The sequence below is a fragment of the Podospora bellae-mahoneyi genome, chromosome 3 (genome assembly GCF_035222275.1).
Source record: "Podospora bellae-mahoneyi strain CBS 112042 chromosome 3, whole genome shotgun sequence".
In the NCBI taxonomy this organism is placed as follows: Eukaryota; Fungi; Ascomycota; class Sordariomycetes; order Sordariales; family Podosporaceae; genus Podospora; species Podospora bellae-mahoneyi.
This window is the reverse complement of record NC_085882.1, coordinates 261515-505307: the sequence shown is the minus strand read 5'-3', so window position 1 is coordinate 505307 and position 243793 is coordinate 261515. Positions and strand designations below refer to the sequence as shown.

General features: G+C 49.9%; 78 protein-coding genes and 7 non-coding genes across 85 annotated transcripts in view; 38 read left to right on the top strand and 47 right to left on the bottom strand.

Moving 5' to 3' along the window:
* Positions 1-657: 657 nt before the first annotated feature.
* SKS1 (Serine/threonine protein kinase) lies at positions 658-3245 on the top strand (the record flags this gene model as incomplete). The annotated part of the gene is made up of 2 exons (XM_062877306.1): positions 658-1339; positions 1417-3245. The coding sequence occupies 2 exons, from the start codon at positions 658-660 to the stop codon at positions 2202-2204; spliced, it is 1470 nt and encodes a 489-aa protein (XP_062733050.1). The 3' UTR covers positions 2205-3245.
* Positions 3246-8906: 5661 nt separating this feature from the next.
* Positions 8907-11924, bottom strand: QC761_301520 (uncharacterized protein; the record flags this gene model as incomplete). Its single annotated transcript, XM_062877305.1, has 1 exon — positions 8907-11924. The coding sequence occupies one exon, from the start codon at positions 11922-11924 to the stop codon at positions 8907-8909; it is 3018 nt and encodes a 1005-aa protein (XP_062733049.1).
* Positions 11925-13754: 1830 nt separating this feature from the next.
* On the top strand, positions 13755-15623 carry QC761_0048870 (uncharacterized protein; the record flags this gene model as incomplete). Its single annotated transcript, XM_062872447.1, has 3 exons — positions 13755-14664; positions 15125-15358; positions 15456-15623. The coding sequence occupies exons 1-3, from the start codon at positions 14083-14085 to the stop codon at positions 15621-15623; spliced, it is 984 nt and encodes a 327-aa protein (XP_062733047.1). The 5' UTR covers positions 13755-14082.
* On the bottom strand, positions 13957-14450 carry QC761_0048880 (uncharacterized protein; the record flags this gene model as incomplete). Its single annotated transcript, XM_062872448.1, has 3 exons — positions 13957-14324; positions 14362-14372; positions 14401-14450. 3 exons carry the CDS (start codon positions 14448-14450, stop codon positions 14074-14076), a joined length of 312 nt encoding a protein of 103 aa, XP_062733048.1. The 3' UTR covers positions 13957-14073.
* A 913-nt stretch (positions 15624-16536) lies between the features above and the next one.
* QC761_0048860 (uncharacterized protein) lies at positions 16537-17191 on the top strand (the record flags this gene model as incomplete). The annotated part of the gene is made up of 2 exons (XM_062872446.1): positions 16537-16781; positions 17062-17191. The coding sequence occupies 2 exons, from the start codon at positions 16537-16539 to the stop codon at positions 17189-17191; spliced, it is 375 nt and encodes a 124-aa protein (XP_062733046.1).
* On the bottom strand, positions 16579-19229 carry QC761_0048850 (uncharacterized protein; the record flags this gene model as incomplete). Its single annotated transcript, XM_062872445.1, has 2 exons — positions 17653-19229; positions 16579-17600 (listed from the first exon to the last, which is right to left on the bottom strand). Exons 1-2 carry the CDS (start codon positions 18914-18916, stop codon positions 16579-16581), a joined length of 2286 nt encoding a protein of 761 aa, XP_062733045.1. The 5' UTR covers positions 18917-19229.
* Positions 19230-19339: 110 nt separating this feature from the next.
* Positions 19340-20360, top strand: QC761_301490 (uncharacterized protein; the record flags this gene model as incomplete). The annotated part of the gene is given in 2 exon segments (XM_062877304.1): positions 19340-19377; positions 19391-20360. The coding sequence occupies 2 exon segments, from the start codon at positions 19340-19342 to the stop codon at positions 20358-20360; spliced, it is 1008 nt and encodes a 335-aa protein (XP_062733044.1).
* A 599-nt stretch (positions 20361-20959) lies between these two features.
* On the top strand, positions 20960-23257 carry QC761_301480 (uncharacterized protein; the record flags this gene model as incomplete). Its single annotated transcript, XM_062877303.1, has 3 exons — positions 20960-21380; positions 21436-21950; positions 22016-23257. The coding sequence occupies 3 exons, from the start codon at positions 20960-20962 to the stop codon at positions 23255-23257; spliced, it is 2178 nt and encodes a 725-aa protein (XP_062733043.1).
* Positions 23258-23717: 460 nt separating this feature from the next.
* Positions 23718-26294, top strand: QC761_301470 (uncharacterized protein). Its single transcript, XM_062877302.1, has 3 exons — positions 23718-24927; positions 24995-25727; positions 25790-26294. Exons 1-3 carry the CDS (start codon positions 24775-24777, stop codon positions 26035-26037), a joined length of 1134 nt encoding a protein of 377 aa, XP_062733042.1. The 5' UTR covers positions 23718-24774; the 3' UTR covers positions 26038-26294.
* Positions 23754-27922, bottom strand: QC761_301460 (uncharacterized protein). The gene is made up of 3 exons (XM_062877301.1): positions 27710-27922; positions 27110-27515; positions 23754-27054 (listed from the first exon to the last, which is right to left on the bottom strand). The coding sequence occupies exons 2-3, from the start codon at positions 27346-27348 to the stop codon at positions 26166-26168; spliced, it is 1128 nt and encodes a 375-aa protein (XP_062733041.1). The 5' UTR covers positions 27349-27515; positions 27710-27922; the 3' UTR covers positions 23754-26165.
* Positions 27923-28480: 558 nt separating this feature from the next.
* Positions 28481-30268, top strand: QC761_301450 (uncharacterized protein). Its single transcript, XM_062877300.1, has 2 exons — positions 28481-28887; positions 28945-30268. Exons 1-2 carry the CDS (start codon positions 28571-28573, stop codon positions 29201-29203), a joined length of 576 nt encoding a protein of 191 aa, XP_062733040.1. The 5' UTR covers positions 28481-28570; the 3' UTR covers positions 29204-30268.
* Positions 30269-31399: 1131 nt separating this feature from the next.
* On the top strand, positions 31400-32194 carry QC761_0048790 (uncharacterized protein; the record flags this gene model as incomplete). Its single annotated transcript, XM_062872444.1, has 3 exons — positions 31400-31476; positions 31606-31705; positions 32081-32194. The coding sequence occupies 3 exons, from the start codon at positions 31400-31402 to the stop codon at positions 32192-32194; spliced, it is 291 nt and encodes a 96-aa protein (XP_062733039.1).
* Positions 32195-32737: 543 nt separating this feature from the next.
* On the bottom strand, positions 32738-32809 carry QC761_0048780. The gene has a single exon. It is a non-coding gene; the product is annotated as a tRNA-Cys (tRNA).
* Positions 32810-32958: 149 nt separating this feature from the next.
* QC761_0048770 (uncharacterized protein) lies at positions 32959-33330 on the top strand (the record flags this gene model as incomplete). Its single annotated transcript, XM_062872443.1, has 2 exons — positions 32959-33166; positions 33218-33330. 2 exons carry the CDS (start codon positions 32959-32961, stop codon positions 33328-33330), a joined length of 321 nt encoding a protein of 106 aa, XP_062733038.1.
* Positions 33331-34114: 784 nt separating this feature from the next.
* Positions 34115-36793, top strand: QC761_301440 (uncharacterized protein; the record flags this gene model as incomplete). The annotated part of the gene is made up of 2 exons (XM_062877299.1): positions 34115-34887; positions 34953-36793. 2 exons carry the CDS (start codon positions 34115-34117, stop codon positions 36673-36675), a joined length of 2496 nt encoding a protein of 831 aa, XP_062733037.1. The 3' UTR covers positions 36676-36793.
* Positions 36794-37054: 261 nt separating this feature from the next.
* QC761_0048750 lies at positions 37055-37140 on the bottom strand. The gene has a single exon. It is a non-coding gene; the product is annotated as a tRNA-Asp (tRNA).
* Positions 37141-38052: 912 nt separating this feature from the next.
* Positions 38053-39658, top strand: QC761_301436 (uncharacterized protein; the record flags this gene model as incomplete). Its single annotated transcript, XM_062877298.1, is given in 4 exon segments — positions 38053-38831; positions 38933-39182; positions 39262-39453; positions 39467-39658. 4 exon segments carry the CDS (start codon positions 38827-38829, stop codon positions 39656-39658), a joined length of 639 nt encoding a protein of 212 aa, XP_062733036.1. The 5' UTR covers positions 38053-38826.
* Positions 39659-39969: 311 nt separating this feature from the next.
* QC761_301433 (uncharacterized protein) lies at positions 39970-40317 on the bottom strand (the record flags this gene model as incomplete). Its single annotated transcript, XM_062877297.1, has 1 exon — positions 39970-40317. The coding sequence occupies one exon, from the start codon at positions 40315-40317 to the stop codon at positions 39970-39972; it is 348 nt and encodes a 115-aa protein (XP_062733035.1).
* A 506-nt stretch (positions 40318-40823) lies between these two features.
* Positions 40824-42919, bottom strand: QC761_0048720 (uncharacterized protein; the record flags this gene model as incomplete). The annotated part of the gene is made up of 2 exons (XM_062872442.1): positions 40824-41608; positions 41935-42919. 2 exons carry the CDS (start codon positions 42917-42919, stop codon positions 40824-40826), a joined length of 1770 nt encoding a protein of 589 aa, XP_062733034.1.
* Positions 42920-44180: 1261 nt separating this feature from the next.
* Positions 44181-45984, top strand: QC761_301410 (uncharacterized protein; the record flags this gene model as incomplete). Its single annotated transcript, XM_062877296.1, has 2 exons — positions 44181-45542; positions 45595-45984. 2 exons carry the CDS (start codon positions 44181-44183, stop codon positions 45982-45984), a joined length of 1752 nt encoding a protein of 583 aa, XP_062733033.1.
* A 294-nt stretch (positions 45985-46278) lies between these two features.
* Positions 46279-48777, top strand: DBP7 (ATP-dependent RNA helicase dbp7; the record flags this gene model as incomplete). Its single annotated transcript, XM_062877295.1, has 1 exon — positions 46279-48777. The coding sequence occupies exon 1, from the start codon at positions 46345-46347 to the stop codon at positions 48775-48777; it is 2433 nt and encodes an 810-aa protein (XP_062733032.1). The 5' UTR covers positions 46279-46344.
* Positions 48778-48991: 214 nt separating this feature from the next.
* QC761_301390 (uncharacterized protein) lies at positions 48992-50526 on the bottom strand (the record flags this gene model as incomplete). Its single annotated transcript, XM_062877294.1, has 3 exons — positions 50138-50526; positions 49866-49992; positions 48992-49738 (listed from the first exon to the last, which is right to left on the bottom strand). Exons 1-3 carry the CDS (start codon positions 50434-50436, stop codon positions 48992-48994), a joined length of 1173 nt encoding a protein of 390 aa, XP_062733031.1. The 5' UTR covers positions 50437-50526.
* A 1043-nt stretch (positions 50527-51569) lies between these two features.
* QC761_0048680 lies at positions 51570-51643 on the bottom strand. The gene has a single exon. It is a non-coding gene; the product is annotated as a tRNA-Lys (tRNA).
* A 675-nt stretch (positions 51644-52318) lies between these two features.
* QC761_301380 (uncharacterized protein) lies at positions 52319-55051 on the bottom strand (the record flags this gene model as incomplete). The annotated part of the gene is made up of 1 exon (XM_062877293.1): positions 52319-55051. The coding sequence occupies one exon, from the start codon at positions 55049-55051 to the stop codon at positions 52319-52321; it is 2733 nt and encodes a 910-aa protein (XP_062733030.1).
* Positions 55052-56528: 1477 nt separating this feature from the next.
* On the bottom strand, positions 56529-58069 carry HET-C (Glycolipid transfer protein HET-C; the record flags this gene model as incomplete). Its single annotated transcript, XM_062877292.1, has 3 exons — positions 57057-58069; positions 56881-56999; positions 56529-56820 (listed from the first exon to the last, which is right to left on the bottom strand). The coding sequence occupies exons 1-3, from the start codon at positions 57393-57395 to the stop codon at positions 56529-56531; spliced, it is 750 nt and encodes a 249-aa protein (XP_062733029.1). The 5' UTR covers positions 57396-58069.
* Positions 57576-61227, top strand: QC761_301360 (uncharacterized protein; the record flags this gene model as incomplete). The annotated part of the gene is made up of 4 exons (XM_062877291.1): positions 57576-58601; positions 58658-58810; positions 58868-60956; positions 61013-61227. The coding sequence occupies exons 1-4, from the start codon at positions 58425-58427 to the stop codon at positions 61225-61227; spliced, it is 2634 nt and encodes an 877-aa protein (XP_062733028.1). The 5' UTR covers positions 57576-58424.
* A 485-nt stretch (positions 61228-61712) lies between these two features.
* Positions 61713-62670, top strand: QC761_301340 (uncharacterized protein; the record flags this gene model as incomplete). Its single annotated transcript, XM_062877290.1, has 3 exons — positions 61713-62235; positions 62317-62362; positions 62667-62670. 3 exons carry the CDS (start codon positions 61713-61715, stop codon positions 62668-62670), a joined length of 573 nt encoding a protein of 190 aa, XP_062733027.1.
* Positions 62671-62900: 230 nt separating this feature from the next.
* QC761_301330 (uncharacterized protein) lies at positions 62901-64608 on the bottom strand (the record flags this gene model as incomplete). Its single annotated transcript, XM_062877289.1, has 3 exons — positions 62901-63798; positions 63864-64102; positions 64153-64608. The coding sequence occupies 3 exons, from the start codon at positions 64606-64608 to the stop codon at positions 62910-62912; spliced, it is 1584 nt and encodes a 527-aa protein (XP_062733026.1). The 3' UTR covers positions 62901-62909.
* An 803-nt stretch (positions 64609-65411) lies between these two features.
* Positions 65412-69894, bottom strand: TEF3 (translational elongation factor EF-1 alpha). Its single transcript, XM_062877288.1, has 3 exons — positions 69189-69894; positions 65841-68829; positions 65412-65775 (listed from the first exon to the last, which is right to left on the bottom strand). Exons 1-3 carry the CDS (start codon positions 69341-69343, stop codon positions 65752-65754), a joined length of 3168 nt encoding a protein of 1055 aa, XP_062733025.1. The 5' UTR covers positions 69344-69894; the 3' UTR covers positions 65412-65751.
* Positions 69895-70525: 631 nt separating this feature from the next.
* On the top strand, positions 70526-70810 carry QC761_301310 (uncharacterized protein; the record flags this gene model as incomplete). The annotated part of the gene is made up of 1 exon (XM_062877287.1): positions 70526-70810. One exon carries the CDS (start codon positions 70526-70528, stop codon positions 70808-70810), a length of 285 nt encoding a protein of 94 aa, XP_062733024.1.
* Positions 70811-71659: 849 nt separating this feature from the next.
* On the top strand, positions 71660-72479 carry QC761_301300 (uncharacterized protein). The gene is made up of 3 exons (XM_062877286.1): positions 71660-71837; positions 71939-72106; positions 72173-72479. The coding sequence occupies exons 1-3, from the start codon at positions 71757-71759 to the stop codon at positions 72386-72388; spliced, it is 465 nt and encodes a 154-aa protein (XP_062733023.1). The 5' UTR covers positions 71660-71756; the 3' UTR covers positions 72389-72479.
* A 24-nt stretch (positions 72480-72503) lies between these two features.
* QC761_301290 (uncharacterized protein) lies at positions 72504-73625 on the bottom strand (the record flags this gene model as incomplete). Its single annotated transcript, XM_062877285.1, has 3 exons — positions 72504-73189; positions 73245-73311; positions 73369-73625. 3 exons carry the CDS (start codon positions 73623-73625, stop codon positions 72713-72715), a joined length of 801 nt encoding a protein of 266 aa, XP_062733022.1. The 3' UTR covers positions 72504-72712.
* Positions 73626-73791: 166 nt separating this feature from the next.
* QC761_301280 (uncharacterized protein) lies at positions 73792-76489 on the bottom strand (the record flags this gene model as incomplete). The annotated part of the gene is made up of 3 exons (XM_062877284.1): positions 75948-76489; positions 75495-75890; positions 73792-75437 (listed from the first exon to the last, which is right to left on the bottom strand). Exons 1-3 carry the CDS (start codon positions 76105-76107, stop codon positions 73792-73794), a joined length of 2202 nt encoding a protein of 733 aa, XP_062733021.1. The 5' UTR covers positions 76108-76489.
* A 57-nt stretch (positions 76490-76546) lies between these two features.
* On the bottom strand, positions 76547-78185 carry QC761_301270 (uncharacterized protein). The gene is made up of 2 exons (XM_062877283.1): positions 77045-78185; positions 76547-76985 (listed from the first exon to the last, which is right to left on the bottom strand). Exons 1-2 carry the CDS (start codon positions 77716-77718, stop codon positions 76874-76876), a joined length of 786 nt encoding a protein of 261 aa, XP_062733020.1. The 5' UTR covers positions 77719-78185; the 3' UTR covers positions 76547-76873.
* Positions 77118-81225, top strand: GLN4 (Glutaminyl-tRNA synthetase). Its single transcript, XM_062877282.1, has 3 exons — positions 77118-79632; positions 79708-80431; positions 80482-81225. Exons 1-3 carry the CDS (start codon positions 78479-78481, stop codon positions 80560-80562), a joined length of 1959 nt encoding a protein of 652 aa, XP_062733019.1. The 5' UTR covers positions 77118-78478; the 3' UTR covers positions 80563-81225.
* A 391-nt stretch (positions 81226-81616) lies between these two features.
* Positions 81617-81985, top strand: QC761_301255 (uncharacterized protein; the record flags this gene model as incomplete). The annotated part of the gene is made up of 1 exon (XM_062877281.1): positions 81617-81985. One exon carries the CDS (start codon positions 81617-81619, stop codon positions 81983-81985), a length of 369 nt encoding a protein of 122 aa, XP_062733018.1.
* A 722-nt stretch (positions 81986-82707) lies between these two features.
* On the bottom strand, positions 82708-82789 carry QC761_0048540. The gene has a single exon. It is a non-coding gene; the product is annotated as a tRNA-Ser (tRNA).
* A 114-nt stretch (positions 82790-82903) lies between these two features.
* Positions 82904-84034, bottom strand: QC761_301250 (uncharacterized protein; the record flags this gene model as incomplete). Its single annotated transcript, XM_062877280.1, has 2 exons — positions 83728-84034; positions 82904-83666 (listed from the first exon to the last, which is right to left on the bottom strand). Exons 1-2 carry the CDS (start codon positions 84000-84002, stop codon positions 82904-82906), a joined length of 1038 nt encoding a protein of 345 aa, XP_062733017.1. The 5' UTR covers positions 84003-84034.
* Positions 84035-84204: 170 nt separating this feature from the next.
* On the bottom strand, positions 84205-85708 carry QC761_301240 (uncharacterized protein). Its single transcript, XM_062877279.1, has 2 exons — positions 84846-85708; positions 84205-84792 (listed from the first exon to the last, which is right to left on the bottom strand). The coding sequence occupies exons 1-2, from the start codon at positions 85682-85684 to the stop codon at positions 84435-84437; spliced, it is 1197 nt and encodes a 398-aa protein (XP_062733016.1). The 5' UTR covers positions 85685-85708; the 3' UTR covers positions 84205-84434.
* Positions 84297-89184, top strand: QC761_301230 (uncharacterized protein). Its single transcript, XM_062877278.1, has 2 exons — positions 84297-86722; positions 86781-89184. The coding sequence occupies exons 1-2, from the start codon at positions 86609-86611 to the stop codon at positions 88941-88943; spliced, it is 2277 nt and encodes a 758-aa protein (XP_062733015.1). The 5' UTR covers positions 84297-86608; the 3' UTR covers positions 88944-89184.
* Positions 89185-90396: 1212 nt separating this feature from the next.
* QC761_301210 (uncharacterized protein) lies at positions 90397-91539 on the bottom strand (the record flags this gene model as incomplete). The annotated part of the gene is made up of 1 exon (XM_062877277.1): positions 90397-91539. One exon carries the CDS (start codon positions 91537-91539, stop codon positions 90397-90399), a length of 1143 nt encoding a protein of 380 aa, XP_062733014.1.
* A 278-nt stretch (positions 91540-91817) lies between these two features.
* Positions 91818-91909, bottom strand: QC761_0048490. The gene has a single exon. It is a non-coding gene; the product is annotated as a tRNA-Glu (tRNA).
* An 84-nt stretch (positions 91910-91993) lies between these two features.
* QC761_0048480 lies at positions 91994-92086 on the bottom strand. The gene has a single exon. It is a non-coding gene; the product is annotated as a tRNA-Ile (tRNA).
* Positions 92087-93178: 1092 nt separating this feature from the next.
* QC761_301200 (uncharacterized protein) lies at positions 93179-94180 on the top strand (the record flags this gene model as incomplete). Its single annotated transcript, XM_062877276.1, has 1 exon — positions 93179-94180. The coding sequence occupies one exon, from the start codon at positions 93179-93181 to the stop codon at positions 94178-94180; it is 1002 nt and encodes a 333-aa protein (XP_062733013.1).
* A 49-nt stretch (positions 94181-94229) lies between these two features.
* On the bottom strand, positions 94230-95216 carry QC761_301195 (uncharacterized protein; the record flags this gene model as incomplete). The annotated part of the gene is made up of 1 exon (XM_062877275.1): positions 94230-95216. The coding sequence occupies one exon, from the start codon at positions 95214-95216 to the stop codon at positions 94230-94232; it is 987 nt and encodes a 328-aa protein (XP_062733012.1).
* A 1316-nt stretch (positions 95217-96532) lies between these two features.
* Positions 96533-98194, bottom strand: QC761_301190 (uncharacterized protein; the record flags this gene model as incomplete). The annotated part of the gene is made up of 1 exon (XM_062877274.1): positions 96533-98194. The coding sequence occupies one exon, from the start codon at positions 98192-98194 to the stop codon at positions 96533-96535; it is 1662 nt and encodes a 553-aa protein (XP_062733011.1).
* A 1755-nt stretch (positions 98195-99949) lies between these two features.
* Positions 99950-103227, top strand: SFH1 (Chromatin structure remodeling complex protein sfh1). The gene is made up of 2 exons (XM_062877273.1): positions 99950-102073; positions 102143-103227. The coding sequence occupies exons 1-2, from the start codon at positions 100337-100339 to the stop codon at positions 102236-102238; spliced, it is 1833 nt and encodes a 610-aa protein (XP_062733010.1). The 5' UTR covers positions 99950-100336; the 3' UTR covers positions 102239-103227.
* A 640-nt stretch (positions 103228-103867) lies between these two features.
* On the bottom strand, positions 103868-104435 carry QC761_301177 (uncharacterized protein; the record flags this gene model as incomplete). The annotated part of the gene is made up of 2 exons (XM_062877272.1): positions 103868-104285; positions 104308-104435. The coding sequence occupies 2 exons, from the start codon at positions 104433-104435 to the stop codon at positions 103868-103870; spliced, it is 546 nt and encodes a 181-aa protein (XP_062733009.1).
* Positions 104436-104573: 138 nt separating this feature from the next.
* QC761_301176 (uncharacterized protein) lies at positions 104574-105224 on the top strand (the record flags this gene model as incomplete). Its single annotated transcript, XM_062877271.1, has 2 exons — positions 104574-104990; positions 105024-105224. 2 exons carry the CDS (start codon positions 104574-104576, stop codon positions 105222-105224), a joined length of 618 nt encoding a protein of 205 aa, XP_062733008.1.
* A 12619-nt stretch (positions 105225-117843) lies between these two features.
* On the top strand, positions 117844-118902 carry QC761_0048410 (uncharacterized protein; the record flags this gene model as incomplete). Its single annotated transcript, XM_062872441.1, has 1 exon — positions 117844-118902. One exon carries the CDS (start codon positions 117844-117846, stop codon positions 118900-118902), a length of 1059 nt encoding a protein of 352 aa, XP_062733007.1.
* A 172-nt stretch (positions 118903-119074) lies between these two features.
* Positions 119075-120380, bottom strand: QC761_0048400 (uncharacterized protein; the record flags this gene model as incomplete). Its single annotated transcript, XM_062872440.1, has 2 exons — positions 119075-119952; positions 120026-120380. The coding sequence occupies 2 exons, from the start codon at positions 120378-120380 to the stop codon at positions 119075-119077; spliced, it is 1233 nt and encodes a 410-aa protein (XP_062733006.1).
* Positions 120381-124898: 4518 nt separating this feature from the next.
* On the top strand, positions 124899-127574 carry QC761_301160 (uncharacterized protein; the record flags this gene model as incomplete). Its single annotated transcript, XM_062877270.1, is given in 8 exon segments — positions 124899-125008; positions 125131-125164; positions 125225-125869; positions 125933-126356; positions 126362-126749; positions 126791-126909; positions 126932-127303; positions 127330-127574. Coding segments are annotated over 8 exon segments (2337 nt in total).
* A 344-nt stretch (positions 127575-127918) lies between these two features.
* QC761_301150 (uncharacterized protein) lies at positions 127919-129054 on the top strand (the record flags this gene model as incomplete). Its single annotated transcript, XM_062877269.1, has 2 exons — positions 127919-127999; positions 128061-129054. 2 exons carry the CDS (start codon positions 127919-127921, stop codon positions 128910-128912), a joined length of 933 nt encoding a protein of 310 aa, XP_062733004.1. The 3' UTR covers positions 128913-129054.
* A 103-nt stretch (positions 129055-129157) lies between these two features.
* Positions 129158-130673, top strand: MIA40 (Oxidoreductase). The gene is made up of 3 exons (XM_062877268.1): positions 129158-129553; positions 129626-130034; positions 130086-130673. Exons 1-3 carry the CDS (start codon positions 129343-129345, stop codon positions 130432-130434), a joined length of 969 nt encoding a protein of 322 aa, XP_062733003.1. The 5' UTR covers positions 129158-129342; the 3' UTR covers positions 130435-130673.
* Positions 130674-130813: 140 nt separating this feature from the next.
* QC761_301130 (uncharacterized protein) lies at positions 130814-132341 on the top strand (the record flags this gene model as incomplete). The annotated part of the gene is made up of 5 exons (XM_062877267.1): positions 130814-131083; positions 131140-131302; positions 131372-131421; positions 131491-131951; positions 132020-132341. The coding sequence occupies 5 exons, from the start codon at positions 130814-130816 to the stop codon at positions 132057-132059; spliced, it is 984 nt and encodes a 327-aa protein (XP_062733002.1). The 3' UTR covers positions 132060-132341.
* A 545-nt stretch (positions 132342-132886) lies between these two features.
* QC761_301120 (uncharacterized protein) lies at positions 132887-133623 on the bottom strand (the record flags this gene model as incomplete). Its single annotated transcript, XM_062877266.1, has 2 exons — positions 132887-133346; positions 133414-133623. The coding sequence occupies 2 exons, from the start codon at positions 133621-133623 to the stop codon at positions 133131-133133; spliced, it is 426 nt and encodes a 141-aa protein (XP_062733001.1). The 3' UTR covers positions 132887-133130.
* An 899-nt stretch (positions 133624-134522) lies between these two features.
* Positions 134523-135862, bottom strand: QC761_301110 (uncharacterized protein; the record flags this gene model as incomplete). The annotated part of the gene is made up of 2 exons (XM_062877265.1): positions 135162-135862; positions 134523-135106 (listed from the first exon to the last, which is right to left on the bottom strand). The coding sequence occupies exons 1-2, from the start codon at positions 135601-135603 to the stop codon at positions 134523-134525; spliced, it is 1026 nt and encodes a 341-aa protein (XP_062733000.1). The 5' UTR covers positions 135604-135862.
* A 504-nt stretch (positions 135863-136366) lies between these two features.
* On the top strand, positions 136367-139898 carry QC761_301100 (uncharacterized protein). The gene is made up of 2 exons (XM_062877264.1): positions 136367-136555; positions 136648-139898. Exons 1-2 carry the CDS (start codon positions 136520-136522, stop codon positions 138607-138609), a joined length of 1998 nt encoding a protein of 665 aa, XP_062732998.1. The 5' UTR covers positions 136367-136519; the 3' UTR covers positions 138610-139898.
* Positions 138639-139547, bottom strand: QC761_301090 (uncharacterized protein; the record flags this gene model as incomplete). The annotated part of the gene is made up of 1 exon (XM_062877263.1): positions 138639-139547. One exon carries the CDS (start codon positions 139545-139547, stop codon positions 138639-138641), a length of 909 nt encoding a protein of 302 aa, XP_062732999.1.
* Positions 139899-140281: 383 nt separating the features above from the next.
* On the bottom strand, positions 140282-143265 carry QC761_301080 (uncharacterized protein). The gene is made up of 4 exons (XM_062877262.1): positions 143030-143265; positions 140877-142962; positions 140553-140796; positions 140282-140486 (listed from the first exon to the last, which is right to left on the bottom strand). The coding sequence occupies exons 2-4, from the start codon at positions 142761-142763 to the stop codon at positions 140356-140358; spliced, it is 2262 nt and encodes a 753-aa protein (XP_062732997.1). The 5' UTR covers positions 142764-142962; positions 143030-143265; the 3' UTR covers positions 140282-140355.
* A 451-nt stretch (positions 143266-143716) lies between these two features.
* QC761_301070 (uncharacterized protein) lies at positions 143717-144645 on the bottom strand. The gene is made up of 2 exons (XM_062877261.1): positions 144138-144645; positions 143717-144084 (listed from the first exon to the last, which is right to left on the bottom strand). Exons 1-2 carry the CDS (start codon positions 144275-144277, stop codon positions 143766-143768), a joined length of 459 nt encoding a protein of 152 aa, XP_062732996.1. The 5' UTR covers positions 144278-144645; the 3' UTR covers positions 143717-143765.
* Positions 144646-145089: 444 nt separating this feature from the next.
* On the bottom strand, positions 145090-148693 carry QC761_301060 (uncharacterized protein; the record flags this gene model as incomplete). Its single annotated transcript, XM_062877260.1, has 2 exons — positions 147333-148693; positions 145090-147179 (listed from the first exon to the last, which is right to left on the bottom strand). Exons 1-2 carry the CDS (start codon positions 147406-147408, stop codon positions 145090-145092), a joined length of 2166 nt encoding a protein of 721 aa, XP_062732995.1. The 5' UTR covers positions 147409-148693.
* QC761_301050 (uncharacterized protein) lies at positions 147721-149373 on the top strand (the record flags this gene model as incomplete). The annotated part of the gene is given in 3 exon segments (XM_062877259.1): positions 147721-148627; positions 148683-148711; positions 148723-149373. The coding sequence occupies 3 exon segments, from the start codon at positions 148201-148203 to the stop codon at positions 149371-149373; spliced, it is 1107 nt and encodes a 368-aa protein (XP_062732994.1). The 5' UTR covers positions 147721-148200.
* Positions 149374-149381: 8 nt separating this feature from the next.
* QC761_301045 (uncharacterized protein) lies at positions 149382-150825 on the bottom strand (the record flags this gene model as incomplete). The annotated part of the gene is made up of 2 exons (XM_062877258.1): positions 149382-150656; positions 150783-150825. 2 exons carry the CDS (start codon positions 150823-150825, stop codon positions 149560-149562), a joined length of 1140 nt encoding a protein of 379 aa, XP_062732993.1. The 3' UTR covers positions 149382-149559.
* Positions 150826-151499: 674 nt separating this feature from the next.
* QC761_301040 (uncharacterized protein) lies at positions 151500-154006 on the bottom strand (the record flags this gene model as incomplete). Its single annotated transcript, XM_062877257.1, has 3 exons — positions 152516-154006; positions 152067-152458; positions 151500-152016 (listed from the first exon to the last, which is right to left on the bottom strand). Exons 1-3 carry the CDS (start codon positions 152807-152809, stop codon positions 151500-151502), a joined length of 1203 nt encoding a protein of 400 aa, XP_062732992.1. The 5' UTR covers positions 152810-154006.
* A 1783-nt stretch (positions 154007-155789) lies between these two features.
* Positions 155790-159068, bottom strand: QC761_301030 (uncharacterized protein; the record flags this gene model as incomplete). Its single annotated transcript, XM_062877256.1, has 1 exon — positions 155790-159068. The coding sequence occupies one exon, from the start codon at positions 159066-159068 to the stop codon at positions 155790-155792; it is 3279 nt and encodes a 1092-aa protein (XP_062732991.1).
* A 1720-nt stretch (positions 159069-160788) lies between these two features.
* QC761_301020 (uncharacterized protein) lies at positions 160789-161881 on the bottom strand. The gene is made up of 2 exons (XM_062877255.1): positions 161056-161881; positions 160789-160995 (listed from the first exon to the last, which is right to left on the bottom strand). Exons 1-2 carry the CDS (start codon positions 161644-161646, stop codon positions 160795-160797), a joined length of 792 nt encoding a protein of 263 aa, XP_062732990.1. The 5' UTR covers positions 161647-161881; the 3' UTR covers positions 160789-160794.
* Positions 161882-162549: 668 nt separating this feature from the next.
* On the top strand, positions 162550-163689 carry QC761_300970 (uncharacterized protein). The gene is made up of 2 exons (XM_062877254.1): positions 162550-163018; positions 163085-163689. The coding sequence occupies exons 1-2, from the start codon at positions 162759-162761 to the stop codon at positions 163602-163604; spliced, it is 780 nt and encodes a 259-aa protein (XP_062732989.1). The 5' UTR covers positions 162550-162758; the 3' UTR covers positions 163605-163689.
* Positions 163690-163699: 10 nt separating this feature from the next.
* QC761_300960 (uncharacterized protein) lies at positions 163700-164572 on the bottom strand (the record flags this gene model as incomplete). Its single annotated transcript, XM_062877252.1, has 1 exon — positions 163700-164572. One exon carries the CDS (start codon positions 164570-164572, stop codon positions 163700-163702), a length of 873 nt encoding a protein of 290 aa, XP_062732988.1.
* A 1073-nt stretch (positions 164573-165645) lies between these two features.
* On the top strand, positions 165646-167379 carry QC761_0048210 (uncharacterized protein). Its single transcript, XM_062872439.1, has 2 exons — positions 165646-167151; positions 167213-167379. Exons 1-2 carry the CDS (start codon positions 165772-165774, stop codon positions 167333-167335), a joined length of 1503 nt encoding a protein of 500 aa, XP_062732987.1. The 5' UTR covers positions 165646-165771; the 3' UTR covers positions 167336-167379.
* A 19656-nt stretch (positions 167380-187035) lies between these two features.
* On the top strand, positions 187036-187886 carry QC761_0048200 (uncharacterized protein; the record flags this gene model as incomplete). The annotated part of the gene is made up of 2 exons (XM_062872438.1): positions 187036-187045; positions 187099-187886. 2 exons carry the CDS (start codon positions 187036-187038, stop codon positions 187884-187886), a joined length of 798 nt encoding a protein of 265 aa, XP_062732986.1.
* An 8809-nt stretch (positions 187887-196695) lies between these two features.
* QC761_300940 (uncharacterized protein) lies at positions 196696-199057 on the bottom strand (the record flags this gene model as incomplete). Its single annotated transcript, XM_062877251.1, has 2 exons — positions 196696-198280; positions 198341-199057. The coding sequence occupies 2 exons, from the start codon at positions 199055-199057 to the stop codon at positions 197216-197218; spliced, it is 1782 nt and encodes a 593-aa protein (XP_062732985.1). The 3' UTR covers positions 196696-197215.
* Positions 199058-199733: 676 nt separating this feature from the next.
* On the bottom strand, positions 199734-201694 carry QC761_300930 (uncharacterized protein; the record flags this gene model as incomplete). The annotated part of the gene is made up of 2 exons (XM_062877250.1): positions 200494-201694; positions 199734-200437 (listed from the first exon to the last, which is right to left on the bottom strand). Exons 1-2 carry the CDS (start codon positions 201635-201637, stop codon positions 199734-199736), a joined length of 1848 nt encoding a protein of 615 aa, XP_062732984.1. The 5' UTR covers positions 201638-201694.
* Positions 201695-204194: 2500 nt separating this feature from the next.
* Positions 204195-205759, top strand: QC761_300925 (uncharacterized protein). Its single transcript, XM_062877249.1, has 2 exons — positions 204195-204914; positions 204984-205759. Exons 1-2 carry the CDS (start codon positions 204501-204503, stop codon positions 205632-205634), a joined length of 1065 nt encoding a protein of 354 aa, XP_062732983.1. The 5' UTR covers positions 204195-204500; the 3' UTR covers positions 205635-205759.
* Positions 205760-209029: 3270 nt separating this feature from the next.
* Positions 209030-209989, top strand: QC761_300923 (uncharacterized protein; the record flags this gene model as incomplete). The annotated part of the gene is made up of 1 exon (XM_062877248.1): positions 209030-209989. The coding sequence occupies one exon, from the start codon at positions 209030-209032 to the stop codon at positions 209987-209989; it is 960 nt and encodes a 319-aa protein (XP_062732982.1).
* Positions 209990-211750: 1761 nt separating this feature from the next.
* On the bottom strand, positions 211751-211847 carry QC761_0048150. The gene has a single exon. It is a non-coding gene; the product is annotated as a tRNA-Ile (tRNA).
* A 195-nt stretch (positions 211848-212042) lies between these two features.
* QC761_300920 (uncharacterized protein) lies at positions 212043-213980 on the bottom strand (the record flags this gene model as incomplete). Its single annotated transcript, XM_062877247.1, is given in 6 exon segments — positions 212043-212253; positions 212311-212948; positions 213018-213436; positions 213449-213585; positions 213687-213756; positions 213851-213980. The coding sequence occupies 6 exon segments, from the start codon at positions 213978-213980 to the stop codon at positions 212043-212045; spliced, it is 1605 nt and encodes a 534-aa protein (XP_062732981.1).
* Positions 213981-215242: 1262 nt separating this feature from the next.
* QC761_300910 (uncharacterized protein) lies at positions 215243-217297 on the bottom strand (the record flags this gene model as incomplete). The annotated part of the gene is made up of 1 exon (XM_062877246.1): positions 215243-217297. One exon carries the CDS (start codon positions 217295-217297, stop codon positions 215243-215245), a length of 2055 nt encoding a protein of 684 aa, XP_062732980.1.
* A 1010-nt stretch (positions 217298-218307) lies between these two features.
* On the bottom strand, positions 218308-218931 carry QC761_300905 (uncharacterized protein; the record flags this gene model as incomplete). The annotated part of the gene is made up of 1 exon (XM_062877245.1): positions 218308-218931. One exon carries the CDS (start codon positions 218929-218931, stop codon positions 218308-218310), a length of 624 nt encoding a protein of 207 aa, XP_062732979.1.
* A 697-nt stretch (positions 218932-219628) lies between these two features.
* QC761_300900 (uncharacterized protein) lies at positions 219629-220333 on the bottom strand (the record flags this gene model as incomplete). Its single annotated transcript, XM_062877244.1, has 1 exon — positions 219629-220333. One exon carries the CDS (start codon positions 220331-220333, stop codon positions 219629-219631), a length of 705 nt encoding a protein of 234 aa, XP_062732978.1.
* Positions 220334-225629: 5296 nt separating this feature from the next.
* Positions 225630-227857, top strand: QC761_300890 (uncharacterized protein). The gene is made up of 5 exons (XM_062877243.1): positions 225630-225673; positions 225700-225893; positions 225987-226638; positions 226691-227210; positions 227265-227857. The coding sequence occupies exons 3-5, from the start codon at positions 226164-226166 to the stop codon at positions 227752-227754; spliced, it is 1485 nt and encodes a 494-aa protein (XP_062732977.1). The 5' UTR covers positions 225630-225673; positions 225700-225893; positions 225987-226163; the 3' UTR covers positions 227755-227857.
* Positions 227858-230808: 2951 nt separating this feature from the next.
* On the bottom strand, positions 230809-235911 carry QC761_300860 (uncharacterized protein; the record flags this gene model as incomplete). The annotated part of the gene is made up of 2 exons (XM_062877242.1): positions 234650-235911; positions 230809-234588 (listed from the first exon to the last, which is right to left on the bottom strand). The coding sequence occupies exons 1-2, from the start codon at positions 235415-235417 to the stop codon at positions 230809-230811; spliced, it is 4548 nt and encodes a 1515-aa protein (XP_062732976.1). The 5' UTR covers positions 235418-235911.
* Positions 235912-236442: 531 nt separating this feature from the next.
* QC761_300850 (uncharacterized protein) lies at positions 236443-238329 on the top strand (the record flags this gene model as incomplete). Its single annotated transcript, XM_062877241.1, has 1 exon — positions 236443-238329. The coding sequence occupies exon 1, from the start codon at positions 236800-236802 to the stop codon at positions 238327-238329; it is 1530 nt and encodes a 509-aa protein (XP_062732975.1). The 5' UTR covers positions 236443-236799.
* QC761_300840 (uncharacterized protein) lies at positions 238330-240860 on the bottom strand. Its single transcript, XM_062877240.1, has 2 exons — positions 239091-240860; positions 238330-239028 (listed from the first exon to the last, which is right to left on the bottom strand). The coding sequence occupies exons 1-2, from the start codon at positions 239690-239692 to the stop codon at positions 238647-238649; spliced, it is 984 nt and encodes a 327-aa protein (XP_062732974.1). The 5' UTR covers positions 239693-240860; the 3' UTR covers positions 238330-238646.
* A 2464-nt stretch (positions 240861-243324) lies between these two features.
* QC761_300830 (uncharacterized protein) overlaps positions 243325-243793 on the top strand; it is a gene marked incomplete at its 5' end in the record, with an annotated part of 1277 nt that continues 808 nt past the window's right edge. Inside the window, 2 exons of the mRNA XM_062877239.1 lie at positions 243325-243559; positions 243759-243793. The exon at positions 243759-243793 is cut by the window's right edge and continues 120 nt beyond it. Of these exons, the coding sequence (XP_062732973.1) occupies positions 243325-243559; positions 243759-243793 (270 nt within the window). The remainder of the gene's footprint in view (positions 243560-243758) is intronic.

Genomic DNA, 243793 nt, shown 5'->3' with positions numbered 1-243793 from the left:
CAGGAAGCAGGAGGAGGAAGGGGGCAGGGGAGCAGGGGGGCACAACTGGTACCGGCCTTTGACGGAGAACGGGGCGGCAGAGACCAGCGGGCGAGCCAGTCACTGCTATCTGTATCGACAAATATCATCGACAGTCCATCCAGCCCGCATCACCGATGCTTCACTCCCCCTCTTCCACCGCCCTTCTTCTCGACACTCTTTAATCTCGACGAACTCCCCTTCTTCCACCCCTTTGCCGACCACTGCTGCTCCGACTCCTCCTTTTTCTTCACCTTTCTGCCGACCTTACACACCTTTAATCACGACGGCTTGACTCGTTCACTCGGTTCAAGTTTGACCTGCCTGCACCTTTGTTACCAGCCCAGCCCGGACACGGCCACCAGACCTGCACCTGCTCACCCGAGGAGAGTCACCGAGGTCAGCCCGTGGGAGAACAAAGGAAGCCCTTATTTTTAAATCTTCTGCTCTTGAGGACACAACCCATCCCTAAGCCGAGGCTTTTTTTCGGGGAATAGCTTGTTTCTTCTCTTGACTACATATTTCTACACTTGTTTCCTTGCCGCATTCTCTTAACACCTGGAAGGCCGGATTGCCCAAGGTCCAAGCAAAGGCCCACTCACAACGCAAACCAACCCAGTCACCTCACTTCCCCAGATCATGCAGCATGTTCCAATGTTCGGATATCCCACTCCGCCAGCATCACCAGCATTCGGTCAGAGGTGTGCCATTCCAAACCAGTATCTTGCCGCCCACCACCAGCAACCGCGATATGTGCCCGTTGCCCCCGAGGAGAGGTTAGGAAAGTTCATCACGCCCTCGCTCCAGCTGACGGGTATCGCGGGGACCGGCGCGTATGGCGTCGTCTACTCTGCTGTCGACATCCACACCAATGTTCGTTATGCCGTCAAGTGCCTTAGCAAGTTCAATGCCGACGGGACCCCGCTGGATCGTCGTCAAGTCGCCTTTCAGACCAGGGAGATCAAGCTTCACTACACCGCCTCAGCCCATCCCAACGTAGTGTCCATGCTCAAGATCATCGACTTTCCTGACTGCACCTACGTTATCCTCGAGTACTGCCCCGAAGGTGACCTGTTTTACAACATCACCGAGTGCGGCCGCTATGTTGGTAAGGATGAACTGGCCAAGAGGGTTTTCCTCCAGATCCTGGACGCCGTGGAGCACTGCCACAACCTGGGGATTTACCACCGAGACCTGAAGCCGGAAAACATTCTGGTATCTGACCAAGGAGAGACTGTCAAGCTGGCAGATTTTGGCCTGGCCATTGCCTCGGAGCGGTCCGATGATTACGGCTGCGGCTCAACCTTTTACATGTCACCAGGTAGGTGTCACCCCTCTAAGCTTCCTGTCGATTCGCACTGGGCACCCACTAACGCTTCTCTTTTCCTTCCCTGCCAGAATGCCTGGACCACTCGTCAAGGAGACCTTTTTATTATTGTGCCCCCAATGACGTCTGGAGCCTTGGCGTCGTCCTGGTGAACCTCACCTGCGGGCGCAACCCGTGGAAGCAGGCATCCTATGAAGACTCTACTTACCGTGCCTACGCGAGAAGCCAGGATTTTCTCAAGACTATCCTTCCCGTATCGGACGAGTTGAACGACATCCTTGGAAGGATTTTTACCCGGAACCCGGATCAGAGAATCACCCTCTCCGAACTGCGGGCGAGGATACTCGCCTGCTCCCGGTTCACCGAACAACCGACAGCACAGGTTCTGTCGACGCCGCCGGCCTCGCCGGGGCACACCACCGTTTACGTTGCCGATGGATCGGCTATTGAAGACGACGACGACGAATTCGACTACGATGAGCCGCTCTCCCCTGCTTCGTCAGACGGAGAGTCGACATGCTCGTCCGACGAAGGATCACTCACCTCGTCATGCTCAAGCATCGGAGACCTCGAGGAGGACGAAGACGACTTGTTCGAGGACATCCCAGAGGCCAAGACCCCGCCCATCTACGAGGCACCAGAGGAACCCAGAGTTGTGGCCTACCACCCCCAACAGGAGTATATGCATCCAGTGCAGCCCTTGCATGCCCCTGTCCAGCCGGTATGCGCGCCACCAAAGTTCCAACAGTTGCACCAGTATGTCTGGGACATGTTGAAGTTTGCTCAACCACCGCAGCTTCACCACCCGGTTCCATTCCATCATCAGGTTCCCTTGTTTGCCATGCAAGGTTGCTACTAAGCCGGACTCTTTGGACTCTCCCCCCCACTCAGCCAGGATTGGACTTTCTTGCCTCGGATCCTCTGTTTATTCGCTTTCATCTTTTGACCCTCGCGGCTCGATACCTCGAGCGAAGATCATGCACACAAAGCTTGATCACCTACAACGTTTATCCCATTTTTCTTGCGTCTCTCTTCTTATTCATTCTCGAATATAATATACCCGGGAGGCCTTTTCGTTTTCTTCTTGCCACGGCAAGGAGCGCCCAAAGCCAACTTCAGACCCGGAACACCAAAAAGGAACCAAATTTCTTCAATGTCTATATTTTTTATCAAAACCAAAATGTATTTTCTACAAGTGGGGCAGGATCGGGACGGTATTTTGTCTTTTTTGGATACAAAGCGTGGAGTTGGGTTTCACATCAAACCCTGGGGGATAGGGGAAAGAAAGCGGTCGGCGGTGTTTCTCCTGCTTCTTTTTGTTTTGGGGAATAACTATCGGTATAGGGATTGCATCAATATCGGCGCACTCGGATCAATGGGGAATGGGGATACACTTTTTTTGGAGTTTTTCACTGCCACGTGTTCCAAGAAGGACATGGAGGTGCAGCGGATTTTTTTTTGGGGGGGGGGGAGAAGGGCATTGTTGACGTGGTCTTTTTTTCTATCTAATACCCCGGTGGACACTTGGATCAATTTTCTCTTTGCTCTGGCTCTGCCATGTGTTGGCAGTCAGGATCAAACATCGACGTTGGGAATATGTTTACGTTTTTTTTGAGCATCGTTTATCGGCAATAGAAAGGGGTGGAAGAGAGAGAGAGAGGCATGCGGTTTTTTTTGTTTCTTGCCCGAGGCATGATGATACCAGTTTTTACGCTTTGTTTCGCTGTGGTTGCCATTACTATTACGTTACGTTTACGTTTCTTGTGGAAAGGGGGGGGTTAAAATGAAGAGATGGAACCATGGCGATGAGGGGAGGGAACAAATTATTGCTAGACACGGCTTTTGGGTCAAGAGCCCAGACACGCCGGCGTGGGGTGTTGTTTCTCGCGCGGCAAACACTCTACATACGTTTTGACAATACAATTACTTTTTGGGCTTGCTGTCCAGTGATTCTGGACACAACAGCACCTCCACAACAAACAAACAAACAAACAGCAACTGGTCATTCAGGGGCAGTGGCCACACGTGACTGGTGCTCTATGCTGATGATGATGAAGATGATGATGAAAAATGACTGGACTGGTCAAAGGAAACGGCTCGCAACTATCGCTCTTTCGATCGGTTCTGTCCAAAACAAGTACCGTACCGTTGCAGTGTGCGGTCGCCTCGCGTTGCAGTTGCCACTGTCACACACCCTGTGTCCCGAAATCTCAGTCAATCTACGCCCGTCGGACGAGGTCACAAAGGCACGGGACAGAAGGAAACAGTCTGGGTGACGCGCATCGGCCAGCCTTCCACCCAACCCGTTCATCCCATTTGCTGTGTGGTGGAAGGGAGATTGGCGATACCACCCACCATGGACCTCACCGCAACCACACCAGCACCACAATCGGGCGTAGAAGACCAGTCACATCGGGAAAAGTGAGAAGAGGGGGAAAATCTAGGGCTGCATGCATGCATGAATGATGCATGCGCGCATGGTACGGATGTACATGCTGCTGTCCATAAATGTAGGGCGACGTGGCGTGCTGTGCTGAGGTCCAATCAGACAGTGATCTCTCCCAGGACCCAGATGCAGTTGTAAATTAACATTGTAGTGTCAGAGAAGGCGGTGGGCTTTCTCCGGCAAGCGCGCTATTTGCTACAGCCTACGCTGCAACCCAGTCAGTCGATCAGGTTGTTTATTTGTTATGATACCTGTAGTATGATGGCTGGCAGCCTCACGCTTCACCTCATCTCATAACCAGGCGGTGTGGTGGAGCATGGGCCACTCAGAGCTGCTCATCGACTTACCCCTCCATCGGCCCAACCCCTCTCTCTCTCTCGTGCCCCTCCTTTTCCCAGCTTCCCTCTTTTCCAACCACCACTGGTCACCACAATGACACCCAGTGGCGCCAAGATTGGCCTCGACAAATTTCCCTCTCCTGATCTTCGCCAGTGTGTGACCCAAAGAGTTTTTCCTTGTCTACAGCATACGACACGACCTATTCAGATCTTTGACCGACAGAACCGGAGGGGCAGCCCACACGTGATAGGCACTTTCCCCTTGAACAAATCGCGTCATCGACCCTCCCCCAATCTGAATAACTGCTCATTTCTTTGTCTGTTTGGTGAGAAATTCGAGAAATTCCTGCTCGTCACTAGCAACCCCGTCCCGCCTCTGTGGATGGCGCTATCTCTCTCTCTCCCGTGTTACTCTTCGCTTGGAACCGGTCTGGCGGAAAACAAAGGAAACAGAAACGCCGGGCCGCCTCTCCCAAGGCCTCGGTGTCGGTGAGGTGATGATGGACGGGTGGCCAAAAAAGGCGACCTACCGTGCGTAGCCTGTCTTAGCACTGACAGCAAGCGATTGACATGACACTTTGACAATACCCAAGCGGGGTTCTGACACTCGCTTCCCTCGGGCCTTCTCCTTGCTTCTCTTTTTTTGCTTATCAGCAAAGAAAAACCAAGACCAGAACAAGACAGGGGCCAAAGCCTGAACAAGAAACAGACCCGAATGCAACCGCTCCCATGTGGGCCACCACAGGCCAGACAAGACAAGACAGACAGAGAGGGGGATCAAGACGCGAGTGCTTGAGTGCTTGCATTAGCGTCCCCGCCGGAGCGTACTTGGGCTGCCACACAGCACCTCCTTCTAGCTGCATATGGGCTTTCTTGGCCCAGACACCAATCAGCAACCGTCAACCATCGAGCAGCAAACGATTGCAGATGCATGAAGGCACAACCACCCGGCGCCGCCGTTTTCGATTGGGCTTTGGAAACATGGCGGTGAGGATGGGGAGTCGACCAGTGAGAGAGCCCACGCAGCGGCTTGTCGGCAATGCATCCTGTTCTGATATTGGGATGGCATGTGGGTTGGGTGATATGGCTCTGGGTCTGAAAGTCCAGTCCGCCTTCCCATGCTGCACGAGACAAAGAAAGGGGAAATCTGAACCGTCAAGGCGCAGGCTTGCAGGTCTGGTGCAGACGGAAGACGTGGTGTTACCTGCGCTACTGGTGCGCTATCACCAGTCCGATTCCGATTTCCAGTTGTTGACGATCCAAGGTGTGTGAAAGTCATGCCTGAATGGGGATATCAAAGACGTTCTTCATAGAGCTTGCGAAGCTTTTCGAAACATTGAGTGTGAACAGCGCCACAAGCGCACACATTGATACTATGCCGTGTTCGGTTCTGTCTGCGGTAAGCTCCACGCCGCCGACAGACCTATGTACGAACCTACATATATTGCGGAGAGAGAGTCTGGGGGCTGACACCAACACCAAGGTGAGCGGCGCGGAGAGTAAGTCCGGTCCGGTCCGTCTCACAAGTGTGAGCCTGTCAGTCCGTACTCTGTGTAGGAGCGGACACAGTCATCATCATCATGTGTGCTGCCGGAATTATCCGAACAATGATGACCGCAGAGATCTTGACCAAGATCACCAAGGAGGGACTGGACAAGATGTGATGAACCAGCCGGCCGGCATCCCTCCAGCCCAGGTTGTTGAATCTTGCATAAGTATACTACTGCCTAGGCAAAAGCTAGGGGAAGGGAGATTCATTCTGGAAGTCTAAATCACACCGCTCTAGTAAAGAGAGTTGGGACGACTCCGACCTCCCTCTTGGCTGGTAGGCGGGTGCCTGAGTCAACCAACCTACGAGGATTGCAGATTGCTGCCTCTCAGACCTCATGCACAGCAGCTCCAACGACCGGAGTATAGCCGTCGATAAAACATGCAGAGCATGGAGTAAAATAGGCAAGCCACAAACATGCTCATGATGGATCTCGTTTCCTGGTTTTCGCCTCCTTGGCGTACATACTTGCTCCCACCAGACCATGCCTGGTGTGGCAGTGCAACTCTTCAGTTTTCTTGTCTTTTGACTCTTTTTCTCTGCATACTACCTACCTACCACATCAACAGCAAATTTGGTTTGGTTCCTCAAACTAAAGGTGGTGTGTGTGGCCGGCTATCACGGGCATTTTCCCTATTATCTTTCTACTATAGCTGTCTGTCTGCCTGTGTGGCTATCTCCAGATTCTAGGCGCAGAGAGAGAGAGAGAGAGAGAGAGAGAGAGAGAGAGAGAGAGAGAGAGTATCGGTTGCCGCACAGCATGATGCAGCATGCAATATCAACCCACTTGCTTGTGGATATGTGTGCCCAGTTACTAGAAAAACCGGTAGGAGACACTGCCGGCATGCCCGGCTTGTTCCCCTCTATCTCGACGGTATTCATCAAACACACCCCATATGTCCGCCCCTCCCCCCCCTCCTACCCCCCCCCCCAAAAAAAAAACTTGATTTGAGAAAAGCGGTTGATGGCGTGGTTTTCTTCTATCTGCCTTGGACCTACACTATGGTGGTGGTATGGGAAAAGTCCAGATGCTTTCGATCTGTGGTCTGGTCCTTGCCTACCACTCACACCACCATTCATCCATGATGTATAATTGTGATTTGAGGAAAACCCGGCAGGCTTTTGTTGCGCAGTAGAGACGGCGGTGCTGCATGCGGCCGGTCGCTCATGTGAGTTGACAAGACAGGGAGAGGGGCTGCCGTACCTAGGCAGATGTGGCACAGCTTTTCCACGGGAGGGAAAAGACGCTGCTGACTGATCAGATGTGGGTTGGTGGTGTAGGTCCATGAACAAGAGAGTTAGGTCCGTCCAGGATGCGACACGAACCGTTGCTGTGAGGGTCAGGTGCTCGTGAGGGAGACGGCGAAAGAGACCTACCGGACCTAGTGCCGGTTTCGAGGAGAAGAGCGCGGCCCCTCTGCATGATTCCAAGGTTGTATACATGTCTCTCAGACTCGGTCAAAAGGGGGAAGTGGTAAAAGGGGCTGACTGCATCCGGAAATGGAAGCAAAGTAAACACCAGACGTCCTCCATCCATCACACACACGCCCCCCCCCGTTTGGACCTACGAGTGGGGACCTACAGGAAAACAAAACCGAGTGCCAATGAGTCTAAGGGGCTTCAGTTGGTCGTCCGCCTCAGTAAACGAAGTGAGGAGGAGATGCTCCCGAGTTTCTGACCGTTAGGTCCAGTCGTTTAGGTCCGCGTGAAACGTGGCGCGGACCTAGGGAGCTGTCTGTCTTGTGAACCCCAAAACAAAAAATAAAGGGACCTAATGGACCTCATGGACTTGTATATGCAATCGCGTTGGACCTAGCTTCTCCGGAGCTTGGGGAGTGGCTTCAGGTAGACCAGAAGATTTAGTCTTGGGGGGAGGGGGTGGCAAGAGGGCTGAACAGCTCTCGGATAAGGGGGAGAAAAAACAGGTCCAGGAAAGGCCCAACAGTCCAATAAATGATTATTCTAGGTCCAAAAAGGTCCAGGATAGGTCCAAAGACCGCTGGAAAAAGAGACACCAAGGTCCAGCTAGGTCCATCGTAGGTCCATCGTAGGTCCAACATAGGTCCAGCGTAGGTCGAACGTAGGTCAAGAATTGTGAATAGGTCCCAGTCGTGAGAAGCATAAAGCCTGCATCCGAAGTCCTCGCGAGTCCTCTGTGGCTGAGACGATACGAGCCCTACGCGTAGAAGCACACCAACGTAGATTCAGCGACGGCCTGTAGGGAATCCCGATAAACGGACGAGTCAATCTTCCCCCTCAACCCATTTTAAGCCACGGCTGGCTGATGGTAATGTCATGTGGGAGTTCGTCGCTCGGTAGCTTGAGCCCTTGACAGAAGTATCGAGTTTCACGCTGTCGACCCATTCTAACGGCGTGGAGTGACGATATTAGACCACGGCATCTGTGAGGAGGGGACGTGTCAGAAGTATATACCTGTCAGCCTTGGACCCAGCCGTTGAGAGGATCCCCGGAGGAAATTGCCACGATAGGATCTCAAGCGATTAGGGGGGAATGACGTCGGGAGCTTGATGGCAGGAGGTTTAGAGGCGATGGGCGTAACGCGGAGAGAAGTTTCTAGTCGTTATTGGGAGGTTGTTATTGTTGCGACGGGAGATCGTAGTATTCTTATGTGAAAATATGAAGATTAGGTTCTCATATGAGTAAGTAAGACGGCGACAAGGGTTGAGATGAAAGGATTTGACATGTGTTCCACTTGATCAGTGCTGTCTCATGGCGGGCGAGCTACTGTAACTATCCGATGCTGACGCTGTTGAACCGGGCATGCAAGTAAACCATGCGTGATGAGACGGAAGAGATCAGGTGGTTCACGTGGAATGTATCATGATCTAAAAGGCATATCACTGATGGCAAGCAAAGCCCTGTATCAATGGTATGGAGCTATAAGCTCAACCAGCACCTTGAGAGCACAGTCACGAACAGATGGTACCTGGACTGGAAAGACCAGGTCAAAAGACAAAAAAGGAGTCAATCAAGCCTAAAAAGAACAGGGAAGACCAGACGCGAAAAAGATTACGCGCGTGTGTCAAGGAAAAATAGGGATACACCTCGAACTTGACTAGAACAAAGTAAAAGAAAATAAATAAAAAGACTTCGAAAAGGGGATTGTAGCACCACCCGCAAACCCGACCCATCGCTGAATCAGGCCCCCTTTTTGTCTCGCCGCCCTCTTCTCTGGATATCATATAACACTCCCAACCCCGATACCACTTAAGGAGACGGAGTCAAAACAACGCTACCCTGTCCCAAGACTGGCCACCCGGGCACCACCGTTCCCGGAATCGTCTGCAGAATCGTCACCAAATTCACCATGATCAACCAAACAGGCACCGGGATTGTCCCGCTGCCATATGTGCCGTATGCCTTTTCGAGGATGTTGAGCGCAGCAAGAAGTTCTGTTGCGTTGCTCAGACCAGGAGCCTGCCTCTTGTCCGAAGGCTTGAGTGGACCACCCGGAATGGTAGGCTGAGGGACAATGGGCGCGCCGGGGACGTATGGCTCAGGAACCAAAGGACCACCGGGGATTGTGGGCTGGGGAACGACAGGCGACCCGGGGACGTTTGGCTCGGGAACCAAAGGTCCGCCGGGGACAGTGGGCTGGGGAACAATGGGACCACCAGGGACGGGATTGCCAGGGACGATGACGGTCCAGCCTGGAACTGACTGGCCGCAGAGTTGAAGCGCGGTGACAATGACTTGCTGAATGAGGAGGATGGTGGTGGGAGCTTTGGTGACGTCCTCACCGTAGGCAATCTGGAGAGCCGCAAGGGCAGCGCGGAGGCCAAGAATGTCAATCACCTTGCAGGTCCGGCCACCAATGGTGATGCTGTCGGCTTGGCGCTTCGGCAGAGGGGTGAGAACGTGAAGGGAGCGGTCGACCTTCACGCCATACAGCTCGAGGATGTCAGCAATGGTGGAGAGAGTAATCCAGTTGGCGAAGGAGGGCTGGCCGGCAGCAGTAGCGAGCTGTGCCGTGGTGAGAAGCTCCTTGTAGGCCTCTTCGAGACCGGCAAGGTCGAACTCGGCAGAGAGCACCGGGGTGTTGCGCTTTGGAACCGTCAAGATAGGGCCATAACTGGGACCCTCGCCGGGCTCAACGCCGCATCCCCTGAGGAAGTTGATAAGCGCCCGGACGACAACCATCTCTTCGGCAGTGAGTTGGTCCTTGAGCAGCATCTGTTGGAGGGCATCCTGAGCACCCTTGATGTTGGGGCAAAGCTTCTCATAAGCGCCAACGGCATTGACATCAACCACAGGCGAGCGCTTGCCGGGAGTGAAAGAAGTCTCTGACCCAGGCGGCGCGGAAATGTTGGTGATGCCGGCAAGGTGCTTAAGAGCAGCCTTGTAAGCAGCAATCAGTTGGTAATCCTCCTTGGTCTTGTTCTTCTTGTTCTGCAGGACCACCAAGTCCTTCTCAATTTGAACAATGAACTTCTTGGGGTTGGTAGCAGCATCAGGCGGGAGCTTGAAGATCACGTCGCGCTTGCCCGGGGTGAAGCTCGTTCCAGTCCCAGGGGGGGCCGAGATGTTGGTGATCCCGGCCAAGTACTGGAGGGCAGCCTTGTAGGCAGCAATAAGCTCGTGGTCCGCCTTGGACTTGTCCTTCTTGTTCTGGAGAAGCACAAGGTCCTTCTCGATCTGCACAATGAACTTCTTGGGGTTCGTGGCAGCATCAGGGGGAAGCTTGAACACGGCATCACGCTTGCCAGGGGTAAAAGTGGAGCCTGACCCGGGGGGCGCCGAGATGTTGGTGATGCCGGCCAAGTAAAGAAGTGCGGCCTTGTAGTCGGCGATGAGTTCGTAGTCGGCCTTGGTCTTGTTCGGCTTGTTCTGCAAGGCGATCAACTCTGTCTCAAGCTGTTGAATGACGCGCTTGGGGTTGGTGGTAGCATCGGGGGGAAGCTTGAAGACATCACGTTTGCCGGGAGTGAAGGTGCTCCCGGATCCAGGGGGGGCCGAGATATTGGTGATGCCAGCCAGATAGAGGAGAGCTGCCTTGTAATCATCGATGAGCTGGAGATCCTCCTTGGTCTTGTGCCTCTTGTTCTGCAAGGCGATCAGCTCCTTCTCCAGCTGTTCGATCACCCTCTTGGGGTTGGTCGTGGCGTCAGGGGGGAGCTTGAAGGTATCACGCTTCCCGGGAGTGAAGGTGCTGCCAGACCCGGGGGGGGCTGAAATGTGAGTAATGCCGGCCAGGTAGAGAAGCGCATCCTTGATAGCCTGGATTTTGGCGATGTCATCCTTGGTCTTGCGCCTCTTGTTCTGCAGGACGATCAGCTCCCTCTGCAGCGTCTCGATGACCTTCTTGGTGTTGGTGATGTAGTCGGGGGGCAGGAGCTGGAAGACGTCCTCGCTGCGCTTTCCTGGGGTAAAAGAAGTACCGGTTCCAGGGGGTGCTGAGATGTTGGTGATGCCGGCCAAATAGAGCAGAGCCTCCTTGAGATCCTTGATCAACTCGATGTCCTGCTTGGTCTTGTACTTTTTATTCTGCAAGGCAACGAGGCGGGCCTCCAGTCGCACAATCACCTGCTTGGTGTTGGTCGCATAGTCAGGCGGGAGGGTAAGCTTGGGTGGCTTAGGGGCCTCGGCTTCCCGCTTCTCTTTGGGCGGGAAACTCGGGGCAGGCCAGTTGGGAGGCAGGATGAGCCCGCCGCCGCCGCCGCTGATGGGCGGAAGCATGCATGGAGGCTGCTGGTCAAGCGGCACAGACGGCAGGCAGACGGGCATGCCACCCCCGGGAAGGCCTGGGTTGCCAGGGTTCAAAGAGCCCGGAGGGCCTCCGATGATGAGTGTCTGGCGGGCTTCGACGCCTCTCTTGTTCTTGGACACGGTGAGGATTGGTCCCAACAAGCATGGCGGCTGACCTTTGAGGGGGATCGTCACCAGGCAAGGCTTGAGAGGGCCTTGTCCTGGGATGAACTGGGATCCGCCATCGCCAATCCAAATCTGACGTTTATCGACCGACTCGGCGTCTCTCTTGTCCTTGGGAGGGAGGTAGAATCCGGGTGGAAGGGTAACATCACCAGGGATAGGTGGGAGGAGGCATGGAGCCTGAGGGGCGCCGGAGCCGTTCTCGAGACAGGGTGCAATGGGTTGATCAGGGCCGGGCCAGAACACGCCTCCACCATCTCCGATCCAGATTTGCCGAGTCTCCACAGTCGGGGCCGATGGAGCAGCCTGAACGGCGCCCAGGCCGAGAAGGGACAGGGCGAAGACAGATCCGGCCATGATGTGGCGGCGGAGCTGGTTTTGAGGGGGAGATATCGTTGTCGACTCCTGAGGGTTCACGATTGACGTCGTGTATCTCAAGAGCCCGGATCAGGTGGTGGTTCCCATGTGTTGATATACACAATCCTCGCCTTCTCCCGTCCCCTGCCCGTCACCTGGTTCGCCATGGCATATCCAGTGTCGCCATCTTCACCACAACCCCCGGTGAGAGTATTAATAGAAGCCTGCAATGATATCGACGCACCGGCCCCGCTCCCAGAACAACGCGAGGAACGCCCGAAGCTGTGATGTGGTTGATGCTGTGGAGGTGAGTTTGGTGGCGACAATCTGTGAGCAATATGGAATAGATGAAGCAACGAGGGTGAGAGCCAAATGGCGATATGGTTCGGCTTATTTATCCGGGGCCGTCAACAGGCGTCGTTTGGCCATGGGCCAGTCTCGGTCAGGCGCCCAGACACGACGATAAGTGAACAACCCCAGAGTAAGGTTGCACTGTGAATAATTGTGCCTATATCCATAGCGTAGTCAAGCCAGTTTGGGTCATCGGCGGTCCAAGGCCGCAATAAACCGAGTTGACTCTGAACACACAGTTGCGGGAGGAGCCTTGCTATTTTTGGACCGACACCGTCGTGATTTCCAAGTCCTCTCCTCCCCCATCCTCCAGAGAGAACGCTGGCTCTCACTCCCTAGCCCGCACGCTCGATGGCGGTAGTTGTCCGCTAGACAGGAGACTTGACTCAAAGCTGTTACATCGGATAGCCAAGACCAAAGGGCTGGCCGGGAAAACGGGCATGAGAATGTGAAATGCTGCGGTTCTTAAGCCGCACTGCATCGGCTCTTATGAAAGAGATGGAGTGCATTTGCACTTTCACTTTGGCGCATGTTGGCGATGCGATCTTTGAAGCCATCACCACAACCGACTGGTAGTCTGAAGTTGACACTTGTCGTTGTTGGTCATCACATGGGAGGGTTCCACAGGGAACTTTTTGGCATGTCCAAGAATAGAAATAGAGTTGACCGTGGTTCTCGTTGATCCGGGTATCTGGAGACAGTGGCGTGTAATAAGGACAGCTGGTAGCAACGTCCGAGCTTCTCTGCCAGAGGTAATCTGTTTCCAGGAAACGAAGACGACACTGCTTTGGGGCGAGACCCGACTCATCAGTGTATGGTTCCATTTGTGTGCCCATATTCACTATCGGGGTCTGCAGGTAATATGCCAGGGACATGACACCGTTGCGTTGAGTTTTTGGGAAGAGCTGGTGGTTGGTGTGCACCTGCGGGAGTTGAGGATGAGAAATGCCGTGATATTTGGTTTTGGTCAGGATGGAGGATCGGTCTCCGTTGGGGCTAGAGCTTTTCATTGTGATGCCGTGCAATTGATCGGCATCGAACATCCGTTTGCTGCTGGAAGCGATTCGAGGAAAGGACAGGTAAGCGAACAGCGAACCGCGGAATGAAAGCGAACGGAAATGGTAGCACTGTGAACTGTGACTTTTGGTAAAGGGATAATCTGCTGGTAGCTGGTAAATATTGGACCTTTTGCTGGGTAAGGGAGTTGGGCAGCGTCATTGTGAATTTCTGAGAGGTTGAGTTTGGGGAGCCTGGGGGGTCGAGGCCATCGATGGTGTTGAGTACCTACCCTACGTACCTATGGAGTATGGCACACCCCGTTAGTGCTCTGCGGTGCACGGGCAGGCAGCTTCTAACAGCGGGGTCAATTACGGTAGAGACCACTGAAGCTGGCAACTGCTCCCACATGCAAACGGCTCCTCCCAGTTTGCGGCGGCCCCGGCATTTATTGTGGATCTCGTTCAACCTCTGCCAGGTGGACAGGCTTCAAACGACTCGAAATCCCAACAAAACCACGCCCAGACAGCACATCAAACCATGCCATCTTGAAGCATTGTTGGCAGGGAATGGATTCTTGCTTGGTCTATCTGGTCGTCGTCATCATCCCGCAGAACAGTGATATGTATGTTCATGAACAGAGACATAAAATCATGTAAAGATCGGATGGTAACCCAGAAGCCAGTCTCACAACAAATGCAAAATATCGTTACATGCCCCTTTTCTTGCCTCTGAGCACCTCCAGAGTAACACTTGTCACACCAAAGTGGGTAGGTAGTCAGCCAGCCGACCAGCCGTCCCTTCAACCGCCATGCCCGGCCCCGCCAAACAAAATCCCGGCACCACCGGTCCAGGCTCCGGCTCCGGCTCCGGCCTCCGCAAACGCCGCCCCTCCCTCACCGAAACCATCGTCCAAACCGCCACCGACATCGAGCACAGGCTCGAACTCCTCCTCTTCGACCAACTTGAGCCATGGCGCCGCGACAACCCCTCCATCCTCCGCGGCTACCGCCCAACCTCGTACTCCTTCCGCGCCTCCTTCAGGTCGTTGTTCTACCTCCACAACGAATCAGTCAACATCTGGTCTCACCTCCTCGGCGCCTTCTTTTCCGTCATTCTGGCCACATACCTGTATCGCTTGATCCACCCCCGCTTTGACACCGCCTCCTCGGCCGACATCTTGGTGTTTTCCTGCTTTTTCGCGGGCGCCTTCTTGTGCCTGGGGATGAGCGCGACGTACCATGCGATTAGCAACCACTCGGACAAGGTGGCCAAGTGGGGGAACAAGCTCGACTACACCGGCATCGTTTTCTTGATAGTGGGGAGTTACGTGCCGGCGCTGTGGTATGGGTTTTGGTGCGAGCCTGGGAAGCTGACGGTGTATCTGGGAGCGGTAAGTTTTTCTTCGTTTTTTCTTGAGGGTCTTTTGTTTCGTAGGACGTGTGCGGGGGGGACATAAGGTAGATAGAGGAGAAGGTGCTGTTTTGAAGAATTGGGCTGGGATTGTGCAAAGATGGAAGGGGAAATGTGTGTGCTTGTTGGTCAGGTTATGGGGGAAATCTGTATAAGGAGGGGAACAGTGTCGCTCTCACTTGAGCCTTTGGAAGCCATCTCGCTAGAGACCTGGGGCTTCTCACTCGAGTTGTTGTGATAGGGTTCTCGCTTGAGGTTTTGGTGGCGTTGTTCGCAAGATAGCCAGGGGAAAGGCGCGGTGCCGTTGAAAATAGGGGCCACTGTGGAAAACTAAGGAAGGGATGGGGGAACACTTGTTGGACGAAAAAGGGGCACGGTTGGATAGGGGGAAAGGTGTTTGGTGTTTTGACGTTGAAGAGAAGCTGACTGAACCGATACAGATCTGCCTCTTAGGCTCTGGCTGCATCATGGTATCGTGGTTCGACCACTTCCGCACTCCCGCTTGGAGGCCTTACCGTGCCCTCATGTTCGTGTCTTTGGGTCTCTCAGGGGTATTGCCTATTATCCATGCGTTAATCACTCTCTACACATACGACGAGCTTAACAAAAGAATGGGTCTTAACTGGGTCATCTTCCAAGGGGCGTTGTATATTTTTGGGGCGTTCCTATATGCGGTCAGTATTCTCCTGTTGCGGGTGCACTCCCTGTGTTACCAAGATCGGTGCGGACAGGGAAAGAGAGGTTGAAGACTGACGAAAAGACATGGGATAGGCTCGTTTGCCAGAGCGTCGCTTCCCAGGAAAGTTTGACATCTTTGGAAGTTCTCATCAGCTTTTCCACATCTTTGTCTTGCTTGCCGCGGCCTCGCATTTATACGGAATGACAAAGGCTTTTGACTTTCACCATTCTACCGGTGTCGGAGCATTGTGTGCTTCATGATCTCGGCTCAACTCAGGACGCAAGCATGAGAGGAGAAGAAGACATCGCCAAAAATAGAACTATTTTTGGAAAAAGGAAATTTGAGGGTATTGATGGAAGCATGTTACTGGATACCACTTCATCACGACGAACGACCCACAAGACAAAAGGACGCGTACATACACCAGGCACATACAGAGAGTATGCATATTGAACATATCTAATTTGCATAGCAAAGTACTAAACAGCTTATCATCCAACCGAAGTAGACCAGGGGCAGCACTGATAATGCAACTAATTTCCCATTTCACCTTCCGAAGGGTGGCATTTGGGTATTTCCTCCGAGAGAGAGAGAGAGAGAGACAGCCCGCTCTTACCCGGGAAGCCGTCTAACCGTTTGGCCGTTTGACAATTGTTCCGTGGCCTGGTGGTGGTGTGGTGTTTTCTCGGGCATCTCGAATGTCGAGAGCATAAACTTCAAACTGCCCGAGTTCGAGGTTACATTGGGAGACAAAGGTGCATGTGGAGGGTAGCACGACACTGACAAACCGTTGCTACTGGTGCTTGCTTGTTGCAATGCAGCAAGCACGTAGCTTGCCAGAGTATCATTCATGAGGTCAAAAAAAGGCACACCCACTGTAGACTTGAGCTCGATTGGAACCGGCCAGATCTTCATTGGCAATCCACGGCCTTTCAAGAACGGTTCCGGAAGGTTGCTCTCGATAGCATGGGATTTTGCGGGGCTTGCGAGTCCGGTACCTGAACAGCGAACCATCTGGGCCAACCCACCCCGGTCGCCGGCTCCGACCCCGTAGCCCGTCTGCGACTGCCCCTGAACGCCGACTGCGACACGGCCATTCTCGATTTCTACAACTCTCGATCCCGTCGATCCGACCTCAATTCAGGGGCTCTTCATGAGCCGAATGCAGGGTCCATGCTGAGAGTTATTTCGCCGAGTCTCTGGCTCTTGAGCTCTTTACGCTCTGAAGTCTTCCACGCCCAGGTCCATGACTTTGATGATGCCGGAAGCCATGGCGCAGGCAGCCCAGCAACTGAAGTTAGTATTCGGGTTCCACGCAACGGCCGTGACTCTGGTCAGTGGCTCGTGGATTACGACCCTGGACGCGAGCTTTTCCTGCAGCTCCCCTTCAAGGTCGTGCTCCTCTTCAGGCTGTTCAGGTTCGAGACCAGCATTCTTCTTGGGCCTACCCTTCTTCTTCCCGCTGGCCGTGTACTTGCTCTTTTTCTCCCTCTCCAACCTCTTCTTACGGTCCATTTCTTTTCTCTTTTCTGTTCGCGGGTCATCGTTGACCTCGGGCAAGTATCCCTGGAGTATCCGAACTGCACCGCGGATGGAATTGCCCTGGCTGCTCCGAGTAGCGACGACTGGTCTGTATTCATGCTCAAAGATCTTGAGTTTCCTCAGTGGTTCCCCTTTCTGCTTAAACAACTTCTGCAGTGCGTTGCAAGCGAAGACCGACCCATCTGCGCAGCCGACAAGAATAAAAGGGTGCGTCGTGCCAACCGAGACACAGGTTAGCGTGTTGGGACCGGTGCAGATGCTGCGGGCCTGGGCGAAGAAGCGATGATGGAGAAACGCAATGGTGGTGTTGGGAGTGGACGAGGGGTACAGCGCCATGAAGCCTTGCATCGACTCATTCCAACAGAGCAGATTGGGCTGGAAGCTAATCGCCGGAACCGGGAAGTAGGTGAACTCGGAGCTGGGGTGTGACATGTCGGTCAAAGTCGCGCAGCCGCCCACGGGGACGGAGGCGACCAGATATGGATTCGACGGATAGGCCGAGCAGATGTCGATAACGTAGGTCGTGTGAGCACCGTGGCGCTGCAGCAGCGTCTTGGGATAGACTGACCACAGCGTGATTGATCCATCACTGTGACCAAGCGCGAGGCGGTTCGTGTTAGCCCAGGTTAGGCAGGTAACCTCAACGTTGTAGTCATTGTCCTGTCCAAACGTGACCATCGGTGCCTCCATACAAGCTGTAACGGGTTAGCACTCGTCTAGGACCGAACTATTTGGGGCAACACGAACCGTAAACGGGTACTTGATCTTCATGGATCGCCTTACAATCTATGACGCGGACTCTTCCATCGCTGCACAGCACAGCAAGAATGCCGTTGGTTGAAGGCGACGCGGACTCGTCCATGGGGACTGGACAAAATTGCATACGCTTGGGCCGGCCCCACGAAAAGCACTTTGCCCCCAGAAGACGGGAAGGTCGTTTGGCAGGCGTTGCCATCCCTTCCTTGCTGCTGTCTTCTTCAGCAGCGAATTCCCAAAACTGGACAGATCCTTGGATCTCCGAAGTAGCATTATGGTTGCCGGAATTCTCTTCGACGACGAGGGACGAATCTTGGTCCGAGAAAGGGATGGTAGCTACCGCAAGGACCTGTCTGTTGTTCCTGAGGAAGAAAGGTGCCCAAGCTATTGCCAGAGGAATGCCCCCAACATCAATCATCCACCCTCTCGATCGAGCTTCTTCACCATCTGTGACGATATCATCCTCTGTAAATGGCGAACCGTTTTCTGCTATCTCCAAGCTTCCGCGCCGAGGCAGAATGAACTCTCGCTGGCGATCCCATGGCCCCAGCAGCGTCACCAGCTCTCCATTTGCGTTTGGTACCAGACTTTCCCCCTGGTGGGCGGCAACGTGATGGCAGACCTGGAGCTCCTCAACGGGACAATGAAGGTGGTACCCCTCATACCACTTTGATGCTGCTAATGTCTGGTTCTTCTCAAAGCCTTGCGGAACCCAAGGGCTCGGCATGATGCCTCTGACTTCTGAAGCGCCAGCTTTGGGAGGCAGAACGGGGAAGGCGCTCCATTTGGTTTCCAAAGCCCAAATAACTCTGATGCGAGGGATCTCAGGACCGTACATGGAATCTCTGAGGGCCGAATAGCGAGCATAGCGTCTAAGCGGACCGGCATACACGCGGGTCACGATGCGCGTTTCCAAAGGGTAGTGGGGGATGTCGTGGAAACCTTTGCGAGACTGTATCATACCGGCACCGGCATTCCGCTTCCCTTTTTGTTGAGACTTTGAAGCTATGGTCGTTCTTGGATTCCCATCCTCGTCTACCTCATCGCCATCGCTACTGGGGTCATCGTCTGCGCCATGGCCGTCTCCGTCAAAGTCAGGTGCACCGTTGGATCCGGAGCCAAAGTCGCCGTCGATATCCCTGTCGTAATCCGGGACCTGAATCGGCTCCTCGTCGTCATCGAGCACAATGCTGCTTGCCTCATTGTAGTTTTTCCTCACACCCCTCGCGCTTCGTCGAGCTGGTCGAGGCGCCATGTGGGGCAGATGTGCTGCAGGAAGAGATTGAGGCTCGAAAGTCACAGACTCAGGATATCATCGGCCAACCGATAAATGCAATGTCATATGGAGTAGAAAGCTGAAAGTCTATAGTGATGATTGTAAATGACAGATGCTGATAAGTAACCCAGACGTTGTTGTTGGATTGGCCACGGTTTGTTCTTGTAAAATTACTTGAAAGCTCCAATCTGAAAGCTCAGAGTCGAGAGTTGGAAAGCAAAGGTGGGGGTAAAGTGGGGAATGGTGGGGGTCGAATCGCACAAGGGTTAGGGTTCTGTAAAATAACATTTTCCTTCGTGCCGCCGGCTACACATACGCACGCAAAGCTTCTCAGTCATGGCCTCGAAAACTGGGATGACGACATACAGACACCCAACATGAGATTAAGTTTGCGCTCTGCTCATGTCTGTGTGCTGGACAGGGCTTCAGCTTTTCCAGGTTTCCGGTCCCCAGATGGCGTCGTCATCCGAGACATTCGTTGTCTTCACCTTTCTTTTCCATCACTTGCTCATCCAACTCCCGAGATAAACTCATTGGCCAGGTGCAGCAACTGACAACGGCCCCTATGGAGACGCTCAACGAGCGTCAGTTCGACCGGCTCGAACACGACTTCATCACGGCCCTTCATATCCTCCACTACCACCGTGTTCTCGATGCGTACGGCCACCTCTCTGTTCGCAATCCCCTAATGAGAGATACCTTCATAATGTCCCGCAGCATGGCCCCTGCCTTGGTCTCCAGTGCTGATGATCTGATAACCCTGACCATCGACGGGGCCAAGCCGACAGACACGTCAAACCAAAACCAGCTGTTTAGCGAAAGGTTCATTCACTCGGAAATTTACAGGCAGTACCCGAGTGTCAACGCCATTGTGCACAGTCATTGTCAGGCTGTGTTGCCATTCACCATCAATCGAGTACGACTACGGCCGTGTATCCACCTCGCTGGTTTCCTCCGTCCTGAAGGATGCCCTGTATTTGACACCAGGAATCATGAGGGGATGAGGCTCGGGCCGGCTCACTCCGAAAATCCATCAGATGATGGGAGTGGGAGCAGCGGCTTGCTGGTCAAAGACGAGTTTCTGGGCCGGAAATTGGCCTACAAGTTTATCGACACGAAAACAACCGTGGTGCTCATGAGAGGGCACGGCTTTACTACTGTGGCCTCCAACCTACAAAATGTCGTCTTCCAGGCGATATATACGGCCCAAAATGCCGCGGTGCAAAAGGAGGCCATCATCATGCAAAATTCCGCCATGGCCGTGGTAGGCACCTTTCCGATCGGTGCAGATCCAGGTATTCATTTCTTGAGCAAAGCAGAAGCCACGGCGGCATCGGAAATGTGCGAGGACACCGTCAGGAGACCTTGGGCTCTTTGGCAAAGAGAAGTGGAGGTCTGTCCGCTATATCAGAATAGTGCATAAATAGGAGAGGTCCCTTATGCCATCATCGACATGTGAAAAAGGAAAGTCCACCACACCGACAAGTGTGACGGGATGCAAGATACTCGATTTGGCTGACCTGGGATGTCAGGTGGTTTTTAAGTTGGCAAGGTGCACAGGATGCCCGGTTATTATGAAACAATCAAACATCCCATCCCGAGTTCCAATTTGCTGACCTTTCTCTACCACGAGGGCTCTGAGACATTAGCAGCAATTTTTCTCTGTTTAAATGTGTTCTCGGTCGTGACCACTCTGCGCCTTCTCTGAAGATTGTGCGCACACAGCTTGTGTTTGTTGGTTGCTTGGGTGGGTGTTGGGACGGAACAACGTTTCGAGTTGCTCTCTTGACCTTATTCACTCCGAATGTTCGCTTTACATCCATATTCATCTTCGATATTTACTCCAAAATTCTGCTTCAGACCCACCTCACCGGCGGCGCCAGGGTGCCCTCTACCGGTACATAAACCGGCAACTCTCTTGTCTTACTGGCCTCCGAGTTACACACCCTCATCGTCAGCAGTTACCCCGGCTGTCTTCCCTCTACGGCGGAAAACCACCTGCCTTGAGGATAACCGGTCACAATGTCACATTCGTGGAACGAGAACGAGGCCATCGGCATCGAGACCTCGACTTGGGTTCGGTCGACGGACGTGTCCCAAGCCAACTATCCCTCCAAGAAAACTAACAACAAGCACGTCAATGAGAAAAAGTTCGACAGGAACGCAATCGACGGCGGTAATTTGCGGGCCCGTATCCAAGCCCTTACCGACTCCGAGGAAACGTCCTCGGTTCTTTTCTGTCCTCATATGTGGCAGCGTTACCTTGTGAGGTTCGTCGCGTTTACAGCTAGCCTACCGGCGGTGCTTCTGCTATGGGCTGCCTATTACCAGGGACGCACTATTGTCTCTTACTGGACAGGCGATGAGTCAAGCCACATTGCCCTGTCAAGATTGCAAATGCTCTCAGCAACGCTGTTCTTTCTTGTCGAGATTCTGTGGGCCGGTAAGTTTGCTACCTATGTGTCGTATTTTGAGGGGATAGTCTAACAGAGATTTAGTTGACCAACTACTCGTTGCGTGGCAAATCAAAAGCTACAGCTTTTTCGGCACCTGGCGTCCTCGTCTTCGGCTGTTGGGCGAGAACAATCTCCCGTCTGTCGATGTGGTTATTTGCATTTGCAAAGAATCGGAAGCTATGGTCTACGGAACAGTTCTTGCTGCTTTCGATCTCGATTATCCTCTCGACAAACTGAGGGTCATTGTAACCGACGATGGCGGAGACAGCGCGGTAGAGAGCGGACTTGCTGCGCTCCGAAGCAGAGTCGGAAATGTATTCTACATCTCGAACTACGGCAAAGCAACGAAGAAGCCTCCTGGAGTCAAAGCCGCCAATCTCAACAATGCCCTTCAGTTCATCGACAGTCTTCCTGGAGGCAGAGCGGAGTTGATCGCCGTGCTGGATGTAGACATGATTCCCGATAGAGCATGGCTCAGAGCAACGATTCCCCATTTTTACCCAGCTGGGGGATATCAGGAGGACGGAAAAGAGATAGGTTTGGTTTGCGGGGTTCAGGTACGATTTTGATCATTTGGAGTATGCGGTGGTGTTGGAAATCTCAACTAACAACTAACTTGTAGACTTTCTACAATATTCCCGACAACGACCCAACCAACCAATCTAATTCTCTCCGTGTCAAATGCTACCACCCCATCCAAGATCAAGCGGGGAAGGGCCAATGCGCCGGGTCAGGCTGGGTTATGCGCCGGAAAGCCCTGGATGACTTACCTGGTGGGCAGTTTCCGACAACCTGTGTCTGCGAGGACTTCTACACGCAATTTCTTCTGGGCCAAACCAACCACTGGATTACCGCAGCTGTTGCCGAGTATTTGCAATGTGGCCTGGTCCCTGATACCTACCAGGCACAACTCAAGCAATACACTCGCTGGTACCTCAGCAACCTTGCCGTGCAGGACCTTTATCAACTCTCAGGGCACTCCTGGATATCTCTCTTGGAAAAGCTGGTTTGGAAAGCGCCCGTTACTATGGTTGGGTTGATGATGATGCATCTGAAGCCTCACCTCGCCACCCTTCAGCTCATCCTTTTCCCTCTCCTCTTTCTTACCAAGACCCCGCTCATTGTTACCTCTCCAGACAGATCAGAGGAGCTGATCCGGTTGCTCAGGATTCATGCCGGTTCGGTATTCTTTTCCTATCTCCATCACGTTCACATCGGCGTCATGGCAGGGTATAGAGCCTCGATCATGGACTGGGGCATGACAAAGTGGCTAAGCCCGCATTACACAGTTGCTTATATGAAGACATACTTCCCGGGGCTATTCAACTCCACTCAGTCAAAGAAATCCAGCGCCGCTGCCTTCGTCTCAACTGGCAGTCTCAAGGACAAGCTCTTCGAACGCTTTCCAGCGCGGCGGGGAGGCCTGTCGAAGAGACTTAACCACATTCTTCTTGAGTGTGGTGTCTGGATGCACTGTGTGGCTGTCACAGCCATACTCGTCACGGCCTGGGTCGCTGTGAAGAATCTTCCCGCGACCTCAAACAACACGGAGAAGCTCCTCAATATTTTGCTCTGGGTTTTTTGGCCCTCAAATCAGGCTTTCATTGTTCTTGCGATAGCCTGCTTTACTCCGATCAAGTACGCCATTTGGCCCCCCAACGTCGGCGAGAACCATGACTTACTCCAGAAGGTCCACAACGGACCGGGGGCGCCCACCTCTTTTCTATTCCGCCCCAGAGAGGAGGCAAAGCGCTGGGAGGAGAGAAGTAATCCGATTTGGGGTGGAGGGCTGGATTTCGTGACGGTTTACACCATTTGGGGCATCTGGGCCGGGTTGGTGTTCATTTGGGCCTGGTGGCTCTAGGCGTTTTCTGTTGATGCTCGGCTTCCTTAAAAGCTGGAGGGAAGAGCATTCAGTTTACATTGGCGAGTGCATAGTGCTCAAACTGATACCTTGGGTCCTTACTTGATTCATAGACCTACCAATAGCTAGCAGATACCAGCGCTGATTCGTACACATATTTTGATCCTTCCACTCGGTGTTGTGATACCTGGGCCCGCATGAGGCTTCACCGAAATAAGGTACATTTCGGTCCCCGGGGTTTTCTTCAGCGCTATATGTTTACATACCTATCAAAAATTCACCTTTAGGGGCAAGCATGGCGTCGTTCTCTTGACGATGACTAAGCGAGAATTACCCCTGAATAGAAGTGTTGCATTCCCCCAACACTAAGAATGACGTCAACAGGACTTGCGACGAAGACACTCACTACAATTTTTCATGGACAAAGGCTCCTCTTACATTCTAGCACGCAATATGTTTGGGCAAATTCACAGGGACAACTGAAGTTCCCAGGAATGAACAGATTAGGGCTTCTGTTCATACTTCACTGATTAGACCAAGTGCCTTGGATACAACGTATCTACCTACTACTTACACAACTTCCCACCCACGTTGACTAATCTCTCTTTCATGTTCATTGATAGACCACAACGCCAATCCCATAAACGTCTCCAAAGCCCTTCGCAAAAGGTCTTATCTCCGGACCCAGTAACCACAGCTTGCCGTGATCCCCGGACTTAACCCGTCCTTAAACACCACCCAAGATACAAAACGGCGGGAACAAGCCTTGTACTCTTCAACTCACCCCGTCCCAAGGAATGGCGTGCTTTCTTGGGGAAGTTTATCAAATTCAACGAGACTGCCAATGCAAGAAGAAAAAAAAACATGTGCTGTCCACTGCGCACCAACAAACCGATGGGCGGCACTAGTCCCCGATACGCGATATGACGTGATTCGCTCCGCGTCTAGCAACATCAAGCATCGCTCCATACACAAGCTCTCCCAGGACCCTCTAAGCCTTCCATCCGACGTAAAGGCCGTTACCTGTTTGTCCATTGCCGTTCACGGTCCCGGCTTGCCTCGCAGTTCTTATCAGATGTGACGGATTGGTGGGATAAGCCACAATCGGCACTGGTTAGAGGCACCCTTACCTGCCACGAGTTTGGCATGAACCGTCCACCTTTCTGATCAGCAGGGTAGGAGAGAGACCGGCAGGGACAGGTGCCGTACCACCAAAAGCCGAAGAAGAGCTCGTCGACTGAAACGGCCAACTGTTTGCGCAATCCTATCCATGTGCTATGCCATCCTCTGATGACCCATCTTAGCCCACCCTTTCTTGCCAATCCCACCCCCGCATAGTTCGGGAGCGGGATGTCGTGATCTGGGGTAGAGGACGTACTGCCTTGAAGGGACTGTCGGAAGCTTATAAGTAGGAGGGTGATGTCGCGTGTGCTGGAAAGACTGATCTGAACTCTATCCAAAGCAATTCGAGACTTGAGAGTCTGAGATTGTTTCACCATATACACTTCACAGACGCAATGGCCCCCTCCGCTGTGGAAACTGAGACCACCACGGTCCCCAACATCGGCACTTTGAAGCTCAACGCCACCACGGGTCCGTACAAGGAGATTGCCACAACCAAGTTCGATAAGGATGCTGAAGCCGGCCTGAAGGGCCACAAAGCCGCCAAGGTATGCCGTCGATACAGCGTTGCACTTCATATCTGCCCTTCGCATTGCTGACCTTCCCATCTCCTAGTACCCGCACTACCTTCCAACTTGGAACCCCAACGACAAGTATCCCCCACTCCAGCCGTTTGAGCATTACGAGCACGGCAAAGACGCGGACCCATCCTTCCCCAACCTTCTCCCTGAGAGCACAACCGTCACCCACCTCACCCCAACCATTGGCACCGAAGTCAAGGGCATCCAGCTCTCCACCCTCAGCGACGCCGGCAAAGACGAGCTCGCCCGCTTCGTTGCCGAGCGCAAGGTCGTCGCCTTCCGCGACCAAGACTTCCGCGATCTGTCCATCGAGCAAGCCCTCGAGTTCGGCGGTTATTTCGGCAGACACCACATCCACCCCACCAGCGGCGCGCCAGAAGGCTACCCCGAGATCCACCTCGTCCACCGCGGCGCAGGTGACAACTCAGTTGACAAGTTCTTCGCCAACCGCACCTCGTCCGTAGCCTGGCACTCCGACGTCTCCTACGAGGCCCAGCCTCCCGGAACCACCTTCCTGTACATTTTTGACAAGCCCGAATCTGGCGGCGATACCCTCTTCGTCAACGCCGCCGAGGCCTACAACCGTCTCTCGCCTGCCTTCCAGGAGCGTCTTCACGGCCTCAAGGCCACCCACTCTGCCCACGAGCAGGCCAATGCTTCGGCCTTGAGGGGCGGCATCGTCCGCCGCGAGCCCGTGATCCACGAGCACCCCATCATCAGAACCCACCCCGTCACAGGCGAGAAGGCCATCTACGTCAATCCTCAGTGTAAGAATCCCCGTCTCTTTGCATGATTGTTTGCAACATCCGCTGATGGTGTTCGTGTCCAGTCACCCGTGACATCGTCGGCCTCAAGAAGGAGGAGTCCGACGTCCTCCTAAAGTTCCTCTACGACCATCTCGCCTACGGCGCCGACTTTCAAGCCCGTGTCAAGTGGGAGGAAGGCACCGTTGTCGTTTGGGACAACAGAGTTACCCAGCACTCGGCGCTGATCGACTGGAAGAATGCCCAGCGGAGACATCTGGCGAGACTGACACCCCAGGCGGAAAGGCCGTTTGAGACTCCTTATAAGGGTTGAAGAGGCAACAAGGCGGTCATGCTGTAACATCTTTGTCGTTTCTTTTTTCTTGTGTATGGGTAGCGTGCATATCAATCTCAGACTGAAGTTGAGTCATCTTTCAATCAATCGTAGCAACAGGTTCTCACTCAGACAAATGGAATATCGTCAAAAGCTGCTTCCTGAGTTTCGGACTTAATTCCCGGCTGTGCTCTGGATTCTCGGCGCCGTCTTTGTTCTAGTCTTCTAGCACGAATACGAGAAAGGAAATCGTTGTCGTCGTCGTCGTCGTCGTCGTCGTCCTCTTGCTTTGTATCTTGAGTTGCCTGTCTTTGAGACTGCTCTGGCGGACGTGACATCGCTCTTGATGGCTCAATGGTAGCAGCGCGGGATCTTGCTCTGGGCTGCGGAGCAGGAAAGTCGGCGAATGATGTTTCCTGAGCTGCTGTCATTCCGTGCTTGATGGATGACTGTGTCGACGCTCGCCTGATTGGCCAAGGTGCTTGGCTGTCTAAATCATCAGAGTCTGGGGTTGGCTCTCGCTTGATCGGGACCGAGAAGGTTGACTCTGCCCTCCTCAAACCAGGAGGAGCCATGCGTCCACTTGAAGGGCTTGTTTCCCGGAGGCTTGAGCCCTGGAGCAGGGATGAAACCGAAGTCAGCGGTACAGCTTGCTTACGCGGGCTGTCCATTAGTCCCTGAAGGGAATTCGGATTCGGCTGCTTTCGCGACGGTGCTTCCTTATCATCGGTATCACTTGTTGTCTGAGGGGATAGTCCCTTCAGCTGAGTGATTCCCTTTCGTTGTTTCGATGCAATGTTGAGCGCAGCATGGCGGCGCTTGACCATTTTGGTCATCTCGCCAGTGACGGGGCGTGAGATGTTCCAGATGGTATCAGCATTCTGGGATTTGGCGAGGCCTTTCAGACGCTGGTATTCTGCCGCGTGAAGATGGCGTGTAAACTCGCCAGCCACTGCGAGGAATTCATCCTCTACCATGCGATAACGGTCGTCATGGTCGACACCTTCAATCATGAGTCTGGTCGACATAATTAGCGGTTTGTTTGTAGAGCAATGCAAGGCCCGAGACTTACTCCTCACTTGGCGGTTCTGGCGGTGGCGATGCTGAGGGTGAACGACCTCTGCGACCAGCGCTGGGTCTAGGAGCGTTGAATCTTTCATGCGACGATCTCGGGTTTGGCGCGGCTGTCGAAGGCCTTGAGGGGCGATTGGAAGGAGCCGGACTGCGAGTTGATGTTGGGTTGGGACTCTGTCTGGTTTCCACCGATGTCTGTCCATCTCGATTGATCCTCCACGGGAGTTGACGAGGCATGGTGCTTGTCACTGAGCGTCTTCAGGCCGTCTGGCGTTCTTCACACCTTCGGGAGCGAGGTTGAGTCGGAGGTTGGGTGTCGCGTTATCTATTTCAAGAATAAGTCTAGTAAAATGGAAAAAGGCGCTATGTGATTTAGTCAGAATATGATTAAAAGCTTGTGTTTTCTGCAAACAATGTGAGCTGTTTGTTATCTTTTACATGCCTAGTCGTTTTAAGAAAAGATGGAGAGAAAGGGGAAAATGAGAGATGCGTGGGTTAGACACCAGTGCTGAGTCAGCAAGCAGCCAACACCGGACCACTGGGGGTGTGCCGCAAAGAGACCAAGATATATGTATAATGCATGCGAAGAATAACTCACCTGTTCAATATCTTAGATCCAGGCAATTTCTTGAATCACAGGAACTGCTTCTAGATCAATCACCCCGACACAAGTCTCTTACAGCTCGCCGAGCCTTCCAAAGACCACCTTTGAGGGTTCGGGTTATGGCTGCTCTCATCGTCTATGACTTGTTCCATCGACCGAACTCTATGATTCAGGTTTCAAACAAATACAGATAGATTCCTTTGAGAATGATTTCTATTATTTTTGCATGTCTAATCTATACTTGCTCCCATTGTCTACCCAGCTCACCTTTTGGTTCCGTGTAAAACAAAGGGGAATTGAGATTGTCATGGGTTGGGTTCCTCAGCTAAACCAAGTCTCAGTACGGGGGTAACATTACACAGAATCAACGGGTTCTGTCTTCGGGAGCATCATCACACGTGGAGCGTTGCATGGTAGAATCTCCAATAAGGTATTTGAAGTGAGTGACGAGTGCAACAGCCCAGCGTCTGGTTTGGTGCCGGGCATCGACGAGGCTTTTATTCTGGCTCTAGGCTCCAGGTTGAGCGATTTTCATCCCGTTAGAAAGTCGCAGAGAAGATATGGACGGGATCAAAATGGCAGGAGCAGGCAAGGTTGCCTGCTTTCACCCGGCAAGTGGTTGTCGGTTGTGGCAGTGGCCACAACATGGAAGCGGTAAGTACACAATAGTTGCTCCTGCCCGACCTGACTGGGCGATTCCATCTGAACAGTGCCTCCAGGCAGTCACACGGCAGCAGAGTGCAAACTTCGATAAGGTAACCCGGTGTTTTCAACCAACAACGGCGGGGCCTGTCACTGCTTTCCTCTGTCCTGCAGTCACGTCATCCATCACCAACCAACACAAAGAAGGCAAGAATGGGAGACTCGGACGACGACATCAACATCTCCAACGGCATCTGCCACTGGGGTCTTGGTGAAGAGTCACACTCGGATTTTATACCTTGTGGCAATGCTGCTTTTGGACACTTCCAGTGCTGTGGGAAGGCTGGTTTCTGCTCTGCCGAGGGCCACGCTTGCTTTAGCTATGGTGGAGGCCTTACCTACGTGGCGGGCTGCACCGACAGCACATTTGAGGACTCGAGCTGCCCCGATGAGAAGATTTATTCAGACCAGCCATGGATGGGAATGGTTTTCTGCAATACGACCGTCGATGAGGATGGCAGAGGTCTGTGGTATGTTTACACTGTAGCCAACTTCATGGCAGGGCCCTTCTTACTGACCATTCAAAGGGTTGGGTGTGCAGAAAAATGGAAGCCTAAAGCCCTCCGCAACAAAGAGCAGGAATCTGATGATCTTTGCTTGTGCAGTGCCGAGGCGAGCCCTGCCATCGAATCCCGTATCGTCTTGACGGCAAAAAACAAAATCGGCAATCGCTTCGCAAGTCTCCCATTGAACCTGGGGGATTCTATACAGTGGAAAGACAGCTTACTCCAACAGGAACCAGAACAACCGAGGAGGCAACCATTACCACCTCTGACTCGTTGTTGACCACTACCACGTCTGACTTGTCATCGGCGACTTCTTCCAACACCGATACCGATTTGGCCTTTGCCTCATCTGCAACGACAACAATGAATTTCAGGCCGTCCCTTCAGCCACTGAAACACCTGTGGTCGCCGCGCCCTTCGGGGGTCTTGGAACTGCAGAGAAGGTCGGCATTGCTTTCGGAGCGGTTGCGGGCTTAATGCTCATTTTGGGCGCCTTGTTTGCCATTCGTACTCTCCGCCATCGAAGGCACGTTAATGATTCGGCTTCTGGAGCGGATCACGGGAGCATGCTAATTGGGAGAAGGGTGAGGGAACGGCCGAGTTGGCTACAGAAACGTCACCAGTGGTCGGCGAGCTATCTACGGACAGTGAGGCGCGCCCTGAGACTCTGAGATCAGAGCTCGCAGCCAGCTCGCCCACGTCTCCACACTCTTCACGTCTATCTGAATTGTCAGACCATGGCATGGGGAGACCTGCCATGCATCACCAGCTCTATACAGCAGGCACGTCACCGCCATATCCTTAACCCCCAGTATTTTCTTCACAGGGCTATCCAGTCCAAGGCAACTACGCCACAAACTTTCCCCAGCATGGCTATTCTGCCCACTACACCCACCAAGGTTATCCGGCATTCGTCAGCACAGAGTTGGAGCCACACTCAGCTCACTTCGGTCATGACACGGGTCAAGAGGACAACATGGGTAGCCAAAGACCGCAGCACAGTGCTATGGAGTTGCCGAGCTAGAGGTGCTCGGTTGCTGGTACAGTGGTACTTCTTATACGTGTGAGATGGATATAGGAGGAAGGAGTGCATGGTGAACCAATACCATTAGCAGCAAAGTCGGGATTTACCCACTACCTCTATTCACGTATCTTACAAATCTTGTCTTTTTGCATCGGTGTATGCAGCTGTATGAATGCAATACGGGAAGCACTGCTGGTCCACAGTGAGATGCATTGCATATGCCAAATAAAATTCATGTCAGGGGTTGAAAAAACAGTTCTCACTAGCTAAGGGCAGTCAAGACGCCTCCAAGATATCCAAATTCAAACAATGTCAACCAACACCTAGGTCTTACGCTCGCAATAACTTCCAAGCGTACGCAAACGGTACATTAGCCAACATTACACGGTACAGCTTAACCATGACCTGAACACTATCCCCGGTCACATCTCACTCAACAACCTGCCCGACGGCTTCTTGGCATCGGCGAGGAAGCCCTGACCACATTGATTCCATGTCGATGCTTTCTACCATCCCCTGAGAGGACAACAAGGTTCAGGTCGTTGACGAGCGCCGCGCCTGGAAGATTAGCGTAGGCCATGATGACCTTGAAGGTTGGAGCCTTTGCGTCCACACCGTTCCTATCATTTTCTACAGCAGCGACGTTGAGGATTGGAAACAGCTCTTCTGGTCTCTTCAAAAATAGAGCCAATCCCGTAGCCTCCCGTTCCTGGGATATCGGTTCGATCATGGCGATGGTTTCCACGACGTTGACACGCCCCTGATCTGGTGTTGGCAGTGTTGTTTCGGGTGCCTCGCCAGCCAACATACCTACTTACATAGTCTTTCCAGAAGAGAGAGACTCCACCTACATAGTTCTCGTATTCCCGGTTGCAAATCTTTCCATTGCATCAGTGGTCGCAGTAGATAGTTCGGGTAAACACCTCTGGCTTAAGCCATGTGCCTGTGGCTGACACAAGTATAGCTTAGCTCGGGTTGGGGAAGCGCCGGAGTAAACAGCCACGTCACCGTCCGCTCCGACAACGCAGTCTTCGGACTTGATCCCTTCGAGTCCGACTTTGACGTCGCTAACTTTGTCGCCACCATCGCCAGCCACACCTCCGAGACCTCGGCCTCGGTCCTCTCGCCGTTTTCCGTCAACGTGACCGAGACATACACCATCTCGGCGACATTTTGCCGCCCCGGGCACGAGAAACCGGATCCAAAGGGTAAAAATACGGCGGTGATTTGGAACACATGGGCTAAACTTTGACCGGACGTATGTGCTTGGATCCTTTTTCATTGTGAAATGGATACTATCCCCAGCCAGCTGCTGACTAAGGGCTACTCAACCTTTTACTATGACCGGTTGGGTGTGGGGAAGTCGGAACAAGGATTGGGTTATGTTGCGCAGCTATCGAAGCAAGTGGCCATATTGACCGAGTTGGCAAAAGCTGGTCAAGGGCGGGCATTATGTCGGTGATACCGGGCGGCCTTCGAAAACTGTGCTTGTTGGGCATGGTTTTGGAAGTGCGATCTCATCCGAGGTCGTGAGGAAGAACAGGAAGCTGGTTGATGGGGTTGTTTTGACTGGTAGGCTCCGTCCGAAGACTGCGTTTTCTCTATACGAGGAGATGGGGAGTTGACAGATTGGATTGGCGGAACACCACAGGCTTCAGTTACAACGCGACTCATCTGAACGGGCTGGAGTTCCTTGAGGCGGCTGGCGTCCGGATCGCTGCCCACCAGAAACCGGATAAATGGAGGCAACTCGATACGGTAAGTGCCCGCGAAAGTGCTTCCATGGTTCTTCGGGATGGTTTGACTTCCAGATGGTTGGTGGCACGACCTTAGCAGAGCCAGGATGTTCACACCACTAGCAATACGGTGTGCATCGCTCCCGTAGTTCAAGGCTTGGTTGAAACTGTGACGACATGTCGCTCCTGAGTCCAGGCAGAGTGCGCAGTTGAATATATTAAAAGATTGAGATTAACCGACCGGATTTCCACAGATACCTCAGAGAAATATGACTTCCCTTACTGTATGGCAGAGTGAGTCAGTTTCTTTCTACCATAGAACTCCGGCGATTAACAGGTAGAAAACAGTTGCAATGGTGTCCTTGGAAAACCCGGGGCCAGTATTTTCTCAAAAGAGAGGGCATTCAAGGCCATCAGCTTGCCCCGAACGGGGCATGGCATCAACTTCCACACGACTGCTGCCAAGTCATTTGAGAAGATGACCAGCTTTCTGGCATCCAGTGGTCTTTGAAATATACCTGGTCCAGTACAGGCGACTGGTGATTGGAAAAGACACGGCAGGGCTGTCATACCTCCAAAGGTCGTTCAGAAGCAGTCGGAGCCGATATAGGAGGATATTTGGAGGGTTCTGGACACAGATAGCGTAGTATTGAGTAACTACGTCAAAATGACAGTGTTGTTAAACCGACACGCGTGCGGACTATGGTTCGGTGGCATTTGCCTGCTACACAACGGTGGCATTCTTTCAAGATGATAAGCTGCCGATTTCCGAGGTCGAATGGGGGAGTCCGAGCTGCGTCATCAGTGTGTGTGTTGTGAATGTGGAGGGTCGTTCGTTTACATGAGTATTTTAAGGAATGGTCTAGCGGTCCTGTGGTACAAATCCTACTGTTCGATGATGTGAGGCGGCAGTGTGGTGATCATGTTGCGGAGTGCGGCGGGTTGCACTTGCCGGAGCTATTGACCAAACATGACGTCTGCTGATTTTGGTTGGATATGCTTGTTATATAATGCCAAGCTTCCAGAATTTTTACATAGACAAATCAAAATCCCAGGACGAATAGCTCAGGGGTAGAGCAACCGGCTGCAGTCCGGTAGGTCACGTGTTCAAATCACGTTTCGTCCTATCCTTTTGCCCACATTTTCAATATCCAGTGATTTACTGTAGATATACCTTTTGTTCATTGGCACTTTTTCATCATAGACAAAGTGTTTGTCTGGGAATCACTTGATTGACATTCAAAAACAACTGGCTTTTTATGTATGCAATGACAGATGTGGGGGACGGGAGGCTACGTTATGACCGTGCTTCTGCGCACTGTGCTACCGGCGTGTTTGGCGCCGCATTGTGGGGCATATCTCCCAGTGGTCGAAGCCCAGTCCAACATCCCACCAAAACTGCGGATGCGGGCTTCCCTTCTCTTCTCCAATTTTAGCTTTCATCGGCAGCTTTCAAACTGCAATAATCTCCCTCCAAAGCTTTGTTTGTATCTTTGAGGCTAGGAGTGTCTGCTAGGGTGCTGACAGTAACAAGTGCCTTTGCTTGCTTCCATCTCGAGCTTGAAGCGCGCGGCCTCGAAAATGCGGCCAATAGTCGGGCAGCCAACACCATCCAACCAACAATCCAGAGTGATTCGAGAGCGGTGATCCGAGTACCCCCGCTGCAGAATGAGTCCTCGATAATACATCTGCGGTTGGTTCCATGGCTCTGGTCTTGCAGGATTGTTCATGAAGCCACGCAGTATCCGCACACAGCCTCCATGAATCCTGTCCTACCCGGGAACTGGCACCACTGAGCGGTGAGGAGCTATTCCGAGTGATCTTGAATCTCGGTATTTCGGAAATGTCCAGATCTCGGTTGCTTAATATCAGGTGTGTGCAGTAAGTAATGAGAGATACGTCTGATCGTCAACAGCCCAAGCCGGCACTGCCGCACTTGTTCGCTTCGCTCGTGCTGTTGGCTCTGGGCTTTTGTGGGCGGATTCATTCCATGTTTGTTCCTCGCCTTCTCGGAAAAATCACTCGACTGGCCAGGTCCCGCCCTTCCATATCCTGCCAGACCCATGAGTTATTCCCAGCCTGCAGTGCGACCAGCATTTGCACCTTCTGTTCCACAAGCCCTGTTCTTGGCAGTTGATGGCTTCCCGCCAAAGTCGTCTTCAGCGTGGTGAGACAAGAGTTGACCCTGTCTGCCACCCATGCTCCTCTTATATACCGGGACTCGTGAACTGACGTGCACCCGAGTACCCCTGGGTGTTTTATTTCACAAAATCTCAAGTCTGGAAGCAGTAATCTGTGCATCTGGTGTCGGGCCTCCTTGTTACCCACGCACTTGCACACGCCATCATCACCGCAAACCTAGCAACCCCATCCCGCCTTGCCACTCGAATGCAATAGGAATAGCACGTTGCAGCTTTTGCTGAGAGAAGCGATGGCCTCTCACACACCTCAATACGGTCAGCAGCAATCGACAAATGCCGACTATCATGGCCTCCAACAACAGGACCCTACCTTGTCAGACCCTATTGCGCCGACTCCTGGAATGACCTCTTCCCCAGCATCCCCTCCCCTTCCTCGACGTGTAACCTTTTTCCAGAGAACAGGAAGGAATGGGTCGCAAGCAGGCATTGGGCTGGGTATAAATCAACAAGGCGGGACAACAGACTACGGCCGAGTTCGACAAGCCTCCCCTTTGGGCAGTCCCCCATATGATGAGACCAAAACAGCCCATGGTCTTCACCAAAACGAGTATTACGCCGGAATACCCGAAACGCCCGGCTTCTATTCTCAATATCAGAACAGAGACCTGTCCCCGGATGGCCCAGAAAAGCCACCGCTACGACCACCACGTTGCTCATGGAGCTGGCTCAACGCACCATGGGTGATGTATGCCGCCTTGTTTCTTGGCATCGTCTTTGCAGGCTCCCATCATGCCTTCTACGTCAGCTTGAACGGGAAGCCAGCGGATGACCAGTTGAAGATGATGAGGTTCGGCGGCTTCCTTTCGTATGCCTCTAAAGCATCCCTCTTCGCTGCCGTTTTCTTTGCGTACCGGCAACAGGTCTGGGTAACAGTGAGAAGGCGCCATTTGAGGCTCAAGACTGTCGACGGAATCTTCGCCATCAGCCAAGACTTGACAGGCTTGTTCAACACCGAGATCTGGAGGAAAAGCAAGGTGGTGATTTTCCTTGCCGTTATTATGTGGTAAGTCGCTCTTCAAAAAACCCATGTGTGTAAGATTTAACTGACCGTGTGCCACCCTGAGAAAGGCTGTTTCCCCTCGTCGTCATCTTGACTCCTTCCTCTCTCACTGTCGAGCTTCGAGAAGAAGCAAAGCAGGCCGAGTGTAGCACTGTGCGGACACTCAATTTCGACGCCGAACGCAAAAAGAACTGGCGGCTGGCTGATCGACTCTATGGCTACCCCGGTTTCTCGCTCTCGCTTTGGAATTGCACAGTGACCAACTCGTCGGAGGTCTTCGAGCCCTACAACCAGACTTTCTACGACTACTGGGATGGCATTAGCCAGCCTGCTGATTTGGTGACAAAGCAAACCGCCTACTCCGGAAATGTCGTGCCTCGAGAAAATGTGGCTCTTGACACTTGCGGAAGGGGGTGGAATTGCAGCTATGTTATCACCTTTGAGGCACCAGGTTACAAGTGTGATGAACTAGGTCGAGGCCTGAATATGGATAACAAAGCCCTTCGAGATCGAGGAGCACCTTTTGATTCCTCTGATCTGATCCCAAAAGGAGATTATGCCTACATTGCCGATGTTATGGCTGGCGAATACGCCAGACCGCAGGTTGACACACTGGAAGGGGGCGTGCCCGTTAAGAAGCCATTTCCGAGACATTTGGGTGCCCTCCGCACAGAGCCTGTCCTTTGGATAGGACACTCGGTTCGCACAAGGCCAAACGACGCTCTGCCGCCATCCAAAAAGGACAACGCTGATTTCCAGTCCGGGTACGAACCAGTCATATTTCGATGTGAACACTACGTAACCCGGTATACTGTTCAGTTTAATCATACTTTCTCCTCCCAGTCGACTAAAGTCATCCAAAAAGAGCACTTGAAGCCCATCATCGATACCAAACTGGAGACTGCTAACAGCACTCTTTCGGATGGCACCAATGATACTACGACTGCCCAGCCAAAGAACAATTATATTCTTCCCTATCCGGACTACGAGCTCTACCGGCTATCAGCCGCGTACCATTCCCTAGGTCTGGGTTTTCGGCAGTTTCTAAAAGGCAGGATTCATTACATCCCGTTCCCGAATCCGACCACAGATGCTACCCAGACTCGGCTCATCGACAAGGCTACTTTTCTCGCCGTTCCGAACCTCATGGACGCTGTTCAGGAGTTTTATGAGAACATCACTCTCTCGCTGCTCTCCAACCCGCAATTCATGATAGTATCATGGGCTGCGGAACCCCAGACCCGCTCCGGCGTGACAGCTTCCGAATCACCTGAAGACGACACCAGTCCGAAATACCCCTGCGTGAAAACCCGCATCGCAAACTCGTACCTGTATGTCCAGCGCGATCTGTGGATAGCCTATTCAATTGGCATCTTGGCTACCATCATCTGCGTCGGCTTGGGAACCGCGGCCCTGGCGCAGAACAACTACCATGTCAGGGATGTCAAAGTCTCCTCTGTTATAGCAGCGACCAGAGCCCCTTGCCTGGAGGAACTGCCGTGGAAGACAAGCAAATGGGGCGAGGTGCCGTGGGAGATCAAGGAGACCAGGCTGGGGTATGGGGTTATCTCTGATCGGGAGAGCGTCGGCACGCCACGGATTGGGACAGGGTTGTCGAACAGGCCAACTACGGCCAATTCGACCGGGGCCTCAACTGTTGGGAATGGGAGGGTGTATTATGGGTTTGCGCCGCCAGAGGTGCTTGAGAGGACAAGAAGAGAAACGTTTGGCCCTGAAAGGGGGAGGCCGAAGAGTAGCCCATTTTCGTTCAAGATTTGGGAGCATTCTTAGTTGCTGGTTTGCTTTCTTTCTGTTTTCCATTTTTTATCAGGGTTGATCATAGCGAGGTTGCATCATGGAAGGGAGGTGCTGATTAATGGTTGGAGGAATCGACAAGTTGACGGTGCTGGGTTACATAGGTACCTTATGCAAAGAGAACGTCTAAGAGAAAGCTTCCTCCTCGAACTGTGAAGTTTTGAGGTGATTAAAAACGATGGGCTGGCCCGATTTCGTATTTTATAAAGATGCATTCGGACCAATTCGCCACGCATGGAGGAACTCGCTGTATGCACACAAGCCCATGCCCGTTTTCGTGGGTCGTACAGTCCAACAGATAAATACACATTTCGCTATCGAAATGCAACCTACGACAGGTGCCAACACCTGCAAATCTTCCGTAGTATAGTGGTCAGTATGTGAGCTTGTCAACTTCAAATGTCAACGCTCGAGACCCGGGTTCAATTCCCGGCGGGAGAGACCATAACCATCATTTTTGTTACCCACACTCAGGCTGTGTGAATATCAGGGTGGAGACTTTTTGGCCCCTGAGCCCCTGAGGATAGAACTGTTCATTTTATACACACAACTTCGAACTTTTACTTTAGCTATTTCTTACTTTGACTATTTCAATCACCTGAAGTTAATAAGGGCTCATTGCTCTAGCTTCGTCCGGTCAGTCACCTGTGATGGGGGCGAACGACTTTGCTACCTGCGCCGCACCGAGTATCACTTGAACAAGGGTCAAGACCAAAATCATGCTACCGAATCTGTGTTATACCGGTCGATGTTAGCATGTAATCCAAATACTCTGTTCTCTGCATGATTCAAGTTTGACGTACAGAAAAGTCCAGTACTACACTGTATCCCTTCTATCCCTAAATATCACTCAAAAGCTCCACGGGAAAACAGTTGACATTTGGGCGCTGGGGGTGGTCTTGAATATTTGTCTTTGTGGTTACCTCCCGTATCTGAGGATCTCATGATCCATGGCTCGCCAATTCCAGCAAATCATTACCGCCACCAAATCGGCAAAACACTCCTGTTGTGCCTAAAAAAGTCAGTGTGGTGCAAAGCCATGGAGGACTTGGGACGGTATTCGGAAGACTTAGGACGATCCTAAAAGAGCGCAAAAACGAGTCATCCTCAACGTTTCAGTTTTCTCCCACCGGTTCCATTCACCAAGATACTCTTAGTTTGGAGGCTCAAACCAAACAGAAAAAACGAGAATATAAAGCAAAAATGCGTTTAAGATTCCTGAGGCCCTAGGGTCTACCAAAGCCAAGAGACGGACTCCCGAGCCCGAATTATACGCAGGCAGGGTCAAGAAAAGCCGGTCCAGGAGACAATCCAAGACCATGGTAGAGATGGTAGACCACTTGAGTCTACAGCAGCTGCCAGATGCACTACAAGAAGATCTTGAGCCTAGCAAAAGGACCCCGATAACGCCTGCTGGATATGCACACCTCCAGATACTGTAACTGACCCCGACTCGGGGTCAGTACCCCTGTCGGTGGACAAGGTTCCCGTCGTCATCCCAGTTCGGTTCCATCATCCGCTTTTACCCCTGATGTCTCAACCTCCAGATCCGCATTCCATCGTCATCTCACCAATCAGGCCGCTGGCAAATGAGACCGTCGAGGAGATTCTAAACTTGTTCACCCACGCTATTGGCTTTTATCATCTCATCAACCACGAGCTGCAGGTCATTGTCCCAGAGGACTTTGACTACCAGGAGGAGCTGCACAAGTACCCTGCCGAGTTTGGGGGACTTAAAGTCAGCTTCATCCGAGTCTTTCTACCCAATTGCTGGCAGAGCAGAGTCAACACTAGTACACCTGACAGGGGGATCCTCAACAACTACAATCGGACGCCAGCCATCCACAGCCAACCAACCTGCCGCAACCGATATGGTAGGTTAGCCTCTGACACTGTCCTTCAAAGCGGTGTTTGGGAGTACTGTACGGATTTCTTCCAGTGAAAGCAAATCCAAAGACCGGCTTGAAGGGAAGCTTGAGGTCCTTGTGATTCCCGAAGCAGACCAGACTAAAATATACATCACCGTATCAACTCATACACTTGCCATGACGGCGGTAACGGCCAAATCAGGTGCAGCAACACCTGATTGGGCCTCCAACATCTGAATTGCTTCTGCAAAACACGGTCATGAGGTAAGAGTAAGCATATCTTTAAACTGCACATCTGAAAAGCTTCAAGCCATTGGCTAACCTTGAAATATGTACCTACCTACTTAGCTTGGGAAAGTTACAAGGGTCTTTGACCCTTCTCCTCAGCAAACCTTCCCCTCGGGCTTCACCCACAATGTCAGCTTGGTGGATACCATCGGCTGGACTGCATTGAAACCAGCAGCTAACTCACCCAAGCCGAAGTTGTCACTCCAATGGCTGTCACAAGACGAATGGTCAGGAATCAAGTACAACTCAAGCAAGCTCGCTCTCTTGGACGACAGCTTGATTAAAGATGAAGTCAAGAGCATTGAAGTAGTAGATAGTCGATCTCAGGTACGTACGTCCCTTTATCTAAGATACCAGGTGCCTGATACTTGCCTCCATCACTGGTTATCCAACTCTAGCTACACAGATGGTCGGCCAAGGCATCTTCCGCGTCCACCAACAGAGCAGGCCCAGCCGATCTTTCAGAAACCTGTTGTCTAGAGCTCCCGCTGATCCAAGCGATGACCAACCACTTGGAAAAACCTGGTTGCCAGATCGATCTTCTATCGAGTTCGGGCAACCTGGCAACACTAGAATGTTTGGTCAAAGCGGAACACCAGTTTGTGTGGTAGAGGACATGCCGGACAAGACCGGGAATAGCCAAGGTGGCTGGGTTTTCTTCCTTTGTGCAGGTGGCATCTGACGTGCAAAGATATGATCTTGAGGGTAAAAAGCTGTACAAGAGGCTGGAAGAGGGCCGAGTGGCGTTCTATGGGGCGATTCAGGTTCCGCCAGAGCTGAGGGATGGATATCGGATTGCATGATAACTATATTAGGGTCGATCCATTATTCATGTGTTGTCTCGTTACTGTAAATCATAAACATTTGCCAGAAAACATGTGTAAAAGCCAACCTTACTGACATAAAAACCCTGCTTACTTACCCACTCCAAGCCGAATACATAGCAACTACATAAACGCATTATCGCCATTACCAAAACACCAGACTCTTCACCCCCGCCAGCCAGTTATCTTCCCCTTTCATTCTCTCCTAATATCCCCCTTTACTTCTCCTATTCCTGTGTAACCAATCCCCCCCCCTCCTTCCCTCTTAATTCCCTCCTTGATCTCCACTCCTAGTTCTCCTCCTCTCCTTCTCCCAAAAGTATCTTCTTCGCCTCTCTATAGGCCTCCAGCCGGGTCGAATAATCCGGACCCTTGAGGTTCGCAACACAAGCCCTACGGATCTTGCACTCATCCCTTTCACATCCCTCGCAAAACGCGCCCTTGCCGTCCCAGCCATTGCTGTTCTTCATCTTAATCTTCTCGAGGTTAGACTTGAAGAACTGGGTGGACTTTTCCACCAGAGGGCAACGCGGCTTCCGGGGAGCGCCGGCCGGCTTACAGTCTGAATCGCACGAGCGGAGCATCATGATGGGAGACTGATACCCGCAGGGGTAGAGTCGGGTGATGTATTGGCACATCTTTTATGGAGTTGATGCTCGTCTTTGGCGTGGGTTGAGTAGGTAGTTGCGGGGATTAGCTGAGGTGTGGCAGATATTATGCGTTGGTTGGTACTGGAATGAGGATTTTGGTATTGTGATGGGATTTTGGTGGCGTGGTGAGGTTGTGGTCTTGTGGTGAGCACTCTGAAATGCCAGGCTTGTTTCTCCAGTGTACCAGTGTGATGTGTGGCGTGGGGAAAAAGAAAAAGGGTCTTGAGATAAGAGGATAGTTATATAGGGCTTAGGGAAAAGAGCTGGTTATATAAGGTTCTGGGAGTGCTTCCAACTTTGCGGTCTGGTGACTTTTATGCTCTCACATCTAAAAAAACAATTTCCACTCAAGGTTATGCCACCCGAGATAGAGGATTGCGGTCACCCAGAACGATGACTCTTCGAAGCAAAACTCTATCTGAATGGCTATAATCAAGCTTCCGCGACCTTGAATGCCTGGCACATGCTCTTTATCTTGAGGTGACTGTACGACACTACCTCACCCTTCCACTTCTGATCCCCCTCGTCATGTCCAAGTAAGCACTCAGCTTCCCCTTCACCTGCCCTTTACCCCATGCCCAACTATACTTCTCCATGAACATCTCGATTCTCCTATCCATCTCCTCCATCTTCCTCTCCTTCCACTTCTCATCGACTTCCTCTCTCCCCACACACTTTATCTGTTCCTCTAGCTCAATTTCAACGACGCCCCACCTGAAGCTAGTATTGTCTCTCACAACCATAAAGTCGCCATCCACTCTCCACCCTTCTCGGTAGGTTGTAAAGTCAGCCATCTTGTTCAGCCCGAAATTGGCTGTGGCTTGCGCCTCCACTCTGGTGATAGCCTCGACAGCCTTTTGGATATCAGATTCTATCCGTAATTCTTCGAATCTTGTGTTTGCCCGTCCTCTCCTGACTGATGGGTTGACCTTGGCCTGCCACACACCATTTCTCTGCCGAACCCAGAGACCGTGGGAGCTCAAGGTATCATTGTTGTCGTAGTAAACATCGTGGAAGATTTTGAACGGAAGAGGATCAACAGAAATGAAGGCGGGGTTGGACCAGAGCGAAGGGTCGCTCAGAGTGGGAATGGCGAGGCATGGGACTTTCCGTTCGACTTTCAGGTTGATGGTCTTGAGGCGGTTGGCAAATTCGGGAGCGGTGGAGAGGTATCGCGAGGGAAGATGCTTGAGGGGAAGTCGAAAAGGCATGTGGCACGGCAGTTTGATGGATAGTCGTGATGGAAAATCGGTGTCGTATGGTGAAGATTCCAAGCGGGCTAAAATGGATGTAGATAACATAGGTAAAGTGAAGGCCCGAGGTAAAAAACCAAGAGGATGAATGGCGCCAGCAACAAAAACTGGAAAACACTTGGGTTGAATCTTGACAAGAGTGAAGGCTGGCAGCAACAAAAGGTGGAACGATCAGATTTGTCAAGAAGGAGCGATCTGGCCTTGGTGCTGGGTGAGGCCTACATCACTGTGCCAATTCTTGCACAACTGATTTCAACAATCGTCCATGAATTTGATGTGTAAATCAGAACCTGGTATTCCCTAGCCTATAATCATACACTCAGCACCCTCAGTCATTTCCGCACTTAAAAACTGTAAATCTGATCAGGCTTGTAGCCCAGCTCGTGGAGAACACCAGTTTTGTTGGCAAACGGGCCTTTGCCCCCCTTCAATGCCTTTTCCATCGCCGGCGGCCCACAAATCATGACCTTGATGCTCTTGTTCTTCGCCTCATTGGCGCCCAGTCCGAGTTCCTCAAGTACTTTCCCGTTCACATATCCCTTGCGATACGTCGAGCCGGCCTCTGGCTGGGAAACAACATACTCGGCTCTAAATCTCCCTGGGTACTTTGACTGCAGTTCGGCAAACTCCTTCTTGAGGAATATATCCCTGTCACCGTTAACACCCCAAACGAGAGTGATCCTGGTGTTGTCCTCGGGGTTGGCCAAGATGCCCTGGATGAGCTGGTACATGGGCGTGATGCCAGCTCCACCGGCAATCAGAGCGACATGATCGTGCTTGTTGGGCTGCCAGACATATTCGGGTATCCGAAGGCAGGAGATGATGTCGCCAGGCTTGAGGGAGTGCAAGTATCCGCTTTGTTTTCCGTCGGGGTAGAGCTTGACCGTCAACTCGACAAACCCGGGCTCGTCCAGAGGGTTGGTGGGTGTGTAAGGCCGGATCACGGGAGTCCACCGGCCGTTCGTAGGGGGAAAAGAGACGGTCAAGAGAGCGGAGCTGAGGGTGAGGCCGCTCGACTGATTCGGATCTGGAAGCTCAAAGCGGAGCTTCTTGGTGTTGTGGTTGACGACCTCGGAGCTGTGCAGCTTGAGGGTGCGGAATCCGAAGCCGCTGAAGTATGGCTTTGTGGTGTCGCTGCTGGTACCCGTGCCTGACGTGGCGGGAGCTGCAGTGGCACCGCTTCTCATGTACACATAGGCGCCAATGCCAACAGCGGCGGCTGCGAAAGCGACCTGGGTCGTCATTACTTCGGCGCGTCTAGGTGTCGAGAAGGGTTGACGGAGAAGCCTGGTGTTTTGGGCAAAAAAGGGCCGGAATAGGTTCTTGATGGGGGGCATGTTGAAGGGCAAGTCGATCTGATGGTGGTTTGATTAAATAAGACCTCTGGGACTGTCAGTTGCCCTGGAACTGGTCCGGAACACCGAGACCAGAGAATAGACGATCACTGTTTTGGGCCCGTCACGTTCTCTCTGGCTAATATATTTAGGGCGCACGTTTCGGAGTCGGTGTTTGGGGAAGTCCAGTTGCTGCAACCGGCGATACGGTTACTTTTATGACCCAGGTACCTACCTAGCCGCATCACTCTACTTACTCTATCCTTTGAGTCCCAGATCGGATCCGACAACAGTCACTCGTGTCCGACCTGACTGGCGATACTGCCGTTGGTCAGCCTGCAGCGGGACATCAGCATGCCGACACCGACTCTGTCGGCTCGCTCTTGACCACTCGCCCGACGTTGAGTGCCCTGCCAGGCTTACACGTCACTGACTCGCTCGCTCGTGGGGCATAGATAAAGCGAAGGAGTGCAAATTTGCGAGCTACATTCGGACATATATCTCAAGGACTGGGTCATTGAAGCTCATGATGTGAGTGAAATGTGGAGAACAGGAAGGTGGACGCTGTAGATCTCCGGGTCCCCTGCCCGCTAGCGTGACCCCACCATCAATCGGCGGCTATCTTGGCATAGGCTTAGCAACGCTTTTTATCTCTGAGATCCAACGTCGACCCAAACTCGAAATGTCACAAGACAGCCGATATTGCACAGTTATTTGCCTCTCATACTTCAAGTATGGAGTGTTGTAATCCTGGATTCTCTTCATTAGCTGGCTTACTTCTTATACCGTTCAGCGGCAAATCGAACGCCTCCCCACCGCTGCTTTCCTCCCTGCGCCCGGTCCTTCTACTTGGCTTCCACCGTCGCGAAAACCATCCGCACCCAAGGCCCCTGCGCATCTTTTTGCCCCTCTTCGGGGTCATAAACAAGTGTGCGGCTTGCGTGGCCTGTTTCGTTCTTCCATGAACAACATTCAACGCAGCGCGATTCATGATCGGGTTCTTCTGGAAAGCGACGGAGCTTTTGGCAGCTTGTGTGATGTGTGATGGCGTTCCGCCCAAGAGTTCGCAAACCGATGTCATCAAGTGATGCTGTTCGCCTTCATAGGCAGAACGTATATTCGTTTTGGAATTCCTCTCCCCCATGACATTTCTGAATGCAGGGACTTTCACTTCGTTTCCTTCTTCCTTTTCCAGTTGTCACTCGTTATCCCTACGGGATCAATAGGACCCTTACATACCCCTGAATACTCGTCCGGTGACGTCATGTCGCAAATATCGAATGACCGTCTTGGAGAAGTTCCAGAGAAGCAAACCCACGCGGATTCCGACCAAACTGACCCCGAAGCGTCTACTCCAGACCGACCAGATACCAGCCATGACGAGATAACCGGCGCTGTTCCGCCCAGCAAGACAGCTGCACCCGCGCGCCAATTCTCCACAACCAACGCTCCTCCAACAGACAAGATCGAGCTGAAGGAGGAAGATGCATGGAAAGAGTTGGGATTTTGTTTCCCAACGAGGAAGAAATGGACCATTCTCTCCATCATTTTTCTGGTGCAGACCTCCATGAACTTCAACACCTCGCTTTACTCGAATGGAATCGACGGGATATCGCAGGAGTTTGGGGTCAGCGCCCAGGCAGCTCGTGCTGGAGCTGCAGCTTTCCTCATCACTTACGCCTTCGGGTGCGAGCTTTGGGCACCATGGTCGGAAGAATTCGGACGAAAGCCTATCCTCCAGCTATCCCTCGGGCTGGTCAATATCTGGTGTCTTCCGGTTGCCCTGGCACCAAACTTTGCCTCCCTCATGGTCGGTCGTGCACTAGGAGGTTTATCTTCTGCTGGCGGAAGTGTGACCTTGGGAATGATTGCAGACATCTTCGAACCGAATGAGCAACAGTGCGCCGTCGCCTACATTGTGTTTTCCTCTGTCGGCGGCTCTATCCTGGGGCCTATCATTGGCGGGTTTGTTGAAGAATATCTGCCCTGGAGATGGACCATTTGGATTCAGCTAATCTTCGGCGTGTTTGTTCAACTTCTGCATCTGATCTTTGTGCCAGAAACTAGAACGACCATCCTGCTGGACAGAATTGCTCAGAAACGTCGCAAGTCTGGACAGTCGCCCAACCTCTACGGGCCCAACGAGATCGAGCCTTTCTGGCAGCGCTTTACCTTCAAGGAGCTAATCTGGACATGGGTGCGCCCATTCCGGATGTTTCTTACTGAGCCTATCGTTCTCACGCTGTCCTTGCTCTCTGGATTCTCGGACGCCCTGATCTTCATGCAGATCCAATCATTTGTGCTGGTCTACAGACAATGGGGGTTTTCGGCTGTGGACATCGGGCTGGCGTTTGTTCCTATTGGCATTGGTTACATCATTGCCTGGATCTCGTTTATCCCAGCCATCCGACGAAACAGAAAGGAAAGAGCACTCAAGCCTGGCGATGAACACGCCCAGTATGAATCGAGGTTGTGGTGGCTGCTCTATACGGCACCATGCCTGCCACTTGGTCTAATCATATTTGCCTGGACATCTGGAGGCCCGCCGGTGCACTGGATCGGAACCATGTTCGGATCTGCCATCATTGGCATTGCCAACTACTCCATATACATGGCCACGATTGATGCAAGTTGCACATTGCTTTGTCCCAGATTCCAAGATGCTGACCATACTACAGTACATGATCTGCGCGTACGGGCCGTATTCAGCTTCGGCGACGGGCGGGAATGGTTGGTCCCGGGACTTCCTGGCAGGCGTTCTCACAGTACCGGCGACGCCCTTCTACACAAATATCGGAGGTTCGAAACACCTAGAGATTGCGAGCACCATCCTGTTCTGCATCTCGCTTTTCCTTGTCTGCGCCGTCTACGCCATCTACTACTACGGACCAGAGCTCCGGAAACGATCGCCATTTGCAGAGAACCTGGCTTCCAAGGTGACAAGCGAGGACCATGGGACGCCTCATCGTCGTATTTCGGGACTTTCAAGTAGCGAGATAGGATATTCAGGGTTCCGGCTTCGACATGAGCACGGGGCTCAACATATCGGCGCAACGATATGTGCATGAAGGCAAAGGAGGATGGGTGTGTATGAGATGATTGACCGAGACGTATTTAGCATGGCTGGTTTAATACCCTAGTTAGTGTGTAATCTTAATTATTATTCCCACTGATGTTCTGCAGAGTATAATCACTGTACGGATAAGGGGAAGATGTGCACGTCGTTGTGTTACCTTCATAACCTGCACAAGTTTGGCAGCCGTAGCGTCTCCACAAGCGGTGCTGCTAACTCGGGACCCACTTAATTTTTGATGGTCGGTCGCGGGGTCCCAGCTCTGGCCCAACTTTTTTTCTGCCGACACGTTCCAACCAAAACCTTCCCCATCCAACCAAGGCGAGTAAACACCGCCAAAACGCCAATCAGCAAAATGGCCGACGATGGAATGCTCCTGAACTTTGAGATTGGCGATGCGCCTCTCGTCAGCCAGGTCAAGTTCAAGGGCGGCCGCTGGAGAGACCGCGTTAAAGCCAACAAGTCGGCGAAAACCGCATCGCAAGGAGGCCCCGAGCCAGCTGCCAAACCACGAGCGCCCTACGATCCGAATCGACCTACTAAAAGACCACGAGGTAACGACGATGGCAGTGATCACAGACCGGCGAAAGCGCCCAGGACAAGTGACATCCCCTGGGTGCCAACCCACGCCATGAAGACCGGTCTTGTCTCTTCAAGCCTGTTCACTTCGATCCCCACCGTCGTGACCAAGTTCGACGAAGAAGCGCCCGCCGAACCCGCCGAGCCGGCAAAACCTTCCAATGCGCCCCTTAGCGAAGAAGCAGAGAACTTTCACACACTCGGCCTGGCGAGACGAGTAGCCCACCACCTGGCCACCAAGCTTGAGATGAAAGCCCCGACGGCGATTCAGAAGAACACAATTCCCGTGCTTATCAAAGACGACAACGATGCGTTCCTTCAAGCAGAAACCGGTTCCGGAAAGACGCTGGCGTATCTGTTGCCCATTGTTCATCGAATCATGGAGCTCAGTATGAACGAGGACGGCACTCCCAAAAAGGATGCCAAGGTACACAGAAATTCGGGACTCTTTGCGATCATCCTTGCGCCGACAAGAGAACTCTGCAAGCAAATCTCAGCAGTCCTCGAGAAGGTTCTCAGGTGCGCGCCATGGCTAGTCTGCACAACTGTTATCGGTGGAGAGAGCAAGCATTCGGAAAAGGCGAGGTTAAGGAAGGGTGTCAACATCTTGGTTGCGACTCCAGGACGACTGACGGATCACTTGGATAATACAAAGGTGCTGGATGTAGGAACTGTGAGATGGTTGGTGCTGGACGAAGGCGACAGGATGATGGAGATGGGTTTCGAGGACGATATCAAGGCGATTGTTGGCAAGATTAGGGCGGACAAGCTTGCAACCAAGAACTCTGAGGGGCTGGTACTGGATAGAGTGCTGCCAAAGAGGAGGGTCACGGTTCTGTGCTCGGCTACCATGAAGATGAACGTTCAGAAATTGGGCGAGATCAGTCTGGAGGATGCGGTGCACATTACCGCTTCCAAGTCGGAGATGGAAAAGGATGCTGCGGAAAACAGTGGAAGCACCGAGTCTGCTTTCACAGCGCCTGCGCAGCTGAAACAGTCGTGTATCATTGTGCCAGCCAAGTTGAGGCTGGTCACACTGATTGCGTTGCTCAAGTCGACATTTGCGAGGAAGGGGTCGGTTATGAAGGCAATCATCTTCATCTCTTGCGCTGATTCGGTCGACTTTCATTACGAGGTCCTGAAAGACACCATGACGGTCGAACCACCACCACCAGCCCAAGAGGGTGACGCACCAGCAAAAAAACCGGATGTTCACATCGAAACCACGGTGGCACCGGCTGCCTATATCACCTCACCCGCAAACACCAGGGTAATGCTCCATAAACTTCATGGTTCCCTGGCGCAACCGGTTCGCAGTGCTACTCTAAAGGCTTTCTCGGGGTGCAAGGATCCGGCTGTTCTCATCACGACAGACATTTCATCTCGTGGTCTCGATGTGCCGGCCGTCGACCTGGTTATTGAATACGATCCCGCCTTTGCGGTGCCTGATCACGTTCATCGCATCGGCCGTACCGCCAGAGCTGGTCGTTCTGGTAAAGCGGTTCTCTTTTTGCTCCCTGGTCCTGAGGAAGGATACACCAGCATCCTGCCATCCTCCGCCACCATAACACCCCAGCTTTACGAATCAATCTTGCAGAAAGGCTTTGCCACGAATGTCAACCTTCCAGCCTCCTCACAAACAAACAATGCCGAGACGGAAAGCAACAAGCGGGAGACGTGGGCCACTCGTGCCGAAGCTCTTCAGCTGCATTTTGAACAGCGTCTTTTGGCACCCGCGCCCGGATTCGAGGATGCCGAGGAAGGACCCAAAGGCCACAAGAGTAAATTCAGCAAGACCGGCGGCAAAAACAGGCAGCCAGTGAAGAAGGACAACCCCTTGCTTGATGCCGGCAGACAAGCTTTCAGATCTCACATCAGAGCTTATGCCACTCACGTCCGCGAAGAGAGAGTCTACTTTGACATGACGCAACTGCATCTTGGACACATGGCCAAGGCGTTCGGTCTGCGCGAGGCGCCCGGTGGTATTGGATCGGGTATCTCGAGGAGGACACACAAGTTTACGCCAGCTACCAACGGGCAGAAGGGTGGTGGGGCTAGCGCTTCTGTTGCTGCCAAACCTAGCGGTGGCAGCAAGAGCAAGTTTGATGATGACGAGTATGGCCAGGTGGATGAGGATGCGGCTAAGAGGATGAAGGCCAAGATGAAGATGTTGTCGATGAACTCGGCAAGCGAGTTCAACCTCGGGTGATGGGTTTCTTTCATGTCGGGGCGAGGGTGGTTACATAAAATGGGCATGGCGTCGATTTCTGGTGCATTAGTCGTTTGGTTTCTTATGGCTTTTAACCTTACTTATATACCCCGAGTTTATCTTGTTTGGGAAGATAATGAATCCTAGGTATTACAATGCGTCTTTTTCATTTTCTACCATTGCCGCCTGCCCAAGAGGCCCTCATCAAGTACCCTCAACCCCCACTCTCTTTTCTCTCCTCATCATGCGCTGTTTTGTCTAGAAGCGGCATCTTTTCCTTCCATTTGACCCTCCCCTCAAATGGTTCCCTCTCCACTCTTATCCCCCTAAACACAAGGCCCCTCGCCATGATGGGCGAGTTAACCTTGTTCACAAGCAGGACATCGACCCCCGGAATCGGCATCACCACCCTGTCGAACAGTTTAAACCGCCACTCCCGCCAGCAGGTCAGCCTCGTCACCACCCCGGACCTCTTGTAATCTTTCTCCACGCTCTCAAGCCTCTCGGCTCGGTACCGTCTAAACGCCCCATCCAAACCCCCCAAAACTTTCTCCCGGCTGGACCCGGCAGAGCCCACGAACTCGGACACTTGATTTGCGAGCGAAACCACATCCAACAAGCCCATGTTCAGCCCCTGCCCAATCGTCGGCGTGACTTTGTGCGCCGCGTCCCCGACGAGAACCATCTGGTTTCCGAAATGCCACTCAGGCTTGAGGATGCCTTCTTCTAGCGGTGTGATGCCGCATTTTGACTTTAACCGCCAGGCGTCCTTGACTGTTAGGCCGGACCCCCCCAGCGGGCGGGAAGATACATCAGGGCGGGAGATGATGGCTTCGATATCGGACTGGGTAAATTTCTTGGAGGGTGAGTTATCAGGGAGGAGGAGCTGGTAGAGAAAGCAGAATTGGACGTTGGATTTCTCGTTTGCGAGGACTTGGAGGCAGAGGTTTTTTGGAGTGGACTTCGAAAGCGGAGCTGGCCGGGATGGTGGGAAGGAGGGGGAAGGAGAACCAGAGGAGGGAGTAGCGCGTTTTTAACGGGGACGGGGTGATGGGAGGGGGGGAGAGGGAGAGGATGGTTTTGCGGACTACGCTGTGGATTCCGTCGGCGCCGAGGGTGAAGCTTCCCGTGTAGGAGGTGCCATCTAAGCAGAGGACTTTGATGCCGCCGCCAGGAACAGAAGAGATGGATGTGACGGTTTTGGAGGTGTGGATTCTGGATCGGGCCGAGGGGGGGAGGGTGTTGTAGAGAGTGGAGATGAGCTCCGCGCGGGCGAAGCATTGGGGTTAGATTCCATAGCTTTTTGAGGGAGTTGTGATGAGTGACTTTCAACCAGGTTTTGCGGATATCAAGGACCTACTTGGTCTTGCACAGTTGGGGAGAGCTTGTCCGAAGAAAGGCTTTGCCATTTACGGTTTGAAATGTACCCGACATTAATTCTGTACCAATGGACAACAGCTGGTCCAGCAAGCCGAGTTGAGCCATGATGCGTATTCCGTGCGGCCATAGAACGATGCTGGCGCCGACATCTTCGGCGATAATGTCGCGGCGCTCGAGAAGGGCGAAGTCGATCCCGAGCTTGGAGAATGCGTGGGCTGCTGTCAGTCCAACCGGCCCTCCTCCTACAATGATGACGCTAATATCCATAGTTGGCGGCATGGGAATGATAGTCTTGTCTACCACTGTGTCGTTCTTGAAAACACCGGAGACGAAAGGTGGGAAGAGGTGTTGCACGGGGACTTGGGTATTTATTATTCATGGCAGGGGGGAGGGGGGGCACCCGACTCCATCGCACGACGGGCGGGCACGACATCAGGGGGAAAACGTCTTTGGATGCCATTGGGCTATGGGTTACGAGCTATTACAACGAGCCAATGTCTCCCCCACCGTTCAACGCCAATAGTTGACGAAAGTGCCAGAACTTTCCTCTCTGGTATACGATCGGCACTGGCCCGGTGTAAACATCACATCGTAGTAGTAGTAGAGTCAGGCGTCCGCGTGAATCACTGTACTGTATTCCTTCCTGCCTCTCTTTCTCGGGTTTCTGCAAATAATTCTTCGTCGTGGGCAACCGTAATCCCCGTATCTCGTCTTGCGGTGGCAATCTGTACGAGAGTCGTACTGATTCGGAGGGTTCGATATGCACATGAGCCGATCTCGCATCATGCAATCCCACCATCGGACTCTTGAAAACCAAGGCCTGTCTGTCTGTCTTACGATTGAAAAAAGACAGTCCGACTTCAATAATCAGGAAAATGTAGGTGCAGATCTGCGAGTAGCTTTCTGCGAATACGGTGGCTACTGATCCCATGCTTGCCTTACCTATCCGGCGTATCTCTTGGGAATTGCGGGAGCTACAAGGATGCATAATGGTGTCTCCGTAGATATCAAGTCAAGGTCTAACTATGATAAAGCGTGATCCTTTTATCTACATTGAATGACGTGGTGTTATGAAGGGCGTGTTGATGCCGTAATGTTCGTGGAAGGCCGTATCCTCTGCTGTATCTCGACGTTCGGATCACCAAAAGACTTGTATATTCGGGAAGCGATATGGTACTACAGTTCCGCAGCTTCACGTGTGACCAGATCGCGATATGCGTCGTAACAAAATAAAAAGTCAGCACAGGCCCCTGAGCCCCTATTTTCCTGTTGCATGTTGGGTTGTTGTGTGTTGGTTCACACCAACAGGGTCGCAAACAAATTCTGAAAATGCCGAGATGTGATTGTGATGATGCAAAAAAAATGATGGAGATGGATTGGTGTTGTCAAGATCATCTGATGGCAAAAGATATCGCCCATGGCGAGACTCGAACTCGCAACATTCAGATTAAAAGTCTGACGCGCTAACCAATTGCGCCACACGGGCTTTTTTGTTGTTGGTGGTAATTGCTCCAGACTTTGACCTATCAAGCTAGCGGAAGGATGCAGAATGCACGTCGCTTTGAACTTTGAGCATACCTACTTATCCGACAGAACTCCATGAGGTGGCTGGCCACTTGGGTAGAGAAATGAAAAGGACTCCTCCGTCTTATAGGAAATCGTTGTAGGGAGCCGATTTACTGACAAGCGTATGGTTCTTGAGTAGTCAGTAGGTGCAAAAGGTAGTGATCGACGCCCTTGACGAGCGTCGGGCATGAAAAGACATCAATATTTGTTAGCTCACAATCCTCCAGTGACCAGTTGTTTTCCATGTCTAGAATACCATATGACCAACAGCAAAGCAAGGTGTAGTAGAACAGATGCTCGCTCATATCACTCTTCCGAAACGCCCCCATCCCTCCCAGCCTTGAAGTCCCATACCATGTCATTACCATCGTCCAGTTTATGTGCTGTGGTTCCCAAATATGTGAGTGGTGCATCTTGATCAACCGACCCGGCACGAGAAAACACCATATCCGTTGAATATCCGTCCTTACTCTTGTTTTCCAGCAAATGAAAAGGAAGATCCGCCGAAACCCAGATTCCCCTGTGTATGTGCGCGTCTATGTAAACACTCGGTACCACCCATCCTTTCTGTAATACTGTTTTTTTCGTTCCCCCTTCAATCTTTGGGAATCGGTATTCCGCACTCGAGAAGTTCCTCGTCTGTCATGTCGGGTGTTATGGAGACCATCGGTTTCTTGCCCGTTCCTTTTGGGAATTCTGCGTCCGCCAGATCGCCCTCCACCTTTTCATGGCAAGACGTGATTTTTAGTCTCATTTCCTTCATTATCATATCCCAAATCGTAAGCTTGTGTAGGTCTGCCCCCTCCCACATGGCTATCTCCTGCACCAGCTCCCAGAACTGAGGCGAGTGTCTCACCACAGCTACGTCCGTCAGCAGCTTGGCCGCTTGCAGTGCACTCACGGCCACGTCCATCCTGATCTTTTCACTCCAAACATCTTTGAGGATACTCATGGAGCACATCTCTGCCGCCTCCGAGTCTTCTAGTCGTTCCAGGATCAGTTTCAGCGGTGTCAGATTCGGATTCTGACAGGCTCGGTAAAGATAGCTGCCCTTCCACTGGCGAGGCGGTATTGGTGGTAGGTTGTACCGCATGAGTATCTCCTTAATGATAGAGATTCTGCTCTCTCGGACGGCGAGGTCGAACGCTGTGAGGAACCTCTTCTTCATGTAGCGCCACTCACCAGGGTCATCCTCATAAATTTTCTGGAGCACATCATCCGACGGCACCAGGTACGGATCAGCCACCTCGTTCATGAGGCAAGCGGCGACGTTGGGGTGGTCTTCCGTGACGGCGATCGACAGAGGCGTTCTCAGCTCATCATCAAACACGTCCACGTCCGCACCCCTCTCCAGAAGCTGCTTCACAACCTCTACCTCTCCCCACTGGCATGCAAGATGCAGGTATGTCTGGCCACCGAGAAAGGTTGGTTCACTGACAGACACGAAGCGGTTCAAGACGGCAATGCTGAGGGCCTTGTTCTTTTGCATAATCGTCTTGAGAAGAAGCATCTCGTTGCTGTATACGGCCCTCCCGAAATTGAGAGTTGTTTCCAGTGTCTCCACTTGATTCCACGGGTCGCTTTGCTCAATGATGAGGTCGAGATAGAACTTAACGTCCCGATCTGTAACGTCAAAGTGTTCGTCGGCAAACGTTAGCAGCAGCTTGAGAGCCTTGTAGTTCCCGCTGGAGGCGCACTTTTTCAGAGCAGCCTTCAGTTTCGGCCTGGTGACGCTGTTTTCGTTGGCCTCCTTGAGCATCTCCTGCAAAATCCTGTCCTCCGTCCACCGCAGCTGCATCACAGCCCAGTCAAGCGGGCTGCTCATCGGTTCCTCCTCCAAATCCATGCGGGCACCGTGACGAATCAGGAGCACAGCTATTTCTGCCACCTCGCCGCGGTGATCGACCCTGACCGAGCACGCATAATACAGCGGCGTCCTGCCACTGCGATCTTGCGCATTGACCGAAGCGCCGCACCTGACTAGCATAGCAACAGCTCGTGGTTCAGCGAGCTCACAGGCCAACATTAGTGCCGTGGCCTCACGATGGCCACGTTTGTCGAAGCGTGCGTCAACCCTAGCCCCGCCTTCCACCAGTGCCCGGATGAGCGAGACCCGATTTCCCTCGAATTCATCGTGCTTCACTGGAGCGTCGTCGAGGTTGAAGAAGTCGGCTCGCGGCAGGGTGCAAAAGTAGAGAGGCCGAATGTCTCGGAACTTACGGATGTATCGATGCGGGTCGGGATTGGCCCCGATGCTGGCCAACCTGTGTGCCACGGCAAAATTGCCTCTGAAGCATGCATTCAACAGCGGTGTGTGACCACGCTCATTGTGAGCCTCGAGCTCAGCGCCGAGGGCCAGCAGCTTGGCGATGGTGTCTCGGATGTCGGCAGAGCCGCGGGCGCTGAAGAGTTCGGCAACGTAGTGTAGAGCTGTGTTGTCCCACCGATCACGCTGGTTGGCATCGAGGTCGGGGTCGTTGAGAGCGAGGAGCTTGATGACGGGAACCAACCCGTTGGCGGCAGCCGTGTGCAAGGCCATGTGGTTGTGTTCCGGGGTGGCATCCAGGCTGAGAGACGCACCGCGGTGAATCAACAGCTCGGCCACCAGTCGTTCGTTGTGACACATGGCAGTGTGCAGAGGCCGCCATCTCGGCCAGTCGGCAGCCCTTCGCAGGGGATTCCTGTCAAACTTCATGGCGTGGCAGGAGCAGACCCGGAACGAGGGAGCATTGATATCAACGCCGTTGTCGAGCAGCCAGATAACGACATCGCGATGGCCGTTCTTGGCGGCGAGGTGGAGTGGGGTGGCATAAGGCTGGAGTTTGGAGTCCAGCGTGCGCGTCGCTGGCACGACATCGGCATCGTCATCGTTAGTGTCATCGCCGTCGGTGTTGTCATTGTCGCTGTCTTCTGTCTCCGTGTCGCTCGCCGCCGACCCCTTTGCCTTGCGAGCCAGCGGCCCCGAAGCATCAAGATTCCCCCCCGCAGCGAGGGCATGCTTCAAGGTGCCCAGCCTGCCATGCTCGGCACCCCAGAACATGCAGGTTGAGCCGCCGAAGCGGACATTTCTGGCGTAGATTTCTGTATTGATGACCGAGTAGAACCACTTGTTGGTGCGGTTGAAGGCGAGCTGATCGGTAACATCGAGCAGTTCGAGGACAAGGAGGATGAGTTCTGGGGGGAGCTGCAGGATGGGTACCGCCCGCGACAGCGCTTTCTTCGACTTTCCTCTGCCCTTGGCTGTCTTCTTGGTGCCCTGGAACCAGCCGAGTATGGTGCTCTTGGATGCCGATTTCTTGGGCTTCCCGGGCTTCCTGATCGCCTCCATTTCGACAACAGCTCTGCTGCAGGACGGCGGCGGTCGAAAGGGGAGGGTTAAGAACAAAGGCAGAAAGCCAGAGCGTGGACAGAAGTCGGGCGACGGAAGACGGCCAGTGAGGCTGGGGTCCAGCGTCTAATAAGTTCTGGGGGGGCAGAGGTACCTACCAATGGCGGGGCCTGGGCTGCAGGTGGGGGAGACTGCAGTGACTGCATGTGAGTGGGCAGCGCTCCCGCTGTGGGATTGGACTGAATGGCATCCATCCTGTTGACCGGGAAGTTCTGCTTCTGCAAAAAGCAGCCTTGGGCAGCTCGGGCATATACTCTGCCTCGCTGTGGAACACGGTCCTTGGCTACCACAAAACTAGCTGGCTACCGAGCTGGCTACCTAGCTGGCACTTTACGAGTAGTGGCAGGATACGAGTGGCCGGACTGTGAGAATACACTCCAAGTTCGTTAAAGTGGCACCGTCTTCCAAAAACTTCACAACTTTCCTCTACAAGCACCAATTTTTACGCAGAAAAAAGGGTATTTACATACTGGAGAACCTTTACTCATCTATTTTATCTATTTTTCCGCTTGGTTGTAGCTATTATAAGCCAAATGATATGGTTGTTTAAAGTTGCTGGTCCGAGCGCCCGAGCTAACAAACTTTCAAGGCTTAGACTTGTACATACCGAGTTCCGTCTCCCACCGCGTTTTGTGCATGGATGAGGCGCGGCTCCAAAGTCACTTTGCAACACCAGCCAAGATGTTGCCACAGAAATTCTGGGACCCATCTGCCGACGCCCGTCATGCCTCTTCGCCGGCCCCAAGTCCGTCCAGTCACTAGTTGGCCGCTCCATGGTCACCGTGTGGCTGTTCAGTCACACATCATTCTGTGGAACCAGTCCAACGTGATGGCGTCCCAAGATAGGCATCAGGCAGCGTGCGCTCAGTCAATCTGCATTCCCCCCAGGTAGTGTAACCAATGGCTGGACCTGGTATTAAACCTACAAAAGCCCGTAGCTCATATTTGTTTGCCTCGCCAGATGCTTCAGCGGCCGCATTCTCGCGATGACGTCGCCTGCCAAGACTTTGAGGCCATCTGAGACAGACCTTCAGGGAACAGCCCAAACTGCCACTGTCAGAGCACAGCGAGATGCGAGCAGTTGCGGGCCTACGCCTCGGCTACCTGCGTGGTGATATTGCAGAATATATCATTTCCTTGTGGACGATGTTGGAGCTCTTTGCACTACATACAAGTGAGACGTGGTGTAGTTGATGGTGGGGGATGGTACCATGTTTGAGCTCCTAACTAGTGGAGACTACACAGAGCGGAGCACAGCCGGTGGTGAGGGTCGGCAGTGACTGGGAGCTGAGAGCTGGGACCTGAGCTGAGCTCTGGCAATTTGAGTGAGAATTGCATGTGTGTGGCATGGGTAGGTATTATCCCGTATCAGATGCGTATGCTTTTTGCGTCCCCCGAAAATGGTTTTCCCCACCGTTTACCACTTGGCCTCCTTGCTCTCCAAGAATCGCTTGAGAATGTTGACAATCTTGTCAAGAGCAGCAAGGTATTCGCGAAGCTCCTCTTGAACCTTTTGCTCATCGTCACCAAGCTTGGCGTAGAAGTCCTTGCGGTATGGGCACGCGCTCATGGCGGCGCTGAAGATGGGCTTCACCAGGAAGCTGTGGTGTGGCTTGAGAGTCACACTGTAAGACTTGCGGAAGGAGGCGTCGAGCTCCTTTGTTGAGCCGATGTTATCGCTAAGAGCAATGCATGTGAATTCGAGACCCCTGTCACAGACCACTGTCAGTAACTTGACTTGGCTATGCAACAGATCAAGGCGCCCTCACCTGACCAGCCACAGCAACCCCTCCGTCGCGGTATGGCTTTTGGTCTTGAGCTCGTTCCTCACAAGATCCTGGATGTTCTGGGACTCGAGGGGGGCGGCAAGCATGCGCTGGCGAATTTTCTAGCAGGAAAGGGTGGTTAGCTGACATCATAACCAACGGGTATAATAGCAGCGCACCTCGACGTTGCCCAACATATCCTTCTTGACGGGGGAGAAGGCGACGGAGCCGAGCACATCGAACATGGTGGTCAAGGACTCGGCCGCCTCAAGGAACTCGGCGGTGGAGATGGCATTGCCCTTCTCGGCATCGATTGGGACATCAACGAAGGACTTCTTGAAGGTCTCAAGGAAGGTAGCCCCGGCGGGGATTTGGACAACGGCGGCGGCGGCCATGGTGGTGTTTTGGATGGTGAAGGTTGGTTGAAGGTTGGACTCGACTCGAGATAAGCTGGGGATTCGGTGCAGGAACATGGAACACGAGGCGGTCAATTGAGCCTTGGACGGGAGCTGGAACATGCCCGACGGACCCCTAACCGCTACGCTAGCCGCTGCCCCGCCCTCGCCCCTAACAAGACAGGGAGTTACCCCGCCCCCGCAGCTACTTCACCGTTGGCTTGGTGAAGGTGAGCATCCATCACGTGTGTCTGAAGGTGAAGGTGTGATGTTGCGACCAATCTCTTGGCAAATGCGGACATCGCCGTCGCATGGGCACTTGTTTTTGAAAGGAGACATACGGGGTTCAAATCAAACAAGCACTGCTATCTTCCAACCATCAAAGAGCCCTCGGGCACAAAGAAAAGGTCATGGGCAGGAAAGGTAGAATGATGCGCAGTCACTTCTCGCTGGGACAGGGCAGCTGAAGAAGCACCCCATCCTGCCAGCTGATTCGTCTCGTTTTCAGCTTCGATATTGAATAAAGCTTATAATAGTTCTCGAACCTTGGCAGAATGGCCATTACTTTCCTAGTCCCATCTCTCCCACCTCAAAGTGCACTCACTCACTCACAATTGCATCCTCCTAACATGACGTCATCCAGGCGGCGCCGCGCACCTCCCAAGCCCGTCCACAGCTGTTTTCCAGGCTACCTACCAAACGACGGCCCCTTCCACTTTAGGGCCGCTCGTAAGCCGAGGACTGATGCACTTGTTTCTTGATGGGACGTTATACAGTTCATGCACCCGACAAAGCCAATAACGACCCCTCGAGAATATCTGCTACCTTAAGGGTCTCGAGGCATCCCAGTTCCCCGTCCCAGCTCCCGTCCCCCGCCAACTCCCCAACTCTTTGCGAATTTTGAACCTATTCCCGAACGGAAGTCGGCACGTCCACATGTCCAGTCTTCTTGGTGTTGTGCCTCTGCCTTGTTCCCTTGAACTTGCTCGCCTAAACCGGCCGTCATCATCGCACGACATCCCGCCGCCCACACCAGATGCCAACCTCTTGAAGAGAGGGACTGGCCTTAAAACCGGCCTTTCCCCAATCACTAACTAACCACCTTTTAGCACCTGCTTGTCAAACAATCTGAGAACTGCCACCATCACAACAATGGCCCACTCATCTGCTACTGGTAAAGTCTCTGGCGAGCATCGCCACAGCCTGGGGGACAAGATCAAACTCCCATTTCATGATCTCAAGGCCAAACTTAGCCACAACCACCATCTTCACGATACCAAGGTTCACATGGTTCACACGAAGCATAAAATTGGCAAGTTTGCAAACTTGGTAAGATCTACTTCTCAGGCCCCCTTATTGATAATGGCAAACTGACCCCGCCATAGTTCAATCCCGAGCATCGCCATGATGAGGAGCATGAGAAAGCCTGTGACGAGAAACGCGCTAGGATAGCTGAGTCCCACCGCTTCGACTCGTATTTCCCTGAAAGAGAGGGCAATATGATCAAGTGGTATGTAGATGGACGGGACTACTTTTGGGTAAGCCACTTGTCCCCTTTATGTTGCCATTTCAGCTTGTTTCCAACTCAGAAATAGGCAGTGTCAGTCGCCCTCGAGAAGGCCAAGGAAACCATCTACATTGCGGACTGGTGGCTGTCCCCCGAACTCTTTTTACGTCGGCCTCCTTACTTTAACAAGGAATGGCGTCTAGACCAAGTGCTAAAACGTCGAGCCGAGGCTGGGGTCAAGATCTACGTCATGGTCTACCGAGAAGTCCAGGCTGCTCTCACTTGCAACTCGGAGCACACAAAGCATGCGCTCCAGGCCTTGTGCCCTGAAGGCTCTCCTGGCTACGGCAACATCAAGATTATGCGTCACCCAGATCACAACGTGCTAGAGAACGCGGCCGACATGACTTTTTACTGGGCTCATCACGAAAAGTTGATCGTTATTGACTACGAGATGGCCTTCATTGGCGGGTTGGATCTGTGCTTTGGGAGATGGGACAGCCACAACCATGCTCTCTCCGACTTGCATCCAGAGGGTGTCAGCAACGAAATCTGGCCCGGTCAAGACTTCAACAACAACCGGATCATGGACTTTAAGAACGTTGATGACTGGAAACAAAACGAGCTGAGCAAAGCAGAGTCAGGAAGGATGCCTTGGCATGATGTTGCCATGGGGGTGATTGGGCCCTGCGTCTACGACATCGCCGAACATTTCGTTCTCCGCTGGAATTTTGTCAAGCGAGACAAGTACAAAAGGGATAAGCGGTTCGAGTGGATCGAGTTGAGAGGTCGTCAGGGAGAGGATGAAGATCTTGTGGGCGTGCAAAGGCCCAAGCACCCTGTCGGTGGTTATGTTACCCATCCGGTCTCACCCATGGAAACAAAGCATCTTGACCATCGGGGGAGTGTTCATGCACAGATCATCCGGTCTAGTGCCGATTGGTCAAGCGGCATTCTCACTGACCATTCCATTCAGAACGCTTATTCCGACATCATTCGCAACGCCAAGCATTATGTGTACATCGAAAACCAGTTCTTCATCACAGCGACAGGCGACCAGCAGAACCCCATCCACAATACAATCGGCCGTGCCATTGTAGATGCTGTAGTGAGTGCTGCCAAGGAGGGCCGCAAATTCCGCGTCATGATCCTCATCCCAGCAGTACCTGGCTTCGCCGGAGACCTGCGAGAGGACGGAGCCATCGGGACTCGAGCCATCATGGATTACCAGTACAAGTCAATCTGCAGGGGCGAGCACAGCATCTTTGAACAGATCAAGAAGGAGGGTGTCGATCCAACGAAGCACATTTTCTTCTTCAACCTGAGAAGTTATGACCGTCTTAACAGGACGTCAGCCATCAAGAAGCAAGAGGAAGAGTCGGGCATCAAGTACCAGGAATTGCAGCGTGCTGAAGCTGAGGAGGTGATGGGCGAGGGTATCCACGGCACAATAGACACGGATGGTGGTCGTGACAGCCATATGGGTCACAGGAGTGAGCAACATGGTGGTCAGGCGCGGACCGTTCATGGTGAGATGCCAGTTAATTTGGAGCAGGCAAGAGAGAACTCGGTTGGTGAACGAGATACCGATATCAAGCGGCGATTTGAAGCAGCCAAGAATGGAGACATGGGTGTGGACTCTCCTGTAAGTGTTGCTCATTACGCCATGGCCAATCAAGGGAAGTTGTCAGAGGTTCCTTGGGATGGAGACAAGGAGGATGAGGTCAATCACTGGGTCCAGGAGGAGTTGTACATTCACGCCAAGCTTCTCATCGTCGACGACCGCATCGTCGTCTGCGGATCCAGCAACCTGAATGACCGAAGCCAACTAGGCTATCACGACAGCGAATTGAGCATCGTCATGGAGGATACAAGGACGTTTCAGTCCACCATGGACGGCAAGCCATACGAGGCCGGCTGGCATGCTGCCACCCTTCGGCGGTATCTCTGGCGCGAACACCTCGGCCTGCTTCCGCCACAGGATCTTGACGGCAGCGATGACTCGAATGCACAACCGCCCGGCGACGACTCGCCCAATGATGTGGGAGATCAAGATGATTCTTGGAAGTTTGTGGAGGATCCCCTGAACGATGAGCTCTGGGAGATGTGGACGTCCCGAGCGTCGAAAAACACTGAGGTATTCCGGCAGCTATTCCATGCCGACCCAGATGATCACGGTATGCTACTCGACCACAGATCTTGATCAATCTTTACTGACCCATCATCCGTATAGTCAAAACGTTTGATGATTACAACGGCTACATGCCGCCCAAGGGCGTAAAGGCAGGACACATTTTCGATCGCATGATACCTGGTCACGAAGTCAGACAAAAGCTAGACCAAATCAAGGGCCACCTCGTCTGGATGCCATTAGAATTCTTGCGCGACGCGCCGATGGCGGAAAAGGGCTTGCAAGTAAATTCGTGGACAGAAAGTGTTTATACATAAGGCAGGTAAGACGCGTGTGGTCCGGAGCATGCTGAATTTCAATCATTCCCTGTATGAGTTAGGGTAGCATTAATTCATAGCATTTACTCCGAACTCCTGTCTGAGAACGCGATGCGGCACATGCTAAGACGCGTTCCATAGATCTATCGAGGATCTTCAAAGTCTAACTCGAAGAACGTCTCAGTCTCTGGACCCTGGAGGCCCGCAAAATCTACATTTCCGGCACGCTGTTCTCATGTCACGGTGATCCAAATCACCGACCGCTTCTTTTTTCCCCTCCGTGGCAGCCGAGTCTGATTTTGGGAACACACGGTGAACATCTCACAGCTGAGTGATTGGGGAAACACGGATATAAAATGGCCTTCCCGTCGTCCCCTCTCACGATGTTGAACACCAGGCCACTCACCATTGTCCCACCCCTGTCCACTCTTTTTTGATATCCCCCCCTTCCCCTTCCCCTTCCCCTTCCCCTTCAGTTGCCCATCATGATCCGCCAACTCCTTCTCGCTGTCCTTCCCTTGGTTTTTGCCAACCCCCTGCCTGTCCCCGAGGAGGCTGCCAACGCCGATGTCGCCGCGGCCGCTGACATTGCCCTCCCACCCCACTGGCACCAAGGAGGTCGCGGCTCGTCTTCTTCCTCCTCGACCTGCGGAAAACTGAACGGCCCCTGTTACTGCAAAGGAACCGCCTACGACCCCTCCCAAACCAACAAGTACCTCTGCGGCGACTCCCGCCTCCGCCTTACCCGCCTCCCCAGGCGTGAGCCGTTGGATTTCATTACTGAGTATTACGACCGGTTCGGGGGCCTGTGCCCTGGTGTCTTTCTTGACACCTGGTTCAACGTCACCGGTACTGGGTGGTGGTGGTACCCCGAGGAGAACGGGTTCGTCCTTGGGGACAGCGGCCTGCCGATTGTGGGGGAGGCCACGCTCGGGAGGGGGACGCTGCTCGATCGGTTTGGCGGGGAGACGGGGACGTTTGTCAGCCCTGCTGGGGCCGGTTATCAACGTGAGTTTGTTTATTCTGTGGGGGTTGATTGAATACCTACCACTGTGAGGGGGGATGAAAAAGCTGATTTGGATTTGACAGAGAGCGCGCTGCCGCCGACGAACTTGAATACTCCGGCTGATACTGGGTATGTTTTCTCGAAAATGAGTTGGTTGAGAAGAGATTGGCTGATGATGTGTCAAACAAGGTTCCATAAAACTACCACGTCTACTCGGTTCTCGTCCCCTTTGTCGTCCGGTCTGGTCCGATCAGGCCGTGGTTTGGGCAGCCTGGAAATGGGGTGCAGTTTGAGCTGCCAAAGACTGTGGCTGAGTTCATTGTTGATGGGGTCTTGAAAGCGGAGGATGTGCGCATTGTTCTTCCATGAGAGTGTTACAAAGGGGGTGGGAGAAAGGGGAAAGTATATATCTTGGTTGATTCAAATTTGAAAGTTGAAGGGTCAGAAGGGGTATCAGCGGGAAATCAAGGCGTTGTAGCAAACAAGGAAAAACTACCATTACTATCTGTACCACTTCAACTAACTATCCTCATCAAGAACAAAAGCCATCCAACAATCCAAAGAGACAACAAGCATTAAAAACAGGTGAACGCCCCCCCAACCCTGAGAAGCGAATGACCAACCAATCCCCTCAAAACCACCCCCCTTCCTCACCCCTATCCCCCCTCTCCGCCGCTCAATAATACTTTGGATCAGCCGGATCGCTCAAGTCATAAATAACCACACTATGCGGCCTCGCACCCCCCCTCGTGGTTGCAAACTCCCTCTCGAAATCAATCGTCTTGTTCCAGCTAAACTTGCCGTTCGCGTCCAGATCCAACCAGTGAGCCTTGTAATCACCAGGCGTGTTGACAACCGAGATGTCCCCCGCCTGGACAAAATACCCAAGGACCAACAAGTTCTTCTTATCCGGGCTGATCTTGACGTAGTGAGGGCCGATGATGGGCTGGGTCTCGTTCGGGTCGTCCAGCCTCACAGGGTTGCTCAGATCAGAGATATCGAGCGCCGCGACGTGGTTGCCGAGGGTGAAGGTGAAGTAGGCTAGTTTGCCGTCGTCGGAGATGTCCGAGTAGATGGCCAATGAGTTTTTGGCCTTGGGGCCAAAGTCGAAGAGGAGCTCGGCGGTGCCTTGCTTGCCGTTTTTGGTGCGGAAGGGGTAGATGACCCAGACTTGGCCGAGGCCGACGGCGGTGGCGAGCGCGGCCGTCTCGGGGTGGTTGGGGATGAATTTAACGTCCTGGATGCCCTGGCCACCTGGGATGGTGATTGTCGACAGGATCTTGTGGGTGCGAAGGTCAAAGAGGCGGAGGGTGTCGGCCTTTTGTATACCGAGGGTGGGCTTGAGGATGGTGATGGGGACGACAAAGTCGGAGGTGAGGGCGATTTGCTTGTCGTAGTCGACGGTGAGACCGTGGGGGGAGAACTGCTGGCCGAGGATGTTGAGGGTGGAGGGGATGTCGGTGACTTCGGGCCACTCGTGGATGATGTTGCCGCGGGCGTCGGTCTCGACGAGGCGGCCAGGGGAGGTACCCACTGCAGAGCCCATGTAGGTGATGTAGAAGCCTCTGTGGCGCACACAACAAGATTAGTAGGCAAGAGAAGACAGTCGGACGATGAAGAAAGAACATACCCATCAGGCTTGGCTCGAATCTCATCGACAATAGACGACAAGATGGCACGGTTGCTGTGGTCAAACTTAGGGCGGTACGGGTCCGAGACGTCAAAGTAAAAGGCAGTATCCTGAGTCTTGAGCAAAGACAAGAGACCGCCGCCAATCAAGGTCTTGCCGTCATAAGACGCTCCAAGATGATGAGGAGAATTACCGCTGGTGGGAACATCGGTGAGTTGGATGAATGTGCCAAAGGTGTCCTTGTTAGCGGTCAGCAACCAGACTTTACCACTAATAGGGGAGAGCATACATCATCCAAGCTGACTGTCGCCAGGAAGTCCTTGTGCAAGTTGTCACCAGCACCAGTCCAGAAGTAACCAATCTTCTTGGGCTTGATGTTGGAGGCAGTAAACGGAGGACTGGCCAAGGGGGGCGTAGGAAGCTGCAGGATAGGCAGAGGGGGTGCATTGGAAGCCAGGGGCTCAGTGACTCCCGGGATGGAGGGAATCAAAGGGGGAAGACTGAGACCGAGAGGGTTCCTCTTCTCAGTGCCACCGGCAGTTGCTGGACTGGCAGCCGCTCCTTGAAGGTAGGAGACGAAGCTTCCCAAGAGGGCGAAGCCGAGGAGACCTTGCATTTTGGTGCTGAGGCAGTTTCGAAGATGGTAAGAATACTGAAGAGAGGAGTGACGATGATGATCTGATGAGATTGTTGAGAAGTTTAAGTTGATTGTTCTTCTACTTATACACATCGCCATCCTGCCCATCACTTCCTCCTTGATGGGTTCTGTCAACCATCACCACCCGCCGCCTTTCCTGTCGTGCTCGTTGAAAAAGATGATGCCATTCACACTTCTGAGTGATGATACCAACCAATACGGCCATTGAAGCTCTTCACCCCACGATGCCAACCCAAGTGGTTGGACCAAGTTGGGTTCAATGACAGCCTCTTGAGAAGAAAAAGGTGCAAGATCATCCGTGTCAACAAGTGCACGGACCACATCTTAGTCGGATCGTCGTCTGCCGGCTAGGTCTGGCTGAGAACGTGCTCTCTAGATGGCTGCATGTCTCAGAAGGACAGAAAGATTGTCAGGGGACGACCAAGCTGATCGTCGACATGGATGGGCCGGCAGTGGTCGGTAAGCGGACCGAACAGTTGACGCGCTATCGATAGTCTCTGCAGTCTGCAGACAGCTCATACGGAAAGGAGGCCCAAAAAAGCATCATCAGGACCAAAAGGGGAAATGCCGGCCTAGAACGTGCGCGCCGATCGCTCAGCTGCCGCACCGATCCTAATCAAGCTTTTCTGCTGGACGGTGTCCATATCCATGCTCAAACAACGCCTCCAGATTTCCAGGAACAAGATCTGAGATGTCGTGATCGTGGGGTTGTACCAAGGCTTCCCGGCTGTGCCTCAAAACGCCAAAAGCACGTTATTCAGCCCCCGATTGTCGACTGTACAAAGTGCAAATCAGTTACCCTTTGCAGACAACCATTCAACCCTCACCCAACCAAGTCAAGACACATCAAGTCAACACCCCAACTGACAAACACAGTAAACACACCACATGGACACACAGGCGTATCTAAAGATCTATATTGCTCTCTATTCGTGAGACAAACTCTCCACCCCTTCGTTTTGGTATCTCTCCCTCCTGTCCGGCATCTAGAAAACACAACCATGCATCCAAGGGTCTCCAGTCCTTGGAAGATCATGCGCCCCAATGCTGCCAGGCATAGATACAGTAACGGGCTAAAAGAGAAATTATGATCATGACAGGACATAAAAGACAGAAACCCAGTGAGGCCAGACCACCCATGCAACCCGAACCCAGAATGTGAAAAAGCAACTTTTGTGAACCTGTTCGTAACGCTTAACTCATGCTGAAAAGATGTCGAGCGCGTGACGTTTACTCGTCCTCGTCGCTGAAGACCTGTCGAAAGAGTTAGCAAACTGCTGTCTTGGTAGAGCAGTAGATGGAAAGGGGAAGAGACGTACCTCCTCACCACGCTTGCGGCGAGCCATGCGCTCCTTCTTCTTCTTGCGGGCCTCGGAGCTGGTAAGCTTGGCCTTCTTCTTGGTGCTAACAATCTTGTTGCCCATGGCATCGAACTTCTCCTCCTCCTCGCCGTCATCCCCCTTGAGGCGGGGACCAGAGCCCTGGCCCTGCACCCAGTTGTGGCCGGAAGGAGTCATCTTGCCGTCCATGACAGCCCACACCTCCTCAGTGAGATCCTTAGTGAACTCGGCAGAGTGGGTAATGATGATGACACCACCCTCGAACTTCTTGAGGGCCTTGGACAAGGCACCGAGAGAGTCACGATCGAGGTAGTTGGTAGGCTCATCAAGAACGATGAGATGGGGACGCTGCCACGAGCAGGCGGCAAGGACGACCTTGACACGCTGACCACCGGAGAGACCGCGCATGCGGGAGTGAGAGACAAGCTCGGCATCGAGACCGAAGTTGGCGCAGTGAGCCTCAATCTCCTTGCGCACGAGGGGACGGAACTGACCGGAGGCAAGGGCCTCCTTCATATCGACATCGGCAACCATCTTCTGATGGGAGGCGAGGAGCTCGGAGCGGGGCAACCAAGCGTTGTCAGCAGTCATCATGGGAACCCAGCGCTCGTTCTTCATGCCAATGTTCTCGCCGAGAGCGAAAGAGCACTCGTACTCGTACGAGTTCTTGAACTTTCTGCGGGAGTTGATGCCAATGACACGGCGCATGGTGCCCTCGACCTTGAAGACCTTGTTCATGGCCTCCTCATCAGCCTCGGTGATGATCTTGTTGGCACGATCCATGGTCTCACGATCCTCACCAGTCTGGAAGCGCCACTGGATGTACTCGGAGGGAGTGCTGTCGAGATGGTTATCGATGTGGGCGAAAGCGTGCTGCTTGATGTAGGCGATACGGATGTTCTCGTGCTGGTAGATCTCACCGGCGGTGGGGATGAGCTCACCAGTGAGCACGTTGATGAGGGTGGACTTGCCGGCACCGTTGGGACCAATGACGGCAATACGGGAACCGAGCGAGCACTGGAAGGAGATGTCGGAAATCTGGGGCTTGGCGGTGCCGGGGTACTGGAAGGACATCTTGGTGGCACGGAGAATGGCCTTGGCCTTGGTCTTGACACCCTCGAGGAAACCGGGCTCGGGGAAGGAGAACTCCATGTCGGAGGCACCGAGCTCGTAGTAGGACTTGGCAGCGGGGTGCTTCTTGACAAACTCGGCGAGGTTGCCTCTGTAGCGCTTAAGCTTGAAGCGCTCGTAGTGGACGATGTGCTGGCACACGTTGTCGAGGAAACCACTGTCGTGAGAGACAATGATGGAGGTGCAAGGGGAGTTGATGAGGTAGTCCTCGAGCCACTTCACGTTCTTCACATCGAGATGGTTGGTGGGCTCGTCGAGCAGGAGAATATCGGGAGCCTCGAAGACGGCACGGCACAAGGCCAGCTTCATCTTCCAACCACCGGAGAGGGCAGTGATCTCGTTCTTGATCATATCCTCGGTGAAGCCGAACTCGCTGAGACGCTTCTCGACCTCAGCCTGGCTGACGTCGACGCCGGCCTCGGCAAGCTTCTTCATGGTCCAGTCGATGGTGGTCATCTCGGTATCGGCAGAGTCCAAGTCGTGCTCGACGAACACGGTCTTGACCTCGGACTGCTTGGGGAAGCCCTCGACCTGCTCGTTGTTGATGGCGCGCATGAGGGTGGACTTTCCGGAACCGTTGGGACCGCACAGACCGTAGCGCTGGCCGCGCTTGAGGCGGAGATGGGTCTGGTTGAGAAGGATCTTGGCACCGTAAGCGAGCGAGAAGGTGCAGTTGCACAGATCCTCACCCTCCTCGTCGTCCTCCTCACCGTCATCGCCCTCGGCGAGGTCGGGGTTGGCGCGCTTGCGGAGAGCGTCAGTGATGGACTGAGCCTCGTCATCACCAACGACAACAGCGACGTAGGGCTTGACAGCCTCAGCCCAGACGGCGGACTCCGTCTCCTTCTCGTCGACGAGCTGGCCAGCAACAGCGGAGGCGTACTCGAGGACGGGGGCGAACTTCTCAAGAGCAGAAGCGTGCTTGGCGGGGAGGACCTCCTTGAAGTGGCCAAGGATGGTCTTGATATCACCGTGGTTGCGGACCTCGGGGATCTTGCCGTCAACGACGTTACCGACGCGGATGATGGTATCAAGAGCCTGCTTGGTCTTTTCACGAGCCTCGGGATCAGCCAAGTTCTCGTAGTTCTTCTGGAGACCGGGCATCATCTTGGGCAAGAAAGGAGCGACAATGTTGGGGTCGTCGACGAGCTTGCACATGTTGTCGACAATGACAGCCGACTTGCGCTTGATGGCGGTGTCGCGCTCGGCGAGACCACGATCAAGAAGGGGAACCATGAGGGCAAGAGTGGGCTCCTGGACCTCAGTGACGAAGGTGGTGGCACCGAGCAAGTGAACAGTCTCGGGGACGTTCTCGGGCTTGGCGATACACTTGATGAGCTCGGGAATGAAGCGCTCGATATCGCGGTTGACAATAAGCTGGCAGAGCTGCTCCATGGTCTTGTAGGCACGGTCCTTGACCTCCTTCTTGGTGTCCCACATGGCCTCGGAAATGACGGGGATCAAGTCGGGGACACGGAGACCAGTCTGGGCGGGGGCAGTCTTGATGAGGACATCGATGAAGTCGAGGACAAGCATCTTCTCGGGCCACTTCTGGGCATTGCGGAGGGACTCGATCAAGGCGGGGAGAACGGCCTTGACAGCATTGGGGTTGATGGCCTCGGCGATGGCCAGAGCAGCGGCGAAAGCGGCATTCTTCACAGCGGTGATCTTGTCACCAGCGCCAGCCAGGACGCTGGGGAGAAGAGCAACGAGGTAGGGCTCAACGGCAGAAGAGACCTCGGAGTGCTGGGCAATAGCCTGGATGGCAAGGAGGGCCTTCTCGCGGACAGTGGCATCCTTCTTGTTGGCGAGCTGCTTCTTGAGAGCCTCAACGGTCCTGCGAAAATGAGGGGTTCCATGTCAGCCTCCAATTCTCCAAATTCTGGTGCGACGCTCGAAATGCCATCTGAAAAAATTTTCCCACCAAACTGGTCCCTGCAGCTAAAAGCCGCACCCTGGTTTGACAGCGCAGCACGGAACGACAACCTCCTGTCGAGGCGGTCTGCGACGGGCAGCGAGCCCGGCCAATTTGTCTCTTTGTGTCGCTCGCACGCACACAAAGAAACAAGAGGCCACGATATGCCCGATATGCCGCGCTGCTGCTGCTGTCAAGGAGGGGCTGGACTAGGCTTGGGTTTGGGCTTGGCGAGGGGTTATCGCGAACAGGGGAGCGGGGCCCAACACAAAAAAACTTACTTGGTGGGGGTATCAAGGTCCTCGATGCGACCGTTGATGAAGGAAGCAAGGGCGGCCGAAGCCTCCTTGATCTGATCAGCCTCCTTGGAGATGGTGAGCTTCTGCATGAGCTCATCGAGCACCTTGATGCTGGCGGCGTTCTCGGAGGGAGCCATTTTATCGGGTTTTGTGTGATTTGATCGAAACGTCGAAAAAAATGTCGTGCAGACTAGAGAAGACGTCTAAGGAATCTAATCCCGCCGTCTAAACAATGTTGCTGGGAGGGGAATGTAGTCTATTCGGGGAGATCCTGCGAAAAGGCAAGTGACCGACGGCGACGATAGGCGAGCCCGTAGATATCTCGATGGAGGGTCGAAGACGTCTACTCTATTCTGGCTCTTCTAGAGAAGTCGCAAGAATATGTAAAGACTGAGTGGAGAGCTGGCAGTCCAAACGAAAAAGAAAGAAAGCTGAGGAGAGACCTGGAGGTGGCAGAAAGAAAAACTTGTGGGTGTGGGAGGGCGGTGGGGGAAATATTTAAAGGGTGCGAGCCAGGCTTTGCCTTCGGCCCAGGACAGATTGATTCACTTTTGCACTGGCACACTGGACACCACACAGCGCTTTGCGACACACACACGCCGCCGCCGGACCCACAGGGAGGCACAGAATTGGGATGGAGGGGTAGGCATCACCGAAAACTTTTTTTTCGCCTTTGCCCTTGGGGGAGGGGGCTCTGGAGCATCTGGGGGCTGCTGGGCCAACCACTTTCTCTTTCTCGGCCACCTGCCCGTCAGTCGTCCAAAAGAATTGCCCCCCCAATGATTGGTGTGCATCCAGCCGCTGCCGACTCCGACATATCCCTGCTTGTCCTCGCTGATCCCTGCTTATCGCTTTATCAGCGAGAGCGCTAATCCAAGAATGGTCCACTTCCCAGGGCGGTGAGGCGGTCGTTATGCAAAAAAAGTTTCCTTCCAAGCCCCAACAAGTAGGTCCCAAACCTTCACCCGCTGTTGGGGCCTCTCCTCTGCCGTCCCAATTTGATCAAAGGCTATTGAATTGCCTTTTCTACGATCTCTTGTGTGAGTCTGACAATGTGCGCCTTGAAATCAGATGGCCTTTGTTGGAAAACTGCGGGAGCCATGGTACTGTGTGGCAACATGAGCGTTGAGCGGGCGCTGAGTGGGCTCTTGGAGGGGTTTCTCTTTTTTTGGGGTGTCCACCGAGGGGCGGGGCAATAACGTCTCAAGTTTGAGTTTCCTCTCACCTATCCATCTCCCTTTCTGCAGAACGCTGCTGGCGCCAGCATATGCGAGCCTGCACCACGTTGATGCATTCCAATGGTTTCATGGGAGCTAGCAATGCTTCCAGCACATCCCAGCCTGCTTCACCCGCGTGTCTCTCCTCATCGCGGGGAAGCCTGTCGTTTGGCTCAACATATGGGCCACTGGCGATTCATGGCCAATATCAGGCCCCGTTTCTTCTACAGGTGCCGCAATATCAACGATAAGCCCTATCAACAGCAAAATATCATCTCACGCCGCCCGGGAGCAGTCCTCAGCCCCCGCCATGCCGCTTCTGTTAAGGTACTTCGCCACCGTAGCACAGAAAGAGTGATGGAGGAGAGGCTCCGGTGCCGTCGTTGACACGGGTTCGACCAAACTTGGCTTCATATTTTTAACCAGGAGCGGATAAATATTAGATCACCAGTCATGCCCAGACGTTGCCTCGACTCTTTCCAGGATCTCCTGGTTGGTTAAGGGATGGTTGTGGGTGACCGTGGCTACTTTGCTGTTGCAGCTTGAACCAGGTGTTGTTTCGTATAGAAGCTACAGACAAAACAACTGGATGATTATCTCAGGTACACTGTGAAGGAAGGACATTCATCCACTTGATGTCCAACGTCTGTCTGATATGTCAACGCCCCCCACGCCAGGTTAAACACCTTCCACGTTCCGCTTCGATGTTGCGCCAGTCTGAGCACCATCCGCAACTCTAAAGTAGGCAGGTCTCACCGCAATTCTGCAGGCTTCAACTCGCCCGCACGGTACTTCACTTCGCGGCGTCATTTGGCTCATCTCATACTCAACCTCAAAAGGCTCAGGAAAAGACCCCTGCTGCCGAAACGCTGTTCCTCTTCGCCAAAATCCGGGGCATATAAGATCTCTTTCTTTCCGCGGCGTCAAGCCGTATCCACATGTGCCATCTGCCACCATTGACGGAAAGACACACGTGCCCTTCACGTGAGATAGCACATCGAGGTGGTTACCAAACTAAACAGATCTAACCGGGCAACCGATATTCTCTCAGGGGCTTATTTACACTGCAACGGCTCTTCTGCATCGCGAGGGTCATCTTCGCCCCCAATGGAGGCCCGGATAGCAGATTGAAACTGCTGACAAACAATCATTGATACCGTTGGAAATTGCAATGGGTCTCGTGTCTACTTCAGTGGACGATAGCAATGCTTCCCTCTTCCCACAGTGAAGAAATTCGGAAGAATCTCCTTCAACTTGTTTTACACATGCATTGTTTTCTCCCATTGTGCTGAACTAGCAAGGCGCCAGAAATAGCCATCACGCTCGGCTCTTGATGGTGCACAAGTTGAGCCTCAAATCCAGCACCCCATTAATGACGTCACCCCAGACCGACGTCACCATGTCGCGGCATAAGGTACACCCCACCGTCTTGATGAACCCCTATTTCTTCTTTACAAGATCCATCTCCAGCACCATCGCAGATCCAAAACCACAACATTGAAGCATCCTCCACAGGTATCACACCACAGGAAACAGCCAGTACACCCGCCAGCACAACACAAATCCTACACCACAACCATGTCTTCCTCCTCGAGCAACCCCAACACCAGCAGCACCAACCAGCCTACCGAGAACCCAGGCCTGATCTCCTCCCACGCCGAGTATATCAAGGGGGCAGCTGAGGTAACAATCTCCCATTCTCTCAAGCTCTGCCTTCCGGTCCAATAATTAACAGCGACTCCCTCTCAGTCCGCAATCGGCGACATCTCGGGTTCCCACGCCTGGAAAACCTCGGGCGAGCAAGACAAGGCCCACGCCCGTGCTTCACTCAATCAAGCGACCCAGAACCGTGACCCGGCCACCTCGGGATATGGGAAAGTGGAGGAAGTTGCCGGCAAGCTGACGGGATGCGAGGGCATGAGGAGGGAGGGCGCTGCCAGCGCTAGCAAGCCAAATCAGGAGTAATTGATACGATAATAGAGCTTAAGAGTTTGTGTACGATATGTCAAAAGGTCACATCATGTCAGAATAATGGAAATGTAATGCAAATATGTGTTATAATATGCTTGAATGTGCACTACCCTGGTGATCTTCGCTGCTTATCAAGTCATTCCAACAACCCGCTGTCATCCAGATGAGTCCAAGTGTTCTTCCTCACCACCTCTTAACAAATCTCAGCAACCTCGTTCCTCAGGTGCCTCCAGTGTAGTGCCATGAATTCCAATTTCTGCCAACGTAGAGGACTGTGGCATCGTCCCATCTTCCACCAACACGTTGTAATACTCCCCTTCATCCTTCGAACCAAGACACGAAGCTGTCATCGGACCAAGGATCAGGTTCCACCTCCAATGCCCGAAAAGGCGCTCCGCAAACAACGATAATGAACCAGTCCGAAATCGTTTGCTTCCCTTCATTCGTCACCTTCCTTGAAAACTTTCTGATCACATCCTTATCCTCCTGCGAAAAGTCAAGATAGCTGTTCCCTGTCCGCGTGAAGGCCTTGACAAGAATGTGATACGTCAACTCGACGCTGTGTGTCTTGTCTCTGTTTTGTATCATTTTTCTGACTGGTAAGTCCCTCTCGACATCCAAAGCGTCGAGCACGGCGAATTCGGTGATGTCTCCCATGGAGGTGTAGGTAAAAGTGGCAGTGGGGTGTCTGCCGTCCTTATGGAAAGGTTCATGCCAACTGTATACGCGATTTGGACTTGTCCAGTGCTTGGACGCGTCCCAGTCTATAATGAAGTAGGATAATATGGCCTCGATCTGTAGTTCTGTCAGCACTACCTCACACCAACATGGCAACAAGGGGCACACTGACAGCATGTTCCGCGTTGGCTTGATCCTGCTGGGACTGTGAGAGTTGTCGGAAATGAGTGAAAGGGGCCCTGTAAGCATGAGTTAGACAGCCTTTGGTAATTATTTCTGGGCAAGTAGGTGCTTACTTCTGGGGCGCTACGACCTCGTCTTGCACAGCAGGTTGCTGCTCGGGCACTGTGGCCTCGCCTTGTACTTCGGTTTGCTGCTCAGGCACGAGGGTATTCTCTTGCGCATCAGCCTGCTGACTTGTACCATCGCCGGTAGGATTAGGCTGCTGCTCCTCGGCAAGGAGAACACCTGATCCCTCATTCGAGTCAGAAGATAAAGATGACGACTCCAGGCTGGCTCCCTGAGAGGACGTTCTTGATCGTGTTGGAGGCATTGTGCGCAGTTTGAACGATAGTAAAATTACGGAAGAGTTCTGATGCGATATGTCGTGCGGACGATAGAATGATATTGACCAAAAGAGAATGGAGTGTATTGAACAAACCAAAAGTATGCGCAAGAAAACGTCGATGACAGCCCGGTTTGTTGGGAAAACAGAGCACTTAAAGAATCGCCTTCATCCCATGGACGGCCATCCACCCCACATCATCCACCGGCGCATTCACCTTCCTGTACGGTTCTGGCAGCCACGGACCGTACACAGGCAGCGGCGACGGCGTGCCTGGCCTCGGTGGACACTTGCCAGGCCCTGTTCGTTCTATCCCCCCGGCAGCACACCCCGCCCCGTTGAATGCCGAATCAGCAGCAGCCTTCCACACCTCGGACACATCCCTGATCATCGGCTCCGTCCAGTACAGCCGGCAATCCGACTCCTGCACCACATACTGCGCCGGCAACCCGTCGTAGATGTTCTGCGGGAAAATCTCATCCCTCGCATTGACCGCCGCCGACGTGCTCCTGTTCACCGGTAACGAGGAGTATCGCGAGAGCGCAGCAGCCTGGAACGGGTTCCCGGCCCAGGGTAGGTAGGAGCTGGCATAGTCGTAGATATTTTTGTACTGCAGCACTTGCGCGCCCCTGACGCCGCCCACTCCTTGGATTAAACCTGGCTCCGGGAGGCCACCCATTGCGATCGACTTGACATTGGCCTGCAGGCTGAAGAACTCGGAGGTCACCGCGCAGGTAGAGGCGCAAGTGCCGTCGTATAAAAGAACAATGTTCTCGGCGAAAAAGGGCTGCGCCAGGTTGGTTCGGGCACCATAGCCGGTCACCTCGATGCCTAATCCAAAGGTCGTGTTGATGGTCGTGAGGCTGTCATACAGGTTCCAGCGCAGCAGTGAGGTGTAGGGGGTAGATTTGTAGATGTGCGGGTAAAACTTGGCGTCAAACGACGGGAAGAGTTGGTCGTGGAGATCGAGGTCGTAGCGATAGTTGAACCAGTTTTGGTAGTTTCGAACGAGATTTGCGCTCGGCTCTGTATAAGGGTTGACACCGGCCACGAGATCACTGATGATGCTGGCAAGAGAGAGTAAGCTGGGGTCTTCTTTGAACCGGCTCAGTCCTTCCTGGACGATGGAAGGGAATAGCTGCCTGAAAAAGTCGTAGCCCTGGAGGATATAACCGCCGCCATTACCTTGAAAGTCGATAACGAGTTTAGTCTTGCCTTCTTGTGCTGCTAGTGAAAAGAACCGTTGGCAAACTGCCTGAAATTCGGTAGGGGATCGAGGCTCGAAAGAAAGAACAGCGATGACTGCCACGTCTTCGAAGCCATCACCCTCAAGAAAATAACCAGAGACGACGCCATCTTGAGTGATGATCACAGGCTTTGGGTAGCCAATAACAGCAATTTCCCCATCTTCAGCCTCATCAACCGGGCTTTCTGAGATAGTAGTTGTATTGCCACCGTCTGGATTGCAGAATTTAGCGTAATAAGAAGGGCCGTCAACCACGCCGGTCATGTCAGCTTTGACAGCAGCAACATTCTCCAACGAGAGAGTGGTACCATTCTCGAACGTGAACGTCGTGTTTGGCCCTGGGTAAACGTATCTCACTCGGCCACCCTTTGCAAAAAAGCCCAACGGGCTCCCCACCGCAACAGACGCCTTTTCGTAAAACATGCTATTATAGGCGGCGTCTGGATCTCTGTTGTAAGTTGCCTTGTATATGGTTTCCGCCACGTAGGTAGCTGCATCAACGCCGTTGATGAGGCTGACTACCGACGCAGTCTCTGGAGATTCGGTAATATCCTCTGGTCAGTAGGTAGTTAGCAAGGCTGTCAATGAACTCGCCCTCCTGAGATAAATACCATAAATCTTAATGACTGGCAGCGAGACCCCATCCTCACTGACGGAAACAAGAGCGCGTTGTCGCCTCCATTCAAAGACGCGGGTTAAGGCATCTGGGTAAAAGACATAATGGCCATCATGCCCGGGACAAAACACCGAGACGTATAGATCCTCCTGAAAATCATACTCGTTGCCGTACATGTCTTCCTCCAAGTTCTGGCGGACCTGCGCCAATGCAGAAAACATATCGAAAGGCGGAAAAAAGTAGCCCTCGGGCGGGTCGGCTTTGTAGGCCGAGTCACTCTGCCATTCCAAGTAAGGCTCAATGGCATCGACAAGCTCAAGAGCTTCCTGTTTGTGCAGCGGGATAGAGTTAAGACACTCGTAAGCCAGCTCAGCTGCTACAGTCGGAGTTGCTTTTGTTCAGGCCAGTTAGTCATCGATTCTGACCTGCCTCAGTGGGAAAAACATACCAGATGGGCTGAAGACCTGTTGGGAAGACCAGGAACTGCTTACAATGGCGCATGGTTCCGCAGTGGAAACTGAAGGGTAGTGGTCAGTCTCACAGCCCTGGCACCTAGAGACTACCAGGAGAGTGATAACTGCTAGTATTGTGTGCCATAGTCGCATCATGTCTGGTCATTGTCCTGGGGTTGGGCAAACCATTGGGATGTCGAGGCTTCAAGAGTAGTTAACGGGAACAGAACCGGCGGCCAAGGATAGAAACACATGATGGCTGTTATAACGAGCACCTGACGAAAAACACCCATGCTCTGCGTAAAGATGCTCATGCGTTGCAGAAAAAGGCAGCGCGCCTGCTGAGGCTCAGGGTTGATGCATGGTCAAGCTGGTAGTGGACAGAAGACAACTAACTGTGGGAGTAGGTACATGGACCTTGGTGCCACATCGAATGGAAGCCCACAAATAGACAGCTTTCTGAGAGGAGATGTTTCAATGGTGCAAGGCAGACTGGATGGGGGACTGGATGATGCCAAAGGAACAAGTTGAATCGTCCCAGTTGCTCCGTTGTTGTCTGTGGTCTCCACAAGCATCAACTTAATCCATTTAGGGTCTTGGCGCCAAAGCATAACCCTGTCTTTACACGTGCACAAGGGAAGCAAGAAAGGTAAAGTTCACCCTTGGGTTCACGTTGGCCATAGCGAGTTTCAGTCTTGGTATTGCAAGCACCAAGCTGTCAAGAACGGACCTATAATACTAACGCCACACAAGATAATACCCGAGGACCGTCTTGTGTTGTGCCTCTAAGCCAGCCAGCCACCAGTTCCAAGCACTGAGCTACCAATTACGCCCTCCTCCCAAACATGTCTGGGAGTCACTTTTTTTTCCGGAACTCCGTGAAATCTACCACCTGGTTTTGCCTTATTCTCCTCAGCCATGCCTATCTCTTGTCGGCCTCTTCGGGATCCACTAGGTCCGATGTTGGGGCGCTGGGAAGCTCTTGTGCGACGGCATCGGATGTTGAGCCTTCGGAAACAGGAGGAAAGTAATGTCTGTGTATGTTCGTCAGCACGTTGGAGGTAATGCTTGGCCAGCATGTGGAGAAACTTACGGGACGAACTCGGTGTAAGCATCCACATCCTTCTTCTCAAACGTAACAAGTATCACCTTGTCAATCTTGTCCCCGTCCTTCCCGGTCAAGAATTTGCGAATGGCACTCAACGCTGCGGGCGCGGCCTCCCGACTTGGGTAGCCATATATACCGGTGCTGAGTGCACTGAAGGCGATTGTGCGGCACTCGTGTTCAACGGCGAGCTCCAAGCTTGTTGTGTAGCAGCCGACCAGCAGCTTCTCGCTCGTGTCATGATCCGCCGGGTCGTAGACGGGGCCGACAGCGTGAATGACCCTGTGGCATGGCAGGTCATAGGCGTCTGTGATCTTGGCTGAGCCAGTCTTGCACCCATTCAACTTCTTGCACTCTTCGTACAGGCCCCGGCCAGCTGCCCGATGAATGGCACCGTCTACGCCACCGCCCCCGAGAAGGGAGCGGTTGGCGGCATTGACGATGGCATCGACGGCGAGAGAAGTGATGTCGGCACGGTACACGGCAACACGGTCGTTGAGAGATTTAGAAGGGGGAGGGATCTCGGTCGGTCCCAAGAGAGTCTTCACAAGCTTGGTGTCAGCAGGTGCGGCTGACAGCTTGTGGAGCTTGTAGAGAAGGGAGACGGAGGGGATGTCGGCAGCCTTGAGGACGGTCATCTTGGCGGTGTGCCGAAAGAGCATGGATGTTGTTGATGTTGGGGAAAGACTCAGCAAACTGAGGTGCTGGGCAAGGTGAAAGTATGGACTAGGACAGGTAAGGTAGGTTGCGTGCCCGTGGCCAAGCAGGTGAGCAGTGCGATGGGAAAGCTTGAGCAAGCCTACCTATCAACAGATGCGGGGTGGTGGCCGTTCTAGAATCGCGGGGTAATTTTAGCAAGCGGGCATGCAACGGACGGGACCAGGCGACAATAAAAAGTCATGAAATTCTTGAGCTCCAAACTGTCTGATCTAATATTCTACGACGAGAGTAGTATATGGCTGATCGTTCGTCTCAAGTAGTCAGCGATCCCCCATAGCCAGGCCAATAATGGCTGTCTCTCTGCTCCCTAGCTAACGTCCAGTGACGTTGACAGCCCGCACAGGTGCAGGGCACTAGAACACCATCGGACGGCCCGAGAGAAGATCGACATCTGGCCGGTCTCCAGCAGAGAGGGAGTCATTGAGGTCTGGAACCTGGGAATTCCGTGGTACCTCAGCTTATCTTATCGCGCCGAGACACAGCCAGAGGCGGGACAAGGTGGGGTTCCACTCAGTGTCGGATGGACCCCTCCAAACACCCCTTTGTGGCAGTGGCAGTTGTGCAACTCCAAACATTTTACTGACTCACCCGGCGATAACGCTGTCACATCGCCTCCACTTCCAGTCAGTCTTAAACGTCTGGCTCCGTCCCGTCGACTGTGCGCCTTCGTTTTTCTTTCAATCGAATCAATCCACCGCTACCATGGCTGACTCCATCGCCGAGTCGACGGCCAAGCTCGACATCACCGACGCGCCTACCGCGCCCGATACTGCCCCTACGGTCGACAATTCCCCAAAGCTTCAGCTTGACGAGGAGACCGGCGAGTGGGTTTCCAAGGGAGAACTGAAGAAGAGACTGGCAAAACGCGCAAAAAAGGCGTCGAAGGACAAGAACAAGGAGGCAAGCAATGCTGCCGCGCCGCCAAAGACTCAGCAGCCGAAGAAGGAAAAGGTCGAAGATGTCCCAATCGACACGGATTCCATGTTCAAACAGGGCTTCTTGAATGATGTTTACAAGGAGCGTCCCGTGAAGCCAGTTATTACCAGATTCCCCCCCGAGCCAAACGGTCACCTACATATCGGTCATGCCAAGGCAATCGCCGTCAACTTTGGCTTTGCCAGATACCATGGAGGATATACCTACTTACGTATGGACGATACAAATCCTGAGAGCGAGGAAGAGGAGTACTTCACCTCGATCGAAGAAACAGTCCGTTGGCTCGGCTTTGAACCGTACAAGATCACCTATTCAAGCGACCACTTCGATACCCTATACGCGCTCGCCGAGAAACTGATCGAGCAGGGAAACGCATACGTGTGCCACTGCGACGACCAGGAGGTGAAGAAGCAGCGCGGTGGGGAGAAGGGAGCCAGCCCTCGTTACCGATGCGAGCACGCCAACCAGTCTGTCGAGGAAAACCTCAAAAAGTTCAGGGCCATGCGGGACGGCGAGTACAAGCCCAGGGAGGCTTTCCTGCGCATGAAGCAGGACATCAATGACCCCAACCCCCAGAATTGGGATCTGGCGGCGTACCGAGTACTGAACAAACCTCACCACAGGACCGGTGATAAGTGGGTTATCTACCCCACCTACGATTTTACCCACTGTTTGTGTGATAGCTTCGAGAAGATCACCCACTCGCTTTGTACAGTCGAGTTTTTTCTCAGCAGGACGTCGTACGAGTGGCTGAATCAGAGGCTGGTTGAATATCAGCCTATGCAGCGCGAATATGGCCGACTGAGCATCGAGGGTTCCGTACTCAGCAAGCGCAAGCTGAAGGAGCTTGTCGATAAGGGGATCGTCAGAGGCTGGAACGATCCCCGATTACACACGCTCATCGCTATACGCCGAAAGGGGTGAGTGAGAATTTTGATTGTCATGCCCTTCTGACGCCTCTTGAGTTTGAGTCGGATATGCTAATGTGTTGATAGCGTCCCACCGGGTGCCATCCTGGAATTCGTCAACGAGCTCGGCGTGACCACGACGAACAGCATCATCCAGATGTCCCGCTTTGAGCAGACCATTCGGCGCTACCTTGAACGAACAGTCCCGCGCTTGATGCTGGTGTTGGACCCGGTTCCTGTGGTCCTGGAGTCAAGCGAGTTTGAGGGCACTGACCTCACCGTCCCCTTCTCACCCAAGAACCCGGCCATGGGAGACCACAAGATCAAATTCTCCCAGACTGTGTACATCGACCGCTCCGATTTCCGTGAGGTCGACAGCAAGGACTACTTCCGCTTGGCCCCAGGCAAGACGGTGGGCTTGCTCCAGGCACCCTTCCCCATTACCGCCACAAGCTTCACCAAGGATGAGACCACCGGCCTTGTGACCGAGATCAAGGCTGTCTTTGACCGTTCTGGCAAGAAGCCAAAGACCTTCATCCAGTGGGTGCCTGCTGAGAGCGCTGGGTCCAAGAGATGCGAGGCCCGCATCTACAACTCCCTTTTCAAGTCCAATAACCCAACCGGTGCCGAAGGTGGCTTCTTGTCCGATCTTAATCCCGATAGTGAGATCATTTACCCGAACGCTCTGGTTGAGTCTGGCTTTGATGAGGTCAGGAAACGCGCTCCTTGGCCCGAGGCTGCCGGCGAGGACAAGCTCGGCAAGGGCGGTCCCGAGTCTGTTCGGTTCCAGGGCATGCGTGTTGGCTACTTTGTAAGTCTCCTCGTTTTGGTGGATATGCCTGATGCTAACCTGAATTCTAGGCCATGGACTCGGATAGCACAGATGACAAGATTGTTCTGAACCGGATTGTGTCGCTCAAGGAGGACAAGGAGAAGAGCTAAGTGGACGAAATGACGACTGGGTTACTTTATGTTTCAGATTACGCAAGTTTCCATAGATATCCCTAGCATCATAAATAGAGTTAGCCTGTGACCCGGATTTCAGTAGGCCTTATTTCTCACCTATTCCCTCTGCATCATGGTATGATGTACATGCGAGCGGCCAGGCAGCGAGGGACTTGCCCCACTTCTAATCAGGTAACCTTCATCATTTGGCAAATCATCGGCATCAACTATTACAGCAAGGGCTGATGTGTTCATGTCTAAAATGTCTATAAAGCCGGACGGCTGTGCCAATTCCCTTCGTCAAGCTCAATCTTTACTTCCCCTTCAGCACCACCAACCTGACCGTGACGCAGCCCTCGCGACCTTGCCTTTCGAAACTTTCGGCTCTATTCTCGACCGCCTCTCGGGGAAAGACCGCATTTCTCGTGCAGAGACAAGTCATTCTGTCCGCCAGCGTCTTCTCCCCTTCCTCTGTCACACACTCACCTTCTCCAACGCCCAGGTCATATCCAATCCCGCCCTGCTCGCAGCTCAAAGCCATGGGAAGTATGACAAAACCCTCCGCTTTGTCGGCTACGCTTACAAAACGGACGACATCATGGATACAGACCTCTGGAAGCGGCCCATTCTGCACCGAGACAGCAGCATCATGTACGTCCCCACGCACTGACGGCAAACCTGATGAAGATGCCCCGGACCCGGACCCGGACAAGGACTCGGAGTATGACAGCGATGAAGCACGGAGAGAAGAGCAGGAAGACGAAGAGTGGCTGGACGAGCTATGGGAAGATTGGACTTCCCGTGGTTCTATATGGGAGGATCATAGCACCCGTCCTCCACGGGACCAACTCCCTCCAAGCGCCATTGCCCTTTTCTAAGCTGCTCGCGCCAAGGACCCAGACAGGCTGTTCCCGAATTTGAAGATATTCAGCATCAACTTCCCGCATGACTACTCGCAGCAGGCGGACTTCATCCCCTGAGCGCAGACGGCATATTTAAGAACCTTGAGAAGAGCTGGGACGACGTGTTGAGGCGGGAGTTGAATATCACCATGCGCCGGCTCTGGCGCAACACCTTTGACGAGGTATCGAAGGGTGGCGGCATTGCGCCTCGAAAGTTGATCCTCGAGAACTGGCACCCCCGCCCGGTTCCGACGTTCCAGTCGCAAGAGCGGAAGAACTACCGCTCTATGCTCGAGTCTTATGAGGTCCACCTCATGACCTCCACCCTCGACGGCGGCCGCGCACGCAAGATGATCACTCGCACAGGCGGGTACGTCCACGCTGTCCATCGGATGGGCGAGTTCTTTTTCCGGGACATGGACGGTCTCGAGAAATTGACCGTTTCTATGGGCGGGTTGGGGATGCCCTCAGACTCCCAGGCTTCGGTGATGTTTGGAGTGGCAAGACACGGCGCCTAGGTGTGGGGGCGGCACAGAAAGCCGCCATGTTCCTGACTGGATGGCATGCTTGAAGGAAAATAACGCACAAAAACATCTTCATCAACCGGGCAATCGTCGATTTCATCGTCAGCCACAAAAGCAGCTTGAACAGGCCGGCACTGGTGAACGCGCAGGCGCATCAACCCAAACATCCGGCGCCGATGTTGTGGAGTCTTTTTTTTTTTTTTGATGCCTTGTGCGGCGTTTTGGATACATACCCCGACATGGCGTTGGCGGGAGTTCACATGCACGAGCTCGGTGAATAAACTAGGGGATAACAACGTTGCCGGAGAGGTATTGAAGGATATGAGGTTCCCATCAGATCAGGCAAGAAGCGCAAGGAACTGTTCAAGATGTGGATGAGGGTGGATGAACCGGGTGAGGGTTATGGTGAGAGGAGATTGTTTGGATACAGGAGTCAGATTGGCTGCTTCCAGGTCGATCCCAAGGCCACTGCCCGGTCAATCAGAGGAGGGAAAGACCTGGCTGCGTACGCCCGGTTTGTCGTGAAGATGCAAGAGAAGAGGGTGAGAGACCGGTTTAGGGAATTTTCGGTGATGGCTGAGGAAGTGTGTGTTGATGTCTAGAAGTTCAGTCTGGTATTTCACATCTCTCATTCCCTTGGTGCCCCCGAGTTGTGTCAGGCCTGGGGGAAAGCAGTACACTCCATATAGCCTACCCTGCATAACTAATTTACTTCAGGCGTGGTGGCAGAGTGGTCTAATGCGCAAGACTAGAAATCTTGTTCCTTCGGGAGCGTCTGTTCGAATCAGGCCCACGTCGAGTTCTTTTTCCTCTTTTTCATATTTACCGCATCTCTTCAAAAGATCATGCTGCATGCAACTACCACCTATTTTCATTTTTACCCTTTCGCCATTCACGAAAAGCTCGTACAGGCTACCAATCAATAAAATAATCCACCCCATCATTCACCGCGCTCGCCCCAACACTGCTGTGGTCCTGCCCTTTGTACTCCTTGACTGCCACATCCCTCACCCTTCCGCTCCCCTCGATCCTATCAAACGCTTCCCGCGCATACCGCGTCATCTTGAACGGCTGGATAAAGTTTTTGCGAAACTGGAATTCCGCCTCGGTCTCGGTCCTCTTCCGCTGGGGAAACTGCTCTATTTCCCCGTAGGTGATCATCACGGCTGGTTTGGAGAGCTTGTACGAGGTGAGGTTGGATGAGTAGAGCTCGCCTGGAATGTCAATTCCGTTTCCTAGTCTTGTTGTTATGTCGTTTAGCAGAGAAGCGTTGTTCCAGTCCAGCGCGGGGGAGGCGGAGAGGTAAGTGTCGAAGTTGTTGGGGTTCTGAATCAATGACCAGAGAACGAAGAGGCCGCCGAAGGAGTGACCGTAGAGGGCGTCGCGGGTGAAGTTGATGTTGGGGAAGACGGTTGATTTGACAAAGGGTCGCAAACTGGAGGTTAGAAAGGCGAGAAAGGGGTCGGCGCCGGAGGGTGGGGTTTGGGGGGTGGAAAGGGGAGGGCGAAAGTCGGTGGCGCGTTGGGAAAGGTCGTAGACGGAGTCGGTGAGGGGGTAGCCGACGGAGATGACGACCGCGTCGGGCTGGGAGAAGGAGACGGGTTTGCGGCGTTTGAAAGCTTCCGAGGCGGTGCCGGCTAGGGCGTTGCCGTCAAGGACATACCTTTCATCCAAACTGTTAGCAACGTAGTGGGTCTGGGATAAGGGGGGAGGGGGGGTTCAGGGACAATGTTTACATGGACAGGGCAGTTTTGTTGGCGACATTGCGAGACGACCATTCAAAGGGCCATGACACTTGAATTTGGTAGGTGATATTATTGACTGGGTTTGTAGCATTCCAAAACGCAGCATTGGGCAGAATAGTAGCTGGCAGAGGAGGAAAAGGGGTGAACGACCAGTTTGTTAGCGACATTTTGACAGAAGTGGGATGAGAAGCAGGAACCTGTGTGAAACTGAATCGCTTTCGCAGGTCTTGGTTATTTACACATGATGAAAAACTCGTCTTCTTCATAACCTGTGAATTACTCTTCCACTGCTGATACAACACCGGCCAAGCGGGGTAAAGAAGTCCGACTGAGCAAATGATGTGAGCTCTACCTGGGAGGAAAACATGCCGTCTTTGCAGAAGGACTAACGATATTTGGACCAGACTTGATGAGGCTTCAGCCATCCACCAGATGCTGAGCACGTACGATAGAATGAAATGACAATTTCATCAACGACACTCTAAATACCATCTTTTCGAGGCAAAAACCTTAACAGTGAAATACATTAACAGGCCACAATATAAAACATATTATGCATTCATCCTCCAACACCTCGCCTGCTTTCTGAGTAAACACAGACAAGACCAAAAAGACAAAATCATATCGTTACTCATCATCGTCATCTCGTCATTCCTCATTTCACATTCTTCATAGCCACACAGACCACACCCCCATGTTCAATCAATAAACTCCAACACTCTCCACCTCCACCCGCTCAGCAACTTGATGTCGTCATCCTTGAGGACATCCCCGTCCCTGCCATTACTGGTACTCTCCACCTTGTTCACCAGCTTCTTCAACCGCTTGGAGGCCGTCTTGGCCACTCTCAGCGACACCTCATTCGAAAAGATGTACAAAACGGCAAAAACAAAGAAGGTGACAGTCGTCAGGCCGGGCCTGTGACCTTTGGTTGCGGCAAGAATGCGACCGAGCAGACTCTTGGACTTGATGAAGGCATACTCCGTCCTGGTTTTGGTCTTTTTCTCGCTTGAAGGTCTTCGGAAGAGCTTCTTGACAAGAGGGATAAAAGTGCCACTGTGCATATTGTTAGTGTGGTTTTGAAGACGGAACGCAAGAACCGAGCTTACAATATACTGCCAACGATCCACCTTCTCCACCTCTGGTCCTCGGCGTCTTCCACAATTTGAATCATCTCTTGTCTCAGGCCCTTGAGATAACCGAGGACGGTGGCTGTCTGGGCTCTGATCTTGTCCGAAATCTCATCATAATCTCTTCTGGTGCCCTTGGATGCGATCATCTTCCTCTGGCGTTGTAGGTTGGCGAGTTCAATAACTTCCTTCTCAGCTTTCTGGCGCACAGATTTGAGGGTGGGCTTGTAGTAGGAGGACTGCACCGCGAGAGGTAGCGGTGTTGTCGAGTGGATTGGTAGTGCCCCATGGTGAGGAGGACCGGACAGAGGCGCAGGGGGAATGTAGCTCATGCCAACACCTGAAGTAGCCGCTGGACCGGGCATCGATTCAACGCCTGTCCCATAGTAGGATGCAGAGGCGCCGTTGGCACCCGACACTGGGGGGTAGTTGGGCGAGATACCGGTGCTGTGGGAAGGGAGAGGGTAGCCTGAGCCAGGAGGTGGACGGCCATAGTCATGGCGTGGTGGATAGGACGAGTCTGGACCTTGCGGAGGACGGTAGCTGTCGGTGACGATGGGATAGGGGTCAATCGAGCCGTTGGGTCCGGATATGGGAGCAGCGGCGGTAAAGTAGGAAGCGGCTTCTCCAGTTGGGGCTCTGTCATCACCGCGGGCTTTGTCATCGCCACGGTCTCTGTCGCCGCGATCTCTATCACCGCGATCTCTGTCACCACGGTCTCTGTCAACGCGGTCTCTGTCAACGCGGTCCCTGTCGCCTCGACCACGCTTCCTGTCCCGGTCGTCGGGCGGAGTCAGTGGCTTATCGGGTCTCTCCATGCTGGCGGTGTCAAAGTACCTATCATCAACAAAGCAAAGCTGGAAGAAACAAGATATTCACACGGAAAGATCAAGAGCAAGATCAAAACGATGCAACGGCTAAAAACATGACATGAAACCACATGGGGTGAGGGTGAGGGCAATTCTTTGGCATCTCAAATTCGAGGTGGCTGGGAGTCGGGATTTTTGGGGCATTTGGGGGTTCCGTTGTGGCATCCGATGTGGCACGGGCGCAAAGCACAAAGGCAGCTGAAAAGGGAGCTTGGGCCACTTCCCCGCGCGTCATTTTAGTTTGTGCCGATCAACTGAGACCTTTCGGTTTCTCCAAGATCCACATCCCGTCCGTCATGTTGTGCAAGCGTGAAGAACGACGACGAACGATGGATGGTGATGATGATGATGGGGGGGTGATGGGGGATGGGTAGTAGGGAAGGGAAGAGATGTCCTCAAATCAATAAAATCACAAGGCTGACTCCCTATTCCTTGCCAGTTATTCCCAAAACAGCTGCCCGTTCAAGTCCGAGTGCACATTTGAGCAGAAAACACCTGTGCTCGGTCCGGGGCCGAGATGATGGGGGGCTTTCCGGACAATTTAATCGTGCCTTAGTTCGGTCTGGCGGCATTATTTCTGTACAACCCGCCGCAACGTCAGCGCCACCATGAATTGGTGGAGGCAGCCGTCTAATTGCAGGGTCAAGCATATCACTTGCCTTGTGAAGCCGCGCAAGTCATCAAGCGCTTCTTTCGTGATGCTTTCCTTTGTGGCACTACTTCTTGCAAATGCCTTGGCTCCAATTACTAGGTACCTCGAGGTATAAGTATACCTCTTGATTCGACCCCTGAGTGTTGTAGTTCACCACCAATCCCCTCATCCAAACACCAAAACACACATACCGCTATCACCAGCCCTACATTGCAAGGCCAATGGATTCCTTACACGAGCAGCAGTTCCACATCCGTGATCTTCCCACGCGGACTGTCACTCTCTTCCCAACCAGAGCACAGGTTGTCAGAGACATCAAAGAGGTTGCCCTGAAGGTAAGGTCCAGTCCCGCAGTTTGGCCAACGCACAGAACAACCCACTAACAACTGACAGCCGGGAGCCAACGAGATCGCCGTGGTGGGATTATCTCCGACTGTTGACGAGGAATCTATCAAAGTCGAGGGCATTGGTTCAGCCATCATCACCGATATCACCATTGAGTTGCTCCCCAATCGTGACATCTTTGAGGAGATCTATCCTGATTCCGACTCGGACTCGGAAGAGGACGAGTCCGAGGAGGATGACGAGTTCACAAGGAAGGCCAACGACGAGCTCAAGGCAGTGCGTGACTCTCTCCAGACATTGTATGACAAGAGAGACCGCGAGGATGAGATTATCGAGAGTGCTATCAATCGCCAAGGTTTTCTCGAATCCTATGGCCGCTCGTTGGAGAAGAAGAAGGGCAACTTCAACATTGATGACAGCCTCGAGATGTATCGCAAGGAGCGGGACAAGACCTTCGAGGATAAGATGAGCGCCACCATTCGGAAGCGCGAGATTGCCGCAGAGATCGACAAGCTTCAGCTGGAGGAGGCACGGCTACTCAAGTTGGAGGCAAAGGAACTGGCCAAGATCAACAAGGCCAAAGCAAAGGTCCAAAGGGCAAAGGACAAGGTTAGAGCTCAGAAGCTCCGGCGCAGGGCCAAAAAGGAGAAAGAGAAGGCCCGCATTCGCAAAGAGCGGGAACAGTTTTGGCCCAAATCATGCTATACTATCCGCGTCACGCTTGATGCTACCAGTCTGTCCCCTTCCTCGTCACGCCGGAGCTCGGTTGCCAGCGCTGCTGATGTCAAACTGGCCCCTGAAAAGCCCATGGAAGATACCATCACGTACTGCGATCTGTCTCTCAGCTACGTCACCACGTCTGCTTTCTGGTCACCCAGTTATGATTTGGCCCTGTCCACCACCGCCAACTCGGCCATTCTCTGTTTCGATGCCCAGCTGACCAACATGACCTCGGAGACTTGGACCAACGCCAAGGTGATTCTGAGCACACCACAGGCTAGTTTCTCTGGCCTACACGACGAGTCCCCAAGGCTCTTGCCTTGGCGGATCAAGCTAGGTGGCCGCGCTGCCCATTTTACCAGCGACCAAGCCATTTACAGTCGTGAGGAGAGGACACAGAAAGAGATATGGAACGCGGCGCAAAATAATTCCCAGCAGCAAAAGCCGCGCGCTGAGCTGTTTGGCGTCAGCAAACCACAGCCACACCGTCAATTTTACACACAGGGTGGGGGGGAGGGGGTTGCTTTTGCTCTGCTTGGTGAAGCCTCACCACCTCCACCACCGCCGAGCAACCCAGCGCCGTTGGCGTGTAGTATGGGGGGACCGGGCCTGGCGAAAGGGCTAAATCTGCGCTCCGCAAACATGTCGGCAATGAGCAAATGCCGCAGGAGCGGAAATGCCCCCGACGGTGCAGTGTCAGAGGCGATGGAATACGAAGACTACGACGCCCAAACCGTCCTCGAGCCCACCCCCGAAATCTCCTTCCAGGACTCCTCCTTTGAGGAAACCGGCCTCACCGCCACCTACGACCTCCCCAACCCCAAGACACTGAGGCCGAGCTCGACCGCCTCCAAGCAGCGCGTCGCGAGGATCACCTTCTCCAACGTCGTGTTCGCCAGGACCGTCGTGGCCAAGTACAAGCCTGCCGCGTACCTCAAGGCCAAGCTCCGCAACACGAGCAAGCTGACGCTGCTGAAGGGCCCGACGGGCCTGACGCTGGACGGGACGTTCATGGGCCGGTCTACGCTTCCGAGGTGCAGCGCCGGGGACACGTTCAAGATCCCGCTGGGCGTTGACCCTGCCATCAAGGTTGCCTACCCCAAGCCGGAGGTCAAGAGGAGCACCACCGGGGTGTTCACCAAGGGGGATAACAGCGTTTACACCCGGGCGATCACTCTGGTCAACACGCGGGCTGCTCAAGGGGCCAAGCCGGTCGAGGTTTTGGTGTTGGATCAGGTTCCCGTCAGCGAGGATGAGAAGCTGAGGGTGGAGCTGCTGCACCCGAGGATGAGCGTCAGCGGAGGGGGTATGCCGACCGGAGTGCCGGGTAAGGACGGGAAAGAGGAGGCCAACTGGGGCAAGGCGGTGTCGTTTTTGAAGAAGGGCGGGGAGGTGAACTGGGAGGTGGTGCTCAACGCGGGACGGAGCGTCAAGTTGACGTTGGAGTACACCATCGAGATGCCGTCTGGGGAGAAGGTGGTGGAGTGCTAGTGGCTTGCTTTCCTTCTATCAAGGAGACGCCGAATGATGGCGTGTTTATCTTTCCAGAACCAGAAAAGAAAGGGGAAGAAAAAGTAAGGTCAAGTAGCTTTCTTTGAGCGAGGTTTAGCTGAAGTTCCAGCAGGGGTGTGCGTCTTTATTGGTTGATATACGGTTGGGACGGGATGTGATCTAAGGCAAGTACCGTTTAAGATAGGCGAATGCAAGAGTTTCCAAACCTCTGGGATTGCCATGCTTTTTCCCAGTTGCCCGTGACTCTCTAATGGCTCCTCATTTCGTACGACCGGGGATTCCTTTTTTACCTTGATGCTGATTCTTCTTTTATGTTTCCCAACACACCCACGCTTCATCTCAGCACGGTTTATGGACATCGTGATATGTGCAGGAATGTCGTAATTATTACTTTGGTGGCATGTGCTAATCATTCTATCTATCGTGGGTTTGTGTACTGTCCAACTCACTCCCAACTGCTATCCAGCGGATCTCCTCCTAATCATGCGAACAGGGGTGTTATCCCTGCAGCGACGGGTGCGTATAGCGAGATGACGGATTGTTAGTTGTGGGGATTGGGATCTGGATGGTGATGGCGACCGCTGTAACTCTTGCCCTCCCATCTGGGTGCCACTGCCTGCTGTCTGGCCGAACATGGTACGTCCAGTATAAGCCTGCCGGCGTATTTGTTGCCAAAACTCCCACTCGGGTTCCTCTCGCTGTGAGATGGGACTGTCCTCCGGGTGTTCCTCGGAGCACTCCTCGCAGGCACCTGATGAAGGGCTTGATGACCGTGACGGTGCTGGTGATATATATAGGGGCGATGGTGGGTAATCTATGATCAGGCCTGGCGTATGGTCATGGCTGCTTTGCGGTGGTGGTAATGGGACATGGCCTGTCCTTCGACGAGTTGTTCTTCTGCGCTGCTGAATGGCCCGATATTGGCGCGGTCGAATCCTCGCCGTCTGTTGTGCCTCTTGCCTACGGCCACTCCACGTCCCAGGCAAGCCATACGCCGCTTGCCTGAGAGCGGTTATCCTCTCTTCTATTTGCGACTTTTCCCTTTCCATGCTGAGGTCTTGATCAATGACGGATTCATGGATAATCTGGCGATAGCCTGTTGTGGGGTGGGCGGTCAAGAGGTAGGTGGCGAGCTGACAAGAGAATGGGATGGGAACTGGAGTTTGATGGGCAACAGCAAAATAACTTACTGGTACGAACAAAGACGCTACGATTTCCCTGCGGGGATTCGGGTCACCCGCCCCTTCTTAGGGGCAAACACCGGCGCCAGGGTGTCGGAATAGTCTTTGAGGACAAAAACTAACGGGATGGCGCTAGGTCTCCAGGAGCATCATGTGTACGGCATTTTCCGTCAACCGATACGTGTGCGTTGGATGTTGACATTATCGACCGTATGGTTCGGTCCGAGGTTGGAATGGCGAAAGAAGATTCTCTACCCAGGGCCTTTCAACTCTACCCATAAGGGGACATGGTCACTGGGTCCTCTTTCTTGAGGAGAGTCCAGAATCCCGGTGCTGAGAACGAGGCCTTCTTCCCAGAACCTTTTGGAAGCCAGGATGAGATCCACCCTGTCGCAACTGCTGCCCCAGTGTGCTGTGCGAGGGTGATAAGTATACCTCCTCTCAGTCCTGTGAAGGGCGCGGAAAACGTCGATTGCATCTAAGCAGGCCTGTTTTTCATTGCTGGCCCTCACATGCGCCCGGGCTCTCTTGTTATCTTCTTGTCCAAAGAACTTGGCGTTGAAGTCGGCTCTGTTAAGGCAATGCTGGCTTGGGTATGTTCTCAGATTTGGATGACCATCTAGAACACCGCGCGCAACGTTTAGATCCCCAGCAACCACCACGTTGTAGCCTTGAGCCTCAAGTTCAAGACACTCATCGCGCAAGCGGCTGTGAAAAACAATCTTGTGGTCGTGTCTTGTTCCAACAGCCTTGCCCGTGTCAGGTGAACGATAGGGGCTAGAAGTCCCGTTGACTGCGTAAATGTTGAGGAGCGCAAGTGGTCTGTCTTGACCTAATCCTTTCTTGAGCTGGACGATGCTCACCCGGCCTTCAAGGTCCCAGTCGGCTTCGCGAATGAGAGAAACGTGGCCCCTGGCAAAGTCCTTTCTTATGATGGTGCCGACTCCATAAAGCTTTCCCTGGAATCCTTTAACGTTGTACTTGTCTCGAGGTAGGACTGTGTCAAGCGTATAAGTTCGTTCCTGGGATAGGACATCGCTTTTACTTAGTGGGCTATTGATGGCTGTAAGAAGAGCGGCCACAGTCTTGCAGTCACCCTGTTTGATCTTGAGTTCCTGCAAAAATAAGACCTCTGGCCAGTTGTGACGAGACAAGAAGGCGCGAAGTGAGTTGCTTGTCGTCTCATGGTCTGTTTTGGGTGGACTGGCTCGACCACTGGGAGAGTTTGTAGGCTTGAAGAAGGTAGTGATCTTTGAGTTGGTGGGGGGGAGAAAAGCATCGACGCCGTTGATGTTCCAGGAAAAGACTCGAAAAGAATGCGACTTGGTCTCCGGGGAACTCTGGTGAACCACCCTCCTTCGTTTCAGCGGAGGTGGACTTATTTCGCGCGTCATTTTCGACAGGGCTCTTCCATAACTCCGTCCGATTTCATTCTCGTGTCCTGAAACCCGTACGCGTATTCAATAATTCATGTGAAAGTGATCCCTTCGAAGCACGCTGCGCTGGAGGCACCCCCACCCCCAATGACGTCACATGCCCTTGACAGGTAACCCTTCCACCCTCCACCCCTCCAAAAATTCCCAGCCAACCCCACCACACAGACAAAGAATTGTCCCAACATGAGTCCATTTTCTCCAGGCCTCAACAACAATCCTTGTCGGAAGCCATCCTATCGGGTATGGTGTAGCGGTAACATCGTTGACTCTCACTTCACAGAAGTGTCTGTTCTCTCAACAGCCCCGGGTTCGACTCCCGGTATCCGAGTCCTTACTTTTGCCTTTTTCCCTGTTCCATTATCGCCGATCTCTTCTTTAAGCTACCCTCCTTGGCAGTAACACATCCAACGAAGCCCGATTAGCTCAGCTGGTTAGAGCGTCGTACTAATACTGGCAGCAGTACATAGTAATGCGAAGGTCAACAGTTCAATCCTGTTATTGGGCATTCAAATCTTTCAAGTGAAGAGAAGTTCTCTGTCACCTTTCTTTTCTTTTTTCTTTTTTTTTCTCTTTTATCTCCTTTGCGCCGGGCTTTTTCCAATTACAAAATCAGTTTCATGATGAGGTGGCCCTATTCAATATTTTGTAGACATTTGAGTGGCTAATTAGATAGCACAGGCAACGCGATTCGATTGGTTTGTACCTGTAATCCCCCTGATCGAACCCCTGAGGAGGTCATGAAAGAGACATGCCGCAAAGCACACCAAAACGCTGTAAGCTGGACATGTTGATTCTCGGCTCCTCTCCAGACAAAAGCTTCACTGGACAGGCTGGCCACTGGAACACACTGTTCCCAAGAAGCCCAGCCTACCTCACAGAGAGCGCAAGACTTCAAGAGACAAGCAATCTGAATAGATGCCATCCAATTTCGTCACCAGAACATCATCGCCACAGCTCAACCCGATTCACACAAACGGCCTTGTCACAGAGTCATATAGCAAACCAGCGTGCAGGCCCGATACCATACCGGCATCCCCGTCGACATTATACCTACACATATTACCGAGTTGGATGACTTGTCGGCAAGAGCCGAAATGCGGGGACAGCTGTACCCTTTTTACCCCCTTTCCCCTGACTGTCCACCCCTCTCTGACCCTGCCACCCAAAACGGCAGAAGACTGTGGATCAATTAGCCTAGACTTCGAACCGCTGTATGCAGCTTATGGCTTATAGTCTTCAGTCATGATATTTTGAGCATGCGGTTTGGTCAAGACTCCGATTCCGACTCCGCACACGACCCTGGGAAAAACACAACAGACGGCTCAGGGTTCTGGAAGGGTTGGAACGAGGAGGCAGGCATTCGGCATGTTTCCTATTGGTGGCTTCACTCGGGACGTTGTGGGTGGTGAGATGCTGCTGGCTGTAAGAGGAAGCTATACCGGAAGTCGAGACGGTCCTTGATGCTGGTAATATCTGTCGTCCGTTGCTCGTCCATGGAAGACAGCGAGCGGCCCGAGCAGTACATAACCACCCGCCTGACCTCATCTCGGAGACCGTTTCCTCACATCTGTCTGCCATTCCCAGCCCCCCCGTCCTAATGGCACGCCTTTCCTTTCTTCTGCCCCTTTTGGGCCTGCTCACAGTTCCTGCAGCAGCTGTTCTTACCATCTCGGCCGCTCTCAACGTAATCGAATACGTCCCTCTCCTTACCACCTCCGAAGATTACTACAACTCCTCCGCAATTTTCGTCAACGGCGGAGTCGCGCCCCTCGTCCGCAACAGCTCTATCGACCTCGGCGCCAACGCCGAAACCCAAGCCCTCCGCAATTACGCAAATAACACCTCCCTCCGGATCATATGGAACATTGCCGAGGTCCCCTACCGCCTGGTAGCCAACCGCGCAGCCGGTATTTCCTCTCTTTCCGATCTCAAAGGGAAGCGAGTTGGCACTATCAACGGCACCTCGGCGGGTTACTTTGTCGAGCAGCTCCTCAAAACAGTCGGTCTCGAATACGGGGATTACCAAACCATCGCCGGCAACATCTGCCACGAGGCACCCTGCGGAAACAAGACCTTCCCTGACATGCTGGCAAGAGGAGAAGTTGACGCGTTTGGCATCTGGGAACCCACCCTCCAATTGGGCATCGACGCGCTCCCCACGGGGCAGACGGTGGTGTTCCAGGACAGAAAGGTGTACCGCGAGATTTACAACTTGCACTCTACCAAAGAGAAGCTGGCGGACAAGAAGAAAAGGAAAGAAATTGTGGTGTTCTTGAAGAATCTGATCAAGGCGCAGAGTGTGTTTGAGGAGGAGCCGGAGAAGGTCTATGCGAGGGTCTCGGCCGCGGTGAATGTGAGGGTGCCGTTGTTGGAGAAGGTTTGGCGGGTTCATGATTGGAGTGGGGGGATCCCGGAAGACCTGGTGGATGTGCTGGGGGAGGAGGAGAAGTACGTTGCCAGGGTGGATAACAGGGCCGCGAGCAGTAGGGAGCATGTGGCCAAGATGGTGGATGGGAGTGTGCTTGTGGAGGCGTTGGCGCTGTTGAAGAAGGAGGAGCGGCGTGGAGAGGGACATGGGAAGGAACGTGGGCGGGATTGAGCAATGTCATGTACATGATTGTCATTAACACGATACAGAAGTGTCTGGGTCAACTACTGGCAGGCTGGTCGTCCTGTGTAGGGGTGATCAGCGTGGGGTCAACCACCCCTTCCAGCCACGACCTGAAGTCCTTGACTGCCTGGCGATCGTTCTCCTTTGACGAAACCTTGAACTCCCCGTCATACAATGTCCTGAACTTCTTGCCAAAAGGCAAGCACTTGCTAAATTCCACCAGCACCGCCCTCACCCCCTTGCCACCCTCGCCTCTCCCCACAACAATGTTCTCAGCCCGAATACTGTTGTGCGCCAGACCCAGCTGGTGCAGCCTGCTCACCACACTCTCCAACCCCCTCACGAACGACTCAACCTCGATCTCGTTTCCTTTGCCCTTCTCCTTCACCTCGGCCAGGTACTCCAACAGGGTGTATGGATGCTTGTCAAACACCAATCCCGTGATTCTCCCTCTCCTGGTTCTTGTGCCGTGATAGCGAATCATGTTTGGATGGCCATGCTGCGCCAACTGCTGGAGAATAACAGCCTCCCTGAGGAGCATGGCCTGCTGCTGCTCTGCCCTGTCCTTGTCTTTGGTGTCAAATTTCAAAAGATTGGGCCGGCGGATGAAGTACGCTCCTGTCTCTGAGTCCTTCGGGGGTGAGTCAGGCGCGATAATCAGCGCCATGAGAGGCTTCCCTGGCATGAGGGGATAGATGAGACTGTCGGGGATCCGCTCAAGATGGGAGGATGACTCGAGAATTAGGGACGGTGTGAGTGACGAGGACGGGAGGGGGAGACTGCCGATGTAGCATTCATCCGTGTCAGGGGTGAAGTATGTGAAGGTGGTGGAGGGGGCGGAGGAGAGATCTTCGGTGATGTGGTGGATGTTCATCTCATTGCGGGAGGGCACACGGCGAATCATGTCCTCGCTCGGGGGACTAAGGTGAAGCTTTTGATGAGCAGGGGCGGTGGTGGTGAAGGTATGGCCATCCCGAGGATTGCTGCTAGGGGCAGATTCAAACTGGGAGTCGTTGACAGTCATCTTGTCGGTTTAAGTTCTTAAAGATGTTAAAGAAGGCAGGCCTCAAGCTGCTTGCTGATGCTGATGCTGATGCTGATGGGCTTGGATAGGCAATTTCGAGCTATAAGCGAGCTCGAGAACAAGGAAGCTGGACAAGGCTTTGAAAACGTGTGTCGCCAATATGTGCCGTGTGGACTACCGGTGGGCTGGAGCATTGCACGTTTCCTTTGTCTCATGTCCTCAGAAGCTGCCCGGCAGGGAAGACGGTGGGTTGGGAGACAATAAGGCTCTGGCTCTAGACTCACCGCATATTACTCGATCTGTTAAATTTTTGACTAGCGTCTTGGCAACGGCGATCACTAAACCTAGAATCGTAAGTGGACTCACACTCGCTTGCTGAAAACCGTCACGAGGCTGGCTGGATATAGCTAGGGGGGAGATAACACAGGAGGGCCTGGTGAAGACAGATCGGGAATATCTCTGATGAAGCACTTTCAGCAAGTGGAAGAGACGACAGTTGCTGGCTGTGAGAAGCTGATGACGACTGTCTACAAGTATGCTTCTATTGCAGCCCCAACTGCCAGAATCTCAACCCCTGACCTCGTGTCTACCTATATACTAGAACGACTGGACACTGAAACCCAACCCGTAAACTACCTGTGCATTATAGCTCAACATCTTGCTCATCTGTACCTAACCACAGATAGACGTGTACGTTCCTAACAACATCATTGAAACCTTTTGGCACGTCACAAACATCATGTTTCTCATTGCGCCTCAGATCTCTCGTACAGTCTTATAACATTTCACATTCAGAATGCATGCAGTTGTGCCCGAAATCAAGACTCTGTTTGCCCTAATCACTATCAGAGTGATAAAAAACCCGCCGAACTTGTGTTATCCGGGACGAGCCCATGTTGAATAACCATGAGGAAGACACCGGTGCCTTCCGATTCCTTAAATACCGCCTTTCCCCTCCGCACGCCCAATTTCTTCCCTCTTCCTGAAAGGCAAAAACTCCATTTTTGCTTCCTGTCCCGAACTCCATTTTTTGCTTCCCTGAACCCTATTTCCCGCCATGTCCCCAATTCCACCGCTAAAAACCATAAAACAATGCCACGCTGCCCAAACCAACCCCAAACGTCGCCCAAATCAATCTCCAACGCCGCGAAAACACAGAGAAACCTCGACGAGCAATGCTGAGGCCGAGGCCAAGATGGTCTGCGCATATGAACGTGTCGAGAATCGGTAAAGCCAGGATGCTATGTCGAATGATGTCGCTATGTGCAATGATGCCGCGACCATGCCAAGGAATCGTCGCGAAATGCGCCTGTGGCTTAGAAGCCGAGCCAGCTGAGGGTCTCCTTGGAGACAGTGACCGTCTTCTTGACTGGGGCGCGCTTGGGCGACATGGTGATGCTCACGCTGGGAGCCATGACGGTGGTGGTCGACTCGGGGGCAGCCACATCCGTCCCGTGGTCCTCATCAACGCCGGAAACCTCGCTGTCGGACTCCTCAGCGGCACAGTCGAGATTGAAAGAAGGCTCGGGCGTCGGGATGTCGTTGCTGACGGCCAAAGTCTGGTGCCAGGCCTCGTTGGCTGGAGCCTTCTCTTGCTGCTCCTTCGCGAACTTGCGCGGCATGGCGCGCTGCTTTTGCTCGTCGGCGATCTTAGCCAGGGCGGCCTTCTTCTTCTGGCAGATCTCGTTGAAAGCCTGGTCGGCCACGTGCTTTGCCCTCCAGGCGTTGACGTAGTCGATGATGTTCTGGTAGTCGTTGCCAGAGGCCCAGGCCTCGAATAGCTGCATGCCGGGAGTGAGCTCGGCCCAGAGCTCGTCGTTCCTTGCCCGCTTGGCGGCATCTTCGGCGGGAACGGTAACGTTGATGGCCGGAGCCTTGACAGCTGGAGCCTGAATGGCTTGAGCCCTGACGGCCCGAGCCTGGACGGTTGGAGCGACGATGACTGGCTTCGTGGCGTCAGAGGTCTTTGGGGCCGCGTGGGGGATAGGCTCAGAAGCTGGCTTCTTCTCCTCAGGCTTCAGAACGTGAGCAGAGGTCGCGGGAAGCGGAGCGACGGCGTTGGCAACAGCGATCTGCTTGGCCTTGACAGCAGCAGAGGTCACTGGGGCGGGGAGTCTAACCTCCCCTGACTGGGTGCCGCCGATGCGCAAAATGGAATGGGGTTGCTCCACGGGGGCAGTGCGGTCTCGCAGACGCTCGCCACGAGCGAGGACCTCATCGCCTTTCTCGAGAATCCACTTGGTGCTCAGGACCTTGAATGAGCGTTGGTCCTCGAAGCACTTGAAAACGAAGCCCTCACCGGACGCGGCTTCAGCCATGGCCTGGAGCTCGTCGTGGCTGTTGGCGATCTCGCGAATTCGCACGTAACCCTCGAGAGGAACGTGGCGAATCTGGTGTTGGACAGCAAACTCGCAGACGGCCTTGGGGTTCCACTTCTTGCCAGTGTGAAGGTCGACGATGGAGTGGAGGAAGAAGTCAAAGCCGTTGCCACAGTCGCCGATCTTGCTATTGGCCTTGTCGTTAGGAGCGGCGTAGCCGTAGGGATTGCCGCAAATGTTGTGGCCGACAAGTTCACCCTGGAAGGCGATGTTGAGATCCAGCTTCGCGAGAAGCTTCGGAAGGCCGAGACCAACGGCGGTGTTGACGAAAGCCTCGAAGGACTCGGTGCTGTAGATGATGTCTTTGTTGGTGCTGCAAATACCGGCGCGACCGTTCTCGAAAACGCAGGTCTTGCAGTAAAAGAGAGCGACGCGGGAGTTCAGCAAGGGCAAGCTGTGGTAAAGGTGAGAGGCCTTGTTGACGAAGTAAATGCTCATGGCGGAACCGTCGAGCTTCACCGTCTGCTGGTACACGAGGCGGCGGTACTTGGGCTTATTGAAAAGGTTGGGGCAGTTCTGATGCCTCTCCATTTTGGTGCTGAGCATGAACGCAGGCGGCTTGGGGTTCAGCATAGTGGCTGCCGCCTGGACAGGCGCCATCGAAGCAGCGACGGGAGCCGAAGGACGGTGGACAGGAGTCGAAGTGGTGACATTGGCGGAAGCCGTGACCTTGGCCGAGGAAGAAGACTCGGGCTCCCACTTCTTGATGCCGAGCTTCTCAGAGAAGTCAACGCCGCGAAGGTAGTCCTCGAAGCTGGTGTGATCGGTCGAGGCAGCCTTGAGTTTCAGAGCGCGGAATTCTCTGACGATGGTCCCAATATCACTCAGCTTGAAAATTCGGCCCTGAGAGGTGACCTTGACCTTTTCCGACCCGCTGCGAAACTCGAGCTGCTGGGTGGCAATACGCCAGCCCTCCTCACCATACATGGTCTGAAGTGTGCCCCAAGGAGCGAAGAGCTTCGAGTAGGGGTTGCGATGGGGTGTGAATGAGTCCACCTCGCAGAACACCACGAGTTCGCCGACCAAAAAGTTCTCCTCGTTGAGGATCAAGACTTTCCAGCCGTCAACTGTGGCCAAGCCGAATCTCTTGGTAAGCCTCTCGAGGGAGGAGATGCGGCGAATGGTGGCGAGCTTGCGCTCATGAGGACGAGGCGCAGGTGTCGCGACGGTGACAGCGTCGGCGTTCTCGACGGGCAAGATCGCCTGAGAGTCCCTGATGGCGGCCTCGAGGAAATCCTTGGCCCAAGACATTTTGCTTGTTGTCGATCTACGTTAAGATAGGACGTCGACGTGATGATATCGGCTAATGAGACGTCGATATGTGTGATGGAAGAGATTCTAAAGATGGTTAAAAGGTAGATGGATGGATGAATGAATGAATAGAAGGTGGATGAGAGTGAGGCGAGGTAGCTTGCGTGTTGGTGCTTGGGTAAGGCTGAAGGCAAGTGAAGTGTTCTGTCTTTACTGGTGGTTGTGGGGGAGAGAAGACCGTTGAGAGGATGGAGGAAGAGATTCCTTTATACCTGGAGGTGGGCAAGGGGCGAGCACGGGGCCCACAGCGACGACGGTCAGGAGCAAGTATAAGTGAGCTGAGGTGAAAACTGGATGTGGCTTGCTGCTATCGTGGTTTGACTAACGGGGGGGCCCAAGAAAAGTAGAGAAGGGGAACTCCTAGGAGCTTAGAGTGTAACCACAGGAGCAGGTGATAGATGTTTGTGGAAGAATTATGGTGTTCCGACGAGAGGAGGCCCTGCTTTGGAGGGAAAAGAAGAAGGTTGGGAGATTTGGAGAGAATTTTGTTTAAATTCACTGGTGAGAAGATAAAAGTGAACTTGATAGTAGGTATCATGTGATTGGCGCTATCAGTCTTCAAACTTGAGGCTAATCATTCCAATCAAAATATCGGAGCAACGAGAACAAAGGGAGAAAAATCTCTGCCTCTAATTTTTATCCTTAGCTTACTTGACATAGAGCAACTACCACGTGAAGCTCAAGGAGCGTGTGGCTGGGAAGGAAGCCCATGGATGGCAGGCACGAATTAGAGATTTCACCACGACAAAGGTTAAGCTAGCTCTATTTTTCAGGCTTTGGGACGGTGGAGGGGTTGATGAGAAACAAGGTTGGTTATATAAAAGTGCCGTTTAGATGGCTTTGGGCTGGTGATGAAGTTGAGGTTCCCTTTGGTGGTGAAGGATATCGTGATGATATTTGATGTGAGGCACGTGATTTGCTTGGTGTTTTGAGGCCTGGACCCACCCACTCACCCACCAATGTGTTGATTATCTAATCTTCTTGAGTGCACAGGCCACCAGCTAAGCTTTTGTAGAAGCGCGATGCACGCAAATCAACGTCGCGTTTTTGACGGGCGCTCAGAGCAAGGCACACCAAAGCAAGAGCAAGCTCTCAACAACAATCCTCCACCATTCAACGACAACCCTCGCTCGTTGGGAGCCATTGTTGCCGTTTGCTCCAGAGAGATTTCTATTGTCTCTCTGATACACACATGCACGGCCAGTCAACAGCCGCCAGTTGATTGATTGCACTGAGCATTGCGTCCGTCTTTCCCATCTTTTGTGCCCTTGAATTCCGGCCATCTTGAGTCGACCGACTTCTCCCCTCCCCCCAACGGGCAGCCTCGCCTCGACTCGACTCGACACGACACTCTGCGTGTTTGTTCTTTCATTGCCATGCGATAGAACCAATCACAAGAGCATCAATCAATCTCGCCCTCTCACCGTCACAATGGCTTTGCGGTCCGAGTCGCAACAGGCGATACTCTCGTCTTTGGCCCCTCGCTTGCGCACCTACCAGAATGCTCTGATCCAGCCTGTGATTCCCAGCGCCGTGCCGGCGAACCCTCTGTCGCGAACCACCAAGCGAGGAACGACTATAATCAACTATGCCGAGGATGGGTACGATGATTACGACGATGATGACGACGACAACCGTCGCCGACCTACCGGTTTGCGCAGCCTCCGTCGCGACGACAGCGCCTCCAAAGTAGACCCCAGCGAAAAGGTCGGCAAGGAAGCTGTTGCCCCAGTTGAGATGCAGGGCATCTGGCGCGACTGGATGAACAGGACGCGCCGGGCAGATGCCCAAAACTATGCCCAGGCTTGTCTCCCGCTGACGCTGATCCCGATTCGCATCGATCTCGACATTCCAAGCTATACACCCCCGCCTGCCCTGCCCATCGGTGGCCATGCCGATCCAAATCACCCCTTCTTCAAACCCCAAGAACCAACAGTGCCTTACCGTCTACGCGACACCTTCATGTGGAATCTGCACGAGACAGTCATCACAACCGACCAGTTTGCCACCACCTTGGTTCAGGACCTCGATCTTCCCAACCGTGCCCAGACCATTTCAGAAATCAGCAAGCAGATTCGGACACAGCTTGAAGAGTATGCCGGTGTTGCGCTTCATCCTCTTTTCCACTCGCACAGTTCACGACCCAACGCCGCCGAGCCCCCAAAAGCTTCGATCCGTGTCGAGTCGGCCACTCCGGCCCCTCAAAACATTGCAACCTCTTCCCTCAGCCGAGCCGATACCCCCCACGTTCCCGCGACACCGTCCAAGTTGGGGAATGCCCCAGCGACGCCGGGCGCGATATCTGAAGGAGAAGGCGTGACCGCCAGTGCTACCCCGCTTGAAACGTCAGCTGACAACTACGAGAGCCCCGACGATACCTATAGATGCATCGTCAGCCTTAACATCAACTTGTCGTCACAGGTGTACACGGACAAGTTTGAGTGGTCGCTGCTGCACCCGCCGGGAACGGCCGAGCTCTTCGCCAAGCAGACCTGTAGTGACTTGGGTTTGTCTGGCGAATGGGTGCCGGCCATGACGCATGCCATCTATGAAGCTGTCCTACGTCTCAAGAAGGAAGCTTGCGAGTCGGGTGGTTTGGTTGCTGGCTGGGTTGGCGCCTCGTCTGCTCTCACTGCCAGCGGTGGTGTCCTGCCTCCAGGAGGAGTGATTGAGTTCCCGAATGACGCTGTCAACCCCAGCGGCGCAGGTGCTGGCTGGCGCTATGATCCTGATGGTCTTGCCGAATCCTGGGGCCCTCGTTTGGAGTATCTCAGCAAGGAGGAGATTGAGAAACGGGAAGGTGACCGGGAGCGCCAGATTCGTCGGCTGAGGAGAGAGACAGCGCGCTTCAGCAGTAATACTGGGCTGGGCGCCGGTGGTGTGCCCGTTGGCTTCGGCTTCACCGGACTTATTGAGCAAGATGCGGAGGAGAGGATGGGGAGAGGTGAAAGGAGCAAAAAGAAGAAGCGCTTCAGGAGTCTGTCGCCGGTCGGCCGAGCGGGCACTCCCGGTGGATATAGGGGTACTCCAGATGCCACGAGCGGTGCTGGAGGTTACGGGGGTGGCGGAACACTTGCTGAGCATGAAAGGAACACTTGGCGGTGCTCCCACTGCAAGGTTTGGGGGACAAGTGTTTGGGCTGTCCGGGATGGTCCTTATGGGCCAAGGGTATGTCTTTCACACCCTGTCTCGTCTTTCATGTTTTTGGATGCTGTGATGCTGACACTGATGGCGCAGTCTCTTTGCAACAATTGCGGGTTCATGTTTGAGCGCGATCGCAAGCTGCCTCGTTTTACACTGAATCTACATCTTGGTGATGCCAAGCCACTTTAGGTAAGTGGCATGAGCAAAAGAACCACCAGGCATAGAGAAACTTTTGGAGACAACGGTGGCGGCACTGGCCGGGCCCATGATGAGCAGCCGGGCTTGCGTGTTCCTAATCATGCTGGTGCTGAACAGGGCCCATCGTCGTCCTTAACCCCGTTCGTCGATGCCGCCCATGCTTCTGATACCGAGCCGAGCGAGATCAACCTTGTCCAGTCCGATGTTACCCCCGGCCGGCGGAGGTCCAAGAGAATCCGGAAAAGAAAGTCAATGGACGTTACCACGGCGCTGGCGAGGCAATCACCGACCCCGAGGAAGTTGAGGAACCGTCCTGCTGCGAGTGCATGCCATGCACCTCCACCGGCCCTCATCTGGCCGTCTATTAACCAACCAGTTTATTATCCTCAGCTGCTGCCTGCACACGAGGCGGCAGTTTTGCCTCCCAATCATGTGCTTCCCATCCAGCTACAGCATGCCTTGCATCATCACCATCACATGGATAACGGCCCGCCAAATCCATTTCAACCTGTCTTTCCTCACCAAGAGATGGCGTTGTTTGATCCGGGGCTGATGCAGTAGCTTCATTGGTCGTAACCATGGAGTAAGGCTCCATGAATGGTTGGGGGCCCTTCATTTTCTTTTGCAACACACTGTACTTGCCACCACCGCCTTTGCGTTACGACTTACGGGATTGGGTTGTTGAGACCTTGGTTTTTTTTCTTCCTGGGTGCAGAGCGGTGGACAGAGGGGGCGTTTGGAAATATGCTTAACACGGGGGAGGCGGCATATAAAAGGGAACTCAAGGTTAGGAGGGCGGACATTTCTTTTCGGCGATACATGGAATTTGTTTGAGTATTTGGAGTGCGCCTCATGAGGTAGCCATACTCACCGGGTCAGATCAAATCGTCTATAATACAATTGCTGTGAGCTGTGTCTTTTTATTTCCCCCCTCCGGTTATCATCTAGTATTTCTATTGCTCTGTCAAGTCTCTTTACGCCGTAATCCAACCTCCAAAAGCCGGATTGTCGGTTCACCCGTGTTGTCCTCAAGGAAATTCCGGTCCTATTTGGTTTCCTCATGCCCTATGCCCCAGAAGCGGTCGATTGTGTATCCACCTCCTCTGCCATTGGCGTCCAGGTAACCACTTGGATTCAGGTCAGCAAGGGCAGCCCAGAGGCCGAGATATGCTTTCGTTTGTTAGCGCTGCCATCAAAAACAGCCTTGTGTAGAAGGGTAAAAGAACTCACTGTAGGCCTCTGGAGCATGCAACGCTTGCTCTTTGAACAGAGTGATCACATGGTCACAACTCCCGCTCATACCTCGGGCGTCTGGATAATCCTGCCCGAAAAACGGCATGGCGTGCATCCACTCGTGGAACAGCGTCTGGACGGGCATCTGCTCCAGCCCGAGGGAGCAAACCGGCAGGTTGTGCATGTCATCTTTCTCCCTCTCCCTCTCTCTGTCTCTCTCTCTCTCTCTTTCCCCCCCATACGCCATCTGAGCCCGATCGATAGTCCTCGGAGTTGGGACCGGTCCAGCCGGCCGAGGACATTCCACAGGTTTTGACGGATGTCCATGACGGAGTAGAATGGCACGTCGGACTCGCCCTCCGGTATCGCCCAGTTGATGAAAGTGGGTCACGTAGCAACGATGGAAGGTTTGCTCCTGGCAGGCGTGGACTCCGCCGTCGCCGGCGGGGCGGTAGAAGTACTCGACGGTGTCCCAGAGCTGGCCGTTGGCCGAGTGTTCGTATCTGGCGCCGTCGTCGCAGTAGATGCGGAGGTGGGCGTCGATGCGGTTGTCTGTGGAGCACCAGTTGTGCCCAGGCCGAACATGGTGTCTGATACTATTTGCCAAGGAACGCCTGCGGTGGGACCCCAGGTGTGGTCGTACTCGGGGGAGTAGCGGTAGGTGTTTTGGGTGCAGAAGCTGGCCTTGAAGATGGCGTGGAAGACGTTGTGGAAGTCGAAGTCGAGCTGATCGTTGAGGCAAGCGGCGGCGCTGCGGGCTTGGTAGAGGACCTCGCGCGGGTAGGCCACGAAAGTTTGGGTCACGCTGGAGGCAGGGTTTCGTTGACCTAGTATCTGTAGCCGCCGGCTGGGGGGCAGCGTAGGCGTAGGTGCTGACAAGCACCAACAGGATGAGGTGAACCATCTCCTTGAGACCTGACCAAGAATCTGGATTATCGACATGATGAGAGTCCATATTTCCCTGTTAAAATACCCAGATATATCCCCATTGGCCGTCTGTTTGACGGCTGTGGGCTCAAGCAGCTCTGTCTACAGTGGAGCTGACCGCTCCTCAACAAGAGCAGTGTAGGACCAGTGCTATGTTTTCTAGCGGATGGAGCATGGCTTCAGAACCCGCTTCAACAAGGACATCGTGAAGGGTGGTCGTCAGAGTCAACTACTTCTTCTCCCGTCACCTCAAGACGATTGTCCGGAACGACGAATCCCAACTTGGTTGAGCGTGAGCACCTGGGCCACCCCCCCAGCATCACACAACCGCTCCTCGGACTCGTTGTTTGCCAACTACACTCTCTCGCTAGCCGAGTGCACAGAAGCCTTCAGCTATGCCAATCTCAACTGTACCGCCTTTGGTGAAGAGCTCACTCAAGGAGGGAGCATGTTCGGATGTTGCCTCGCCTATGAGACCTTCACCAACAACACCTACGATCCAGCCAGTCCTCCCTGGTTTAATCCAGTCCCTGAACAAAACCGGCCGGATTGTGGTGATGATTATACCGCGGGTGATAAGAAGGTCAATGATTCGAATGTCGAAACCAGTTCCTAGGCGGGCATGTATACCAAGTTCTGTAACACGATTGGGGATTACTCTGATGGGATTATCAATGGGGCGTGGTCGATGGAGCATGAGGATCCTAGGGGCTGTGTGGTTTATATAGTCACGGCGTTTTACAGGGCGTGGAGGATGCTGGAGCAGGAGGACAAGGTTGGCGGGATTACAACCACGAACTCGACTGCGACGGTTTAGCCAGGGGTGCCTATCCAGACGGAACAGCTCTCTAGGTAAGGAGGTAGCTACACAATAGCGATGGTTGTTATCCGTTCCAAACATCTCCGAGAGACGAGTCGGCCATCTCTCTTTTGCTTCTTCTCCAACAGACATCCATCGTCTTTGCAGATATCAGGATCGTCGGCACAAAAGTTGTCCAGTGTTTTGTCCACCACCAAGAGTCCAAGTCTTCGATGATAGCTGGGTGACGAGGGAAGCGATCCAAGGTGTGGCTTGACGCCGTTTTGTCGGGGAACGGGCTTCGGAGGAAGACATGGCTATAGAATGAGACAATACTGTGCCATTTGATCCTCCGAGTAGCCGCCCTCCAGGATCTTCATAATCACCAGATCCTGCAAACAGTCGACCTCATAGTACCTTGTCAACCTGCTGGTATCTCGAATGAAGTCAGGCGAGACCTGACTTGAATACCAAGCCTCCGGCCTGGGGTCAAACATGAGCTTACACCCAGGTAACCTCCTGGCTTTTGTCGTTTCCAATGTGGCCAAAGGACCACTAAGAATAACCTCACCAGAGAAGCCTGACAATTGCCCCGGTGAAGATGCCTTGACCGAAATATCCTCCACGACCGATTGCGGTGGTGCCACGACCTCGATATCGCGATCTCGATACCGCCAAAAGGGGTGCCATAGTCCGTACTGGATCGGAGCGTCCACCGACGCCCACAACCATGACGGAACCTTCACAAATGGTTCGGAAAGCAGGACGCGCGCGTTTTCGCCCTCTGTCTCGACAAACCAGATCAGAGATCTCAAGACGTCCCCTTCCCATACCCCAAAGTGATGGTCCTCCTCATGAAGAAGAAATCGTAACCGATGAAGGATTCCTTGAATTGCCATCGGGCGATCTGGAGGGTTGGTGAAAGCTCGGCCGGTGTAGCTCTGTAAGAGTCGCCTCCATTAAAGGTAGTATTTCTTACGAACTGTGGCCGAGAGACCATGTTCTTCTTGAGCGTGGGCCCTGCCATTCAACAAGGCCCCCTTGATCTTTCGCTCGTCGCTATCTCGAAACCTGGGTGAAAAGTCGCCCAGAAAACCCTAGCGGACGCCAGTCACAAGCGCTCAGCCGAAGACAGTCCCAAAATATTCCTTCTTTTGTTATGCTGACAATGCGCCGAGAAAGAAGCCTCTCCTGGAACGCCCAGCCTCTGGTATCAAGTTCTCCATTGGAACGGCTTGGAAAGTTACCGCTGGTTTCCAGCCACTGGTAAACAGACTCGGGACTGAGAGGATTGTATGGTGGGCTGAAGTCCCCGTTGATATCATGATCCCCGTGCTCGGTCTTGAGAAACATACCACGGGACGCTTCAGCGGCGTCAACGAGACTGGTTTGGTCGACATACTCAACTGTAAAAGCTGCTCGGCCGTAAATAGAGGCCATTTTTGCGGATTCAATGACCCATTCATCATCGTTCCCTTGGTGTATGCACTTCTCAATATTAGCTAACGTGCATGATAAGCGAGTCGTACATATAAGCGAGTCGTACAGTCTCCACCACGACGCGTCCTCCTTATACCTAATATTAATTTTTTCCACAACCCAACAGGCCTCCTACTTTAAAGGAAGCCAGGATACTCTTAGCCCTTGAGGCTCTCCAAAAGGACGAAAAATTAAGCCTCTGAGTTGTAGCTAAGCTTTACAACGTACTGCCTATGACTCTCTCTAACCGACGCGCCGGCTGGCCTACACGACGCGATATTCCAGCCAACTTACGCAATTTAACGGATCTAGAGGAGAAGACGATAGTGTAGTACGTTCTTGAGCTATCTACACGCGCATTCCCACCTAGATTAAGTAGCGTGGAAGATATAGCTAACTAACTACTATACGTACGCGACGCGCCTCCTATTAGTTAATGCTAGGCACATAACTTCGTTAAATGCTAACCACAGTTCCGTACGCGTTTTACGCGTAGATACAATTACTAAAAAGCTAAGTACGAGGATCCGAAGGTTATTACCAAGTAATTTACGCTCGTACGGAATATTAAGGCTAAGTACGGTATTATAAATAACGATATTTATAATTTCGACGAGATTAGGTTTATAATAAATATTATTTTCGTAAGTATAGTAGTTATAACCTCGGACGGTTTAAGTAAAGTAAAACTAGCCTAGCTTAATAACCGCGAGTAGGTAATAATAATCTAGGGAGTTAATATATAACGAACCCCTATACAGAACCTCTGAAAGGGATACTGGTTGAAGGCTACTTCTGAACAATCCTGGTTCGGTGCAGCTAGAGAGTGTACAACAAAATGTCTCAATATAATTACAAGATACTGTAACTATAATTTAAATTGTATACTGCGGAACTGTCTATTTACACTAGCCAGTTCCTCTGTATATATAGATTAGGGGACCGTGGACCGTTAACTTACAGACGGTCCTCGGTCCTCTCTGGATTAGCCGATACTGGACCGTGGACCGTAAGACCTACCACGGTCCCCGGTCCCCACCTTCCACCTTATTGGTCCGTTCCGTCCTACTGGACCGTGAGTCCCGCTCGATCGTCCGGTCTAGCCCTGATTAGTCCAGTGTGCCCCACTATCTCCCAAAGCTGTAATATAATACTTACCCTCCTAAGCCAAAGCCCCTACGGCCTAATCTTTTTCCACTATTAACGATACTATAAGTTTTTTCCTCCTTACTTCTCCTTTATTTTTACTATATTTAACCGTATATAGAAACGTTATCGTAAGACTAATTAGTCCGCTACTCTCGCTTCGCGAATTTTCTACTATAGTTCTTCCGTAATACTATACTCTACCTATTTTACTTCCGAAATCCTATATATTGTAGCCTTTAAATCTTTACAATACGCTAAGTATATACGCCGTAAGATTCTATATAATAGCTTTAACGTTAATTCCGCTCGTAAATATATTTCCTTCTTCTTTTTATATTATAATTAACCGCTTAATAATAATCCGAGCGATAAAAGAGTAAAATAAACTTAAGTATAAAGAATAAAAGTTTAAAAATTAATTTTTATAATTAATTATTAAGCTTATCCGGGTGTCACAACCCTGGTACAGGACGGGTTGTGGGGCTACGGGAATAGGGGCTAATCGGAGGAACGCACAAGAAGAGCTAATCATAATAAGGGACGATTGATCAGTACGCTAAGGGCACTAAGTAGACTAAGCAGAGTACTTAGCCTAATTAAGGCACTAAGTAGACTAAGCAGTCGTAATTAGTATGCTAAGGGCACTAAGTAAGAAGGAAATATAACTTGGTACAAGGTCTATATATACGGAGGAACTAGTTAGTGTAAATAGATAGTTCCGTAGTATATAATTTAAGTTATAATTATAGTATCTTATAATTATATTAAGATATTTTATTATATATTATTTAGCTATACCGAACTAAAATTATTTAAAAGTAGCCTTTAACTAATATCCTTTTTAAAGGTTCTAGATAGGGGTTCGTTATACGTTATATACTTACTTTAACTTTATTATAGATAAGTTAAAGACGTTTTTTTACTACTATAGCTGGACCTAAAAACGTTTAAATAGGAAGCGTCCCGCTTAGCTTAAATAATAAGGAAGTTACTACTATTAATACTTAACTTACTATAAAGTAAGTTATATAATATTTTAAAGAAATCAAAGACGACGCTTAATAAACCCGGGAATAAATTATTACTATATTAACTATATTTAAAACGGTATTTAAGTTCCTAGCACCGGAGCGTTATAGAGGAGAAAAAGTAGAGCTTAAAAAGGTTTTTAATTTAATTTAAAATCTATTTTCGTTAATATTTAAATTAATTTATTAATAAAGAGTCGAAAGTAATTTTCGCGGCTATTAAACTTAAAAATAAAGCTTTTACGTAGTTTAAGCCTATCCTCGATAATTATTACGAGGAGGAGCCGGCCGATTAAGAAAAAATTACTATAGAATATTTCGAAAGCTACCGTATCTTTAAAATTAAATTTAAAAAAGTATTTAAAGAGTATAATAAAGTAAAATACACGTAAAAGAGGCTCGTAAACCTATATTAAATATATTTAGCGGCTAATTATATAATTTTATTTAGAATCGATAGCCTATATAATATTATTAATAATGAAAGATTAATATAGTTTTTTTATAATAACTTTAAGGAAAAAGTAAAAATTAATTATATAAAGAGTCGAGGCCTAATACTATTAATAAATATATTACTATAGCTATATAGATCGACGATTAGTAATTTTAACGTTAAATAAAAAAGAAAAATAATAATAAAGGTTATTACGGTAATAAAAAATATTTTAGTAATAATTATTTTAACGATAAATATAAAAAATAATACTTTAATATTAATTATTCCGGTATTACGTATTTAAAATTAATAAATATTAATATTATATAATAATAAAAGTTATAAAGCCGAGGCTAAAATAAAAATAATTTTAAGTATTTTAATTATAGTAAAGTAAAATACTTTAAAAAGGATTATCGGATATTTAAACGATTCGGTTAAAAAAAGGAAGTCGTAATAATTATTATATTAAAAAGACCGAGGATTATAAAGGTAATAGCTATTAGGTATTAATAAAGTAAAGTAGTAAGATTAAAGGAAGATTCTAATTAATATATTAAATAAAAAAAAGTAAAGTTTTAAGAATTACGAAAAGTAATAGAAAAGTTAAAAGTAAAATACGAAGAAAGAAATCTTTAAATATAAATATTATAAAATTAATTAATATAGATTATTATAAAAATTATTATAGGAGTTATTAAAGGTAATAATCCTATATAAAGACTTACTAAATAAATGATATTAGAGAAATAATATAATAAATATAAATTAATTATTTTATAAAATATATTATAGTTTATAAAGCTTATATATAAAAATTAAGAAAAATACTAAAAAAGTAAAAAAGTTATTAATATTAAAATCGCGAAGTTATTAAAAAATATATAGATACTAATATAGTATATACCTTATAGAAGAAATATAATATAATTTTATTTTAAATATTTAAAATATTAAAAAGTATTTTAATTTTAATATATTATATACGGATATATAGAGTATTATTAAAGTAAATCGCTATATAGTTATTAGCCGGTACGTAAAGTAAGTAAGGAAAATAAACTATAATTAATTAAAAAAACTATAATTAAATAAAAAAAAGTTTAGTAAAAAGACCTAAACGACTATTTTTTATAGAAAGTTTAAAATCCCATTAAATTAAAGAATAGCTTTTAGATTATATAAATTACATTAAAGTATATAAAATACTACGTTAAATATATTAACGGTTAAAATATAAATAATAATATATACTTTTTAAAGGAAGTAATATTAAAATAGTACTTAAGCCTAAACTATATTATATATTTACGAAAGAAGGTTAAGCGATATTATTAAAATAAAGCGTACGAAATTAAATAGAAAAATTATTATCGGATAAGGATATAAGAAAATACTAAAGAAGTAAAAGACGGAAAATAAAAGGAAGTTAAGCGGATATAATTAAAAAACTTTATATTATTAATTAACCCGGAGGAAGAAAATACTTTTAAACGATATAATTATTTAAGAAACGACTTACGGCTTTTCGCGGAAACCGTTAATTTCTAATAAATTATAAATAGTATTTTTAAAAGTATTAACGTAAGGCGAAAGTATAGGATAACGACCCGAGGTTTCTTAACGAAATTACTATTATATAAGGAAAAAAAAAAATAAACGCTTTTAAATTATTATATATTAAAAAGATCTTTAGGTAATAATATTAATAAACGGTAATATAAAAACGAATTTAATTTCGTTAAAATTCGTATATTAAGCCCGGATATTATTAAAAAAAAGAAAAAAAAATTATTATATCAAAACTATTTTTTACGTAAAAGGTTTATAAAATATATTATTTTTAAATATTATAATTAAAAGAAAAATAATTTTAATTATATTTAAAATTATAAATATAGGACTTTCGAAAAATATAATCTTGAAGTAATTATAATATAAAAATTATAATTTAAATATCGATTAAAAAAATAATAATTATTTACGACTAAAAAAACTTTAAAAATATTTAATTAACGATAGGAGATTAAAAGTACGTACGGAGTAAAGTATAAAATAAATATCCTTTACGGTATTACCGTAAAGAACTTAAAAAATAATAATATACTTTATCGATATAAATAATAGAATTAAAGAAATAAAACTAACGACGTTAATAAAAATATTGAAAGTTAATAAATATATTTATTATAATAATATAAAAAAGGGTAAAAAAAAATAATACCGGTAAAATACTAAAAATACTTAGCTTTTACGGTTAAATATTTAAAGAGGCTTTTAAAGTAAGGGCTATAGGATTATAAAATTAAATTAAAACAAAGAATTAAATTTTAATTATTTAAAATATATTATATTAACGATAAATAAAGTAAAAAATTACGGAAATATTTAAATAAAAATTAAAAAAAAAGCTATATTAAGATGTTTATATCGCTAATAAAATACCCCGTTTTTTTATACTAAAGAAAAATAATAGTTTATAATTATATATAAATAATTAATAATTAAATAACGAAATAATAAAGAATAATTACCCCTTATTATTAATATTTAAATTATAAAATTAATTAATAAGGGCGCAATACTTTATACGCTTAAATATATTTATCGGGTACGCTTATATACGGATTAAGGAAAGAAACGAATAGAAAATAATATTTCGTACGCCCTATAGTTATTTCGAGTATTTCGTAATATTATTTAAACTAATTAATATACTTATAACGTTTTAATCTTTTATTAATTATATAATACGGAAGTACTTTAATAAAATAATAATATATTATTTCGATAACGTTTTTATTTACTTACGTATTTTAAAGAAATATAAACGGGACGTACGAGAAATACTTAATACGTTATATAAAATTAAGTTTTTAATTAATAAAAAGAAAAGCGAATTTTATATATAAAGAATAATATATTTAAGATATTTAATATCGTTAAGTAAGGTTCGTATAGAACCTAAGAAAATTACGGTAATTAAAGATTAATTTACGCCGTAATTATAAATATATATTAAAGAATTTTTAAAGATTATAAATTTCTATAAAATATTTATTCGCGGATACGTAAAAATCGTAAAGCCTTTTAATTATTTAATTAAGAAAAATATAAAGTTTCGGTAAAAGTAAAAAGAATAATAAGCTTTCTAGGAATTAAAAGAGGCTATTTTAAAAGACTTAATACTTAAATTACTAAACCTTAATTAATTATTTAAAGTTAAAACGGATATATTAAATTATATAATCGGTAAATAATTAAAATAAAAAAATAACGACGGTAAGTTATATTTAGTAACTTTCCTTTCGAAAAGCTCGAGGGAATATATTAAAACTATTTAATCTATAATAAAAAGCTATTTATTATCATTAAAGTATTTAAAAAATAAAAGTTATATTTTAGTAATATTAAATATAAAATATAGGTTTATATAAATTATAAAAATTTATAATACTTTATTATTATAAAGGTCTTTAACGTATAGTAAATATAATAATTAAAGTTTCTTTCGGAATTTAATTTCTAAATTAATTATAAAAAGGGTTTAGAGAATACTAAGGTAAACGTACTTAGCTAGCGTATTAACTATTATAAAAATATATTTAAAAAGTTATTATTATTATTTAAAAAGTTATTATTATTATTTAAAAAAGCGCTTAATAATATTTTTAAATATTTATTATAATTATAAATAAAATATTATATAATATATTATAAAAGGGTTACTTTTAGTAAATATTGAAGGAAGTTAAGTAATAATATTACGGAATAATATTAATAAGAAAAGCTAGAGCTATAAAGTATTTAGAAAAATAATTAAGGAAGGTTATAATATAAGAATCGAGCGTATATAAAGTTAGGTAATAGGACGGTATTAATAATAAATATTTACGGATCGAAGTTCGGAGGATATATAAGTATCGTTAAAATTATAAAAAAAAATTAAATAATATTTTAATTAATTAAGGATTAAAAACGACGTTAAAGAAGTTATTTAATTATATTATACGTATAAAAAAACGAAGATTATAAAGTATAAGCTTTATAGATTTTTAAAATTATTATTAATAGCGGAACGGCTATAAAGTTTAATTATAATAAACTTTATTATTAAGTTATTAGAATTTAAAAATATAATAACCGGCGTTAAGTACGATAATATATTAACGGTAACCGATAAGCTTATTAAATAAAGATACTTTTTACTATATAAAGAAACTTAATCGGTAAAGTAATTAACGGATATAATATTACGGTATATTATTATAATATATATATAACTAAAGAAATTTATTACGGATTATAATATTAAATTTATATTAAAGTTTTAAAAAGTATTAATAACGAGGTTAAGGGTAGTAAATAAAGCGTTTTTAATTTATTACTTTTAAACGGATAGTTAAACGGAACGGCTTAATTAAATCGTAAAATAATATTTATAGAATTATATTAATTTCGAGTAAAATAATTAAATTAAATTATTATTTATAGTATAATTAATATATAATATATTATTAATAAAGATTACGAAAATTATACTTTTCTTTACGAATTTTAATTACGAAGTAAACTTACGGTAAAGGCTTACCGTTAAGATACTTAGGGCTAAAATTAAAGTAAATAAAATATATATACTTTATAGTAAATTTAAATAAAAACTAAAGTTTATAAAGGAAAAAATATAGAAATACTATAATATTAAAAAGCTTAAAGAACCTCGCTTTAAAAGGGGAAATATAATATTCTTTTTTATATATAATTTATATATTAAAAAACTTAATAAGAAATTAAACTATAAGAAAGTACGTCCGTTTAAAGTTAAAAGAAAGATATTAAAAACGATATTCGAATTAAAGTTATTTAATATAATATATTTACGGTTATATATTTTTTATATTTTATTTTTAAAACCTATATTACTAGTAAGTAAGGCTAATATATTAATAGTAACGAAAAACGAAAAAAAAAAGTATAATATAAAAGAGATATTAAATTTACGGTTTAATAGAGGTTAATTAAAATATTTAATTAATTAATTAAAATATCCGCTTATAAATAACTTATAGGAACTATAAATATATTTTAATTACTTAAATAAACTAAAAGAATTCTACCGGTAATACTTAAACCGATTAAAACCTAAATAAATAAAAATAAATTTAGGCTTAAGAAAACCTTATTGGATTCTTTTAAATTTAAAAGAACTTTAATAAGAGTCGAACCTACGCCTCTAATAAAGTAATTAGCGTGCTATACGCTATACTATAAGGTTAGAAGGTATAAGGAGGACTAAATATAAGTAACGCCACGCGCCTTAATTACTTTAGGAAAGGAAAGGCGTATTACCGGCGGCATCCTATATAATTAAGAAAGAAAGACCGGCTACATTAAAATTAAAGGATAGGTTATTAAGTAAGGACTAACTAAACTAGTTTAGTATATTAGAGGTTTAGTCGAGAGAAAAAACTAAAGGAGGATTAATAATAAAAGAAGCCTACGCTTCTTCCCGCTTTAGATCTTTAATTACCCGCTACTCGCGAGTAGCGAGGCGACGGAATTTAATAATTAAGGTACGGCGCTAGATTTCTATTCGCGAGAGTTTCGAAGCGGCTTATAATATAGCCGTACGAACCTATTACTCTTCGGCGTTTAGTTTCTCTTTTTAATAGTATAAGGAGGCTATTAAGGCGGAAGTAAGACCTAGAATATTATAGTCGGAGCGACTGGAACGTATAGAGTAATTAAATATAAAGGAACGTTTAAAAATGCGGTAATCGGAAATATTAAGGGCTTTATAAGAGAAGTAAGGAAGTATTTTATTACCGAAAATATAAGTAGCGGCTATAAGATTTTAATAACGAAAGGTATTAGAAAGATCTTTCGGCGTAGATTTCTTAACGCAGTTAAATATTACGTAAAATTAATAATAAAGGAAGAAAACTTATTTAAAGTTATTAATAAGAAAGATAAACGAGCTAGGTTACCGGGGCGTTAGCCTAAAAGAAAGTATTATATTATAAGTTTAGTATAGGACGGATTATAGGGCTACGGGAATAAGGGCTAATCGGAGGAACGTATAAAAAAAACTAATTATAATAAAGGATAATTAATTAGTACGCTAAAGGTATTAAATAGATTAAGTAAAGTATTTAGTTTGATTAGGGTATTAAATAAACTAAATAGTCGTAATTAGTATATTAAGGGCACTAAGTAAAAAGTAAATATAGCTTAGTATAAGGTCTATATATACGGAGGAACTAGCTAGTGTAGATAGATAGTTCCGTAATATACAATTCAAGTTATAGTTATAGTATCTTGTAATTACATTAAGATATTTTATCGTATACTGTTTAGCTATACCGAACTAGGATTATTTAGAAATAGCCTTCAACCAGTAACCCTTTTAGAGGTTCTAGATAGAGGTTCGTTATACCGGGTAAAATAAATATATCGCTCTCTCTATAGTCGTAAGGAGCGTCTTTTCGCGCGGGGTATTAAGAAGGAGGATGCCTAGGTAGTATAGTCCGCCGTACCGCCCTTTAGTTCCTCGGATATCTTGTCACAACCCTGGTACAGGACGGGTTGTGGGGCCACGGGGATAGGGGCCAATCGGAAGAACGTACGAGAATAGCCAATCACAGTAAGGAACGACTGATCAGTGTGCCAAGGGCACTGAGCAAGAAGTAAATATAGCTTGGCACAAGGTCTATATATACGGAGGAACTGGCTGGTGTAGATAGACAGTTCCGCAGTATGCAATTCAAGCTTGTATTCACGGTATCTAGTGTTTACATTGAGACATCTTGTCGTACACTGTTTAGCTGTACCGAACCAGGATTATTCAGAAGCAGCCTTCAACCGGTATCCCTTTCAGAGGGTCTGGATAGGGGTTCGTCATATTAAAGTATATCTTTTAGGATAGGAGAGCCTTCCTTCCCGGGGTAATCATTAAAAATTAAAACCTTTAAAAATAATAGTTTAAAAATTAATTCGATAAAAACTAGTATATAGCTATATTATTAAACGGTTAAATTAATAATAACTTTACTATAGGATAGCTTAAAAAGGGTTTTATTTTGAAAACTTAACTAAAGGACCTATTAAAACTATGTTTTTTATTTATAATAATTATAATTTATATATTATTAACGATTTTATAATCTAATATTATAAAAATAATATTTATTTTCTTTTCTTACCCCCTTATTACTTTTATATCCTTTAACCCTTTAATATTAATTATTTTTATAATATAAAAAAATGTATAAAAGGCTTATAGCTATAAACGACGCCCTTATTAACTATATACTTAATAGTAAAGTTAATTTAGTCCGGCTATATAACCTTATTTATAAATAAAGCTTTAGGAAAAAAAAATATTATTAGCGGCTAGCGTAGGATAGGATTATAGCCTATACGTAGGCTGATCCGCGGTCTCTCCACACCAAAGTCGTCCAATGCGACTAAAGGTGAGGTTTTGGAGTTCCGCGAACACATTTGCAAGCTGTTTGGCTACCTTGGTATGGTATTGTCGAGGGATCGATCTTGCCAGCCCACGATCGAGTTGATGGCCACCCAAGTACTCCATCAAAACATACGGCTATCCGAATGGTCCGTCTATGGAAGTCTCAAATTCAAAAATACGAGGTATGGGGATACTTGTATGTTGGCGGACGATGTTCATGGTGGCTATCTCGCTCAGCAACGAGGTCTTGGTGTTGTCATCGGTGGTGCGATACGGAATCCGAGCAATCCAATAGATGTTGTCAGAAAAGGTAAGTTCAAGAACGAGGTGGTTGAAACCCGTTGCAAACTGGGTTAGGTTTATGTCGCAGTCAATATCGGGAGGTAGGCTCGTTTGATATCTGCGCCGCGAGTCCATTGCGCACTTCTTTAGATGCTCAAAGTTTGCTGAAGACAGTACTAGCTTGATTCGCTTAGATTTGTCTGACTCCGGACCTAGGCCAGCAGAACCTGACCAATGTTCACTCGGTCTTGCCATTGTGCTCGATGTTGGCGGCATTCAGATAGAAGCTGACGCTCGGAAAAAAAAACTTTGGATGCGCAGAACGAAGAGGAAGAGCGGCGAGGGGAGCAGGCCAGTGATGCTGAAATGAAACTAGAAGAAGCGGTCGCGACAGCGGGCCGTTACAGTAGTGCAGTCACGCGACTGAAGAAGGCTAGGTAGACAATAGCAGGCTAGGCGCGTCACGTCGGTTTGCAGAATCGAAAGCCGCCAATCACTTATCCTTACATTATTAACCTGCCTTAAATAGGTGGACTAACCTTGAGTGGGTTCCTCTGACGTGTACACTGTACTTTACCCCGCAGATCCACAAGCGCTGCTGGATTCGGTATTGATGCAGTTGTTGGCTGCCTGGCATACGACCCTTAACGTATAGTGGGTCTTGTGTCAGCTTTCCGACTTGCAAATAAAACCCACTCTTCGATCTCTGTTTTGTTTTGAACCGCGGAAAGACATGTACATCTCTTGATCCAGACACACTGACACCGCCTCCGTTCACTTGCACGACACACTATGGCACTCCTCAAACTTCCCCCCGAAACCTTGATTCAAATTTTCGATCATGTGGGCTCATCCTATTTTCGCTCGGATCTGTCACGCCTCACAGTCTGTAAGCAGTGGAGCGAATATGCCCATACCACGTGCTTCCAGGATCTTTACGTTACTCAGAAGACACTACGACGCTTGCTGTCTTCTCCGTATGTGGAATCAAGTCTGCGTCTAGTCAAAAACAGCGTGGAAACCTTGGACCTGATTTTGAAAGGCTTTGAAGACTGGGACTCTATTCCGCTGTCTGGACACGATCCGCAGGCCGTAAATGTCTGGAATGGCGCTCATGGACACGCTGTGCGCGCAACCTGGACAACAGAGTTGAATAACGATCTCCTCTACCTCGCCGCCATCATCCAACAATCACGGAGACTGCGAATCTTACGCATCCAAGCCACCAGTGAACTGCATCCGCTACTTCGTTTTCTAGAACGTCGTGACTACCTTTTTCTATCCACAATACGCGCCTTCTTGTTGGTCAGCAACCTAACGAGTCTAGAGCTAGATCTATGCGGTACTCGACTTATACCGCATCAAAGCCAAGAGCGCGGTGAAGGAATCCATGTCTGCACGAGTATCGCCGCGCTTCTTACTACGCTACGACGTTTGCGACTGCGCATGCGTAGTATTTGTGCCGATGTTCTAAGACCCCCACAGCATTGCACCGATCTGAAACTGAACGAGATGCTCATCAACCTCAGTCTATCCAACGAGTCACCTGTAACCACCTCGGCAGCGCACGCCACATGTTGCGGTTCCTCTACAGGGGGGTTCCTTCAACTGAAAGCGGATATGGAGAAGCAGGCGCAAGTTCTTGTGGCACAGATGGCTGCCCCAAAAATAGTGAGGATATTGGCGCATGCGCTTCCACGTATTGAAATGCGAGCGTTCGATGTCTTGACTGGCAGAAATGTCGCATTGAGTGAGGGTGCGGAGTGGGATGACGAGGGCGAGGTTATCGAGGACCAAGTGTCGGACGACGAATCCGAGATTTCGGACCTTTCCTCAGACGACGATGAATAGTGAGGATGAGGACGAGGACGCTGAGTAGACTGGGGAGAGGGTCAGGATGGGCACCTTGTACTGGTAGTCAGAAAACAGTTTGTTGGGTAGAGTATAGTTGGTGGCAAAGATCAAAGTTTAGCTTGGTTTGATTTCGGCCATGCCATGATTTCTTGAGGCTGAGCCCACCTCCCTACAAACCGAGCCCACTTCCCCACAAGTCCTTGAATCGCATAACTTGACCCTTCTCCAGGTAATCGGCCCCTCTGACTGCCTTCTTCACCCATATCCCGTCACATTGAGAGACTGCCTGGAAGAAATCGAGCTCCACATAGCTTTCTTCGAGCGACCACTCTGGCCACAGCTCCCTCAGCGTGACGTTGTAGACCTTCCGCAGCTGCGTTGTTTCCCACTCCATCCTGTGTATGAAGTACAGCTCATTCTTGCATTTGTTCTTATCGTTGCACTTCTCAGGTATCTCATCCATGTACATATGCAGCTGCGGCTCCTCCTCCCGAACTGGCTCGTCCAAGACCTTGGGAACCATGGTCGCCATCCATAGAGGCATTGCTGAGATGGATTCCCAGTCCAAAACGGCCGTGATTTCGCCTTTTTCATTCACCAAGATGTTGTTTAGATGGAGGTCGTGGTGGTAGAGTGCTGTTGTCTCTGCTTCGTCCGGATGTGCGGGAAAGACCTTGGGAACAAGAGCGAGCAGTCTCCGCGCCACAGGCAAGATTTCCTCGGCGTCTTCTTTCTCGTCTTCATCGTCCGTCTTCTCGAGGACTGCTGTCTGGTGTACTATGATGATGTTCAACACCGCGCTCAACCAGTCATGGCTAGAGCGGAAGGGGCCTCGTGGAATGTCGTAGTAAAGATGATCGCCCATAAAGAACTCGTGGGACACCAGTAGACCAGGAGAGACCTTGTCCAAATCTTCAGCGCCATGTCCCTGATCGACTTGATCGACTTTCCGCAGATCCAACGTCCCTATGCCCTGAATATGGACTCCGGTTTCCCACGTCCCGACAACTAGGCCTGGAATGTCGCGACCCGCTTCGTGAAGACGACCTTTTGCTCCAAGGACATGGTCCGCCACCTTCGATGCGCCGGCGCACCCTCCATCAGCTCCATCAATATCCACTCGAAACCGATCTCGTGTCGTTGGTGTCGTCAAAAGCAAACACGTTGGGGACGGGGATCGTGATGTTCTCGCGCACCCAGCACAAGGTGGCTACCTCGGCGCGGGTCTTGTGGCGGGGATAGACGGGCAGCGAGACGCGCATCATGCGAGGGCCGCTAGCAGATTCGACGATGTAGAGTTTGTTGAACAGGCCGGATGTGTGGAAGGCGACGGTGCAGGGGTCCTTGGGGGCGATGCTTAAATGCTGGCGACACACGTTTTCGATTGCGGCAATCGAAGGGTCTCGCATCCACTGCGGCACAAGTTCAAACAGTGTCTCTTTCCATTCTAACCCATCTTGGCTTGGCCGCGGCATCGCTAATATGGTTCGAGAGTTTATTATCACAATCAGGTTTGGCCATGGCTAAATGATAAGGTATGCTTGCAACAAGGGCGAGCGTTGATATTGATTCAGCCAACCGGGCGAGTAAAATGGGGGGTAACAGGGCTAGGGCTATACTACTCCATAGTTGGACAAAAGAAAACGAGGGTGGAATTCAATTGCTGCTATCATTTGATTGCTCTCAAGGCCTTGCTCACTTCCCTACTACCTAGGTACCCTGTCCACCGCATCTTGCCCGCCACACCTTGTCAAATTAAAACCTGTCGGGATGCAGCTTCTTCGCTAGATTTTAAGTGAATGGCAAAACGGCCCAAAAAATGCACCTCTTCCGGGCTGGTGGGTAGGAGGAATCTGTAAAAAACACCTAAAATGTAGGTTTGTGCTGAAATTTTTTTACTAGATAGGTGCCTGGATAGATAATAGGTAGATGCGTTACCAGAACAATACTCCCTCACTGATTCCGCACATGTGGGTAGGTATCCAAATAGGTAGGTTGCGTAGTTGAGGCAGCGATGGATAGCGTCTTACACACAGTATCGAATGAACGGAACGGTATGATTACACGACCACTTCCCCATTGCAACATTGCAACGGAGTTGTTGGATGGTGCGAGGCAGACTGTGACGCCTTGATAAACACACACCCCCTCGACCGCCGTGTTCCGTCCACAAACAGACTCCTGTTGCTACCGTTGCTCGCAGCAGCGTCACTGCGCTCCTGTTTGGGTGCACCCGGTGTTGGGTGCTGCAGAGTGCAGACCATCCATTACCATTCGTCTTCAATTTCCCTCATCGCGCCATTCTGCTTTCACGTCACTGACGACAGGAGCGCTGAGGGTCAAAGGTTAGGTATTGACACAAAACGTATCGAGTTCCGTTAAGTTTACCATGCTAAGTACATACTGTATGGAATAGAAGGGAAAGCCCCCATGCCTTGCTCTTTTACCAGGATGTTGACAAAACTTTGGCGATGATTGCTGGGAATTAATTTATTGATTTGTCTCTGTTCTTTGGAGAGTGCTCACCCGCCGTTTATATATTCTGCGGATAGGCAGCCGACCTCCATTGTTTTCCCATCGATAGAAAGTGGTTCGTGCACCGACTCCGGAGGGGGCCAACGTTCCGAATGACTCGACTGGAGGCTTGCTTGAGTGCTGTTTCCAAGCGAGGTCCGGGATTTCCTGAGCTGATTTGTCTGCTTTCGATGAATGTCCTATTGAACGATGTGACCTGGGTGAACGATTTACAAAGTGCTTGGGAGCTATATTGGGACGCGGTGGGCCAATATGTCTGCAATTGGCTGGACGAGGCTGGAAAAGTTCGGGTACTTCCGCAGTGGTTACCATGAATAAACACGAGATACTGAGCAGAGGTGTGACCTTTTTGTTTATTTAAAGCCATACAGATTCAAGGAGAACCTGACCGATATATCTCTGCGGGACTTTCCCCACTTCCGGTATCACAAAGGTTGATACCTTGATTCCAAGTTGTGAGTACAAACATGGCTTCCCCTCACGCCCCAAAACTATTGGCTTCGCGTGCGGCCGAGTCTTCCGAAGACAAACAACGGAAGTTGAACCATCGAGACACACAGGAGAGCCAGGATGAGAGCCAGGAGGGCCAGGAGGGCCAAGAGGCGAAGGGGTCCATGAATTCAAGTCTGTTTAGTATTCGTCAATATATAGCTCGATCACATGCCGAGATAAACATACCCCCCAGACGGTGCTATGTCGGTGTAATATCTCCTACGAGTACCGGTTAGCGGATATTCTAGTTTATTGCGTACCTTGCTTACAAGCTCTCTTGTTCAATCATCTCGTAAACGTCAAGCTGTTGGAGAGTTGACTGGTGTAAGATGGTTCATAAAGTTAGACAGGATGAGAGATAGGATTTAATGGCATTTTAAGGCTGCCCCGCTCGGCATGAAACAGAGCCATCACTTCAAGAGGCGAGCCGTCCTGGAACAGACACCCGGTCTGCCAAGGCAATGGTCAGCAAATGTGGCAACTTTGGCCAGGTCAACATAAGTCATCTATTGGACTGGAGGAGAAAATTCCGTACAAGTATCAATCATGGTACTTTTCACTGGGCAAGGAGGGATCTCAACAGCAAGCCTGGGAACCGAAGTGGAGGGTGCACCACTTGCTCGCCGACTGTTACTGAAGTTTTGAGATGATAAAGGAAGAAGAGCGCGATAATAGGTGGGCCTGAACGTGAATCTGATACAAAGAGACTCAGCGAAGGAAGGAAGGCACGAAGGAAGCTAAGAGCGAGAGCAAGACAGGGAGCGGAACGTGCATCCAAAGCCTTCACTCACTATGTAGAGGATTTATTTTCCACTCATATAGACTCCGCCGATCGACCCCTGCTATATCCGATCTCGAGCGTGCCAGCATGGAAAGAGTCAGGCCATTCATTTGCTCCTGGGGATTCCCGTTCCCTCTTTCTTCTGTAGCGACCCAACTAGTAGCAAGGACGGAATATGGCGGGGAGGAGCGCGTCTACCTCACCAACAAGCTGTCCAACGCCGAGTTCTGCTAGTAGCTGTACCTTTACGTGGACCATAATCTTGATCGAATCGACCCAGCCAATATCAGCCTGGCCTTGGCAAAACATTTTACCACTGATGGATGGCATTTGAATGAGCGGGTCAAGGGCTGTCATGAGTCGCTGTGGAGCGATTCAAAATCTCAGCACATCAACAGAAGCATCCGGCGCCTTGTTTCTCAGATGCCATCACTTGAAAGTCTGATGTAAGAATGCTCATCAGCCTCTGGCTATGTCCGGCTTAGGTATTTGTTAATTACACCGTCAATGCAGATGAGAAGAGCCGTTTCAACTTGAGCCTGGAACACTGAACGCCGTTCGACAGGCGCGTCCTGTGCTGAGGAAGCTGCGCATCAGTTTCCCTAGCCTTCTTCGGCTGAAACCGTGCTGGGAAATCGCTCATGATCGGCCTGCTGTAGACTTTTACTCAGGCTTTGAGGGGGCTTCCTGTTACCATCAAGACTTTGCCTTCTTTCGAAACCTTCAACACATTTCACTGCGCAACTTCTTTGATGGTCCAAACCGCTCACGCCAGCAGACTGTCCAGCTATTGCGCCACTCCCCGAATCTTCACCGGCTGGAACTCAGCTTGTCTGCCGAAGCCGTTGTGCGACAGCTTGAACGCGAGGGCAGCTTTGGCGTGTTTGTCCACTTCTTTGATCGGCTCTGTGATGAGTATGCCGAATCAGGAGGGCAGCCTTTACGCCTCACACATTTGGGTCTCTTCGACGCTATGTGGGTATGTAAACCAGAGTCGTTGAGGAAGAAGCCAGCTGATCTCGCCTTCCTTCAAGAGGTCAGACTCAATACAGAGACTATCGAAGATTACATCACCGACAATTTGGTTGACCTATTCGACTCCGAGGCCCTTTGGGGCTATGCTGTCCTCGTTGAGACAGATAGAGGGTCTAAATATGGCCCTGCCTACCTGGTAGGTGCCCGGGAGTTGGAGATGCGTCGGCCCCGGACCCCGATGCAGTTGGCAGAAATGTCCCTGGTCCTTGGAGGAACTTGGGGCAATCAGAAACTGTTGGCAGCAACAACGAGGCACTCCCTACAGGGTCTGGTTGTAAACATGAACGGACCTGACCCACGCCGAAGCCTCGATTTTCTCCTCGCCACCCTGCAGAACATGCACCGGCTTGCTCGGTTGTGGATTGTGTCTGCCAACATGTACAAAGACCTTCCTTTATTGACAAAAGCCGCTCAGAAAGGCGGCTGCCGCGTTTCCTGCCTTGCGCTGCATCGTGATCGGGTGGCGCTGCTGGGAGGTAACGGGCAGAATTAGCGGAAGCGTAGAATTGGAGGAGATTAGATCGAGGAAGAGGGATTGGTAACGGAGCGGGAGACCGACTTCTTCTTTTCCCATGAGCTTCACCGGGGACGATGTTTGTGACATAGGTAGTACCGCCCTCAAAGATGACAAATACACCATTAAAGATAGTGATTATGCCTTGAAGGATCAGGTAGTGAATACGAAGTGAAAGGTTGTGACAGCCGCTTTTAAGATAGGTGATGGACCTAAAGTATAAATTTTAGTGCTTCAGGATTAGGTACCCGATAGGCCAAGTCAAAATAATCGAGGGCGTTGTCATGATCTTTTAAAGTCTTTGTTTTATATTGTAGTGTCCACCATTTTGTCTACGACGTGCTGCCTCACATTAGAAGGGGGTCTTCGATGGCCTGGGGTTTGATTCCATTTGGACTGCAGGCCTTGGAGCACGTGACCATCAACCAATGTCACGGACGAATTTGACGCCGAGGCGTTGCGGCCCTCTGGCGGCAATTTATTCGGCTGATACTTTGTATTGGATGGATGCCGTTGGGCTCAGCTCATTGGTTCGGCTATCCTTCCAGTTCCGAATACCCCGAGATGCTAGCTGTGTGCTTGCCGTCATGGCTGACATACCATTCTGCAGGCTTTCAGCTGCTACTGCGCAAGAAAATGGGGGGAGATGTGAGCGAATGGGACTTTGATCTTGAACAATTCATATATGGGCACACAGTCTCAGCCCCTGTGCCTCACTTTGGAGCTGGAAACGCCGGACCTCTGGGGTATCATAAGTAGCGGGGGGGTAAGACCCCTCCCAACGAAAGTTTTGGGCTTGACAACTACACACTCTTTCGCTGAGCGGTTGGCAGCTGAAGCACCGGACAATTCGTTTTAGATAAGCCAGCCGTCGCGTTAGACGAGGACAGCAAATTATTATGGTAAGTCTGTTGAGAAATGTCGTGCGCATTACTTCCCTCGCTCATCCTTGCCCATAACAGGCTTGCCGACAACTCTACCCTCCTCCATCCAGCTCGGATACCGAGACGCACAAGATTGACATCTTCGCTGTCCATGGTCTCAACCCGCGGAGCAAAGATATCTCGGCCCACGCGTGGGATACATGGCGCGCACCAGAGGGTCCAGAGGGCCGTCTTTGGCTGAAGGAAGACCTTCCCCACGTTGTGCCCGATGCGAGAATATTACTGTATGAGTACGACTCCAAAGCTGTCTTTGGCAAGGACAGATCCACCTTCGTTGACAAAGCAACAGAGCTCCTGGAGACTGTGCGATGCGAACGCGACAAGGATGATACTAGACCGATACTATTTATTGGACACTGCCTCGGGGGGTTGTTGATCAAGCAAGCCCTGATCAACGCTCACAACAACCCCAAGTTCACCGAGATCAAGGATGTCACCACAGGCCTGGCCTTCTTTGCGACACCCCACAACGGCGGAGACTGGAAGCTTCTGAGCCTTGAATCTCCCGTGGCCAGAGTTGCAACTGCCACTGGCTTCCAGCCCGGAGACGACGTCATGGAAGTGTTGAGAGAGGGCAGTCTGTTTTCCGACATCTTGACCGAGATGTGGCAGCACCAAATGATGAAATATGATATCATCTCGTTCTGGGGTTCCGAAGATTATGTGAGAGCTCACCCCTCTGTCTCAACCCGTTTGCATGGCGGTCTAACCTCAGGCCCTTCCAAGACTGTTTCCCCAAAGAGCGCCAAGCTTGGTCTTCCAGGCAATGTCGAAAACGTGGTGAAGCTCAACGGCGACCACAGCTCGCTGTGCAAGATCGGCACCACACAGAAAGACCAAGACAACCTCAAGAAGATTCGACGAAATATTGAGGATATCTACAGCAAGGCGTTGGAGAAACAACCACAGCCAGCCATCAGTCAGCCTAGGATTCCGATCATTAATGGCTGGGATGGCCAGGACCGACCCTCCCCTCCGGTGCTTCCACCACGACCGATGTCGGCACAAAACACCCCTGGAAGGAGATCCGTCTCGCCGCAGCCTCCCGCCTTTTTCTCACCACCATCTGACCCGGGCTATGTCTCGTCAGAACCCGGCGCGCAGGAAATCTATGGCGACATATATCTCCCCACTGACCCAGCTGATACAGGTCAGTTCGAGAGGCTGAACTCAGAAACGCCAACAAGTGGGAAGAAGTGCGCCAGTTGGAACGACAGGTATTTGAAGAGCACCAGCGGGCGCTAAGCCAGGAGAACGCCGAGACCATCAGTGCAGCGTATGAGATCGCCTACACGGCGAATGGCACGGGTCATCTTCTAGACTGCGAAAGATGGACCGGCTGGGCGCTTCAAGTCGGCGGCCAATTCTTGAACCCCAAGCATCCCCTGATCCTGAAGCTCAACAGGCTCGAGGGCGAGATCCTCACGGACAAGGGCGACTGGGAGGACGCCGAAAACATCTTGGCCAACACTCTAGTCAACCAACAGGATGCCCTCGGTCCCAACCACCACGATACTCTCACAATGAGCGTGCTCCCGGGATGGTATGCCATGCTCTCAAGCGCCCAGAAGAGGCCCAAAACAGGCTGCAGCACCGTCTCGCAGCCCTCTCCGAAGTGCTGGGCGATAACCACGTCCTGGTAGTGTCGGCAGTGATTGACCTGGTCGAGATCAGTACCCCCTCGCCAGACGCAGACCCTTATGGTCTCGAAAAGACAAATCCCAGTGATCTCTGCCGAAGTCGGCATCCGAAACCTCTACAATAAGCTCAGGCAGTCGGTCGGTCCCACCAACCAGGTCACCCTCCGCGCGCTGAGGAACCACGGCAAGCTCAAGATCCTGCTGGGTGATATCACCGAGGCCGGCGACTTGCTACGTCGAGCCAAGTCCCAGACGGAGAAGACGCTCGGGCTAGACCACCTCGATACCATGGCCGCGGTGGTGGCCATGGCAATACTCTACGCCAAGACAGGCACCCCACGGCCTGATGTCTTCCCGGCTGCGTCAAGGCCCTGGATGGAGCTTTACCTCAAGTGGCTGGAGCCGAGGAAAGGACTCAAGGTTGCAGAGGTCCAGAATGCGCCATGCTGGGCATGTCGTACGTGAAGGATGGCCTGTAGCTAGAAGCCGAAATGTGCTTTGAGAAGCTGGTGACGGCGTATCAAGGGACGAAGAAGCAGGGGAGTACAGAGTCCCAGCAGGCGAGCATGTGGCTTGAGACGTGTAGGATGACCACGCGTACCATGGGGGTCGCGAGGAACAGGGGGTATGGGGGAGGTGGGAATGGTGGTAACGGGGCAAGGGGAGGCGGTGGTGGGGGAGATCTTGCCAACCTGCTGGCCACGTTGGGGCTTGGGAGAAATAGGTGATATTATGGTTTTGCTGATGACGAGATTCTTTGCGGCCTAGTAAATGTTAGCATGCTTTGCATTGTTCCACTCATGTGGTTAGGGTTCGGTGTACGTGCCGATTGTCAAGGTTCAGGAGAGAGCAAAGTTGTAGGGTTCCAAATGCGCCATCAAGCCTCTCGTTGGGTGTGATGGACGATAAAGTAAGCTCCACTACACACTAAGGTAACTTTGAGCCTCAAAGAAGCCCAAGGCACTTTGGAATTTTCTCTTTGGCTTTTTTCTTTTTGTCGTTTAGGCATCTGTCCACGCTCACCTTGACAAGCACCATACAACCAAATACCGACACAGGGGCTGGGGCACACATGAGCGGCAAGATCAACATCCAGGAAATCGGGGACGCTTACGCAAGCGGACGAACCAAACCATCCAGACCAAGGTTGCAGGTATGCATTCCAACCCCTCCAGGAACAGCCGTCGAGTCAAATATGACTGACGAGGAAGCAGCCACGCAACGAATCGATCATCGCCGAGGCCGAAAGAGAAATGATGCACCCGGTAGATCTCGGCAGCCCCGTCACCCCACCAGGGGATGACCACTGGGACGACGATGACTTGGTAGAAGTGTCGATGCCTAGGACGCGTGACAACATCAAAGCGGCCTGCATAGAGAATGGCATCGCTGCCTTCAGCCTCTACGCTTCCAGGAAGTTCCGCCGAGTCAAGAACGCCCTCTTGTACGACTCTGCCCCGATCGATGACAGCTGGGAAACTATCAATTGGGACGAGGAACAGGAAGATCGCATGCAAGGGAAGGAGCAGGGCAAGGGCAAGGGCAAGGGCATGGCTCCCGTGTACCATTCCTTTGTGTCGTCCGCTCTGTCGGGTAACGAGAAGCCGCGGAGGTTCAGAGGCGATGCTGCAGTGGATGGGCAAGAGGCGCGGGTATATCATGCTGGACAGCGCGGTGCCAGGGGGGAAATGATGAAGCCTCGCATGCGGACAGCGAATGTCCCAAGACAGACAGAAACCCATCAGGCTGCTTCCAAGAATGCCGACAGCAACCTTGTCCAGCCTGCCGAGAAGCCTGCCGCGAAGAAGTGTGACAAGAAGTCTTTCGAGAAAAGTACCGAGAAGGCTATCGAGAAGCTTGCCCAGAGGGCTGCTGACAGGGCTGCTGACAGGGCTACTGAAGAAAACACTGAAGATATCACCGCTAAGTGTGAGAAACCAGCCGAGCCAGTTGCGGCGCCGGTCAAGCAAAAGGGAAAACAAAAGAAGAAGAACCGCAAGTATCAGAATGAGGACTGGCTCGCCGAGGAGAACCAGCTGGATGGGTCGCCATGTGCCGCCGAGTAAGCGAGGAGATTAAAGAGTGGTGGAATGTTGACAAAGGCAGCTATAGGTACTATGAAGAGTGTTTTCTTCTGTATTTAGTGTACTAGCAGCAAAAACTCCGAGATAGCACATGTCAAAATAAATAGGTAGCTCTGTTCCTGGCAGGTGTCATCAATCATGTCAGTGCAGTCAAGAAATGTCCGTGCCGAAGCTGACTGAATTTGTGGGGTTCTTCCCCTCCATTGGCCAATCATAGTGCATCCGGTAAATTCCCTGCGCTGTGCCGGACGGGCCTTGGAGGCCATCACCAAAATTTTGGGATCCATCCCATCTTCTGCGGCAGCCGTTTGTTGATCACCGGACTCGGCCGGAGCACAGTGTTGTTGAATTCTTGTCTTGTACTGCTTTCTTCACTACCACCCACCACTTTCCAATCCAGTCTGCAGCCAAAATGTATCGCTCCGCGCGCTGCGCCTTGCGCGCAATTCGGCCAGCGCCGACGACGACATCCAGCTTAGTAACCGCTCCCACCCGCCGGTTCGCCTCGACATCGGCCTCCACCAAGAAGACTGGCACATGGAAGGGAACAGTGGTGCGATGGGGTCTTGCCGGTGCTGCGCTATACTACTACAACACCAGCCCAATCTTTGCTGATCAAGTCCGTAAGTTACTGCCTTGGTCTCTCATGCCTTGCTGCTCCATCATGCGGTGCTAATCATTCTGGCCCGGCACAGCTCAACCACAAACCGCCCCCGCCGAGTTCTCTGAGGCCGATCTCCCCACCATCGACGCCCTCATCGAGGAGAAGCGTCGCCATGCCCCTCCCCCACCCCCACCACAAGCTACCAAGGCCGCGGTAGCAGCCGAGATTGAGCAGGTCGCCAACGAGGAGGAGTCTAAGCCAACAACCGAGTCCCCAGTGACGGCTGCCACAGAACTTGAGCCTGGCTCCCCCGAGGCCCTCGAGCAAGAAGCCTCCCAGCAGGGTGCTTTCAACCCCGAGACCGGAGAGATCAACTGGGACTGCCCTTGCCTGGGCGGCATGGCCCACGGTCCCTGCGGTGAGGAGTTCAAGGCGGCCTTCAGCTGCTTCGTCTACAGCAAAGAGGAGCCTAAAGGCATTGAGTGCATTGACAAATTCCAGTAGGTTTTACCGTGCCACCACTTCTCCGTGATGCTGACAAATGGAAACAGGGGCATGCAAACTTGCTTTAGACAGTACCCCGAGATCTATGGATCCGAGCTGAATGACGACGACGATGACGAGACTGTTGTGGCCCCCGAGGGCATCGAGGTTGCGACCAAGGCTCCCGAGTCTGACGCGAAGTCGGCTGAGCAAGCTGAGAAAGATCGGGAGGTCCAGAAGTTGGTCGGGGATATCCAGGCCAAGAAGAAGAAGGAAGCCGGGGAGGAGAAGAAGGAGCAGGCCGAGAAGAAGGTTGAACAAAAGGTCGAAGAGAAGAAGGTTGAAGACAAGAACGCGGTGCCATCACCTGTGCCCAAGGAGGCGGTGGATGCTACCGATGCCAACAACAAGCAATAGCCGGGTGTTGGTAGGCCGGCCTGTACAACATCACGACAACAATAGACATTCTCGATTAGAGTTCTAATTTTAAGGGGCCGGTTCGTTGGGTTGGGTTAGAGAAAGGTATTTAGCGTGGTGCTAACGGAACAAAACCCGACCAACTGGGTTGGATTGTATGTTATCATCCTGCTGCTTTGTGTATAAGGTACATTATGTACCATTTAAAGGCATCAATACTTCAAAAGCGGTCTTGAAAACCTACACTAGGGCTGGAGTGGACGTGGGAGATAGGAGGGTGAGGGCTGTCGCTGACAAACGTTCCCATGCCTGGCTCTGGACCCGCCGAGATCTCGACTGATCCTCGGGATCTCGCAGGCCCTAAAACGTGACATCTTGGATGCCTGAGCTGTCCAGGGGTATGGCGATGCACGACAAAACAAACGGCATCAGAAACGGCGCTGAACAGGCCCAAGCTCCAGCAGCTTCGCGGCTGTTCGATTGGTGGGCTGCCTTGGCCCTCGAGAGAAGAAGCGGAGCCGCAGACGTCATCGTGGCCAGGAAGGGGCTTGGCGGTCTCTCAACCCCCAGCTCCCACCCGAGCGCCCGCTTCCGTTCATGGCCGGCAACTGGGCAGAAGCAATCAAGCTGGGCCTTGCCAGGTTCTGAGGTCACCTTCCCCTCCCTCCCACTACATCACCTGCTTTTTGCCAAAAACATCACCAGTCTCTCCGACCCACGATAAATATCATCATCACGAGCCACGACCGTTTTCTTTTTCTACTCGTTTGTCACTTGACACTGCAACTCACCACTTCTCTTTGTACTGTATTACTGCTGCAACACCCATTTCTCCCATCCATCACAACTTCACAAACAGCCAACACAAGTATGCTTGCTTCGTCTACGTCGTCGACAGCCTAATCGCAAACAAAAACATTTGCTAACGTCGTCGCAGTGTCGTACGCTGAAGTCGCATCCAAAGGCCCCAAGCAGACTCCTGAGGAGGTATGTTCCCGTCACAGCTTTTCTTTGTCTACGTAGTTACCTTGCCTCTGATGCTAACAACCATTTCAGGCTGCTGCCCCTCAACCACCCCAAGTCGTAGTCGATGACTCCACCTCCACCTCTTCCCTTATCGACGTTGACACCCCCTCTGTCCGCACCGTCCCCTCCGATTTCGCCGAGCAAGAAGTCAAGACCGACACGCAGGCTGCCCGGATCGAGCGGGAGGAGGCTGAGAAGAAGGCCCGAGCCAAGGCCGAAGCCCTTCGCGCCGAAGCTGACCTCGCTAAGAAGAAGGCCAAGAGCAAGGCAAAGAAGGCGGACACCTGGTTGACGAAGCGGTTCGAGAATATGGGCGATGGTCCCGCGGGCGCGTTGGCTGTGGCGAATCTGATTGCCGTTATTGGGTTGAGCGGGTGGTTGGGCTTCAAGGCTTGGAACTCGTATGAGCGCGGTAGACTGAGCTGGAAGGATGTCGGTCTCGGGCTGGGTCTGATCGGTGCTGTTGGGGCTGTCGAGGGTGCCTTCACCAAGTGAGTAGATGTTTTCTCCGAGAGAATGAGGCGAGCGGCAGGGGCAATTGCTAATCGGTAACAAATAGCTATCTCTACAAGGCTAAGGGGAAGGGCAAGGAGCAATAAGCGACTACGTGGAGGGCGGTGGTTCGATGAGGCGATATTGAGGCGGATGTCGGTAATTGGGCATCAAAAGTGGGAAAAATGGTTCAAAGGCGGGGTCGAACATTCAGCTCCCGTCCATACCACACTGAATAACTTTCCAGGCGGTTTTCATTTGGCTTTTTTTTTAATGTCACGGGCATGGGTTACGACAGGACATGGCATGTGGATTCTGTATCTCCTCTCAGCTGTTCTTTTCTTGTCTCTGGTCAGGCTTTCACGGTGTCAATTGAATGCTTTCTCATCGAGCTGTTTCCCTTGGAGTGGGTGAGTGTGCACAGGGGTATGATGCGCTAGGTCCACAGTGACGCAACTGCCTCCATCCACTAGGAGGGGACAAAATGTATCCACATTTGACGACGACGCTCTTTGGCACTCAGAACATCAATACAAGTGCTGCCACATTCTCATAGTATGGGCATGTTTTTGACTTTCGGCCAAGTCCATAATTTAACCGTCCTGGTCTGGGGGAGTCGGACTCACATTAGGGCCCTGCACATAATACGAATATCCACCATCTTTCGTGAACGACGGACTATACTTTCGAGGGAAATGATAAGGACCGATTGTATAGAGACAAGAACCCTGGACTTCTATTTGAGTTATGAACATGGCTACCTACACACTCGTCTAGTTGGTCAGATTTAATTCTTTTTCGAGAGAAATTGCAGGCTTCAAAGAGCCATGTGGCCGCAGAGAAGAGGCACATGCATCACCGCTTGGACATGACAGATTCCAAAGTGTAGGAACTGCCGCAAAACGAATGTATTTTCTTTATTTGATAACCCCAACCCCATAGTTACCTAGGTAGGTAGGTAGGTAGGTAGGTAGGTAGGTAGGTATCGGGCTACTTCAAAGCCGAATCACTGTGGGACCCATCTCTTCGCATTCCGGTCTTTTCTGTCACCTGTTTTGCTCGTGTATCATCTCCAACCGCCCCTCTTACCACTTCCACTCCCTCCTGTCGCATACCTATGTGGCTCCCTCCGAAAGAAAAAAAGCAAATGCCACTGGTATACAGTCTCCCAACTCCATTCAGCAGCGGTACCAGCAAAGCATGCTATGACCGGTGCGGCCGTCAGACGGCGTATAACACTTTCCTCCCCCAGTGATGGTGTTTCCAGTCTGGCCGATGGGGTTCTGGCAGTTGGAGTCGTAAAAGACCTGGCAGTTTGTGCCGTAGGTGCCGTCACCAGACGCTTTGATGCTGGCAATGGCATCGCCCGAGGAGTAGCAGGTGCCGCTGCATCTCTGTTTTCAACGATATCAGCTTCCGAATGTTTGATGGACAGGAGGGCGAGAAAAGACTGGGGCGTACGCCGGGGTCAATGGCATTGATCATGTCATTGCAGCCGGTGCCGCGGTAGTAGCGGCCACACTGGCCGTTGACCACGCCGGCAACTGCGCAGGCGGACCGACGCTGCAGCTCGGTTGCCTCGAGATTGATGGGCTTGGGGGAGTTATCGAGGGCGGGAATGGATGCCACGAGGTTGGCTGCGATGAGCAGGAGGAGATTTTGCGCGAGCATTCTGAAGATTAGTGATTGTCGTGTTATGTCTGGTGAGTACTGTATTGGATGAAGAGGAGTAGACAGTCTAGGAAGGGGGAGTGTAAAGAAGGTGGTATTTATGCAGTTTCCCAGGCTGCCTTCCTCACATTCTTTAGTCTTTCTTCATTGTGTGGCCCCTCAAAACGACTTCCCTCTCCACAGAGAAGTTTTGTCACATCCCCGGGCCGCGGAAAAGCTTCCATGAAAAGGAGACCCTAGTGAAATCATACATCCATGTTGTAACCAATAGACTCGGTAAAGTTGGGTCATGATAAGGGTAACTAACCGACCGAAGCACGTTCCGATGCTCTTCACCCTCGGAGACCGAGGACAAGGCCTGTGTAGTTGTGTTACGATGATATCTGACCAGAGGCGACTTTGGCATAAATAGGCAAGTAGGCGAATACCACTTGCCACGCCCTTCGGTGTGCTTTGCTGACTTCGCTCCCATGAAGAAGAGCGGTGACTGTCATTCCAAGGACAGCTTTCAAGAGCAAAATAACTTCAGTAGTGCAGGTGAGGCTATGGGATGAATAAGCTCCACTTCGGCTAGGCTTGCGTGTTTGGGGCAAGTCCATTTGCCGAGTGTAAATTGAAGGCTTCAGCTGACGCAGATAGTTTACTAAGCGTTGTCACACTCTGTCGATCTGCGCTGGTTACCTCTTGTAACACTGTTGTACTGTACTAGCGAGGAACTGTAGGTATCTTGTGTCTGGAGTAGGGTAGAGTCCACTATGATGAAATAGAATAAGCGAGGGAAATCCGTCTTGCGTTGATGAAGAAGACCATCGCTTCGTATATTTACCCCGTAATTAAAACAAACAACGCAAACGACGGCCAGAGCCACCCCGATGATCGCGCCAGAGACATAAATAAGCTCACTTTCCAACGTGGATCACCAGCTTCCCCGCGCTCTTTCCCGTCCTCAACTTGGCAAAGGCTTTCGGCACATCCTCAAATTCATACGTCTGTTCAATCACAACCTTAATCTTCTTCTCCTTGATCCACTGCCCCAGCACCTTCAGGTCCTCTGCAGAATCCCGAATGGTGTAAACTTCGTACTTGCTCTTGCCCCCTCCCAAGAAAGACGGCAGCAGCGCCCTGGAGGCCGCGGATCGAAGCGCGCCGAACGACAACGGGCTCCCAACCTGTACAAACTTCCCGCCTGCAATGAGGAAGTTATCGGACGCTTTGTACAGGTTGTCGGGCGTGCCCACGTTGTCCAGAACCTGCGCGAATACCTTTCCTTTGGCACGCAAGTACTCGCAGACGTCTGTGGTGGTGTAGTCGATGATCTCGTCGGCACCCAGCGATTTGACGAGCTCGGCCTTGGCCGGTGAGCATGAGGTGGTGACGTGACAGCCCAAAACCTTGGCGATTTGCACGGCAAAGCAGCCGACACCACCCGAGCTACCGTTGATGAAAATCTTGTCGCCCTTTTTGACATTGGGCTGGATTGCCTCTACAAGATAGTTGTTAGTGAGATGGTAATATTAAATGGAAAAAGCGGGACATACGGTAGGCAGTCAGTCCTGCCACTCCAATGGCAGCCGCCTCGTCGACTGTCACACCCTCCTTGGGAAAGACGGCAACAGCGTTGGCTGGCGCGATGATATACTCTCCGAGAGATCCATGCTGTTTAGGTCCCAAGCGACCGTATACTATATCTCCCAGTGCGATTGAGTCAACTTTTGTCCCAGCTTGAACCACACGGCCACAAAAGTCCATGCCAGGGGTGGCAGGCGTCTTGATGACTAGCCGTCGGACAGGGCCGGGCAGCTCTGGGACTTTGTGGTCGGCTGGGTTGATGGATGCTGACAAGACCTGAATCAGCAGTTCATTGGGTCCAGATACAGTCGGAGTTGGGACTGATGTTGAGATGGAGAGGTTGGCCTCTAATGTTGGTGAGGTGTTGGTGTAGATGTGCGCTTTCATTGTCGTGGGGATAGCGGATGCCATGGTTGCGATTAAGCTGTTAGGGGGAACAGGCTCGAGAAGAAGAAATCTGGAAATCAGATGCTGATATACGTGAGTACAGGTGGTGTGACAGTGTGGGCTATGTGTTCTTGACCAGGATGGATCATGTTATATAGGTCGATGTCAAGGGATGCGAAGCGGTCCTATTGGGTCACTGACAAATCCATCACTGAATGACGCGTGTACCCCACCTTTCCAAACAAAGTCTTTGCATTCGGGTTAGGGTTGCGGAATTCCGCCATCATCATGGACGGTTTCCCAACATGGACAAATTGAGGATAGTTTGGTTTATCTAAAGAAATATTGGATTTCACCCTTGCTACATGTCAGCGCATGCCCAACGACTCGGTCTTGGGTCCTTTCACCCATTGAGGCAAGGACGAGGAGATGATAAACAGTGGGTCTAGCCCCTGAGTATACCCCTGAATTGACCTCCCTCCCTCAATGAGCCAGACCTGCAAGTAGTACCATCGTTCCACTGTTCATAGACCCAAGACTTTGTTTTCCTCCATTGCGGGGGTAGACTTTTCGTGTATCCAGTTAGGAACATGGAAATGCACATCCCATAAGAGCTGTATCAAATACCAAAAATGATTGGTTCATCCGATCTGCTAACGAAGAGCACAACTGTGCTCTTGACCTGTTACTACTCATGCAGGTCGCGCCAGCTGAAGTTGAGCGATGGCAAAAGCCAACAAAATTAGGACTCTGAACTGTGATAAATCTTTAGTGACGACACCAGCAACTTTCATGGTCATACGGTATACCACCAGGCTTGCTATTTAAAATCAGAATTTCCAATATCTATAATCCGCCAAAACAAGGGAACGACGATTTAGACAACATCTCACGCTGACTTGAGAAAGTTGTAAGGCGACATAGGTACCTCATCGACAAGATGCTTACCGAGAACATGGAGGAGTTTTGGGCTTGTGTGAGTAGTTGGCAATATCTGAGCTAGGCTTGGTGACAATCGAGACGTCTGAATTGTTTGAGGTTAACAGGAACACCGCTGACACGCAGTAGTGCCGCTGTGGCTTTGGTATGATGGTACCGACTGTAGAATTGGTTTGCATGGAAGTATCGTGTCAGCACGTGCTCTGTGTGCACTGTCCAGTTGAAAAATGCTGGGTAAAAGGTTGTAGGGAGCCCGAACCCTATGACTCGAAATTCAACTCGCAAATCCCATCAAAATCACACGGTACACCAGCTCTAGCCCAGTATATGAGCGAGTCACCTGAATCAACCTCAGCTTCTGAAAATGTCTCCCCATCAGCTTCGACAGCCACGCATAAGACGTTTAGCCCACGCACTCCATCTTATCCTTCGTCGAGTGGGTTCCCTTCGCCAAAATCAAGAGGCAGCTCGACAACGACTCCGTTGACCGACCACGAGGACATAGGAAACTCGGAGTGGGAAGATGATTCGGATCCGCTTGAGACCTACGATCCCGGGGATATCCTTCCAACCCCTCAGATGTGGACTCAGCTGTTGGAGACAAACACCAATAGTGTAATTTTGGCCGCTCTTGAGCGGGGTTATGAAGGGTGGAAAAGAAAATACCAAAACTCTGCAAGTGAGTCAGGGTCTAATGCAGGTGCGGAGCCAGACAAACGAGATGAAAGCCAGAAGCAACGAAGTGGCGCAACAGGGTCATCAAGAAAACGGCTGCACTCAGAGCTCGACGATGATTCCGGCGATGAAAACCCCGAAGAGCGGCGTAGATGCGGTCCTCGCCCCAAGCCAACACCATCAGATGCAGATTCACCGAGACGTTTGCTGGCGTGTCCTTTCTGGAAAGAGGATTCCAGTCACTGGAAAGAATGTTTTCGGTACAAGCTAAAAAGAATTCGGGACGTCAAACAACATTTGAGGAGAAGCCATTGCAGAAGCTACTGTGTTCGGTGTGGCGCGGAGTTTGAAAATGCTGGGGAATTGGACCTACACTGTAAACAGGATCAACCATGCGACAAGGTTATCTTTCAGGCCAAGTGGCTATCTGAGCTACAGCAGAAGGCGCTCAGGGAAAGTAGAGCAAACCCAAAGCTCTCCCTTGAGAGCCAGTGGTATACAATCTGGGACATTGTTTTTCCAGAAACACCGAAGCCCAGTTCGCCCTACGTGGACAGCACGATATCAGAGGACCTCAGCTCGTTTCTGGAATTTTTCAACCAGCGAGGTTCAGACATTATTCGAGAGACAGGAGAGAGTCTCGGATTTCATCCGGGGTTGATGCAACAAAGACAACTCCTTCAAACATTCGTCGCCAGAATCTATGACCGTTGGGCTTCAAGAGCACACGCCCAGCGCACGGCTGTGCCTTCGCCCTTACAGGAGAACCCACAGCTTCTTCAAACTGGCTCTGAGCCTGACCTTGCGTGGGCACCACCAAGCAGTACGGATACACAGGAATACAGCACTCCGGCCTTGATGGACCTGACGGCCGACACAACCACGCAGCAGGATCGACAGACTGCGCCTGAGGCTTCTTTCACCACTCCTAACTACATAGAAGCCGTTCAGAATTATCACTCACTCGATCCTTTTACCACCGCCACGATTGAGTCAAGTGTTCTATGGTCAAACGTACCGGACTATGCAGGCGTCGTTCCAAACACATCAGACAACATTATGGTCCAATCTGGCAGTACGCCGCTGATTCAGGACAACAACGCACCTTTCTACATAGAGGAGCCAACATCTCTTCTTCACTACGATCGCGATAGTGATCTGTTCAGCATCGATGATTCAACTGCAGACCAGACTAGTCGTTTCTCGGAAGGGACAACGAGGCATGAAAGAACAACGACAGCGCCAACTGAGGACAACCTCGACTTGCTTAACACTGAATTTGACCTGCAAGCAGCATCCCTGGAAATTTCGCATCTTGATAGCTTGGATGTGGTATTCCCGGACAACTTTCTTTGGGACCACAACATGAACCTTGACGAGGGGGGGGAAAGCTCGCAGGAACTATGGATGATATAAACGACATGATCTATCACGGACAACCGTCTTCAAACACGTGCCTTCAAAAACATCTTAATCGCCTCCAGCGCAACCCCCCTCCTCATACCAGTCTCATCATCCCAAGAAGAGTGCATCCCAACAAGCTTCCCCGTCCTGGCGTCCAACAACGGAGCGCCGCTGTGGCCCCAATACGTCCAACAATCATGCTGCAGCGCCCCAATCTCAGAGTTGTCCTGCACATCCTGTCCCTCGGCATACCCGCAGAATGACCCGCTGCTAAGATGCAGCACATCATACCCCGTCAATACTCCCGCCTCACTGGCTTCGAGGTCTTCACTGCCAGGGTGGCCAATACAGACCAAGCCTGCCCCGAGCTGGGGTGCCCCATCTGCTAGTGTCACTGATGGGAAAGAAACGCCTTCTGGGAGATCCCCAGGCGCTGCTGCTGAAGCCGCGGTGACCTGCAACAGCGCAAGGTCCCTCTGCGAATCCCACGCCAGACACTTGGCAGACACAGCCCTGCCAGACGCGAAGAGAAGCCAGTGAACCTTTTCCAGATCCAACTCAGTCTCGTCCCCCGCTACGCAGTGTGCACATGTTAGTAGGAGGCCCGAGGGGTGAATACACACGGCTGTGCCAGCCTCTTGCTGGGCAAAGACGAGTGTTGCTGAGACGGCGTGGGGCACATTCCGCTGGAGGGTTCTGGGGACGGTGATCGCGTATTTTTGGAGAAAGTGTTGCTTTTTGAGGAGGAGGTTGTGGTCGTCGCGTGGTAAACGCGTCAGGCTGATTGGTGGTTTGGTGGGGAGGGCTGTGATGTTGGGCTTTGCTGCGGGTTGGGATGGCAGTGGTGGGGCTGGTGTTTCTGTCTCATCAGCGAGATGGATTTCTGTGCCGCTTGTGCTGCCGGCGAGCTGCTTTCTTTGAGCCCGAGTGCGGGCAGCAATGAAACTCATGATGAGCTACTCGACAAGCTGGAAGAGCCTTGTTCGAGCAAGTGAAGTGTTGTTTTGTGAGGCTTGACATATCATGGTTAGTAATGGTTGGTTGTTGGGTGGGGGCTGCTTGTTGCCTAGCTGGCCAACTCTGTTAGCGCGCATTTCTCAGCTTGATACGCGTTGCTTCTGGAAAGTCAACATGAAAATCGTGAGAGTATCATATCAAGAAAATGACCTGGTACCCGGTACATGTAACAGAACCAGTCGAAACCAAGTCTTGAAGAGGAAGGTATCCAGGCCAATAGAGCATACATACTCCAGCCAATCGTGCCCGGCGTTTCAGGGTAGGATTCATTGGGGCTTGAAGCATCATTGATGATATGTATGGAGTAAACAGGTCCACGCTTCCTACGTATGAGCAGCATCATTTACCTCTGGGAACTGTAAAATGGCTTCCATTTACCCTGGGTAATATGGCTTTTCAGAACAGCCTTGAAGAGTGCGGGTAGGTAGTTTTCGCCACAAGTAAACACTTTAACATTTAGCAGCGCGGATTCCATGTCTCGACCTAGACACTCTATCGGCTTGGATTGGATGAGCCATGGCAGATGCATAGGATCCCATTAGAAAAATGCCAAAACTCCCATAGTTTTGAGAGCACTTCCCGAGTCACCATTCACATCACTAGGAGCTCCAGTTTGTCCTCCACCTGCGTGATATTCGACGCCCAGCACTGTGACTCTAATAAAATAGCTCCGACTCCGGCTCCGGCTCAGGCTCTACTTCCGGTCCCGGTTCTGGCTCTTCTAGCAAGATGGGTGGTGACCTAAACAGAAGATGTTTCCTGTTCTCGCTGTGCATCGGTTTCTTCTATCTTCACTAGAGATTCCTTGTCGCTATCGAAGTCGCCAGTCATAGGGGAATTGCCAGCTGTCTTGATAGACACAAAAACTGAGTCTGAGAAGCGAGTCAGAAACAAAGCACACGGTGCACTCGAATACAAACAGGAGACATCAAGCTTACCACCACTGGCTCGAAACCCCGCGAACCTCTTGCAAGTCTCAAGACCGTTTCGCAGGACATCAAGCTGTTTGGTAAGCTGTTCACGTTCGGCGCGATTCTCTTCGGACTCTCCCGCGATGCGAGAAATCAGCGTGGCTGACATCTCATACACGCCGAGTGGGGAAAGAATGTCGTGCAAAACAGAGATGAGCTTTGTCTCAATGACCTCAACAGCAACATTATCAACGAAACGTTTCAAGGCAACCTAAAAGAGTGATGACGTCGACCGTTAAAAACTGTACTTGAGGCAAATATAGGGGAGAGAGGGAGAGTGGAAGCTCTCACCTTATAGTAGGCGTTCAGGCAGTCCAAAGCTTCGTTGGCTGCAAAGCGGCACATATCTGGCTCGTTGGTGTCGGCAAGGGACGTAACCAATTTTGGAATATCCCACGCAGCAACATGGCTGGAGCCAGGATGCCCAATCCGCACGTTGGTTAAATCATTTGTGTCAGAAATCTGGAAGAAGTTACGGAGAATTCTCTCTGTCCTCTTGGAGTCCCTCTCGCGCCGGACCTTCTGGAGCGTTTCGGTGAAATAATGGTTGTATGTGATGGGATGACCCTTTTGATGCGGAGCAACCAGCTCGGCGGTCTTGTCGGCTACCTCCCTCCTGATTCTTTGCATGGCAGGCCCAGAGATCTCGTTCTTCAACCCACGAGAGGTTGAGCGGTCTGCAATGTGATCGATGACCAACTCCAGAAAGCGACCAGCAGCTCGCCACATCTTCTCGACATGCTGGCGAGCAATCTGTTCCCAGTGCTGAGATTGCTCATGAAAAAGCGTCACAATAACTAGTGGGTTGAACGTGCCCAGCAGCTCCCGTCCACGGGTCCTCCGAATCACCTCCTCAATGTGGTTCAAAAATTCATCCCTCGTCACCTGCTGTGGTTTGAGCGAAGCCCCGAGGTTTGATGTTGACTCAAAATCCCCAATGGCCCGAAAATGCCCCGCCTTTGCCAACTCCTCGGCGAACGCTTCATTGAGGTTCTGGATGACAGCTCGGATGCGCTGTTTATATCCAACCGCTGTCATTGCGTCCTCGAAGAACTCGTCGTTATAACTGCCGCTCGTTGAAGCCGTAACTAAAGCCTGGAACGCCTGGCTTAGGTGAAGGAGGTACCGTCTTTGTTTGTCAGGCGAATCTCTGGGTTGGCCGAGCGTTTGGAGCTGAAGTTGACAGGCTTTGAACTTTTCGTCAATCTCGCTCAGCAAGCTCGGGAGTTCAGCTGCAATCTGTCCCAGAAGAACCTTGCTTAGACGAGTCCTCAAGTTGGAAATGCCGAGATGAGAAAAAAGCAACCCGGTCCAGGAACCTTTGCGGAAGAACTCTGCTTCGTTTGCATCACGCTCACCCAGAGTTGAAGTGCCTTTCTCAGAATCCATATTCTTCAGTACGTGCCAGCCAAGGCGAAACTCGAATTGCTGGTTTCTTGCGAGAGATAGATAAAGAGCTTCACGGTCAGATCCTGGGGTCAAGTCATCGGGCTTTGTGATGACCCCCAATGTCCGACTACCAATGCTGTCCACGGCACGCGCCAGCTTGAGGACCACCTGGTTGGCAAAGTCATTCTTGGCAGAGACGACAGCCAAGATGATGCACCTGGGCTCTTTCATATAGCCCTGCACAACTTCTTGGATAAGCTCAACATCGGAGGCCGACTGCTGTCTTGTCGGAGAGTGAATGAGACCGGGCAGATCAACGATGGTGAGGTGCGGACGGTCAGGACCTGTGATTTCAACCCTGAGGATGTCTTTGGCGAAGGCTTTACCATGTGTTGAAATGCCCATCGCAAGCTTAGCCTCGTCGATCAGCTTGGGGAGACCCGCAAAGTCGTCTAGCTGTTCCTGGAATCCACGCAGCGAAGCCTGTTCAGATTCGGTCCGAGAGTCGCTTGGGACGATAGATATTTTGGCGCTTACGTGGGGTGTCCGGCGCAAAACTAACTCGGTAGGAAAGCGAGTGCAGAGGTTTCCATTGACTGGGAACGACACCCCCGAGATGGCCTGTAGCACGGAGCTTTTGCCTGAAGATTGATCTCCACACACGATGATTTGAGGAAGGGAAATATAGTTATTGATCCCCTGTAAGCGAAGCTGATCGATGGCGTCAAGCAGTTCGAGCTGATCCTGGGAGCATAGCTTGCTCAGGACCTCACTCTCGAAAGCCACCATTGCGTAACGATGAGAGAGGCCTGTAAAGCCCAAGAGACAGAGGCAGGCCGGGCAAATAGGCCGAGAAAGATGACACTGGAAAAGAAAAGCTGACTACCTTCGGTAGGTTGGCAACGAGTGTTGGAGAGGGAAAAGAGAGAAAAGGAGAGAAGAGGAGAAAGAGAGAGCGAGAGAGAGATGAAATTGGGTATTTGTAAGACTGAAGGTGATGGATCAGCAATCTGCTATGAATTGCATAGTGCGCAATTGCAGGCCTCAATGCATACCAAGAGGTTTTTTTTGGCCATATAGAGACTGTGCCAGCAAGGTGCCCAGCCGACCCGGAAAGACAGCGGAACATATTTAACAAACGCTTCATGTGCTTGTCGTAGGTGATTGGTTCGTTCACATCCCGCCCGACTGCAGTTGGCCTTCCTGTGTTGGGCCGTATTTCGGGCTGTTTTTGCAGCCGTGATGAGCCACAATGATAGATTGAGACTGGGAATGGGCTTCCCTTGTTCCGGTGTGCAGATAGGTACCTAGGAGGTAGGTACCTCTAGGCCCCTCCTACTATCTATCTGGTTTCCAACAAAAATTACATACAATTAAGTGAAGTATTAGTGTTCAAGAGATGGCAGATGCAATGATCGATGACTGAGAAACCTACCTACCTTTCAATGAGGCTCACCAAAGAAAAAGTGAGGCGATGCAATGCGTCTTTCATAGTGTGAACCAAAGAGTGGACTCTTAGGCTGCTGGGCAGAGGACCATGCATACGTAAAGGCGGTAAGGTGCCCTTTCCCGTGTTCATGTTTTTCAGAATAGGACTTTCAATGGGCGACATTTATGCGCTTAGGCTGGGACTATCACAGACAAACAAGATGAAACCCCGTCACTTTATTCGCCTCTATCCCCTGCCTTGCTTCCCCCACTTGTCTATGCGGTAATGTGCTTCCATCATCTTCCTCCTAGCCACACGATCATCTATACCAGCGGGTTACCATGACCCCCAACAGCAATCCCTCATTGATGAATGACAAACCTCTGCTCGCCATTATACTGCTGATAAAACGATGCGCCCGACTGCAAGATGGGAAAAGCCGACGCAGGCCAGAACTTGGCCGCAGCAATGTTCTGACCCGCGTTGGACAGAGCAAGCTCGTAAAAGGGAGCAGGCCCGGTTGCATCAGCAGTCTGGACGCGACGGAACGACCAGATGATGCTCGGGTCGGTACATGTGGCGAAGCCGGTGTCGGGAAGAGAGCTGGAGCCGAGCGGCGTGCCAGAGAAGCCGCATTCGGTGGCGTAGGGCATCTGGTTGGTGGCTACCTTGAAGCGAATGCTGTGGAGAGAGGTTAGAAGAGATCGTGAAGGAGGTGGGAATGGAAAGCATACGTGCAGAGAGTTCCGTGGGGGATGCAGCCGGCGGTAAACTCGGAGACGTCAAACTCCTGAGCATCGACACGGGGCTCAAGGGGAGCAGCGACGGCAGAGCCGAGCAGGGCGGTGAGAATGATGGCGGCGAAGGACTTCATCTTGGATGTTTTAATGTTGAGCTATGAAGCTTGGGGATATTGAATGTCAGTTGAGTAGGTATTGAATCCAATGTTGAATTGTTGCGTGCTGATAGAGAGAAGGGAACTCTTGACACAGCTGGAAGCATCCTTTTTATACCTGGCGATGCCTTCACGCTATGCCTTCAACTTCTTATAGCGGTCCGCCACCATCCTCATACGTTTCTCAACATTCCTGATATTATCAATAGTCTCAGTATCACGATGATCGATTTCGGAAGTTCGTGGAGTAGTAACGTTGCTACGAGGCGGTGTTTCGCAGGACCGCTAAGGCACGGCCATCACGAGAGCACGCTAAGCATCAGTACGAGAATTCTGGAAGACACGAGGTTGCATAGTGGTGCTTACATGTAGGTTGAGTGGGCTGATGATATCTCGAATTCCGGCTCAGCGGCGAATCTTGAAGTGGTGGTGAGTAATCGCACTTGTCTACCTACGTCAGCACCAATATCACCGACAGCCAATGATCTTTTTCCCCGGTCCCGAAAAGGAAGTCTTGCTGGATATGGAAGAGTGGATAAATATGCTTTGCCAAGAATTCGTGGGCATCCTTGCCATGCTCGAGCTCAAAAGCTCGTGTTGAAAGTTGTACTGACACAAGAGACTAGGTACACAACTTTTTTCACCTGAGCAATTCTCAACCAGAGCAGCTCTTCGGGAGCTTAGTAACTCCTCAACAATGTCCCTATTCAAGTTTATTTACGTCATGCTTTTAAATACATTATTACGATACATACATTAACATCGAACCGCCCAAGTTCAAAACCACCTACTCAGTTGGCCTCGGCCAGAATGTCATCCGCAGCCTTTTCGGCCACCATCATGGTCGACACAGCAGTGAATGTTCCCGGAATCCTGGGATACACACTAGCATCGACCACCCTCAACCCCTTCACGCCTCTGACCCGGAACTTGCTGTCCAGCACGGCCATCGGGTCACCGTCTGGACCAATAGGGCAGGTCGAGCTGGCGTGATGACCCCAGCTGGTATCCTTGATGTAAGCTTCCAGCTCCTCTCTCGTATTCGTCCCCGCACCAGGGAGAATCTCGTTCGTCCGGACAGGCTGCTTGCGCAGCGCCTCCCGCGCGAGCTCAATACCCTCAACAATAGTCTGAATATCCGCCCTCCAGTCTCCACTGCCGGTGTCGAAGTAGTTGTAGTTAATCTCGGGCACGTCCAACGGGTCGGCGGACCGAAGGCGCACAAAACCGGCCGTGTTGCGGGGGTGAGCCTTGAGGACGGCCCAGGTCCAGAGGTCGGACTCGGCAACGGCGGCGTAGCTGTAGCCCGGGTAGTATCCGTGGAAGTTGACCGGGCCGCCAAAGACAAACGTGTCGAAGGAGCCGTCCGGGGTGGTGGTGGACTTGGAGAGCATGGCGGCCGCGAAGCCGTTGGAGGCGTAGGTGCCGCGGTCACCGAGGATAGGACGCTGCCATTTGTCGAGGCAGGGGTCGTTGGTGGTGTTGAAGAGGAAGGTGCAGTCCTTGAGGGCGTTGTAGGAACGGGGAGCGCGGGCTGTCACCGCCGTCTCGTAGTGGTCCTGGAGGTTGGTGCCGACACCAGGAAGATTGACGAGGACGGGGATGTTGAAAGATTTGAGCTCGTCCTTGGGGCCAATGCCAGAGAGCTTGAGAAGCTGGGGCGAGTTGTAGGTGCCGCCGGCGAGAATGACCTCTCTCGAGGCGCGGGCAGACCCGGGGGTTCCCTTGGCTCCAGTGGACAGAGGGCTGGCACGGTAGAGGTAGGCGCCGTCGAGGAACTCCACACCAATGGCCCTGGGAGGGGAAGACTTCTTGTCGAAGATGACCTTGGTGACATGGCAGTTGAGGCGTACATCGAGAGGGTATTTCTTGCTGCCGTCAGGGTTCTTGGCGTCCCGGACGGAGACGACAAACTCGCGGGTTCCGAGACGGGTTCCCTTGTCGGTGCTGATGGGGATCTGGTAGTAGGCAGGCTGTTTATCACGGAGACTGCTGTCCGCATTGAGGTCGCCTGCGAGAAGAGTGCCGACGTTCAAGATCTGGTTGCTGAGGCTTCCGAGGGCAGAAGCACCGCCGGTCAGGGTGGCCAGCAGTTGAGGATCTTTGAGGGGAATGGTCAGGGGGGCAACCTCGGTGGTGAACCAACCATCTCTTCCATGTCCCTTGTAAAGACCGTTGATATACTGCTTCCTCTCCATCCGGGCAAAGTACTTGCGCATATTGTCGGGCCGCCATGAGCTATCCCCCGTAAGGGTGCTGATGTAGTTAAAATCTGACTCGTGAGGATACACGGCCACCATGGCATTGTGCGAAGTGCACCCGCCAAGTGATCCGGTCCTGGGGTAGAGAACACCCTTCATCTTGGACCCTTTAGGAGGGTTGAGGCCAGAGTAGATGGTGCCATCTGGTGTGTCGTAGCTGGTCTTCCAGTCTCTTGCCTGGCGTTCGTCGTCGGCATAGTGACGGACGAAGAAGTTCCAAGCAAGCTTGGGGTCTTCGGATACTCGGGCATGGTATGCTGGTACGGTGTAGTTGATGCTCTGTCCCTGATCGTCGCCGGCCTCGATCAAGAGTGTTTTGTGACCGGCAAGGGCAAGACGCGCAGCTAGAGGGCCACCTCCTGCGCCGGAACCAACTACTACGTACTCGTAGCCCGTGAGGTCAACGGCGCGAACGAGGCTGAGGCTTGCACATGCAGCCCCGAGGGCCAGGACACGTTGGAGAAACATGTCAGAGCGGGGAGGGTGGTGAGAGGGGGAAGCCGAGGAGAGGATGCTGCTGTCTGCAGTCTCCCGTCTGAGGGGTTGCCGAAGATTTTGTGTCCGCAAGAAAGCACATGCAACATCGTGACATGTGCGCTTCCCAGGGGCTTGGTACTGCCCTGGTCGGTGATGCTCTCCTCATTGAGATGCTGCGAAGTTATGCCTGAACAGGGGGGTGATCAGCGGCGTTTTGCCAATCTCGTAGCATTAGATCCAAGCTTTCTGGGGTAAATAGGATCCGTTTTCTCACCTTGTCCAATGGCTTCCCTCACCCAAAATTTTAGCAAGCTGCATTGTCCCTGATGAACTCGCATGTCGTGTTCGGTTTGGCTGGATGATGACGCTCATAACAAGACGAAGTTTGTTGGGCCATCTTCAACTGGAAAAGGTTTCTTGGCGACACTTGGCGCGTCTTCCTGCTCTGAGACAAGATCTGCGGGGTTGTAAGATTGCAACGGTTTAGTGGCTTGATCAGCGATCCAATGCTGCCTCGGTTGGTGATGGTGCTAGAAACAGCCAAAGGTGTGTGACCTGGGGATGCCAGGATCACCCCTGAATGTCGCGCTGCAGTCTTTTTCTCCTCTTTGTCCGCAGCCATTGTCAACTCCGCCCAGCTCCACCAACCTTTACATGATTGAATAATCATGACTCCATCTTGTTATACTGATCATCCTGCTGGAATACTCGTGCTATTGTAGCACCCGATGAATCGCCGCATCATGGTGTCGACACGAGTCATGAGTATGGCAAGTAGCAATTTCATAACCATAGGCAGGTGACTCAAGATTGTGCTTCCAATATATGAATGGGTAAGGTATGTGTGGCTGACAGAGCTCTGTCTCGCTTTCCCAAGGCTTGTGTGATGATTGTATTCGACCGCCGCTCTATGAGTGAATTTCCCCCAAGGCCAATTTGTTCGACAGAGACAATATAGGGTCAGCATGCCAGCACAACTTCGTCATGAAAGACCCCAACTTTAAGAATTCGGGGATTTCACCGCCATGCAGGGCTAATCAACGTTCCTCAAATACTCAGTTCAGCTTGCACCTTGCTGCAGGGTCTTGAACATTGCGTCCGCATTGAGACGACAACATTCACCAAAACCACCGTCAGGGCGAGTCTCGCGATGTTTTGCCATCTATGAAATCCCCTCCGACAGCTCATCCAAGGGGCTTTCCTTCCATCCACACCGGCTCGAGTAAGCTACAGTTCCAGCCTCAAGCTTCCCGAAGATGGTCTCCGCCACCGCTCTCCTCCTGGGCGCAAGCCTCTCCTTCGTTTCTGCCCACCCCGGCAATCTCTCTCCCCGTCTCACGGTCCCTGGCCGTTTGGAGTCCCTTGGTGGAACTTTTGCCCCCTATGCTCCCTCTGTCGTCGCCTGGGGACCCAACCGTCTCGACCTCTTTGTCATCGGGCTCGATAGCGCCATGTGACACCGTTGGTTGGACGGCCACTCGTGGAATAACTGGGAGTCCCTTGGTGGACAGCTCACCTCTTCCCCTATCACCGCTGCGTGGGGTCCCAACAGGCTCGATCTCTTCTCTGTTGGGGTCAACAGTTCACTCGTGTGAGTGCTTTTTATTTTCCCCCTTTTTGAACACATGCTTACGCTGTGATAAAAGCCACAAGTGGTGGGATGGCCGCAGCTAGGGTTGCTTCGAGGATCTCGGAGGCCAGATCGAGGGTGACCCGTCCGTCGTGGCCTGGGGTCCCAACCGTCTGGATGTGTTTGCCAAAGGCAAGGATTCGGCCATCTGGTATAGATGGTGGAACGGGCGCGCATGGGGAAGCTGGGAGTCGATGGGCGGTCGCATGAAGGGTTCCACCTCAACGACTGCTTGGTCTGCCAACCGTCTTGACCTGTTTGCCGTCTCGGCTCAGGACTCTTCTCTCCAGCATAAGTGGTGGGATGGGAGCAGATGGAACAGCGGATGGGAGAATCTCGGCGGGACTCTGCATTCCGACCCTGTGGCGGTGTCTTGGGGGCCGAACAGGATCGATGTCTTTACTGTTGGTGCGAAGAGGGACTTGATTCACAAGTGGTGGGATGGGCGGAGATGGGCAGGCTGGGAGAGCTTGGGTGGTGTGTTGGAGTCTACGCCTGTTGTGGCTTCGGACCAGGCCAACAGGCTTGATGTCTATGTCATTGGAACTGACAGCGCGTTGTGGCATAGATACTGGGACGGCACCGCTTGGAGACCGTGGAGGAGCCTCGGTGGGACTCTAGTCAGCAAGCCGGCTGTTGCTTCCTGGGGGCCTGATCGCGTTGATGCGTTTGCTTTCGGCACTGATTATGCTATTTGGCACAACTAGTGAGTGCGGACCGGTGAAAGGGATGGACGTATGGCTGGAATCTAGCCCACCCTCCACACATTTGTCGACTGCGTCTACTAGCCATTCGAAAAACCTTCAAATATAGTTATCATCCAATATCATTCATCCCATCCATGTCCCAATCTCTCTGGACTTGTATGCTATTTCCCCCCAGTATCTGAACGGTTAGCCCACCAATAGATGGCCAATTGAGGGTTCTCCAACCCATGCGGAGTGATAACGACCCGGGCCTGGAACGAGTGCGTTCACCGTCCGGAAGCCATCACGTCCATCAGCGCTCATAAACTTTCGGATATCCACCCGACTGTCTCTGCTTTCCACTGCGTCTGGTCGTGGCATGTAAAGCATCCGGAATCGCCATTCCAGCCCAACATAACAGTCCATCATCGTAGCTAAACCTTGGCGCTCTTGATGTAGATGCTCCGCATCACGTCCCTCCCTCTCCGCTCGGTTTGCGGCACCATCTTTTGTCATCTCATCCTGCTCATCCTCCGAGATCTTGTCACCATTTCTCAAGATAACCCTTCGGCAGTGAGAAAACGCCTCCACACCCTTCTCGTAACTTCCACCGCCCAGCTTCTGCCCCCAGATGATAACCCACACCATCATGTTGAGATCCTCATTATGCCCACTCGTCTTCAACGTCTTTGAAACGGTGCCCAACGCCGCAATAATCCAGTCGTAAAAGTCCCCCATCGTCAAGACATGCCCATACCCGCCCCCCTCGTCCCTTTTCACAAAACAATAAGCCTGTTCCCGCACAGTGACCACCCCCTCGGACGGTTCCCTCTCCATAAACCCCATCCTGGTGTGCACCCCCCTCCAGCAGCCCATCCTCCTCCAGCTCGCACCCTTTCTCAGCATCCTCTCTCTCTTTTCGTCACTCCAATGCGCCAGCCTTCCCTCTTGTGGGTTGCCATTCGAATGAGGCTGTGAAGCCCGAGCGGCGTAAAAGACACCCATCTCACCCAGAAAGGCGGGGTGAAAGAACAGGGAAAAGACAGTCTTGAATAAGGGGTTGATTTTTCGTGGTGAGGGGATGAAGGACGGGTAGGTGGTCCAGGCGGGGTCGGGGAGGAAGAAGAGGTGGCGCTGGAGGAGGGGGTCGGTTTCGAGGAGGGAGTGCCAGAGGCGGGAGACGCGGGTGGTGCTTGTGATGAGGTCGAGAGGGGGGAGGTGGAGGAATACTTGGGAGAGGATTTCGGGGATTTGGAGGGCGGTAGGGGTGGTGGTGGATTTTGTTGTCATGGTGGTGTTTGGAACTGAGAAGGATTGCAGGGTAAGATGAATGACACTGCTTTCCTGGGAAGAAAAAGTAGCGAGTTTGCGACGTGTTTTACTGCCGGGTACTTTGGTGTTGATTGGGTGAGGTGAAGTGAGGAAGCCACTTGTCAGCTGGGCTGTTGGCTTGGTGCCTGCATGTGGGGACATGGTCACAAGTTTGGACTTGAATCTCGCCCAGTGCAGTGTGTAAACCTGCCTGCTATCAAGCTTGGTCTATAGACAAAAGCTGGTAAGAGTTTTCTCTGACCACTTTTGAAGTGCAGGAATAGAAACGATATGAAATTGCACAATCGTAGCCCGTGATCACCTATACCCCCGATAATGCAGGTTGGTCGCTCGTGCAACTGTGATGATTCATTCTGGCTCACCCCCTTTTCCAACGCAAGGGGTGAATGATGTTCATTCAAACCATTATGAATCATTGTGAGCTTCATAGTAAGCAGTAACAAATGAAGACATGAAGACCTAACATGTAGAAATGTTTTGAATACAAAATGCTGCAATTTTGTCGAATTGTAGATGCCATCGTACTCAGCCTTCATGTGCAATCAAACCACCAGACAGCAAACCCAGGTCCAGCCTAGTACGGTAAGAAATATTTCTTCTCTTCAAACACACCGCTTGCAACCTGATGACAAAGAAACTCGTTCCCTATTCCGAAAGTGAACAAAATTCCATGTGGAAGCGAACCAAGTCATGAGCCGACATCGTCTGACTGCAGTGGCTGCAAGAATCCAGTGTGCAATATCTTTTTTCAATTGTTGTACAGTCATTTGCTGACGTTGAAATTCTATCCAAAACCCCTAGTAAACACCGCAAGATTATGGGCTCCCTTCCTTTGCCCTGACCGTTACAGTGACAGCAATTACCTCCTCTTCCTTGAGGTTCGGGTCCGAACCCCCTATTTCCGGCCTGTCGACTTGACTTGGTCTCAGTTCCTCTTGGCTGCCCGCACCGCTCGTGTTATAACACATGGCAGTATACCCCGAGATTCCCGGCTGCAACTTCAGACCACCCTCCTCGAGTGGGATACCTCGCAGGTTGACGGCGCACGACGAGAAGGTCTCTGTTCTTCTGGTAAATGACCTCCTCACTGAGATCTCGCCCCCCGTCATTTTGTAGGCGCTGTTGCTGAGGGGAAGGCTCGGACGCGTAGTGAGTCCCAGCCTGTAGCCAATAGACTTGGCCAGGGGTTGCAGTGTGGCGAGGCAACCGGCCGTGATGGCCAGGCATTGCTCGACGGTGGACCAAATTGCAATATCGGTGGTGTCGTAGAGAAAGTCCTCGCTGGCAATGTGGTGCATATAGGGGAGGCGAACAACAACGGCGGCGCTAGCTCTGTCGAACAGTTAGTAGACGAGAAGAAAGTCGGAACGCAGCAAACCTACAAACAACCCAATCCCATGAGGGTGATCAAGGCAGCCTTTGTCCGTGTCCGCATGTTCAAATGTGACACAATCCATGCTGGTAAAAGAGCGAATGTAAAGTCCGACATGATGCTCATGGCGCTGAAGAGGTAGGCCAGGCCAATTACAACCTGCATGTCGATGCAAGTCCCGCCGTCGGGGTCCATGTGCTTTGTCCAGAAATGATACACTGGATAGCACTGAAAGAGTGACACGAAAAAGAAAGTGGCGCAACTGGCAACGGTAATGATGGCGGAAAAGTAAATGATCCAGCGGTGGACTCGACTGATGGTGACACGCAAGAGGAAGTAGGCGATGGAGAGCTTGGAGAGGATCATGGTGGCCGAGTAGGCTAGATAGCAACACCACCACCACTGTGTTTTGTCAGTTTTTGGACGCCTTGACGAGAGTCAAAGATGGGACGAACTGACCTTCTTGGCGGTCGCATTGTTTTCTGGGGGGAGATCCTCGATATGCTGTCCGGTGCCGTAGGTGACGCCAGCGATGGAAAAAGAACAGTAGGCCGAAAAGGTGACCATGGCTGCGGCCATCAGCCAGTCGTCAACGCCAAAGGCGCGGACGAGTCGTATGCGGACATAACATCGTAAAAGCGTGGCGATCAGGGCGAGTCCCAGAGCAGCTGCATCAATGGCAAGCAGCGGAGGCCCGCGATCTGTGATCGAGAACGGCCTGACCGTGTGTTCCATGCTTCCTCTCGATTCCATTCATACACCCGTGTCTGTGTGGTCGTCCCGGTTTGGTTGGTGTGGAATGCCAAACGTCTTGACATTTGGCCGAATCGATGTGGTTGTGAGGCGGCCACTACCGATATGCCGCCATCAGGTTCCACGAGGTTGACAAAAACAAGAGTTGATCCCCTTAAAAAAAAGGGGGGGGGTTAGAGAGGGGGGGGAAAGAAGCTATCAACAAAAAGAAAAAGAAATGGGGAAGGTAAAAGCGAGGGGGGCGATTCACCATCTCATCTTTCCAGTCAGTCGCCCGTTCCAGGGGAGTCTTTTGAGATGAACCATGGGTCGCATAAATAGAGATTTCGTCCGATCTGCATCCAAGCGTGCATGGATACAGAGGGCGAAAGTGTTGTGGCATTCAATGCGGGCTTGATATTAACCGGCTGGGATTGCAGGCGAACCAGAGCCCAGCAGATCGCATGTCAAGGTCGCATTTCCCTCCAGAGGTGAAAACGAAACAAACCGGAAGCATTCGGTACCATGTGCTGCGGGGAATAGCGTCAGGTACGGGCATGGGGTTCAACGGTGCATCGCTTGTGATCCTTGGCAACGGTAGCATGGTCGGTAGGGCTGCCGCCCGCAGCGGGGCCCTATCCGGATTCCGTCGTCGATGCATGTTCATGGGGTGATATTTGGCCGAGTTGAGGTTATTGATGCCATAGGTCCTGGAGAGGTTCATTATTTTCCGCTATCAGTTGACAATTGAGAAAAAATGAGGCCAAAGTGAGAGCAAGAACCAACTGTAGGCAGCAGAGGCGCAATGCAGTCAGGGTCGCAATCACAACTTCCAAGGCCGAGCAGAGGGAAACCTTCCAGAATGGGGCCGGCCGGGATATCCGGACTCAAGCGGGGCTTGGCGTCCGGAGACTGGGTTTGAATCTGGAGCCCACTGTGGCATGAAGGGGTTTTGACAAGTTGGACGGAGGTGATCGGCAGGAACCGTGGACACGAATTGTCGTGATGTTTCAAGCAGCCACTGCCCCACCCGACAGCTCCAGGAATGCCTGCCTGCTTTGTCACTGCTGACCCGAGCCACCGCAGGGACAGGTCTCCAGCTGACAGCAACTGACTGCACTGCTCCTCCCTCACTACCATCCCTCCAAGCCTCGCGTATCGTCCCGCCACCGACTCGGTTGCTTGCTCCTGCCTCGAGTGCAACTGCCTTCCCTCAACTCCTGTCAGGCATCAGCCGATTGCTGTCACGCACTTTCCCCTCTTCCACTCAGCAACTTTGCTATCACTGGCAACAGGCACTGCCGGCAACAGGCACGGGCTGCCCAGAAGGTGCCATCTGCTGCTGTTAGTCGAGCCTATTTTTTTGTGTGCAAAAACTGCCCTCTCGACTGCCCCTCTCTTAACAAAAGGCAATCATGTCACTCGAACCACTCTCATGCCACCCCGTGATATCTAACAGACATGCATGCATTCATCGAAAACCCGTCACAATATAACTGTGGCCCAGCAAATCAACAGTCGTCATTTCCTGTTCTTGTCTTGGTACACCAAACAATCCCTTCAATACCATTTCCATCAATCACCAGATCATCGCCAATTTCCCCAGCCACAGAAGAAACAAACAAAACAGACCGAGTGCACCGCAAGCTACACATCGAACGACCACAGCATGGTCGTGAGTCTTGGTGTCGATTTCTGACATGACACGGTGCCTCTCGGTGTGTCTCTCGGTTTCGGCGGCCTTCTCCTTGGTCTTGACTTCGGCGAGCTTCATTTCGCGTGCCATCTGGCGCCCTCGGAACTGACGGTCCAGTGCGGCTTGCTCTCTTTCTCACGATCGCGTTGCTTTTGGCGGTCGAGCAGGACGGCGGTCGGGATGATGTATTGCGCAATCTGGGGTGGATGTGTTGGGGCTGGCATTGTGATGAGCTAGATCCCAGTCAGCAAAAAACATGCTGGCAAGACGGCAACAGTAAACATGGGAGGGGGCGTTCTTTCAGTATCACGCGGATCCTTTACGCGTTCGTCGGACCGGAGTCCCAAGCGTCTGTGCCCATTAAGCAATGAACTAAACAATCTACACACCAACCGCCTTTTCGAGCAGATGACGGAAGGCAGGCAGGGGCAGCGCGAAGACCTATCGGCCAGAGAGAAAACCTTTGCAACCACCGGCGCTGTCTCAAATCACCAAGAATGTTTGCCTGTGTTTCTGCCCTCTCCATAGGAGGGGCGTTTTATCCCACAACCCCTGAGCCTGACCACAGGACAAGCTGAGAGGTTATGATATGCTTGGGAAGGACAGTGAGCCGGAGCTCACCTACTCACCCGCACAAAGAGCGCTGGGAAGAGCAGAAACGCTTGCCTTGGTATACACAACTGTGATGATCGCAGAGGAGAAGGGCATGCCATCGCCATGGATCTCGGCCATCATAGAGTGGATCATAGGCAGCAAACAAGCTTGCTGATGCTCGTGGGGGATGAAACAGAAGTCTTGAAAGTGAGTCAGGGAGGAAAAGTCGTTTGAAAAGAGCGACTTTTGGTGAGGGTGGTGGGGGGAGAAGCAAAAGCTCCGGAAGAGAGAGAAAGAGAGAGAGCAAGGACTGAATTAAATACTTGTGGGCAGATCAGATGGAGGGGGTCTGTGGGTCAAAGCTTGATCAAATCACCAGCTACCTGCGAGCAAATCAGCGCAAGATCAAGCAGCGCAAAAATCGACCTGCTCGAAATCAAATCAACCTGATCGAAATCAGATCAACGTGATCGAAAACCAACCTGTTCAAGAATCAACCCACTCTTTCCGCACCACCTTTTCTCTTTGCTTTGTATATGACAACTTCAGTAAACAGCAACAAAATGCCTTGAATCAGAGGTGTGATTTCCTTAGTGTTTCCAGCCGTGGCCCTGTGCAGGGAACCCTTTCTAAACCACCCTACATCATCATCACAGCTCATCGTCCTCTTGTGTTTCTCGGGGCTTCTTTGATAGCCTCTGAACTTCAGGTTTATCTTCTCCGAGTACTTGGCTCGTTCTCCCCATCGGTTTGACCGGGGACCCAATCCGGGTCGCGTTCCATCCTCGGCCTTTTTCTTTTCTTCTTCTTGTTCTGGCCATCTACGTCTGCGTCTCGACCAGGGGCTGTTGAACTTGTCCAGGGTATCGCTGCTGATGTCGTTGTCGGTACAGGATCTGTTGACGTTGTTGAAGTTGGCTGTGATGGCACATCAGTTGCAGTCAAAGTTGAGGGTGGCAGCCTACGAAGAGCGTCCAGGATGGCGTCTGGCGGGATGAGCTGTATAACGGGTCGCTTGTAATGTTCTCCCGACTGGCTTTGGCCAGTTGAGCCAGTTGGTCGCCACGTCGGGTCCCTCATGAGGTCATCGTGTTCTGACTCCGACTCGGACTCATCGCCATCGGCGTCCTCGCGTGAAATAACAATGACCTCGGACTGTTGGGTGATGTTGGTGGGCTTCTGCCGCTCATCAGGCTTCGGGCCTTCACGAATTGTTTCTGTCTCGACAGGTTTTGCTGTTTCGCCAGGCATCTCCTTATCGCCAGTGTGTTCTGTCTCGCAAGCGTCTTCTGTCTCATCACGGTCTTCTGTCTCGCCGCTATCTGATTCGTTTGGTTCTTCGTGCTCGGTTCCTGGACCTGTTCTTTCTACTTCTTCGGGACTCTTCCGTTGCAGCACGAACAGGCCAGAACCTTCATTAGAATTTCCAACTATCCAAGCCCTTTCCAAAACTACCTTCTTCCCATCTTCCACCATCGTCAGCGCTCCAAACGGAACACACAAGATTGCCCTCTTCCCCGTGGACGTCTCCAGGTTTATAACACGAACCCAGTGCTGGAAGGGAAGAGCATGGGTCAAGTCGTCAAATCCCCGCTCCATCCATTTGTTTTCAGCCGTCTGGTCCCCATGGGCCCCCGGTACCTCAACCCTCATTTGCTTCCCAGGCCCCTCCCGGAACATCATCTTCAACAGTGCAGCATCATGGCACAGCTTCCAAATCCGCCTCCGAACAAGGTGTTCGTTTCGAGCAAACTCGAACTGAATCACCGGACTCAGCGTCCGAAAAATCTTATCCCCAAGTGGGGCGATGGCTCGACTCAACCTCTGAAAAGGGGTCGCTATTTCCTCCTGCGACCCCCTCTCTGAACTCTCCAGCTCAGCAGTCATAGGCTTCACACCAAAACTCTCCACACCCGGTCGAAGTATCTGGCGCCACAGCCACATGAAAATCAACTGGCATATCCGATTGGCTCTCTGATCGCGGTTCAGCCTTTCCCAAAGCTCAGGTGGACAAAACGGCTTCTCCCTGTTCTTTTTTTGGAAGTCTGTATCGAGCAACATAGGGCTGTCGAGCTGGAAGGCGGCGCTGTAGCTGAACTGCCTGGTTTGAAGCCTCAGAGAGCGGAAGAGGGCGTGGATTTGCTCTTGACCCCTGACGATGACCCTTTCGGTGGTAGGAGGCGGTGTCTTTGGATCTTCAGTGTTGGTTGTTGCGTCTACTACTGCGTGGGAAGGTGCGTCGGTGCCGGTGGAAACGGTCTGCGTGGTGGTTGCTGTTGGTGTGGGAGGTGCGCCAGTACCAGTGGCAGCAAGGGCATTTCTGATGATAGCAAGAGCCCGGGTTGTGTTTGGATCTTGGGCAGCGGCGATGATTCCGGCGGAGGCTGTGTCATTAGGAGCGGTTCCAGTGACAGGTACCTTGATAGCAGTGATGGAGAGGGCCTGTGCAAGGATAGCGAGTGCTTGTGTAATGTCTGGATCTTGGGCTGCAGTTCCTTGGGGAGGTGTATTGGTGCTAGTGGCGGTGCTCCCGGCAGCAGTCTCTACATGTACGCTTGTTGGGGCAGTATTTGAAGCTTGGACCTGACCCGTTGAGGCAACGTTTGCATCCTGAGCTTGAGCTGTGGTGGCAGTTATGCCGAGAAACTGCCGCATCTTTTCCTCCACCACTTTACCAATTGCAGCACTTCCTCCTGGTTGACCAGTCAAAGGTTGTGTGCCAGGAGCATTTGTGTTGGCTTGACTGGCTGTCTGAAGCGGAGACGCAGCCGTGGTCATGCTGGTGTCGGCCGAGTTGTTGGGTAGTATGCTGTTGGTGTCATTGGGGCTCTTTTCTCTACTTAGTGCTTTTACTCGGTCAAGTAAGTGGTCAATTACTCGTTGTTGTCGCTTTGCTTGTTGTTCACACTTGGCCTTCTGTGGTTCTAGATGTTTGTTCCTCCACGTCATCGACTGCGCCAATGGCGGTAGGATTTGGTCTGTTTGGCTTGTTACTGCTGGTGTTGTTGGCCCCAATGCCTGACCAGGCGGTTGAGGAGCCTGAGGTTTCTCGTTAGATTCCTCACTCTCGGATTCCTGGCCTCGCTGATGTCCACCCTGAGTTGCCAATCTGTGGTACCTTGTGAATTCGTCATTTAAATCCTGATAGGCATCCTTGATGAGTACAAGCTCATTTCTTATCGCTCGAAGCACCAGTTGCAACGGCGGCTCCGCATTAGGCGATTCAACAAGTGTTGTACTCGACTCATCTTGCTCAGGGTTCGATGGGTCTGGGTCTGTTTGATCCGAGGGGGTCCTAGGTTCGTGATGTTGCCTCCCTGGTACCGGTGTCGTTCTCATTCCAGGTGATATTGATGATGTTGTCCCTGAGACCACTGTGTTTCCAGTCCCAGGTACCTGTACCCTGCGCGCCGTGTTTAACCAGTTGTTGAGGACTCTTGATGATGTTGGCCTCCCGTCTTTTCCAACTTCTTTCTCTTCACGCAGCCTGGTGATCACCTCATTGAATCTCTCTCTCATTATTTGAACGTCGCTTTCCAAATCCCTTGCCCAACCTGGCACAAAGGACGTGTCGTAATGGCTTAAATATCTTGACTTCTTCATCTGGGTTACATCTGTATCACCCTCTCTCGATTTTGATAGTACATCAATAAAAGAGTTGGTAGATCTCCTCCAGGTGCGGAAACTTGAGCTGATCCCTGCCTTGGGCGGCTTCAGGATTCGGAGCTGGTGACTAACGGAATAGGGTGTCACGGGGGCAGGATGAGGAAGCCATCGCCATCGCGTCCATCCCCAGTCGGCTTTGACTAGCTGGTCGGGGGTTATACCCCATCGATTCGCCGCCCCAAGGCCATGCCGAGCGAGCCGTCGATTCCCATGAATATCGGGGGTGTCAGTCTCCGCACGGAGTGGACAGTGAACAGGAGCCAGCCTTTCCATCGCCGGAACAGTCACCTCCTCCCTGCGGCTTCGTGGCAAAGTGATCGGCATTGTAAAGACAGTGTGTAATGGCTAACTGAAGATTTTCAATCAAAAGTTTCAAGAAGCACGCTGTACCTGCCCGAGTTGATTAGGAACCTGTGGGTGTTGACTACCTATGATGCAGACAAAGAAACCGGCAGCCCAAGGCACCCGGACTTGGACCTGGCATCGCCGCTGGGCTCGATCGACGAAACAAAGAACCATTGTCGCATATTTCCCGTGTCGGTACCAAAGGCTTTGCATGAATCCTATTACAAGGTATCTAAAAAATAGCATTGAAGAGGCCCTACATGATCAGCCACTCACGGTCCTGGGATCAGGTTTTATGGTATAAGGATTTGTTTAGCATGTGCTGTACCTCTTTCCTTTCATTTTACATGCACCACTCACTGCGAGTTACTGTCTGCTTTATGTTATTGACAGCACTCTGAAGAAGAATGCGAATAACACAGCCCCATTTCAAAGAAATTCATCCATCAGAGAACTCATTCACTCCACTCCCAGTATGGTACTTGTAGATTTTTTCTTACCTATTTGCTCTGACAAAACGGCAGAGAACATGTTGATTGGTTTGGATGGCCAGCACAGGAGCAATGGTGCTCCAGAATGCTATAACAAACATGATGGAAATCCATCCCTTATCCAATCTTGCTCTCGATGAATTCACTCCAAACTGCCTGCCGTCGTGTCTTTGCCGACGTGTCACCTACGAATTCTATAGCAGTTGCAGCAGGTCTGAGCTTGGTTTTCTTTCGCAGCATCACACATGTTTGGCTTTTGTGCCTTCACCCGCAACATAGACAAAAGAACTTCTTTGTGAAATCGCTGAATATATGGATTCCACAGCTGAAGGCCAGATCGTAAAGACTCCAGGAGACCAAGACTCCACCGCGTAACTATATCTCTTTTTCTTTTCTTGGCCCAGCTATGTTTTCTGACATGTCCGCTTCATTCCCGGCTTTAGGGACAGATATCTGAGGAAGACTTCCCAACTCTCCCTGACAGCTCATCTTTCCATGAAGACTCCGACCAAGAGGACTCTGACGAAGGGGGCTTTGACGAGGATGCCAGGATTGTTAAAACCACACGGGTCCGCTACAACGATCACAAGCTCTCCAGCGACCCATTCATTGACAACTATGGTTTCTTTGAGGACCCACTGGAGGACCCCGTCAAGAGGTACTACCACTGTCACAAGGATCGGGAGATCCCCTCGCCAAACTGAGGAAGTTCCGCAAAAAGTGTCGTCAACAACAGGCCATTACCATGGCTCGTATCGAGGTCTGGAAAGAAAAGCGGCCGTGTTGGGTATGAACCCTTGCCAACTCAGGAGGACTCGCCCGCCAAATACGGCGTTTTCTATGCTTCGGATACTGACACCGAGCTTGAGCTAGAGTTCGTCAAGATTCTCAAGAGGAAGAAGAAGGGAGCCAGCATTCTCAAACGAAAGCGCTCGCCCGAGCCCGAGGAGGCTGATAACGCTGTCGAGACAACCCCAACTGCTGCCCCAGCAGGAAAAGACGAAGATAGAGAAGAAGGTCAGGTGGTCAGAATGGGGTCAGGTTTCCTCGCCCACTAGGCCCTACGAAACAGAGAAAGATGATCCCGGAGTAGAGTTTATCCATTCCGATCCTGAACAACAGGATGATTCCGAGGCTGAGAATGACGCCGAAGAACAGGAATCTTCACCCGAGCCAATCGAGGACTCAGACTGAGCATTAATTAGCCCTCAGTGTCAAGAACTTTGGAGCACGTCCAGTCTGTGAAGATGATCATCAGACATTAGTTGCTTAGATAGCGTTGGAACGAAGAAAGAGAGAGCTACAGCAATTTTGTTTCCATTGCTAAGCCTCAGCATAGGGCCTTCGGCATGAAGATTAAACAAAAGGCAATACACATTTCCAAGCATCGGCCATCTCAGTTGCACTGGCGATATCTGCTCCCAAGTTAGCATGGCTCCCATCCCGCCTTCAGCTCTCACCACAATGAAAACTCACAGAAGCCGCAGCTGCCTCGTCAGCGGTACAACACCCCCGTCCTCATCCGGAAACTTTCCCTCGACACCTCTCTCCCTGCTCGTCAATGAAATTCTTTCACTCAACATCCACAGAGTCGAATTGCTCCCACATGTTGACCACAGGTACTCGGTCTCCGGAACAGCCACTGTCCTGGTGAATGTCTGGCCCACGTCTGAACCCGGAATAGCGGCCGATGTAGTCATCACCTGCCCCGCGTTGTCCGAGCGGTACAACGTCGACAGGAGCGTGAGAGTGATACTTTTGTCCAGATGCCCATAGCCGTGATAGGTGTTCTCAACAACAGCATACTGAACGTGGCTGTTTGGACGACTGATCGTGATATGGACTCCACAGTTTGATGTTCTTGCAGCAAGGTCGTAACCTGGGCCGATGTAAGCTTGGAGCTTGTCGAAACCAAAAGTCATGACCTGGGCGTCGGGGGAAATGGTAGCCGATACAGAGCCTGGTGGACAGCCGCGGCCGGTTGCGTCGACGGTGAAATTCAGGCGTTGGCCTAGAGCCTGAGCGCTGGCCAAGCAGGAGGGAAGAATAAGGGGGATTAGCTTCATTTTTACCGGCGGTGGTAGTTGTTAGTGGACGGAAAAGAGGGTGGAAAACATTTGGCCATCTTGACACTGAGAGTGTGATCTATTCTTTATACGCCATGTGGTTTAGGTGGGTGAGTCGTCTACAGGGTGGTTCAAAGCCTTCGGCGGGAATAAAGCTTGGCAGCAGATAGGCCGTGGTGGCATTCCGTCACCAACAGCAGCTGGATAAATGGCAGCAAATTGGAAAAAATCTGAGTTTGTCTGTGGTGGACTCGGTAGGCCTAGTCCGAGGTTCCATTGCAACATATCCTGCATTTGAGCAGCCCATTTTTGGGTCCTTTCTTCTCTCCACATCGAACCGGAGGTCAGCCTGAGCCACCATGACAGCACCGGCAGCATCCCCCCTCATAGATCAAGCATGGCATTACCTATGCAGGGCTTGAGAGGTCGCTGCTGGAAAATCACGGAACGATGAGGTTAGATCCCGGACATATTTGATCTTAAACTAATTTAAAGCTTAGATAGATATACAAAGCCCCTCAGTCTGCCCACAGGTATACTGTATTGTATTCAGTCTTTTTTTTTATTGCAAAGTTTTCTTCTTCCTCCCGTTACGATCACCGAAAGCCCTTGAACCTAAGTTTCTATACCTGTTGTGGCTCTCAATGGGCTGGTTATTACTGATAGATGGTGCTGGCAAGGCTTGTTAGGCTCACCAGCGTACCTAACATCCGAGTGAAGATTGCTGGCCGTCTTCCTCTGTCGTCTTGTCGGTATTATGACTGGGTGTGTTTCGTTACTGATTTTCAGGCTCAGGGTCCATGGCAACACATGCACCTTTGTTCATGTTGGTCAGATGTCAGAATCTATCCGAAGACCTGCGCATTCCGCCCTCAGCGCCGGGATTCCAATCAATCCGCATCGGCCATAACAACCCGCATCCGCAGAGATTATTAACACCGATATCACCGTGTCGGGCTGACCGGCTGCCAAGACGGCCGCAGTGTGATGTTCTGCCGACTCTTCGGGAGTACTATAAAGTATTTCAAAAAGTGCTGCTTTCTCGTCTCCTCTCGGTATCATCGGTTCATCCTCAGATTCTTTTGTTTCAAAAGCCACATCATCCAAGCAGGATGCATCTCATCCTAACAGGCGCCACAGGCATGGTCGGCACCACGGTGCTCGACGCAATGCTCAAGACAACCGACATCTCCAAAATCTCCATCCTCAGTCGCCGGCCAGTGCAATTAGCTGAAGATGCCAAGGACCCTCGGGTCAACGTCATCATCCACAAGGACTTTTCCTCGTACAGTCCCGAGGTCCTCAGCCAACTCCAAGACGCGGACGGTTGTGTCTGGGCCCTTGGTATTAGCCAAACACAAGTGAACAAAGAGTATGTCCCGCACCCGAGCCTATATTACCCCTGCTGGCTTTGGACTGACCAATCTGAATCAAACAGGGACTACATCACCATCACCAAAACCTACCCATTGGCCTTTGCGTCGGCTTTCCAACCGGCCTTGAAAGCGACCAACAAGCCATTCAATTTTGTCTACGTCTCCGGCCAAGGTGCAACCTTCCAGCCGGGGCTCTTCACCCCCATCTTCGGCAAAACAAAAGGCGAGACAGAACTGGCATTGGCTGATGTCAGGAAAAAAAACCCGCTGTTTCGTGCAAGCACCGTCCGTCCTGGGTTTGTCGACTGGCTCGACCAGGACAAGAGCATTACCAAGTACATGCCACCTCTGGGGCTTGCGAGGACGGGGTTGGGGCATGCGCTGCACCCTGTCTTCAAGTTTGGAATGAGAGGCAACTGGTCTCCAACAGAGCCGCTGGGTGGGTTTCTCACCGGTCTTGCGATGGGCAAGTGGAATGAGGGATTGAAGACGTTGAAAGGTGACGAGGGGCAGGTGCTGGAAGGAGGATTCCCTGTTGTGGAAAATAACTTCTTTAGAAGGGCGATGGGACTGCCCAGGTAGACCAGTATGAGAGAGCAGATGACATGGTACGATGTGTATTTAAGCACAACAGAAGGACAAAGATGGGTAATACTCACACAATCGCGACACCTTGCTCATTCCAAAACTTCAAACTGAACCGGCAACTCGTCCCTCTCAACCCAGCTCCTAATACCACCAGCAAAAACGTCAGGAAACTGCAAATCCCAAGCATGCACCGCCCCTCTGACCACAAATGCCCGGCTACCCAGCCGCCTAGTCAAACCCCTTTCCTTCCAGACCTGACCAACCCTCCTCGTCACCTCAACCTGATCTTGCTTTCCCCCAGCAACACTCAAACACCTCACCTGGCCAACCTCTGCCATCCCCTCCACGGTGAACTCCTCCACAATGCTCCCATACACATCCCTGATCACTTCCCACTTGACATTCCTCACAGTCTCCCGCCGCAGCTCACGATGCTCCTTCATCTCCATCACCCGGCACATCCAGTCATACATCCCATCTGTGATGATTAGGTTTGACAGCCGGAACCCATAATATAATACCCAATTGTTCCTTGCCAACCACCTCATGATACCCTCAAAAGGTGTGGCGCCAGAGACAAACGCCGAGAGACAGAGGGAGGGGTGCCGGCGGGCGAGATTGAGGGTGACGAAGCCGCCCATGGACATGCCAACCACGTGGGCTTGGCTGTTCCGTGCGTGGGACTGGATGATTGATGCTACTTGGTCGGCCATGGAGGGGATGGTGTATGGGGGTGGGAGGGAGGAGGAGCGGGAGTGGGCTGGGAGGTCGACGAGGAGAAGGTGGTAGTGAGGTTGGAGGTGTGGGATGACGAGGGACCATTCGAGATGGGAGGATGTGAGGCCATGGAGAAGGATGAGGGTTGGTGCGGCTGGACTGGGAGGTTGGGGATCGAGAGAGAGGTGGAAAATCGTGTCTCGGGGTGGGGGTTGGAGCTGGTCAGGCGTGCTTGTTGCTGGCATGGTGCTTGCGCGTTATTGGCCGAAACCTTGGCATCAGTGGTTGGCCTTTGATTTGTTTGTTTCGGGCAAGACTTTGATCTTCGCTGCAGGTGGTGGTCGCAAATTTCTGCGTTTACCCGACAAGAGCCCCGCTTATGTCGGTCCCTGTGATGGAAGGGCAGCACCTACATAGGCAGGTAGCCTGCTCTCTTTTCTGTCAACATTCTCTTGTCTAGTCACCTGATCCTGCTCCAGCTAGACGCGCTTGATTGGGTGGAAATCAGTCGGCCCTCCACTGCCACAAGGAATCGCATTATCATGACAAACGATTTCTATCAACGCGGATATGGGACAAGAAACCCCTGTAACAAAGGACCGATTTTGTTGACTTGATTACGAGTTCTGAAGCATTTGATAATGTTCCTACCGAGGGAGTGGCCAAAGTCTTGGTGATCATCCAGTCTTCGTGGATGGTGTTGCAATGCATTGTGCGATGGATATCTGGACTGACGGTCACCAGCTTGGGGTTTAACAGGTTGGCCCATGCCGCATGCACTGCTAATCGACAGTCTCTAGTGGCACAAGTCGCTGGACCTAATAAGGGCATCCAAATATAATCAATATGCCCTTGGAGATAGTGAATACCCTATCTATCTATCAACAGGCCTTGGAACATGATCAAGAGGCCTTCAAAGATAGCCAATACGCCCTTGAATATACCTAGCAGGCCTTCAATATGCATTAACAGGCCTTCAAAGTACATAAAGGGCTTTCCAAGATGGACAAGATGCCTTTCGACATATGCAAGAGGTTTTTTAGGACTAGTATATGGCCTTTGAAGGAAGTCAAGAGGCCTCAGAACACAAAAAGGCTGGCTTTTCTCGAGTATCAATACCTTAGGACCTCGGATCATTTTCGCAGCCTCTAGTTTCATGTCTCTATGTCCTAACGGTCTTCCTGTCCACCGCCCTCATTGGTTCCCGGTGATTGGACCCGACATGGTACAGACATCGCCTTCAATGTGACACTGTGTTTGGAAGCGGGATATTCGCCGGCTGACAAATGTCGGTGATCGGATTTCTCTGCTCGCACTCCTCGCACCCCAGGTGCTTTGTGCTTTGACGAGTGAGGGGAAGAACTGTACGACCTGCTCCATTAATCTTCTCATCTAATCCCGCTTCAACCTTTCTGTTACTCTCCATCATAGAGAGCTTGTAGACATGATATACCTACCGCTAATTGTCACTCTGGCTGCCCTTTTCTTCACCTACCGGATCCTCTCCCGCACATCGCGCTACCTCCGCCTCGCTCACATCCCCGGCCCCCTCCCAGCCAAAATCACCACCCTCTGGCTCACCTACCACCAAAGCACCGGATCCCTCGCCCGGCATCTCTCCTCCCTCTCCAAACGCTACGGCCCCATCTACCGCATCGCCCCCAACTGGGTCATCACCAGCGACCCCGCCGCCATCCGCCAACTATGGTCTGCCCGCGGTCCGTGGTACCGAGGACAATGGTACGACATGTTCCGCATGGACCAGCCCGTCAGCACCGTCCTCTCAGAGCGAGACAACCACAAGCACGCCGCGCTAAAAGCAAAGCTCCTCCCAGGCTACAGCGGCAAAGACGTGGACAACCTCCACGGGGCCGTCGACCGCCGAGTGGCAGATTTAGTGCAGCTGATCGAGAGAAAATACCTATCTGATGATGAAAGGGGGGTGTACAGACCAATGGACCTGGCGGAAAAGGCCACCTTCATGACACAAGATGTGATCTCGGAGCTGGCGATAGGACGCTGCTTCGAGTGCTTGGTCCACGACCGGGATACCTACGGGCAGATGACCGGGGTGACGGGATCATTGCCATTGGTGATAACGCTGGCGACCATACCCTGGACGCTCGGGCTGTTGCAGAACCCACTTGTTAGAGCGCTGCTGCCGAAGGAGAAGCTGGAGGGGGTGGTGAGGCAGCAGGAGCTGGCCAAGAAGCAGGCGGCGGAGCGGTTTGGGGAGGACAAAGTCGTGAGGCGGGATATGCTCGGGAGTTTTGTCAAGCATGGGTTGGGCCATACGAACGCGTGGCTGGAGACGTTTGTGCAGATTGGGGCGGGGAGCGACACAACGGCGACGGCGATTAGGATGACCATGTTTCATCTGATGAGCTCACCTGGGAGCTATAAGAGGCTGCAAGACGAGATTGATGGTGCGATACGGGAGGGGAGGGTGTCGAGTCCCATTGCAGAGGAAGAGGCACGGCGGCTGCCGTACTTGCAGGCTGTGATGAAAGAGGGACTGAGGCTGTCTTCGCCGGTGATGGGCCTTCTTCCGAGGATATGCGACACGGAGCAAACTGTCTGTGGCGTCAGGATCCCGCCTGGGACAAATGTCTGCTGGGATGCCATCTCCATCTTCCGAAATCAGGAAACTTTTGGGGCTGACGCTGACGTGTTTCGACCAGAGAGGTGGTTAGTGGAGATGGAAGATGTGGACAAGAAAAGTATGGAGTTTGTGCAAGGCCTTGTCTTTGGAACTTCTGGCAGATTTGAATGCCTGGGGAAGGGGATCGCGATGCTCGAACTTAACAAGGTGTTTGTCGAGGTAAGCGGACCCTAGGGCGCCAAAGAGTTTGTTGTGTTTGCTGACTCAAAGATGCCTGCCCTAGCTTTTGAGGCGGTTTGACTTTGCACTTGTCAATCCGCTGACGCCATTGACCTCCCGCGATTATTCCTTGTCTCTTCAGACTGATTTGTGGGCTAGAATAACCAGACGACATGTTCATTCGTAGGTGGGTAACTAAGAAGCATGTCTGGCATACCGTGCCTGATTACCTATATAGTCACACCCGACAAATTTTTTGGGTCTGTCCGTATTGGTCTCACAAGGTGAGCGAAGGGTGAGCGGAGTGAGCATCACCCTGAGCTGAAGTGGGTCCAAGGACCGTTCGGCTATAATTGCCGCAACCGAAACTAATTATAACTTCACTTCCGTTTTCTCCTTGCGCGTATCAGTAGCCCGTTATTAAACAAACTAGAACCCCATTTATATTAAAATTGCAACTTTAGATATAGATAATTCTGTTAACTTTTTTTTTAAGGTTAAAGAAAATACTTATAACTTACTATATTACTATAGTTTAAGAATCACGTAGTTATAGACGGCGAGAATATATATAGTAAACCACCTATCCGTTACCCGAGTTTCCATTTTACCGTCCTATATACTAGGGAATAGTAAGGGTACTTAGTAAATTAATTTAATAGGCATATATTAACGTTAAAGGATAAGGGGCGTTAAACTTTAATAATTATAGATCTATAATATTATATAAACGGAGTAACGGTAAGGCGTATTACCCTCGGCCTACTTCCTTTAGGACCGCTAACGAATATATTAAATTAAAAATATAAATAAGGAAAAAAAGAGGAAAGGCTAAAAGATCTACTTAAAAGGTAATACTTAGATTTATATTACTAAAGATTCTATTCCTTTCGGTATTACTAATAACCTTATAACTTTAAATCCTTTATAAAAAATTAAAGTTATCGGGGGTTTACTCGTATAATTTTTACCGATATAAAAACTAATTATTTTTTAATTTAAAAGCCGCGAACTTTATATATTAATTAATATAGAGTAGACAGTAAATATTAATAAACGCGAGAGTAGCGAAGTTAGGAACGGTCGGGGGTAAGTTGAATGGGGAAAGGAAAAGCAATAGTAAATAGCGTAAAAGTATAATTAAGATATAAAATAATTAGCTAATACGTAAAAATATATAGACTTTTATTTAAAAGAACGCTAATTAGCGTTTATGAAATATAAACGTTAAACGGTTTTTACTTAAAAGTAATTTTAAATAAAAACTATTTATAAGTTAAACGTAAAGGAAATAACTTTTATATACGTTACTATCCGCTAAGGGGGTCGTTATTACCCTTATATATTTCATTTTTCTCGATATTTAGGCTTTAAAGAAAGGCTTATTACTATAGACTTAGCTTTACTATAAATACTAGCGTCGGTAAAGCTTTAAAGCTTTCGAGCTTTAGGCGCTTTACTTATATGTTATATAAATCCTAAAATCCGGCATTAATGAAATATAATATATATTTTTAAATTTTATAATATTTTTCTATATAGTTTTTAGTACTTATACTACTAATAGGATTTACAATTGAAAACCGTAACTTTTATAGCGAGCTAAAGTTTTTTACTATAACTACTATAGGAAGCTATAGCTCTATTAAAACTTTTAATAAATTAAAACTACGGTAGTTATAACGTTTTTTTTAATTGGAATTATATAAGTTACTATGAGTCATTAAACCGATAGAAATTACATAAAGTAATAAGGAAGGAAATAAAGTCTTTAATACTTATAAAAGGCTTCTCTCGCGGTATATGTAAAATTAACTTTTTACTTCTTCTTTAAATTTAGGTTTAAACTAAATAATTAGAGTTTAATATATTAGTTTATTATACTTTTTTTTTTAAATATGAATTCCTATAGTTTAGTATTTATAATTTTATTAATAGGGTATAGCCTTTTATACTTACCTTCCTTCGGTATTACTTTATATCGTACTTCGTAATTAAAGGACCTTAAAATCTTTATAATAACTACTTTTGCCTACCCAAAAAGGCTTAATTAACTAACCTATCGGTATATATTTCTATAAAGATACGGTTTTTCGGAACTATGGTATATTAAGCACGAATGAAGTCTAGAAATTTTAGAAAGGTAATTACGTAACGTTTTTTTAATACTTACGGTAGTAACAAAGGAATATAATAACCTTAATATTTCTCGATTTACCCTGAAATTTCCGAATTTCGATAACCCTAAAGTCGCTTAACCGTTAAATAACTTAACTCTATTAAACGAGCTAGTTAAGTAGCCGAATAGGTCGATTAAATAAATAAATATATATTATTACTTTTTAAAATAAGTAATTAAAAAAGTAATAAATAGTTTAATAAGAAGCCGCCTAACGTAATAATATCGAGTAAGGCTTTTAGTACGGTTTAAAAAATAATTTAAAGACCTAAAAGAATCGATTAAGAAATAGTAAGTAGTAATATAGAAGGCCTTAGTACTTTATTTAAAAGAAAAATACCTTTTAGTATATGGTTTATTCATAAAGAAGTTAAGTATAAGTAATTCTACGTAAAAGGTAAAAAAAAAATACTTAAGGAATTAAATAAGGATTTTACTATTTTAAATTATTTCTAGTGAAGTAAAAGTAGTTTAGACTCGCCGCTTTTAGATTTACCGCTTTTAAACTTACTGCTTTTAAACTTCCTGCTTTTAAACTTACTGCTTTTAAACTTATTACTTTTAGCCTTACCGCTTTTAGACTTACCGCTTTTACACTTACCGCTTTCACATTTACCGCTTTGGCACTTTCCGCTTTTAGACTCGCCGCTTCTATACTTATTTAAATGGAATTATATTAACATTATAATTGTATATTAATAAACTCTTCCGAGTGCTCAGCTTACTATATTACCGAATACCCTCGAGTATCTTATAATATTAATTAATTATAATAGTACTTTATTCCTTTACAATTGAGCCATAATATGTCACAACCCTGGTACAGGACGGGTTGTGGGGCCACGGGAATAGGGGCTAATCGGAAGAACGTACGAGAAGAACCAATTACAGTAAGGGACGACTGATTAGTGTACTAAAGGCACTAAGTAAGAAGTAAATATAGTTTAGCATAAGGTTTATATATACGGAGGAACTAACTAATATAAATAAATAGTTCCGTAATATATAATTTAAATTATAATTATAGTATCTTATAATTATATTAAAATATTTTATTATATATTATTTAGCTATACCGAACTAGGATTATTTAAAAGTAACCTTTAATTGATATCCCTTTTAAAGGTTCTGGATAGGGATTCGTTATACGTTATATACTTACTTTAAGTTAATTATAAATAAATTAAAAACGTTTTTTTATTACTATAGCCGGATTTAAGAACGTTTAAATAGGAGGTATCCCGCCTAGCCCGAGTAGCGAGGAACCTTTTATTATTATTAATACTCGATTTACTATAAAGTAGGTTATATAGCGTCTTAAGGAACTTAAAGACGAGGCTTAATAAACCTAAAAATAAATTATTATTATATCGATTATATCGAAAGTAATATTTAAGTTCCCGGTACCGGAGCGTTATAAAGGAAGAAAGATAAAGCTTAAAGGGTTTTTAATTTAACTTAAAATCTATTTTTATTAATATTTAAATTAATTTATTAACGAAACGTCAAAAGTAATTTTCGCGATTATTAAACTTAAAAATAAAACTTTTACGTAATTCGAATTTATTTTTAATAATTATTATGAAGAAAAGCCGGCCGATTAAAAAAAGATTATTATAAAATACTTCGAAAGTTATTATATTTTTAAAGTTAAATTTAAGAAAATATTTAAGGAATATAATAAAGTAAAATATATATAAGAGAGGCTTATAAACCTATATTAAACGTATTTAACGGTTAATTATATAACTTTACTTAAAACTAATAATCTATATAATACTATTAACGATATAAAATTAATATAACTCTTTTATAATAGTTTTAAAAAAGAAATAAAAGATAAGTTATATAAAGAGCTAAAGCCTAATACTATTAATAAGTATATTATTATAGCTCTACGGATCGACGATCGGTAATTTTAGTGTCGTATAGAAAAGAAAGGTAATAATAAAGGTTACTACGGTAATAAAAGATACTTTAATAATAACCGTTTTAATAATAAATATAAAAAATAATATTTTAATATTAATTACTTCGGTATTTATATATTTAAAACCGATAAAATATTAATATTATATAATAGTAAAGGCTATAAAGCCGGAGCTAAAGTAAAAATAATTTAAATCTTTTAATTATAGTAAAGTAAAATATTTTAAAAAAGATTATTAAATATTTAAATAATTCGGTTAAAAAAAGAAAGTCGTAATAATTACTACATTAAAAGGACCGAGGGTTATAAAAATAATAGTTATTAAGTATTAATAAGGCTAAGCGGTAGGATTAAAGGCAAATTTTAATTAATATATCGAATAAAAAAAAGTAAAGTTTTAAGAGTTACGGAAAGTAGTAACAAAGCTAAAGGTAAAATATAAAAAAAGAGATCTTTAAATATAAATATAATAGAATTAATTAATACGGATTACTATAGAAATTATTACGGAAGTTATTAAAAGTAATAATTTTACGTAAGGATTTATTAAATAAATAATATTAAAAAAATAATATAGTAAATATAAGTTTATTATTCTATAAAATATACCGTAGCTTATAAAGCTGATATATAAAAGTTAAAAAAAATATTAAAAAAGTAAAAAAGTCGTTAATATTAAAATCGCGAAGTTATTAGAATATATATTAATATTTATATAGTATATACCCTATAAAGGAAATACGGTATAACTTTACTTTAAATATCTAAATATTAAAAAATACCTTAGTTTTAGTATATTATATATAAATATATAAAATATTATTAAACTAAATTATTATATAATTATTAACCGATATGTAAAATACATAAGGAAAATAAATTATAATTAATTAAAAAAAATTATAATTAAGTTAAAAAAGGTTTAATAAAGAGACTTAAACGATTATTTTTTATAAAAAATTTAAAACCCGGTTAAACTAAAAGATAACCTTTAGGTTATATAAATCGTACCGAAGTATACGAAATACTATATTAAATATATAAACGGTTAAAATATAAATAATAACGTACGTTCTTTAAAGGAAATAGTGTTAAGATAGTACTTAAGCCTAAACTATACTATATATTTATAAAAGAAAGTTAAACAATATTATTAAAATAAAGCGTATAAAATTAAGTAAAAAAAATATTATCGGACGAAGATACGAAAAAATATTAAGGAAGTAAGAGACGGAAAATAGAAGGAAATTAAATAAATATAATTAAGAAACTTTATATTATTAGTTAATTTAAAGTAAGAAAACGCTTTTAAATAATATAATTATTTAAAAAAATAATTCGTAGCCTTTCGCGGCGGCCGTTAACCTTTAATAAATTATAAATAATATTTTTAAAAGTATTAACGTATAGTAAAAGTATAAAATAATAACCCGAGGTTTATTAGTAAAGTCGTTATTTTATAGGAAAAAGTAAGAGAAACAAATACCTTTAGGTTACTATATATTAAAGAAATCTTTAAATAATAATATTAATAAACGGTAATATAAAAACGAATTTAATTTTATTATAATTCGTATATTAAGCCTAAATATTATAAAGGAAAAAAAAGCATAAATCGTTATATAAAAACTATTTTTTATATGAAAGGTTTATAAAAAAATATTATTTTTAAATATTATAATCGAAAAAGAAATAATTTTAATTATATTCGATATTATAAATATAAGACCCTGGAAAAATATAATCCTAAAGTAATTATAATATAAAAACTATAATTTAAATATCGATTAGAAAAATAATAATTATTTATAATTAAAAAAACCTTAAAAGTATTTAATTAATAATAAAAAATTTAATATATATATAAAGTAAAGTATAAAATAAATATTTTTTACGATATTACCGTAAAGAATTTAAAAAATAATAATATACTTTATTAATATAAACGGTAAAATTAAAGAGATAAAATTAACGACGTTTGTAAAAATATTAAAGATTAATAAATATATTTATTATAATAACGTAAAAAAAAACGAAAGAAAAACGGTATTAATAAAATATCGAGGATATTTAGCCTTTACGGTTAAATATTTAGAGGGACTTTTAAAGAGAGGGCCGTAAGATTATAAAATTAAGTGAAAAGAAGTAATTAAATTATAGTTATTTAAAGTATATTATATTAACGATAAATAAAGTAAGGAATTACAGAAATATTTAAATAAAAATTCAAAAATAAATTATATTAAAAAATTTATATTATTAATAAAATACTCCGTTTTCTTTATACCGAAAAGAAATAAAGATTTACGATTATATATAGATTATTAATAATTAAATAACGAAACGGTAGAAAGTAATTACCTATTACTATTAATATTTAAATTACGGAGTTAATTAGTAAGGGTATAATACTTTACGTATTTAAATATACTTATCGGGTACGCCTATATATAAATTAAAGAAAAAAACGAATAGAAAATAGAGTTTCGTACGCCGTATAGTTATTTTGAGTATTTTATAATACTATTTAAGCTAATTAATATACCCGCAACGTTTTAATCTTTCGTTAACTATATAATATAAAAGTACCTCGATAAAATAATAATATATTATTTCGACGACGTTTTTATTTATTTATATACTTTAAAGAAATATAAACGGTACGTAGGAGAAATACTCGACGTACTATATAGAACCGGACTTTTAATTAATAAAGAGAAAAGCGAGCTTTACGTATAAAAAATAATATATTTAAAATACTTAATATCGTTAAGTAAGGTTTATATAAAATTTAAAAAAATTATTATAACTAAAAATTAATTCATACCGTAATTATAAATATATATTAAAAACTTTTTAAAATTTATAAATTTTTATAAAATACTTATTTAAAAGTATATAAGGATCGCGAAGCTTTTTAATTATTTAATTAAAAAGGATATAAAGTTCCGGTAAAAATAAAAAAAGGAATAAGTTTTTTAAAAACTAGAAGAAATTATTTTAAAGGACTTAATATTTAAATTATTAAACCTTAATCAATTATTTAAAGTCGAAGTAAATATTTTAAACTATATAATCGGTAAGTAATTAAAATAGAAAGATAACGACGGTAAATTATATTCGGTAACCTTTTTTTCAAAAGAATTTAAAAAAGTATATTAAAACTATTTAATTTATAATAAAAAACTATTTACTATTATCGAAACGTTCGAGGAATGAAAATCATACTTTAATAATATTAAATACGAAATATAAGTTTATACGGATTATAAAAATTTACGGTACTTTATTATTACGAAGGTCCTTAACGCGCGGTAAATATAATAATTAAAGTTTCTTTCGGAATTTAATTTTTAAATTAATTATAAAAAAAGTTCGGAAGATATTAAGGTAAACGTATTTAGTAAATATACTAATTATGATAAAAATATATTTAAAGAATTATTATTATTATTCAAGGAAACGTTTAATAATACTTTAAGTATTTATTATAGTCGTAAATAAAATATTATATAATATATTACGAAAAAACTATTTTTAATAAATATTAAAGAAAGTTAAATACCGATATTATAAAATAATAATAATAAAGAAAGTTAGAACTATAAAGTATTTAAAAAAATAATTAAGGAAGGTTATAGTATAAAAGTCGAACGTACGTAAAGCTAGGTAATAAAACGGTATTAATAATAAATATTTATATATCGAAGCTCGGAGGATATATAGATATTACTAAGATTATAAAACAAATTAAATAGTATTTTAATTAGTCGAGGATTAAGGATAATATTAAGGAAGCTATTTAAATATATTATACGTACGAAAGAATAAAGGTTATAAAGTATAAGCCTTATAAATTTCTAAAGTTATAATTAATAGTAAAACGGCTATAGAGTTTAATTATAATAAATTTTATTATTAAATTATTAAAATTTAAAGATATAATAACCGGCGTTAAGTATAATAATATATTAATAATAATCGATAGATTTGTTAAATAAATATACTTTTTATTATATAATAAGATTTAATCGGTAAAATAATTAATAAACGTAATATTACGATATATTATAATAATATATATATAACTAAAGAAATTTATTATAAATTATAATACTAAATTCGTATTGAAATTTTAAAAAGTATTAATAATAAAGTTAATAATAATAAGTAAAGCGTTTTCGGCTTATCACCTTTAAACGGACGGTTAAATGAAACGGTTTAATTAAATTATAAAATAATATTTATAGAATTATATTAATTTTAAATAAAATAATTAAATTAAACTATATTTTATAGTATAATTAACGTATAATATATCGCTAACGGAAATTACGAAAGTTATATTTTGTTTTACGAATTTCGGTTATAAAGTAAACCTACGGTAAGAACCTACAGTTAAAATACTTAGGGTTAAAATTAAAGTAAATAATATATATATATTTTATAATAAACTTGAATAAAAATTAAAGTTTATAAGGGAAAGAATATAGAAATATTATAATACTGAAACACTCGAAGGATTTTACTTTAAGGGGAGAAATATAATATTTTTTTATATATAATTTATATATTAAAAGATTTAATAAAAAGCTAGACTATAGGAAAGTAAGTTTATTTAAAATTATAAGGAAAATATTAAAGACGGTATTTAAACTAGAGCTACTTAGTATAATATCTTTACGATTATATACCTTTTATATTTTACTTTTAAAGCCCGTATTACCGGTAAGTAAAGTTAATATATAAGTAATAGCGAAAGACGAAAAAGAAAAGTATAATATAAAATAAATATTAAATTTATAGTTTAATAGAGGCTACTCAAAGTATTTAGTTAATTAATTAAAATATCCGGTTATAAATAATTTGTAGGAACTATAAATATATTTTAATTACTTAAATAAATTAAAAGAATTTTACCGGTAATATTTAAACCGATTAAAACTTATATAAATAAAAATAAATTTAAGTTTAAAGGAACCTCGTCGGATACTTTTAAATTTAAAAGAACCTTAGTAAAAATCGAACTTATACCTCCGATAAAGGAATTAACGTACTATATATTATACTATAAGGTTAGAAAGTAAAAGAGAATTTAAGTTTAATTAATATTATATATTTTTATTACTATCAAAAAGTATATTATTAACGAATAATAAAAATCTAGCCCTAGACTATAGCTAAATAGCTATAATATAAAACTAAAAGAACTTTAATAGGATTCGAACCTACGCTTTTAATAAAGTAATCGGCGTACTATATATTATATTATAAGGTTAAAAAATATTAAAAAAATTAAATATAAATAGCGTTATAGGCTTTAATTACTTTAAAAAAAGGAAGGCGTATTACCGGCGGCGTTTTATATAAATAAGAAAAAAGGACCGGCTATATTAAGATTAAAGGATAGGTTATTAAGTAGGAATTAATTAGATTAGTTTAGTATATTAATGGTCTAGTCGAAAGGAGAGGCTAAGGAAAGATTAATAATAAAAGAAGTTTATATGTTTTCCCGCTTTAAATTTTTAATTACCCGCTCCTCGCGAGCGGCGAGGCGACGGAATTTAATAATTAGGGTACGGTATTAAGTTTTTATTTATAAAAGCTTCGAAGCGGCCTATAGTATAACCGTATAAACCTATTACTTTTCGGCGTTTAATTTCTTTTTTTAAGAATATAGGGAGGCTATTAAGGCAGAAGTAAGACCTAAGATATTATAGTCGGAGCGACCGGAACGTATATAGTAATTATATTTAAAGGAGCGTTTAAAAACGCAGTAATCGGAAATATTAAAGGCCTCGTAAGAAAAGTTAAAAAGTATTTTGTTATTAAAGATATAAATAATAGTTATAGAATTATAATAATAAAGGGTATTAGAAGGACTTTTCGGCGTAAACTTTTTAATATAGTGGTTTGGGGTGCGGCCACAGGCCTGAGAGTATGAGTAAGGAAGTGGGGCTCTCTGAGGATTCGGGGGTTCAGGGGTCATGTATATAAACGATCTGCTTCGGACATTCTATTTTAGACAGATCATCGACTTCTATTTCTTCGTATTTTTGCGCTTTGCATGCGTGCAGGCAGTTCTGGCCCTCTGATCAGGCCAATCCGGTGCTTACTGTGTGGCCTGCGAGCCTACAGAGTCTTTTGTTTATCCTACGTGAAGTGCGGCCTGCGAGCGAGCCACTGTCACGCAGGTGTGTCCATTCAGAACCCTGTTGGGGATATATTTGTGGTGTTGTGGTTGTTTTGTGTGTTTTCTCACCATTTCAATAGTTAAATATTATATAAGGTTAATAATAAAAAAAATTTATTTAAAGTTATTAATAAGAAAAATAAACGAATTAAGCTACCGGGGCGTTAACCTAAGAGGGGAAGTATCGTATTATAACCCTAGTATAGGATAGGTTATGGGGCTACGGGAATAGAGGTTAATCGAAAGAACGTATAAAAAGAATTAATTATAGTAAGGGACGACTAATTAGTACGTTTAGGGTATTAAGTAGATTAAGTAAAGTACTTAGTTTAATTAGGGCATTAAGTAAATTAAGTATTTGTAATTAGTATATTAAAGATATTAAGTAAAAAATAAATATAGCTTAGTATAAGATCTATATATACGGAGGAACTGGCTAGTGTAGATAGACAGTTCCGTAGTATATAATTCAAGTTGTAGTTACAGTATCTTATAATTATATTAAGATATCTTATCGTACACTGTTTAGCTATACCGAACTAGGATTATTCAAAAGTAGCCTTTAACCAGTATCCCTTTCAGAGGTTCTGGATAGGGGTTCGTTATAATATATCATATACTAAAACTAAAAGACTTTTTAATATTCCGGATATTTAAAATAAAATTGTATTATATTTCCTTTATAACACATATATTATATAAATATTAATATATTTCTTAATAACTTTACGATTTTAATATTAATAACTTTCTTACTTTTTTAATATTTTTCTTAACTTATATATATAAGCTTTATAAGCTACGATATATCCTATAAAATAGTAAATCTATATTTACTATATTACTTTTTCGGTATCGTTTATTTAATAGGTTTTTACGTAAGATTACTACCCTTAATGATTTTTATAATAATTTCCGTAATAATCCATAATGATTAATTTTATAATACTTATATTTAAAAATCTCTTTTTTCGTATTCCGCTTTTAGCATTTCTATTACTTTTTATAGCTTTTAAAACTTTATTTTTTTTTATTTAGCGTACTAATTAAAGTGTTTTTTAAAATTTATTACTTTACTTTAATAGTACCTAATAGTTATTACTTTTATAATCCTCGGTCTTTTTAATATAATAATTATTATAATCTTTTTTTTAAATTAAATCGTTTAAATACTTAATAATTTTTTTAAAGTATTTTACTTTACTATAATTAAAATACTTAAAGTTATTTTTACTTTAGCCGTTACCCTACGGCCTTTATTATTTCATAGTATTAATATTTATCTGTCTTAAGTATATAGTACCGGAATAGTTAATACTAAAGTATTATGTCTTACACTTATCGTTAAAACGGGTATTACTAAAATACCCTTTATTACTATAATAATCCTTATTATTATTTTTATTTTCTATACGACGCTAAAACTACTAATCGTCGATCCGTATAACTATAGTAATATACTTATTAATAGTATTAAGCCTCGACTCTTTATATAACTTATCCTTTACTTTTTTTTTAAAAGTTATTATAGAAAAGCTATATTAATCTTTTATCGTTAATAATATTATATAGGCTATCGATTTTAAATAAAATTACGTAATTAATTATTAAACGTATTTACCGTAGGTTTACAAGCTTTTTTTACGCGCGCTTTACGTTATTATATTCTTTAAATACTTCATTAAATTTAGTTTTAAAAATATAGTAACTCTCGAAATATTCTATAATAATTTTTTTTTAATCGGCCGGCTCTTTTTAAAATAATTATTAAAAATAGGCTCGAATTATATAAAAGTTTTATTTTTAAATTTAATAGCCGCGAAAATTATTTTTAACTTTTTATTAACAAATTAACTTAAATATTAAAGAAAATAAATTTTAAATTAAATTAAAAATCCTTTAAACTTTACTTTTTTTCTTTTATAACATTCCGGTGCCGGAAATTTAAATATTATTTTTAATATAATCGATATATAAATCATTTATTTCCGGGTTTATTAAGCTTCGTCCTCGATTTCCTTAAAACGCTATATAATTTATTTTATAGTAAATCGAGTATTAATAATAAATGGTTTTTTACCGTTTAAATTAAGCGGGACGCTTCCTATTTAAACGTTTTTAAGTCCGGCTATAATAATAATAAAACGATTTTAATTTATCCGTAATAAAGTTAAAATGAATATATAATATATAACGAACCTTTATATAAAACCTTACAAGGAATATTAATTAAAAATTACTTCTAAATAATTTTAGTTCGGTATAACTAAATAATATATAATAAAATATTTTAATATAATTATAAAATATTATAATTATAATTTAAATTATATACTACGGAACTATCTATCTATACTAGTTAGTTCCTCCGTATATATAGACCTCGGGGCCCTAATGTGCTCGCCTTACTATAGCCCCGATCACTCCTAGCACTTTATATCCTGCGAAGTGCTCGTCGTGCTATACCTTCGATCACCCGTAGCATCTTACATCCTGCAGGCTGCTCAAGCCTCTTGGCGCCGTAGCACTTCTGGCCAGCCTTGATTAGCTGCTTCCCGTCTTCCTTAATGATTAGCTAGGGACGCCCCGCGCCCCCACACACTGCGCGACCTGCCGTTGGGTTAACTGTGACAGTAATATTTATATCCGAATGGTCCCTTACGTTAATGGATAATAATTAAGTATCGCCGGGATAATATAATAGCGAGGCGGATAGTAAATACAGAACCGCTACCTCCCTAACGAATTTTTTATAGAATTTTAGCGCGGCTTTTTATACTATAAATAATATAGAGCATTAGGAAGCTATATATAGGCTTTTTTACTATAACTAGGTATATACCGTATACAACTAGAGCGCTAAGCTACTAAGGATAAAACGTTACTTTTACCTTTATACAATAGAGGCAGCTTATACGTTATTATAGCGGAGCTTTAATAAATAATTTAACGGTAGTATTATAGCGCTCGGTACCGAGCTAAGAAAGACTATTGCTAGCTTAATTATAATCGCTATTATAAAGCTAGTAAAGTTTAATAATTTTAAAGTAAAATAGGACCGGGATATTAAAGTTATTACTAACCGCTAGTATAATAGCCCGGAGATAATGGGACCTTACTTGTTAAATAACCTATATAGTATTAAATATCATTATATAACCGGCTTACTTAATTCTAAAATTGCCCTCGAGCTAAAACCCGGCCCGTCGCTTATTTTTATTTCGGCTAGTATTACTAACTAGTTCGCCGGGGAGGCTACTAACTACTTAGAGAAGTAGGTTTAACGGCCGGGATCGGATACTTATATCCTATTTATAGATACTATTAACGTAAGCGTTAACTTTACCCTCGTACGCGATATCCGAGATAATATTTTAATAAGCTTTATCGGGGATTAACTAATCTATATAGTACTAAAAAAGGGGGACTTATAAATAGTCCCTACATATATATAAGGCTCGGGGTCCTAAGTAGGATATACGGCGGGCTAGGTGTAATAGCTCTTCCGCAAGTACCGGCTCCTAGTCGTTAGTAGTAGCCCTCTCTCGATTTTAGCAAAAAGGAAGGACTACCGCTTAGGCTTTACCTAGGCCTACGATTAACAGTAATCGTGAAGAAGGACGGCTAAACGATATATTATTCGGTAAGCAGTAGCGCCGAAGTTTATTATTCTAAATAAGTTTTACGCCGTTAAGGATATAGAGGCCGTCATGTACAAAACACTGCAGCAGATCCGGACCAGGCCGCTCCCGGCCATAGCTTCAAGCTAGCAGCGTTAAACGCGACGCCGATCTCTTTATCGCTATAGCGGAGCCTAAGCTCGGTACTGTCGCTCATCATACCGCCCGGCGGCGGGGTGGACGCGTTCTGTAGGGCCGCACAGATTATCGACTCTGCAATAAAGGCCGGCAAGCCTAAGGACGTGGATAAGTACAATGACTCCATCACCACATGCTGCAAGCTGCTCGGGAGCATCATGACGCTCCGTACAACGAGGAGCCTCTTCCACGGCAACGTGCTGGTACCGCTCCCCGAGCTCCATTCCGAACAGATCCCCTGCAGATCTGTGAGGGCGCAGAGGGACGACTTCGGTGTCACACAGCAAAGGCCAACCACCTGCAACCACGACCAAAAACACCGTCAATATCACCGTAAGGAGGGGTATCTGCAAGTTGTGAGCCTCTCGTTGAAGTGAGGCAGGCAATCAAAGGCAAGGCGGGTATCAAAGGGCCCAGAGAGATATCGAAGGACTTGGCAGAGGCCTGAGGCATGAAGGCACGGACCAGTTGAACAGGGAGATAAATACGCGTTCAGGATCACTGTATTACTCTGAGTTTCCCTTCATCAAGGACTTCGAGGCCATTGAAGATTATTACTGGAATTAAACTATTTGTTCCAAGCCTTGTATCACAGCCCTTCTCACATCCGGCGTAGGTTGGGCGAGCTGACGGCGGCATGGAGCCAGGAGATCCGCGCCAGTCTCCAGAACCAAGCGCCTGGGAGCGACGACGCGCTGCAGGACCGCTTCTTCAACTTCGTCCATTACAACCCGTCACACAGTTTCTTGGTACACACAGCCTTGGTACTTGACCTCCGGTCTTCCACAATAGTCCTTAATATTGAGAATAGCAGTGAGGCTTGATCCTCATTTGCTAACAGACCGGTTTTCTTGACACTGCCCAAGATCCTCTTCATGGCTAGGTCGTGCATGTATCCTTCCTGCAAGCGTTCCCCTCTGAAAGAGAAAATGATAAAGAACTGTTGTTCTGTCGTGCGTGTGCTGCATGTTGGGCACCGTTCGGCTCTCACCTAATCCAACGTTTATAATACTATCCATACATTACATAACCTTAAACGTTGTCAGCTATTGTCGAAATCCCCGATCTCAAACTAGCCACTTACCGCATCTAGATGTAAACATCTTCTTCCCAGCTAAACACCTCTCGAAACAGACGCGGTAGTCGGTGCTGTAGTGTCTAACTCGGACCCTTGGTTATAGGTAGTTCCACGAAACAGTGAAGACCATGGAAGAGTCAAGCCTTAGCATAGTGCTCGAGGCTATCAGGGCACGGGCTACCAGAAGAAGGATAAATACGCGTGGAAAGTGGTAGATTAATCAGCTAAAAAAAATCTCCATCAAGGATCTTAATACTACTAAAGATTATTAGCTGAATTAAATCAATATTCCAAGCTCTAATATAGTACTGTATATAGTCTACAGTATTAAATTAGGCATCTCATGAAAGTTCCTCGAGCTAATCTAACATGGACTGTTGAGAAGCTACTTTATATAGTAGGGAAACTGCTGCAGGAGCCGATTCCGGCTATCCAATTCCTTAGGCAACTGCCGAGGTTCCTGTGGTTGTATTGTTAGCAAACTGGTGCGCAGGAGCTAGTGTTGGCGGTTGCGGACACCTTCTCTTGAGGCTGATGTATCTCACTTGCAGAAGGATCTCTTGATCAACCGTGATAAAAGATATCATTGGCGGGCTCCAGCCCTTAGCGTACCGACAGAGTGGTTCACTAAACTAAGTGGTGGAGCGGCAGCCCCTTTTTGTCAAAGCACGGCGCATCCCCGTCTCCAGCGATGCAGTCCCGTCGCCCTTCAGAGACCTTCCTTTTCAATGAGGATACCAACAAGTCCCAAAACCTGCTCATGATCTCCGCATCGTTATGTCCGCATCTACAATATAGGGGTTCCCAAAGACTGTCATACCCCGTGTCACAGATACCGAACTCGCATTCACGCGGTTGCTAAGTTTTATCAGTATTATACCTAACTAAGCGGCGACACGACCGCTCCTGACAAGCATCGTCGCCGTCGTCCAGTTCCTCCCGACGCCTCTTGCGGTCCCGGCCATCATCCTCCTTGTTGATCGTGCGAGCACTGTCGTCCATCACCTGCAAAACCTCCATCAAGGTCTTCCCGGTGCAGTCGATGACGGTGAGGCAGTTCGAAAGATCGGTTTTGGCATATGTCAATTTTGCGCTTCTGAAATTGGCGGTCCCGCGCTCCTGGATAGTCGCAGGCCTTGATCACCACGCCATGTTCGCGGAGTTTCACCACGAGGGACATGATGTCGTTGTCCTTAACGAACTCGGTTGCGACGGCGATGGGCTTCTGCGACAGGTTGTCAGTAGCGATCATCAAGCAGAAGCGCCAAATAAACTTGCATTCTCTCCGAAGGCGGTCGATACGAAGTTCCAAGCATGTTCTAGCTCGGCAAAGGCAGACGCCAGCAGAGGGTCGAGATTGAGGCTGGTCAACGAAGTCATCGCGAAAGGTATGGTTACGAATGCGAAATGCCGATGATGATGGAGAGAAGATGATGAGCAAGAAGCGGAAATAAACTATGTTAATAGGCTGGGCTATTTGGCATGATCGTCAGCTCATTGATATCCAGAGCCGGGCAGTCCAGCACCTTGATAGCTGAGAATTGGGCGGTTCCGTCTTTAGCGGGATCAGTGGGCCGAAAAATTCGAATCTGTGTCTTCGTCTTGGGCTATAGATCCAAGCCCGAGGGCGACGTGGCTGCGATGAAAGATGCTTGGTTTGGATGCCATAGCACCTCAAAGGCTTTGGACTTCTCGGCTGACAAGATGTTGAGCCTTTTGCCCGTAAGGCCATCCCACAAACAAAGCTCGCCCGAGTTTTTCCGGTCCTCGGGGATGTCGAGGTCATTTCCGGTTCGACTACGCGGAGAATACCAACCAGGAGCAAATGCTGAATCTCCTCGCAAATACCCCATTGCATAGTTGCCGGATAGGTATGCCCATTTTTCCGTAGGGACTAGGTTTCCTCTCTCGTCCGTAACGCGGAGCAAGAAAGCCTGCTAAAAGGGCTTCCAGAGATATCCTCCTCGTTGATCTTGTACACTCTCACTGCACCTGCAGCAACATCCGCGGCAGTCGCCACCATGCCGGAGCTGTGCTTGGAGGCAATAACGAAATTCACGTTACCTTCATGCTTCCACTCCCCTAATAGACTCATCGAAGCGCCTGATGGTTCCGCCCTCCAGACTTTCACACAACAGTCAAAACCAGAAGTGTAAGCCCTGTCATGAATGGCGTCGTATGCAGAAGAAACCACGGAAGAGTAGAGCCGAGGATCCTGACTCTGTCTCACACCATCTGTTGAATTCTCGCCCCTCAACGATCGGCCGGACAATTCGATGGTCGGGATAGGATCTGATAGTCTTCAAGCTACAAGAGCCAACTAGTCCACCCACCATTGTCAAAGAGTCTTAGCAAACTGGGCCAACAGGCAACGGTGACAATTCTCCAGCCGAGACATTCCCGGCGTTTTATTGTACAAGTGATAGCCAATAGATGCAAGAACCCCACTATTAAAATCCTTGTTTTGACAAGAAGATTTCAGAAGCAATATCTCGCACCACTTTCGCCTACCAAAATATTTCAGCTAACATATAATTTGTTACTTTAATGGAGGGTTGTGTCCCACTGGTCTCGGATGAAGAGCTGTTAGCCAACCATTCGGCACTGTGGCTTGCAGGGAGTTGGTTGCTGTGTTTGAAGCCCACCATCCCCTCACCTTAAATTAAAGGCGCGTAAAGATCTTTGGGCAGAGGGATGAGCTTGGCCCAGCACCTTGCACTGCAACACAGCGCCGCTGCCTCTACCCCACCCCTACACAACCCGGCCCATCCGGCCGCAAGCTGCGCATGTTTGAGATATCTCTCGCACTCTCCCCATAATTCTCGTCGGGTCTCCGGAAATAGAGATGTGGCAGCACGAAGAGCTACCTCCGAAAAATGCCATTGGTCCGTCCGCCGATCCTTTTGGCTTAAGCTATACTGTGTAGCCTCCTGCACGAGTTTGTGCATCTCGTAGGCCCTGTACCGTTCGCCGGACGTGCGCCGACGGAGGAACAAAAAGTGTTGTAGAAGAACCACTGCTGCTAGGACTTTGTCATCATCGTCCTGGTGCTCATCTTGATGCTCGTCCTGGTCCTTAAGGCATACGGACTTCGCGCTTGCGGTTTTTTTCATATCTGGCTGGTCTTGCTATCATCTCGGCTGCCTTCGCCACCAACTCCAACGGGATGTCTTGGCTATCATAGTGCAATCAGCACGGTGAGCATCAACCCACCCCCATACTTTCTGGTTGATGGGCTAAATGTCGTGTTTTAAAGGAAGGTAAGCTACCCTGTGTGGTAACCTGCATGGACTTTCATGCTGCCTGAAGCTATTTGATGCCGAGACCATGCTCAGGCAGACGAAGAGCGCCAGCTGTCATGACCAAGCGCTTCCAAAGCTTCAATCTCTCTCGATCCCTCCCTCCAGCGTATCGGGCCTAGTGCAAAAGGGGGGTTCCGGCTGGTTTTTGACGGGGGCGATGCGACTTCGCACACTCCGTGCGGTTATATGTGCATTTCAAGCGGCCTCCTTGTTGAGATGATCAGCACTTCACCTGATACACAGAAACCACGAGCGGCTGCTCCAGATGCAGCCGGTGTGATTGAGCCTACAGAGATGCAAAGTGATCGATCATTCGGGCGCCTCGCCGGTATGTAGTGGCGCTCGTAGGCCTAGGCCTTGTAGCACATGAAATCCACCTTGGTAGGGCGAAAGTTCGGACGCTTGGCCTTGGATCTGGTTTAACCTTGAGTGGGCGTCTCGACGGTGCGGGGTGATAATGCTTACCTCGGACGGCACACAGCCGCCCACAGACTGAAAACAGAACGGAATAAAACGCTTCCGGAAAACCACAGGCTACGAGATATGTAAATCCCAAGGTCGCAGAGATGTTTGCTGCTCCGGCCCGAAAACTACACCGTCATTATCAGATTCACACTCACCGTGAGATGACGTTCAGAAGTGGGAATTGCGGCGTCTACATGCAAGGATGTCTACATGCGGCTCTTGCATTAGCGTGCATTTTTTACATTTTTCCGCCCGCTTTTCGCTTTCCTCGCCCGTTTGTCGCTTTCTTCACCCGAGTTTCTCGCCCGGTTTCTCGCCTGGTTTTCCACGCTACTTAGATATGGACAAGCACCGCGCCGCTGCCAATACATTTCGGGATTGTTTGTGGGCTAGTGACATCGCCTCTGACATCGTGTCAGAAAAGAAATTTATCCGCTCGGGAAGCCCTCTGGTCAAAACGAACAGTATCCACCATATCCCTTACACCCTTCAAACCATCATCCAACTCCCTAAGTACCTTCCCCGCCTCGACGTCATTTCCAACCTGAAAAAACTAAATCCCAACCTAATTGCTTCTTTTGACGCCAATTGCATTTTGATTGATGGAAAAAAGTGGTGGTAAAGGTGAAAGGTAGTAGATGGGGTGGAAAGTCCGTCATCCGCTATGCAAGTACGTTAGTGATAATGGTAACAAGTTGAAAATCCTTAATAATCTGTTTTCTATCAGCCTTCAAGACTCCTGTCAAGACATCAAGACTGGTAAGGCCGAGGTGGGACCAGTGACTTAATCCTCAATTTGGACTAGCGCATATAATCACGTGACAAAAACCACCCCTAGGTATGGAGCGGGAGCTTTGGTTTGCCCAACAGAAATCCAAACAACCTAACCCAACACCCGTTCTTAGAGCAAAACTCCCACTAGATGTCGTCCGGTAACAATGTCGTGGCTCATACTTAAGAGAAAGGCGCTGACATTACTTCCCAGATCAGAGCTTTGAAGTCGTCGAGTCCAGCGAGGTCTTCGTGGAGGAGGCTGACGGCTGGGTCTTCCACTCGACCAAGTTAATCATCAAGCAGGTTGGCCAATACTTCTCTGCGAGAATCCCCACGCGACTTGCATCCATAGCTACGATCGACCTCGACAGTATTAGCATGACTGCCATCCCAACTAATAATATTTGGCCGCCATTCGAACCGGGCATAACTATCATATCCGAGCCCCTGACTGCCGAGCATTTCTACAAGAGACCAAGTCTTCTTCAGTACGGGGATACTGAGGCATCTCTTAATCCTGGAAGAGAGCTTCTGAAGGAAGCCAAAATTTGCGAGATCCTCAGGCAGCGACCACATCCCAATATCGCCACATATCTTGGCTCAGTCGTCGAGGACAACAGAATCAAAGGTCTTGTCTTTCGGAAGTACGCGATGACTCTCTCTCAAAGGCTCCGGGTCCCTAGGCTGCTAGATGGGGAGCGTTGTCTGCGAGCGATTGAAGATGGGCTTCTCCATCTTCATTCTTTGGGCTTGATCCACAATGACCTGAACCCAAGCAACATCATGTTCGACAACGACGATAACGTCGTGATTATTGATTTCGACTCCTGCGAAAAACAAGGTGCTGCGTTGGGTCCCAAGACATACACTCCAGGCTGGTCTCCGAAATCCCGGTCTGCTGAGGAGAACAATGACTATTTTAACTTGTCCAAACTACGGGACCTTATCACGGGAGCAGGTTTGGTGACAAGGGCAGGAGATCAGGGCTTGGAACAGTAGTTCAATTCAATGCAATAATCTTCTGTGGCCCCGAGGTCCTTGATGAGGACCCTCTCTCTTGTACAATCTGGTTTCTCCCACGCGTATTTATTTTCTTCAACGTAGTCCGTGCCCGTGATGGCCTGAGGCATCTGCGAAGACCAGTCCTTCCATCTAAATATACATGAACCGATGATACAACTGCCGTTGCCGCCTAGGTCCTATTTGCTCGCCTCACTTCCCAACGACTGGCTCAGGGCCTGCAGTTCACAAGACTTGTCACCCTACTGGGGTGCGACATAGCTGCTGGAATATTTGCAGGTAGCTTGCCCGCAGTCCGCGCTCTTGTACCGGTAGGAGGTTCCATCAGACCGATACCCCGTTTTGAAATCACAAGCATCGACAGGGACTTGGACGGGGCCGCAAGACATGATCTGCACGTTATCAGCACCTTGTTCCTCCCTTCCCATTACCAAGAATGAGGAGCCGTACATGAATCTTGGATGTGTTGAACTTGGATTTAAGTTGGGTTGGGAGGACTGTAGTTCCGAGAGATGAAGAATGCAGATCTGGGAGGAAGAACCAACGGGAACAGACCGGTCATTTGTACTCGTAGATTTCTAGAACGCCGCCCAGCACTCTAACCAAAAATGCAGGCGGAGAGGTGAGGGGAAAGCTGTATCCGCAGCCTGGTGTCGACCAAGCGGTTTTGCCGCCCTGCTGTTGCATCTCGCCTTCTGTCACACGGCAAAGGCCAACCACCTGCAACCACGACCAACAACACTGTCAATATCACCGTAAGGAGGGGTATCTGCAAGTTGTGAGCCTCTCGTTGAAGTGAGGCAGGCAATCAAAGGCACGGCGGGTATCAAAGGATTACTATTAGCCCAGAGAGATATCGAAGGACTTGGCAGAGGCCTGAGGCGTGAAGGCACGGACCAGTTGAACAGGGAGATAAATACGCGTTTAGGATCACTGTATTACTCTGAGTTTTCCTTCATCAAGGACTTCGAGGCCATTGAAGATTATTACGGAAATTGAACTATTGTTCCAAGCCCTGTATCACAGCCCTTATCACATAAAGAGTGCACAACAAGATGTCTCAATGTAAACACAAGATACCGTGAATACAAGCTTGAATTGCATACTGCGGAACTGTCTATCTACACCAGCCAGTTCCTCCGTATATATAGACCTTATGCCAAGCCGTGACATATTGACAGTGTTGTTGGTCGTGGTTGCAGGTGGTTGGCCTTTGCCGTGTGACATAAAAATATTTAATATTTAACTCGTTGATGAAATAAATTATATTACCGAAATCGAACTCGAGTAGCTTAAAGCCTAATATAATTATATTCATAATTAATATACTATTTATATAAATATAATTAAACTTAAGGTTTAAGTTTTTAAATAATAAATATAATACTTCCGTTAATAAATTAAAAATATTAATATTATTTTCGTTAATTAAATTTAGAAGGCTATCGTTATATGACGAACCCCTATCCAGAACCTCTGAAAGGGATACCGGTTGAAGGCTACTTCTGAATAATCCTGGTTCGGTACAGCTAGACAGTGTACGACAAGATGTCTCAATGTAAACACAAGATGCCGTGAATACAACTTGAATTGCATACTGCGGAACTGTCTATCCACACCAGCCAGTTCCTCCGTATATATAGACCTCGGGGCCCTGAGGTGCTCGCCCTGCTACGGCCCCGATCACTCCTAGCACTTTGCATCCTGCGAAGTGCTCATCGTGCTATGCCTTCGATCACCCGTAGCATCTTGCATCCTGCAGACTGCTCAGGTCTCTTGGCGCCGTAGCACTTCTGGCCAGCCTTGATTGGCTGCCTCCTGGTTTCCTTAATGATTGGCTGGGGACGCCCCGCGCCCCACATACTGCGCGGCCTGCCGTTGGGTTAACTGTGACACGTTATCATTATTTAAAATAACCGGCAATATTAAATGGCTATCGAGTAGCTCCGGGAATTAATTAATTATTATAATATTACTTTAGTAGCTTTAAAGAAAAAAATTAAAAAGTGAAAACGCTTTAACGATAATATCCACGTTTAAACTATTAAGCGGAACTAAAATAGATTTTTAGTTAAAGAATTTATTAATTCTTCTACTTTGAGTAAATATAGGAGGTGAATTATAAACTAAATTAAAAAACTAATTATCAATACGTTCAATAAATCTTATATTTAAATAAAAAGAATTTTTAAGTTAATATCGAATTAAGTTACAGAAAATTAAAACTAACGCGCTTCGACTTCATTAAACGTAAAGTTATTTATTATCGTACTTTTTAAGGTATTTTTTTAATCCGATAGGTTTAAAAAAAACTTTATTACTAAAGTATTACCAAAACCTACGGCTTAATATACCTTGCGCTAAGCTAAAATATAATTCGAAATATCATAAGTAAGGCCTATTATAACGAACCCCTATATAGAACCTCTGGAAGGGACACTGGTTAAAGGCTACTTCTAATAATTAATTCGGTGCAGCTAAAGAGTGTATAATAAGATATCTTAATATAAATATGAAATGCCGTAAATATAAGCTTAAATTATATACTACGGAACTATTTATCTACACTAGCTAGTTCCTCCGTATATATAGACCTTGGGGCCCTGAGGTGCTCGCCTTGCTACGGCCCCGATCACTCCTAGCACATTGCATCCAGCAGAGTGCTCGTCGTGCTATACCTTCGATCACCCCGAGCTTCTTGCTAAAATGGTGAGAAAACACACAAACAACCACAACACCACAAATATACCCTCAGCAGGTCTCTGAATGAACACACCTGCGTGACAGTGGCTCGCTCGCAGGCCGCACTTCACATAGCGCAAAGAAAAGACTCTGTGGGCTCGCAGGCCACACAATAAGCACCGGATTGGCCTGCTCAGAGTGTCCGAAATGCCTGCACACGTGCAAGGCACAAAATACGAAGAAGATAAAAGTCGATGTCCCGTCTAAAATAGAATGTCCGAAGCAGACCGCTTATATACATGACCCCTGAACCCCTGAATCCTCCGAGAGCCCCACTTCCTTACTCATACCCTCAGGCCTGTAGCCGCACCCCAAACCAGTAGTCCCTATAATGTCGTTAGATCTCTTTTTAAAAACATTTACTTTCCATACCGTGGGGGATTCGTAGATAGCTAAAAAGGTTAGGGACCTACTTAAGAATCATACGCCGGCCGGAAAACGGTTTACGGTAAGGACTTTTACCAGTACTATACTTACACTAAAATCTAAGGTATCTATCCATAAACCTAATGCAGTAAGGTACTAACAGAACGCCCAGAAGGCCCAGGAAGCAAGAAAAAGGCGTAAGTTGAATAGAGAAGACTCGAATTCCAAGTTTGTGACGCTCTGTGAACTGGAAGAGGCCTGCATTGAAGGGAGGGTGGTGGAGGAAGAAGGGGTAGCCAAGGAGGAAGTGGAGCAGCCAGAGCCAGCCCAGCCTGTGCGGCGCAGCGCACGTCATCGGGTTCAAACCAGGCGCAAGCGAGAAGCAGATGCAATGTCTGACTCTGACAGTGATTGAGCTACATTTTGGTATAACTCCCATAGAAATTGACCCAATATTAGTCTTGTTGTGGCCAGTGTGAGCATTCAGGGGTAATCTCAACAAGGTTGTGTGGCTGGTGTGGTGGTGGTGGACCAGATTCACATGTGGTCCATTTCCTGGTCATCCAACCCAGGCCTGTAACTCTGTGCCAGTCCACCCCGTCCATTCACTGGCCAATGTTGGCTGAAGGGCTCTGGTCATCGCGAGGATATGATAGTCGAAATGGTCTGTGAAAAAGAGAAGAGACCGTAACGAAGATAATAGGGCCAGTCAGGTGCATATGAGACCTGAGCTTAGCTATGTGATGATAGGGGTCTCTCAGTATGATATACAGTGCGACTATAAAAGAGAAGAAATGAGGCCTTGGCAACGGGGAACTTAACGTTATAGCGCTAATAACCTACCAGGTATGTTTCTCCCCGTCCTGCCACTAACCGCAGGGTAAAATATAGAGTGCTAAGGTCATTATAAAATAGCTAAGCTTAATAGTATAGTATAGGGCTAATTCGGTTATAAGATTACGGGCGAGGTCCCTTGCTATATTAAGGGCCTCGCCTACCTATAGTACTTACTATTACGATAGAATATTAGGCAAGTAATTAAGCCTTTAGAAGCTAGTAATTATAGCCCAATAGTTAAGCTAAGAATAGTAGCATTATTTACTATATAAATACTAGGTTTAGCTAGCGTTAAGCCGTATTATCTAGCTACTTGACCCGCGTCCACTCTAACTTTTTAGTACTTTCAATCCTCTAATTCGTCATCACTATCCCAAGGCTTCTTGTCGCCGTAGAGGCTTAATGCCACGTATATATCTGCATCCTCCCGATTCTCCTCCCACTTACGCCAGTCGTAGTCTCGCGGGTCAATTCCAAAATTTTCGATATCATCTCGCGCCTCTGTATATCCCTTCGGCCACTCTAGCTCCGTAGTCACTTCCACGTTATACCAGTAGTCAATCCACAGCTCCTGAAACGCAAAGAGATCTCTTTCCCGCTCCCTCTTTAAGTAGTACGGGTGAATTTGATCAAGGCATGGATGAAACATGGTCCAGGCCCTGCCAAAGTCGACAAGCTTTCCGGCGACATAGTTGCGCAGGTGAATATCTCGAACCAAGATCCCCAGTCGCTGTAGACCTTGTAGATCCTCCCACATCTGGGAGATGTCGTTAGGAGTGAACCCTACAGCGCTGCCTCCATCTTCATCCACAACGAGCTCCTTGACAATGGCCTTAATGGGCTGGTCTCGGTCGTACTTATAGCGATTCCACATCGGGTGACCTAGATTATGATCGGCCTCTTCATCGTCGTCACTGAGTGATTCGGGTTCCCAACCATCGTCAAGCATACGTTGAGTGACGTCCGCTTCTTGCTCGAGGCTCAGGTCAAGGTATCCGAATGCCTTGACAGCGAGGTCCTCCCGATTCTCCTGTTTGAGTCGACCATATGCACGGCACTCGGCATTGAACGGGGAAAGATAGTCGTAATACAGTTGAGACGTCTGGAGCGGGCGCGCTAAATCCTCGGCCCAGCTGTCCCTCAACGTGACCCAGTGCATAAATGGGAAGAGCTTGAGCGCGAAAGTGCCCCTGTCTTCAATCTCGACCTTCCAAACGAAACCATCTTTGTCTTTGGCGTGGCCCAGATTTTCTAAAAACTTGATATTGGCGCGAGCTGTCGGCGTGAATGGGGCAAGTTTGGGGCCTGGCACAGCAGGCAATGACGATTTAATGGCAGTCATGATGGTGGTTGTTTGCGGTTTGGTGTGGAAAGAGATTAAAATTGGAATGATAAATTTGGATTGGTGGGTGTTGCCAACCCACCACCAGCACCAAGTACGTAGGTTAGTCCATTCTAATTGGTTCACTGGATTAACCTGCTACAACGGGCAACCGCCATCAACCTAAAAGACTGCCGCCAACTTGCATTTGAACCCCCAAACTCCCCCACAAAAATATTTGTTTCGATGATGATTTATGGCTATTAACCGAACTGGCCGGGACTGATGTTGAGGTCTAATGCTACTCGAACACCCTTAGATATGCGGCCGGAAAGGTTCCCTTATGTACCATAGCATACCTACCAGTCCCAGGTCTGAGTCTTGCCCAGATGGCACAACCCCACCTGTAATGGAGGTAAGTAGAGTCAATCCCAAGGGGAGGTTCAACTAAAAATACATTTGTTTCAATTCTGGGCTCAAAGGCTTATGGCCACCACACACTCCTGGAGTACATGATAAACACGGAAGAACACATAGCTATGTTCGCATCAAGTTAAATAAGTAGGGAAATGAGCTTCTCGCAAGTAACAAATAGGTCACTGACACCAGATTTTCGTCAACGCCGATTTTACTCAAATATATTATCTACCATACTTCGTAAGCCCACGGAACAAACTCTTGGGCCGGTACCCTTGGTTAGGATCACAGCCTTGCGGCAAGTTTTGTTGATTCAGGTCTGTATATCTTGATTCAATGGAACAATTCTGAAGAGAATTACTTGCTGACTCCTTTTCATAGCGGAAAGTTCGAAAGACCTTTGACATAGTGGTACATTCAGCCTGTGCTGGTCACAGTCATACCGTCGGTTAAAATATTAGCAACGCTGTCAAGAATACCTATTGTGGTATTTATACGATGTATACGTCATTGACACCATGTCGGCCCGCCAAGGAAGCCAGTCTCCTGCCCCGAAACACATTCGGGATATCCTGAGCCGCGCCAACCCCATACTCACCGATGAATGGGACGGCAAAAGCACGAAAAACACCGTGTCAAAGACAGGCAGCTACGACAACGTCGACATCAGATCGGTCACCAAGTGGACTGACTTTACCTTCGACGCAATCGACCTTGCCTATGGTGACATTCTCAACACCGACATCAGAAGTATTGCGGAGCATACAGCTTACAAAACACCGCATGAGCCCTCCAATACGCCGACAGTCATCCTCCAGGAAAACGACATTGATACTCTCGGGATCGCCTGGTCCTGTAGTATTGTCCGAGGCCCACTGAAGGCAGCGGCACAGACTCTTCGCCCGCGATTCACCACCGGACAAGGCTCTAGACCCAGCTCCTCACAAGGCTCCCGACCAGGGTCTTCACAGAGTTCCCAGCAAAGTGGCCCACAGCCGCCAAATATCACTCTTGCCCCGAAGAAAGTCTCCTGGGTGAAGAAGAAGACGAATAAGAAGGACAAAGGCAGCGTGATCATGAGCCCGGATTGGGTGGTCATGGATCGTGTACTGTGCAAGCTTTATGACTATGATGCGCAGAAGACCGAAAAGTCAATCGTATATGCCCTGGGAGACAGCAAGATGGAGCAAAAGTGGCGACATACTGCAGGTACGCCGAAACTCGTTACGCCTACATTATTACGCAGAAGGAGCTGGTAGCCCTTCGCGTGAGCCGTCTACCATCAACAGCTGTTACTAACAGCAATGGTGATTTGATCACGGTTTACCACGCCGCTGTCGAGTATAGGGGTATCCCATGGTCTGTTATGGGTACCCATGGCCTGACTGTCAATCTCGCTATTTGGGCGCTGGGCTGTATGGGTTTGAACGATGGGCACCGCGAAATTGTGGCTCACAAGACGCAGGCCAGGCTTACAGAATGGATTCAATACCAGGACCCGGTAAAGAAGACGGCCTATTACCAGAATGTCATTTCAAAGCGGATCATAGCCGCAGAAGACTGGGATCATGCCAAGAACTCCAAATTCGTCACCCTCATTGAAAGTACCACCGGGCAGTCTTTGACCGGCCAAATGGCAAAACTCAACCTCGGTTCGTCATCTCAACCGACAGGAAGTAACTCGAGGCCCTCGAGCCGTGACGGAGCGTCAAAATCCCCGAACGTCCAGCAATATAAGGATTGTGTGATTAAAGGAAGGAAGTATCCCGTCCAGTTTGACAACAAGCTGAAGAAGTATACTGTGAACTTGGGTGGCACGGTTGGTACCAAGGTAGTTGAACAGGAGGAAAACCCTGTTTCCTATTATTTCACAATCAGCTCAACCAGGAAGGAGCCAGTTACATTTGTCCCCTTGAAGAAGAAGGCAGAATACCGTGGTAGGTAGTGAAGGTAAGTCGTTGGAGATGTGGATAGACCGAGTGGGTATTTCCTTTGTTTCAAATACTTAGAGACGGATAGTTAGATATGTTTGTAGTAATTGCGATAATAGATTATGTAGGTTGCCTTTCCGGAACTTTTTAGATGTTTTCCAAACGGTGTCGATCCCGTGATACCCACTTCTATCATGGTAGTTTCAATGGGCTTTCGGGATGATGTCTAGTCAGGCATCCCAAGAAAGTAGAAGGTGCTAAGCAAAGTGAGAGGGCGCTCAGAGATGATACGAATGTGTTTAAGAAGTATGAAAGGAGTTGTTGTAAGGGAATGAAATGGCACTAGAAGACAGTAAAAAATGCTTAAAGGTGGCTAAAGGAATGAGCAAGGAACAAGATGCTATTGAATGATAGTAGAAGTGCTAGAAGATATTGAACAATCTTCAGAACATTAATCACCCAAAAAAGAAACTGAGATGCATTATAAATCGCGAGTCGGCCTTCAGGTGTGAGTGGATATGTAGCACCAACAGCTCTGCCCAAGCTTTGTCGGCCAGATGTCAGCTTTAGCCTTCGCGGATACAACAGCTTAGAATGTGGGCTGAGCGAGACATTAACTCCGACCCGCTAGCGCCCGCGTGCGCTGCGGGTCAGGATAACGGAGTTAAGCTGTGATGCTGCGGCTTCGACGGCTTCCTGTGGAGTCAGCAATCAGGGGTTGGAACGCAGGACACTATGCTTAACAGTTGACCACCGGATTAGCCGCTAAAATGTTAACGGCTGTGCAGGACCATCAATCTGACTTTTCATAATAGCTTCAAGTCGCCGTGGGTACCTTGTGATCACAAAGGCAACAACATAACGTTGGCAACGGTAGAATGATTCCATACATGTCCATGTTGATCAGGCCAGTGCTGCCAGCTACCCTCTGCAAGAGAAACCTGGGAATTGAACGGCTACCCAGACATCAAGGGGCGAACCCAAAAACGGCGCCTTACTCACCTTACTCAGGGCCTCGCTCAGGCTCTTGCTCCCACTGCTCAGGATATCTCCACTTCTGCTCAGGTTAAAGCGGCGATTGCTCAGGTCCCAGAACGGAAATGAAAATCGTCCATATCCAGATTCCGATATTGTTCAGGCCGTAACACAGAATAGCACATAATGAAGACTATTGGCGACAAAACATGATATATTTGGTAATCGCATCAACCCCTAATCCAAAACCACATATCTCGAGTCTCTGATGGACTACGGAGTAGGGGTGAGCAGTTGTACAATACTGACCTACCTCGGAAGATAAAACATGGGCATGATCAATTATAATATACAGTTCGGCTCACGGTATGAACCCGATTTGCCAAAACAACCGTGGCAGGAAAGACATGTCATAACAGAACCAATAGCAAGTCAAATTCGCGTCAAAGACAGAGAACGCTCATGTCAGGAGCGCCCCATTCTTCGCTTAACGTGATGCCCATAGCTATTGTAGCTGACCCGCTTGAAGCCCACAGTACCAAAACGCCAACTCCGAGCCGACCCTAATGCAGCCCTGCCTTGCAATGGCTTGAAGCCATCCCTACCCATGAGTGAAACGTATATTGAAAAAAGACAACCGTGATCCCTCGGAGAGCAAGTCTGCCGAGTGCTCAACTCGTTCGGGTGCAGTACCCCGCTGACAAAGAAAATCAACAGCCTTAAGCCACAACAGGTTGAGCGCCGTCCCGGCGCGCCTTGCGTACAGGGAGCTCTATTTCGCCATCCGAGTCCGAATCTGCAGCCGCAGCCGCAGCCTCCAGCATTTGGTCAATGTCGGCATCAGCCAAAACGGGCCGTGGCGGTTTGGATGACAACGTGAGACCTGCAGAGACAGGTAGGTGCTTCAGCCGAGAAGGCGCGCCGTCACCGGGCCCTCCGTTGATTCGCCTTCTGGCATTCCCCCGGGGCGTCCCTTGTGGCTCGTCAACTTCCGTCTCGGTGATGGGCTTCTCGAATTCTACACGTTTGTGGACCTGGGATTGCGACCGAGCGTGATGGTGGTGCATCGGCCTTGAGCTTGGTAATGTTCTCCTGCCCGAAGGCAGTGCTGTGCGTGATGGTCCAGAGTGACCAATTGAGAGCGGCTGCGATGATGAGGGGAACGCATGTTTGAGATTGGCCGAGTTTCCAGGACTGCTCATGAACAGCAGGGATTCTATGGCATCCTTTTCCGCGTTGTTCTGGTGCGGCGAGAACCCCATGGCATCGACTAGCGATGGTCGATGCTGTGCGGCGTTGGCGTATCCCGGTAACTGGCCGGGGCTCAGAAGATCCGGATATGATGAGCCGTGGTATGAGACTGAGAGGAGGGATGGTGTAAGTCTCGGGTTGGAGTGTCTCCGCGGGTGGACGGAATGCAGGGATGGTTGGATGGACACGGGAGGGGCCAGACCTGAGGCAGTATTTTTGACGGGGGATGTCGAGCTTCCACGAGAAGGCATCAATGGGGGCTCTCGCCCGTAGGGATCTCCATGTCGTCCTGGTAGTTGCTGTGCAAAGGCCGTGGCAGGGGTTGTGTTGTTGCTAGCACGCTGTGACCCACCAGACAGTTGTGGGCTTGCTGATGACCCGTTTCTGAGGTGTATTGTCGAGTTACTTGAGGTGGGGGACGCAGCCTTGGAGGCCAAGGCAAGATCCTCAACCTCGTCGATGGAGTGTGTTTGCCAGCCACGGTTCACCTTAACCATGGCATAGGACAAGCGCGCCTTGAGTTCGGCGGATACCTGTATGGCGGGTTAGCATGCCTGTTGAGATAGGGGAGACTTGTGCCGGATTCAATGCACCTCTCCAACACGGCTTCCCGTCGTGGAAGCGATACTGACGGCACTGGGGTTCCGAGAGTGGCCACCCATATGTGTCTGGCCTGGCGACATAAGGACCTGACCGTCGCGTAATGCCTCCTTGACGGCACCATCGGCCATCCTCTTCCGAGACGAGGCACCGTTGACGTATGGGTCCATCGCGGTCTCGGGTATTCTCTCTTGGGCGGCGGCGATCTGGGACAATTGGAGGAGTTGTGACGATCCTTGACTTGACTGGTGGGCGCTGGCGGTGCCAGGGCTCGCTCCCCTGCCGTTCACAGGTGGGGTAAAGACGCGGTCGGTGATGTTTGTGGAACTGCTCTCTTGCGAGTCGCTGCGCTGGAGGGTAGGCTGGCGATAGTCGTCGACGGCGAGCGGGTGTGTCGGGGAGGTTGAGCGAGGGTAAAATGGTGCTGCCTGGTGCTGCTGCTGAGACGTGTGGGCAGCAGGGCCGACGGCCATGGTTGCTGGTCGGTCGCGTGCGATTGGGGTCTGGTTCGGTGTCGCGTCTGGGGCGTCTTGCGGGTGGCCTGCAGCGGTCGGTGGTATTAGGGGGAGGGTGTCATGGTGAGGCTGCATTTTGCGGTTGAGGTTGTCGACACCTCGGTTGGGTGCCGAAAGCGGGAATGTCTTGGAATCTTTGTCTCCGACACGTCCTCCGTCGACCCGAGGCGGATTCGACGCCGAGTCCTCTTCCATGTCGCAAAGAGTTCTGGCGGTTTGGCGGCGGCGGCAGTAGGGTCCCAGCAGGAAGAAGCAAATTCACACAGGCTGGGCAACGGCGGAGAGGGCAGGGAACGGCAGTGGACAGCCAGTGAGGTGAGGGGAGGGGGGTGTGGGTGGACAGAAGGATAGGTTGGATTGCGAGATTTGTCCCAGTGGTTTAGTGGTTACGCGGTTCGCGCGACGCCCACCGCGGCCCAGAGTTCGTTAGCGGGAGGGCCCGCGCACAGACTCACATGGCATTGGACCACCCACCCACCTCAAGCTCCACAGAGAGCGAGCCCTCCACTTTATGCTGTTCCCCCACAGAAGCAAAGTCACTAAAAATGAGGTTGCCCTCGACCATTCGAGATGATGTTGAAGGACATGAAATCCAGTTAGGGGTGGTCTGTCTGATTCATTCAGATTCAGTTCGTCAACGGAGTACTCTTCTGCTCACGCTGCAGTCATTGCCCTGTCAGGGCTGTGGCAGCTCCAGTGACATGAAATGTGGGGCTAGTTTGTGCGGTGCAAAACGTCAAAAATGGCGCGGGCCCAAGGGAAAAACACTGACCAACCGCTTGAGCCAGAAAAAAAGCGAGCGTGGACGCGAAGTCACGTGGTCAGGGAATTGGTTGGCAGCCCACGACTGTTCGATTATTATCCAAGGTAATCAAGACTTGTCCAGACCTCGCGCCTCCCACGAATCGATCCCCAGCTCCTTGTCCAGTTTTCCCAGCCATTCCGACGCTGACTCTGTCACCACACAGGCCCGCTCAAAGTTGGCCCCCTCCTTATCGAAAGGCCCGGCTATCTTGTACTCTGGAATCCGGACATTGTTCTTGACCCATTCATAGCCAACAACCTCCTTTATGCTGCCATCTGCTTGCGTCTGCGACACAACAGTCTTTTGGCGCGTAAAGTCCTTCAGCGGCACTGGGTCATAACCCACACCTTCGGCGCTGAGCCGGTCCATCCTGTACCTTACTGTTGGGTGAATCTCTTCATTGGTCCTCCCCTTCTGACTTTCTTTATATTCGCCTGGAGTACGGTACTTGGAACCCGTCGCCTTCTTGATCCAGCCGCCCTCGAACGTGTCGACGATTGGGCCGGTCGCCCACCCCATGAGCGCCTCAGCTGCAAGATTTCGAGCCCAGGTCAAGCCGCTGTCAATGCCATTCTTGGCATTATCTCTCGCCTTGAGAGCGTTGATCTTCTTTATCAGCCAGTGGTCCTGCTTCTTGCTCGTGATGAGGTCGTCGATAATTGGCTGTATGACCATGAATCGGTCTGTCAACATTTCAAAGGCGTTGTTGTCAAAATGGAGGTGTGGCGTTAGCTGCTCAACCATCCACATCAACGTAATCATGGCAATCTCTGGAAGCCGGTCAGCATCGTTCCAAATGGTTCCGTGCGGGAAGTGACAAGCCTACGCTCAAAGTCTCCCCTTCTCTGTTCCAGCGCCTCCTTGCTCCCGCCTCCCATGTTCACATGAACACCGGGGAACCAAACTTGCAAAAGCTTAGGCTCGGCGTCCCGCTTGCCCAACTCCTCAAACATTTCAGCAGCGACAAGGTTCTCCCAAGCTTCGGTCAGCTGGTCCTCGGTTGCCCCGTCTGTGTCTCGGAGCTCTTCCCATGCCTGTCTCAGATCCGCCACGTTGCTTCCCGCAGCAGGGCGAACAGGAGGGGCTGGAAGATGCCAAACAGCAGCGTCGAATGGCTTTCTGTGCTCGTCCAGCGCAAGAGCCTGATAGGCGTGCTTGATGTAGGGGCTCAGCGTCACGTTATGGAAGCCAAACTTCTCTACCGTAACTGCCCAGCTCAACAGCCACGCGAGGCCACCCATGATGTAACCTTCAAATTCAGGGATGCCGAGACAACCCACCGTGTCGAAAACAGCGACAGCTTCGACCCATCTCGTCGCCTCCGGAGGAGCTCCATGCGGTTTCTTCTCCCAGGCTGAAGGTGCCTGCTTCCACCCCTTGGGGCTTCCCTTCTGGTTCGGGTCAAACAGCCGCTTTCCCTCCACCCATTCACGCCAGGCCTTGCTCTGGCGAAAGAGAATGTTGTCGCTGTGGGCCTGGTAGACATTGTACAGCTCGGCAAAGTCTTGCATATCTCTGGGCTGGATCACGCCAATATCAGTGACCAGTCCAGCAACGGCCCGAGCCGTGTAAGCACCGCGCGAGAATCCCAGACAAAAGATTTGGTCGCCCAGAGTGTAGTTGTTGACGATGAAGTTGTACGCTTCGATGACGTTGCCGACAAAGCCTGAACCCGTGTTGCCCTGTCGAGCAGACTCCAGAACACCTACGGCAGTTCCAATGCCGGCGTCGTAGTAGACGACCTGCTGCCACTCCTTTGCTGGGTCGTCCCCATCTCTGCCCACCTTGCTCAGATACCGCGCGATGCGTGTGATGTTGGAAGGAATGTTGACTGTGTTGGTGACTGATGACTGCCAAGTGCCATCGCAGCAGATGATGATTCTCTTGGCGGCAGGCTTGAGGGTGGCATCTTTAAACCCGCTCTGCCGAAAGTCACTGCCAGAGGGGAAGAAGGGCATAAAACCACCCATTGTGGCAGTTTTGCGAGCGCTGATAGTGAAGCACTGGATAGGTAAAGAAGATGATAGGCAAACTGGAAGCCAGCTAATCAATGCACAACAATTCTCCAAGGGGCTCCAACTATTTATCTCTTACGATATTGCACAAGAATTCTGTCAGCTTGCCTCCACAAGCGCTGGATTTCCAGATAGGGATGGGCGCATGGTTCTATCTAGAAGCTAGCCTTCTTGATGCAGTGTTTTGTGGCAACCCACCAATGCCAGAGCGAGGTGAGACCGGTTTAGTGGGTCGATATTACTTTCAGCTCCAGCTCAGCACCTGTCTTATCGATCTAGATCATTATGGCCCCAGCTGAATGCAAACCCGGGTGGCAGAAATTGCAGTACTTCGGGTGTTTTGGTCCGGAAGAAAAAGAACATAAGTATTTTCCATTGCTTTTTGTTTCGACACCAGAGGCAATGCCATTGAGGCCCCCGTTGGGTGCTACACCCTGGAAGATGATCAAAGCCAAGCATGTGAAGGCATTGGACGAATTGGAAAGGGTTAATGTGGTGAGTGGAATGGGAAGGGAGATACCTTGATATTGTACCTAGGTAAGTATATGATGTTTTTCTCTCTCAGTCACTGTCTCCGATCAAGTCAATCACCTCCACGATTCTTCTTTTCTCGCCCGCCACAGACACAGCAACCCGACGTACGTTCAGTGGCCTGGAAGCGGCTGCTGGAGGGAGTACTTCTACGACATCGCTGTCCTCAGACTCATCTCATCGCTCTTCTCTTGTGTCTCGCTGCCTTCTTCTTCAGTGTCCCCATCCTCCTGCCAGTCCGGCAAGAGCTCATTTACGCAGCCCCGCTAGCAAATCACAAGAGCCTATCATCGAGCAACAGTGAGTGTTCACCCAGATAGATATAGAAAAGGGTTTCTATAGAGCCTTATCTGCATCAAAAGGTAGATCCTCGCCCCACACCTCACCGTCCAGATCCAAAACTGACAATATTCTACGTTCTGACCGTTCAATATCCCTGAACTCGTGCCACTCCGGGGGTGGCCGCGGTGCACGGTAACCGTACCGACTTTTGGAGCCCACCTCGGCTTCGTAGTCAAAACTGCAGTCTCTATGCTCTTCCTTCTCCAGTAGAGCGAAAAAGAGAAGATATCACCCCTTCAGTGCTTCAAGCTGAACAGAGGCTACCGTATAGTCGTGGTCCAGCTCGTATAGCAGATAAGACCAGCAGGGGGCAGACTTGGGCCAAACTTCAAGGACCTGATGAAGGGCCACCTCGTGGCACTCCAAATTGGGTGCAGAGGTTAGAGAGAGAACACCTATTGGTGATAGGCTGGGTGCAGAGATTGAACGTGAGGACCCAGCGCGTACCCTTCTCCGAGCCCGAATTGTTCTGCGTCCAGTTGGATGGTGTGGCGGACATCTTTGTCGACAAGGGTGGTGCTCCCCTTCCCTTAGAGGGCGGCTCGACCGCAGGATAAAAGCTTCTTGAAGTCTTCTCTCTTGAGCGGTTGCTGGATAACGCTCTCGATTTTTGGCTTTGTTGAGTGCCTTTAGATCGGCCTTGTATGGCGTGCATCTTGAGGCCATGACCAAAGGGAAACAGAGCGGAGGGATAGCGAGAGATGTTGTCGGAGAGAAAGTGAGACGCGTGGGAAAAAAAAAAGAGAGAAAAAAGAAAGAAAAAAGAAGGAAAAAAAGGAGAACCGGGACGCGCCCAATCCCGACGTTTTAGTCGGGAACTTCACAGTGCAAACGGATTCATGGATTTCTATATCGGAAAGCTCTGAAGTTGTATGGGAGTTGGGGGTCCATGGAAAAGCCAGGCGATTGGAGGAACAACCGCCTACTTCGGGAGGGCCTCACAAAGCATCTGTTAAGTTTTTATTTTATTTTCATTTTCAACTTTTGGCAGTGTTTGGCAAGACACGTCCTCGGTGATATTACTTCGAAGTTCAAAGGTCTTAAAAAATCACAGGTCTGTTCTGTTCCACAACGTAGTAATCAAGGTGGATCACGGCAGAATGCGTTTTCAACACCACCTTGGCATTCAGGGGCACCCACCCCAGTCTAGAACCTCGACCAAAAGTACAAACCTGTTGTTACGCAAGTTTGATCTTCAGCAGGCTCCCGAGTTGCAAGAGATGCATAGCTTGGCACAGCAGACTTTGATTTGCCGTTGTGGTTGCCTGCAGTGGACATTTGTTCAAGTGCTTATGTTGTGGAGAAAGAATGTTTAACTTGTCAGCTTACTTACTCTGGGATCTGACTCGGCTCCAGATCTCTGCATATCACTCGTGAGTCGTGACAAATACTCTAGAAATATAAGCTCTTTAGGTACATTTATCCCCACCATATGCACCACTCGACTAGGCTTCTCTGCAGCGGCATTGTCAGCAACATGCCTGCAATTTAGAATTCCTTGCCGGCTCCCGAAAAACAGGTGCAAGCACATGGTTAGGTGAGGCAGAATGGCGGGGATTGGTGTTGTGACACCAGACCAATTCAATCCAAAGTCCCCTAGACTCAAGGCAGATGGTAAGGTAGACAACCCAGATTCTCCACGGAGGGCCTCACTTCGTCTGAGACCTTGATGATGATGACAATAGCACTACTGTCTCGACGAGTACCTAGCATATCCACCTTTAGCTCTTGTACAATATTGACCGAGGTCGAATCAAGACTGCAAGAAGATGAGGTCAATGCCGATGAAAGTATATAAGGGCAATCCTGTCCTCCTCAATTAGAGTTTCCTTCATTACCATCAGTCTCATCATCCATCGCCCACCACCTTCATCTTGCCCCTCACTTTCTTCTGCAAACTCACCTAGCGACTTTCTCACCACAATCCATTCCCACCATCACCAAAATGTCCAAAGTTATTGGCGTCATCTCCGGCCTGCTCGGCATCCTCCAATTTTCCATGGACAACTTCCCCAAAAAGCAGTCCAACTCGTGCGTTGTGCGTGTCTCGACCGGTCTCGCATCCTCAGGTGGTCTTGAAAACCCCGAGGGTGGTGTGTACAAGGTTCACGTCTTCAACCAGAACCAGGAGCGCATTGGGTGGAGCAACGGAAAGTTCATCTCCAACGGTGGCTTTGTCGACATCAAGGTCGACCAGGGCTCAAACCGCCAGCAAGCTGCCTTTGCCACTATTGAGGCCACGGCCGATGGTATCTGCATCCCTTATATGTCTGCCACCTGGGTAGACGAGCAAAAGTATGGCTGGGTGGGCGATATCGGTTCGTACTGCGGGCAAAAGTGGTATTACAGCAACTACTGGGTACGTCCTCTTGTCTTTCTCCATCTCTCAGTGACCAATCATTTTCTGACAATGCTTTCGACTGAACAGGTTGCTAATACCCAACCTCGCTGCACTTGGGTTGACAGGGACCACTCTCATGGCGTCAAAGCCGGCATGATCATGGTCCACTGGCCCAGCTTCCACACCAACGATAACTGGGTATCGGGCGACCTCCAACCCCGCTCCAAGTGCGGCTACCCCGGTTTCCGTGCCTACAAGAACTGGGGCGATGCTGAGGTCACCGAGTGGTGGAAGCGTGACGACACCAACACCACCACCACCCCCGCTGAGATTACCAATGACGATGGAGTCTTCGACCCTGACAACTTTGACGGCAGCAAGTGGGTTGAGACCGACTACACCTCGGGCGACTCCAGCTCCGTTGTCATTGCCGGTCGCCAGATCATCAAGAAGCGCACCGTCCGCAAGCTCGACCCTCGTCTCGTCATCTCCAACTCGCCCTTCCACAAGGCCTCGGAGCTTTGCGAGAGTGAGACGTCTTTCGGCCCCGACTTTGTGTCTCTTGTTGAGGGCATGTACTGCAACATGGAGACTTCTGAGCTGCTGCCTCTTTGCACCGAGGGGCTTCAGAGGGGATGCTTCCATCTCGAGCAGAAGACCTACGTCAAACGGGATGGTGTTGTCAGCGAGGGACAGAAGGAATATGAGCACATCCTTGACTGGACGACTTCCAACTGAGAGAATTGTGAAGGCAAGGAAGGTACTTTGGTGGTCGTTATTGGGGTGACATGAATCGATTCGGAAGGGGGAAGAAGTCGTGCAATGCAGTGTTTTGTTTGATGGGTTGAAAATATAGCTGCGGACTTAAGAATGCAAATAGAAGGGTTTGAGTTGTAAGGGATGGTTCATTTTATTTCTGATGGTTCGTGCGCACTGTCCCTTGTTGATCTTGCTGTTGTGAGTTTTCCAATCCCTGCTGCGACCAGACCTCGACCACGACTCGAGCGAACTGGGCTTCCATCTTTCAAAAACAACACACTCGCAACCATGTCTGGACCAGAAAGAAAAATACCGTTCGTGAGGGGGGATACAACCGTCATCGCCCCATAAACCTGCCCCTTGTCCAGGTTTTACTTACGGCGCCGAGTACATAACATGGCCGAACAACAGCGATAGCTACCACGACATCTTTAGAAATAACGGCGTCGCATTTCTTAACGAAACTGCCTTAGAGAAGCTACTTTTCACTCGCTGTCCGAGTTCCATCAGGAGCACTAGACCAAAGATAACCAAAAATTGCTATCGACTCAACTGGAGTTTTACGGAATCAAATTCAAGGAATGTGATCTTCTTGCCAATCTCAAGAAGACCTCGGAAGACGCAGTAAAGGCCGGTAAAGTGAGTAGTCGCCTCTCTCACCCGAGTTCGGTAGCGGGCAACTAGAAAAAACTCGCAGTGCAAAGATCTGGACCTGACCATGTCCTGTGTGCGAGACCGACTGCGTGCCGACTATGACGCCGCGTTTGAGCTTCTGTATGATGGACTGTTCGCCAAACTCAATGGTAATATGGTCATGGAAGCGATCACCACCCGCGACGATTTGTAAAGAAATACTTCTTGGACAGCCATGAAAAGCGCCAGATCCTACCAAGACCAAGGAAGCGCTTGTCTTCTGACTATGGTACACTGACATCAAAAGCGAGCTCACCTAGGCTATCAGGACAATTCCAGGGCTTATACTGCATCCGACCAAACATGTCGCCTTTTTGGGCTGGGAGGGCACCATCGATGACGGCAGCATCATTCCCCGAATGGAAAACAAGAAGCCCGTCAGTCCACTCGTGCTCGACCGATGGGACCTCGAGAAAAGGTTTCCTGAAAGCACGGTGTCGAAGTATCCAGGGCTGATAACGAAGCAATTTGATAAGCGGGTTGTTGTCATTGGTTGCGACAATGACCGTGACCAGATCGACTTTGAGATTAAGCTACTCAAAGAGGCGGCTCAAAGGGAGAAGGAACTTGAGGCGGCCAAGAGGCGACAGGAACAAGCTGAGCAGGAGGCAGCCAAACAAGTGGCGTGGAACCGCCGGATCGCACAGTATCACCGGCTGCTGTCTGCTTTTCGCCAACATGAACAGGAGGCCTCCCGAGCCATGCTGGGTTTGTCAAACCTGCCAGGAAAATATGTTGTGAAAGCTACAAGCAAGGGAGTAAGCCGACTACGACGCAGCCGCCGAAAGCGGAGAAGAGATGATGATCAGCATTTTTCCAACGCCGTCGAGCATGCATGGAGTGAAGGCATCGTTTCATTTTGGAGGTGATTGAAGGGACAATGCTGCTCGGGATGTCAAGGCGGGATGTCAAGGCGGGAGGAGCAGCCGAAGCACAGCGAGTACAGCGACCCAGGTGACTCCGATGAGGAGAACGATGGCCTGGGCCCCAGCTACTTCCACGGTGGTGGCAGGCGTCTTGACGATGATGGCTCGGCAATCGGTCTGTCAACCTCAAGAATTGGGGCACCGATCTTTCCAGCAGCAGCAAGGTTAAAATCGAGGACGAGGCCAAAGAAAACAAGCCCGCCAGTCTTTTCGCCAATGGCGGGACAGAAGAGAGAGGTGGGAAACATCTCTGATACCTGGGGCGTTCAAGCTGCCAGGGCTAAGAGGCAGCAGATGATGGCCCACATGTCGTCTACCATTGAAACTACGCCCTTGGTCAAATAAAGCTAAACTCTCCCAACGGGCACGCGTTCTTTCCGCGACACATACCCCCGATGTCTCGGCACCCCAACCGCGTTTACTTCCAATTTGTCTGCAGCGACATGGGCGGGTATCCAAACGTGGTTGATAAGAACAGCCATATTGGTTACTTCGACTTGACAGGGACGGAAGTTGGCTGAAAGCAACGGGCGTGTTCCATCTACCCAGATTGGTACGGCAAGGAGCGCAGACAATTTCCATTTGGAAGATCTCCAACGTACCGACTAAAAGGAATCTTTGGAGTGATATGAGTTTGATGGAAGGCGCTGGGAGCCAGGATGGTTTTGGCTAGAGATGCGTTGTTCTCTTGTTTGTTCAGGAGACATGTTGGCTGGGTTGTGATTATGTACCACAAAGTCCATGACCAAATTTTTAGATCAAGCTTTGGACCAGGGGCAGGCGCAAGTTTATACTGCTTACTCTATCTAGGTACTTTAATACCTACCTGTGTTCTGTTCTTGTATAAGATGTACAGCTGCTTTGTTTATTGGTGTCAATGGCTCAGCTGGTGCACAGTTTTTGGAGACTCAAAATGACAGCCGGCTATTTGTGGTAACCACTGCGTGCCAAGCCTTTGGTATCTTGAAGCCTACCTCAGCTGGCTTCGCTTTTCTAGTGTCATCTGTAAACCCGGCCCATTCCCCTCTTGATGTTCAAAGAGTCCTCATTGTCCTCAACACAACACATACTTCTTACTTTCACCCTTGACAACTCCCCTTCACAGTATCGTGTAGTTGGCAAAGAATCACGGCAAACAAGATGGGATGGAACAAACTGCCAGTTGAAATCGCGGCAATCGTCTTTCTCCAGCTAGAACCCGCAGACCTGATCTCGATTATGTCGTCCTGCCGCGCCATCTTGATTCTTTACCAGGCATCTGAGGCACAGATCAAACACCGCATCAAAGCCCAGCTGGGCGACACTTACTTGGATCTGGTCCTCTATGAATCCGCACCTATCTGTCCTTCCATGAAGAAAGGGTATGTGACCAGCATAGCTAAGCTGTTCTGTGCGTCAGCATCTATGCTAACCGAACTCGATAGTTCCTGGTCCAAGTTCAAGAGTGAGAATGGCAAACTTACCTACCCGGAGTGGATGCTCAGGGTCCGCCAGATTCAGCACCAGTTCATCTCGATATATTTCAACCAGGACCTGTGCCCGCCCGCTTTTGACCCTGCCTCGGTATGACCGACCTACTCTGGGCACCCTGCATCGTTTTCTGAAGCGAATGAAAACGACTGACCGGCATGTTTTCTACCACATGAACTGGCTGATAGACGAGATACATTTCGTAGCTGTTCGGCGGAAAAATTGCGCTACGACCCCTCCGCCGCTGAGCCAGTCCGGTTGAGAAGGGGTTTCATCCAATATGAAATGATGTGCCAGCTCACTGCTCGATCCTGGTGGAACGTCGTGCTGGGAATCTTGGATGGGGCCGAGGAAGAATCGGCCAGCGACAGAGAACGGGCGGTCAGACAGCTTTCCATGAGCGAATCTGGCTTCTTGGAAGCGGTCCCTTACGTTGTTGCCGCAGAGGTGACTTCTATTGCCTGTTTTGTCTTTTCCCGCCATCGAGAGATGCTCATGGACTTTTACGAGGAGTTGTTCAAGTTTGGGAAGGCATACACACCAACTGAGGAGGAAGTAGGTGAGGAGATGGAGCCCGATGGCCAACCGCACTCAAACCGTGAGTTCACGTATGATGAGTGGGAGAAGGAGAATTTGCTATACTTGTCGTCAGCCGTGGGCTTGGGACTTGGCTATCTCGAGAAGGTGCAGGGTCTGTCAGACATGGCCCGACCATCGTGGTTCCGATTGATTCTCGGCAACTTTCAACCGGCCGAGCACTCTCATGTTCTGAGACTGATGAAAACGTGGAATGAGGTTGTTGGACCGGTTCAAGAACAAGGCGGCACGTTTGAGGCGGAAACGCCGGTGCGGATGCCGCCGCAACCACAACCTGGCTCGTCAGTCCGAACATCTTACGGTGCTTCGAGTTACCCGGGATATCATCACATCTTTTCCGGCCAAGCGAGGTCGTCGTATTATGTCACTAATCTCATGGAACATGGCTGGCCGTTTTGGGATTTGGATAGGACAGTTGCTTTGGAGCCCAGCCTGGAGCTAGAACCAGCGTACTCGGAGAGCAATTGGAGGGTGTTGCACACCGGCAGAAACGACAATCCCCTTCGGAATCACCCATTTTGGCTGCCCGAGCATGGATGGCGGCCAATAATTACGAAAATGCTTTTCCCCAATTTTGATGCCTCAACTCCATTCGATCAACTGGATTTTGACATGATCAAGATCGGGTCGGGTCATGGTCGTCGATGAGGAAAGGATGATGAGAAAAAACTTTCTCTGGAAGAAAGGGCTGGCAGGGCTGAAAACAGGCTCCAGTTCTTCAGGGACCTGATGACCAATCTGGACGAGTATTGGGCACTTGGGCCTGCCGGTAGCGCTTCAGATTGAGTTTTCGAGGGTGAAAAAATTCTTCTAAATCCTAATCTCTATGGATGGATTCCGGGTCTTTTGATGAGGCGCCTAATTCTATGTCTTCTAAGGGTGTATGTCGGTAGGTAGTGATTAACATTACATGATGTTTACAGAGCTGAGAACAAGCCGTAACCTGGTATACAGACTGCATTGACTCTCCTTCCTCCCTCACCCTCACAATGCGACTACCTGCCGGTAGCATCAGTTACATCACTCTTGCCTGTACTGCTTCAAACGCTCCCGTTATTGCACTTTGACTGTCCAGCTTGCTGATATTCTGATCCTGGACGGCGTCGGATTGCTGAAGTGCATCAAGCTAACGGCGGGGTGTTCCTCGATGCGATGTTCAGAAAAGTCTGCCAAGTGGCGTTGCAAGAGGAGGAATCAACGTTTAATGACGTAAACACGGCATATGGCAAGTTATTTCGCTGTTCCGCCTTTGTCGTTTCCCGAAGATGACTGAGTTGAGCCGGATTCCTTCTCTTCTTGTGTGTTATCCGTTGGAGGTGGAGGTGGAGGCGGAGGTGGAGGCGGAGCTGATGAGCCGGAAGGGTAGTAGGGGATAATGTGGCAGATGTAGGGTGTATCGTCCTTGGGCATGATGTCTTGACTTGGGAGAACACCGCTCTGGATGCTGGTTGTATAATCATGAGCCAGTTGATACCAGGACATAAAAGATCAACAGGGCCGGCATCCTGACGCCCTTTGTAGTCGTTGGACAGCATAGCATTACATCATGACAGTGAAAGCTGATGGCTACCTCAAGACTTCTTGCCTGCTCTAGATCAATCCGACCCTCACAACACCTTCTTCATAGAACGGAGTAGTTTCACACTATGCTAGGCTGCTGTTGAGCCTCAAGATCGCATCTGGTGTGAGTGCCCCTTGCCTAGGAGGATCAATGATCATTAGAGGGCTCCCGGCCTTCCTGATAACTTGCACCCCCACCAGCATATTCCCAATCGGGACTATAAGCGATATTCAAACTGCTGGATAGAGGCGGGCCTATGATCCTCCTGCCTGGGTGAAACATAGACTAGGGAAGAAACATGACCCCAACATTCTGCAGGGATCTTTGCATCAGCCCTATCGGGCGTTGACAGTATGGGCAGGCCGATAGAATGCTGACATGGCGGGAACTCTATGTATGTATGGCGGAACGGTTCCCATGACGCCGGTCAGCAGGCATCGCGCCTCTCGGAAGTCTGAAATCCACGTGCTTCCGTCAGCTCTTGGGGTCGGGTGGCGTGGCTTGCCATTCACCGCCTCTTGGCTGATTATCAGCGGGTACTGGGCCAGTCAGCGCACGCTAGATGCACAGCGCCCTTGAGTCGACAGCTTTTCCCATTGCCGCTGTGGTGGGAATTAAGCGCCCGATGACTAGTAAAGGCCCGATAACCAGGTTGAAGCTTGAACTCACGCTCCGAAGAAGGGTTTACAAGGTTGAAAGAATCTCAAGGAAGGCTCTGGCTCGGCCTGAGCTCATTTTCTTTTCGCCGTGACTGATTACTGTGGCAGTGCCACAACTCCGCCTTTTGTGTTCACCACTGAGAGCTTGGAAAATGGTCACTTTGGATGTTCTTACCCCATTGATGGAGGCCCCGATTGGATCAGCTGGTTAGAGCGTCATACTAATATACCTCTCGAGGTATATCAAGTCATGCGAAGGTCAACAGTTCAATCCTGTTATTGGGCATACAAACACACACCATACGATTGGTGTCAACTTTTGCAAATATAAAATGGGATGCAACCTTTAATTTTGCTGATAATTCTGTGGAAATGACAATAACCGATCATCATCACCTCGGGAACATTTTGTTGCTAGCCCCTGAACAATGTCAACATCTCCTGGTCTCCCAGGCAACAACAACCCCTGAGGTACATTTTCTCAAGCGAAGAACCCACAATCTCCCAGTGTCAAGGCTATGCGGGCAAATTTCCTCTCCTTCAGCGCATTCCTCATGGACAAGAAGTTGGAAAGAATGGCATGAAAGATCTCCATCTGATAACAGCCATAGCTGAAGGCGCATCGCACCACTTCGGCTACAAAATATGCCTTCATCTTGATGTCGTTTGATGCTTCAAAGCCGATCAAGTTCCTGAGTCATGTCTCGTTAGTAAGCCGCATACCAAGAGGATGGACAAAGAAGACCTACACCCAGACATAGATGTACGGCAACCCAACCCAAGCCTTTAGGCCAATGAATCGGACATTTTCGTAGATAACCTGCAAGTCTTCCTTGTTCGCGCCGTCATCGAAGGCATCCAGTCCCTCCAACAGAGTCCGTCTCATGATCCTGGCCGTCAAGGCACATGTCTCGAGAAACAAGCCAGAGATATCGGAGGCCTCCCATGGTTGATCGATGATACGGTCCAAGTCGACTGTTCCGAGGTGCTGCCAATCGGCCTCGTCCTCCCACCCCCGCTCGGATGGTATTTTGAAAAAACGCCTCAAGGAATCCAAAGCCGACTGCAACACCTCAGGCAGATCCCCGTGAATGTGTGACTGGACATACTTATTGGCCAGATCGAATTCGTCGGCGTCACACATTAGGAAGGGGGATGATCTGAACTGCTGGCCCTCGAACGGCCCCACTGTAGCGGCTCGGAGGCTGGTGACTGGGTTCAGAATGTTAAAAGCCAAGGGGGCATCCAGGGAAACGCCTTGCAGCATGTCGCCCATTACCACCAAGTGCTGCATTACCACCGGCATTTTGGCTAAGCCCCCTCTGGACTTGATAAACATCTCCACCGCAGCAGAATGGGTGATGGCCCTCGGGCTCAGACGCACCATCTTGTATTCGTTGCCGTTAGTAATCTTCACTTCCTAATCCGGGCCTCCGTATCAGCGAGGGGATTTTACCTCAAACATGGAGAGCACCACCACCGGGTAGACAACCTCGTGGAGCTCTCTCTGCTCCGCCCCGTCGATGAACTTCTGGAGCTCAGACACAGCCCTGTACTCGTAGTAGGGATAGTTCATCTCGTCCCTACCCTTGTATGCGTCCAAGACACCTGCCGTAAGCAGCCAGCCAATGTAGATACAGGCCGACTTTGACATGTCAGGCCTAAAATACGACGGCTGCTTGAACCCCACCAGAACAAACGCCTGGTCGAGGTACGAGGAGTAGTTGTTACATCGGGAGAGGTAATCTTGAAACGTGCGGGCCGACACTCCCGTGGAGTGGGTGGACAGTGGGGGTGCGCCGCACATATCTCTGATGTTGGAGAAAGGAGCAGCATGACGGGCCCGGCTAGAGACGAGTGCAGGAGCGGCGACAGCGGCAGCGGCAGCAGCAGCAGCAGCGGCGGCGGCGGCGCGCTTGCGGCTAGTGTTGGCTCTCGGTGCCTTGGCTAACACTATGGCGGCGGAGTCCTCAGAATCTTCAGAGACATCGGTCGTGCTTGGGGTGGGGATGGCAGGAGCAAGCCTGTTGGGGTGTTATAACACCAGGACGAGGTCAGATCTGGGGGTTCCCAAATAGGAAAATGCTCATGAAACGGGTCCACGTGGGTTCCAAGTAAGACGTACCTGCGCGGATTTAAGCTCAAAACAGTAGCGGATGCTGCCGAGGGACCCGAAGGATTGGTTACACCTGTGTTTAGTGAAGCCATATAGGGCTGATGATTAGCAACCCAACGGCAGGCTCACATGCAGCACTTGTACATCAAGGCGCGACACAAGGTCCGACTTACCACGCTGATGCGCGTTGGCGGCCCTGGCAATTTTCTGTTGGCCGCGGACCGAGACCATGGCCTGGGAACGGACGAGCTGCTTCTGTTTCTTGTCCAGTTTGGGACCGCCATAGTTTACAAAGACCGACATGATGATGTTTGATTCGGAGCGAGGGATCGATGGTCGACAATACTCGTCGGCTGGATCACACAAACAGGAAAGAAGAACTTGTAGCGAGGAAGGTTAAAGGAGAGGTCGAGAGGGACCTTAGTCAGGAATATATGGGATCGAAGAACACTGTTGCTGGCATTAGCGCAAGAGGTTCCTGTACCCCCGTGGTCCCTCGAGAGCGGCGTGCTAAGCGGAGGTGGCGGAGCAGGTCTAAAGGAGTCTATGACTGCTCAATATTCCACTTCAGGATTCATTTCTCTCGGCCGATAACTGAGGATCGTGGTCGTCGGGCACCTCAACACGGTTCGAAAGGTGCATACCGCACCCAGCATTGCGGGTAGAAGCCGCGTTCCGTTGCATTGGAAGTGGGGAGACTGGGCAAAATGATCGTGGAGCTGAAAATACCAAGATCAATGCCAAGAGATGCCAAGCTTGAGTGCTTGAGAATCGAGTGTTTCAATTGGTGTTGAGCAATATCCATTTTGAGCATAGCTTGGACTGAGGGCAGACAAGGGTTGCGATTGGGTTGTCTCTGATTGCCGACTGCATCGGTCACACAGGGAAGGATGAACTGTTTAGCAGGGGTGCAAAGATACGGAAGGAAAAGGCCTGGTTGTTATTCTTAAAGGTCGGAAGACGTGTTGGCATCTTTGATGGCCCCTTGACTGCATGTAAGTGTAGAAGGTATGAGTATGACTATCTTTAGTGGTATGGCAGTCATACTATGGCTGCCTTTAAGACTTGAGAGGGGAGTTCAGCTGACCGAGAGTTAGGTGTACTTCTTAGTGCTAGCTTTCATCATTGTGGCATTACCTTCTGTACAGAAAAATGGGACTGTCCATTCCAAAACTCGTTCCGTGAAGATCATGCTGGTGGTACAAAACATTCGAATTATGGCAGCTCATGTTCCATGCCTCAAGTCGACAAAATCCCCCAACAACCATCAGAATCCAAAACAGACGTCAAACTTGGCCAGAATCAGCCAAATGTTCCATGCTGTCTACCAGCACCAGCAACCAAACTAGTCATATCAAGGCGCTTGGGTCTCAATCTGATTTTTTTGCTCCCGGTAAACAATTAAACGTTGCTAATATACAGAAAACAAAGGCTCCATCCAGACAAAACAATACTCCATGCTCCAACTCTGCTTCCACATTTACAGCCAGGGCATCTAAATATCTACAGAATTCCAACCCAAAACCTCCACGCGCTTTTCCCAAACCTCACGAAGAATGGCGAGGTTAGGTTAACCTGACAAAGGTGATATCATCAATATACACGTCATTCGTCCCACCTACGTTCCCACCGACATTGAGTACAAGCTGCACCCATGAAGCCTTCGCAGTGAAGGTGATTTCCCTTGTCCCCCAAACATTCGCTGGCGCCCCGTTCAACTGCGCTTCGGTAAAGGATGTTTGCAGAACGTCGGGGTACACATAAAGGTACAAACTGGTAGCAGAACTGGGGTTCGTGTGCTGGAAAGACAAGCTGAATCGATACTGCTGGCCGGGGACGACGGGCAGGTTGTACGTCAAGGTGTTTCCTCCTCCGTTGACGCTGAGATACCGCATGAGGAGTCCCTGCGAGCCCGACTTGGGACGGGCGTTGCTGATGGTAGTGGACACCAGATGGGTCGATGACCCGAGGACCCAGTCTCCGAGAGTGCCATCCTCAAAACCACCATCGCCCTTGAGCAGATCCACACCGGTCGAGGGAGTCGGCGAAGGGACCTGACCGACGGTGTAGGTGTTTGTGGCGCAGGCGGAATCAGACTGGCATATGACGGAGGCAGTGGGCGCGTGGAGGCAGGCGTAAACGCTGTCGGCGACGGAGCGAGCAAGCGCAGAGGATGGGACTGCGGGGAGCGCAGTAGTGGGAAAGCAAGCTGTAGCCGCAGGGTTGGTGGGCATGCCGTAGCGGGTAAGAGCAGTCTTGCAAGCGCTCATCGAAGGTCCCACGCTGCGCGAGTTGAGAGTGGTAGATGCTAGCTGTCGGCACGCGGCCGGCAGACCACCAGACACATAGCAGTACTCGGGGTTTCCATTATAAGTGGGCGTAGGGGGGCAGTCGGTAATGGTGGTCAACTCAGGCCCCTGGGTCGTGGTGGTGGAAGACTCGGTTGAGGAAGGCAGCTCGGTGGTGCTGACAGGAATATCTGAAGTCGTGGTCTCTGGCTCGGTCGGGGCAGTCGTTGTTTCGGGCTCCGGGGTGATGGTCGGCGTATCCGTCTCGGTCTCAACGGGAGTGGTGACTTCTGCAGAGGTCGTCACCGAGGTCGATGTTGCCTTGGTGTACAAGTTCATTCTGTCCGGGCCACCACACCACTGGCCGGGAGCACCCACACAGAGCATGGCGCAATCCTTCTCGGGTGCGGCCTGTCCGATCAGCTCGTTTCCACAATAGCATTCGCGTGAATACTCGAGGCCGAAGTAGGAAAACTCGCTACATCTGTCGGCACACTTCTCAACCGTCATGTCATCGGTGCTCCAGTCGACAGCCTTGAGGGAGCGGTCGTCCACCTTGTCGGTCCAGCATGAGGCATAGTGGAAGTCACCAACGGACTCAAGGTTGCTCCCAGCACCGACCGGGTTTGGCTTCTCGTAGATGTTGAGCCGGTTGGGGCCTCCACACTGCTGCGAATGGTTGCCCATGCAAGTCATGGAACACTCGCCCTCCGACACCTTGGTGCTGGCGGCATCCAAACTTGTCCCGCAGAAGCACTCTGTCCCATACTCGACACCGAAGAACGCGTATCCGCCGGCGGTGCATGTGGCAGCACACTTCTCCAGAGTCATGTCGTGCTGAGCGACCGTGATGCCACCCAGCACGCGCTGGGGAACGTTGTCTGTGTAGCAACCTTTGTACTCGAAGCCCGAGATGGCCACAGGAGGCTCCTCCGTATCCGAGTCGCAGGCTCTGTCGAATTCGTAGACGTTAAGCCTCATGCCTGCACCGCATGTCTCGTCTGGGTTTCCGGAGCAGGGCATGTTGCATTCGGAGGCCGGTGCGGCATCGGTGGGCTTGTTGCTGCCACAGTAGCATTCCGAAGACCACTGTGTGCCGAAATAGTCGTAACCGCGGCAGTTGGCTGCGCACTTCTCTGCCGTCATGTCGTGGGTGCTGATAACCTTGCTGGGCAGCACACGGCTTCCAGTGTCGACGAAGCAGCCGAGCGCCGTGTATTCGGGGGCATCATCTACCTGTCGGGAGTAGAGCCCGTTCGGGAGCGCAGAACTGGTCGAGAGAAAGAAAGCACCCAGCGACAAGAGCCGCATCTTTGAGCGAGAGGAATCCATCTTGAAGACACAGACACGATCTTGTCAACAAAGACAGGGAAGAATGACAATCAGAACAAGAGAGCGACACTCCCAGGTGAGGAAACCGACCAAATAAGAGCGCAGAAGAGACGGACAACCACCACATCACCAGATTCCGGGGAATCCATTGTCTTGTGAACTCAGCTCAGGTCTGGAACTGGACACCAAGCTCCAAATTGATCGTGTCCCAACCGAAGGGGCCGTGATGTCAATAGTGTCGCCCATTTTAGATCATCGCGGTCAATAGAGCAGACGACTGAGTGGCGTAGTGTGCATTTTGAGAGCTGAGTCCCCTGCTGAGGTGTCTAGCGCATTTCAATAGTGCTAATCCTTCTGTGGAGCAGGGGATCGAATTGTTCTGGACCCAAACAGCCAGCATCAGATTTGATGGGGAATCCCTACTGAAGGAGAAACTGGATCATGCAGCCACGCTTGCCACCATCAAAATACATCCAAACCAACAATCCTCACCTGACAACGTGAGGTAAATGTGATTGATACCATAAGTGAGATAAAGAAAGTGCACTCAAGGCAGATGCCTGTTTCCAACCCTCATGATGCAGGAATGGAACCTGGCGACTTTTGGAAGCTTCCTCACGTGGCAGTGAAAACAAGCTTCTCGGATTTCGACGAGGGTCCGAAGAGGAGAGCGTTCTGGCCAGGCGCGTAGCTTGACTTGGCGTTTGCTACCCCTGCGTGGACGGGGATGGCATGGACAGGGGCCTGGACATTGAACTGGAGGAGACATGATGGAGGCTCCTGTTTGAAACAACGGCTCTGAATGCCCGAGGTGATGACCAAAAAAAATTCAAAGAAAGGCAATGCTTCCAGAGATCGTACACATCACCTACTGTCATTTCATCCCCTTGAGGCGTGTTCCAAATCCACTCGATGAGCATTGTGGTGCTCTGCTCCGTGCACAGATATCTTGGCATTGCGTGAACCTTTGCTTGATTCTCTTGATATCTCTATTCACACCTTTGAGAAGACTACCGCAAGGTTCTGGCCAGTAATCTAGTTACTGATCTCCCCGTAACATCTGACCTCTTCGTGGGTTCCAAGAACACATTTTTTGGACGCTGCTCAGCGGCTTCCAGTACCCTCTCACGCTGCCTGTTGTGTTTCTTCATGATCCGGCCGGCAGTATCTGCTCTTTCCGGCCCGCCCTCCCATTCCTCGCGCTCCCTGGCCGAGACGTACCGGAGGACTTCGTCGAAAGGAACCAGAAGATCAATACTGCCATTGTCGCGGTCGCCCACTCGGTAGTAGGTGATCAGTTGTCCACCGTCGGGCTGCGAAACGTCAACTTTTTGATGATTGCCTTGATCGCTCATCGGGCGCTGGAGGTGTAGCTCGTCCATGATGTAGCCTCGTTTTGGGTAGACTCTAGAGGCGGATGTGTTTGAAGTTTGGCTCTCCCGAGTAGAAGGTGGTTGGAGGGCAATGATAGGAACCTTTTGGTCAGGCACAGCGCCCCATGACGTAACTTCCGCTTCTGAAACTCTCCTTGATTGATAGGTCTTGGTTTTCTCATGGATGGCCGACAGTGGTGGCGGAGTCGAGGCTGGGTGAGGTCGTGGGTCGTTTCTCTGAGAGCAAAATGGGTCCTGCATTGCTAAAGTCGTGCTGATATTGATTTTAAGAGATCGCTACTAGGAAAAGTTGTCATCAGTACTTGGCCTCAGCGAACGGCTTGTGGCCGTCAGTCGTCGGTACCTTGGCTCTTTTGAAAAGTAATAGCGGAGAGGCTGCAGGTAGGCTTTCCCGGAAAAGCTGTGGGACTCTCGTCATACAAGAGGAGCAGAGGAAGCTATGGGAAAGCCGCAAACGATTGGGGGAAAACTGACCGAAGTTAACAAACCGTGGAAATCCCACACAAATACCAGCCCTGAGTGGACCTGCCAGAGCATATGGCCAGGTGGTGAGAAAGGAAATACATATTGCTCCCACTCCCCACATGACTTCACTATCGGACGGAACAAGCAATGATGGCGGATGCACAAATGGTGTGCTGAAAACCAAAGGATGGCTGCTCATAGTGGGTTGTTCAATAGGCGCCAATGTCCCCTACATGCTCATACGCTGCACGCACATGGAAGGCAAACCCATTGCAGACGGCGCTTAAGGCAAGCAACACATGAGAGACAACTGACAGAAATGAATGATACATAAACAAGCCTTTGGCCAAAAAGCTACTGAATGAACCCATCCAGGTATCCCAGTGGTATTTCGATGCATGAAAATAGGCAGTTCCTGTAACCGAACTGAAATGATGAGAAACCTGACCGCAAAGGCTTGCTCCAGGCTCCCTCACTGAAAGTGAGCTGGCAACCCTTCCTCCTCCAGAGTTTTCTTGGTGCTCTCTCTCGCTTCGAGCTTCTTCACAATCTCAGTGTACCTCTCATACTTCTCCATCCCAAACTCATGCATAACTCCCCACCTGTACAAGATATACGAATACACATCCGCCAGTGTCAGCGAATCTCCAACAATCCACTCCCCGCCGCCCTTCTGCAGCTCTGTCTCCAGATGCTCATACGCAGCCTTGATGTTCTTCTTTCCACCCTCCTTCACACCCTCCTCCAACTTCTTGTCACTGACATCCACAAACCGCTTCGGTGCCAAAAGCGCCCCCCATCCCACCCCTTGCAGCTCACCGGCAAAGTAGACGACCCATGAGAGAACCCTTGCTTTCTCAAGATCTGTCTTGCCCGCCAAGCCCCTTTCGGGACGAAGAGAAGCAATGTAAGAGAGGATAGCGGGCGTCTCGGTGAGGGACTCCCTGTGTCCATCGGCGAAGGTGATGACAAAGCCAGGGACGTAGTTCTTGTGGTGAACCTGGTCACGGTACTCCTCCGCAGTAAGCGAGCCGTCGGCAGGTTCGATCTTCAGATTGGCGTTGCGGCGGGTGTTGACAGATTGGAAGGGGATGGAGAGCTCATGAAGGGCCAGACGAACTGCATTCGAGCAAGCTCCTGCGCTGTAGTAGAGAGTAAAATCTGGAAGAGCCGCCATTTTCCAAGGGAATGCAGGAAAGGCTGATGACGGGACTTTGTTGTGAGGGGTTTGGGCTAGTAATTGCTGATTTGATATCGAGATGATAAGAGGCAGAAGGAGACAACGAGCAGGATCTCTTGACTTTATACCGAGACTCACAGCAGTCCGTAAAATACTACCCCCTGCCAATCCCATGTGGCCGTTCAGTCTTTGTAATCAATCACGATCAAAAACCATGGCCCCTGCCATGGTGTCTTAACCCCTTTTGGATGTAAAATAAACGTCCAGGAATGCATTCACCCATGCACACAATAATCGAAGTGATATGACGGGCCAGAACAACACACATTGAACCGTCTTCAGACAGAGAAGTTACATGAGTGAGCAAAGTTACAGAGTTCATTTCTAAGCATTATTCATTCGATATGTCATCCAAAAGCCTAGGCCAACGCAATGACACCACACTCTACGATAATTTGTGTCAATCAAAAATCCTTCGTCTCAAGTTATAGCGCTCTTGTCACGTTTTCTGATGGGGCACTTACATTTTGCTCTTCTAGCCTCGGGCTTTTGCTTGCAGAGATGACCAAGCATTGCGCGATGGACCAATGGCATGTATATTATGTAAGGGAGAGGTTGGTCATGATGGGGGGTGCATTTGTAATCATCCAAAAGATCATTGATCCAGGTTGAACAACGATACACGGGGATTACAGCCAATCCTACACGATCGAGGGCAATCTCTTGATTTACCTAAGCAAAAGAATTCATTGAGTCGAAAGCGGATTGCATATCTCCTCAATTTATTTGTTGAGAAACCGAAGTGCGGTTTTATATGTGTGGTCCTTATGCTCCTGCTCCTTACTTCCAGTCACTGTGAATAAACAGGACACAATATTGCGAGGCCGTGGTCCAGACGCTTACCTGAACCCCACGTTGTATTTTCCTTCTCCAACTAGCAGTTACTCAGCTCTCTACCAGGACATTCAGCTTTGTGCTCACCTTGCCAGTTTTGCGTTCACAGCATTCAATATGCTCCATCCATCAATGTAGGTATATTTGTTTCAGTACCTAGTCAATCTTTGGTCACAAATAATATCGCATCAGTCACATTTCCATCGTGTGAAAATTGAGCTTGCGATAGGGACTGCGAGTCTCTGTGAGCCAGATATTATGTGAAGAAGGAGGTAGGTTGGATGACCAGGAAATGGACCACATGTGAATCTGGTCCACCACCACCACACCAGCCACACAACCTTGTTGAGATTACCCCTGAATGCTCACACTGGCCACAACAAGACTAATATTGGGTCAATTTCTATGGAAGTTATACCAAAATGTAGCTCAATCACTGTCAGAGTCAGACATTGCATCTGCTTCTCGCTTGCGCCTGGTTTGAACCCGATGACGTGCGCTGCGCCGCACAGGCTGGGCTGGCTCTGGCTGCTCCACTTCCTCCTTGGCTACCACTTCTTCCTCCACCACCCTCCCTTCAATGCAGGCCTCTTCCAGCTCACAGAGCGTCACAAACTTGGAATTCGAGTCTTCTCTATTCAACTTACGCCTTTTTCTTGCTTCCTGGGCCTTCTGGGCGTTCTGTTGGTGCCTTGCCGCATCAGCTTTGTGGATGGATGCCTCAGATCTCAGTGTAAGTATAGTACTGGTGAGAGTCCTTGCCGCAAGCCGTTTTCCGGCCAGCGTATGGTTCTTAAGTAGGTTCCTGACCTTCTTGGCCACCTGGGAATCCCCCACGGTATGGAAAGTAGGTGTTTTTGAAGAGAGATCCAACGGCACCACAGGGACTACCACCTGGCTTGAAGAGAGCGGTTTGCGCCTACGTATGGGCCATAATCCTGTCCTACGCCAGCCGCCGGCAATATTCCTTTTCCTAAAGCCCTGCTTGCGGGCAAGGTTATATAGCCGGACCAAGTCGACTTTGCCGTTAGGCGTACAGTTGGTGAGGGCGTCGTTCATAGCCACAAGCCTCTTATACGCCTTCTTTACACTGGAAAAGTAGCCAATATCAAGGGGTTGAAGGACGTAAGAGTAGTAGGGGGGCAGGAAAAGAAGGTAAATATTACTCCTATAGCTCCGGATTATGAAGTCGTCAGTGGTATATGAGCCATAGCCATTATAAATAAGAAGACGGGGTTCTGATGAATCCTCAGGTTCAGTCCTTAGTATAAAGACCTCTTTAAGCCAACCAACGGTAAGGTCATTGCTGATCCAGCCATTCTCTAATACAGCCACATACCAGTCCTTATTTAATTAGTCCTTAAACCATTACTTTTAAAGGTCTTTACCTTTAAAGATAACCCCGGGGGGGAGGACTCTCCCGTCTTGTGAGATACACCAAGTATGGTGGTCCAGGTCCTTCTTCCGTTCTGTTTAACGTATACAGACTTCTTATCCCGCTTCGAAGACCCAATAACCAAGCCGTTTTCTCCCTGGCCTTCCATTATACCCACCTTATCGTGGTTGTACCTGTGCCTAGGCTTGATCCAGTCAACGGTGGAATACAGGTCAAAGAACTTGTTAATATTCTCCGGGGTGGCTTCATTAACTCTAGCGTAGTCAATTCTCTTTCTGACCTTTGTTTTAATATCGGGATTACGGCCAATAAAGTGGGATACCCAGTGTTTACCAAGGGGGTTGGGATCGCCTTGTCAGCCAGTAAACTAGCCGCTAAAGCCTTCACATTGGCATGGGTGGGAGCGTAGCCAAGGCTTTCCTAACGAAGGATCCATTGAACAATGAGGTCTTCTTGGCCGTGAGAAAGTCGCTGTTGGTTTTCATGGGCAAGGTTCCTTGGTAGGGTACCATCAATGCGGTGCTTCAGGGTGGAACGTGGAATCCCGTGCTTGTTGGACGCTTTTCGCTGGCTTATACCAGCGGCAATGTCTTTCTGGGCATTTTTAACATCCTCCTCGGTATATTTGGCCATTGATGGGTACCTCGAGCAAAAAAAAGTAAAAGAAAAGCTTCATTTTTGGTCTCTGTGGGTGGAATATAAAGTGTGTGTTGATATCGGGGGGCTTTCGGAGGTCCAGGGTTGTGGAGGGTTTAATGTGGGTAGATGGCTTGGGTAGTTCAAACCTACCTGGGCCACATCCATGTGTGGTCCACTTCCTTGTCATCCAACCTAATGATGACAGAGGCAAAAACGGTACCTGATTCTTTGCATCGACACACCTTGGGCTTCGAGGACAGACTGAATCGAATATCTTTTGCTGTAGCGGTTTGAGTTCCTTACACTGCCCTTATCAAAGCATTGCAATGGCTCAACGAGTCATACTGAGACTCTCAAATACAGGGCTTACGCATATCATTCTTAGGTATTTAGGTAGGCTCAAGCCACGTGACTTACTATGCTGCTAGGCCATGAGAATAGAAATGAGTGCAAGAGTTTGATAGGTAGTTAAAACCGGGTTGAAGTGAACTTGATTTGAGGTGATTGGTGGCCCCCTCCCACCAGGAAAAAAAAAAGAAAAGACATGGGGAAAGTACAGATAACGTCTCATGTCACTGTAGCATCATGAAGTGGCAACACCTGTGCAGCATTCCTCAATAGTTGTCCCATTTCGAAAGCGAAGAAGCAAGCAGGGCCGTTCCAGTTTCCTTATCACCAACGCCGAATCAGGCGTTTGTTCAAATCATGGTCAGAAAGCCGGAATATCCGGGTGGTGAGTAGCCATCAGAGATAAGCGATGTGCCAATCTCATGCAATTCTACTTGTCCCCACAGATAGGCGTCCAGTCATTGGCACCGATGAAACATCTGGAAAGAAAGGCCGACTGTGATCGAATTTGGCGAGAGAATCTGGAGCGGGATTTGGCTCACTTTAAGAGGCTGCAACGCCAAGAACCTGGGAGGCGCAAGTGCCCGCCCAGCATTCCGTCTCCGAATGGCCGCCTGTTGCGTACCTTTAGCACTCCCCGAGTGTGATGAGGCCTGATTTCCCACACGCCAGTCAGAATCTTACCTACCTTAACCGGAGCCTCAAAGGCAGGGTTACAATGTAGAACAACCGGCCACCTGTGGCGCAACCTCCAGGTCTTCCATGGAAGGCATGGAAGCTTTATCTGATCTCCGCAGACCCGGATGGATCAGTGCTACCTTCCGCATTGGCTGAAAGAAACACGTGCATCCCCTGATTTAGTCTGTACAATCAGGAATTTATCTCGCGTTGACACCGAAGATCCCTCAGCGGCACAGTTGTTGTCGTACCCCGGGGTCCTAATTGGGAACTGGTAGGCTAATTACAGCTACAAAAATGTCTGGTCAAGGAGTCACCGCGGCAGGCAGCTCTGATGGCACAGTTCCAGTGGAACTGGCCAAATCGGCTTTGGCGGATTGCTCCTGATAGGTAGCTACTATTTGGCATATCAATTTAGTATCTACATCAAGTGCAGGCGCCGAGTCCTGCTAGGCTTGTAGACTAAGGTAGAAAAGGAGACGGTGATTGGAGCTGAAGCCGTCGGAGCCCGATGAGCTTACTCGGGGTGATGTGATTCCCTATCCTACCTGTTTTCCTACACAATCTTGTGTGAAGGATTAAGGATGAATCTCAGGGGACCGTTGGTCGCGGAATCTTCGGGTACCGCCGCGCAAGACAACCCATATTCTTTCAACCTCATGAGGGGTCTGACAGATTTGCACAGTTTTTCCTTTTCTGTGGCTCGTCTCCAAGACTTGGGTTAGGTGAGAAGCCATGACCGGCGATGGAAGATGGCTAAAGTGCTATCTGTGGGCCCTTCTACGGTGGAGGTTGGAGCTCTGTATGTCGTGATAGTCTGACTGCATTCCATTAGAGCCGGGCCACCCGGATGTAAATGTCTCACATCTTGGGGCTCCTGGTAAATCGACATCAGGAACCGGATCACCGGCTGTCATCGGGTTCCTGAGTATGTAGCTGTTACATGTTGCTTCCCCACACCACCTTGTCGTCTTCTAGGTAGGTATCTGAGCAATTTTGAGATAGAATAGTGTGGTGATTGAATTGTGGTAAGATGGACGCCACAGATGGACGCCAGGCTAGCAAGTTGAGCTGGTCGAAGTGATCCTAATCGTCTGTGCTGGTTGCCGACAGCAATTTCTCATATCGACGAGCAACTTCAATAAGATAGGTATGACTTTGAGTGGTTGGGGCGCACCTGTCAGCTTCACAGACAGGTGCAAGACTGAGACGTGCAGTATAAACACGGTACAGCTCCTGCAGTGTACCCTTCCATCCTTTCCACAAATCCGTGATCCAGCAACCCAGAACCTAATGTTACGCTTGTCTCGGGTCAGCCCCAAAACGATCTTTGCAGTGTATTTGCAGTGCATGTCAGGCACTAGCGCTGTGAATTCGCGCTGTGAATTCGCGCTGTGAATTCGCGCTGCTCACACACATACCTAGACCGACAACATGATTTCACTGAGAAAACAACCACTTACCTGGCAATCCCAAAGCCAAGAAGTCGGACCGATGGACGAAAAGGCTACAAAAGTACAATCGTTGATAAGGCTGTGCCGCAGTCGTGTCTCGGCGCGTTCCCCACATCTGAGACGGGAACGGAGATCACAACATTCTCCCGTAGGTCAGTCCAATGTGTGTCGCCCGGAATCTCCGCCGGCTGTACCGGACCTGCCTTAGTCTCAGCCATGCAAAGTACTGACATTGGCGCAGAGATGATCGCCTCACAAATGGCTGGTTTAAGACCATCATCTCTGTACTATATGTACGTTCTCCTGGCTGCCATCAAAGTCCCCGCAGTTGATCTCCATCGTCTCATCAGCAACCCACGGAAAGCTTAGCATCGACTTACAACCCTTCGTCTTGCGGCTAACAGATAATACCAACATCATGGGCTTTGAGCAAGTGATCAAGGCTCTCAGGAACAGCCTTCCCGCCTCAAACCTCTTCTTTGAGGGGGATAGGGAGTATGAGGCACTCAACGGGTCGTACCTCTCCGCCATGGAGAGCGATATCAGACCCGCCGCTATTTTCCGACCCGAAAGCAGGAAACAGGTTGCCAAGTTCGTCAAGATTATGAGGCCGTTTGCCCTTGGCGAGCATGGCGAAGAGGCCACGGTCCGATTTGCCATCCGCAGCGGCGGACAGCAACCACTCCCAGGTGTCGCCAACATTGAGGGCGGCATTACACTGGACCTCGGTCTCCTTAATTCAGTTGAGCTCCAGAAGAACGGGAAACAAACAGTTGTTTCAGTTGGCGCAGGTGCTCGATGGGGCGCGGTCTACGACAAGCTGGACGGCACAGGACTGGGTGTCACGGGTGTTCGTTCTGCCTCTGGTGGTGTTGGTGGATTGTCTTTGACTGGTATGTCGCGCCCTTTGCGAAATCTCTGATCAAAGCTCTAACACGGGTATAGGCGGTGTCTCGTTCTTCTCCTCCCGCGAAGGGTTTGTCTGCGACAATGTTCTCAACTACGAGGTTGTCCTCGCCTCAGGAGAGATTGTCAATGCCAACGAGCATGAAAACAGCGACTTGTGGATTTCCCTCCGCGGAGGTGGCAACAACTTTGGGGTTGTCACACGTTTCGATTTCAGGACATTCCCTCAGCCCGGGAAATTCTGGGGCGGCAGTGTTTTCTATTTTCTCTCTAGCTGGCCATATCACGTCGGTGCCCTCCTGTCAGAGCTCCGGAAAAAGGATGCCGCCGACCCAAACGCCCACGTTCAGTTGAGCATCGGTTACTCTTCCCAGTTTGCTCAGTTTGCATGCCAGAGCCAGCTGTCTTACACTGGAGCGGACGCCACTGAGAGCATGCCTGAGGTGCTCAAACCGTGGGCAGATAGGCACCCTCAAATTGAGCAGTTGAACTCGGTCAGGTTGATGACGCTCAAAGAGGCGGTGTCAGAACAGCCAGCAGAATCAAAAGGCAACGTTCGGTACGTCATCATACCTCTCACTCGCCCGAGACCACAGACTAACTTTGCCGTTAGATGCGCCTACATGAACGTGACAGTCAAGGCCGACGCGCCCACGCTCTTTGAGGCGACTGAAATCTTCACCAACTCCCTTGAGAGCGTCAAGGCATGCTCCGGACTCATGTCTTCTCTCACATTCCAGCCATACTCGGTCCATACTCTCCGGCAAACAGTCCGCCACGGCGGTAATTCACTCGGTCTCGACCCCTTAGACGGACCGTTCATTAACATCATGGTATCGACGTACTGGAACAAGAAGTCTGACGATGCTGCCATCCTCAAGTACATGAGCAATGCGACAAGCTACATGAGGAGGGAGGCTCAAAGGAGGAACAAGCTGGTGCCTTTCGTATCCATGAACCATGCCTGGACTCATCAAGACGTTATTGAGTGCTACGGAGAGGAGAACAAGAGGGCGCTGCAGGAGACAAGTATCAAGTACGATCCCCAGGGACTGTTCCAAAGAGGCGTCCCAGGGGGATTCAAGCTTTTCAACCGGAAATGAGCCGTTTCTTTGCTGACTAAATTTTCTCTCACATGTCTGGGCGTTCATCATGGTTTGGGTTCGGTTTCTCAAGGATACACTACAGTCGTAACTATTATCTACCTACGTTTCATCATTTGTTCTCATAGCGGCGTTGAACATAGAGCTGTAGTTTGAGTACCTCAAAGTGAATTATCGTTCAATTCATATCGCGAAGGTGCTCAGATTTGACCCTTGTAGCATCATGACAGGTAATTGTACAAGAGCGTATGCCAGCCGCCACCCCGGGCCAACGTAGTGAATGATGATCCCGATCGCGGATCCAATATCTCGATCTATCATCAGGTCACAAAACCATCTAAAACATTCTCCGCGTCGAGCTGACGGTTATGTGAGACATTTCATTCGATTCACCATCCTGTCCTGAGACATCTCCTGCCGACCGCTCTGGCCCGGACGATCCCGCTCGAGCCCATCAAACAAAAATCAGATGATGGTTCGAAAGCCTGTTTCCTGGGTGCTTACACAGTATGAATAGTTCACCGTCTTCCTCGTGAGTTACAGCGCTTGTCGTTTTGTTTGTTGCTGGGCCAACTATTCGGGGGGGAAGCTAAAGACTCCACTTAAGGGGTTCAGGGGGATGAAGACTCTGCAGTCAAATTCTGTCATGTTTGACAGGTACAATCGCGGTGAGGGGTTTCTCGCAAAATTACAAAAGGCAAATGCTGTGAAGATGAGTGGCGTCATGGTTATGGCTAATAGCTATTGGATGTCACAGGTCACATAGGCCGCTTGTTTTGGCGGCCTAAGGTACCGGCTTGGATGTTGTTGGTATCTCCCCACCCCGCTCTCCGTTTTCGACTCTTGCCTTGCAGTATCGTACGGATCCGCGAGAACATCTCAATAATGTATCTCATCAACACGCAAACCTACGAGTTGGAAAATGTCGGCTCTCGCGACATGTACAAGGAGTATGCTATCTTGTCCCGCACCTGGGAAGACGAAGAGGCCACATTCGAGTACATGAAAGACCTTGACACCGCTAGGTCAAGACTTGGCTGGCACAAGATTCAACGCACCTGCGAGCTGGCTTCAGCTGAAGACCTGCGATACGGCTGGGTTGACACATTGCTGCATTGACAAATCCAGCAGTGCAGAGCTCTCTGAAGCCATCAACTCGATGTTCCGCTGGTGTATGGATATTCGCGCGTTTGGTATGTATACTTCAGCGATCTTCCAGCCGAATCTGAACAAACCGGGTCATGCATCACCGCAGGCGAAACGCGTTCACCACCTACCGCGTTGCCGTTGGTTTACCAGAGGCTGGACTTTACAAGAACTGATCGCCCCACACAATGTGAAGTTCTATGATTGCAAGTGGAGCTTCCGAGCGAAAAAGCACGAGATTCCCGAGCAACTGGCGAGTGTCACCCTTATTGATATCGGGGTTTTGGAGGACCCCCAGTGTCTATCAACTATCCCTCTTGGACGGCGGACGAGCTGGGCGGTGAATAGCATTCGTCACGATACAATTGCAGACCGCTTCAAACATTCATTTCAGTTCACAACGCGAATCACGCAAGATTCCACCCACGAAGAAGATCGATGGTATCACGAGTTTCGAACTATTAATCCGACTCGAGGAAAACTAGACAGTTGGGACGTGAATTGCAATCATGGGCTGCCGGCGTACTGGGACCCAAGCACAGCCAGTTTCATGACAGAAGGTAAGCCTCGGTTCACTGGGCTGCTGTTCATCCAGCTTCGCCGACACCGCGGTGATCATCCACCAGCGATCTCGCTCCTTTGTAGGTTCTATTCAGCAACCAATCAATGGCTCCCCGTTGGTTCCCTGGGCTCTTCCATGGCGCCCCCGTCCATGGATCACAACTGGTTCAAGCAATTCATTCGATATGTATCAGATCCTGAACAGGGCCAACCCTGAAGACACAACTGACTTTGTCGCTTTTGCAGGAGAAATGGCAAGAAAGCATTTGTGGGAAGGGGGAACGTGTGATTCGAAGTTGATCAACGAGGATTGTGCGCTATCAGTCGGCTTATCCCTTGTGAGGATAAGGAAACATAAACAAAACAGCATCCTCAAAATAGGGAGCCCTGTTATCACAAAATACGAGGTGACCATCGACATCACAGACATGTCACGGGACTTGGAAGATGGCGCCTGAAACAAATACAAGATTAAAGATAGTAGTCTCCAAAATATACAAAATATTCTCTTTGTGTACCACGAAGCTCAAAGCTCCTGAACAGGTTACCTACCTGATGTAGGTTGTACCCCTAGGGTCAAACCCAATGAACACTCTTCCTCCTCCCTTTCTTTGGCAGTGCTCCCCCAACCTCAACAACACTCACATACTCCCCAACATTAACCACGACCCCCCTCCTCGCCTTCGACATCCCCGCCGGCAACCCCTTCACAACCACCTCATGCCTCTTCTCCCCCCTCTTCTCTCGACATTCCCTCCGTTGCCTCCCCTCCTCACGCCCCCTAACAACTTGATTTTCCAACCTCCCCTCCCACCTCACCCTCTCAATGTCGTCCCCCGCCTTCTGCAACCTAGCTCTCCAACCCTGCACCCACAACCACGGCAACCTCAACTCGGAGCCCTTCTCCACCTCGCCATTCCCCCTCTGCCTTCGCACCGAAGACGAAGGGGAAAGCACCAAACTCCTCCTCCCCAATCCCTTCTTACCAGCAACAACCTCCACAATATCCTCATCTCCATCCTCTTCCGTCTCAGCCGCCGTGGTAGCGGTAGTGACAACACTAAGCGGTACACAACTCGACGGGATCGATGACGCCCACGAAAACCGATGATCCACCGACGAAGAAGAAGAAGAAGAAGAAGAAGAAGAGTCAAGCACATCATCTACGGGGACCTGCGCCTGGACAGAGATGACGTTTAGCCTGTCAAAATTATCCCTCAGCACAATCGGTGCTCGCAGTGGGAAGGTGACTGCGTCTTTCTCTTCTGCTTTCTCATCCTGATCCTCAACCTCAAAAGGTTTCCGCAGCTGTTCAATCCCCGGACTAAGGACTCCGGCCGAGTGTGGTCAATTTAGATCTTCCCTTCCACCCAACAAGCCACTCCGTTCGTCCAACGCATCATGATCGCCCTCGGTGCCACGAACAGGGGAGTGCCCCGCCTCGGTGTAGGGAGAGTGGTGGTAGTCCCTGTGGTGATGGTGCTCGTTCGATGACGAAGACCAGGACTTGCCGAAACGACCGGAGAGAGGCCCGCCGGAACCCCAGAGTCCAGAACCGCCCCCGCCGCCTCCCCCTCCGCCGTGACGCTCGGTGCTGATGGGGCGAGATTGGGACGAGCGGGAGGTGTTGATGTCGGAGGCGTGGGATTGTTGCTCAAATACGTTGCGCATGCGCTGGAAGAGGCTGCCGCCTTTTTGGTCGCCGGATTCGCTGCTGGCGTGGGAGTGCTTGCTTGAGTGAGCGGTATCAAGGGGGGCAACAGGTGGTTGGTCGGGCATGGAAAGGGTGGATTCTCGGTGCCGCCATTTAGCTAATGGGGTGTCCTCGGATTCATCGCGGTGATGGTCGTACTCGTTGAGATGGGAGTTGTTCCGTGGCCGGCCGGTTTGGTAGCTGGGTGACTGGGTGGAGACAAGGCCACGGATGACTGGGACGTGGGTGTCTGTCACGGTGTGTTGTTCGGGCGATGGAGGCGCAGAATCGATGGTGCTTTGGCTGCGGACGGACTGCGGCGAAGATTGTTGTTGCTCTTGGTTATGGAGATGTGTTGATCGGTGTTCCTGGTAAGCAAACTCTGTGTCTTGGTCGGGTGTTTGAGGGCGATCAGGATTGTGAATGCTGGCTGAGAGTCCTTGGCTGGCTGTCTGTGAATCTGATGATAAGGAAGTTTTTACATCGGTTCGCTGTTGCTCAAAGAACTGAAGCCTGGGTGTCTCCTGTCTTTGATCCAGTTCAGCAAAGTAGTTGTCAGCTTCGTTGACCCAGTTGGGGCTTGTCCGGGGATGATCTGGCTCTGGAGTCTCAACTGGTGGGACGGTAGCCGAGACAGCGGGTGTGCCGTCCGAATCCCCCATGGTATTTAGCACCTGGGCCTTAGGCTCAGCTTGACCTGGCACTTCCATTGGTGTCGCGAATGGCGTCTCGTCTGACACCTGGATGTGAGCCCCAGCCTCAACCTGTGCTGCCATTGGTTCTGGCATTTCGACAGTTGGCCCAACTGGACGGTCGAGGACGGTATCAAGGGGAATATCAGTCGAAGTATGAACTGAAGCATCAGCTGCAACAATAGCTTGAAGCTCGGCAGGTGCCTCAGCAGATACCTCGGTAGGCACCTCAGCAACCTCATCCACTGAGGTCTTCACTGTGGCAGCATCCTTTTCAGTGTGCTCTTGATCTTCAGGCTCAGGTCCCATTGCCGCAACGACAGCATCGACGACACCCTCCTCATTGAGATAAGCATCCTCAATGTCACTGACATCGCTTTCCGCATCACCCTCATCATCATCATCGTCATCGTCATCGTCATCATCATCATCATCATCAAACAGCTCGCCCTCCCCATTCACTGTAGTCGTATACGCAGCGTCCATCTCAACCGACTCATTCGACACTTGACTAGCACGACGCAGCTGGTCGTCCGCAGCCTCTTCGTTCTGCAGCCCGGCCGGCGGTAGAGCAGCGTCACTGACATGCTCTGCCCCAGGAACTAATGACTCCTCGGCCTTCTCCTCTGCTCCTTCCGTTGCTCCCCCTCCCACATAGCCATCGTCTCGAAGTACTCCGAGATGGGCCTGATCATCAGGTTGTCCTCCAGCACCATTGACACCGGGCTCAGCATCTCCCTCTCCGTGTCGACCGACGTCATCCGGGAGCTTCGGTACGTCTCGGTCACGAACAGGCGATCCTCGATCGCCGCCGTCGCCGGTCCGAAAGGGCTGCAGGATGAGGGGGTTGGGCGTGATGGGTTCGGGTTGGGCGTAGTTGTCTTCAAGGTGTGAGCCGTCGTCATAGGAGGAATGGGTATGGTCACCATGGTCAGAGGAAGATGAGAGCGCTGGCACGTCTTCCTCATGATCGAGCTCGCTGCCGTGGTGGGAGTCATGTTCCACAATGGACTTTTCTGCGTGAGCGCTGTCTTCGGTCCCAAGGCCTACAGCTCCATGCTGCTGTGGTTCTGGAGCCACCGTTTCCTCGACGGTAGAATCTAGGACCTCATCCTCGCGGATTACCTGGAGAGATGGGGTGTGTGGGTGTTCATCCAGCTCTTGTTCCTGTGAGACCGGCGCTAGAGCATGACATACGTCTGTTTCATGGTCGGAGACGGCATATTGATCGTTTTCAACCTCCTCATGCCCGAACTCTTCTCTAGGCGGTTGGTGGGAAGGCACTCGTTGCAGCGGAATGTCAACCTCGACATCATCCCCCTCATCTCCCGTGTACGACTCTGAATGGACGAGCGGAGGGCGGTGTGGGTGGTGTCTGTTAGAAACCTCCTCGTGTTGGCAATACTCGGAGGTATCAGTCAAGGAACAAGAGTCGTCCATACCTTCTGGAACTCCAACTGCGGGCGGCTCGTCTGATGTCGTGCGGTACTCAATACTCGGCTGATTGTGGTACGATGAGACGGAGGAAGCGGCGTCCCCGTTGACGGAGAGTTCGGAGCCGTGATGTTCGGGAGTAACACTGGCCTCGGTGAGCTCAGAAGAAGCATTGTGAGTGTTCTGTTCTTCATCGGCAGCAAAAGAGATGTGCTCGCCGGCATGAGACCGCGTATGATCGGAGATAGCAGATGCTAGTCTGACAGGCTGCTCATGCGCCGACTCGAAGGACATATCCCCTGCCGCGTCGAAGGAGTCACCGGTAGCGCTCAATGGCAACGGCGCCTCCTCGGGACCGTGTTCGTGTTCGGGCACATTGAGATTCTGTAAAGCCTGAGGTTTTTCACCTTCAACGGTTGTTTCGGTCGGATGGTCGGCCGTAGACAAATCGTACTCGGATGCGCTGTCAGAGACGACACTGGCCGCTTTCGTTACCGCGGCGATAACATCGACACTTGTTTGGCTCCTTCCACGTGTTGTCTCGTTGGACAAAGCCTGATCCATATCCAATTGCGGCATCGCGGGTGTCTCTTCGGCGGGCTGGGTCACATCGCCGCTCTCCACGGCTTGGCGACTCGCGCCAGGTGTTGCCTGGGAAGAGCTGGGCTGATCGGCATCTTTGACTCCATGTTCAGCTGGCAACTGTGATGGGGCTCCGGTGTCCTCGGCTTCGTTATGTGAAGATGAGGGGCTTGGAGTCGCTGGATGGTGCAGGGCACGCTCTGCCTCTTCTCTTCTCTTGTTTTCCCACCAGGTTACATCGGGCTTCGAGCTGTCCAAAGGATCAGGTGAATCGGTGTTTCGATTGGGAATACCAATGGGCTCGACAGGAGCACGTGCCGTCTCCTCAAGCTGGTCAGCGTGGATGATGGTCCCAGATCGCGAAATCACCGGCTGGACAAATAGAGGCCGGTCCTGACGAGATGTCGGTCTGCTATCATTGGTGGGGCTAGCTTGCATCTGGCTGTTGACATCTGTGTTCAGAGTCGACTCTTTGACCATGTCCGCCTGCGGAATGGTCGGCGACTTGTGGGCTGTCTCGGTGATCTCATCGTGTCTGCTCGTAGAAATGTCCTCGGGCTCAAGAGCCTTTGCACCGTCATTATTGAGAGATTCGAGGGCCACAGGTTCCGGTGGCTTACTTGGTGTAGCCACAGCTGGCGGCAGGTTGCTGCCTCGCCTCGATCTCTTGGGTGGAGAAGGGATGATTGGTGCCCTCAGCTGCTCCTCGATGAGGTGGTTGAGCTCCTGTTGGAGAGACAGTTAGCACATGGGACACACATAATACTCTTGGGGAGGGGTTGCGGACCTTTCTCCGTTCTTCCAGGCCCATCAACTTCTTCTGCCCCTCATCAATGGCCCTCTGGGCTTCCTCCTCAATCTCAATCATAAGGTGGTCCGTTTCCTCTTCCACTTCATTTGTCTCGTGCAGAAGCCTGCCATCCCGTGCTTCATCTTCTTGCTTGTCTTTTTCTGCCAGCTCTTCATCTTCTTGGCGCCTCCGTCTTTCCCGCTCCTCGTCTTCGATCCTGCGGCGCTCGGCGATCTCTTCACGCTGAGCCAGTCTCTTTTGGTGCAGGACCTCAGACTCGGCAGAAAAGGCGGCTAGCAAATGTTTGATGGTATTATCACGCCTGGCTTCCAGCTCGTCAAGCTTCGCATCGTGTTCGGCGGTGTTGAGAGAGGCGAGAGTGGTGTGGATGGTGGACAGTGTATCCTGCATCTGAGCCACCAGTTGGGCAATATCCATGGTGAGTTCCATTGTGCCCAGGTATCTTTGTAAGGTAAACTGTAAAAAGGAGAAATCGCCGTCAGGATGCCACAGATGGCGGCCGTGGGTAATGGTAAAGCATGAGAATGGAAGCTGGTGTACCTTTGGGGGATAGCAGCAGCTAGGACTGTGATGCTTATGGTGAGCCTCAGCACCAAGAGGGGCAAAACCGGGAAACTGAAAAGGAATACGGAAGTCCACGGGAAGCCAACAGGTAAACAAAATGCGGGATGATCTTCCACTTGGAAACTCGGATAGGGGCGAGATTCGAGCATCGCCCCCTTTCGTCCCGGGAATGCTGTTCATGCGGTCCTTCGCTCTGTTGACGATTCAAAACGCCGAAAGGCGCCAACGTAACCAGCAACAGCAGATGCGCAATGGCTCAAGCTGGGACACCCTGCCTCCGGGTTGCCACAACCTCGCCAGACTTCTGGTTGCCACATGGTGCCGTCATTGTTCGAGCAGAGGACTGCAAGGGCTCGTAGGGAAGCATCGGACGACAGCAAGTGCTATGTCTGAAGATAGAGGGTTTGTTGGCCGGACTTTTGATGACTGACAGAAGGAGAGAGAGATGCCAGATTCCCGACGGAATGGGCCAAAAGGACGGGATATGGATCCCAGGTACTAGGTAGGTTGCAACTGGGGACCTTTCCGTGCCTCTAGGAGGTCGCGATTTCATGGCAGAACCGGGGAGGGGAGAAGGAAAGTTATCCGATGTCGCAGAGGAAGCCGTATGCTTTTGGACATCTCATGGCGAAATATTGCTGGAAAGCGGGTACCACCAAGACGCGGTGACGCGCTTGAGGTTGCTGATGGCGGGGCGTTTGGAGGAGAGTGTTTCACAGTTGTTGGAGCTTCGGGAGCCGTTGCACCGAGGTGGGGTAGACCCCACTGTTAGCAAACCTTATTTTCTGGCTGAAGCTTACATGTGGATGGAACGGCCAACAGCAACTATCCGCAAGACAAACTGATATTACATTGACCAGCAGAACCTCTTTGGATTGCCCTTTCTTAAGGTTTTAAATTGACTCCTGATCTTTACCCATTCCACCCAAGTGCACCCTGCCTTCTCCAAGGCCAAAAGACCCTAACCCCCACATGTAATGCCCCCTTTTTGCCCCTTTTCGACGAGTCCAATTCTATCTAGTTGATGGTGAGGCTGGCAAACATGGTTCCTCTCGTGACCGGATGCAGCAAGCCATTTAAAATATTGGTGTCGTGGAAGTAGCACAAGGGCTCACATGCATATCAGGTCCCAGCCCGAGGAGAAACATCGCAAAGTCGTACAGGTAGCATCCACATGTCGCTGGTTGACTCGATAATACTCCCAAGTCCTTGACCAGTGATGGGCGGGCCGTTGTGCGGGAGATATGCGTCCCTCCTAGGGGACGTCCAATAGGGCCCCAAGCCGCTCCTCCATTCTGTAATGATCCAGCCCCGGTAGCTATCTGAACTGGGATGTGCGAGTAGAATTGAGACTCGAATGAATATGTGGAATGTACGTTGTCGTAAATAAATGGGTGTGGGCGACCAGGCTGCGAAGGTCCTTCTGCTCCCAGTGGAAGATTGGTATTCATAGTCTGTGAGAAGACCTCAACCCTCTCTATTTCCCTCGATCGAGACGGTGCTTATCCGATACACTGCTTGTATTACGGGCATAATCACAGAGGCTGTAGAGCATCAACACCATGCTTTCACCCACGCAACTTCTCCTCCTCCCTCCAACCCTCCTCCTCTGCCTGGTCATCCGCCGCATCCTCACAAACTTCTTCTTCCACCCCCTCTCCTCCTTCCCAGCACCATTCTACACCCGCCTAACCTCCCTCCCCCTTGCCGTCCTCTCCCTCCTCGGCCGTGAGCCCGAATTCCTCCACAACCTCACCAAGAAATACCCCCCTTCCACCCGCGCCGTCTTCATCACCCCCACCCTCCTCTTCTTCCCCCACGCCTCCTCCCTCAAACCCATCTACTGGTCCCCAACCCATAACCACAAGGGCTCCCTCTACGGCACCGGCGCCCTCGGCCCAACCTCCCTCTTCTCCACCATACCCGCCGAAGACCACAAATCCCTCCGCAAATCCCTCGGCGGCGCTCACTGGAGCGTCTCCTACCTCAAAACCTCCCAGGAACCCCGCATCGACAACCTCGTCACCTTCTTCGTCAACCAACTCTCCCTCCTCCCACCCGACCATGAGCCCTTCCAGATGGGGGAGAAGCTCGCCCAGTTCGCCGCCGATGTCATGACCCTCCTCGTGTTTGGCAAACCATGGGGCTTCATCGCCCACGACCGTGACGAGCGCCGGCTTTTATCCGCCTTTCGCGAGTCCCTCCCCATGTTTGCCTTCGCCGCGAGGTGCAACAGCTTCCGGGAGCTGATTCTTTCATCGCCGTGGATAAGGGGCTTGATCATGCCCAAGGTGGATGACAAGACGGGAAGCGGGTATCTGGCCTCACAAGCCAAACTTGGCGTTGCCCAGCGGGAACAAGAACGAGAACAAGGGATCGGGGGGGAGGGGAAAATGAGGGATTACCTCGACTATACCCTTGACGCACGAGATGGGAACGGCGAGCCGTTGACCAGGGCGCAAAAGGAGGCCCACGCCACGCTTCTGATCCAGGCCGGGGCGGACACAACGGGTAGCGGGCTCGGGGCGGTGCTGCGATTAATGTTGGAGCACAGCGAGTGTATGAAAAAGGCAAGAAAGGAGATCGAGGTGGCAGATGAGAAGGGTTTGCTGTCTACGCCGGTGCTGTATGAGGAGACCAAACGGCATCTGCCGTATTTTGTTGCTTGCATCAAGGAGGGACTGAGAGTCAACCCTCCTGCTCCGAATCTGTTCGGGCGCATTATTCTCGAAAAGGGCGGCACCGTCATTGACGGGGTGCATGTTCCTCAAGGAGCAGAGGTGTGCAGCCATCCATACGTCGTGGGTCGTGATCCCGAATTGTATGGCCCCGACGCCGAGGCTTTCGAGCCTGAGAGGTGGCTTAATGGCAACGAGAAACGTCGAGCCGAGATGGAGGCGGCGAATTTCGTGTTCAGCATGGGACCAAGAGTTTGTCTGGGGAAGGAAATTGCCATGATGGAGATGTACAAGGTTTTGCCCGAAATTGTGAGAAGGTTTGACTTTGAGGTTGTCTCGGCTGGCAAATATGTCGATCGAGGGGGCGTGGCGTGCAACAAAGACTTCATGGTGAGAGTGCGGCGTAGGGCTTAGGTTGGAAGTAAAGTAAGGGGAGAGAGCTAGACGTTGCTCGCGGGCATAACCATTAGTAAGGAGACGTGGTTCTGCTGCTTTGGGATAATTCTATATTCAGCTGGTAACAAATGTCACCATAACTCAAGCGCTATGAGGATATGTATGTACAGAAAATATACGGTCTGGGCTGAGCATCTTCAGTCCTATTATATGGCAGTAATAAATACCAAGGTGAGGATGGCGAAAGACGAAGAAAACACAGGCAGAAAAAGACAAAGTGCTGCCCCCGGGGTGTAAGCGAGCAGCTGGTATCAAGGAGAGTGGGAAACGATGGCTTAAAAACGAGCCATGGTCCCCTTCTGTGTCTTCGCCACCATCCTTCTGTGAGACTCCCGGAAGTTGTACCGCGCATAAGTGCCCATGCCATAGGCAGCCACACCAATGACCAGCCAAATGCTCGTGATAATAAGACCGATGGGGAAAATCAGCAGCTGCACACCGGGAAGAACAAAAGCGGTGGTGCCGTTCTTGAGACGAGCAACTTCTTCCTCCACAGCAAGTTCGGCTAGGCGAAAGGTACTCATGACGACCTCCTGCGAAAAGACACCAGAAACGAAGGCGGCCTCGTTCACTGACACGTTGGTGGCCACCGTCTGGCCGTCTGCGTTGACGGCGGACAACGTGACGATGGGCATGACTAGAGCTTGCAGTTGGGCCCTTTTGGCAGAGTCAGCATCGGGCACATCGCAAAGGTGACAAAAGCTTTGGTGCTTGCTTACATGGGAATCTCCTCCCCTCCCATCGCATCATTGTTGATCCGACCAACAAACAGGAACGACCGGAGTAGCCGCAGCCTCCCTTCCTCGGCTGGTTCTGGGCCTTGTCGAGCAGCGCCTCCCTCCTTCTCGGCGACCGACGCACCGTTGTAACTCAGTGCAACGTTGATCTGCTCCTGCGGAATGCCCTGAAAGTCGCCAGTTGGTGGGCTAATTTGGAAAAGCCTCAGGTCGGCTTCGAAGGTGCCTGTGACGTTGTTGAGGACGGGGAGGTTGTAACAGATGCAGGCGCCTGATGGATTCGAGGCCACGTTGAGAGTTTCGAGCGAGTCTCTGCAAGCTTGGTTGACTTCCTCATTCCACCTCTCCATGTCGACGGTCCCGTCAGGATTCACGGGTGTGTTGCTGCCAATGCCCGTTGACAGTCCCGGTGCTTGCCTAATCTCCATGTATCCTCTTGACAGGATGTTTGCCTTTGCGATTTCTTGTAACCTCCTCTCGACGGATGGACTCCCCCTCATCATGCCCTCGGCCACCATGTCGCCAATTCCAGCCTGGGCCCCCATCGCCAGGAGCGAAGCCACCAATGCCCTTTGCCAAATCATTGTCGGTTTGTGTGTTGGTCTTCCCAGTATTATTATTGCTTCGTGCGTGTGTTTGTCCGGCGTCTAGTCGGATCGGGGTATTCGTCGATAGAATTGTCAATTAGTGTTAAAGAGAGTGGGTGAACAGAAAGCGGGACCTGCCCAGTCAAGGCAAGGAAGTCAGAGTGGATGGTTCCTAACCAAGTCCAAAGATCATCACCAAAAGAGAGTGTAGGTGAGGAAACAGAAGGGAAAAGGAGAAGCGAAAAGCTGCCAGAGGCTAGGCAGGGGCGAGACCAAGGGATTAAACGATGGGTAGCAGGGGAGCAGAAACGACAGAAGGCCCAAGTGGGTATCAAAATGCAACGTAGATCAAGATCCGCCAGGATCTTCCAGAATGACCTGAGCTGTGGGCTGTTGAGCTAAGAGAATGACTATAAAAGAACGACAGAGATGCGGAGTACAGACAAAAGCTAGAAACTGTAAAGAGACATGGCAAGACGGGTGCTTGCAGATTATCAGGGGGAGGGAGGTGTGTACAGCTTGGTAGGAAGAGGCATATCGAGTTGCTGGCACTGCTGGCACATGGTGCCATGTTGAGGCTCTCTTGGGAAAGGGGTGGGCGCGATGCCTGTGCGATTCGTGTCGGATCGACGTGGATGGAACCATGTCTGTCGGAGGTGGTCGAGGAGGTCTGCGAATTCGAGACGCCAGGCCCAGGGTGTGCGGCACCGCCTGTTCCACATTGCCCCGCCATCGGGCCACGCACGGGCCCCGACCAGGTCTGGGGTAGGGCAAGCGACAAGTAGCTGTGCCATATCGAGTCGACATTGGATGGCCACCGGGTGTGCGATGAATATTAAAACGACCGAATTCCAGTCTGTGTCGACCTGTTGATAGTTGTCAGTCGCACGAGTGGAAGAGGTCGGTTTGTTGAACTCGAGGACCAACTTCCAGGTTGAAATTGTAGCGTTTCCCTCAAGGGGACTTCCCCACCAACCGTCAGCTTTGGCCCGACGTTTTCTGCGACATGAGACAGCCAGGGGCACTAGCCACAGCCAGGGTCTGGTCTCCCCGCAGCCGATTGGTCCACAATCTTCAAGCCACAGCGCTCACGAGATCATGAAACAGACAATGTGTTTTGTTTGTCGTCGACACTTGGAAACTCGACGACGGGTTGCGTTTTCTCTTGTTGCTATTGTTTAACCTTGGAGTTTGGTGATTGGTGGGCAGACAGGCGTTTTTACGCGCCAAATCCCGCCAGGTGAGACATTCCAACCAATGGGCAAGCTTTGCGTTCTGCACTTTTCCGCCACGAGCCGCGGTCGCATTCTCTTGACCGACAGTGCCGCCGGGCGCTAAAGCAGCCTTTTGGTTGACCAACGTTTACATATATACTTGCATCAAAAATTCAGCGGCCACTAGATTTGAACATGATTTAATTTTAAAATTAAAGCAGGTTTATTATATTAGGCACCCAAGTCCTCTCTTTTTATCGTCAACATCTTGAAGGGGTTCAGCGCGACTGATGAGCGTCTCAAAGTCTTCAAACTCTCTCTCAACCGTCAAGTGTATGGGCAGATATAAAATTTCATGGGTATGTATTTAGGTATGTGGACACTGACGTAGGTAGGTAGACTCACCTCATAGCGAAGTGCCAGTGGGAGCATGGCACATAACCTGGCGCTCAGACTTTGGATCTGTGAATTTCAACAAAAGACAACAGAACTCTCACAGAACTACCTTGAGGTATTCACAGAAGCAAGTGAAAATGACTTTTGCGACCCCACATGGGTCGCAGTAGCCGACTGATTGGTGCTAAAACGAACGAAGAATGCCACTGGGAATAAAACCTGCCTTGACGGATAGTCAGTAGACTTTTAAACAAATTTGAGATTCCCTCAAATTCAAATTGTCGACTTAAAGGGTTCCAAGATGGTCGAGAGGCGTGGAGATTACGTTTGATGACATTTTCGCGGTCACAATTTCCACAGCAAGGCTATTGACTCGGGTTTGACAGCAGCTGCTACTCAGCAGCAAAGAAACTTTTAACCGGGGTGCACAGTTGCCAATCGCCGGATACCTTATGTTCTTCAGAGAGACGACCTCCACGACAAGATGTTCCATAACCAGGCGGTAGCTGTTTTGGTCTCCCGATCAACACCCACCTCCCACCCTCCCCACAAAATGATTGGCACACGAAGGTAAGGTAGGTAAACCATATCATATTATGGATCATACCTCGAAGGTAATGATTAGGCCGTTAAAGATAGTTAATGGGCCTTTCAAGGTGTTTAAAAGGCCTATTGGTTTACTTTTGAGGCGTGGTTTACAATATGATATAAGTTAACCTCCTTTTGCTGTGCCAACTATTTTATAAGGAGGGTGTCCCCTTGCGCCCCTAACTACCTTACCTTACTTGCTTCTGTTATCTAAGCAACCTGGCCAATCAACGAGGCCTAAAGGAATTCAACACCACAGTCGACCATGCCAGGGGGTAATCCGCCTAAATGCTGAAAGGTCACTTCGTACATGTACCTTCATCAAAAGGTTTGATCCCGCAAATTATCAAAAAAATCCCCGGTGGTCTGCGGAGAGAGAATGCCCTTGTTGATTCATCCAGATTGGACACCAATCTAGAGGCTGTCATCAACATGCCCACATCCCGTTACTGACCCTCCGCATGCAAGCCATTGTGATACAAGAGTCTTGTCGAACCTCCGGGATTATCCTCGGCAATCGAACATGTAATAAGATTTGTATGTCTGGTCGGGAGCCGCTGGCCTCAATGGTAGATACTCATGTTCAGTTGGAGCAGCAACCTCAGTACCTAGGTACCTACCTAGCATTTCATTATGGGTGGCTGACTTAATAAGTAGGGAGTGCTTGTTGAAGATCACTCATATCTGTTTTGAAATTGCTTGCATTCTTGTTGGAAAATTGACAGCCTGGGGAGTTGTACCTGGCAGTTAGAGACGCAATAATATAACAGGGCAGCCAAGAATGGAAGCACCCTGTCACTCCGTAACTTTGCCCGGCAAATTGGTCATATTCATTAAGGAGCCCATTAGGTAGGTATTGACTCATTGCAGATCAACAGGTATGTCAGAGCCCAGCATACAGCCTTCCCTATGATGCAGCATCACCGGGAAGCAACGCAATGACCGAATCTGGTCTTGATGAACAATCTAAGAGACGAGGTCTAGTTTTGGACTGCCGGTGGGCTGCCGAGATCTCATCGTCTGCTTACGTCGTCGCCGCTGAAAACAAAGCTGGGGACAGCTCATGATGGGGTACCTCGGTTAAATCAATATCATATAAAAGTGCGTAACTATTGGATTCCCGGGCCTCTCCGTTTAAGTCGGCGGCAAAGACATGAACGTGCTTAACGCTACGGACCGCCCGGTAACGTGGTAGCGGGGGAAGGGAAGTGCAAGGCAATATGATCAGCGCGGGGAAGAGTCGGGGTTAGGTACATGTAGGACAGTCTGTATATATAAGGTGTATATGCTTCCTCCCTTTTCCACCAGCCAGAGCATCAACAACAAGGCACAAAGACACTTCCGCCTGAAACGATCGCCATCATGAAGCTCTTCAGCCAGATGACGGCTGCTCTCACAGCCGGCTTCGCCCTGTTTGGGGCGGACAGCGTCATGGCCCAGAGTCTCACACGCATCAACAACTTCGGGTCCAATCCTTCAAATGCGAAGATGTTCATTTATGTCCCCAGAAACCTCGCGGCGAAGCCTCCTATCATTGTGGCCATTCACTACTGCACTGGTACTGCTCAGGCTTACTTCAGTGGCAGCCCATACAGACAGCTCGCTGATCAGAAGGGCTTTATTGTCATTTACCCTGAATCACCCTATTCGGGGACTTGCTGGGATGGTAGGTTTTTTTTCGATTGAGCTGTTGACGAAAGTGGAGAAAAAAAAGAAGAAAGGAAACAAGAAAAAAGAAAAAAGGAAAAAAAAAAAAGGAAAAAAAAAGGGAAAGATAACCAAGAGAAAAGAACCAACGAGAAAGAAAAGAAAACTCGGATCGTCCAGAACTCAAACTTGTGATCTCAAATGGACGCATTTTACTAACAAGAGCATAGTTTCTTCACGCGCCACCCTTACC

Coding starts and splice junctions, on each gene's coding strand:
- QC761_301470 (XM_062877302.1), top strand. CDS start 24,775: ATGGCCCCCTCCGCTGTGGAAACTGAGACCACCACGGTCCCCAACATC. Junction 24,928..24,994: donor AGGGCCACAAAGCCGCCAAG/GTATGCCGTCGA, acceptor CCCATCTCCTAG/TACCCGCACTACCTTCCAAC. Junction 25,728..25,789: donor CATCTACGTCAATCCTCAGT/GTAAGAATCCCC, acceptor GTTCGTGTCCAG/TCACCCGTGACATCGTCGGC.
- QC761_301460 (XM_062877301.1), bottom strand. CDS start 27,348: ATGCCTCGTCAACTCCCGTGGAGGATCAATCGAGATGGACAGACATCG. Junction 27,055..27,109: donor CCAGAACCGCCAAGTGAGGA/GTAAGTCTCGGG, acceptor TATGTCGACCAG/ACTCATGATTGAAGGTGTCG.
- QC761_301450 (XM_062877300.1), top strand. CDS start 28,571: ATGGGAGACTCGGACGACGACATCAACATCTCCAACGGCATCTGCCAC. Junction 28,888..28,944: donor GAGGATGGCAGAGGTCTGTG/GTATGTTTACAC, acceptor GACCATTCAAAG/GGTTGGGTGTGCAGAAAAAT.
- TEF3 (XM_062877288.1), bottom strand. CDS start 69,343: ATGGCTCCCTCCGAGAACGCCGCCAGCATCAAGGTGCTCGATGAGCTC. Junction 68,830..69,188: donor GACCTTGATACCCCCACCAA/GTAAGTTTTTTT, acceptor TCATTTTCGCAG/GACCGTTGAGGCTCTCAAGA. Junction 65,776..65,840: donor GCCGCAAGCGTGGTGAGGAG/GTACGTCTCTTC, acceptor CTCTTTCGACAG/GTCTTCAGCGACGAGGACGA.
- QC761_301300 (XM_062877286.1), top strand. CDS start 71,757: ATGGTGCACAAGTTGAGCCTCAAATCCAGCACCCCATTAATGACGTCA. Junction 71,838..71,938: donor TCACCATGTCGCGGCATAAG/GTACACCCCACC, acceptor CATCCTCCACAG/GTATCACACCACAGGAAACA. Junction 72,107..72,172: donor ATATCAAGGGGGCAGCTGAG/GTAACAATCTCC, acceptor ACTCCCTCTCAG/TCCGCAATCGGCGACATCTC.
- QC761_301270 (XM_062877283.1), bottom strand. CDS start 77,718: ATGCTCTTTCGGCACACCGCCAAGATGACCGTCCTCAAGGCTGCCGAC. Junction 76,986..77,044: donor GCTTACACCGAGTTCGTCCC/GTAAGTTTCTCC, acceptor GAACATACACAG/ACATTACTTTCCTCCTGTTT.
- GLN4 (XM_062877282.1), top strand. CDS start 78,479: ATGGCTGACTCCATCGCCGAGTCGACGGCCAAGCTCGACATCACCGAC. Junction 79,633..79,707: donor ATCGCTATACGCCGAAAGGG/GTGAGTGAGAAT, acceptor ATGTGTTGATAG/CGTCCCACCGGGTGCCATCC. Junction 80,432..80,481: donor GCATGCGTGTTGGCTACTTT/GTAAGTCTCCTC, acceptor CCTGAATTCTAG/GCCATGGACTCGGATAGCAC.
- QC761_301240 (XM_062877279.1), bottom strand. CDS start 85,684: ATGGAGAGACCCGATAAGCCACTGACTCCGCCCGACGACCGGGACAGG. Junction 84,793..84,845: donor TGGATCGTTGGCAGTATATT/GTAAGCTCGGTT, acceptor CAATATGCACAG/TGGCACTTTTATCCCTCTTG.
- QC761_301230 (XM_062877278.1), top strand. CDS start 86,609: ATGGATTCCTTACACGAGCAGCAGTTCCACATCCGTGATCTTCCCACG. Junction 86,723..86,780: donor TCAAAGAGGTTGCCCTGAAG/GTAAGGTCCAGT, acceptor AACAACTGACAG/CCGGGAGCCAACGAGATCGC.
- SFH1 (XM_062877273.1), top strand. CDS start 100,337: ATGGCTTTGCGGTCCGAGTCGCAACAGGCGATACTCTCGTCTTTGGCC. Junction 102,074..102,142: donor ATGGTCCTTATGGGCCAAGG/GTATGTCTTTCA, acceptor CTGATGGCGCAG/TCTCTTTGCAACAATTGCGG.
- MIA40 (XM_062877268.1), top strand. CDS start 129,343: ATGTATCGCTCCGCGCGCTGCGCCTTGCGCGCAATTCGGCCAGCGCCG. Junction 129,554..129,625: donor AATCTTTGCTGATCAAGTCC/GTAAGTTACTGC, acceptor GGCCCGGCACAG/CTCAACCACAAACCGCCCCC. Junction 130,035..130,085: donor GAGTGCATTGACAAATTCCA/GTAGGTTTTACC, acceptor AAATGGAAACAG/GGGCATGCAAACTTGCTTTA.
- QC761_301100 (XM_062877264.1), top strand. CDS start 136,520: ATGCTTACCGAGAACATGGAGGAGTTTTGGGCTTGT. Junction 136,556..136,647: donor TGGAGGAGTTTTGGGCTTGT/GTGAGTAGTTGG, acceptor GACACGCAGTAG/TGCCGCTGTGGCTTTGGTAT.
- QC761_301080 (XM_062877262.1), bottom strand. CDS start 142,763: ATGGTGGCTTTCGAGAGTGAGGTCCTGAGCAAGCTATGCTCCCAGGAT. Junction 140,797..140,876: donor GCCTGAACGCCTACTATAAG/GTGAGAGCTTCC, acceptor TCACTCTTTTAG/GTTGCCTTGAAACGTTTCGT. Junction 140,487..140,552: donor GGGGTTTCGAGCCAGTGGTG/GTAAGCTTGATG, acceptor CTCGCTTCTCAG/ACTCAGTTTTTGTGTCTATC.
- QC761_301070 (XM_062877261.1), bottom strand. CDS start 144,277: ATGAAGTCCTTCGCCGCCATCATTCTCACCGCCCTGCTCGGCTCTGCC. Junction 144,085..144,137: donor CCCCACGGAACTCTCTGCAC/GTATGCTTTCCA, acceptor CTCTCTCCACAG/CATTCGCTTCAAGGTAGCCA.
- QC761_301020 (XM_062877255.1), bottom strand. CDS start 161,646: ATGAAGCTAATCCCCCTTATTCTTCCCTCCTGCTTGGCCAGCGCTCAG. Junction 160,996..161,055: donor CGAGGCAGCTGCGGCTTCTG/TGAGTTTTCATT, acceptor ACTTGGGAGCAG/ATATCGCCAGTGCAACTGAG.
- QC761_300970 (XM_062877254.1), top strand. CDS start 162,759: ATGCATCTCATCCTAACAGGCGCCACAGGCATGGTCGGCACCACGGTG. Junction 163,019..163,084: donor CAAACACAAGTGAACAAAGA/GTATGTCCCGCA, acceptor TGAATCAAACAG/GGACTACATCACCATCACCA.
- QC761_0048210 (XM_062872439.1), top strand. CDS start 165,772: ATGATATACCTACCGCTAATTGTCACTCTGGCTGCCCTTTTCTTCACC. Junction 167,152..167,212: donor ACAAGGTGTTTGTCGAGGTA/AGCGGACCCTAG, acceptor TGCCTGCCCTAG/CTTTTGAGGCGGTTTGACTT.
- QC761_300925 (XM_062877249.1), top strand. CDS start 204,501: ATGTCCAAAGTTATTGGCGTCATCTCCGGCCTGCTCGGCATCCTCCAA. Junction 204,915..204,983: donor GGTATTACAGCAACTACTGG/GTACGTCCTCTT, acceptor TCGACTGAACAG/GTTGCTAATACCCAACCTCG.
- QC761_300890 (XM_062877243.1), top strand. CDS start 226,164: ATGGGCTTTGAGCAAGTGATCAAGGCTCTCAGGAACAGCCTTCCCGCC. Junction 226,639..226,690: donor TGGTGGATTGTCTTTGACTG/GTATGTCGCGCC, acceptor ACACGGGTATAG/GCGGTGTCTCGTTCTTCTCC. Junction 227,211..227,264: donor GAATCAAAAGGCAACGTTCG/GTACGTCATCAT, acceptor CTTTGCCGTTAG/ATGCGCCTACATGAACGTGA.
- QC761_300840 (XM_062877240.1), bottom strand. CDS start 239,692: ATGATTTGGCAAAGGGCATTGGTGGCTTCGCTCCTGGCGATGGGGGCC. Junction 239,029..239,090: donor GGAGGGGAGGAGATTCCCAT/GTAAGCAAGCAC, acceptor CTCTGCCAAAAG/GGCCCAACTGCAAGCTCTAG.